The sequence below is a fragment of the Schistocerca gregaria genome, chromosome 7 (genome assembly GCF_023897955.1).
Source record: "Schistocerca gregaria isolate iqSchGreg1 chromosome 7, iqSchGreg1.2, whole genome shotgun sequence".
In the NCBI taxonomy this organism is placed as follows: domain Eukaryota; kingdom Metazoa; phylum Arthropoda; class Insecta; order Orthoptera; family Acrididae; genus Schistocerca; species Schistocerca gregaria.
This window is the reverse complement of record NC_064926.1, coordinates 317,515,131-317,803,488: the sequence shown is the minus strand read 5'-3', so window position 1 is coordinate 317,803,488 and position 288,358 is coordinate 317,515,131. Positions and strand designations below refer to the sequence as shown.

Here is a 288,358-nt window from a genome sequence, read left to right as displayed (position 1 = left end):
TTTGTGAGAAGCTTGTTGAACCATATAAGGCGCAAAGCAGTCTCAGTCAACGACTCTTTGCGTGCAAATGAACATAATTCCTGTAGCAGTTCTGAAGGCTACAAATGCACTTATGTTTGGGATGACCGTAATTTTTTCAAACGTTCTTGGAGCGGTAGAGAATAGTGTTCAATTAGAGGCTGCTTTACAGCAGCGTACGATTGTTCATGTAGCACATGCTCCACATTTTTGACTGGGTCCAATTGCGGTAACACTGACCCGTATCTGTTAAAGTCACAGTGCACTCAGCGTTTTTAAGATATTGCTTCCACTTGATAAAACCGCAAGTCACTGTTTATCGTCCAAAATAGCGACAGTTTCGCATTACCAATGGCTGGTGGAGACAAGTATGACGCGGTCGTAGATTGGCGTGATGACTTATGTACTCAGTTGTGGTCGAAGTAGAAGCTGTTGGCATAGAAACTGGTGTATGTTCCTGATTGATTGATGTCGGAAATAGTTCGGAGGTTGGATGCAACAGTGATGGATCTGACTCTGTTGTCAATGGTTTATCCGTATTCTACTCCGTAGTCACCAATGTAGGGGTTAGAGTTGTACAATCTTGGGATAAATCCGGGGCTACCTAACCGAGGAGTAGGCCAACCACTGGTTAACTTGCAGTGCACGTTGTACGTCGCCATTTTATCCCTTGTTTAGTTATTCCCAGAATAGTGTTCATGTCGAGTTAAGTTTGCAATAACTGAAGAGCACTCTGGGCCTTTTTGCATGTCATTTCTTATTTATATAGTCCTCTTCTGCAGAAATACCACGTCAGACATGAGTGATAAATCTTCTAGATCGCAAAACTTCTCGCTTGAGGATACCTTGAGGGTAGTAGACACTGTGAATGAGTTGAAAAGTATAGTAGAAAACAAGAAAACTGTTGCAGTTTCATTCAGTGAAAATATTAGTGCAGAAAATTTAACTAAACTGGTAGGGTACATATACTAGTAACTTCCTATCTTGAATTTAGTTAAATGATCAGGTATTTGTTATTTGATCAGTAAGAGATCTTTCTTGATTTCCAAATAAAGTATATGAAACATATGCGATGGTTTTCATTCACAAAGAAGTTCATATAGATCGACAGAGCAGCTACAATAGACATACGATTAAGGCTGCAGATTGGTGGCTCCCATATGTGTAATGCAAGTTCCAAAAATACACGATTTGATAAAGTTGTCACAGCAGGACGCCATCAAATGTAGCTGTAGAGTAGATGGTGAACTGAAGAATCGACTTTTAAGGAGGCACACGAATAGATGCAACTGTGAAATGCAGTCGGCTTCGTGAAATAGTTGGCCTTTGTAGTCTCCCCAGCAACCTGTGATAACATAGACATCATGAAGATTGATTTGACTGAAAATTCTGAAAGATGTTACTGGCTATCCTGTTGTTGTATTTACGTCTTAGAATGATACATTTATTACAGCAGCAATGGGTGTTATACAGATAATACCCTTGCTAAATTATTGAACACTATTTGTGCATCCAATTTTGCAATTCTTTGGTGTATATAAATCATTTTTCTGTGATGTCATGATTATTAATTACATCGAGGGTATACATAAAGAATAAGATGCCAACATTTACAATGAACATCCATTATCTTTTCTATAATCTTGGGGTGGAAATGAACCTGTGACACATACCAAACTGGAGGCTGGTGTTATTGTATCTCAATGTAAATGAATGAGAAACTATTTCACACATACTTCTGCATTGGAAAATCATCTCTGGAAGGGGAAGGGGAAGTAAACAGAGGCCTGGCACCATCACTCTGTTCTACCTTCTCGTTTTGTCACCTCAGATTAATACAGTTTTGTTTTCAGAATAAAAATACCTGTTCTCAAATGTGAAAGAATTAGCAGAGTTGCAGGTGGTGCTGCTTCAAAAGTACCTTGACACGAAACAGAGAAGGGCGACACAACTGTATTGGTTAAAAAAAGCATCATAAAGCTCAAAATTAGGTCCAGAAAATAAAAACCAATACAAATGATTTCAGAGTAAAAGTTAATTAACCCATATACATTTGATTCTTTTCTTTAATTACATCAGATAACTGAAATAGTTTTAAAAACTGTCTCTTGTGCATGTTGTCCAGTGTCATACACATCCTTTTAATAATAATGCTGGTTGTTCCCTTGCCAATACCAGTAAAGTCTATAATGGACAGAAAGAAATCGTCAGAGGCAAAATATTTGGGTGTCAGTAGTAACTAGTTCATTGGTAGAACAGAGTCATTTCTGAATGAAAGAAAAGAAGGACATGAGACAATTCAAGAGAAATTTAAAAACATTATTTAAAGCCTCTCCTTCCATTGTTATGATTATGTAGACCCAATAACTAAAGATTCCTGTTAACTGAATGGAAAGTGAGTATATTCTTGTCACACGAAGATAACAATTACTTTATGATAAATATGTATGTGGTTATGTGGATAATACTAATAACTGAGAAATACATCTGTCTGCTATAGCTTTCTCTTTCTTAAAAAAATATTTTCCTGTTAATTTTACTGTGTTAAATTTAGGTTGAGTAAACACAAATAATTTATATGTTTATGGGAATAATGCTAGGTGGTGGACTACTTCGTTGCTCTGAACCATTCACTGAAAGATGGAAAGTTTTCGTCCCAATGGGATATATGAGTGAACAGTGTTTTCTGTTATAGATCTGGCTGAGTGAACTAGAGACATTAGTGTGCTATAAAACTTTTTGCTACATTAATCAATCACAATAAACCATTATTTCAGAAAAATGGTCCTTCACGCAAGTACAATATAAGACATTTCAATTTAAATTACCTCCAACTAGCTACAGCTTGAAATAAAGGAGAACACCAAAAATAACTTGATATTCAAGGAAATAAAAAAGCTAGCATTCTAGGCGCTTCTTCTGCATCCTACAACTATGCAGATAACTGGATTCCTGTTGTGTTCTTATAACATACAAAGACAGCTATCATTTCATGATAAATATGGGTAGTCTTGGGTGGATAATACTAATGACAAAAAAACAACAGCTATGTCCTACAACTGGGAAAGCATCACTTTTTTAAGAACAAAACCTTACTTTCCTCTTTATGTTACTGTGTTAAACTTTGTCAGAGTAAGAACAAATAGTTCACTGGCTTCAGAGAATGATGGAAGGCGGGAGACAATGTTATTGCTCTGAAGCACTAATGGGCCTGTAATCCTAATATTTTCATTAAAAGGTGGAAAGTTGTTTTGTTCTAGTTTCCGATTCCACTCGTCGACTTTCAGAAATGATGTGATACTTGTAACATATATTGTGTTCGAACATTATGAATTACCTCAAATAATGATAATGAGCGTATGGCATTGGTGGCCGGAAGACCTCTCGCGAGGCAGTTCGGCGACCGCTCCACAAGTTCTTTAACGCCACTACGGCGACTTGCGAGTGAATGAGGATGAAATGATGATGAAAGACACATAACACCCAGTCGTCTCGAGGCAGTGAAAATCCCTGACCCCGCCGGGAATCGAACCCAGGACCCCGTTTGAGGGAAGCGAGAACACTACCGTAAGACCACGAGCCACGGTCTCTCTTCAACATGGGTTTAGAAAACATCATTCTTGTGAAACACAACTAGCTTTTTCATCGTATGAAGTATTGAGTGTTATTGACAATTGAGTTCAGATCGATTCCGTATTTCTGGATTTCCAGAAGGCTTTTGACCCTGTACCAAACACACAGCTTAATAGTGAAATTGCGTGCTTATGGAATATCGTCTCAGTTACGGGACTGGATTTGTGAATTCCTGTCAGAGAGGTCATAGTTGGTGGTAATTGACAGAACGTCATCGGGTAAAACAGAAGTTATTTCTGGTGTTCCCCGCGGTAGTGTTACAGGCTCTTTGATGTTCCTTATCTATATAAAAGATTTGAGAGACAATCTGTGAAGCTCTCTTGTTTGCAGATGATGCTGTCGTTTATCCACTAAAAACAAAACAAACTCCAAAACGATTTAGAAAAGATATGTGAAAGGTGTGACAATTGGCAATTGACGCTAAATAATGAAAAGTGTAAAGTCAACCACATGAGTGCTAAAAGGAAACTGTTAAATCAGTCAAATATAAAGACCATATATTCGACTAAAGACCTAGGAATTACAATTACAAGCAACTTAAATTGGAAGGAACACACAGAAAATGTTGTAGGGAAGGCTAACCAAAGACTGCGTTTTATTGGCAGGACACTTAGGAAACGTAACAGATCTACTAAGGAGACTGCCTACACTACGCTCGTCCATTCTCTTTCAGAATGCTGCTGTGCAGTGTGGGATCCTTACTAGATTGGACTGACGGACTACATCGAAAAAATTCAAAGAAGGGCAGCACTTTTTCTACTATCGCGAAATATGGGAGAACGTGTCACTAAAATGATACAGGATTTGGGCTGGATATCATTAAAAGAAAGGCGTTTTTCGTTGCGACGGAATCTTCTCACGAAATTCCAATCACCAACTTTCTCCTCCGAATGCGAAAATATTTTGTTGACACCGACCTACATAGGGAGAAACGATCTCTACTATAAAACAAGGGAAATCAGAGGTCGCACGGAATGATATAGGTGTTCATTCTTTCTGCGCGCCATACGACATGGCAATAATAGAGAATTGTGAAGGTGGTTCAATGAACCATCTGCCAGTCACTAAAATGTGATTTGCAGAGTCTCCACATAGATGTAGATGTAAGCCAAAGACGCTACATATAGGCAATCCATGAAAGCAACGGATCATGAAAGTAAAGAGATGAATGTAGCATACAATAAAATTACAATCACATTCACACAGTTATTTACTTAGGCATGAATTGTATCGAAACGAAATGAAGATAACGTAAATAATTAAGATCAAGAGTTTAGAATAAATTTTCATGTCTGGTAAGAAGTATTCTCGTAATTTATGCAACTAGAAAAACACAGAGAACCTTTAAATTGCTGTACAGTTAAGCAAATGGTGAAGTCATACTGTTATAAAATAGCTTACTTTGATATTAAGTATTATATCTAACGGGAGAAGCGCAGGAAAGTGGAAGTTTTGGGCAGTGAGAAACTAAAATGTATCAGAAAAACTGGAAGATTAAATGAATGACAACAAATAAGAAACAGTAGCATAAAATGTGGAGAAACCGACAGACTAAATTCTAAAAGAAGAGCCAGTACATGATAAACAAATATCTACGAAAAATAAAGAATACTGGAAACGATAAATAGAATTAACATATGTAGCTAAATTCCAGTTATAGATGAAAACCTGCTCCATGATTCATATGTAAATTTTTTTGGAGTTGTACATACTGAACCCCCCCCTCCCCCCAAGAACCATGGACCTTGCATTGGTGGGGAGGCTTGCGTGCCTCAGCGATACAGATAGCCGTACCGTAGGTGCAACCACAACAGAGGAGTATCTATTGAGAGGCCAGACAAACGTGTGGTTCCTGAAGAGGGGCAGCAGCCTTTTCATTAGTTGCAGGGGTAATAGCCTGGATGATTGACTGATCTGGCCTTGTAACACTAACCAAAACGGCCTTGCTGTGCTGGTACTGCAAACGGCTGAAAGCAAAGGGAAACTACAGTCGTAATTTTCCCTGAGGACATGCAGCCTTATTTGTATGGCTTAATGATGATGGCGTCCTCTTGGGCAAAATATTCTGGAGGTAAAATAGTCACCCATTCGGATCTCCGGGCGGGGACTACTCAGGACGACATCGTTATCAGGAGAAAGAAAACTGGCGTTCTACGGATCGGAGTGTGGAATGTCAGACCCCTTAATCGAGCAGGTAGGTTAGAAAATTTAAAAAGGGAAATGGGTAGGTTAAAGTTAGATATAGTAGGAATCAGTGAAGTTCGCTGGCAGGAGGAACAAGACCTTTGGTCAGGCGAAAACAGGGTAATAAATACAAAATCAAATGGGGTAATGCAGGAGTCGGTTTGATAATGAATAGGAAAATAGGAATGCAGGTAAGCTACTACAAACAGCATAGTGAACGCATTATTGTGGCCAAGACAGACACGAAGCCCACGTCTACTACAGTAGTACAAGTTTATATGCCAACTAGCTCTGCAGGTGATGAAGAAATTCAAGAAATGTATGATGAAATAAAAGAAATTATTCAGATAGTGAAGGGAGACGAAAATTTAATAGTAATGGGTGACTGGAATTCGAGTGTAGGAAAAGGGAGAGAAGGAAACATAGTAGGTGAATATGGATTGGGGCTAAGAAATGAAAGAGGAAGCCGCCTGGTAGTAATTTGCACACAGCACAACTTAATCATAGGTAACACTTGGTTCAAGAGACATAAAAGAAGATTGTATACATGGAAGAAGCCTGCAGATACTGACAGGTTTCAGATAGATTACATAATGGTAAGAGAGAGATTTAGGAACTAGGTTTTAAATTGTAAGACATTTCCAGGGGTAGATGTGGACTCTGATCACAATCTATTGGTTATGAACTGTAGCTTAAAACTGAAGAAACTGCAAAAAGGTGGGAATTTAAGGAGATGGGACCTGGAAAAAATGACTAAACCAGAGGTTGTACAGAGTTTCAGGGAGAACGTAAGGGAACAATTGACAGGAAGAGGAGGAATAAATACAGTAGAAGACGAATGGGTAGCTTCGAGAGATGACGTAGTGAACGCAGCAGAGGACCTAGTAGGTAAAAGAACGAGGGCTAGTAGAAATCCTTGGGTAACAGAAGAAATATTGAATGTAACTGATGAAAGGAGAAAACATAAAAATGTAGTAAATGAAGCAGGCAAAAAGGAATACAAACGTCTCAAAATGAGATTGACAGGAAGTGCAAAATGGCTAAGCAGGGATGGCTAGAGGACCGATCTGTGGCTAATCTCACAAGGGGTAAGATAGACACTACCTACAGGAAAATTAAAGAGACCTTTGGAGAAAAGAGAAACACTTGCACAAATATCAAGAGCTCAGATGGAAACCTAGTTCTAAGCAAAGAGGGGATAGCAGAAAGGTGGAAGGAGTATATAGAGGGTCTATACAAGGGCGATGTACTTGAGGACAATATTATGGAAATGAAGAGGATGTAGGTGAAGATGAAATGGGAGATGCGATACTGCGTGAAGAGTTTGACAGAGCACTGAAAGACCTAAGTCGAAACGAGGCCCCAGGAGTAGACAACATTCCATTAGAACTACTGACGGCCTTGGGAGTGCCAGTCCTGACAAAACTCTACCATCTGGTGAGCAAGAAATACCCTCATACTTCAAGAAGAATATAATAATTCCAATCCCAAAAAAAGCAGGCGTTCACAGATGTGAAAATTACCGAACTATCAGTTTAATAAGTCACAGCTGCAAAATACTAACGCGAATTTTCTACAGACGAAAGGAAAATCTAGTAGAAGCCGACCTCAGGGAAGATCAGTTTGGATTCTGTAGAAATTTTGGAACACGTGAGGCAATACTGACCCTACGACTTATCTTAGAAGCTAGATTAAGGAACGGCAACCTACGTTTCTAGCATTTGTAGACTTAGAGAAAGCTTTTGACAATGTTGACTGGAATACTCTCTTTCAAATTCTGAAGGTGGTGGGGGTAAACTACGGGGAGCGAAAGGCTATTTACAATTTGTACAGAAACCAGATGGCAGTTGTAAGAGTCGAGGGGCATGAAAGAGAAGCCGTGGTTGGGAAGGGAGTGAGACAGGGTTGTGGTCTGTCCCTGATGTTATTCAATCTGTATATTGAGCAAGCAGTAAAGGAAACAAAAGAAAAATTCGGAGTAGGTATTAAAATCCGTGGAGAAGAAATAAAAACGTTGAGGTTGGCTGATGACATTGTAATTCTGTCAGAGACAGCAAATGACTTGGAAGAGCAGTTGAATGGAAAGGACAGTGTCATGAAAGGAAGGTATAAGATGAACATCAACAGAAGAAAAACGAGGATAATGGAATGTAGTCGGATTAAGTCGGATAATGCTGAGGGAATTAAGTTAGAAAATGAGACACTTAAAGTAGTAAAGGAGTTTTGCTATTTAGTGAGCAGAATAACTGATGATGGTCGAAGTAGAGAGGATATAAAACGTCGACTGGCAGTGGTAAGGAAAGTATTTCTGAAGAAGAGAAAATTGTTAACACCAAATATAGATTTAAGTGTCAGGAAGTCGTTTCTAAAAGTATTTGTATGGAGTGTAGCCATGTATAGAAGTGAAACATGGACAATAAATAGTTTGGACAAGAAGAGAATAGAAGCTTTTGAAATGTGGTGCTACAGAAGAATGCTGAAGATTAGATGGGCAGATCACATAACTAATGAGGAGGTACTGAATAGGATTGGGGAGAAGAGGAGTTTGTGGCACAACTTGACTAGAAGAAGGGATCGGTTGGTAGGGCATGTTCTGAGGCATCAAGGGGTCACCAATTTAGTATTGGCGGGCAGTGTGGAGGATAAAAATCGTAGAGGGAGACCAAGAGATGAATACACTAAACAGATTCAGAAGGATGTAGGTTGCAGTAGGTACTGGGAGATGAAGAAGCTTGCACAGGATAGAGCTGCATCAAACCAGTCTCAGGACTGAAGACCACAACAACATGTACTGAAACGTAATACTATTTCTACGTTTGTAATTGCTCTCTAAAACTTCTGTGGTGTATAACAAAAATTGGAATTTGTAACTAGAACTGACCTTCCATACAGATCAATCCCAGTTGCCGATTCCAATATTAGTAACTTCTTTGTAGTAGGTCAGAGAGCAATTAAAAATGAAGAAATCATGTTAATCTGCATTTAGTGATCACATGCACTGAAAAATGATTTAATAAATGAAGCATCGAGTGGCTTGAATCGGTACTGGGATTATCCTATTGTGGCGATACCTGTAAGACACCGATAGCCCACGCCTCTCGCGGTGTGCGTTTAACCCCATTTAAATGACGCGCCAAGCGCGCGCCCAGCGGCTGTACGATTAATTAAATAATCGGCGTGCTAATCAGTTGAAATCTCTGGTCCAGAGGGACGTGAAGAGGCTGTGGTCCAGAGAGAGAGTAGAGTCAGTCGAGTCTAGTTCAGTCTTAAGAGTCAGTCGAGTCTTGTGCAGTCTTAAGAGTCAGTCGAGCTAGAAAGTGTCTTGTGAAACGATCATTCTGTAGATAATTTTAGTGTGATGATTTCTTTTATATGTGTTGTGTTGTCTTCTTCGATGAGTAAAAAAAAAAATATATAGGTAAAATAAATTTTTGTGATGTCCATCAATAAGTTCATTCTAGTAAAAATAGAACCACTTCCATTCACCTTTATTCACCCCTTTTTTTTTAATTCCGGACATCACACTGGCGACCGTTTACAGGACGCCAATCTTCGGATTTTACTGGAATGAACTTAACAAGGGCAAATTAAAGTAAAATCATACGTGTAGTAATATTTATTGTCTTGTACATTGGCTAAAAAACTGTAATTTTCTCTTTCATGCCCAATATGAAAACGAGAGCTAACGTTGTTTCAAGATTAACAAGATTTCTGCAAGCTTCAACGCTGCGCGGTGAGTAGTGCAAAGGCATTTGTTCTGCTATGCCATTGTCCAGCGTGCGCCTCCCGCCTATGCTAACTTTTATTCCCATTTCCCATGCCTTTCCCTAAACAAGAATCATACCCTTTGGCAATGGAATTTCTATTATTGTAACATTGAAATTCAACAGTAAGATATGCAGAAGTCATTGTTACGAGTCAATCCTGTTTGTTACGTCATGTCACCACTTTTAGATTTGCTACGCGAATACGGTTACAACCACAATAATAATTAAGACATTTTTGGAAATTCTATCAAGTAATAGTTATTACCGTCTAACTATTTAAATTTTATTTATCTTTTGTACTTTGCAAGCACTCGCCATTCTGGGTGTACTATTTGTATATTTCACGTTTGTTAATTATTGGCAAAAATGGAACAACAGCAACAGCAAACTGATAACGATGATGCTACTGTATCATCAGCATCCCCTTTCCTAGGCTTTTCCAGCCCAGAATCTATGGAATTTACTGCAGGTGTATCACATCAAATAATACTAAGTAACGAAAGTAATTCATCAGGTGACACACCCAATAATCCTGACCCTATGGAAAACGATAGTAGACGTGTCCAACTAGGGATTTCCCACTCCGATCCTAATTTGCACAACTCTAGTGAAAGGAACAATGATCCAAACATTGATCCGAATCAGTACGGAATTTTAATACAACTTCTTACGCGAAGTATGGATAGCATCCTTAATGAAAGGTTTGATAAACTAGACACTAGATTTGATAAACAGGAGCAGAGTACAAAAGAATTAAACAGCAAAATCGATCAATTGTCTTCTGAGGTGACATCTACTCTGGAAAAACGGGCTAACCAAATCTCAGAACTTAATTCAAAAACGACACAATTGACCGAAAGTTTCAACGAATTGTCATGTCGTGTAAACACTCACGAAAATTCCTTTGTTAAATATCAAACAGTGACAAATTCCGAAATGCAGTCATGTAAAACCAAGTTGGATCAGGTCACGAACGCTCAGGCTCAAGTCAATGATCTAGTTCAGAATTTAGTGCAAAATCAAACCACCTCACAAAATAAAATTTCGATGGATATCGAAGGTATTACTCAACAAGTTAGCGTAGTATGCTTACAACAATTAGAAATGAAAGAAAAAATTTCCCATTTGGAGGAAAAAACAGAATCGCTTTCTTTAGAGTGTAACGCAAACATTGCAGAAAAATTAGTGCACGAATGTGGTATTTGCAACAAGCTCATTGAGCAAAGGGTAGAAACCGCTACAAAAGAGATTTTACACCAGGCCATGTCGCAGGTGCAAACCGAGACCAACACTTTAAAAAACCAAATTTCTCAGTTATTAACTCCCGATTCTAAGGTAGTTACTGTTCCGCCTACAACCCCACTCACAACGAGTTCACCGCCTAATTTCACTGTGCAGTTTGTTCCACAGTCTAACAGCGAATCACTTGCGAGCGAAAAACATCAAACAGAGCCGCTCTCAGTGATCGCACAAAACAGTAATTCTCAACCACCGTTGTGCCATGAAGTTTCACCAGGGAACAATAGTTCAGGCCCTATAGTGCCTGCCGGTATTGTTGACGGTAACATGATTAAACATGCCTATTTTCCAACGTTCAGTTCCGATGATACCCAAGCGGTGCACCCGATTGTTTTTATTAGGTCTTTTGACGGAATGTTTCCGCACAACTGGTCAGATGCGGAAAAGATTTTTTTTGTAAGTAATCTGTTGAGGGGGCGAGCATCCAGATGGGGAGCTGAAATAAAAAGGCAAAATTTAACTTTCAAGCAATTTGAAGAGGCTTTTCTGCAGGAATTCTGGTCAGAACATGAGCAAAAACAACTTCAACGTGAAGTTCACAATCCCGAACCATACAACCCTCGTAAAGAAACTTTGCGTCAATATTTTGAAAGATACCTGGACAAAACACTTTATTGGTCAAAACCGGCCGATCTTGCCGATGTGATTAACACCTTAAAAAGTCATTTACCCCTGCATTACCGGACACAATTAATTGGTGTTCTGGAAACTAACATCAAGAAATTTCTAGATTATTTGAATGAAGTAGACCTTGTGTTTAGAGGAGATTCAGGGAACACTCCACATATTTATAATGCTAATTCCAACTCTCGCCAAAACAATTGCCATAATTTCAATCAAAATAACAACAGCGGTAACATGTGGAATGCAAACCCGCTTCCTCAAAATCAGGGGCAAAAATCACAACAGCCCAACTTCACACAGTATTCGCAGCAATCTTGCGATCCCCGATTCCAAAATTCCAACTATTACAACAGTTTTGGTAATGGTCAATTTTACCGAAAAAGTAATAGTAATGGCAACAGACGCAATGGTAGTTTCAACAACAATCAGTACTCCAGAGGCAACAACAACCGTAACCGAAACAACAACAATCAAAACAGACGTCAGGATGGAAGATACAACCCTGGTTATTTTGAGAGAAATTCGCCATATCAGCAGAATAATTCAAATTGTCAAAATTCTAGAGTCAGTTATCCACCCCCGCAGTGGGGAAACCCGAACTATACACCACACAACTACAATTATATGTTTCCGAATGCACGACACTTTGTACCAACAAACAATGCTAATAATCAGGACTGCGGTAATCAAACTCCACCGAATACCAAACATGTCCATGAACAAAGGATAAATATTATTGAGGTAAGTGATGACCAAAATGCGTCGCCTAATAACTCGGCGGAAAACATGAGCAGACCGGCGTAAGCGCCCAACCCCCGGTCGAGAACGTGAGCACGGGCGCAAATAATCTTGCAAATTGTTTTTTGAGATTCCAAGACGGACACACTATGGAACATGACCTTCTTGCCGAGAATAATAAGTCTAGTAATAACGACAAAGTAAAGGTAACGGTTCAGGCAACTGCTGTTTCATCGTTAGAGAAATCGTGTGTTCGAAATTAATGATTTGGTATTGCTCACAACCCATCCCAAATCTACGAGGCTCAAACGTTTGCTTAAGAAATGGCAATTAGTTTACTCAGGTACATACCGGATCGTCGATATTCCTCACCCTGGATGTTGTTTATTAGCATACCCTACAACACAGAAAGTTAAAGGACTTTACGCCCACCACCACTTAAAGCAGTATGTAAAGTAAGAGAAAGAGAAAGGATGTGCTAGTTACAGCTAAAATGTTAGTGTTAATTGTTAGTCAATGAAAAGAATCATAACGCATTAAACTATAGCAAATCTACGTTAAACATTACATGCAATCCAAGAACTATTTAATCTACGTTATATTTACTATGCTACGAATAATTTGACTACTAGCCAAGGACAACGAAGTTAGCGACCAAACTTACTCTTTAAACAGGCATTTTCTAGAACAGGAAACTATGTACAAGAAAAACGATTTTATTATGTTAATAACTGTGATGAATTTGAGAGCCACCAGAATGCTATACTATACGCCAGCATGAGTGAATGATTGTGCTGAAATGAGCGTGAAAGAATGAATGTGAATTTTAGTTTATAAGGTAGTTTTTATGATGATGATGAGGATTTCGTTGTGTGTGAGCCAATGATGCCACCACGTAGTATTATATGATGATTTGCGATTTATATTGAAGCTGTTCTATGAGAAGAAAGGTGAATATTAATTATATGAAGCTGTATGAATGAAAACGATACGTGTGTATGAATACTGATAGATGTTAATGAGAAATGATTCGCCGTGTAGGCAATAAAAAAGGAGAAAGAAAAACTTATTTGGTATGTGCCCTATTTAAAAAACCATTATCTCACGCTTGGCATAAAGAGTTTGTTTGCTCTCCATCGTAACAAACGTAAATTTTGTACATAGGTCATTGTGGAGGAAAAATGTTTATCAGCCACAGCGAAATAAATAATCTGCTTACGTAGCGAATAAAAATTGCTGTCGTTATAGGATCTCATTCTTTACACAGGCTAATTGTGTAGTACCATGCATGCAGGCTGCCTTCGTAAGATTCGTATTCTACATTTACGAAGGTCGTGTTTAATGGTTACGAACTTATGAACTCACTAACATTAACACTATTTTAAAAAAATGTTTTTATCCTGTGAAGTAATTTAGGTGAAATCTAGCACTCATTACTTGATACTGTGAGGACATGGACATATGTATTTGTGTAAGTGGGATAGTATATCAGTTATGCAATTTTATGTCGTTCTGTCTGGACCAGAGTTAAGAAAATGCGACTCTCATAAAACAATTGCTAGGATACGAAGTCTCCCGCTCTCTGCTCATGTTCTCGAGCAGGAAACAAAAACTACACGACTACCGGTACGACGTACAATTCACGATTACAAGAAAACATACTTTAGTGTATGAGATTTTTCTTTCTCTTTCAGCAAAGTGGGTAAGTTTTTGAAGATTTGTGTGTGAAGCAGTACGACGCAGCTGTCTTCGTGGACACAGCGATTTTCTTGTCTTTATGGAAACTAAAGCGCATTCATTTTCCTTTACCTATAGGAAATTCATATATTTATTTTACTACGTGATACTCACTAAAGTACACCTCTTATGGAAGGATCCTATAGTCATTTATTAGTACGTTTACTGACCGAATTTTTTTCAGGAATATAAACTACCGTGTCATTAAGCGCGTATTTACCTAAACATGACTGATTCAACGAGTGAATTAAACCATATACGGTACTCACAATGATTCTTGCAAAAATCTTTGACTGATTTACAGGAAGTGATTGACAATGATCATTGAATTTCTTTTTGCTTAAACAGCAATTCGGATCAACTTTAAAGGATGAAACTGAATACAACATGAGTTGGCTTAAAGTCAGTGACACTTGCGCAATGGCGAAGTTTATGATGCATACGTTACGCAAACAGATGCACTATTCGTCGCACACATGTGTGAAAACACTACTGTATTGATGAAGATTTTGTAAATATGAATATAACCCAATCCTTCTATCTTGATCCTACTCCCACCTCCTTGCCCACTGCTGGACGATGGATAGTGGGGTAGTGAGGTTTTTGCACTATTCTTTTGTATATTTTGTCCATTCATAATTTGCAGCACTTAGGGTCTCTCGTCGAGTTTTGCAGAATTCTTGATGGCAGATGCCATATATTTCAATATTCTGTAAAGAAGGAGATAGTACTCCGTTAGTGCACATGCACAGCAAGAAATAGATGGCACAACCTGAATTTCGTGTACATAAATATGTCATGTCATGTCTAATTGTAAAATTTTGTAAATGTAAACAACTAGCAATCTCAATATAAATCTGAATTTTGTAAAGTTTCACAGGACACGACTAGCAAAACATGTCTAATTGTAAGTTTTTGAAGATGTAAACAACTAGTATTCTCTATATAAATATGAATTTTGGGAGAGTTTCACAGGTCACGACTAGCAAAGTATTTCAATGGCTATGTAGCAACTTAGCTACGAAGAAGTTCATTTGTATTATGTATATTGAATTTCATGTCTATAGTAGGTAATCATTTTATGTATATGTACATGTCCATTTTTTCTATGTAATTTTGAACTTGCCTATTCAAAACTTAAATGTCCTCTTGTGAAGGCTACACACAAAACAGTCTTACTATGTGCACCTAATATAAAAGGAGAAAAGATGCAAAGTGTAATTTTGCTCAAAAGTGAAGTGTCTGTGAAAATGTGTTCTCAGAAAGAACAGGACGTTGAACCTCCCTTCTGAACAGTGTAAAAAAAAATCAAATAGTGTTGATAAAGAGAAATCAACCAGTCAAGAGTAAAAATATGATAGAAAAGTGTTTTCCGTACAAAGTGATAAGTTTAATCTCAAATTCTACGATAAAGTGCAATGATGTGTATCACAGTGATCCCTACCTTGGAAAGTGCTTGGAAGTCTGCGTTGTACGGTCTTCGGATGCGGCTACCAGTACTGTCGCGTCCGTCGTAAGGGGTGGCGCCGTCAGACGTGTCACCGCCTATTATACCTCAACAGCGGACCCGAGCGCGAGGCTGTACGCAGTGCCGCGGTGCGTGGTGGATGGACCACTTTATCAAAATTACTGCACTCGTGCACGCACAGACACTCTTAAACACCAACAATACTGACATGAACTTTGTTGTCATCGACAACTTAAAACCAAATTGTATGACCTTTTGTGTTCTTTTGTCGTAAGCAGATTCATTACCTATTGTCCTGATGTGCAAACTGTAAAGTAAACAAAGTTGTGGTGCTGTGACTTTTACTGTGCTTCACACGACGCACCACACTGAACTGAGGCAAAGCATAGTGCTCACTGGTCGACACAATAAGAACTGTGAATACAGGGTAGTAGCTATTGTTTTAATAACAGGACTGCCAACGGTGCACGCATCTCTCTAAAAAAAATGAATCATCCATTGATCAATTTCAAAGTGGCTATTTTGTAATGTGCAACAATTTATGTATATTTACTTAAACTTTGTACTTTAGGCTATAATTCTTTATATATGTATGTACTTGTCGTATGTTTGAAAATGTTGTATAATGCTGGTGCAAACACTGCACAACCTTGTTCGTCAACTCAAATCTGGTACTGCCGCGAAGTTTGAAAAACTTACGCACCAGTGGAGGGGGCCGTGTGGCGATACCTGTAAGACACCACTAGCCCACGCCTCTCGTGGTGTGCGTTTAACCCCATTTAAATGACGCGCCAAGCGCGTGCCCAGCGGCTGTACGATTAATTAAATAATCGGCGTGCTAATCAGTTGAAATCTCTGGTCCAGAGGGACGTGAAGAGGCTGTGGTCCAGAGAGAGAGTAGAGTCAGTCGAGTCTAGTTCAGTCTTAAGAGTCAGTCGAGTCTTGTGCAGTCTTAAGAGTCAGTCGAGCTAGAAAGTGTCTTGTGAAACGATCATTCTGCAGATAATTTTAGTGTGATGATTTCTTTTATATGTGTTGTGTTGTCTTCTTCGATGAGTAAAAAAAAAAATATAGGTAAAATAAATTTTTGTGATGTCCATCAATAAGTTCATTCCAGTAAAAATAGAACCACTTCCCTTCACCTTTATTCACCCTTTTTTCTTTCTTTCCTTACAACAAAACAAAAAAAAATTATTAACACCCACCCTTTTTTTTTTAATTCCGGACATCACACTATTTAGGAGGTCAATTGTAGTTACCAGTTCCAACTTTTGGGTAGTTCACAATTTTGGACATTTTTGCAGTAAATCTGTGGACTATGTTTTTGTAGGATTTCTAGATGTCTTATTGACCTCAGAACCACTACAAAAAACTAATAAATATTGTAGTTACAGCTTTAAAATTTTTCCCTTTTTCATAGTAATGAAGACAGTAATACCATATCCTATAATACTTTAGTGCACACTCGTGTTGTTAGAACGACATAAGTAACGAAATATGGAATGGTTGGACTTGGTAAATGGAGTTAACCTATATAGGTCAGTTCCAGTTACTGTTTCCAGTATTTGTTAGACCCTACTTTTTGTCAATTTGCGTACTTGTATACTCGTCACTTTAAATTTAACAGTTCGTATTAAAAGTTAACATGACTTCACCATGTGCTATACTGTACTGGATGTAAAGGTCGTCTGTGCTTTTCTTACTCTCTTAAATTACGCTAATAATTTATTTCAGACATGTATATTTCTCTTCTTCCGTTCATATTTCTTTTCTTTGCCTTTAATTCTTGTCCATATTAATTGTGGCCAACTAATTAATGACATGGACTGTATTCGTAATTTTATCGTATGCTACATGCGTTTATTAACGAATATGATCAGTTGCTTTCAAAGATTGTCTCTATGTAGCGTCTCTGATGTCATTGATCAGAGCTGATGAGTGGAACTGGACACTATAATTGACCCGCATTCCCAATAGAAAACAAAGTGGAACAATATTTTCTGCCATTGATGAGATTGTGACACCACTGTTTCGTCAAAACGTTTTGCTACACGAAAAATCAATGTTTCGTCAAAAACAGAAAAATCTGTTAATGCAAATTGCGCACATAATCGGTGTGGTTTTTCTATTTGGTTAAGTGTATTATGGCACTATCTGCTAAGTAAGACGAAATAGTCCGTTTCGCTACTGCAGCAATTGTAACATATACACTAGATAAACAAGACTATTTTTCTACAAATCGTCATTTTAATGCCCCTGATTTACATAAAAAACATGACGGAATTTACGAAGTACTGAAATCAAATGCATATTACTATAAATAAACAGTATTCAAGAAAATAAAGAAACAGTCTCACCTGTCCGTCATATGCTCCAGTTTCTCATATACAAGATTGAAAACATGAAGCACAGCTTCCTTTAATAAGCGAAATTTGGAATAGGCGTCGTCTCATTTTCTTCTCCTTTCTTAATCTCACGAACACTTTTCAGACAAAATATCGCCATCGCTCTCTGCATCTGTCACTACTCCTGCCATCTTGAAAACGTATTCCCCGGTTAAGCTCGTTAACCTGTCAGAAATTGCCGATTAAGTTATCCCGAGTTTATTCTCCGGTTAGGCGTTATGCCGGTTTTGTACGATGCGTTTCTCGCGCTATTCCGAGAATAGCGCTTAACCGGTTGCTACCCGGAGAGTGTACAACCGGCACTCAGTGAATAGAATTTCTTAGTTATCTCAACTATGAACGAACAAATGTATTGTTGAACACAACAAATAATTTATTAAACATCAAAATACTTGTAGGCATTATGTAGCTCCATTCTATTAATGAAAGACTCGTTCGTATTCTGAATGCTCGACTTTATTGTGAAGCAATGAGCCAGACATTAACATAGAACATCTAAGACAAAAACAAACAAAACGCAAAGAGTAAATGATTATGTGCACACTAGAGTCTTTGCCGCTGCCCCTGAACTGTGCACACGCAACTATTCGTCTGCATGCTCCCACATACTTGCAAGGAGGACAGATTAATACACACTTAACACACGTTGAAGAAGTTCATAAATAGTCATTTCACTGGAATTGATTGATTAATCGATATTATGGTCACCACAGTAGCACAGTCTAGCATAACAGTTGCGACACTCACTGCTGTAAAACGTGTTACCGTTTGACAACTGGAGTGACACTAGGGCTCCAAGCGGCGAGAAAGAAGAACGTCAGATGCGGCGTAAGCATAATGTTTGGTTTGCATCCCTTTCCTACTTGATTTACGAAATATGTAAATGATTTTTTGCCTCCAAGATTTGTGTAATTTCAGAAAACATAGATGTTTCTAAGAGCGATCCTACAATAAGCGCAAGTAGGGGTAAAATCATGAATCCAATGGCAAGCTACAACACATTCGTGAAGAAACACTTGTGATGTTGGATAGACTGCAGCTTACCATGTTGACATAAAAGGAATACAAACACACAGATCCACACTTAAGATGCACAGACATGTACCTATATGCGCAAAAGGGATGGGAGCCTCATTTGTCGTTCCTTGGTCTACTATGTTTTAGTCATTGTTTCCTGTTGCCACAAGTACGATCTTCATTTTTATATTATTGTAAGAGGGACAAGCAACTGCCAGAGAGTGGGAGAAATATGCTGTGCCTGTAAGCCACAAGTCCTCAAAGCTAATAACAATGTCAGAAGTGCTGTCATATGTTAAATGTGCCATTAGAGACTTTTTTATCCAATGACATATTCCCTAGTTTGTCAGTATCGGAGAAATGTTGTATCTTCTGCTTTAAATGTCGGAATACGTTGTTACTCATCCAACATTTAATTCGTATGACTTCCACATACCTCTGTAATGTACGCACTGATAGAAACATAAAACATCTCGACAAAACCAGTATGCCTGAGTGCTGTAACATAATAAATTAGAAGCAAACACCTTATTTTCGTCCTTACAACTTGCAGCACATCTCTGCTTCAATGGCATGCTAATCTGCTTAAAAACAAGTCAAGGCAACAAAATCGAGTCGAAGTGTCCCGACTGTTACGTTAGACTGTGACAGTAGTATCTGATCAATGTGTAGCCCAAGAGTAGAAATATTTCTGTTTATATACTTTTTATGCAGTCGTCATTAAGAAATAGAAAGCTGAAGTTAATTTCGTCCAGTTAGTATTCGAGTTCATTAGGATTGCTTCAGAAAGAAAGATACATAGCTTATTTTTTCTACACAGAGATACAATACAGGCCAATCCACATTGGCTTTCACGGCACCTTCACATAATGGTACCATCATGTCAAGTTGTATTCACATTGTCCGTCACATCACGGCACTTCAAAGCAATTCAAGATGCATGATGTCAACTCGCTTAACTGTCCTCAACTATCTTCCTGCGGGAATTGCGATCTTCTCAAGATGACTTTCAGTTATCTTCACATGCGGTAGCATATATACATGAATGCTGGAGTCCACATTTGTACAAAAAAGGTGTTTATTGGACTTTAAATTGTTTGCAGCTAGCAGGGATAGCCTGTCATTAGACAAGGAAGACAGAAGTGCAAAACAACGCAGAAAAGGTGTTGGATACGAAAATATTCATTATGTGGTACAGAAGTGGAATTTCACACACTATACAAGGAGCTCAAGGAAGAGGAATCTGCATTTTATATTGTACAAAGTTGAAGCGCGAGTCTTTTCATTTCTTACACTAGATTGTACCCAGAATTACTAAAAGGAACACTGGGTTACAATCTGCCACCACATCCCTTGAAAAATTGGTTCGATTAAGTTAAGTTAATAGTGAAATGCAAATTTTTGTCCAATAGTCATGTCTCCCTCAATACCTATCCCTTCGAGATTTGTGGGTTTTGATTGTATCCTGTATTTGGCATTGAACAGTTAGAGTGCCTTATTTTTACTGAGGTTAGCTAGTGGAACCACATAAATATTGGCCACTTATATTTACAAAATTGTTTAGCACATAATCCAAAGAGCTACTGAACAACAAATAAGCCTTCCACAAATACATAATTTAAACTAACAACACCAAATTACTAGATGTAGATTCACAAAAAAAGCATTTTGCAACTGTTGCAGCATCTGAAAGTTTTAGTCCATTTCTTTATAAAACACTACAATTGCCTGACAACATACAAATAAATTCCACATACTGACGAATCTGATTCTACCTACAAGACTTATTTCACTTCAAGTTTGCAGCTGTATTGCCATACATTTCACTGTAAAATATTAAACATGGTAATGGTATACATAAAAGCCACTTTATTAATGTAGTAGGGGGCAAGTAATTTATTATGCTCATGTACTGTACAGATGACTGTCTCACTACTTCAGTGCTACAGCCCTAGGTGAGCTTTCGCTTCTTCAGTGATCTTCCTCCACACTTCTCAGTTATTTGCTGCTCTTTTCCACCCCCAGTCTCCCATAAGGGTGAGATCCACTATCAAGTCGTCGATCCATCTTCTTCTAGGTCTCCCTTTTCACCTAGTGAATGGATAACATCTTTCATCATTTTCTTTGAAGTTCTATCCTCAAGCCTTTCTCTCCAAGTGTCCTAGCCATCGTATTCGCTATGATTTCACAAATTTTACTGTGTCCTGTCCTTGTATTAACTCTTGTAATTCGGCACTGTAGCATGTTCTTCAGCCAACTTCCTCCCTTATTGGTCCATAGACTTTGCGTAGTATTTTCTGCTCAATGGTTCTTAGTGCATTTTTTCATGTTCTGTCAACGTCCATACCTCTGACCCATATGTGATAACTGGGCGGACTAAGTAATTATATATTAGCAGTTTTGTTTTTCTTGTAACAAGGCTATTTCTAAAAAGTTACATATTTGCAAAGTAAGTTCTGTTTCCTGCTTGTATTCTTTCCCTTATAGCCTTTCCAATACTGTTATCATTTGTTATTAGGGCTCCCAAGTAGTTAAAAGAGGACACTCCTTTGAAGCATTTCCCATTGATGTTTAGGTTTTTAGGGATTCTTCTGGCCTTAGATTGTGATAGTACCATATATTTTGTTTTATTTTCATTTACTATGAGGCCAATTTTTAAGGATTCTTCCTCCATTGCCCAGTATATTTCTTGGAATGCACATATCTGGCTAGTTTTCATAAATATGCTGCCTCTTTTGTTGATTTTATTTACTACACTATGCAGGGCTATACTGAATAGGACAGTGGAGAGACTATCACCTTGCTTCACATCTTTATTTAAGTCAAAACTTTCACTTGTTCGCTAAGGACCTTCACTTTTGCTCTTCTCTCTGTCATTGTCATACTGATTAGTCTGTTTAGTTTAGCACATACACAACTTCTTCCGGTACTCTGTGTAGTTCTTGCCGATTTATGCTGTCAAGGGCTTGTTTGAAGTCGATGAATGGGAAATGCAGATCTATGCCATATTCATAGAACTTGTCCATCATTGGTCTTATCACAATTGTTCCTCTGTCTGATCGAAAGCCACACTGATATTCCTCTAGTATGCCTTCTGCACACTTCTGTATCCTTTCATTTAATATACTTATGAATATCTTATAAGCTGTGCTTAGAAATGTTATACCTCTATAGTTTTTACATGCTGTTCTGTCCCCTTTCTTATAAATGGGAATTATTATTCCAGTTTTCCAATTATCTGGCATGGTTTCTGTTTTCCAGATATCTGATATTAATATCTGCAGTCCATTTATTACACACTCACCACCAGTTTTTATTAATTCAGCGATTATGCTATCTTCCCCAGGGACTTGATTGTTTTTTGACTTGGCACAGCCTGGGAGACCTCTTGTAGTGTTGGCTTCCTTGCCTCATTGATATCATTGTCTACTTCTAGCTCCACTTTTTCTTCCTGTGTGTCTGTTTCTTCATCTTCTAGGCTGATGCACAGTGTACCTATGAAATAATCTTCCCACTATCTGTTCATCTTCGCTTATCGTTTCCCCATCTTTACTGTAACAGGAGATTGTTTTTGATTGGAATCTATTCTTCATATTGCCTACAGCATGACAGAACGTTCGTATTTCACTCTGTTCCTTTAACTCTTCTAGTTCATGAAATTTCTTTAGTCCATTCTCTTTCCTTTCTGTTGCACAGTCTGTTGGCTCTTCTCCTTAATTCTCTATATTGTTCCACATTATTTCTGGTTTGTCTCTATAGCACTTTTTTTTTTGCCCTGTTCGTTTCCTCTATTGCTGACCTGCAACCTTCATCAAATCATTCCTGGGTTCTTCTATTCCTTCTTATGCCTATTATTTCCTGTGCGGCATCTTTAATGGCTTTTTCAGTCTGTTCCATCTTTCGTCTACTCCTGCTGTAGTCTCTTCATCGCTCAACTTTCTGCTTAGTGTTACTTGGTATTTTTTTTACTTCATCAGGGTTTTACAGTTTGTCTGTATTCCATTTAATCATCTTTCCTATTCTGTTACCATTTGTTAGCGACAGTTTCTCTCTCAAGACTGATTTTATCACAAAGTGGTCTGAGTCACAATTTGGTCCTTTGCAGCTCAGAACATCCATAACTGACGTGGAGTGGCGTGCAATCACTAAAATATGGTCAAATTGATTGACTACTCCATTAAAAAAAATGCAGATTTCCAAGTACCCAGATGGATCCACTTGTATGGGAAGCAGGTAATTTCAATAATCATGCTATTTGTTTCTGAAAATTGGTGTAGTAAGTCTCCATTCTCGTTGTTTTCTTCATGTAGTGAATATTTTCCAGAAACTCTATTTGGATGCTCATTCCTTCCTATTTTTGCATTAAAATATCGTATTACTAGCATCAGGTCATATTTAGCTACTGCGCAGTATACTTTTTCCAAGTCTTCGTAGAACTGTTATTTAATTATATCCTGTTTTTTTTATCTGTTGGTGTGTGTGCATTCACAATTGACATATTCCTATATTTCCCTCACAGTCTGAGTCTACATATGCTTTCATTTATGGGTTCAAATTCTAGGAGGCTTTTCCTAACTTCCCTAGTTATTATAAAGTCTGTTCCATGTTGGCCTGTTCTTTCTTCTGGTTCACTATATATCAGTGATTACTGAGGTTTACATAGGAGCCCATTCCCTTGCCTTCTTATTTCCTGAAGCTCTACGACATCATATTTAAATTTTAAAATTTCTTCAGCTATGTCTTTCATTTTTCCAACCTGAAACATTGTCCTCACATTCCATATGCTACAGTCACATACTTTATCCGTTGCCTTTGCCAGGGTCATGACATATGTTTTCCATCCATATTTGTTGAATATATATATATATATATATATATATATATATATATATATATATATATATATATATATATATATATATATATATTTCAACAAAAGCCTCGGAAACAGTATGGGGTTATTAGCCCCATGCCCAACCCCCAACCTGCAGGACCAGGATTACTTCAATTAAGCCTCCGTAATTTCCTATAAATTTTAAAAAAATGAATAGCGAAACGAAACATTTTATAACAAGGAACAAACAACAGACAACTGATATCAACCACAAAACCTATGATGAAACGAAATACGGAGAGCTGCGCATGGCCATATACTGGGAAGAAATGAGCTTGGGGGTCACATGATCAATAATGGATGGATGACATCAGCTGTCCATACTTTTATTACTGAGAAATCTTGACGTTGCTGTAACGTCACGTAACAGGATGGGCAGTCAGTGCGAAAGCTACTATTTGAAACGATTTTTTTTTTATGTACCATGACATGGCGTGACGACAAGTGTGAATTGGCCTTAGTTAGATTGAGGCTAATGTATTTTCTTAAAGTACTTTAAATGTGCTTTTCATACTGTGTTCTTAGGCTTTCTGATTTGATCAGGTCCAACATGTGTCATGTATTGTCAGCACTGTGTGTTTTCCTGATCTAATTTATAAACATGAGCCACACCTCTAACTTGTCAGAGTAGAACAATGTATAATTGGCCAGAGACGTACTTTGCTGGTGAGTTAAGTTTTTGCCTGCCAAGCTCCTGTGCATATCCAAGCATTTACAAGAAGTATACAGTTGTAGAAGAAGGTAATGTCCACAATGTAAACTAGCTATTTAAGTGAATTTAGAAACGAACACAGCACACTACCGCACCAAATTATTATGAAGGGACTATTCTACTACGATATTATTGCACTTAACCTCCCGTGGCCGGTATCGGAAGCACGCTGTGCCTCTACGGGAAACAAATACAGTGGTGACTAAGGAAAATGCAAGACATTGTTATCAAGATAGTTTTCCATATTCTATCAAGTGTTTCAGCGTGCCATCGTTAAATATCATGACAAAAACTCGCAATAGGCAAAGCGAAGGATCCTCACGCCAAGCTTGACGTTGACTAAGAATACCGCATGAGTTTACCTATCGATCTCTTGTGTCTATCAGCATTTTGCCGTCGAGAAGTTGGTAACAACTGAATTATTTGCTATCTGCGGCGAGAATAAGCTCTTTGCTTCCGCCGTGAAAAGTGTTGGATATAGATTGTTTTAGGTACACGAGGTTGTAGAGAAGGTATCGTTATAAATCGAGATATTATATGTTTAATTGTGTTAAACAATTTCTTTAACAGTGCCAACGATTGTTATTAGCAATGATGGAATGAAATTGAAATGTATAGTTGTTGTTTACTCTGCTTAAGTAGCCTGATGTTTGCAGATGGCGAGAAGGTACGAGCTATGTGTCGGACTACGCAAGGGACACCGGACGACAAGAATACGCATGGGAAAAACTAAGCAAGATAAGAGACCAATACGACCTTCAAGGCTGAAAGGTGTAAGTACAAACTTATATGGTATTTGATCTCCATGTTTCTGCGTTAATAACTCGATTTAATTATTCTGCTCCCACCCAAATTGTGACCAAAAGCTTGGGAAAGTCTACGCTCTTTACCTTGCAGATGTTTAAGTTTTTCCGCACGGTGCGATCCATATTGTCAGAATTGTCCGCAATTCGTTGGAGAGGGCTCTTGGGGGTTGTATATGCCACATTTTTGCTGGAAACTCTCGTCAAACTACTTAATGCTACAATTTCCTTTAAAGCTGTCTTGGTCTGCCGTGTTTGTTTCCAGGACTGTCCACAAATGGTAGTACAGAGTGCTATGTGTGTTTGTGTTGTGATGGTAGGCCACTTGTATTGGGTTTCCTGTGAACTCATTTTAATGTTTTAAAGCGTTTCTGGTGTTTCATGTAGGAATACATCAGTATTTATTTATGGGGAGTTAAATACTTTCTTTTGTAAATATTCTTGTATGTATGGTTGTAGGTTGCGTTCAATTAAAAGTCTGAAGGAAACTTATTTTTTCTGCTGCTTCAGAAACTAGTCATTACACTTAATTCTCAGTGAGAATTTTTATGGGTTTTGACTTATTTCGCGTGCATCTGCAAAATTTAAGTCCCATATTGTTGTTAAGCAATCACGTTTCGGTTTGTAGTTGCCTGTGACTATGGGTCTTACAACTTTCAGTGTAGGCTGAATCAAGCCTAAAATGTCACACTATTATGATAATCTTATACATGAAGGTGAATTAACTTCTGTACTAAATTAGTTGGGCGAAGAAGAATATTAAATATTATTTATTGGATTTGAGTGATATTAATTGCTGCTTTGATATCTTTTGGTGTGTCTTCAGTTTGTTAGTCTGTGAATCTAACGGATTTTAAAGCAAAAAAATGCTGGTATTGGTGACATTGATCTGTAGCATGGCCCATTCAAAAAAATCCTCACTGATATCCCATTAGTCTCCACATGAATGTTGTTTAGGTTAGTTGCTTTCTTTAGCTAGACGGCAGTTAACCTATACAACTTGTTTATGTGCAACTGCAGAAGAAAGATGCCTGAAAGCAAAGAAAACATGTATAACCTAGTCACCACATTGTTTACGTTTGTGAGACATTTCCTATGTCACTGGTCAGAGTTCATGACTAGTGTTGGATATTCCTGTTTCTCTGAGTAATAACATTCAAACTCAGTTGAGCTGCAGTATATTTTTATAGAGGTGAAATCAAATTTGTAACATGAAGTCTTACATAGTTTTGTGGGCAGTGTAATTAAACAGTTTGTAACCGATTGTGGTGGAAGTTACAATGGCCTATGCTTACATCTGCAGTAATTTCCCTGTAGTGAAATTTTCTTGCTCATTTGTATTGCTGTATCGCACTTTTTATTGATCTTCTCTATTAGGCCTTTATACAATGTGATGCGCAGTTTATCCATCCCTGCAATCATTTGGGGTAGTGTCATTAAAATGAGTTATGGTCTTTAGTCAGACGTTATGTAAAGTGTATAACATGAACATGTCATAAATAGTAGTGGTTACAAATTTGCATTTTCAATATTAATTGCCTTCTTGAGCTGTGTATGGAGTCAGAGGATTTGAAAATTCTTTTGGTTTACGTGGTAACTTTAAGAGTTGTCATACCACAGGTTCATTCTGAGGGGGAAACTAAGACATAAATTTAGTAAAAAAAAATTGGTTTTCTATTTTGTCATTTTATTGCTTAAACTCAAGAATTATTCTCTTCTTCTGCTCATATCAGTTCTATCTTCACCTTGTTGATTTATTTTGTATGACACAATTGTCACTAGCCATTACAGTAATCACATCGCCAATGTTTCTGCACCTTTTCTTCTGCACATTACACCCCTGTAGTTAACTGATCAAGGAGGCTTTTCTGAGTTCGTTTGTGCGTGTTACTTCTTCCTGTTTCCTTTTCTCCTGATCAAAAGCAGATTTATTTTCATAAGATTAGTATTCAGTTTTCTACCTTACTCCTCCATTCCCCATTGTCAATACATTTATCAGCATCCCTGTTCTTTTGTTGTAACTTTAAAAGTGAGCTAATATAATGTTCACTGTCTTGCAATGTTCTGGTGTGATAATGGGTGGCAATGGGTCGTATCAGTAAGAAAAACATTCTCCAGAGAGGATTCTCGGAGCAAAAGAACTTTCCCTGAGAAAGTTCTCAGTTTTGTTTTAACAAAAAATTTGAAATATATTCTCTGAAGTTCCTTTTCACTGCCTCCTCTCCGCCTTGGGAAGGTGCTCTGTGTGGCGTCTGCCCTGTTTGGCACAGAATGAACTCATATTGTTAAATTTCATTCAATGCACTCAAACAGGCAAACTATTCAGTGTACACATATGGAACTAGAAGAGTTGCACTATGTTTCACTTATACTTTTATTTGTGGCAACAAATTACAACTATTACGGACAGTTGACAAATGCATTTTCTTGCAGTGTTACTGGGTTTTTGATGTGAGGGAAACTTTGCTATTGAAGTAAGGTGAACATTTTGTGTGAGCAAATTCTTAAAAGATTGACATTTTCATCTACTCCAAGCTGGAACTATCAGCTTTCTAATGCAAGATAAGTTTGTTTGAATATGATGGATAATGGTCTGCTTGGACGTAAAGTACGCAAGTGGTTGCCTGCACAGTTCGTTAAGAGAAGCAGATAGCTAGGTTTGTAATAAGCCAGTTATTAATCTTATGATCCATGTACTTATTTCTAACGTAATGTAATTTATACTCTGAAGTAGTGATGATGAACATCTGGAAATGTCAGTGACAGTTTTTAGGTGTATACCCAAGTCTTCTTGTATTTATGTCTGAAAATTTGGGTGTGCTAAATAGCAATAGAAATGTTTTAATTTTCACTTTGTGACATAGGTTGCTCCTTCCCCTTCCAAAGATTTTTTGGAAGTATCTTATGATCTATTCTCTCTCCAGTATTTCTTCGTTATGTATATCTGTTTTTGCATTTCAGATTACATGAATTCTGCCATTATTACTAAAATGTAGGAAAAACTTAACCTCAGCAGAACTTATTCAGCTTGAAGTGTGCTATAGAGCTCACTGCAGAAAACTGAGAATGTTCTCTGCTTGTGAGAAGCTCCTCTAGTTTTATTCATACAAAATCGGACTATGTTCTTTGTTATGAGCAACTTCGCCTGCCCTTCTACTCGTGCTGAGAACATTCTCATTTGAAGTATAGCCTATTCTCCAACTTGTTTCATTCATACGAATCTGAGAACGCTCTCTGGAATTTTGAGTATAAAGTACATTTTCCATTTTATTCACATAACGAAGTGTAAAGTTTGCTCAGGAGCTAAGATATACTGTTCATTTGCTTGCCTTAATTCTTCACACTTGCCAAATTCTGGTTATACTTGTTTCTCGAGGTGTTATTGCTGTTGAGAGTAGATTCCAATATCTTGAAGTAATTATGATGCTTCTCTGGAACAACATGTAATATATTGTACTCTCATTTAGTGTGATTGTGCATAACACTTTGCTTTTTACTCTGGACATCAGAAATATATTAATGAGGTCAACAGATCCCAGTTTTATGTTTTTCTCTTGTCCTGTGGCATTGAGATTGTCACAGTCATTGGATTGTCACGACCATTTTTCCATGGTTCAAATATCTCCAAGGTGGGACCCAATGACACAGAATAAACTGGCCAGCCAGCAGGTACTGCAAACATTGTAAGATAGTTATCATTGTTCCAGCTTGCAGGTGCGCTCTGTCCATCCACTCTAGAATATGTGCACATAAATAAAATGCTCGAGAGGTTATACCAGTTCATTGCTTAACACTTTGGAGGCTTGCCACTTAGTAGAATATTGGGCCTGGGAAACAGGCTGTTTATGCCGGTATTTAGTGTTACTGGCACATATAATTTATGTATCTTGTAGAGTAGGCTAATACATATTAAGAAAGACCAGGCTTAAAGATTAATTTTTTGCATTTACTTTTGTTCTTTGATAGTTTCAGATTTTAAAATAGACATAAAATATAATCATCCTTCTAAGAAAAAGTATGGATTGAGTTACTCAGCAACATGGCTCATGTTTCATTCAAAATACTTCCAAAAATTTATAATAGAAGACACCACTAGTCAAGGCAAGAATTTCGTACTTTTCTCATACAAAATGACTCCAGTTTTCGAGCAATAGGTGGCTTACATATGGAGACAATTGTGGCTCTACCTGCATTTGGAGTGGTCTTTTTAAGTTGGGGCCCAGCTATGCTTGTACTGGTGCCTGGAAGTGTTAAATAAACTATTTATGGTGACAGTCATCATTTGTCAGATTGTAGGTGCATGTGCAACACACAAGTTCATCACAGTGCTTCATGCATTACAGTACCTTTATTCCTTATCTCATAATTAACTTTTTTTTTTTTAGAAGAAACATGAGAAGTTCTGGTGACATTCTAAGATAATTAAAAGAACTTCTTGAATCTTCCATCGGAAATTTTCATCAAGGATGCTGAGCAATCTAGCTGACGTCTTTTCTTCATCCAGTCACGAATCGAAACACGTTTCTTATTTTTTTCTTATGCAGCGATTCCACACAAGCTTTAACTCAATCACAACTGGTGTGACATGGAGCTGCCAAAACTTTCATTTCATACCTGACTCAGGGACCCACAAAACAACACTGAAGTGTATACTGGTTTCGCTGTGTCCTCAGTCATATATGAAACGACTTGCATGCAAGTAATTCTGCTCAACGAGTGGCACAACCCAGTGTTCTTTAAACTAGGCTTAAAGTAATGAATATACAACATTGAAGCCAAATGTGGCCAACATTGTCACACACGTGTAACTTTATTGCATAGTGTTGAGAATGTCAAATCAAATTTCAGCCATTTCATTTATTTTATTGGACTACCAGTTTAGGCAATTTATTAAGTCATCTTCAGGCCCCTTGACCAATATGCTGGAAGAGTCCGATATTGGTCCTGGTCAAAATAGGGGCCACCATTCAAGGACTGATACCTCTAGATTTCTTCTTGATGCAGTGATCACTTCAATCATCATCAACAGAAATCTGCAGGTACCAGTCTATGAATGTTGGCCCCTATTTTGACTGGAATAGAGGTTGGAATCTTCCTACATGTTCGTTAGGGGGCCTGAAGATGGTGTAATAAATCACTGAAACCAGTAGCCCTATAAAACAAGTGTTTGGAAATTAGATGGCTGGAAGGTATTTGATTTTATATTCTGTACTGAACAGCAGTCCTGCAACCATCTCTGAAAAGATGGAAGTGTGGAGACTTACTGTGTAGTTTCCTGTCTCGTAGTACTGAAGTATGGTACGTCAACACTCATTTTGTAAATTATTATTATAGTGGAAAGCCTTCTGAAATAAGTTACATATCTGACTTGCAAGAAGTGAAACATGTAAAGAATCAAAGGCTTAGAAACAAAGCAAATTTTTAAGAATGTTTTGAAAGTGTTAAAGAATGCCGTGAAGCCACTCTACATCATTAAGGCTAAATCTACGGAAATACAGTTGGTGGTTTATCAGGAGCTATTCTAACCTTTTCAGTAAACAACTGTTTTGTGTTCTGGCCTCTATGGGTTTTGTGATTTACTTCCAGTTGTAAAGCTTCTCTGTAATGTCAGTATCGTGGCATTGTTCTGTTGTATGAACAAGTCACATTCACAGTGTACATTTGATTTTCTCTTGTATGTTTCAGATTCAGACAAAACACACAAAATTTGTTAGAGATTTGATTAGAGAAGTGTGCGGGCATGCCCCATATGAAAAGAGAGCGATGGAATTGCTGAAGGTATCAAAGGATAAGCGGGCCTTGAAATACCTTAAGAGAAGGGTAAGTGTGTGTGACATTTAAAAATGCTGTGATGAGCAAATCACTTGTGACATTTAAACAATGCATGTATTAGTACTCTTGAAATATTTGATTTGAATGTGTGTTTGAAGTAATTCTACTTTCCTAAACTGATTAAAGTAATTGGCAAAAGATCCAGTAATTGATAAATCTATTTGAAACTTTTCAGCTTGGCACACACATTCGTGCAAAAAGGAAGCGAGAAGAATTGAGCAACATCCTTACACAGATGAGGAAAGCCCAAGCACAGGCAAAATAACTGTTTTGACTGAGTTAATGTATTGATACCTACATAATAAAATTTCTTAAAATATTGGTCTACATATTTCATTCAGTTTCATTTCAGACTAACTCTTCAAGAATTCCATAACCATTAGCAAATAACAAAGTGATAGTGGCTACGATGGCTGTCACACAGTCGTCCTTTCACTGTTGGCATATAGTTCTGCTTATCTTGGTGCCAGTTACCATGGAGTAGCTGCAAAGGATGGGCAGTTGTGGCCAGTAACAGAATTACTGTGATCTATCTTTTGGGGTTTTCTGGGTCATTTAATTTATGCAATAATGTTTCAAAATGTGCTGCTGTTGACCAAAGAATGAGAAGGCCTTTTATAATCTTGCACAAGGAACTCACTGTATGATAAGAGTATTGTTAGAGATAATTCAGTAATAAACTCTAGAACTGTTGCAGCAGCCTTATTACACATGTAATGTCAAACTTATGTGCAACTTAACCAACTGCATTTGTGGTAGTCACCTTGTTATTTTGATCCAGGCAAACTGCTTAACAATCCTTCAGATTGCACATGCATTAAGTAAACTGGCACAGGAAAGCTACTTTGCAGTGCAAGATACTTTGGTAATAAGTATGAAAATGAAAATGTTTCCTAAACTACTTGAATTCAACAATAAACCTTCAGGGAGATTAATTGAAACACACTTGTGCCTTGACATGTAACAGAAAATGTTGGAAAAATTACTACAAATTTAAAGAGTGGGTTTGCATACTTCCAAAGCAAAACATCCACTGCTCAATACAGTATGGAAAGTGAGACAGAGGTATGAGTAGCCACTGTTAGATCCCTAATACACACAAAGGGAGAATTAACTCGGTGAGTATGACCTAGACAAATTCTTATTCTGTCTTAAAGTTAACTATTTACAAAGGACTGACCCAAAATCAGTGTGAAATTACTGACAACACGTTTGGCCTCTGTCAACTGTTTTTGAGAAATGTTCTTAGTTCAGAAAATAATGCACAGCTAATTTGATTTCAATTATGTTTGCGATAGCATAAAAAGTTATAAATTTCAAGGTTGGTTTGACAACCAGTGCTTTAATAGACAGTCTCCTTGAGGCTGCACTCACAGTGAAACAGACACCGGTGGATTCTGCTGACAAAATGTTTAGCATAGTGTTTCGTGTTGCAGATAAAATTCAGAAGGGAGGTCCTATTGAATAATTAATTTGCAAAGTAGATCTTTTGAATTTCTGGAAGTTGGCGCTTATCATTAACTTTTGATAAGTTCCCGAAAAGTTTTCAGTATTTGCACATATTTATCGTTAACATGGTTTCTTATAAACTAATGTATGTTCTGAAACTTCCTGGCAGATTAAAAGTGTGTGCCCAACCAAGACTCGAACTCGGGACCTTTGCCTTTCGCGGACAAGTGCTCTACCATCTGAGCTGCCGAAGCACGACGCACGCCCTGTCTCACAGCTTTACTTCTGCCAGTATTTCGTCTCCTACCTTCCAAACTTTACAGAAGATCTCCTGCGAACAGTTTTAATCTACCAGGAAGTTCCATATCGGTGCATACTCCGCTGCGGAGTGAAAATCTCATTCTGGAATGTATGTTCTGTTCGATTCAGAATTAGTAAAGAAGAAATTACATAATTTTATTAAATAAATTTCACTTTCATTAGTCCCATGTTTTTGTATCACAGAACCTCTAGTTTTCATTCACTGGGCTGGTTGTTTGATTTGCTTTCACCCAGTTTAAAAAGATCGCTTCTTTTTAATTTGTGAGAATATTTGGTATTTATTAAAATTTCTGTATTAGATTTTTAGAATTTTTTAAATCTATTTTTATGAAGCAGTGTCAAAATAACATACTCATTTCACTGCAATCACAATTTACAACATGAAAGAAATGGGTAAACCATGCTACAAGTAAGGATGATTTTTTTATCCTAAGCAAGGCACAGAGCTACAGCCCTGCCAAACCTAGCCTTCACTTCTGAATGATGTGAGGGGTCTCCCAAAATAACACTTTTCCCAGTTGGATAACTGGACTAGGTTGGACACATGCAAGTCACCAAAAAGGTGTCCAGTTGAAAGACATGCCCCAGGTCAGTGAGCCACATGAAATTATTGCTGCTACTACTACTACTACTACTACTACTACTACTACTACACTTCCTCCTGAGATCACAATCGCTTGAGCAAGACTTTGTGGCCCCCTGGGGGCCATTTCCCACAGGTTGAAAAAAAGGGCCTCGCTGCAATGGAGCACTTCCTTTCATGCCGATCACCTGCCACCCTACCTAAAACCTCTTTCCTCATTACCTTAGCCAGCTTCATCCTGACCCACAACTTCTTCACTTTTGAAGGCCAGACATACCAACAATTAAAGGGAACAGCCACTGGTACCAGGATGGCCCCCTCGTACACCAACCTATTCATGGGTCTCTTAGAGGAAGCCTTCTTGGTTACCCAGGCCTACCAGCCCAAAGTTTGGTACAGATTTATTGATGACATCTTCATGATCTGGACTCACAGTGAAGAAGAACTCCAGAATTTCCTCTCCAACCTCAAATCCTTTGGTTCCATCAGATTCACCTGGTCCTACTCCAAATCCCATGCCACTTTCCTTGACGTTGACCTCCGTCTGTCCAATGGCCAGCTTTACACGTCCGTTCACATCAAACCCACCAACCAGCAAGAGTACCTCCATTATGACAGCTGCCACCCATTCCACATCAAACGGTCCCTTCCCTACAGCCTAGGTCTTCGTGGCAAACGAATCTGCTCCAGTCTGGAATCCTTGAACCATTACACCAACAACCTGAAAACAGCTTTCGCATCCCGCAACTACCCTCCCGACCTGGTACAGAAGCAAATAACCAGAGCCACTTCCTCATCCCCTCAAACCCAGAACTTCCCACAGAAGAACCACAAAAGTGCCCCACTTGTGACAGGATACTTTCCGGGACTGGATCAGACTCTGAATGTGGCTCTCCAGCAGGGATACGACTTCCTAAAATCCTGCCCCGAAATGAGATCCATCCTTCATGAAATCCTCCCCACTCCACCAAGAGTGTCTTTCTGCCGTCCACCTAACCTTCGTAACCTCTTGGTTCATCCCTATGAAATCCCCAAACCACCTTCCCTACCCTCTGGCTCCTACCCTTGTAACCGCCCCCGGTGTAAAACCTGTCCAATGCACCCTCCCACCACCACCTACTCCAGTCCTGTAACCCGGAAGGTGTACACGATCAAAGGCAGAGCCACGTGTGAAAGCACCCACGTGATTTACCAACTGACCTGCCCACACTGTGAAGCTTTGTGGGAATGACCAGCAACATACTGTCCATTCACATGAATGGACACAGGCAGACTGTTTGTTGGTAATGAGGATCACCCTGTAGCTAAATATGCCCTGGTGCACGGCCAGCACATCTTGGCACAGTGTTACACCGTCAGTTATCTGGATACTTCCCACTAACACCAACCTGTCAGAACTCCAGAGATGGGAACTTGCCCTTCAGTATATCCTCTCGTCTCGATATCCGCCAGGCCTCAACCTCGGCTAATTTCAAGTTGCCGCCGCTCATACCTCACCTGTCTTTTCAACAACTTCTTTGCCTCTGTACTTCCGCCTCGACTGACATCTTTGCCCGAACTCTTTGCCTTTACAAATGTCTGCTTCTCTGTGTGTGTGTGTGTGTGTGTGCGCGCGCGCGCGTGCGTATACCTATCCTTTTTTTCCCCCTAAGGTAAGTCTTTCCGCTCACGGGATTGGAATGACTCCTTACCCTCTCCCTTAATACCCTCATCCTTTCATCTTTCCCTCTCCTTCCCTCTTTCCTGACGAAGCAACCGCCGGTTGCGAAAGCTCGAATTTTGTGTGTATGTTTCTGTTTGTGTGTCTATCGACCTGCCAGCACTTTTGTTTTGGAATCTTTGTTTTTAATACATTTTTCCCATGTGGAAGTTTCTTTTTATATATACAAACTTTCCTTTGTATAATTGTAATTTATTCTGAAAATTACTCTAATATTTTTACACAAGAAGTGAAGGGGCGAAAACCAATTTTTATTGTTCCAACTGTGACCATATTTCTCACTTCCATACAGCTTAATTGGTAGAATCCTTGGTCCACTCTGTTCCACCGGGTTAGTGTTAAATTTACATACTCATTCAGTGCTGCGTAAATTAGCCACTGACTAGAGTAGAATTGATGCCTGCAGAAATTGGCAACAACATTGAAAGAATATTGTGTGATTGGAATACAAATTTATAGGTACTGGTAAGTTTATTTTTGTGCTTTATTTATAACTGACTCAGTGAATGTGTTTAAACAATTAAATTGGCAATTACCGAAACAGTTTGTGGCTACTGTACAGGAGAGAAAAGAGCTTTTCCCCAATTGAGAACAACTCTCACAATTTTTTTTAAATGCACGTGTTCTAATAACACTTTTGCGAGATCAACTTCTCAGTATGGTTTCAAATTAGGAAACACTTGTCAGAAATGAGATGTCATACAGTGCAACATACTGAAAATTTATGGCAGTGAAAGAATTAATTATTAAGGGAAAGATAACCACTTTCATTTAGTGGACTGATGTGAGGTCAGTCAAAATTGTACCCAGTGTCACCACAATAAGAGAGTTCATAAAATCTGTGGAATTGTATAGCATATTTTCTTCACATATTCATTTTTATTCACTGGGCATGCTCTGGCTGGACAGAAACAGGTGGAAAGCCTTACATTCTGAGTGTGCCATCAATAAAAGTGATAAAAGTTCCATGTGTTGTGAACCACACTAAAATTTCATGTATTTTCTTGATGAAAGTCTTTTTGTCTGTTGGACAGCAGCAATCAATACATGGCTAAAATACTTTCTTTGCAAGAGTCTTTCCATCAATTATTAGTGTCCAAAATGTGAAGGTTTGAATGTTGTCACTTTAAACTTGGCGCTTAAATGTTATGTTTATACATTTCTGGAACACCCACGAAGTAATATTTTTTTGTTTATTGTATCAACATTTTGTGTTAGGAAAGAAAGGAGTAGTCTAATGGGAAATTATTGTATGGTTACAGTAAAGTCCACAATAACCACAGAAAAAGGTAATATATTTTTACTGTAGCTTCCAAGTAAAAGTTTGGTTGCATATTTCTACATTATACTACAGATTTCAGTGGCTCCATTCTCCGCTTATCCTCCAGGTTTCAGAAGCATACCAAACTTGTTACCTTTGATACCAAGGCAGTTGACCAGTTGTTGACTTACATAGGTGATGTCTTCAATGAGAATTTTTGGTTATGGAATATTCTGCAAGAAGTGCAATGTGAGACTGTGCTATACTATTCTAAGAATAGTTTCTTTCAGTTTCCCACAAAGATTCTTTGCTGTGTTTTGTGATCTTGTCATAACTTAGCTACTTTCTTTGCATTAGTAAGGTCTCCACATTTGAGATGAAGATGCTAACATTTTATGCAGAGATCAATGTAAACATGACCAAACTGCCAATTAAAGTTTTGTTTAAAGTAGTGGAGGAAAGCAAATATTTCACTTTAGAGCCCACTTTTAAGTGAGGGAACATTAAATGCATCTTTTTTTCATTTAGTGTAGCACTGAAGTACTGTCATGTGAAGAATAATTGCTAAGCTTAGTTGGAAATGATTCAGTATGATAACAAATCAGATTTTTTCACTTATTGTGTGGGGCAACTGCTTTCACCAACGGCTGTCAACCGTAGCAGCACATTTTGTTATACAATTAGATGTAAATTCTATTTTGTGTACATACATTTTTTGCTATTATTAAATGTATGTCTGAATCACTAGATGGACCTTCACTCAACTGCTCTGCAAAAATAGTTTAGAATAAATTAATTGTGGTGAACAAGCACAATGTGATCAGCACCTAATGTGGAGAATCACTGCATGTGACAGGATCTCTTGCTCTTCTCCAATCTTTGTATTCTCATTTTTTACGCATGTTCGAAGGAACATTGCATCTTACTTCTGAACAATGGGACTGCAGTATTGTGTTGTATCTCTTGTTGTCTCAGTTTTTTGTGGCCCTTTATCTTTCAGGCAAGACACCAAACCTAACAGTTTCAACACATTGTTCATTGGCCCCAGAGAAATCTATCAACATCATAAAACTTGTTACAAACAATTCTGAACTTGCGTCTGTGTGGGCACACGCACACAGAGAGTGGGTGCACAATGGCTGTGGCAGCAGCTACTATGCGTTTACAATCTGGATACATTCAAACAGCATCTGTTGATGTGCGATATTGAATTATCATTAAAGGGTGTTAATAGTTCTATTACTTTTTTAGACACTTTCAGAACTAGTTTAGGGCATTGTCTTATTTTAAACATGCTGCTCATAGGAACAGTGCACACAACAAAAATCAATTGTGATGGTCAAGCTACTGGCTGCAAGTGTCTGCAACCAGCACCTGAGGTAGCAAAGTGATCGCAACATTGACTAGAACTGAAGGTATCTACATCTACATTCATACTCGGCAAGCCACCCAACGGTGTGTGGCAGAGGGCACTTTACGTGCCACTGTCATTACCTCCCTTTTCTGTTCCAGTCGCGTGTGGTTCGCGGGAAGAACTACTGTCTGAAAGCCTCAGTGCGTTCTCGAATCTCTCTAATTTTACATTCGTGATCTCCTCGGGAGGTATAAGTAGGGGGAAGCAGTATATTAGATACCTCATCCAGAAACGCACCCTCTCTAAACCTAGAGAGCAAGCTACACCGCGATACAGAGCGCCTCTCTTGCAGAGTCTGCCACTTGAGTTTGCTAAACATCTCCGTAACGCTATCACGGTTACCAAATAACCCTGTGACGAAACGCGCCGCTCTTCTTTGGATCTTCTCTACCTCCTCCGTCAATCCGATCTGGTACGGATCCCACACTGATGAGCAATACTCAAGTATAGGTCGAACGAGTGTTTTGTAAGCTACCTCCTTTGCTGATGGACTACATTTTCTAAGGACTCTCCCAATGAATCTCAACCTGGTACCTGCCTTACCAACAATTAATTTTATATGATCATTCCATTTCAAATTGTTCCGCATGCATACCCCCAGATATTTAACAGAAGTAACTGCTACCAGTGTTTGTTCCGCTATCATATAATCATACAATAAAGAATCCTTCTTTCTATGTATTCGCAATACATTACATTTGTCTATGTTAAGGGTCAGTTGCCACTCCCTACACCAAGTGCCTATCCGCTGCAGATCTTTCTGCATTTCGCTACAATTTTCTAATGCTGCAACTTCTCTGTATACTACAGCATCATCCGCGAAAAGCCGCATGGAACTTCCGACACTATCTACTAGGTCATTTATATATATTGTGAAAAGCAATGGTCCCATAACACTCCCCTGTGGCACGCCAGAGGTTACTTTAACGTCTGTAGATGCCTCTCCATTGATAACAACATGCTGTGTTCTGTTTGCTAAAAACTCTTCAATCCAGCCACACAGCTGGTCTGATATTCCGTAGGCTCTTACTTTATCAGGCGACAGTGCGGAACTGTATCGAACGCCTTCCGGAAGTCAAGGAAAATAGCATCTACCTGGGAGCCTGTATCTAATAATTTCTGGGTCTCGTGAACAAATAAAGCGAGTTGGGTCTCACACGATCGCTGTTTCTGGAATCCATGTTGATTTCTACAGAGTATATTCTAGGTTTCCAAAAACGACATGATACTCGAGCAAAAAACATGTTCTAAAATTCTACAACAGATCGACGTCAGAGATATAGGTCTATAGTTTTGCGCATCTGCTCGACGTTTTTGAAGACTGCGACTACCTGTGCTCTTTTCCAATCATTTGGAACCTTCCGCTCCTCTAGAGACTTGCGGTACACGGCTGTTAGAAGGGGGGCAAGTTCTTTCGCGTACTCTGTGTAGAATCGAATTGGTATTCTGTCAGGTCCTGTGGACTTTCCTCTGTTGAGCGATTTCTGTTGCTTTTCTATTCCTTGGACACTTATTTCAATGTCAGCCATTTTTTCGTTTGTGTGAGGATTTAGAGAAGGAACTGCAGTGCAGTCTTCCTCTGTGAAACAGCTTTGGAAAAAGGTGTTTAGTATTTCAGCTTTACACGTGTCATCTTCTGTTTCAAAGTCATCATCATCATCATCATCCCGGAGTGTCTGGATATGCTGTTTCGAGCCACTTACTGATTTAACGTAAGACCAGAACTTCCTAGGATTTTCTGTCAAGTCGGTACATAGAATTTTACTTTCGAATTCACCAAGCTCTTTCTATGATTGGTTATTCTTATGGTAGCTGCCTTGTTTACAAGTAGCAATCACTTTATTCCGTGTATTGGAAGAATGTTGTCTGTGGTTTCATGAAGGAAGGAATACTGATAACTTAGCCTAAAGCTATCATCAACCCAAATGTTTGAATACCACTGTGCTTTACTAAATGTGTTATTATGGGCAGTGGTTTGACATTGCCTTCTTCTGACCTTCAAACTGACAGACCCAGTCATTTGTAGGAGGACCTGTATTTAAAACATGCATTATGGCCCATGGTACAGCGTGGTATTTTTCACATTAACAAACCAATGCCACAGCTGAAGAATGGTAATTGACAGAAAAAGTTCTAGTACTGAATGGTGGTCAAACCATAGCCCTTTGGATTTGTAGCCCTTCACTCAACAACTGAGCCATTATCATTCAGTTATGGCTGGTCATCTCGAGCAAGACTGTCAAAGCACTTTAGTCATAGTGCTAAGTAAAATATTGACAAGGAGAATTTACAAAGCAATTTCAAGTTATAATAAATTAAGATGTTCTCAAAGTTGAAGAGAGTGTGTTACTATTATATTTCTAAAACAGCCAAGAAAGTCAGCTATCACCAAAAATGGCATCTCATTTAACCAGCTGTAGATAGCAGCATAATATTTTTTGATCAGGTTGTATTCCAGGTAGCGAGTATGCATAACAAAACAGCTCAAAGCATCTGAAGAAGGCATTGGATCAGTTGAAATATCTTGTAGAAAAATGAAGTTAACAATTCGGCTGCACACTTGAAAGCACACCAATATTCTTGGAAGAAATTTCCAATGGAGACACTGCAAATGAAGAAATTGAACTGTCTTAAACATATTTCCCTATAAAACATTTGTGAACATAATAAATAACAGTAGCTAGCATCTTGGATTAAATCGTCTTGTGACAGAAAGAAAGTTTTCTATCTGATTCGAAGGATGGGCTATAACTGAGAGATGTAACTCCATTATCCTCTGTTTGTATAAATTTTCAGTCTGTTGTAAAAGGAGGAAAACACTGCACAAAAAACTCCAAAAATAAAGCAAAAAAATTGGAGCAATGATAGTTGAGTTCCAACATAATAGATATGGCAGAAATGGCATTGATATTTTCACCAACTTAAATGATTGTTTCCTCCAATACTGCAAAGCTGGGTGACACAGATATGACTATCAGTCACACCGAGGAACAGCTACAGTCATAATTAAATAAGACTCTGGGCCCGATGAAAACCCTGTCAGATTCTATACAGGAGTGCCAGATATCTAGTATGGAATTACCTTCTCCGTGCAAACTATAATTGATTATGAGATCATCTACCATGTGAAATAGCCCAACTTCTGATTGTCTCACAAGACGCTCTAAATACCATGGATCATGGCAGTCAGGTTTATGCAGTATTCCTTGACTGTCGAAAATCATTTGACTCGGTAGCACACCAGTTTAATGTAAACAAAAGCAGGATTGACTTCAAGGCCTAGGCAAGTGTTGTTCATATTGTATATGCTGTAACTGCGACCGGGACGGTCGCGGGGTTGAAATGAAGGAAGGCGTAGCGGGACCCACGGAGAGGCCTGCGAACATCAACACAACGGGAGAGGGCGGACACGACCAACGGAGGACAGAACGAACAACAACAAGATCGAACAACGGAGTCACAAGGATACCTAACAAACACGTCCACTCGTACACAAAACAAGAAAGTAAGTAAGCTGTCTAACGTGAGGCGATGTGTCCACAGACATACGCGAGATTAGACTGGCTGGCTGAGCGAGAGGCAAGCGCTTAAGTACTCAATCGGGGACGCCACTAGAACCACATGTTCCAATTGGTGAGGAGGAAGGCGCCCTCACACTAAAAGCTGGCCAGCAGGAGGCACGCTCCGCCACAGCTTTCGGCGCGATGGTGCAGAGACCTCTAGGGGTCTCCGACGCGGCTCGCGGTACCAGATCCCTCCCCCATGAAGCTTGCGGGCCGGAAACGCCCTGGACAGTGCCGAGGCGGGTGGCAGTGGGAAGAGGAACTGGGCTCATCAACTGCAATTGGTGGGGAGGAAGGAACGAACCAGAGTCCAGGGTGGGGGAGGGAGCCCCCAATCCACCCAGAGGCGGAGAGGGCCAGCGGCAGGCCCACAAAGAGATGGCAACTGGGGTCAGGGACGGTGACTTGAGAACCACGTCCGTACCGGGAGGTAAGGTAAAAGGCGGCGACGCAAATCCTGTGGCAGCACGAGGGCAGAGCTGATAATGATGGCGGTGCTCCAAGCCTTTCAATGTCTGCACCAACATCACACGCCGCCCATGGACCACAACGACCGTGGCGGCTGTCCAACCCGCCTTGCGACCTTACTCACGGGCGCCCAGGGCCGTGCCTGGGGCTTATCGCTGCGAAGGGCGAGAGGAGGATGGCATCAGCGGACCGTGGCTATGGCCCATGAAGGAGCTCTGCTGGACTGTGTCCATCAATTGGTGTAGTGCGATAGGTGCTCAAAAACCGGGTGAGGGCTGACGTGGTTGGAGATGTGTCGATTGCCTTAGTCAACTGGTGTTTAAAAGTGGAGACAAGCCTCTCCGCCGCGCCATTGGACGAAGGGTGGGAAGAGGGGCTATGGATATGTTTGATACCGTTGGCCTGACAGAAGTCGTGGAAGGAGGACGCATGAATTGGGGACCATTATCAGAGACCCTAGTGTGTGTGGCAGGCCCTCAGTGGCAAGAACCTGGGCCAGGAGCGTGAGTGTAGCCTCCATGCTGGTGGATGTCCTGCAGACAACATATGGGTATTTGGAGCAGACATCAATGATGAGTAACCGCATGGCCCCAAAAACGGGCCCGCAAAATTGATATGGATGTGGTCCTAGGGCCGGCAAGGCAGGGGCCAGGTTGCGAACGACTGAGGGGGGCCTTGCCTGGTGACCCGCACAGACAGTGCACCCACGGACCAGGCGCTCAATATCGCCATCAATGCCGGCGAGCCAAAGCTTCCATACGGGGCATACCCCAGTGCCCACGGTGTAACAAACTGAACACCCGAAGCCACAAGTCCGGAGGGATGACCACCTGGTGGCCATCCGACTTTGTGGCCAACAGAAGGACATCATTGACCACGGATAGCCTGTGGGACAGGGGCTGAAATCGGACTGCATCTGTCGAATAACATAGGATGGCTACCTGTGGACCATGCAATTGAGAACCTGCCACAAGAAAGGGTTGGGGCAGGAAGCTGCAGCAATGTGAGCAGCCATAAGAGGCAGAGCGTCCAGTGCATCTCGGTGGACGGAATCTATGTGAAAGCAGAGGACCTCCTGTTTGTCAAAGGCAGGATCCGGGCCTGCTGGGAGACGTGACAAAGTGTCTGCATTATCATAGTGGGCTTATACCGGATGGTGTAATCATAATTATATAAAAACAATGCCCAGCACTGGAGACGTTGGGCCGTCCGCTCTGGAAGGTGAGAGTGGGGTCCGGAAAGTGTAACCAAGGGTTTATGGTCCGTCAGGAGGGTAAAATTCGCTCCAAAGAGATAGCTATGAAATTTTTGGATGGCGAACACAATCGCTGGGGCCTCCTTTTCAATCTGGGAGTAGTTCCATTGTACTGGGGTCAACATCTTAGAGGCGTAAGCTATTGGCTGTTCGGAGCCATCGGCATCCCGGTGCACGAGGACAGCACCAATGCCGTATGCCGATGCATCAGCCGCCACAACCAAGGAGCAGTCTGGAAAGAAGGGGGTAAGGCAAGGGGTGGGCTTCAGCATCGCCTTTAAACGGAGAAAAGCCTGATCACAGGCAGGAGTCGATGCAAGTGAATGAGGGGTTGAGCAACGGAGGCAGCCTGGGGCAATGAGTCTCTTGTGGGACTGCACCAGATTTCTTTTTAATTTTTATTTTTTTATTTATTTATTTTTTTTATTGTGGAAATGAGCAAATAGAGGTTCTACACTTTTCTCCAAATTGTACAATTTGATGACAAGTTTATGAGGGTGTAGAGGAAGATAACAGATAATTTGGCACCAATTAGGGAAATATTTGATGAGTTTGTGAAGGTTTGCTTGAAGAGTTACAATGTAGGATCATTGACAACAATAGATGAGGTACTGGAAGCATTCTGTGGACGTTGCAAATGCAGACAGTATATTCCAAATAAGCCAGCAAAATGCGGTAAAAATAGAATCTGCACTCTGTGATGCTGGAACTTTTTAGATGCTAAGTATGGAAGTATATGGAGGCAAACAAACTGCCGGTCCATATCAAGTACTCAATGATGCAGGTAATGTAGTGTTACGACTAGTTCGACTGATTGACAACACAGGTAGAAATGTGACACTGGATGACTACTTTACACCTCTATCAGTTGTTAATGAATTGTACACTAATCACTGACATACAGTAGTAAGTGATCAGCGGTGGAATAAGAAAGAAATTCCACCAGAACTGCTATCAATCAAGGGACGACCAGGGAACAGCATCCTTTTTGCATCTGGGGAGAAACCAGATAATTGTCTCCTTTCCTCATACGTTCCAACCAAGAAACAGGAAAAGAATGTACTTCTGCTGTCTACCATGCATATCATATAAACACCGATGATGGTAAAGATAGGTGTCTGGGGCTAGCAGATGTGAGGACATTCAACTACCGAGCAAACTGTTAGATGTCTCTACAGTCTCACTACCATGATCCTTTGTGTGTACAGGGTGCCCTTTCTGCTGCCCAAACTTCAGGCTTCAGTCTTGGTGATTTTTCATGGCAGTAATAGTGCGGAACACTGCTTGTGTTTTTTAACCACAGTTTATTACATTATTTTGGTTTCACTGATTGCCACGTAAACAGTGTCTTTAGTTATGCTTACTTAAATAATGTTTCATTACATTTATTCTGTTTTTATGTTTAATGTATTTAAATATAATGTAATAAAGATTTTCCTGTGCCTGTGATTTACAGAATTTTGTAAAAATGGATCGTGGTAGCATGACTGTTAAAATGTCTATCAGTTTGCTTGGTAGTTGACTGACCTCATGTCTGCTAGCCCTCGACACCTATGTGGTGAAGAGAATAAACCTGAAGTGATTACATTCGACATTGTTACAAAAGGAGGTGCAGATGTTGCTGATCATCTGAAATGAGGATTTTATCTTTCAAGAATAAACAGCCACTGGCCTCTTACACTGCTTTTCAGCGTGTTGTACATGCTCAAATAATATACAAAACAAATACAAATGACTTAATGCCAACCGAAGATAATAGATCAGTGTGACTTGAGCAGATGTGCACGATGCCTCACAGACATAAGCATGAACCGTACTGACACAGCTCAGTGAGTTTGAAAGAGGGCACGTTATTGGCATGAGAATATGTGATGCATCCATGTGTGAAATTGCTGCTTGTGTGGGACAAAGTGTTTCGGCAATGCAACGGCTGTGTGCAGAGTGGTTCACTGAAGGCAGCAGAATATGATGAGATGGGTCATGTTGCACCGCCCAGACCATCTACCAAGAAGATCGACACCTTATTTGAATGGCATTGCAGGGCAGATCTGCGTCCTCCTTGGCTGTAGCACAACAGTGGAACACATCATAAACTGTCAGGAGTGACAGTCTGTTGCTGTTTATTACAGCATGCTCAAAGTGATTTCAGGATTGCAGCCAGTTGTGAACTTCACTCTACAATTTTTCAATTGGACACCTGCCAGTCATCTTCAAGTGAGCCATCGAAGACTGCCAAAGACATTCTCCACTCCACCTTACATAGCGCACTGATAGTATCGCCATGCATGCATCAGAGTCATGGTGACGGCAGGACCACACCACCCAGCAGCAGTGACCTTGCTCTTCGAACTTCAGGTATCAGCTGTCTTCGGTGTTGCCACTCATCACATTCATCATAGTATTCTGATGTCTTCGTCTGGAGCAAATCACAGAGATGACTGGATTCCACACATTATCCAGTTGGTGGCCACTGTCCTGGTTCGTTAGATTTTCTGCCACACATATTTCAATGGATTCTTTTTTAATGAAGTCCCAAAAAGATGTCACTGTAGCCAAAATTAAAGTTTTGTCATACTTCTTGAATGTACATTGGAGATACAATGTTCTGCAACTGCAGACTTGCAGAAGGCGACTCCAATGTTTATGTTCTGTGCAATGTTCTCCCACTGCACATATTGTTTGTGCTATATAGGCCATACCACACTGGAAAGGTGTATTGTAAATTTCTGTCTTCTGCAATAACAAATTATCCTTCACTGATCCCAGCGGGTTGAAAATCTTTGATGGTGGGCAGAAAATCACTTGCACTTGAAAATTACTAAGGATTCTTGCTGTTCTGAAGGAAATATTTCCAATGAAAGGAAGAAAAGCTAAGGACTGTGCTGGGACATTCTCCTCTTTATCTACTTCCCAGGTCTTGGTTTTAGCTGAAAATGCCCTGTTATTTGCCGGATTGAGTATTCATTGTCGCTGATCACTGTCCTTAAATGCGCAAGCTCTTTAGGTAAGTTCTCTGCATCCAACACTGTATGGGCCCTGTGTACAAGGGTTTTAAGCACACAGGGGTGTTGGCAACTTGAAGAGTGCAAGTACAAGTCTGTGTGAGTAGACTTACACTAAACAGAGTGTCCCAGAAAGCCATCACTCTTCCGTCTAACCAAAACATCCAGGAATGGGAGACAACTGTCTTTCTCCAACTCATTAGTAAATCAAATGTTCTCATGAATGGAGTTAAGATGTAAAAACTCCATTAACTTATCTTCTTCATGGAGCCACACCATGAAAGTATCATCCACATACCTCCAAAAAGCAATTGGTTTAAGAACCATTGATTCAAGTGCCCTTTCTTCAAACTCCTCCCTAATAAATGTTAGCCATTTTATGGCTTGGGTTACGTGTGCGTCATACACTTATTCGCCTACCTTCAATGAATATGCAGGAACGTGTTAGATGGCAATGGTGTATGGAATGATGTCACTGGGGACAGGAATGGCATCAGATAGTGTTTTCAGACAAATCCAGTTCCTGTTTGTTTGAAAATGATGGCCACATTTTGGTTAGTCGCTGACAGGGAGTGACATCATAGTGACTGCATTTGCACAAGACATACTGCACCAACTCAAGGCCTTATGGTGTGGGGTGCTATTGGGTACAACCACATCTCGCAGTCGGTGTGCGTCCAAAGCACTGTGACCAGTGTGAATGACATCCTGTGACCCGTAGCCATACCTTTTCTGCACAACTCCCCAGGTGCCATCTTTCAGCAAGACAATGCATGGCCAGATGTTGCTGCACAATCATGTGCCTTCTTGGTGTCCCTGGCCTGCCAGTCACCAGACTTGCCACCAAGTGAAAATGTGTGGGATATGCTGAAGCAATGGGTGTAGTACTGTGACCCATTGCCACCCACCACAGATGAACTTTGAAACCAGGTGAATGCAGCATGAATGGTTATACCACAGGATGCCATTTGCACCTTATATGCATCAATGCTATCACACATTGAACAAGTTACAGGGACTATGGCAGGCTCTGTGCCTACTAGGCAGCAAAAGACATCCTGAACAGAGGATGACTGAAATGCTAATCATTTCTGCAGAGCATACAAGTGTACATGTCCTGTGAATATGTACTTCCTATCTCTAGTCATTCAAAGTATTCTGTTGTTCTGAACATACGAGTATGTTCAAACATATCAATTCCCAGCACATCACACCACTTGAAGGAAAAAATAAAGGTGTGTAAATATACACGACCTACCTACAGCAGAAGAAGCAAGCGATTCAAGAGAAAAACCAAGATGTCCCTACAGGCCTGGAGGGGGGAAGAAAAAAAAAAAATAAAAAAAAAATACCGATACATATGGCACTGCTGCCATTTTTCTTCCAGTCCTATTTGTAAATAACACACAGCAACAAGTGTTCTTACTTGTCATGTGTATGTCACAAGAAAGTGGATCTGATGAAACAACAAGTTCACTGTTACCAGTCACCATTAACAGTGAACTTGTTGTTTCATTTAATGTCAGTAACAGCCACGGTAAAGCCTAACCTAAAAATGTTCACACTTAAAGGATCTGACTCAGATTAGTAAAAGGGAGTGAAATTAACACTTACTGTCATTTCGAAGTGATATCAGGAGAGGTGTTGGGAATGTTATGATAAACTGTGTGTAACCATTGATATGTTTTATTTTATGTTTATAAGTATCTGTAATGTGCTGCTAATAATAAAAAAGTACTTTACTTCATAAAAGCATCTATGTATGGAATTTCAACTAAAATAATCTTTGTTAGTAAAAATGTAACATGGAGTTACTGCATTACCATAAAAGGTGCGAGCAATTGCAGGTTAATCTGCAAATTATCAAAATAAATAGCATATGTTTATTAGAATAGTGTGTAAAAGTTTGAAATAAATCGGTCAACAACTTTTCAAGGTTATTGGTAGCAAATTCTAAACTAAGACTTGTCTTAATATAGAAGTCTAGATTCTGTCAAAACAAGGCCCCAGGAGTAGACAACATTCCTTGGGAGAGCCAGTCCTGACAAAACTCTACCATCCGGTGAGCAAGATGTACGAGACAGGCGAAATACCCTCAGACTTGAAGAAGAATATAATAATTCCAATCCCAAAGAAATCAGGTGCTGACAGATGTGAAAATTACCGAAAAATCAGTTTAATAAGTCACGGCTGCAAAATACTAACACGAATTTTTCTACAGACGAATGGAAAAACTAGTAGAAGCCGACCTCGGGGAAGATCAGTTTGGATTCTGTAGAAATGTTGGAACACGTGAGGCAATACTGACCTTACGACTTATCTTAGAAGAAAGATTAAGGAAAGGCAAACCTATGTTTCTAGCATTTGTAGACTTAGAGAAAGCTTTTGACAATGTTGACTGGAATACTCTCTTTCAAATTCTGAAGGTGGCAAGGGTAAAATACAGGGAACGAAAGGCTATTTACAATTTGTACAGAAACCAAATGGCAGTTATAAGAGTCGAGGGGCATGAAAGGGAAGCAGTGGTTGGGAAGGGAGTGAGACAGGGTTGTAGCCTCTCCCCAATGTTATTCAATCTGTATATTGAGCAAGCACTAAAGGAAACAAAAGAAAAAATTGGAGTAGGTATGAAAATCCAGGGAGAAGAAATAAAAACTTCGACGTTCGCCAATGACATTGTAATTCTGTCAGAGACAGCAAAGGACTTGGAAGAGCAGTTGAACGGAATGGACAGTGTTTTGAATGGAGGATATAAGATGAACATCAACAAAAGTAAAACGAGGATAATGGAATGTAGTTGAATTAAGTCGGGTGATGCCGAGGGAATTAGATTAGGAAGTGAGACACTTAAAGTAGTAAAGGAGTTTTGCTATTTAGTGAGCAAAATAACTGACGATGGTCGAAGTAGAGAGGATATAAAATGTAGACTGGCAATGGCAAGGAAAAAGTTTCTGAAGAAGAGAAATTTGTTAACATCAAGTATAGATGCAAGTGTCAGGAAGTCTTTTCTGAAAGTATTTGTATGGAGTGTAGCCATGTATGGAAGTGAAACATGTGCAATAAATAGTTTGGACAAGAAGAGAATAGAAGCTTTTGAAATGTGGTGCTACAGAAAAATGTTGAAGATTATATGGGTAGATCACGTAACTAATGAGGAGGTATTGAATAGGATTGGTGAGAAGAGACGTTTGTGGCACAAGCTGACTAGAAGAAGGGATCAGTTGGTAGGACAGGTCGTGAGGCATCAAGGGATCACAAATTTAGCATTGGAGGGCAGCGTGGAGGGTAAAAATCGTAGAGGGAGACCAAGAGATGAATACACTAAGCAGATTCAGAAGGATGTAGGTTGCAGTAAGTACTGGGAGATAAAGAAGCTTGCACAGGGTAGATTAGCATGGAGAGCTGCATCAAACTAGTCTCAGGACTGAAGACCACAACAGTAACAACAGATTCTGTGTATATATTTATATAGTGTATATATTAATAATATGTAGCCTATGTCAGTCTGAACATTTATTATAGTATTGCATAAAAAGCTGAAGAAAATCTAGTCAAGAACTTCCTGAAATTTTTTTCTAAAAGCTTTTGCCTTTATCTCAGATATACACTGTCAGAAAAACACCCTTTTAGAGGTTTCCAGTTCACTCAAGACTTTATTATTTGCAACAGTGCATATAGAGTACATGAAATGACGACATTTATGGATCAATAGCCCAAGCAGTTCTGAGGTACCAGGTATTGACCAATGCTAAAATACCCACAGTATTACATGATGTAGCCCCCATTGACAACAATGCAGGCGCTGACTCTGCACCCAGTCAATCTTACAGATAGCAGATACTGTCCTGAGACATGTTATGCAATGCCTGCTTGACCTGTTGACATAATTCTGCAAGACTTGTTGATTGACGAGTTACATTAATCATTTTTCATCAAGAACAGCAAGAGAACATGTCTAATAACATTCTGCACATACAGAACACTGGTTAGTGTCTCCTCCAGAAATTCCAAAGGTGAAAGAGTGTTGTAGCTTATCTCAGCCCACACCATAAGACCTGGGGTGCGTCCATTGTGTCTTGGACGACTGCACTCTACGAGACAGTGCTCACCAGGTCTGTGTCATATGTGCAAATAACTGTCATTTGCTTTCAGGCAGAATCTCTGTTTCCATCGCTTAAGCACACAGTTCATCATTCCATCTTCCCAGTGATCCTCTGACAACACAAGCCGAGCTGTGCATGTTGGTGCTGTTGAGTGAGAGGAAGACGGGCTAGAGGTGTGCAGGCCTGTATTCCCACAGCTAACAATCAATTCACAACTATTGGTGCTGACATGTCTGGCCTCACAAGCCCTTTTATCTGTGCTGCGGTACCTGTACAATCTGCCACTGCACCCGAATACGACTAACTTGGCAATTGTCTCTGCTGCATGGTCATCTAGAACGTTGTCTGTGGGTGGGGGGTGTCCCCATGACCACTGACATCAGCATCATTGCACAACTGACGCAGCATGTCCAACACGTGAGGCAGCTGTCTGAAAGGACCATCTGAGTTGTGCCACTTGAAATGCTACAATTTTATCCATTCAAACACACTCAGTAGGCTGTAGGAAGCATAAGTGTATTCTCAAGGTATAGTTACCAGCTTGCTTCACACATCTGCAATGGACTGAACCCTCTGGCTGTGAGCATTCCCTATTAAAGAGTAGACACAGGTTGCAATCTGGTAGCTATACCACTACAGTATATGTTGGCAGATGAAATTGAAAGAATTATCAGTACTTCTACAATCTCCCAGGTGGCATATGCCGTCATCAGACCAAAATCAATGGCTTTCCATTAGAGTATCATGCAAAAATCTAAAGTAAATTGGTCAAGAACTTCTTGAAATTTTTGGTAACACTATTAAATTATAATTTGTCTTTAAATAGTAGTATAGAATAATGGCGTGGCAGACAATATAAAGACTTGGCAAACCCGGCAATGCTTCTCAATTGCCAGATATCTATGGTAAATGGATATACGTCACCTTCTCCCTCCTCTCTTTGCCCATCTCCTCCTCATCCTCTCTTGGCTCACCTCTTCTACCTCATCCTCTCTCTGTCCATCGCCTCCTCCTCCTCCCTCTCTCTGTACATCACCTCCAGTGCCATCACTCTGTCCATTTCATCCTGTCCCCATCTCTCTCCATCTCCTCCTCCCACCTCTCTTTGCCCAACTTTTACTTTTCCCTCTCTACATCCACCCCCCCCCCCCCTCTCTGTCCATCTCCTCTTACCTCCTCTCCTTGACCTTGAGCCTCATTTCATATTAAAGTAAATTCGTATTCTGTAGTCAATAAGCTGTGTACACAACTTTTACATTTTTTGTAAAAAAGTATTGCGTAAAATTCAAGACTCTTGCTAAAAACATCTGCTCCACTGGTGTAGGCAATGTAAATTGAATTACAGAGATATGCAAACAGGCAGAACACGGCACTGCAGTCGGCAACACCTATATAAGATGAATAAGTGTCTGGTGCAGTTGTTTGATTGGTTACTACTGTTACATTGGCAGTTTATCAAGATTTAAGTGATTTTGAATGTGGTGTTACAGTTGGCACACAAGCGGTGGGACACAGCATCTCCGAGCTAGCGATGAAGTGTGGATTTTCCCGTACAACCATTGCACAAGTGTACCTTGAATATCTGGAATCCAGTAAAGTATCAAATCTCCGACATGGCTGCGGCCGGAAGATGATCATGTAAGGATTGGACCAATAATGACCGAAGACAATCGTTCAACGTGACAGAAGTGCAACCCTTCCACAAATTGCTACAGATTTCAATGGTGGGCCATCAAAAACTGTCTGCGTGCAAACCATTCAACGAAACTCGTCAATATAGATTATTGGAGCTGAAGGCCCACTCGTGTATCCTTGATGACTGTAAAACACAAAGCTTTATGCCTCACTTGGGCCCGTGAGCGGCGACATTGGACTGTTGATGACAGGAAACATGTTGCCTGGTCGGGTGAATCTCATTTCAAATTGTATCGAGTGGATGGACGTGTACGGATATGGAGACAACTTCAGGAATTCAAGGAACCTGCATGTCAGCTGGGGACTATTCAAGCTGTTGGAGGCTCTGTAATGGTGTGGGGCGTCTGTAGTTGGAGTGATATGAGACCCCTGATATGTCTAGATACGACTCCGCTAGGTGACACATACGTAAGCTTCCTGTCTGATCACCTGCATCCATTCATGTCCATTGTGCATTCCGATGGAATTGGGAATCCCAGTGGGACAATGCGACACCCCACACGTCCTGAATTTATACAGAGTGGCTCCAGAAACACTCTTCTGAGTTTAAACACTTCTGCTGGCCACAACATTGCCCAGACACGAACATTATTGAGCATATCTGGTATACCTTGCAACGTGCTGTTCGGAAGAGATAGCCACCTTCTCGTACCCTTACGGATTATTGACAGCCCTGCAGGATTCATGGCGTCAATTTTCTCCAGCACTACCTCAGATGTTACTCGAGCCTATGGCACATCACGTTGTGGCACTTCTGCATGATCATGGAGACCCTATACGATATCAGGCAGGTGTGCCAGTTTCTTTGGCTCTTCAGTGTGTTGGAGTGTTATGCAAAAGTCTGAAGTAAACTAGTAAAGAACTTTTCAAGAATTTTGGTAACATTGAACAACCACTTGTCTTGATATAGTAGTATAGATATATATACTTATATACCACATATACTTATTAATGTAGACTTGTCTGTCCCAACATTTATTAGAGTATCACACATAAATTTGAAGATAATTAGTCAAGGACTTTTCTCGTTGATATACTTTTATATGTATTTACATGCCATATATATTAAAACATTTGTAGCCCCATGCCCATCTGAACGTTTATTAGAGCATCATGTAAAATTTGTAGTAAATTGTTCAACATTTCGATTTTACCAAAGCTAAGAACGTTTCTCTCTTATGTAAAATATTTATAGTTCAGCGCAAATATCTCTGAAACAACAAAAGTGACTAGAAAACGACTTTCACGGGTAAGAACGTAAGGCAAGGGCTCATGAAAGTAAATACTATGAGACTATGGATGCGGTGATATATTATTTTCAATGCAACCTTATGTTTCTTTCTGTTTAATGGACACTCCGTATTATTTCTTACGAAATCACTACTATGGAAAAGTACAAAAGGGATTACGTTGTTGCATACCAATACGTCAGTTACATCCCGAAAAATTGCAAACTGAAGTTGAAAGTTGAAATAACGAAACGCGTCGATACTGCTCATCCTAAGACGCAGCAATTCGCCGACGTCTTCTTCATAGCCCTCTCTGTTTCCTCATTTCCGACTGGCGTGCCGGGGCTTGACGTAGCGCCGTATTTTGCGTGTTTACATAGCTCTGTATCTGAACATGCATGCCTATACCAGTTTCTTTGGCGCTACAGTGTATTTCGTCCGTAAGGCAATTACGTCACACGAGTTGCTCATGCGCAGTAGCTCCTGAAATAATGCACAACTGGAGGTGCGTTTGCGACCCTGTTGCCAAGTTTCACGGAGACAAATGGAGCAGCTGTGCGGAAGATTTAAGTGCCGTATCTTTCAGATTGCAACATCTATCTTACGTTTAACAAAATTAATAGAAAAATAACCAGGAAATCTGCAAGGTGTCAAAAGATAGGGTGTTCATTTGCTCTTGCGTTCTTACACAGCAGCCACCACTGGCATTAAGTACAGCGTTTGTTGCACGAGCAACATCATGTTCACACTTGCATCTTGGGATGTCTAATAGCGGTGGGTTTCATTTATTTCAAATGTCAGCTTCAGTCTGCAATTTCTTGGGATGGAAATGACGTATTCCGATGTAACTAACGCCATTCTTTTTGTGATTTTTCATGTTATTGACCGCGTGAGAAATAATACTGGTAGTCCATTAAAGAAAAAGATAAGTTTGCACTTAAAACAATATTTGTTTACGTTGTAGAATGTCTCATAGTATTTACTTTCATAAGCCCTTGCCCTTTTATTTCGTAAACGGTTACACATATCTCAACACGGTTTTCGGCAAATGTTAGAGCGTCGAGGGGCACATATGTTTTTGTTTGGTCAATGTTGTTAGCGCCGGTATCAACGGAGATATTGAAGCAAGCACGATTTTTTAAATGGAACTGTATCCTGTTTATAACTGCATTCCATAGCTCTTGAGAAGACAATTACATTGATATAGCGTTTGTTATGTTGACCTTGAAATCTGTTGTAAAAAAATCGAGAAGTGTCTTATAATGTAAGTGCACAGTCGCTGGAAACGCTATATCAAGCAGGCATCTCGAACCTGGCTGCACACTTGTCTACCTTTTTGCAACATCAGCACTCTGAAGAAAATATATTTTGCTCTATTTGAATCCCATCTAAGCTATGGGTTAGGGGTATGGGGATCCAGCAGTAAAGATAATATGAAAAGTGTACTTACCTTACAAATGAAATGAAATGATCTTATGGCATTGTTGGCCGGGAGGCCCCACTTGGGGAAGTCCTTTTTAGCTGACACCACTTCGACGACTTGCAAGTCAATGATGATGAAAGACACACAACACCCAGTCATCACGAGGCAGAGAAAAATCCCTTACCCCGCCGGGAATCGAACCCGGGAACCCGGGTGCGGGAAGCGAGAACGCTACCGCAAGACCACGAATTATGAGAAAGAAATGTGCCAGGGAGTCCTGCAGAAATTTGTTTAACGAATTTAAAATACTAACTGTTCATAACGTATATGTACTAAAGATAATCATTATGGCAGTAAACAGTAACAAAACAATTAATAAAGAAATAAACGATCACAACACTAGAGGTAGAGAGAGAGACCACACCATCTCTTATAGAACAACATTTTATGAGAAAAGCCCTCACTATGCAGGCATAAAACTACTGAATTGCTTTCATCCTAATATCTCCAAATTGCCAATTACAAAACTAAAAACGAAGTTAAAATTATGGCTCCTAAACAATCCTGCATATTCAATAGATGAGTTTCTAGATTTAGTACACTTGTATGATGGAGCACCATCTATCTAAAAATATATGTAATCTCAGATCTTAGACTGTGTTACAAACTGTAAATATTTGAATCTCAGATCTGAATACTGTGTCACAAACTGTAGATTCCTTAATCTAAGTATTGCAATAAGAAATTGTTTTATGTACATTCCATATATGTAACATTGTTCTCGCAACTAAATTGAGAAAAAGGTTGTGTACATAAAAGTGCCAGGCAATAGTATGTAGCTCTAGTAAGTAAGGCTCTGACTTATTCAGAAGACTGGAAAAAAAAGTAAATTGTAATCGGTTGATGTTGGATCAAATATAAAATAAATAAATAAAAATAAACCTGAACGTTGGCCTGCGCTGCGAGAATAAAGCTTTATTTCCCCATGAACCACCTTAAAACCTAGATTCAGTTTCACCTATGAATGTCGGGTATGGAAATACAGCGTAAGCTAGAATCTAATGTATTACTAAGGGCTTAGGAAATCTATTTCATATTTGTGTATCCTCACAGATTTACATGAGCTGAAACAGTGAAATCAGCTGTTCATTCTTCAAAAATGAAGAGGAGTATGCTGCAAGAAGCAACTGGATAAAATATCTAAACGTTAGAAGGAAGGTTTGACCAATCTTTTCCTGTACGTGGCTGTGTGCTTCTTAGTGATAAAATACATGCTGTCAGACAAACGTTTCTACCTATTCTGCTCTAAATTATGTAATATGCGATACATTCATTGAACTAAGCATTTTATTAAAAATACTTTAGTGGCCACCTGTACATCACAAAATAAATATTCTTATTAGAGAAACATCGTTTCATACTGAATGTAAGTGCGTAATGACAGTGTTACCAGCTACATGCAATATACACTGCCGACTTATTTGCCATTGCAGCGCAATTTTGTACACACGTAAATGAAATAAACAATTCACTAACAATGATTTGGTAACCATCCAAATCACAAAACATAAATTTCGCCTTCCAAACAAATAACTTTATTCTTTATTTAAGCAAGTGTTCAAACTCTTGACAGTGGGTTGAAAGGTAAATTTGTAGTCGCTGTTCGAAATAACGATGAACAGGTGTAATTACAGCGGATGATATGGTAGAGCATGCACTGGCGATTCTACGACACATTGTCTGATGTAGTTGGGGCTTCGCCATAGATTGCATCTTTGAGTGGTCCCCAGAAAAAGAAATCAAGAGAGGTCAAACAGAGGAACGTCACAGGCTATTTGAGAACAGAATTTCGTCCTATTCAACTTTTAGGAAAGTTCTCATTCAGTATTTGCGTTAGAACACAGGACGAATGAACTGGACAACCGTCGTATTGCAGCCACATCCACTGGTACCTCTTCTAGAAGAACTGACAGAATGTTCGTCTGAAAGAGCGCATACAAATGTCCATTTAGAAATACGTAAGATGAAGTTATGTTCCACGTTGTAATTTCCTATGATGCCTCACCATACGTTTATACTCGACGGCCATTGTGTTGCACCCATTGTGTTGCACCTCACGAAGCCAGTGTGCATTTTCCGCTGCCCCTGTAGTGCATCTTATGCAAATTCACATTAGCACGTTTAGTGAGCATTGCTTCATCAGTAAAGCACACACCGGGGGAAAAAAACATAGCTTCGTCTCTCAGTTGCTGAAAAGCATACAGACAAAATTTTGTATGACGTTCGAAATCACGGTCGTCGAGTGCCGGATGTAAGATGACAAGGGATGGAAATTCTGTCGATGCAGGAATGCGAGAGACACTGTTTCGGCTGATTCCACATTCTCTGGCAATATGTCTAGTACCATTGTGCGGATTCATAAGCGTCGTAGGCAGAACAGCTTCTTCGAGTTCTCTCTTAGCTGCAATATTCTTTCTTGTACTCTTTTTGACGCTCAAGCAGTCTGTCCGCACTAGAGTCTTAATAATTTGTGCAGTTGCTTTGCGTGACGGACATTGGCGACCTTTATAGATAGCCCTCGACATGTTGCGTTGAGCGAGCTGAAGAGTCTATTTCACCCACTAAATGCGTTGGGAACTCATGTGGTTTTGACATTTTGGAGCTGTCTGCCTGAAGGTAGCATGAAAGAAGCAGAATAACGGTCTTGAAGAGGTGATATTGACAGGTGTGTAATTGTACTGTGGCAGGGGCGGGGTGTTCTTGCTGCAACGTGTTGGAGCCAGATGGTGAGGTCCAACATCACCCTAAAATTGTGTCAAAGTGGCTTGGCTGGTAGTGGTTAGTGTTGGAACAATACCGATTCTATTCCAAAGTACTGTTATCCAAGATGGTGGCGTTGACGCCATCCAAGATGGCCACGATGACGTCATTCAAGATGGCCGATTTTGGAGGGAAGTTTGAATTTTGACGGGAAAGTGCCCCGCCAATCCCCAAGGAAAATGGCGCGAATTTCACATTCCAATATGATAATGCGTAACACTTAGGAAAATAGCGGGAAAAAAGGACTTGCCTTTATTGTTTAACCAGTTTCCAGCATGTGTGTTCGCTACTGGGTCTGGACTTCAACTTGCTTAGTTCATATCGTCGCCACCAGAGAGCGCCACCGTTACTTCAATCAAGATGGCAGATTTTGAAGGGAAGTTTGAATTTTGGCGGGAAGAAGGTCAATTGGGCTATCTCCACTAACTTAACCCCCCCTCCCCCCCAGAAAATGGCGGGAAGATCAAATTCCAACATGATAATGCGTCACAACTAGGAAAATGGTGGGAAAAATGGACGTGTCTTTATTATTTAACCAATTTCAAGCGGATGTGTTGGCCACTCAGTCTGGTCCGCAACTGGCTTAGTTCATATCCATACTGTCAGAGGACGCCACCATGACGCGGCGCGAGATAGAAAGCTGACGATCCTCAGCCATCTCCTGACGTCACATACCCTCGAACAGCCAAGTGCACCCTCCATACACGCTCTGGACATAGTATTTCGTAAATATTCTAACACCCACATTACTCATCTAACAAATGAATTACCTAAGTACTTAATTCCATCTCAATTTTGATGTACCACTTCGATATTCAATGAACAAATGAGAACTTTCACATTTTCCCACTAGGGGCGCAGTATTCCTTCATATAGGTAAGAAAAGGGCTTCGCTATGCTTTCAACTACCTAGTTTCAACTACTTTTGATATAAATAAAAATGGGGGTCACTATACTTTCAATTACCTAGTTTCAACTAGGAAGAGGTGGCTGTCTGGTCCTTGAAAAGTTCACTATACTTTCAACTACCTAGTTTCAACTACTTCAAACTTTCCATCAAAATCCGTCGTCTTCAATGACGTCATCGTCGCCATCTTGGATGACATCATTGCCGCCATCTTGGATAACGGTACTTTGGAATAGAATCGGTGATGTTCCAATACTGTGGGTGACATTGTAGATGATAATGCCCATGTGCTCCCTCGTGTTTCATCATCCTGGTTGTTCATTAATTGACAGTGACTGACGATGGAGAACATATTGTTGGTTAGCATGAGTCATTTGTCAAAAGATTCAGACTCAAGTGTAATCATTGCTAGTTGTATTTCAGTCGGTAGTTTAACTATCTGTAGTGTCCGTAGTATTGTGTCTGGCAAGAGGGCACGATTGACAGTTGCTTGGAGATGTAACAAGAGGTGTGACAGAGGGTTGTCGTATGCATGTTGATCGTACATAGCCTCCTATACTTGTTGTTCAGGAGCACGCGAGGCACAGTAGGAGTGCGAATTTTGCTGTGTCATATTTGTTTATTTGAGGCAGCGACATTATAACATCACTGGTGACTTGACCTGCTATATGGCAGAGTAAGCTGACGTAGCTAGCATGGTCATTGAGGACTCCTATTACTACACTCCTGGAAATTGAAATAAGAACACCGTGAATTCATTGTCCCAGGAAGGGGAAACTTTATTGACACATTCCTGGGGTCAGATACATCACATGATCACACTGACAGAACCACAGGCACATAGACACAGGCAACAGAGCATGCACAATGTCGGCACTAGTACAGTGTATATCCACCTTTCGCAGCAATGCAGGCTGCTATTCTCCCATGGAGACGATCGTAGAGATGCTGAATGTAGTCCTGTGGAACGGCTTGCCATGCCATTTCCACCTAGCGCCTCAGTTGGACCAGCGTTCGTGCTGGACATGCAGACCGCGTGAGACGACGCTTCATCCAGTCCCAAACATGCTCAATGGGGGACAGATCCGGAGATCTTGCTGGCCAGGGTAGTTGACTTACACCTTCTAGAGCACGTTGGGTGGCACAGGATACATGCGGACGTGCATTGTCCTGTTGGAACAGCAAGTTCCCTTGCCGGTCTAGGAATGGTAGAACGAGGGGTTCGATGACGGTTTGGATGTACCGTGCACTATTCAGTGTCCCCTCGACGATCACCAGAGGTGTACGGCCAGTGTAGGAGATCGCTCCCCACACCATGATGCCGAGTGTTGGCCCTGTGTGCCTCGGTCGTATGCAGTCCTGATTGTGGCGCTCACCTGCACGCCGCCAAACACGCATACGACCATCATTGGCACCAAGGCAGAAGCGACTCTCATCGCTGAAGACGACACGTCTCCATTCGTCCCTCCATTCACGCCTGTCGCGACACCACTGGAGGTGGGCTGCACGATGTTGGGGCGTGAGCGCAAGACGGCCTAACGGTGTGCGGGACCGTAGCCCAGCTTCATGGAGACGGTTGCGAATGGTCCTCGCCGATACCCCAGGAGCAACAGTGACCCTAATTTGCTGGGAAGTGGCGGTGCGGTCCCCTACGGCACTGTGTAGGATCTTACGGTCTTGGCGTGCATCCGTGCGTCGCTGCGGTCCGGTCCCAGGTCGATGGGCACGTGCACCTTCCGCCGACCACTGGCGACAACATCGATGTACTGTGGAGACCTCACGCCCCACGTGTTGAGCAATTCGGCGGTACGTCCACCCGGCTACCCGCATGCCCACTATACGCCTTCGCTCAAAGTCCGTCAACTGCACATACGGTTCACGTCCACGCTGTCGCGGCGTGCTATCAGTGTTAAAGACTGCGATGGAGCTCCGTATGCCACGGCAAACTGGCTGACACTGACGGCGGCGGTGCACAAATGCTGCGCAGCTAGCGCCATTCGACGGCCAACACCGCCGTTCCTGGTGTGTCCGCTGTGCTGTGCGTGTGATCATTGCTTGTACAGCCCTCTCGCAGTGTCCGGAGCAAGTATGGTGGGTCTGACACACCGGTGTCAATGTGTTCTTTTTTCCATTTCCAGGAGTGTATAAAAATATTGTTGTCATCGCCAATCTCAAGAAGGAGTTGGTGGCATCTAAAAGTGGTAATCTGAGGGGAGTACTAAACCACAGAGATACAGAGAAGGCCGAATTTGGAATCTTATCTCTTGTAGCAGGTAAATTGGTTGCTGATTGTGCATGGAGCCTGGTTTATTGCAGTGAAACGATTGTGAGTTCTACACTGTGTTCCTGTATAAAATTTAGCCAAAATTTACATCCCAATCTATATACAGTATACGTATTGAAAAAAACGATGTCCCACAAACTGTCATCAATATAAACTCGGATGCTAACCTTTGACTAAACAGAGCCTTATTTAAATTGAAATGTAACTGGCCTGAATACAACTTTTCTTTATATTGAATGCTCAACCTGAAGTAAAATAATAATCTGGCACTAATCAAAATATTCACCTACTATGCGTCTTGAAAAAAATATTGCAGATTTCTCAAAAGTACAAGGGCAAACAGCAATCAGGGAGTGGCTAAGATATTTCTATTTTTAAGTAACATTTCTCAACAATATTTAAACTGTTGCATACTATATCTGCAATGTGGCAATGTGTAATGATAATCGTTCTTTAAACAATGGGATGGGGAGAGCAAACATTCCTGTGATATGATATTCCAAGACAACGATTTTAGAATGAAGTATGTCTTCAAAAAGACAGAGTATAACTTTGTGTTGGTCTGAACAGTACCATGCTTAACAAAGTGAACAACGATTTAAAAAGGGTACAATGTTAACAAAGAATTTCTATGAAAACCAAACAGCTTAGCCAGTTGATATGTCAATGAATGACGCAGGGAAGTGAGGTGGTCTTTCTCTCAGCTCTGAGCAAGTGACCAAAGTTAAGTAGTTGACAATAATCCTTACAAATTAGCTGTGCAGTGTTGGAGTCTTAAAAAATAAAAGTTTAGATTTCTTTAGCCTTTCAATAAATACACTATGTGATCAAAAGTATCCGAACACCACTAAAAACATACGTTTTTCATATTAGGTTCATTGCGCTTCCACCTACTGCCAGGTACTCCATATCAGCGACCTCAGTAGTCATTAGGCATCGTGAGACAGCAGAATGGGGCGCTCCGCAGAACTCATGGCCTTTGAACATGGTTAGTTGATTGGATGTCGCTTGTGTCATACGTCTGTACACGAGATTTCCACGCTCCTAAACATCCCTAGGTCCACTGTTTCTGATGTGATAGTGAAGTGGAAACATGAAGGGACATGTACAGTTCAAAAGCATACAGGCCGACCTCGTCTGTTGACTGACAGAACTGCCGAAAGTTGAAGAGGGTCGTAATGTGTAATAGGCAGACATCTATCCAGACCATCGCACAGGAATTACAGACTGCATCAGGATCCATTGCAAGGAGTATGAAAGTTAGGTGGGAGGTGAGAAAACTTGGATTTCATGGTTGAGCGATTGCTCATAAGCTACACATCACGCCAGTGAATGCCAAACGACGCTTCGTTTGGTGTAAGGAGCTTAAACATTGGACGATTGAACAGTGGAAAAAAGTTGGGTGGAGCGACGAATCACGGAACACAATGTGGCGATCCGGTTGCAGATTGTGTGTACGGTGAATGCCCAGTAAACGTCACCTGAGCGTGTGTAGTGCCAACAGTAAAATCTGGAGGCAGTGGTGTTATGGTATGGTTGTGTTTTCATGGAAGGGTCTTGTATCTCTTGTTTTGCTTGGCACTGTCACAGCACGGTCCTACACCGATGTTTTAAGCATCTTCTTGCTTTCCACTGTTGAAGAGCAATTCAGGGATGGCGACTGCATCTTTCAACACGATCGAGCATCTGTTCATAATGCATGGCCTATGGCAGAGTGGTTACACAACAATATGATCCCTGTAATGGACTGGGCTGCACAGAGTCCTGACTTGAATCCTATAGAACACCTTTGGGATGTTTTGGAACACTAAGTTTGTGCCAGGCCTCAGCGACCGACATCGATACATCTTCTCAGTGCAGCTCTCTGTGAAGAATGGGCTGCCATTCACCAAGAAACCTTCCAGCACCTGATTGAACGTCTGCCTGTGAGGGTGGAAGCTGTCATCAAGGCTAAGGATGGGCCAGCGACATATTTAATTCCAGCATTACCGATGGAGGGCGCCACGAGCTTGTAAGTCATTTTCAGCCAGGTGACCTCTTGCTGGGAGTCGTCATAAAGGAAGAAAAGTCGCAACTGAGAAAATACGAAGTAACCTTTCTCTGACATACTATAAATGCCAACGGCATTAAACCCACTCTAGAACAGACTGAATTAAACCAACAACTGTAATCTCTTCAAATGTATCACTATTTGTGATGATTCTTAAGTATTTTCAATTTTTAGCCTCATCATTTCTCACAAGCGTCAGAAATTCAAGCCCCATTCACCAGCGTTCTTGCTGGACAAAACACGCATGGTAAGAAGAAACTGGTATGGACATCACAAATGAAAACTGCATTCGACTGAGCAAAGGCCAACCTTGCAAAAGCAGCAGCACTTGCCCACTCCCTCCCAGATGCGGTGCCCACGGTCACGACGGACCCAAGCAGTACAGCTATCAGAGCAGTCATTCATCAAGTAGTAGGCAGTGATACGAAACCCCTTCGTTTTTTCTTGAAACAACTTACAACCTCACAGTTGAAGTAGTTCATGTTCAAATGTCAACTCTCTGCCATCTATGAAGCAGTACGATACTTCCAGGAGGTCATCGAAGGCAGACAGGTAATGATATACACAGACCATAAACCACTGGCAGATGCAATATGAAACCCATCTAAGGATGTCAACCCCTGATGCTTCCACAAACTGAATTTAATCTCTCAATATACAACTGGTGTTCGACATTTGCGTGGCGCTGATAATATTGTTGCAGACTGCCTGTCAGGCATTAACATCATCTCCTTCCACATCGCCTATACAGCCCTCGCTCATGACCAAGAACTCAACTCATCAATTGCAGACTTAGTCAGCAACAATATAACAAACTTACATATCAAACAGTGTGCTATGCCAAACACTTACGTCCGTTTTTTTCTTTTTTTTTTTTTTTTTTTTTTGACTCATCAGTCTTCTGACTGGTTTCATGCAGCCCACCACGAATTCCTTTCGTGCACCAACCTCTTCATCTCAGAGTAACACTTGCAACGATCTCCTAAACTATTTGCTGAGTGTATTCCAGTCTCTGTCTTCCTCTACAGTTTGCCTTCTACAGCGCTTTCTAGTACCATTCATGTCATTCCCTGTTATCTTACCAGGTGTTCTGTCATCCTGTCCCTCCTTCTTGTCAGTGTTTTCCACTGTACGTGGGCAGGGAAAGGGGAAGAAGGTTGTTGGATTTTGATTACGACGGTAAAGTACAGGATGTCGAGCTGTCAGGACTTGAGAGTGGGCATCCAGGGCTGCCGTTAAATGACAGAACAGGAAATTAGGTAAAACGAAGAGAATATATTTCGGTGTACAGTACACAAATGGGGTACCTAGTGTCGGACGTTACCAGGTTTTGGCCAGTGTTGGAGGACAAACGACTAAGTAAGTGGGCAACGGATGGGGAGGTGGTTCATGTTAACTCGTGTCAATGGCCAGTCATGGAACACAGACTCAGAGGCTCTGCCTCCCAAGAAAGATGTCCGTTTTGCTTTAGGTCTGGATCACAAGATAGAGAGGCAACTGTGTTCTGCACTCTGGAATGATCCAGCGTCCATACATGCGACCTGTATCCCACACACGCTATTGGCTGAAACCAACAATGTGAACTCACTAGCAGTTTCAGTGTAGGGCTCAAGGCGCCTCTTGTCAGCAGCTTAACTGGACAGAACTGCCTCGGTTCTGAAAATTGGCAACTTGTGTCACGTAGGCGTTGCGTAAGTTGCTCTGGGAGAAAACTTGTAAAGATTTCGCTGGGCCTTTGAAATAAAATTTTTTAAAACCAATTCCCTAAAATATTCCTTGACTTGCTGCCACCGTACATTCTGTCCCTCTTCCAGAGGAGTGGAGGCACATTGTTTACGAAAGGATGTCAGTCACTCTGTGGTAAGACGGCTTGCCCTAGTAGGGGTCTTAATGCTGTGGGAGGGATCTGTTACAGTATTTCATTTAGTGTCTGTAGGAAGGGACTTACATACAGTCAAGTTTATCAAATTTCATGCGTTAAGAAAATAGTAAAGTATTAATTATTCAAATTTTGTGCAGAAATACAATATTTTCTGTAATTATTAACAAACCATACTGTAAAACTAAATTTACAACTATAAAAACTGAAGGACAGGGCCAAAAATAGCACTTGTTGGATTATCAGTTGACTGTGAGGATCGGCTACACCCTTGTTTTTCCTCTAAAACGACGAAGTAGAAAAGATACCTGTCTTGTCTACTGATTTTAGAGTTAACAATTTCCAGATCATCAGGGGACCTTTATTGATATAACATAAGCTTGTAAAACAAAGTTATAGGCATGGGAAAACACACAGAAAAACTCTACAAAAGATAATCAAAATATGTGTCCACAGTGACAAAACAACTAACAATATCCTCATTCTATTCATAAAACTTCACATAAAAGAAGGTAAAGAATGCAGTGAGCTTATACTCAGTTCATAAAATATGACAAGATTCATGGCTAAATGTTGTTCTGCGTGACAGAAGCGCATGCACTGTTTGTAAACAAACCTCGACTAACGGGAGTAGAGCACAGGTCTTGACTGGGGGGGGGGGGGGGGGGAGGAGAGATCTGCATGGTGATGCTGACAAACCATAATGATAATGGCGCTTCTGTCTGGTAAGGGAGTATTATCTACGGCATAACGCACGTCTTGCAGCAGTGGAAAGAGTGGAGAGGTGGGTGTAAAGAAGAATGAAGGGCGAGAGGGGTGAGGGGGAGGTGGCACTTTCAGCACAACACGCGTTTGCTTGCTAATGCGATTTTGAAAAAAACGTTTTTTGAAGCACAGCTGGTGGAGTGCACTGGTTATATAACACTAAATAACACTAAGTACGCGCAAGAACAGAGAAATACAATGCTGTCAGAAATGGGAATGAACGTATGGCATTGTGGGCCAGGAGTCCCCCATTCAGGGAAGTTCGGCCGCCGAGGGCAAGTACTTCTTGCATCGACGCCAAATTAGGCGATTTCAGTGTTGGAGTTGGGGATGAAATGATGATGAGGACAACACAACACCCAGTCCCTGAACGGAGAAAATCTGCTGCCCCAGGGAATCTAACCTGGTCCCCTTGGTGTGGCACTCCGCCCCGCTGACCACTAAGCTAACGGGGGCAGACACAATGCTGTGTGACAGCGGGTTAAACACAAAATAGAGAGCGACACCAAATTTGTACATGAAAGGATCTCTACTTTTGTAGAACAAAAACAAGGGCTGACAAAGGTTAGTTCAGACCGTTAGTACAGTACTTGTTTTAAATTTAAAACAGAAACAGGGTGACAGAATGCATCTCTGTGTTGAATTTCAGCAAACAAAAAATTCAGAAAACGCTGGCCATCCGGTTTAGGAATTCGTTGTCTGCATAAAAACTACAACACAGTCGCCTCATGACGACGAAAATTCCGATACGTAAGGGTCAGAATGTGTGATAGAGTACTGTAGGACTTAACGCACGTCAGAAAAAAGTAAACGTTAATTTCACTAGACAAAGGTTAGGAAAGGAAGGGAAATGCTCAGTTCAAATGACATAAAAATTAAAATCGCACAATCAATTCTAATGCTTAGTGACAGCTTGAAAGAAAACAGGGAAATAAATGCTTGTAAACCGACAGTAGAATTAGCTCGTGTGCAGGGCAGTGGAATATCAGTTATGAAAATCAGATGAAGATTCGAAGTAAAATCGTCCTTTGAACAATAAAAAACAAGTAGAATAAACATAGCTAAGAGGGGCTGCACTTTCTCGGTTTGACAAGAAAATGAATAATTCAAAGAAACAGACTTGTAATAAGTAGCATTGTAGAAAAATTTTGGTAAGGCAAACTTATTGCATTCTTTCGAAACAGAAAACAAAAACTTTGTCAATATATGAGATCTACAAATGCAATACAGTAAACACCAAAATTTTACAACAAAGCTGAGTATTGAAAATAGCTGAATTCACCACATCACAAAGACCTATACAGTAGTTGGGAGAGGATACATTTAAGCACCTCAAAATATTCAAAACGCTTAAACTTGCCACATAATACAAATAGGCATGCACCTGGTCATAATTCTCACAAAAATATTAACTGTTACAACCATTTAATGTTTATACTCTATATAACAGTCAACTGAGCAAATACTTTGCACAAATAAATTCTTAGTTACAGAAAAATTAGAATTTAAAACAAAGGCAGTGGACAAAAGAACTTATTACAAAATATGATGGAATAGTTTCCCACAAGGCTCATTACAGTTTGTGTTCACACAAAACCTATACAATAAATGACTTATAACTCAAATGAAAAGTAGACTTAATTACGACAGACGAGACAAAAAGAGGGAGAGAAGTGGTATTGTGTGGGAGTGTGGCCTGCTTATCGCAAGGCGACACCTGTGCCAGACCACATGTTTTCACCATGCAATGTCTGTTTGCAATAAGCTCTCACTGATAACATAGCCTCAGTTTAAACGACTTCAAAACCCCATAGTCTCGCTGCATGGTAAAATGAATCATGGTTAATGGTTTTTCTGACTTCTGGGGTAACAACATAAAATGAACAATGTAACACCACTGAATCATCTTGTATCCTACAATTACCAATATAATTAGCATTCATTGTACCCTCCTCAACTACCACAACAATACACTATCTCTACAACAGAAATAACATCACTTAAAACAAATCACACAGGAAATGCCTGCACTTAATTACCTTCAACCACGTGAACCACAGAACCTCTTGCCTCCTAACAAATAACCTCAATAAAGCGACCTCATACATTTCTTCATATCACCAAAACTTTGCTGCCCTCTTGGGCATAACAGCCGAAGCCATATCGTCACATAATAACTTATGGGAGTACAACAGATAAATTCTATTCCATCATTAATTATAACTCTTTTAATGGCACATATCTTAACACAATTAGCTTCATGCAATTAGCTTATCATAGAAGATTAGTTGAGAGATAACTCAAATCACTATGAAATACACATTTATTGGTCACTCTTACATATAACAAATATGGCTGTTACACATAATATGCGCCGAAATTCGCACAAGACATACTAGTCCAAAGAAGAAAAGTGCCAAAGATAGGGCACTCTGCGGTAGAGACGCCACAGATACCACCTCCCACCTCCCCCCCCCCCCCCCCTGGTATTGCGGAGCACAGCAGGGGAAAGGCTCACGAGATGAAGTCATAATCTTGGTGCCAACTCAGCGGTTGTAGGAGGCGACCGGCGCTGGAATTGGGGGCGACAGTGTCGGCATTGCTGCAGCCCAGTGGTTACAATGGCTGCACATGAGAGGTGATGCAGGGTGGAGACGAATCGGCGGAATGCAGGACGGCTACGTCGGGAGCAAGGTCGTCGTTGAGGGACCACGCCAGTTTAAGTCTATTAACTGAGACGGTCTGGGGCTCTCCATGGAGGTGGATGACGAACGTGTTGGTACCATGATGTAGCACATGGTGAGGGCCCAAACAGAGCAACTGAAGGTGAATCCTCGATGAACTCGGCGAGGAGAAGGAGAGGCTCGCCGTACAGAGCCTCATTGAGCAAGGAATTCAAATCTTCTTTATGATCCGAGCGAATACCCAGTAGAACCCACGAGAGGGCCTTCGATCATAGGTCTCTGTAGCACATTTGGCTGGCCTTGAGTGTGCGGTGTCACCACTCAACAAGGCCGTTTGACTGCAGGTGGTACCTGTGGTATGAAACTTGGTGACACCACAGAGTTCGCAGAGAGTGTGGACTCAAATCGGCATCCCTGGTTAGTGGTGAGAGATAGGGGACAGCTGAAGTGAGCAACCCACGCCAAAACCCAGTGGATCACACGGTCAATGACCAATAAGATATATCGGTAGCCCTCAACAGGAGGAAGGGGACCAACAACATCGATATGGACTCCCTGGGAACGTCACATAGGACAGGGATTGCCGAACCAGTTAGTATATAGGACTGGACAGAGAATGATGAGCCATTGTCTGATCTTAGTTACTGTATATTGTCGTCGTCTGCTTGTAGTTGGGCAAGCTCCTCCAGATTCAGTGGTGCGGTGAGGATGCAGATGCAGGAAAGGTACTCCGCCACAATGTTCTCTGCGATGCAGATATAGTAGTGTGCATCGGAAGATGGCCTTCAGCCGGATTACAGATACAGTCAACGAGTGGCTTGTAATCGGTATAGATCATGTAGGGTCGCCCCTCGAGGTCACTACAAAAATGTTTAATAGCCTCGTACACTGCAAGCAGCTCACAGTCAAATGCTGACCACTTGCACTGGCTCTTCGCCAGTTTCTTGCAAAAGAAGTGGAGGGGCTGGGTGGAGTCTGCAGTGTGCTGCTGTAAAACAGCGCTCACAGCTGAGTCACTGGCATCAGTTGTGATGGAGACACGGGCCTCAGGGTCAGGATGGACGAGTGTGATGTCTTTGCCTAGGGCAACTTTAAGGTTACCAAAAGCATCGAGCATAGATTGGGTACACTCCAATTTCCGTTTTCCAGTGGTGTTCTGCCAGAGAGAGGGTCAGTGAGGGCCATTTGGACTGAGGCAGCTTGAGGAATATGATGGTGGCAGAAAACGATGGAACTGAGCATGATCGTCAGAGTGAGGAAGTTTAAGTATGATTTCGACATGAGAGGTTGTCTGCAGAGATGGAATGGCTGAGGAAGGTAATGGATGTGGAACATAGTTGAGATTTACCATGGCTGATCACCACACTGTTGGCAACAATGGCCGAACGGACTGAAGTGAGGAGAACTTGATACTCCTCAGTGGAGGAAGAAAAGATAAGCAAGTGCAAGCAAAAGGCAGAGGGAGCAAAATGGAATCAATGAACTGCTGCCATCTCTGTGCAGCAATTTTCAATCTATAAGGCACGTAACAATATTCAAATAGGATGAGGGGTGTGATGATGACCATTTTTGGAATATCCAGTGGATGCATAGGAATCTGGAGATACACTTTGGAACAATCTAATATTGAGAAAAAGGTAGACCCATGAAGCAACTGCATGAAATCTTCGATATGTGGTATGGGATATTTATCGATAATGGTGTGGGCATTAAGGGACCTGTAGTTCCTGCACATGTGTAAGATGCCTCCTTTTCGGGAACAAGGTTAATACGGGAAGACCAGTTGCTATCAGAGGGGCGGAGGATGTCCAAAACCAACAGATCCTGAACGATCTCCTTGGCACACAGAAGTTTGGAAGTGTTGAGGCACCTAGCCTTATAACGAACAGGTGGGCCATAGGTGTTACGAATCTTATGGCAAGTACCATTACTGGTGGCTGACAATCACATAGGGAACTTGGCATGAAGGGTCAAGAAGGTATTCACAGGTAACATTGGTTCACTGACCTTGATAAACCAGGGCGACGTAGGCGGGACGTCAGCTGCAGTTGGCGACAGAAGGTGCAATGCAGGAGTGAAGCAGCGCAAGGAACCTGTAGAGGCGCATGCAGGCGCTCTTGCAGATTGGTCTGCGGCGATGCATAACAAACAGCAGCTGGTGGAACGCTCGACACTGGAGCGGGCTGGCGAGAAGACTCTGTAGAGGCATGTGCTAGGCCGCATCGCTGTGGGGCTGTAGATAGGTGACGAATGATGCGCCGTGCATGTGGCAATTCGTCAGAGGTGGAGGCCATGTGGGCACGTAAGTCATTGTTCTGGGTGTGGAGATCATTGATCTGGGAGTGCACATATGACAGATCAGAGAGCGTTGTGGTTATGTGCCCGGCCAGGGAAGTACACTTGGAAAGCATAGCCGAGGATGTGGAGAGCAAAGTGGTGGTGAACTTGGGTGTGGATGGAACTGTTGAGCCGAATGTGTGGTGGAGCGCGGCGACCTGCAGGTCTGGTGAAATTTTGTACTGGTGTAGAAAATTCAACACGATCACAGGTTCATCCACATTGTCAGTGTGGAAGGTCCAAGGGAAAGTGTGAACTGGTGACATCTTGATGGAGCCATGGACCACAATGTGAGATTGGTTGGCGGCGATCAATGCGAGGGTAGTGAGGGGAACCGTGCCAACAGCATGCTTGGCTAGGATGACACTAACATTGGAGCCAGTGTCGACGAGAAAGCAGATGCCGGTTGAGATATCTGTGGCTTACAGATGTCGCATCACTGAAGCAGGTGGTGCAACGTGAGAAGATACATGATGTGAAGTACATGGCGTGATGTGGCACCTAAATGTGTGCACCAGTCTCTTTTGGGGAGGTGCAGGGCACGTAGCAATTGCAGGTGTCATCCCCGTAAGTAGTGTGGAACCAGCACAATGGGTAGGCCAATTGGCAGGCTGGCACAGTGTAGGCAGAGGTTGCGGCTGACTGCAGTGGGGCCAGTAGCCGATCGGCCTGCTGCTCGAGCAAAGTCGGTGCCAGTTGGGAGCCCACTGGCAGTACATCCAGTATACTGCTAGGTGGCAGCTCCTGACAGGCAGCTGACGCACTGAAGTGAGTGCGCCATTGTCTCCAAGTGAGCAGGGAACCAGAGGCGTGTTGTGCTTTGTGATACGACGAGACACCTCACTGAGCAAATACTGGAACGTATGCTCATCCATTCTTTAAGTAATTTATGAACGACTTGATGTCCTCCACTAGAAGCTCACGTAAAAAATTTTGTTGAATGCTTTTATCGTCTCTTCGTAAAACCTATGGCTTCACCCAGGTACTTTTTATTTCTTTTCTTTTTTTTATTGTTGTCAGTCATCTTGAACTTTGACTAAAGGTATGACGACAGTGTAATGCCCCTTTTTAGCACCACATCAAATATCTTTGTCAAACAAATTTGAAGAATATTTGATCAAACCATTGTCAAAAAAAAAGATAGTGTAACTCCGGCCTTAGGGGGCAGTGACTGAGAAGCTGGGCCGACTGCGATTGTCAAATGAGGCCGGAGCACACACAGCACGCAAGTGCACTGTGAGCCTCAACTCAGTGTACCCAGCACGCACGTGTTGGTGCGGCAGTAGATTTCCACAGGCTCAGGTATGTGTGGATGCAGCACCTGGAGCGGCATCGTAGCCGACGCTCTGCAGCACCCAGGGTGCCTATTCTGTATCTTTCCGCCATTGTCCGATCGTTTCGGTACTCAAGAGCACCGAACGGTCTGGTACTCGAATTAGAGTCCCTGCATTATTCAATATGCATTTCGGTAGCGCTGTTGTCGGTTCGCGTCGCGCAAACCAATCAAAAGCAAGCGGCCACAGATCCGCGCATGCGCACTGCAGCGCGCACACCGCCATGAACACAAAGCGGCTAGCAGACGACACAGGCGCGCTATTCTTCCAAGTATCGAAAATTGCGTTTACGTTGCCGTAACGCATGACGCCGCATTCCACTGGGCTAATGTGCCCGCCTTCATCGCTCTTGCGTCCTCCTTAACACTATCACGCGCAGTATATCCATTTCCATAATTATCAGCTGAAATGCATAGAAATTTTTACAATTTCCCTGATCGCATGTTTCCATGCATGCATAACAACGATAGCGTATTTGACTGTTTTCTACAGATTGTCGTAAGTGCCGCATTATGTCATCTTATTCTCATTCACACAGACATCGTGTTTTGGATTTTACGTTTCGGAATATGAGTTAGGAATAGTATGTAGTATCGCATTTTACTAATAAATCTACAAAAACACCCGAAAAATTGATTCTGAGAGTTTCAAAGAATAAGAAGATAAACAGAATGTGGTTATAACTCGCTCCTAGAGATACAAATGATTAAGTAGCCCACTTCCCTATATGATACGTGAACGATTTGGGTCTTAAATACAAAATTGAAAAAACGCATTTTCGAGAGCTCCTGCAGTTCGGCGAAGTTAATAACATGCATCTCATCAATGAAAATGTTTCGTACATGGTGCTACATTCTAAAAATATTACTGCGGAGATCTTTCAACTCTGTCTACTGTTGTTGAGGATTGGATCGCAGATAAACAGTTGTGATGAGCAAGATTATGAAGATGTCTGGTGCTAGTTACGTTCCCATTAATTTAAGTCGTGCTCTTAGATTCCTGTCTAACCGCAACTAGGAAATCGCTGCATATTCGGAAAAAATGGTGAATTATTTCTGACAAGAAAAAATATAAAGTTCACTGACGGTTGTTTCACTGACAGCAATTTCATCTCCAGCAATGTCATACTCCGTTTTTTAAACACACAGAAATCATGAAATCATTACTGAGGAAGTGCGCTCTTACATGTAAGTAATAATGAATATTGCAGCTCAGAACGTGTTGCATATATCAAGAAAAAAAAATCACTCATCTGTGCGCGAATCAGTATCCTTTCGGATGGCATTCCTGAGCGTTATCCATATTCTTTTTATCATCTCATTTTGTTGCATCTGCTGGGGGCGGACGTCGTAAGACACCCGTTTGAGTTCGTCTTTGGTCGATTAACTCAGTTCTTTTATTACAGAGGGCAGCTAACCCTCTGACCGAACACGTTGAGCTACCGTGCCGGCAATTGGCCAGAACAAACAACAGAAACATAGTGCCCAATTCTCGTCCTATTCTGCAGAGGAACGTAGGCTGACTTCGTTGCCAAACGGTGCTGCGTAAGTCATAAATGCTTGATAGTTTGGAAGGTTTCCAATATCAGGCTTCACATAATTGCTTGCCATTGTTACTTGAAAGTTGAAAACACGTTTCGATAATTACTAACGAAACCATTTGTGGGAAAAGTACACAAAGTCATTAGTAACGTCAGTTGACACTCATGTAATATACGTAAGGAGAGACGATGTCTTGATATTTAATGATCTTTTAAACTCTTATTTGCATAAAAATAACACACATTGTGAAAGAATATTGACCGAAAACTTTTTTTTTTTATGTAATCATTCACAGTAACAACCTAACCTAACCTCATTTCTAACAAAGAAAAATAGTCTATTATGAACTCACTTTCCAACCGGATGTGTACTCTGGTGATTCTTTAGTAACACAATCACTAAATCCAAAGCTAAAATCGTTAAATATGCTTAAAATAACAATTTGTAGGTGTACATAAACCACAGCTCACCGATCGACAGAGTCACACCGAAATCCAAAACCTCTCGGTACAATTGTCATAAAATCGGTGGGAGGACCATTTGGTAACAGGTCTCAGAAGCTTACTGAATAGGATATTTCCATAAAGAACCGTAAATGACGTCACTACCGAGACTAACCTACTACATCGATCGGTATGAACGACCAGAATAGGGCCCCAGGCTTTGCTCATAGCAAAATAACAGTGGCGAATACTGACCGACCACACAACGTCAAACGAAGATAATATACAGGAGATCGTGTGGTCAGGACTTGTAAGTGGGCACCCAGGGCTGCCGTTAAATGACAGAACAGGAAATTAGGTAAAATTAAGGGATTTCCGTGTAAGGTATACAGAGGGCGCGTCTCGGGTCGGAAGTTAGCCGGTTTGACCAGTCTAGGAGGAGGAAAAACCAAATAAGTGGGCAATGGATGGGGAGGCCGTTCATGTTAACCTATGTCAGTAGCCGGTCATGGAACGCGGAGCCAGAGCCTCTGCCTCCAAAGAAAGACGTGTGTTCTGCTCGAAGTCTGGATTGCAAGAGAGAGTATCCCACGCACACTATTGGCTAAAACCGATGGCGTGAATTCACTAGCAATTTCAGCGCAGGCTTAAGGCCTCCTTCGTCAGCAGCTTTAACTGGACAGAACTGCCTCGGTTCTGAAAGGCAGGCAACTTGTGTCACGTAGGCACAGCGTAAGTTGCTCCGGGAGAAAACTTGTAAAGATTTCACTGGGCCTTTGAAGTAAAATTTTTTAAACCAAATTCCTAAAATACTCCGTGACTGGCTGCCACCATGTACACCAAATGACCGTTTCCTCTCCGATTCAGCGCAGAACCTCATTCCTTGCCTTATCTGTCCACCTAGTTTTCATCATTCGTCTGTAGCACCATATCTCAAATGCATAGATTCTCTTCTGTTTCAGTTTTCCCACAGTCCATGTTTCACTACCTCACAATGCTGTGTTCCAGACGTACATCCTCAGAAAGTTCTTCCTCAAATGGCTAGCACACTTCACTTGGCCAGGAATGCCATTTTTGCCAGTGCTTGTCTGCTTTTGATGTCCTCCTTGCTCCGTCCGTCACTGGTTATTCTGCTGCCTAGGTAGCAGAATTCCATAACTTCATCTACTTCGTGACCATCAATCCTGATATTAACGTTTCTTGCTATTCTCATTTTTGCTACTTCTTGTTACTTTCGTCTTTCTTTGATTTACTCTCAATCCATATTCTGTACCCATAAGACGGTTCATTCAGTTCAGCAGCTCACGATAGCAATGTCATCGGTGATCGTTGATATCCTTTCACCTTGAATTTTAAACCTATTCCTGAACATTTCTTTTATTTTCATCATTGCTTCTTCGATGAACAGATTGAACAGTAGGGGCAAAAGACTACATCCCTTTCTTACACCCTTTTTAATCCGAGCACTTATTTCTTGGTCGTACACTCTTGTTATCCCATCTCGACTCTTGTACATATTGTATATTATTCACCTCTCTCTATAGCTTATCCCTATTTTCCTCAGAATTTCGAACATCTTGCATCATTTTACATTGTCGAATGCTTTTTCCAGGTCGACAAATCCTACGAATGTGTCTTGATTTTCCTTTAGTGTTGCTTCCATTATCAACCGCAACGTCAGAATTGCCTCTCTGGTGCCTTTACCATTCCTAAAGCCAAACTGATCATCATCTAACACATCCTCAATTTTCTTTTCCATTCATCTGTATATTATTCTTATATGTATCTTGGATGCATGAACTGTTCAGCAGATTGCGAGATAATTCTCGCACTTGTCACCTCTTGCAGTCTTCGGAGTTGTGTGGATGATATTTTTCCGAAAGTCAGATGGTATGTCGCCAGACTCATACATCCTACAAACCAGCGTAATAGTCGTTTTGTTGCCACTTCCTCCAATTATTTTAGAAATTCTCCTGGAATGTTATCTACCCCTTCTACCTTATTTGATCTTAAATCCTCTAAAGCTCTCTTGAATTCTAATTCTAATACTGGATCCCCCATCTCTTCTAAGTCGACCCCTGTTTCTTGTTCTATCATGAGATATATCTTCCTCCGTCATAGAGGCCTTCATTGTACTCTTTACACCTACCCGCTCCCTCCTCTGCATTTAGTAGCGAAATTCCCGTTGCACTCTTGATGTTACCACCTTTCCTTTTAGTTTCGCTGAGCCTTCTTTTGACTTTCCTATATGCTAAGTCAGTCCTTCCGGCCATCATTTCTTTTTCCATTTCTTCACGTTTTTCATGCAGCCATGTCATCTTAGCTTCCCTGCACTTCCTATGTATTTCATTCCTCAGTGACTTGCATTTCTGTATTCCTGAATTTCCCTAAACATTTTTGTTCTTCCTTCTTTCATCAGTCAACTGAAGTATTTCTTCTGTTATACTTGGTTTCTTCGCAGTTACCTTATTTGTACCAAAGTTTTTCTTTTCAACTTCTGTAATTGCTCCTTTCATAGATGTCCACACCTCTTCAACTGTACTGCCTACTAAGCTATTCCTTATTACAGTATCTACAGCCTTAGAGAACTTCAAGCGTATCTCGCCTTTCCTTAGTACAACCGTATCCCACATCTATGGTAGAAGTACTGTAAGGGAAACCTCATCCTTCCGCCAGACTTTGTCCTACTAGCAACTACACCTGTTCTCACTGATACACCAGACATGTACAGCAAGTGAAACAGCACATTCACAGTTCACAAATTCCGTCCCAAGTGACACACACTACACCAAAAACATTTGTTCACAAGTGCTCTCGGAGTGTGAATAGAGATGCTTTGTCATGATGCCGTTCATCCATCATTGCAGCCTCCTTACATGGGACCATTTCAGGTCATTCAGTCGAGACCTGTAAAATGTGGATATTGTCCTCAAAGGCAAAGTGACTACGGTATCTCTCCAGGATCCTGCTGATGCAGACGTGGAGAATGTAGACACACCCCCACTTGGCAGTGACGACCAACAATACAGTGACACTTGATGCACTAGCAGTCATCACTATTGACACTTACGACTTACAGACAGATGACCACAGCATTAGAATTATCGACGATCACTTCATTATTGATGCACAAAGTGACATTCCGAGCACATCCATCGATCTGGTGACATAAACCTATGGGCTACTCTCTCACATCAGCTGGATGGCCCTGTCATCGTACCTGTCTACGAATGGCATCCTCACCATTACTGCACTGACACAAAACCCCTGAGAGCATCAACACCTGCTATGCCACCTACTATGCTCCCTTCACCTGCAGCAACATCAACACCAAAGAAACGCACAACAACATCAACTGCCCAACCTCGGTCATGGTTCAACTGCCCGCTATGACCATTGGCCGCCTGGCTCCATATCAAGAGCATACCGTCTCCATCACATCACAGACACTGAGAAGTGGTCCAGCCGTGTCCCGCTCAGCAGCCAGCCACAGCACAGCTGATCATGAACACCTGTGCCTGCACTACACCCGAGATGACACGAGGCAATCACCTCTCCCTTTAGTGGTAAATATTGTTAACTCATAACCATGTTTTCCAAGTTATTAGTACACATCCCGATATCTGTAGTGGAGATCTACCTATTAGCTCAGATTCTCAAATTTAGTGCCCTAAACATAACAGGTGACCTCCACAAGAAAAAGTAAAAACAGAACTTACGAAAGTGGATACCAAAGAAGTTTTCATTAACCACAAAAGCAACAAAATAGAAACGACAGAAATTGTAAGACCATCACCAAATAATTACAGTTTTCAGTACATAAATTTTACCAAACGGTACATTTGAGCAGAAAACTCAAATTTCGAACAGAAGAAACGCACTGGCGCACAGAGAAGCGACTTTGGCAAATCTTATTTGCATGGGAGAAGCAGATCGCATTGTGGCAGTTTTTACACTCATACTTTGACATCTTTCTGCGAACCGTTTCCGCAGTGCAAGTGATGAATCTACATGCTTTGGATATGGGAGAGGTGATGATTCTCTGTATCTTACGTCCGAAGAGTGTGGTGGATGGTACAGTACTTCCCAGTCCCATCGAACGAACAAAGCATCCACAGCTTGCGCCGTATGCACCCGCACATTGTCGTGCAAAATAATGGGTCGGTTGCGCAGAAAGTGTCGCCGCTTCTTTCACAAAGCTGGTCGCACGTGATGCTCCAAAAACGAACTGTAATACGACCTAAGTTCTCGTGACTTTGATTTGATTCCGAAGATGAAGAAACCACTTCGTGGCATTCGTTCCAGAGCTGTTCCAGAGTTCCGACAAACAATAAACCGCTCCATTCGCACCATCAACAGAACAGGCTCTGCTAACGGTATACTACGCCTCCCACATCGCTGGCAACGGGTTCTACACAACGCAGGTGACTCCTTTGAAGGACAGTAACAGGTGCAAAAATGTAACTCTTTGGTATCGGTTGTGAATAACTAGTTGCCATTTCTAAAAAGTACGATGTCCATCGAGGGGTCCCTGGGTTCAGAACTAAATACCTAGAAAACTAAGATCGATTGTTAAAGCTGTAAGAATTTTATACAGAGGTTTCGAAATAGTTCGAAAAACTGCTAGCAGATGCTGCTGTACGCTTCGCATCTCATTCAGTATGTGTACATAATTAAACTCATCCTCTGCAAGTAGTCTTTGTAATCACATCACAATCGTTTCGAAATGTCCACTGCTACCAGTGCGGACGTGGTGCAAATAAACACTGTAATTTGTCATCACATCCTGCAGTGTCTGTATGAAAATGGAGTCAGACGCCACACAAACCGCCGGATCAAACTCGTCCAGTGTGGTAGCATGGTTCCGGTAGACAGTCTTTCAATGAGCGCAACGAAAGGTATTCACAAGGAGTCATGTGGAGGCCAATCCGTCCCTGCGCAAGTGAATTTGCAATAAACCAACGCAATCACTGTATTCCCGAAGTGTTCGTCATAAGAGTGAACTATTATTCTGTACTACGTGTTCTGGCCCCATATTGCTTGAACCAGTCAGTGCTTGTCGATCTTCCAACACTAGCTGTGTAATAGTGTTCCAAAACTGCGACGTAACCTTCACTGCTGATTTTCCTCGCATGAAGAAGGGCCAATAATACCTTTTCTGTATTTTGAAGCCCAAAAAGTAACTTTGGAAGAATTCAGTGGTTTCGCTTAGCACAAATAGGGCTTTTTGGAACGCCAATATCGCCAGATTTGTTTGTTCACAACTCCATTGAGGTGGAAGCGTGATTCATCAGTGAATCAGATGCAGTCAACACCAAATTCTTCCTTATCAGTGACTGTGAGAATATGGTTTGCCAAGTCAACCCTACGTCGCACAGCTTGTATGGCTAAGGCCTGGTGGCTTTGGATATTGAATAAGAACATATGTAGGCTCTGTCTTAGTATTTTATGTGTGCTGGGACGCTTCAAACCAGTCTCTGCTGCTATTCTTTGGGAGGATTTCCTTGCATTTTACTGAATAATTCCAGAAATTGTGGTGACATTTTTGGGAGTAACTATAGTTTTGTCAACGTTTCCCACTAGATCATCAGCCACACTCTCTATCCGTAGGAATTTGGCGAAGAGCTTACGAATGGTTTCTGAATTGAGTCGTTTTGAAACATTAGATCGTATTTCAAAACTGCATCTTGATCCCAAAGGACTGTGTTCTACCCTGTGATGTTCCAGTATCAGAAAAAACATATTTTTCAATGGAATACATGTTTCCAACCTCACCCTTTGGTACACTAAAGACCACTTCCACGGTAGAGCTATTCAGTCTAAGATGTGGCGCACCATTTATCGGCACTATGTATTCCGATCAAAGTACCATCTGTTAGCAACTTTTCGAACTATTTCGAAACTTCAGTACAAAATTCTTACAGCTTTCACAATAAACATACTGTAAATCAGGGTTACTTGGACCCTATAAGGTTACTTGAACCTAAAACGTTTAAGTGATTTAAGCCATTCCTGGTACTGGTTTACTGAAATATTCGATATAGTTCTCAGATCACCCATGAGATAGCATCTCTCAGTAGGCTGCGGCACATTCCACGTATTTCCAAGAGCAGCTACTAGGACTTCTCGTCTTACATCTTCTTTGTACAACATGCAAAGGTGAGTACTCAGTTTTATTCCTCAAACCGTACTTTCTGTAATTTCAATGTACATGTTTAACTATAAATCACCAACAAAACGTTATTCGTCAAAGTGTTTGCTGGTGTACTGATAACCAAATACAAGGACCATTTGGACCTACAACTGGCTTGGGTCCAAATAAGCTGGAGGCATGTGTTGTTGTTGTTGTGGTCTTAAGTCCTGAGACTGGTTTGATGCAGCTCCCCATGCTACTCTATTCTCTGCAAGCTTCTTCATCTCCCAGTACCTACTGCAACCTACATCCTTCTGAATCTGCTTAGTGTACTCATCTCTCGGTCTCCCTCTATAATTTTTACCCTCCACGCTGCCCTCCAATGCTAAATTTGTGATCCCTTGGTGCCTCAAAACATGTCCTACCAACCGATCCCTTCTTCTAGTCAAGTTGTGCCACAAACTCCTCTTCTCCCCAATTCTATTCAATACCTCCTCATTAGTTATGTGATCTACCCATCTAATCTTCAGCATTCTTCTGTAGCACCACATTTCGAAAACTTCTATTCTCTTCTTGTCTAAACTATTTATCGTCCATGTTTCACTTCCATACATGGCAACACTCCATACAAATACTTTCAGAAACGACTTCCTGATGCATAAATCTATTCTCGATGTTAAATTTCTCTTCTTCAGAAACGCTTTCCTTGCCATTGCCAGTCTGCATTTTATATCCTCTCTACTTCGACCATCATCAGTTATTTTACTCCCTAAATAGGAAAACTCCTTTTCTACTTTAAGTGTCTCATTTCCTAATGTAATTCCCTCAGCATCACCCGATTTAATTCGACTACATTCCATTATCCTCGTTTTAATTTTGTTGATGTTCATCTTATATCCTCCTTGCAAGACACTGTCCATTCCGTTCTACTGCTCTTCCAAGTCCTTTGCTGTCTCTGACAGAATTACTATGTCATCGGCGAACCTTAAAGTTTTTACTTCTTCTCCATGAATTTTAATACCTATTCCAAATTTTTCTTTTGTTTCCTTTACGGCTTGCTCAATATACAGATTGAATAACATCGGGGAGAGGTTACAACCCTGTCTCACTCTCTTCCCAGCCACTGCTTCCCTTTCATGCCCCTCGACCCTTATAACTGTTATCTGGTTTCTGTACAAATGATAAATAGCCTTTCGCTCCCAGTATTTTACCCCTGCCACCTTGAGAATTTGAAAGAGAGTATTCCAGTTAACATTGTCAAAAGCTTTCTTCAAGTCTACAAATGCTAGAAACGTAGGTTTGCCTTTTCTTAATCTTTCTTAGTCGAAAGGTCAGTATTGCCTCGCGTGTTCCAACATTTCTACGGAATCCAAACTGATCTTCCCTGAGGTCCGCTTCTACCAGTTTTTCCATTCGTCTGTAAATAATTCGAGTTAGTATTTTGCAGCTGTGACTTATTAAACTGACAGTTCGGTAATTTTCACATCTGTCAACAGATGCTTTATTTGGGATAGGCATGTATATTTTTCATTTATATCAAACTAAAACACCTGTCACGAACTGTGACAAGTTTTCTTCAATTTGTACATAATGCAAAACATTTTTGAAACTATTTAGGTCTTTTTTCTTTACACGTTTAAGGCTTACTATGTTGCCTAAATACAGAAGATTGCTTAGGAGTCGCAAGTACAATGAATTTGCAGGTGAACAGCTGGCAAATTGCTTAAATGCATTCAGATCAGGTGCACTGTTCCAAAGGCAAGCAGAAGATTTTTTAAAAAAAGACAGGTCCACCATAAAACGTATTCTAAAAATTCTTATTATTGACAATCTCGATCATTCAAAAGTTTTCAAGATAGAAGTAGAGTAACCGTTTGCAAGCCACCTAGACAAGATTTGCGCGCATGGATTTCAGTTCATGAGCTGGATTTTAGAGTCACCTTTAGAGCTACATGAGGGACTGTAAATGTTTCTAAGAAAAACATTACATGAAGAGACTGGGTTAGAACATTTCTAAGGAGACACACCCAGTTATCAGTAAGGTTTTCCAGCAATATGAAGAGTTGTAGTGATAAATCCCATCCCTTGAATGAGAGGTATCATGTCCTTAAATACATGTGTCAGGCAAACAATACTCATGACAGAGTAGTCGATAAGTGGTAGGATGTTTTAAATAGTAGGTGCTGATATCAGAACTAACAAGCGAGCGACTCCATGAAATCTAAGAACGCGAAATGTCAACGATAGTAAATGTATTGTAGTTGTTAATTATCAAGTTCAATATCAGATCTGTTATGTACATAGTACAAAGAGGCAATGTACGAGTTGATAGCTGTCCTCATTTATCATTTACTGTGTTGTAATTTTGTAGATAATATAAAGAAGTGAATTGCCTCTCACTCCTTATTTATGTGGTAGAGTGAATGAGAATGAGAAATTAATTATCAGCAGCTTTATCAGCAGCCTGTAAGGAGGCGATGTCTGAGTCAAGTTGGAGGAAGAAGGTACATGGATTCAGAGCACAAACTACCTGGACGCTGATTAATAATCCTTAACAGCGACCAAATGTTCATTAAGCAACAATCATTGTATGTAAAAGTAGTATTCAGGTGACAGCTTCTTTAAGTGTTTGGTACATGAGATGAAGTATAAAAACACCACGCACACCAAACCCACCTGAGTCACTTCAGAGTTAGAGCTTCTCTTGATGACAAAATACTTAATGAACATATGGATCATTTAAATCTCTCAAATGAAGGTATCTTCGTAACTGCCGTCTGCTTCACGTCTGCTGTGCAGCGAGCTACCTTAATTTAAGTATTAACTGTATTTTTCTTACTTGTCACTTCTTCTTCCGTGTGTTTTGCTTTTAGGAAGCTTTAATTGTCGAGTGCTAGTAATAGTGTTCCATAGATTTCGTGTTTGTTTTGAATACAGTCAGAGAGAGTCCCTTTAGTCAGCCATAGTGCCAGTAGTGCTAGTGCGTTTTCAATACAGTCCAGACACAGGTAGTGCTATTTTCATTGTTTTCTACTAGAATTGTCTAGCAACCACAGTTTAGTCAACTAACAGCTGCCTTTAGTGAATTAGCAGTCTAGTTAAAAGTTGATTAACTCTCTACAGTAACTTGATTTCTTAGGATGGATAGGATGTGTGACGGCTGTGTACGGACGCACGAGGAGTTGGCCACTGTTTGCGTACAGCTGAGCGTGTTGATGGCCGCCGTCAGCCGTCTTCAGGCTGACGCCTCCGAGTGTAGCGGCAGTGGGGAGTCTGGTGCGTCGCATGGCACACCCCAGGTGTTACATGCTTCGCCTACTGTCCCTGCTGTCGAGACATCTTCGCGGGTACCGGGAGCGGTTGGGCCAACCTCTCCCCAAGGGGAGTGGCGGGGCGCTCCTTCAGCAAGGTCCTAGCACGGAGGGAGGGGTTTATTAGTGATTGGGAGCTCCAATGTTAGGAGGGTGACGGAGCCCCTTAGGGAAATAGCGGAAAGGTCGAGGAAGAAGGCCAGTGTTCACTCTGTCTGCTTGCCGGGGGGGTCTCATCTGAGACGTGGAGGAGGCCATGCTGGTGGCGATAGAGAGCACTGGGTGCACCCAACTGCAAATTGTTGCTCATGTTGGCACCAATGACACCTGCCGTCTGGGTTCAGAGGTCATCCTCAGTTCGTACAGGCGGTTGGCGGAATTGGTGAAGGCGGGAAGCCTCGCTCGCGGGGTGGAATCTGAGCTAACTATTTGTAGTATTTTTCCCAGAACCGATCGCGGTCCTCTGGTTTGGAGAAGAGTAGAAGGCTTAAACCAGAGGCTCAGACGATTCTGCGGAGATCTGGGGTGCAAATTTCTCGACCTCTGCTATCGGGTGGAGAAATGTAGGGTCCCCCTGAATAAGACAGGCGTGCACTACACGCAGGAAGCGGCTACAAGGGTAGTGGAGTACATGTGGAGTGCACATGTGGGTTTTTTATGTTAGAGAATTCCCTCCCAAGGCCCGACAAGACGCCTCCTGAGATGCGGCAAGGTAGTTTTAGGCAAAATGCAATAGGGAATAACAATATTAATGTGGTAATCGTAAACTGCAGGAGCGTCTATAGAAAGGTCCCAGAACTGCTCTCATTAATAAACGGTCACAATGCCCATATAGTACTAGGGACAGAAAGTTGGCTGAAACCAGACGTAAACAATAATGAAATCCTAAACTCAGATTGGAATGTATACCGCAGAGACAGGCTCGACAGTTAAGGGGGAGGCGTGTTGATAGCGAAAAGAAGTGCAATAGTATCGAAGGAAATTGACGTAGGCCTCCTGGCTCACCAGCTATTGTGACTGAGCACCTGAAGGATAATTTGGAAAATATTTCGAGTAGATTTCACCACCATGTTATAGTTCTGGGTGTAGATTTTAATTTGCTGGATATAGACTGGGAAACTCAAACGTTCATAACGGGTGGCAGGGACAAAGAATCCAGTGAAATTTTTTAAAGTGCTTTATCTGAAAACTACCTTGAGCAGTTAAACAGAGAACCGACTCGTGGCGATAACATATTAGACCTTCTGGTGACAAACAGACCCGAACTATTTGAAACAGTTAACGCAGAACAGGGAATCAGCGATCATAAAGCGGTTACTGCATCGATGATTTCAGCCGTAAATAGAAATATTACAAAAGCTAGGAAGATTTTTCTGTTTAGCAAAAGTGACAAAAATCAGATTACAGAGTACCTGACGGCTCAACACAAAAGTTTTGTCTCAAGTGCAGATAGTGTTGAGGATCAGTGGACAAAGTTCAAAACCATCGTACAATATGCGTTAGATGAGTATGTGCCAAGCAAGATCGTAAGAGATGGAAAAGAGCCACCGTGGTACAACAACCGAGTTAGAAAACTGCTGCGGAAGCATAGGGAACTTCACAGCAAACATAAACGTAGCCAAAGCCTTGCAGACAAACAAAAATTACTCGAAGCGAAATGTAGTGTGAGGAGGGCTCTGCGAGAGGCGTTCAATGAATTCGAAAGAAAAGTTCTGTGTACTGACTTGGAAGAAAATCCTAAGAAATTTTGGTCTTATGTCAAAGTGGTAGGTGGATCAAAACAAAATGTCCAGACACTGTGACCAAAATGGTACTGAAACAGAGGATGACAGACTAAAGGCCGAAACACTAAATGTCTTTTTCCAAAGCTGTTTCACAGAGAAAGACTGCACTGTAGTTGCTTCTCTAGATTGTCGCACAGATGACAAAATGGTAGATATCGAAATACATGACAGAGGGATAGAGAAACAAAATCGCTCAAAAGAGGAAAGGCCACTGGACCTGATGGGATACCAGTTCGATTTTACACAGAGTACGCGAAGGAACTTGCCACCCTTCTTGCAGCGGTGTACCGTAGGTCTCTAGAAGAGCGTAGCGTTCCAAAGGATTGGAAAAGGGCACAGGTCATCCCCGTTTTCAAGAAGGGACGTCGAACAGATGTGCAGAACTGTAGACCTATATCTCTAACGTCTATCAGTTGTAGAATTTTGGAACACGTATTATGTTCCAGTATAATGAGTTTTCTGGAGACTAGAAATCTACTCTGTTGGAATCTCCATGGGTTTCGAAAAAGATGGTCGTGTGAAACCCAGCTCGCGCTATTCGTCCACGAGACTCAGAGGGCCATAGACACAGGTTCCCAGGTAGATGCCGTGATTCTTGACTTCCGCAAGGCGTTCGATACAGTTCCCCACAGTCGTTTAATGAACAAAGTAAGAGCATATGGACTATCAGACCAGTTGCGTGATTGGATTGAAGAGTTCCTAGATAACAGAACGCAGCATGTCATTCTCAATGGACAGAAGTGTTCCGAAGTAACAGTGATTTCAGGTGCGCCGCAGGGGAGTGTCATAGGACCGTTGCTATTCACAATATACATAAATGACCTTGTGGATGACATCGGAAGTTCACTGAGGCTTTTTGCGGATGATGCTGTGGTATATCGAGAGGTTGTAACAATGGTAAATTGTACTGAAATGCACGAGGATCTGCAGCGAATTGACGCATGGTGCAGGGAATAGCAACTGAATCTCAATGTAGACAAGTGTAATGTGCTGTGAATACATAGAAAGATAGATCCCTTATCAATTAGTTACAAAATAGCAGGTCAACAACTGGAAGCAGTTAATTCCATAAATTATCTGGGAGTAGGCATTAGGAGTGATTTAAAATGGAATGATCATATAAAGTTGATCGTCGGTAAAGCAGATGCCAGACAGATTCATTGGAAGAATCCTAAGGAAATGCAATCCGAAAACAAAGGAAGTAGGTTACAGTACACTTGTTCGCCCACTGCTTGAATACTGCTCACCAGTGTGGGATCCGCACCAGATAGGGTTGATAGAATAGATAGAGAAGATCCAATGGAGAGCAGCGCGCTTCGTTACAGGATCATTTAATAATCACGAAAGCGTTACGGAGATGATAGATAATTTCCAGTGGAAGACTCTGAAGGATAGACGCTCAGTAGCTCAGTATGGGCTTTTGTTAAAGTTTCGAGAACTTACCTTCACCGAAGTGTCAAGCAGTATATTGCTTCCTCCTACGTATATCTCGCGAAGAGACCATGAGGATAAAATCAGAGAGATCAGTGCCCACACAGAAGCATACCGACAATCCTTCATTCCACGAACAATACGAGACTGGAATAGAAGGGAGAACCGATAGAGGTACTCAAGGTACCCTCTGCCACACACCGTCAGGTGGCTTGCGGAGTATAGATGTAGATGTAGGTGTAGGTGTAGGTGTAGAAAAAATCTACAGTTATGATGAAATTTCTATGCTGCATGATCGTGGAAGAAAAAATATTTGTTGTAGAGATTATAAATATCCAGAGGGGGAAATAAAACATAAGTCGTGTTTTGTGGGAAAGTTGCTAATAATTCAACTACTCTGTACATAATTTAGAAGGCAGAACAACTATAGACCATGTGGACAGGAAATTGGCTAGTAGTTGCCAGGAGTAACAGAAGTGAAAATGGATGGATTGACCAGGGAATATTTGAATACTGGTTTAAATCGCATGTACTCTGATAATTAAGAAACTAGAAGAACAAAAGTCATTATTGGGAACAACGTAAACTCTCATCTGAGTATGAGTGTTTTGAAATTGTGTGAAGTTAACAACATCAAACTTGTTTGTATGCCTCGATATTCCAGCACCTAACGTAGCCTCTAGATATCGCCTATTTTAAACCCACTAAGTCCACGTAGAAGGCTGTTCCTACCAGATGATAAGAATCTTGATGCTGGTAAAAATGTACCAGCACTTCCAAACCATCAGATTCCATTTTAGCTGAAAACAGTGCTGCTAGAATTGGAATCTTCAGTCTCAAGTAATTTACAGGCAGGTTTCAAAATAGCCGAGATACATCACCTCAATAGGCAGCAATTACTCAATTACTTAAGCACCTTCCGCAAGAGGAATGCCTGTGAATATTAACTGAGTAGCAGATTCATTCATAGCACGTCTTGAAGGCAAGTGACATCCGTCTGTCAAGACTTGGAAAACTAAAGTGAGAAAACTGGAAGTTTCAGAAGGAAAAAGCGGTTGCGATGATGATACTGACGAACAGGGTAAAATGTTAAAAATGTCAAACAGAAGAACCGCAGTAAAAGTGAAGACAAATACCAAGAAAACGAAGAAACCATCAAAACAATTCGACATTGAATCAATGTCAGAAGATGCTGATGATTTCAACCTGCAGTCATCAGGAGAAAGTGATTTCAGTTTGTTTCACAGTGAGAATGAAGCATGTAAGTTGAGGGAACTTGATTTTCCATCTACCAGTAGGCTTATGATGAACAAACTCAGATGAGCAGTACAAAAACCGGGAAGAAAAATGAAGACAGTGGCTCAAAAGATATTAATCTTAAACAGACATTGGAAGACGTCAATTTTGTTATCTTTTTATGGGAGAAATGGTTGGTTCAAATGGCTCTGAGCGCTATGAGACTTAACATCTGAGGTCATCAGTCCCTTAGAACTTAGTACTTAAACCTAACTAACCTAGGGGCATCACACACACCCATGCCCGAGGCAGGATTCGAACCTGCGACCGTAGTGGTCACGCGGTTTATGGGAGAATATTGAATTTCCTAGTATTGTAAGAAAACAAAAAAGACATTCTGCATTACAAATGGTGCGAGAAGGAGATGATTAAACTCAAAAACTTGTCAAAAAGGATTTATTTTCTATTTTCAGTCTAAGTCAATGTTTAGAGTCGGTTAAAGTTCTGTTATTTGTTTCATAACTCTACATTTTTATTATTTTATTGTGTTGTTAAAGGAATTTTCTGAATAAAATTATTTTACAAAATTCACATTTAGGTATAAATAATACCTTTTAATAACAGATACTTCGTCTTACTTCAACCCAACACACATTTATAATGCTTTTGCACAGGAAATTAGAATATGGGTCCCAGTAAACCAACCTAATGGCTACTAGAACCCAATTTTTCTACATCTACACCTACATGGATGCTCTGCAAATCACACTGAAGTTCCTGGCAGAGGGTTCATCGAAAGATCTTCACCGTAATTCTCTGTTATTCCGATCTCGAAAAGTGTGCGTAAAAAACGAACACGTACATAATTCCCCCCTATTTCGCAATAATACAAAACGTGCTGCTCTTCTCTGAGCTTTCTCGATGTACTCTGTTAATCCTATCTGAGAAGGATCCCGGATCGCGCAGCAGTACTCCAAACGAGAACTGCCAAGCATAGTAGGCATTCTCTTTTGTAGATCTGTTACATTTTCTAAGTGTTCTGTCAATAAAACGCAGGCCTTCTGTTTTTTTCCCCAATTTAAGTTGTTCATAATTGTAATTCCAAGGCGTTCAGTTGAATTTACGGAGGTTAGATCTGAGCGCTTTTTTTGTGTAACCAGTGGCGGATATATACGGAGGGCGCACGGGGTGCCCCCCCCCCCCCGGGTGCCCCCCCCCCCCGGGTGCCCCCCCCCCCCCCCGGGTGCGCCCCCCCCCCCCCCCCCCCCCACCTTCCGGGGCCGCTCGCATTCCCACCTACGCCGCCCCCGCCAGTCAGCCCGCACGCTATTCGTTCGTTTCTCTCGTCAGTCGAGTCGACTAAATCGAGTTATCGAGTAGTTGTACTTTCCTATGTAGCACGCGCGCCGTCATATTTTATACGTTTCTGTCTGGCACATAGATACCTAACACATGCTGTAAGGTAACAGGGGATAATATGGTACTCTTTCAAGTAATTTAAAATTTAAAACACAGCAGCAGAGATAATATTCTGGGCAAAATGGACCGGAAAATACTTGTTTTGTGTTTTGAGGGGCGTTGTAGTTCCGTTGCATAGTGTTTTGGTTTTCTTTTAATTGCAACGAATTATATAAGTGTGGTGATAATTTGTAAAATTATATAATGTATTTAGATTTAAGTATTTAAATGTTATAAAATATTGTAAACGAATTGTGTCAATGTTTAGTGATTATTTTGACTACTGTGGTGTCATGTGGCCCGACTCAGGACTGTGGATATGAGCGGGAAAATCGGGGTCTTTTGTCTTTGGCCGTTGTGGTGGCGAGTTGGGAGCGCCAAAGTGCTGCGAGTGCAAGCATGGACGCCATTGTATGCGAAGGAACAGAGTGAAAGTGTGTGAGTGTGAGACAAACAGTGTACGAATTGCACCGATTATTATTCGTGAACTTAAAAATGCATGGCCACAACGTTAAAGTGTTTCTTTTGCATAAATAAGTTTCAATCTGAGCGTGTATAGTTCAATTCACTGCTGTTCAAAAGCCAGCCAATATCTGACTCAATAATAGGGGCGCAAATGCAACCGTTTACTACCAACCCCCTTTGCAGATGAGCCACGTGAAAAATAGGTAGTAAACGAGCCCGAGTTCAGTTGCAATACATACGAGAAAAGTCGCGGCCTTCTAGGCGCTCAGTCCGGAACCGCACGACTGCTACAGTCGCAGGTTCGAATCCTGCCTCGGGCATGGATGTGTGTGATGTCCTTAGATTAGCTAGGTTTAAGTAGTTCTAAGTTCTAGGGGACTGATGACCACAGATTTTAAGACCCATAGTGCTCAGAGCCATTTGAACCATTTGAATAGCAACTTATCAGAATACCAGAATACCAGAATAGAAGAGATGTACACTCTCATGGAACCAGAAATAGTAGCAATCTTGACATACCTTACTACAGATTATCCAAGTCATTGAACAGCTACGAAGTGGTGGGTATGAGGATGTTTAATAATTTGCCACTAGAATGGGTAGAAGCTCCATTTGATTTATTTAAAGACAAATTGTTCAGTTGGTTAGCTGCAAATCCATACTACTCACTTCAAGAATTTTACAACTGTAAAATATCATAGTGGTACCGATTTGGAGAGTGCAGCATAATTTCTTTAACTGAATCAGTTATGATGCAATGTTTTCATATTATTTCATTTTAAATATTGTATTTTATGTAAAACCTATGTCACATATTGATCTTTAACCCATGTATATATGCTGTATAACTTGTATATATGTAACTTGACTTTGTCAATTGCTGTAATAGCTAAACGACAATAAAATTTCATTCATTCATTCTCTCATTCAAAGTCGCGGCCATTCTAGTGAGCTCGCTACGCTATTCCGTCTGGAATTCATTCTACTGTTTTCTTGTACAGAGAACCTTCGATATGTAGCGTTATAAATATGTGCTATTCGCCAAATAGGAAGCTAGTTTATACTGGCATGGCAAAAGCAAATTTAGATTCGACGCTCAAGGTGTACGACGGCATGAGATCTAATGCTGATGGTCACTTTGACCGTATTTTTGAAGAGGCGAAGGCTGTTATGGAAGAGTTAGACATGCAGATGAGTGTTCCTCGTCTCACAGTCAGACAAAGAACAGGGAAAACTGCGATCATAATGATGATGCTATGGCATAAAAGAAAAGAACCGTTTTTATTCCAACACTGGACCATGTTACGACTGACATGAGAGAACGTTTTGCTGAAGAAAATATTTATCGTTTAAAATTCAACATATTTTTGCCCTCACAACTACTGAAACATGACGGTAATGCTCTGGTACATGTACTGAATCAGTGCTGAACTGTACTACCATTCTTTGAACAAAAATCACTCTTTGTGATTAAAAAGAGACTAATGGGAGAGATTCTTCAATACAAGCAAACGAGCATAAACGCCGTCAATGATCGTGATTCTGTTATTCAAGTGTTGTCTGTTTGTCGTAGATCTGACTGTCCGACTTTGCACACGCTTTACAAAATATTTGCTTGTCTACCTGCATCTACTGCTACAGTAGAAAGAAGTTTTTCAACATTGTGGCGTACAATGAAGGAGGATCGGCTTAATGGCTTAGCTCTGTTGAACACTCACTCAGATACTGATTGTCCTATTGAAGACGTAATTAACCAATTTACCAGGAAGAATAGGCAAATAGAATTCATCATTTAAGGAAGAGAACCACAACTGCGAGGCGCTCGCTATCTGAAAGAGGCCGAGAAGAACGACTACCCGATGCTGTGCACGCGCCGGTGAAGCAGAACTGTCGTGTTGTTTTAACAACGAGAGCACATTGTCATGCCGGCATAAAGCGAAGCGCAGCATTATGGGCAAGCGAAGTACTAAAAGGAAGATCGAGAGAAGAGAACGGTCAGCGCCGAGGGCGCCAGATGAAGAACCAGGTAGCCCCGTCAGCCAACGCGTGGTGATGGACACCTCGTGCAGTAGCAACGAGGACGACTCGCCCCAGAGCGGAATAGATGTTGCCACCGGTCCCGCCTACAAGAATGACGTGAACTGTTGCAACTCCAAAGCTCTGACTCCCCCAGTACACATCCGATACGAAGACTGGGCTGAGCGAGTTGCGGCAGTCGAGAAGTCGGGCGTAGACGACGACTCGCTGCTTGTGGTGCAAGCAAACTGCGAGTGTGATGAGAAGAAGGTAGCGCTCGAGAAAGACAGGCCGCGCGTATGTCACGAAGGTAGTCCTGTGCTGGCTCGCTCGCTCAAATCAGCAGACAAACTACGTTTCTACACCTTGTTAATTCGTAACTAGGCGTGTCTGTGCAAACTAAAACTGAATCTTCTACCGGAATCCGCTATTATAGAATATTGTCCTATAATGGTGGGAAGTCCATGGGCCTACTTATAATTTGTTACAGCTGTACTGGCGTACAATAAAAAAAAATCACGCTAAAATGATTATTAGTTGCATAAGGCACCACTTCCAGCACGTAATGAGAACTGTTAAGCAGAGGAGACTAAATGCTATAAACACGCCGTTGTACCTTTTATATCGAGTATTGATCTTAAATTAAATTTTGTTGTAGTACTGTCAATCAGTAAGACTTCATAATAGCAGATTCCAGTGGAAGATGCAATTCTCGTTAGTGCTTACACGCCCAGCTGCGAGTTAACAGATTTACAAACGCATTTTGTCTGCTGAGCTGAGCGAGCGAGCGAGTTCAGGACTACCTTCGTGACATACGCGCCGCGGCCTGTCTTTCTCGTGAGCCTCGGGTCGCGCCCTATCTTGCACCGCACGTCGTCGCAGCGCCGATGGCAACTGAAGCGGCGCCGTGGAGGGAAAAAAGGAAGAAGAAATGGATAAACACAGCCAGGGTACTCGTGAGAGGACTGCCCTGGATGTGCAATGAAGACACTGTGAAGAAGGGACTTCACATGAGAGCGCTCGAAAGGGTGGCTGTAAGGCAACACAACAGATGAACAGGAATAGGCCGCCGCTCGTCGTCCTGGCTGTGGAAACGGCCTTGGGCGAGCAGAAGCTGACCGCAGAAGAAATCTACGTGCTGGAGAAGCTCGTGGGCTTCGTAGTAATAGCGACGCCTCTACCAGCAGAGCTCGACACGAAACAACAGTGCTTCAAATGTCAGCAAGAAGGATATGTGGCACGACATTGCCGCAAACCCGCGGTCCGTGTAAAGTGTGCTGCCAGACGTGACAGCCACGCGTGCACAAGGACGCGAAAAGACACAGCAACGTGCTTCTGCTGCGGCGGACCACACGTGGCCAGCTGGAGGGGATGCAGGGCCCTCATGGGCCACAACGCCAAGAGGGACAAGAGACAGAAGAGGAAGACGGACCAGGCAACTCCTGCAACTGCAGAAGGCGCTGAAAAGAAGAAACGGCGGAGAAAAAAACGCAGGAAACAACCTGCGACCATAACTCGGCAACAGTCAACGACAGCGATGAAGGAAGACCCCGCCGCCGTGCGGTCGGCTACCCCCAATCATCAGTGAGAGAAATGGAGGGGTGAGGCCCCTAAGTGGATGGCTGCCGCCACCGCCATTAAGAGTGGTAAAGGGGCGGGCAGGCCAACCACAAACGGGCGACGGCAATCAATGCCAGACCGCCAAGATGACGAAGACGCCGCAGTGGCAGAACACGGCGCACCTTCAAGCAGCCACGACGCACAGCGATCGGAGATGGACGTCGCCCTGGAAGAAGCGGTATCCCGCTTCCGGACGGTGGTCCACACGGAGATGGAAGCAGCCTGCCTCACAGTGAGGGAGTGCTTCCGTCCCCGACAGCAAATGAAATCGCGTGCGTCACCGATGACGGCGCAAACGGACGCCGATGCGACATCCCAAACGAGAGAGCCTGCTCGCCGCATGCACAGACCACAGCAATGAAGAAAATGGTGACAAATCGCGCCGTGCAAACGACCCATGTCCCAGCAAAGAAAGAAGACCAAGAAGTACAAACTTAACTGGCATGACATCTTAGTAAACACTGAGGTGCTAGACATGACAGATCCGAGGCCAGAGGATCGAGACGACGCGTACCAACGCAACTGGCTCGAGGTGTGGCTAAAGAAAGAGGCGGAACGACTCTAATTCCAGAGAGGGGAAAACTGGAACAAGAAGAGCAACGCCACCGTCAGCCCTCTCGCTACAATAAAAGATAGGCCCGCCCCAAAGTGCAGGGCGGCAGAAACAACGCCGTAGTGCTGAGAAGCCACAGCAAAACGTAGCGATTCCCCAGTGAAGCGCTATGAGAAGAAACAGGTGACAACACCAACAGCTCTGGCCGGGTTTTACAGGTTTTCCTCTGGCTGTAAGGTGAATACCGGAGCTGTTCCCCAAAATTTCCTGCAAATAATTTACCATTTGGGAGATATAAGTTCCCCCCTTCCCCCTAGAAAGAAAAATAAACAGAGCAAAAACAGAATTACGTAAAACCCCATGCCTGAATAGTGCTCAATCCGTAAGGCACTAGAACAGCCTGCCTTCCTCCTAAAAAGGAAGAAAAAAAAAACACATTCGGCAGCTCAGTCGGCATCCATCCGCGACAGCGGCAACGTCTTTGAACGTCCGGTTTTTTCGATATTCGAATTTGAAATGTGCACTGAAATCGAAAATCTCGCCAGTTGTGAGGCGCGATCTGTGATACGGTTTTTGTTGGCAAAAAACCTAAAACCTATAGAAACTTATCGTGAACTGTGCGAAGTGTACGGAAACAAAGTAATCGGTGAATGTTCTGTCCGGAAATGGTGCATTCGGTTTAAAAGTGGCCGAACGAACATTTGCGATGAGGAGAAGAGTGGACGCCCGAACATTGTGACCGACGATCTTGTCACTAAAGTTGATGAAACAATTTGTAAAAACCGTCAGTACTGGAGCAACCTGCATTCTACCCCACTTTCCATTGTTGCCAGATGCATCCAAGAACGCGGCGATGACGTCACCAAAGATGGCGGGATGTAGACTTGGCAACAGCGCTTGATGTCGTCCAAGATGGCGACCATGAAGTCGGATGATGACGCAAGTACCGTTATCAAAGATGGCGGCTTTTGGCGGGAAAGTGCCAATCACCCCTTCCTCAGAAAAATGGCGAGAAGTTCAAATTCCAACACGATAATGCATTACACCACAGTTATCCATACTAAACTAAGAAAATCGCAGGAAGATTGGTCACTTGGGCTACCTCCACTAACCTAAGTAATCCAACCGCTACTTCTTCCTTTGAACCGGCGCCATGTTTGAATTTTGGCGGCAAGATAAGACACTTGGGGTTTCTGTACTAAACTAAGAAAATGGCGCGAAAGAATGGACACTTGGATAAACCTTAGTCACCTGACCGCCACCTCCTCCTAAGGATTTGTGGGAAAAGACTTGGACATAAGTCTTTATTTAAACAATTTCATGCAATACAACCATCCGCTGTGCTCACCATGAAGTTCAGACTCCAACTGACTTAGTACACAATGCCACCAGCAGAGGGCGCTGTCGTTCAAGATGGCAGCCATGACATCAGTTGATGATGCAAGTAACATAATCCAAGATGGCAGCAAACAGTGCGTTCACCACCAGGTCCCAACTCCAACTGACTTAGTATACAGCGCCACCGCCAGAGGGTACTACCATGACTTCAGTTGATGACAAGGACCATAATCTAAGATAGTGGCAAACAGTGTGTTTTCCATGAGGTCTGGACCTAGCATTCAGTACCAGCAGCAGAGGGTGCTGTCGTGACATCAGCTGATGACACGAGTACCTTTACCCAACATGGCGCCAATTTTTTTTTTCTCCACTCAGATGACCAGAATTGGTGGTGCACATTCAGTCTTTGCTGAGCTGTTGTTGTGAAACCATTGTCATGTGTTCCATCACCTAGATGAGTGTGAAGGACAGAGTACCTTTCAACAGCAATGTACACATTCAAAGGAGGATTGGAGCCACACTTCTCTACATGAGGTATGGAAGAATATGATAATGCATGAGTGTAGGAGCAATAAGCACAAGAATTCAGTTCGTCAGATTGCGATAATGCAGAGGGATGGAGCCAGGATGAATCGCATAACCAGCACATACTCATGTGCATGTGAAAATGGCCAAGATATTCACCATGAAGAACTCACTCTCCGAAAACGCAAGAGACATGCAGTTGATGTCAATTCGCTTTGCTGTAAGCATATTTGTATATCCGATATATACCATTTAAGAGCAGCTGCTCACCCCCATCCACGTGGTCATGTGTTCTACCTATGAGTTATTGGTGTTTGAAAGGGACGAGTTTAACAGCTATGTTGTTTGTAAGCTTGATGTCATGATGATGTAGGTGGGTGGTATATAAGGAAGACTCAGCAACCGCTCAATCTCTGCCCCGGTCAGTCAACCAAGATGAAAGTTCCGCGTAGTCAGCGTGTACACAACTTTCCCACTAGGGCGCGCCCCGCTAAGCACAACAGCGCAGGCGCAGCGCTCGTCCGTCTCACTAAGAGATGGCGCTATCTTAGAGACGGACCAAATTCTGCTTCCGCTGATCCACCTATTAACATGTTACGCAGCCAATGAGATTGCTGTTAACGTAGAACCTTTTCTTTTCGTGGATCACACTCGCACAGTGATACCTGAATGCTTGAGGTATTACAACGAGTGTACAGACCTCCGATTAGTCAGTATGCATTTGTCTGTAGTCAAGATTCAGCCTGCGCCTAATAAGATTATCATATTCCTGTACATAGCCTTGAAGAGAAATGAATAGACACTTCGTCAAGTATTAGAGATATGTGAGAATAAGATTAACGTACCAAGACCAAAGGAACTTCAGATTGTCAATTGTAAATAGCATCCAGAACCAAGTTAAGTTATTTTTATGCTTGTTATTATTTTATTAAATGTGTGTGAAAATTAATCAAGTTCTGTTTAAAGTTGGTCACCGTCAATCTGCTACTCTAACCGTGCAAGTGGCATTTCTATCGTCTGACATAGTGGCAGAAGATAAACACACCACGATAAGGCCATGAGACATATAACTGACACTCACCTCCTTCGTTAGAGCGACAAGTCAAATAATCCGATGGTGTGTGTACTGAGGGTCTTCCAGTACGCACACCACAAAGTGTCAGTCATCACAGCAGCAGCAGCAGAATAGGAGAAGGAAGCTGCAGAAAAGTAATAATCTATTTCACAATATTATTATTATTTCTGTAGCAGCAGCATGTGATACTTATGTATATTCTTCTTTGTCAGGTAGCTGCACCCATGATGTCAGGATCAGCAGGCTCCAGCCTATAGGGGTCTGCACACGTGGTGGCCTCAGACTCTTCCATGCAGGATCCTATAGTGCAGCTTCTCAGAACACTGGAACAGGATAGCAAGGTGCTAATTTCAGTGCCAGAGGCTGCACTTGATGGGGCTTCACAGTACTGGACTCCTTTGTATGCACTGTCCATTGATCATCGCACAAGAGATGTACAACCATCAGTGCAAGTACAGCTGGCTAACTGTGCCAGTGTGGATGTTGTGGATGAGAAGATACCAACCCCCAGTGCACTGCAACCATTACTATTCGCCTCAAGCTCTGTGTTAACAGTTAGTGGTTCAAAACGTCTTCATGTAGGGCTTGGAATTTCACAAGACGGTAGCCTGTCAACTGTGTTAGTACTCGAAAATGTGTCGGAAAATATTAAAGTGCGGTTTTCGGAGTACGAGTGGGATGAACTCTGTCACGTAAAAAGATACATCAAGAAGCACATGACTACTGAATATGCTCCATCCCAGTCATATCAGGATATGTACTGCGGCAGTCTAACTGTGAGTATTCTATGACAGTATGACGATGCTACACTAAGAATTAAAAGTGGTGAGGGTCAGAGTATTTTCATGCAGCACTCGTGTGTTGGTAACTTGTTCAATACTGGACATGGTGGTAACTAGTACAATAGAGAGACTAAATAGATACCGCCCATATGTTCAAGGTGTGTACAGTGACATCATTAACTGGTTTCGCACATGCAGCATTAAGATAGAATATATAGATCATTGTTTTAGTACCTGTATAACTGCAGTGCCGAAGTGTTGTGCTATTCCTCGAACAGGTGCTGAAAAAGTTGAACTCAAATTTACTGATGCAACACCAGACTAGCGCAATGCGCCGATAACATTACGAGATATACGTGCTGGATTTGAGGGACACAAGGAGCAGCTATTTTCCAAATACTGTTTTGTTGCTGCGCCAATTAAAAAAGAATCAAGTGATTTTTTTCATGCTAATGATAATTGTAGATGGTGAATAAATAAAAATATTTACAATCTTAAATTTGTGTTTGTGTTTTTATTTCTCTAGACAAAATGTCACATACGTTAATGAGCGTTAGTACACATTAGTAAACGTTAGTGTGCGTTACTACACGTTAGTGCACCCTTATGTACGTCAATGTATGTGACACTCTTCCCTTGAAATACACTCCTGGAAATGGAAAAAAGAACACATTGACACCGGTGTGTCAGACCCACCATACTTGCTCCGCACACTGCGAGAGGGCTGTACAAGCAATGATCACACGCATGGCACAGCGGACACACCAGGAACCGCGGTGTTGGCCGTCGAATGGCGCTAGCTGCGCAGCATTTGTGCACCGCCGCCGTCAGTGTCAGCCAGTTTGCCGTGGCATACGGAGCTCCATCGCAGTCTTTAACACTGGTAGCATGCCGCGACAGCGTGGACGTGAACCGTATGTGCAGCTGACGGACTTTGAGCGAGGGCGTATAGTTGGCATGCGGGAGGCCGGGTGCACGTACCGCCGAATTGCTCAACACGTGGGGCGTGAGGTCTCCACAGAACATCGATGTTGTCGCCAGTGGTCGGCGGAAGGTGCACGTGCCCGTCGACCTGGGACCGGACCGCAGTGACGCACGGATGCACGCCAAGACCGTAGGATCCTACGCAGTGCCGTAGGGGACCGCAGCGCCACTTCCCAGCAAATTAGGGACACTGTTGCTCCTGGGGTATCGGCGAGGACCATTCGCAACCGTCTCCATGAATCTGGGCTACGGTCCCGCACACCGTTAGGCCGTCTTCCGCTCACGCCCCAACATTGTGCAGCCCGCCTCCAGTGGTGTCGCGACAGGCGTGAATGGAGGGACGAATGGAGACGTGTCGTCTTCAGCGATGAGAGTCGCTTCTGCCTTGGTGCCAATGATGGTTGTATGCGTGTTTGGAGCCGTGCAGGTGAGCGCCACAATCAGGACTGCATACGACCGAGGCACACAGAGCCAACACCCGGCATCATGGTGTGGGGAGCGATCTCCTACACTGGCCGTACACCTCTGGTGATCGTCGAGGGGACACTGAATAGTGCACGGTACAACCAAACCGTCATCGAACCCATCGTTCTACCATTCCTAGACCGGCAAGGGAACTTGCTGTTCCAACAGGACAATGCACGTCCGCATGTATCCCGTGCCACCCAACGTGCTCTAGAAGGTGTAAGTCAACTACCCTGGCCAGCAAGATCTCCGGATCTGTCCCCCATTGAGCATGTTTGGGACTGGATGAAGCGTCGTCTCACGCGGTCTGCACGTCCAGCACGAACGCTGGTCCAAATGAGGCGCCAGATGGAAATGGCATGGCAAGCCGTTCCACAGGACTACATCCAGCATCTCTACGATCGTCTCCATGGGAGAATAGCAGCCTGCATTGCTGCAAAAGGTGGATATACACTGTATTAGTGCCGACATTGTGCATGCTCTGTTGCCTGTGTCTATGTGCCTGTGGTTCTGTCAGTGTGATCATGTGATGTATCTGACCCCAGGAATGTGTCAATAAAGTTTCCCCTTCCTGGCACAATAAATTCACGGTGTTCTTATTTCAATTTCAAGGAGTGTATAATACTTGGAGCTCATTCTAGCGTGTAGCCGTTGTAACTCAGTTGGTAAGGTGACTGCGCTATAGTACCTACATACACACACAAACGCACATATTGTTTATCATATAAAAGCCTATTGCATGCCGGTACCTAACACAGTAGGTATCATGGCAGGCTGGGTGAAGCACCCTCGGTGCAAGGACTTTCTTGTAGGTGACTGGTCCTGTGATGATGACGAAGACAAGAAGACGAATAAGAAGAAGAAGAAGAAGAATGGACCACTCCTTCCTGACAGCATACGACCGATAATTGTAGGTAAGACAATTGGCCTCATGCTTCTGTTAACGCTTTTCGTTTTCTCTAAAACACTCTTTCAACACAAGTACTAATTACTGCAGAAAATATTAGATGGAGTAGATGGTGTGCTCCCTGCCGCCGTTGGATAAGCAGCTGCAGCAGCAAGTCGTATAATCCTAGCTTACTTGTTTGTTAGATAGTTTAATTAATTTCTTTGCGTGTTTTTGGGTACTTGCATTGTTTAATTCATATATTTCGGGCGTATTATAGTATTTGACAGTTGTAGCATCGCGCTTTAGTGTTTACTTCGTAGATTCTTATTTAAATTGCGTGTGAGTTTCGTATAGGAGGTGCAATTTCGAGTTTTAGTTACGGTAATCGTAAATTCAGCAGATTGTAGCGCAGTCGTTAGGCATTTGTACAGGTTAGTTGATACATTCTTTGCGTGTTTCGCTTGCGTTATCTAGGCACGGACTCGTGTTTCAGTAACTGTTGTTCAACATCGATTAGAATGGACAGGGACTGCGATTGCTGCGTTCGGATGAGGGCTGACTTGGCATCCCTTCGCTCACAGCTGCAATCGGCGCTGACTTCGGTCGCGCAGCTTGAGGCTGTTGCCAATGGGCACCACTGTGGGGAGCCGGACTTGGGTATCACGGGGATATCAACCTCGCGCCGTCTGTCCCCAGATCGGTCTGCCGCTGTGGTTGCCCCGGTTGCTGCCCGCAGTGGGGCTGAGCCCTCGCCTGTGGTTGATTGGGAGGTCGTTCCAAGGCGTGGCAGGCAGCGAAAGGCGTCCCCGGAGGCTGATCAGAAAGCCTCCCCGGTGCGTCTGACAAACCGGTTTCAGGCACTGTCTCTGGCTGAGCCAGATGCAGCTGCCTGCCCTGTTTCAGAGGATCATTCTCAGCCTTCAAGGTCCGGGCAATCGCAGAGGGTGGGCTTGCTGGTAGTTGGGAGCTCCAATGTTAGGCGCGTAATGGGGCCCCTTAGGGATACGGCGGCTAAGGAGGGGAAGAAATCCAGTGTGCACTCCGTGTGCATTCCGGGAGGAGTCATTCCTGATGTGGAAAGGGTCCTTCCGGATGCCATGAAGAGCACAGGGTGCAGCCAGCTGCAGGTGGTGGCACATGTCGGCACTAATGACGTGTGTCGCTTTGGATCTGAGGAAATTCTCTCTGGATTCCAGCGGCTATCTGATTTGGTGAAGGCTGCCGGTCTTGCTTACGAGATGACGGCAGAGCTCACCATCTGCAGCATCGTTGACAGAACCGGCTGCGGACCTTTGGTGCAGAGCCGGGTGGAGGGTCTGAATCAGAGGCTCAGACGGTTTTGCGACCGTATTGGCTGCAGATTCCTTGACTTGCGCCATAGGGTGGTGGGGTTTCGGGTTCCGCTGAATAGGTCAGGAGTTCACTACACTCAGCTCGCGGCTACACGGGTAGCGGAGGCTGTGTGGCGTGGACTGGGCGGTTTTTTAGGTTGGAAGGCCTCGGGAAAGTGCGGGATGGGCTGCAATGTCAAAGGGTGCTTGGCAATTACAGGACGTGCTTGGATCAAGGAACAGTCGGAATTATAGTTGTAAATTGTTGTAGTTGCGCTGGAAAAGTCCCTGAGCTTCAAGCGCTAATAGAAAGCACAGAAGCTGATATCGTTATAGGTACAGAAAGCTGGCTAAAGCCTGAAATAAGTTCTGCAGAAATTTTTACGAAGTCTCAGACGGTGTTCAGGAAAGATAGATTAGGCAGAATTGGTGGTGGAGTGTTTGTGTCTGTCAGTAGTGGTTTATCTTGTAGTGAAGTCGAAGTAGATACTCCGTGCGAATTGGTATGGGTGGAGGTTATACTTAACAGCCGAATTAAGTTAATAATTGGCTCCTTCTACCGACCCCCAGACTCCGATGATACAGTTGCGGAACAGTTCAGAGAAAGTTTGAGTCTCGTAACAAATAAATACCCCACTCATACGGTTATAGTTGGTGGGGACTTCAACCTACCCTCGGTATGTTGGCAAAAATACTTGTTCAAAACCGGTGGTAGGCAGAAAATGTCTTCCGAGATTGTCCTAAATGCTTTCTCCGAAAATTATTTCGAGCAGTTAGTCCACGAACCCACGCGAATTGTAAATGGTTGCGAAAACGCACTTGACCTCTTAGCCACAAACAATCCAGAGTTGATAGAGAGCATCATGACTGATACAGGGATTAGTGATCACAAGGTCATTGTAGCTAGGCTCAATACCATTTCTTCCAAATCCATCAGAAACAAACGCAAAATAATTTTATTTAAAAAAGCGGATAAAGTGCCACTAGAAGCCTTCCTAAAAGACAATTTCCATTCCTTCCGAACTGACTATGCGAATGTAGACGAGATGTGGCTCAAATTCAAAGATATAGTAACAACAGCAATTGAAATATTCATACCTCATAAATTGGTGAGAGATGGAACGGATCCCCCGTGGTACACAAAAAAGGTCCGAACGCTGTTGCAGAGGCAACGGAAAAAGCATGCGAAGTTCAGAAGAACGCGAAATCCCGAAGATGGGCTAAAATTTACAGACGCGCGAAATTTGGCACGTACTTCGATGCGAGATGCCTTTAATAGGTTCCACAACGAAACATTGTCTCGAAATTTGGTAGAAAATCCGAAGAAATTCTGGTCGTATGTAAAGTACACAAGCGGCAAGACGCAGTCAATACCTTCGCTGCGCAGTGCCGATGGTACTGTTATCGACGACTGTGCCGCTAAAGCGGAGTTATTGAACGCAGTTTTCCGAAATTCCTTCACCAGGGAAGACGAATGGAATATTCCAGAATTTGAAACACGAACATCTGCTAGCATGAGTTTCTTAGAAGTAGATACCTTAGGGGTTGCGAAGCAACTCAAATCGCTTGATACGGGCAAGTCTTCAGGTCCAGATTGTATACCGATTAGGTTCCTTTCAGACTACGCTGATACTATAGCTCCCTACTTAGCACTCATATACAACCGCTCGCTCACCGATAGATCTGTACCTACAGATTGGAAAATTGCGCAGGTCGCACCAGTGTTCAAGAAGGGTAGTAGGAGTAATCCATTTAACTACAGACCTATATCATTGACGACGGTTTACAGTAGGGTTTTGGAGCATATACTGTATTCAAACATTATGAATCACCTCGAAGGGAACGATCTATTGACACATAATCAGCATGGCTTCAGAAAACATCGCTCTTGTGCAACGCAGCTAGCTCTTTATTCGCACGAAGTAATGGCCGCTATCGACAGGGGATCTCAAGTTGATTCGGTATTTCTAGATTTCCGGAAAGCTTTTGACACCGTTCCTCACAAGCGACTTCTAATCAAGCTGCGGAGCTATGGGGTATCGTCTCAGTTGTGCGACTGGATTCGTGATTTCCTGTCAGGAAGGTCGCAGTTCGTAGTAATAGACAGCAAATCATCGAGTAAAACTGAAGTGTGTTCCCCAGGGAAGCGTCCTGGGATCTCTACTGTTCCTGATCTATATAAATGACCTGCGTGACAATCTGAGCAGTTCCCTTAGACTGTTCGCAGATGATGCTTTCTCTTCCGAATGCGAAAATATTTTGTTGAGCCCAACCTACATAGGTAGGAATGATCATCAAAATAAAATAAGAGAAATCAGAGCTCGAACAGAAAGGTTTAGGTGTTCGTTTTTCCCGCTTGCTGTTCGGGAGAGGAATAGTAGAGAGATAGTATGATTGTGGTTCGATGAACCCTCTGCCAAGCACTTAAATGTGAATTGCAGAGTAGTCATGTAGATGTAGATGTAGACGTGTAACGTACAGAGCATTCCGTGAACGCGACGACACCCCCCCCCCCCCCTCACCTGATGAGGTAAAGCCTAACACAGTCATCATATTTGACGATGTGACTGTTGAAAAGCAGGATCAAATTCGTGGATACACTATTGGCCATTAAAATTGCTACAACACGAAGATGACGTGCTACAGGCGCGAAATTTAATCGACAGGAAGAAGATGTTGTGATATGCAAATGATTAGCTTTTCAGAGCATTCACACAAGGTTGGCGCCAGTGGCGACACCTACAACGTGCTCACAAGAGGAAAGTTTGCAACCGATTTCTCATACACAAACAGCAGTTGACCAGCGTTGCCTGGTGAAACGTTGTTGTGATGCCTCGTGTAAGGAGGAGAAATGCGTACCATCACGTTTCCGACTTTGATAAAGGTCGGATTGTAGCCTATCGAGATTCCGATTTATCGTATCGTGACATTGCTGCTCGTGTTGGTCGACATCCAATGACTGTTAGCAGACTATGGAATCGGTGAGGCCAGGAGGGTAATACGGAATGCCGTGCTGGATCCCAACGGCCTCGTACCACTAGCATTCGAGATGACAGGCATCTTATTCGCATAGCTGTAACGGATCGTGCAGCCACGTCTCGATCCCTGAGTCAACAGATGGGGACGTTTCCAAGGCAACAACCATCTGCACAACAGTTCGACGACGTTTGCAGCAGCGTGGACTATCAGCTTGGAGACCATGGCTGCAGTTAGCCTTGACGCTGAATCGCAGACAGGAGCACCTGCGATGGTGTACTCAACGACGAACCTGGGTGCACGAATGGCAAAACGTCATTTTTTCGGATGAATTAGGTTCTGTTTACAGCATCATGATGGTCGCATCCGTGTTTGGCGACATCGCGGTTAACACACATTGGAAGCGTGTATTCGTCATTGCCATACCCGGCGTGATGGTACGGGGTACCATTGGTTACAAGTCTCGGCCACGTCTTGTTTGCACTGATGGCACTTTGAACAGTGGACGTTACATTTCAGATGTGTTACGACCTATGGCTCTATCATTCATTCGATAGCTGCGAAACCCTACATTTCAGCAAGATAATGTACGACTGCATGTTGCAGGTCCTGTACGGGCCTTTCTGGATACAGAAAATGTTCGACTGCTGCCCTGACCAGCACATTCTCGAGATCGCTCACCAACTGAAAACGTCTGGTCAATGGTGGCCGAGCAACTGTCTCGTCACAACACACCAGTCACCACTCTTGATGAGGTGTGGTATCTTGTTGAAGCTGCATGGGCAGCTGTACCTGTACACGCCATCCAAGCTCTGTTTGACTCAACGCCCAGGCGTATCAAGGTCGCCATTACGGCCAGAAGTGGTTTTTCTGGGTACTGATTTCTCAGGATCTATGAACCCAAATTGCGTGAAAATGTAATCACATGTCAGTTCTAGTATGATATATTTGTCCAATGAATACCCGTTTATCATCTGCATTTCTTCTTGGAGCAGCAATTTTAATGGCCAGTAGTGTATGTCTGCTTTGGTCGTCATATGGGTGTTGACGTATTTTATCTGAGTCAGACGTATTCCAGGATCCAAAAGCAGTTGTTGAGGGATAATTCCAACCTCATTGTAGCCTTCAAACATGACACTCTCAATTTAAAACACATTTACCAGGCTCACATGGTCGTGCGGTTCTAGGCGCTGCAGTCCGGAACCGCGGGACTGCTACAGTCGCAGGTTCGAATCCTGCCTCGGGCATGGTTGTGTGTGATGTCCTTAGGTTAGTTAGGTTTAAGTAGTTCTAAGTTCTAGGGGACTGATGACCTAAGATGTTAAGTCCCATAGTGCTCAGAGCCATTTGAACCATTTTGAACCAGGCTCACACAGGGACCGATATGTCATACAATGAATTTGTAAAAATATGTGCAGATTGCTGGTCGGTACCGTTGGGCCTTCCAAGGCCTGTTCGGATGGAGTATGTGTGGATTGCTGGAATCACTCACAATACGGGTTTCTCATTATTGATAAAACTCGAAAACTGAATGACGGTAGGTACAGCTGGAACTCTCCATATATAAATGTGCAAGATAGGTGAGTGCATCAGTAGACACTACACCATGGAGAATTTGCACGCATGGCGGACGCTCATTCTGAAAGGTTAGGTGTGCATAGACAGAATGCTCGCATATACACCGACATGAAATTTAAAAATCTTGTTGTAAGGGAATTAAAGGACACTCAAAAACTTCTTGCGCTTAACCAAAACCGGCTAGAGAACAGAATTAGCGCAACTGAGGAGTAGATAGAAGCCGAGGTTGTTGTTATTGAAGAAAGGGGTGCAGGAAAGAAGAAAAAGAATAACAAAGCATACATAAAACCACATGATATACAGAGCTCAGAATAGGATGCACCGAGATGTCGACAAAGCATAAAGCCATTCAGGTGCGCAAAGAAGTTCGAGAGAAATTATGCTTGTTGAGGTTGGGACATATGGATTGGGAGCAAACACTAAGAGAAACTTTTAAACCTGTTACCGAGTCTGTCAGGAAGATGGCTTCGCGTGATAATGATCCAATCGCTGAATTCACCAACCAGTATGCGGTGGGTAGGGTAGATAGAACATTTGGTGTCAGCAGGGAGAGACCATATATGCTAGGCTCTCAAACTATAAGTTTAACCGGTAGCACAATATGCATTGGGGATAAAAACTTTAAAAGAACGCCTGGCTTAATTAACCTAATCTTCCTAAGGCCCTCAAAAAACTTAAAATACTCTACCAATGAACGCAAAGTGTATGGTGAAAAATACTGCCGTTGACTGAGCTGTATAAAAATCCTGACAGAACACTGACAAACCCGCAAAACTCTAAATACACAACCATTATACAACCTTTACTGAAATAACAACCTAAAAGCATTGGTGAGGGTGTAGACTTTCAGCATAAAGGAGTGAGCAATCAACTCCCATAGTCATGGGCGTGCCCAGTGAGGGGCAGGGGGGGGGGAGTTAGTTGCCCCCCCCCCCCCTCCCTAGAAGATATTCGAACTCGTTCGCGCAGATCCGGGAGTAATTTTTTCGTCTTCGGCGCGTTACTGTCGGCAAATCCTAGAAGATTGTTACTGAATTAAAAAGTTCTATTTTCAAACAAGTTCATTCTTATATTAAAAATGTTTATTGAAAGCAGTTTTTCACTAGTTTACTGTTTTATTTAATAAGAAGTGCTGTATGTTGTCTCGAGTCCTTGTTTCTTGAGATTAGTATCACCTGCCCCCCCCCCCCCCCCCAGTTCAGATCCTGGGTACGAACTTGCCCATAGTATATATATATTATGATGAGCCGGATGAACTAACAGTCAGACTTTGACTGTTGTTGGCTTCGGCTGCTGCTGGCAATACAGCACACTCGAATGAGGTTACCTCAATAATTTCAGAACTTAGAGAGAGAGGAATCATCGAATGATAATAGTGAGTGTGGAAACAGTGGTTCAGGAGCTGCCCAAATCGACACGCAGAACATTCCCGCGCAGACATGTAATGATTAAAGGACTAGATGACTCATGGCAGGCAGATCTTGTGGATATGGATATCTACTCCCGTGAGAATAAAGGTTTCAAGTATATTTTAATGGTAACTGATACATACTCTAAATTCACTTGGGCATTACCTGTTGAAACTAAAACGGATAAGAGATGTTGCTGTGGTGTTTGACCGTTTGCTGTAGATCGGAACAAATCGATGGCCGGACAATCTTCAAACCGATCATGCTGGCGAGTTTTACAATGAACATTTCAAGACTGTGATCAAGAGGTACGAGATACACCACTACTCCATGTTTACCCACACATCGTGGAGCGTTTGAACAGAACAGTCAAAGCTCAAATGTGGATGCGGTTCAATCTTCGCGGTTCGTGCAAGTGGATAGATATCCACCCACAGATAATTGCACGGTATAATCGAACCAAGCATAATACAATAAAAATGAGACCGATCGATGTTCGCGGTAATTCACTCATGGACACAGTATATTTCCGCATTAAAATGCTGGACCCACTCAAACAGAGGTTCAATGTAGGCGACTTAGTACGTACTTCAAAACACAGGACTGCGTTTGAGAAATCGTACTTACCAAACTGGTCAGCAGAGATATTCACACTATCCAAAGTGCAGAGAACGAACCCTTGGACATATATCTTAAAGGACGGCAAGGATGAAGAAATTGCAGGATATTTTTACACGAAGGAATTGCAGAAGAGTTCTGAACCAGATGTATTTGTCATTGAACATGTGATAAGACATCACGGGAATAGAGCGCTATTTAAATGATTGGGATTTCCATAATCGGAAAACAGTTGGATTGACGCTCACGAGTTAGTGTATATCTCCTCAGTAGCGTACCATGCATGATAGGAAGAACACCATAACAAGAGGTGGCGGTGGTATTCTCGACAAAATGCCGGTTGAATTGCACATTCTGGGATATAACTTCTATGGACCTGTAACAATGCTTCAGAAACGCCTGTCACGAAGTGATAAAAGTATTAACCTACTAGACGAAGCCTGCCTAGAGCACGACCTCGCATACTCTGCAAATAAGGATCTCCCGGCACGCCACGTCACAGACCGAATATTAGCCGATAAAGCCAGGAAATAAGACAAAGAAAAGATCTCGGAATAGGTCAGTGTGTTGGTTCATTCGTAGTTGATAAAACTATGCGTGGAAAAATTAAGTTAGGCTTGGGGGTGATGAATTTCAAGCGAATTATGAATGCAGCGCGAACAGCTTTGGGGGCTAAGAAGAAGAAATCCAGTGGTTTGAAAGACTGTATTCTCACTTCGATGTGTGCAGCTAAATGTGTGTTGAAGGGCGAGAACAAGAAGAAGAAGAAGCAGACTGCAATGAAACCACGTAGATTCATATGGCTACCAAAGACATCTGGTGGAATTATTCCCTTCCTAGTTCCAGCCCTTGCAGCTCTTTCAGCGGTAGCTTCACTTACAGGCAGGATGCAGCTAGCTGTTGCCAAAACGATCGAAAACGCACAGAATGCGCAAACGCAACTAGAGGAAGCCAGAAGACATAATCGGTCTATGGAAGCAGCTGCCATCGGAAAGGTCTCTACTTGAAACCATACAGGAAAGGACTAGGTCTCTTCATAAAGAAAAAAAAAAAAAGTCCGTTACTTATCCTACCAGACCGAGCGCTCACCAATAAAGATCTGCTTAAGATTGTTAAAGAAAAACTTCACATGCCTGGATTCTGTGGCGTCTTTATGTGGGATACATTACCGAAGACCATGTGGCGGAATTGTAAATTTAGATGTTTCTGGGGGTCAGGGAACCATTGGGTGGCATATGTTAAGAAAAGTGCAAATACAGTTCAGTATTTCGATTCATTTGAAGATTTACAGCCACCTGAAGGATTATAACACTGCCTCACCAGCAAAAGACGTGTCTTCTACAATTTCCACAGATATCAGGACTTTAACACATACATGTGTTGGCATCTCTGCGTTATGTTCATCATCACCTGCATGACAAATTAGCATGCGCCCGCAGCATGGAATGCGAGCTATATTTAGACCAGGCGGATGGGTGTCTGGAATGTGCGCTTTTTCCTCGTCAGAGCAAGTGTGCAAACATCCATATATGTAAAAGAGCCGTCATTGAATGCACACCCATCATTTGAGGTTTAGATGCAATATCGTACACTCTCACTTTAAAAGAACGAGCATCACTATTACGTGTCGTCGTAACTGCCGTCTGCGTCACGTCTGCTGTGGAGCGAGCTGCATTAATTTAAGTATTAACTGTATTTTTCTTACTTGTCGCTTCTTCTTCCGTGTGTTTTTGCTTTTAGGAAGCACTAATTTTCGAGTGCTAGTAATAGTCTTCCATAGATTTCGAGTTTGTTTTGAATACAGTCAAATAGAGTCCTTTTAGTCAGTCCAGAGACTGCTATTTTCATTGTTTTCAACAAGTGCTTTATCTGAAAACTACCTTTAGCAGTTAAACAGAGTACCGACTCGTGGCGATAACATATTAGACCATCTGGTGACAAACAGACCCGAACTATTTGAAACAGTTAACGCAGAACAGCGAATCAGCGATCATAAAGCGGTTACTGCATCGATGATTTCAACAGTAAATAGAAATATTGACGATCAGTGCACAAAGTTCAAAACCATCGTACAATATGCATTAGATGAGTATGTGCCAAGCAAGATCGTAAGAGATGGAAAAGAGCCACCGTGGTACAACAACCGAGTTAGAAAACTGCTGCGGAAGCAAAGGGAACTTCACAGCAAACATAAACATAGCCAAAGCCTTGCAGACAAACAGTAAATTACGCGAAGCGAAATGTAGTGTGAGGAGGGCTATGCGATAGGCGTTCAATGAATTCGAAAGCAAAGTTCTATGTACTGGCTTGACAGAAAATCCTAAGAAATTTTGGTCTTATGTCAAAGCGGTAGGTGGATCAAAACAAAATGTCCAGACACTCTGTGACCAAAATGGTACTGAAACAGAGGATGACAGACTAAAGGCCGAAATACGAAATGTCTTTTTCCAAAGCTGATTCACATAGGAAGACTGCACTGTAGTTCCATCTCTAGATTGTCGCACAGATGACAAAATGGTAGATATCGAAATAGACGACAGAGGGATAGAGATACAATTAAGATCGCTCAAAAGAGGAAAGGCCGCTGGTCCTGATGGGATACCAGTGCGATTTTACACAGAGTACGCGAAGGAACTTGCCACCCTTCTTGCAGCGGTGTACCGTAGGTCTCTAGAAGAGCGTAGCGTTCCAAGGGATTGGAAAAGGGCACAGGTCATCCCCGTTTTCAAGAAGGGACGTCGAACAGATGTGCAGAACTATAGACCTATATCTCAAACGTCGATCAGTTGTAGAGTTTTGGAACACGTATTATGTTCGAGTATAATGACTTCTCAGGAGACTAGAAATCTACTCTGTAGGAATCAGCATGGGTTTCGAAAAAGACGATCGTGTGAAACCCAGCTCGCGTTATTCGTCCACGAGACTCAGAGGGCCATAGACTTCCCAGGTAGATGCCGTGTTTCTTGACTTTCGCAAGGCGTTCAACACAGTTCCCCACAGTGGTTTAATGAACAAAGTAAGAGCATATGGACTATCAGACCAGTTGCGTGATTGGATTGAAGAGTTCCTAGATAACAGAACGCAGCATGTCATTCTCAATGGAGAGCAGTCTTCCGAAGTAACAGTGATTTCAGGTGTGCCTCAGGGGAGTGTCGTAGGACCGTTGCTATTCACAATATACATAAATGACCTTGTGGATGACATCGGAAGTTCACTGAGGCTTTTTGAGGATGATGCTGTGGTATATCGAGAGGTTGTAACAATGGTAAATTGTACTGAAATGCAGGAGGGTGTGGAGCGAATTGACGCATGGTGCAGGGAATGGCAATTGAATCTCAATGTAGACAAGTGTAATGTGCTGCGAATACATAGAAAGATAGATCCCTTATCATTTAGCTACAAGATAGCAGGTCAGCAACTGGAAGCAGTTAATTCCATAAATTACCTGAGAGTATGCATTACGAGTGATTTAAAATGGAATGATCATATAAAGTTGATCGTCGGTAAAGCAGATGCCAGACTGAGATTCATTGGAAGAATCCTAAGGAAATGCAATCCGAAAACAAAGGAAGTAGGTTACAGTACACTTGTACGCCCACTGCTTAAATACTGCTCACCAGTGTGGGATCCGTACCAGATAGGGTTGATAGAATAGATAGAGAAGATCCAACGGAGAGCAGCGCGCTTCGTTACAGGATCATTTAGTAATCGCGAGAGCTTTACGGAGATGATAGATAAACTCTAGTAGAGGACTTTGCAGGAGAGACGCTCAGTAGCTCGGTACGGGCTTTTGTTAAAGTTTCGAGAACATAACTTCACCGAAGAGTCAAGCAGTATATTGCTCCCTCCTACGTACACTCCTGGAAATTGAAATAAGAACACCGTGAATTCATTGTCCCAGGAAGGGGAAAATTTATTGACACATTCCTGGAGTCAGATACATCACATGATTACACTGACAGAACCATAGGCACATAGACACAGGCAACAGAGCATGCACAATGTCGGCACTAGTACAGTGTATATCCACCTTTCGCAGCAATGCACGCTGCTATTCTCCCATGGAGACGATCGTAGAGATGCTGGATGTAGTCCTGTGGAATGGCTTGCCATGCCATTTCCACCTGGCGCCTCAGTTGGACCAGCGTTCGTGCTGGACGTGCAGACCGCGTGAGACGACGCTTCATCCAGTCCCAAACATGCTCAATGGGGGACAGATCCGGAGATCTTGCTAGCCAGGGCAGTTGACTTACATCTTCTAGAGCACGTTGGGTGGCACGGGATACATGCGGACGTGCATTGTCCTGTTGGAACAGCAAGTTCCCTTGCCGCTCTAGGAATGGTAGAACGATGGGTTCGATGACGGTTTGGATGTACCGTACACTATTCAGTGTCCCCTCGACTATCACCAGAGGTGTACGGCCAGTGTAGGAAATCGCTCCCCACACCATGATGCCGGGTGTTGGCCCTGTGTGCCTCGGTCGTATGCAGTCCTGATTGTGGCGCTCACCTGCACGGCGCCAAACACGCATACGACCATCATTGGCACCAAGGCAGAAGCGACTCTCATCGCTGAAGACGACATGTCTCCATTCGACCCTCCATTCACGCCTGTCGCGACACCACTGGAGGCGGGCTGCACGATGTTGGGGCGTGAGCGGAAGACGGTCTAACGGTGTGCGGGACCGTAGCCCAGCTTCATGGAGACGGTTGCGAATGGTCCTCGCCGATACCCCAGGAGCAACAGTGTCCCTAATTTGCTGGGAAGCGGCGGTGCGGTCCCCTACGGCACTGCGTAGGATCCTACGGTCTTGGCGTGCATCCGTGCGTCGCTGCGGTCCGGTCCCAGGTCGACGGGCACGTGCACCTTCCGCCGACCACTGGCGACAACATCGATGTACTGTGGAGAGCTCACGCCCCACGTGTTGAGCAATTCGGCGGTACGTCCACCCGGCCTCCCGCATGCCCACTATACGCCCTCGCTCAAAGTCCGTCAACTGCACATACGGTTCACGTCCACGCTGTCGCGGCATGCTACCAGTGTTAAAGACTGCGATGGAGCTCCGTATGCCACGGCAAACTGGCTGACACTGACGGCGGCGGTGCACAAATGCTGCGCAGCTAGCGCCATTCGACGGCCAACACCGCGGTTCCTGGTGTGTCCGCTGTGCCGTGCGTGTGATCATTGCCTGTACAGCCCTCTCGCAGTGTCCGGAGCAAGTATGGTGGGTCTGACACACCGGTGTCAATGTGTTCTTTTTTCCATTTCCAGGAGTGTATATCTCGCGAAGAGACCATGAGGATAAAATCAGAGAGATTAGAGCCCACACAGAAGCATACCGACAATCCTTCTTTCCACGAACAATAGAAGACTGGAATAGAAGGGAGAACCGATATAGGTACTCTAGGTAGCCTCTGCCACACGCCGTCAGGTGGCTTGCGGAGTATGGATGTAGATGTAGATGTAGATACGTGCAAATTACTTTCCACCGATTGATTTAAGTGCAGGGAGCTGGAGTATTACACTGACTGGTCTGGAGATGTATAACAGCATTCCAAACATCACAAAGAGCAACAATAGACTGCAACTGAAAACTGACGGTCGCAAGGAGATTCTAGAAATACAACCTGGTGCCTACGATATTGATGATTTAAATGAAGTCTTAAAACAGTCTGGAAAAGGTATTGAACTACAGGAAAACATTAATACACTTAAATCTGAAATACTGCCAGGGAGTGCTACGATCGACTTTAGGCAGAGAGATTCAGTAGGTCCACTGCTAGGTTTTGCAAAGGATCGTGTAATGGTGAAGTACCCCAGTAAATTTTACACATCGGATCAGGCTGTGGACATACTTCCAGTCAGCATAATCCACAATGAGAGCAATATTGCCACAAAGTCATACCTCAATGATAAGTTGATTCACTCAATTTACGGATTCTTCCCTACAGTCGGTACTGGGTATAAAAAAGTTCAAGGCCACACAAATGCTTTGTATTTCCCGGTGACAGTTCAGACATTGGACTACCTAGAATTGCATATTGTGGACGAGAATAATCAACTTGTTAACTTTCAAGGAGAAGAGCTCAATGTACGCTTGCATCTAAGGCGAGATGGGAGTAAGGTATAAAGCTAGCACACGAGCTCACAACCCGTCAGTACATCGCAAAAGTGCTTGGTGATAACACACCTTAATTACGAATTCCTTATTTCAGCAGGTTTCAAACCGCAAAATGACGTCGCTCAACGAAACTTAGTCAGTAGAGTATGATGATCGAATTACATGTCATGAATACCACTCACACAAACCCTACACTTCAACCACATTTAACAAAAAATATGAAATTAGGATTGTTACCCAGCGTCAGGACGCCGTAACGCCGCCTTGCAACAGCTTCCTGTATCTGGACTGCACATTTAAGAATGGTGATGGCACTGAGGTAACGCTCTCGAAGCTGACACGTAATGCTCTAGAATTCCTGTTTCAGGAGATACTTTATGAACTTAACGGTATCGAAATCGACTGCACACAACATGTTGGCATCACACCAACCCTTAAGAAATATGTTTCAGCCTCAGCCTCTGATTCAAACAGCTTGGAAAATGCGGTATGGTTCATGGATGTGCCAGATGGTGAGAGGGGATACAACCGACTTACCGCAGGTGTGCCATTAAAAATGCTTATGGCGTACTTTGAGGACATGCGGCGAATTATTTTGAATGATAAACGGGAACTTATTTTCGTTCGGAGTGCAAGTGAAACGAATTCATTCATTCAAACAGCTGCAGAGAATGTTCAAATCAAGTTTAATAGTATAGTACGGAAAATGCCTCACATCAGTGTTGCTGACGAGGAACGCTTGAAGCTCTTAAAAGATCTAAATGCTGGCACCCATCTACCACTAACCTTCCAATCATGGGAGGTTTTTGAATACCCGGCCCTACTTACAGCATCCACACATACGTGGGCTATTAAAACATCAGTGCAGTTGGAAGCACCTCGATATTCATCATACTCGCATTTCAAACTCAAAAGCGTTGGAATGTATCAAATGACTCAACTGAATTTGACCACTGCAAGTTAACTAAAGGGAGTTTACTTGCATTCCAAATACTATCCATACGATAATTTACATCTACAGTGGGACAGCAATGTATACAGTCTGACATTTGACATGTATGAGAAATTCTAAGCATCTTACTACGAAGGCATTGAAATGAAGGATGCCTATTCAGTCCACAGAATTTCAAGAAGCTAGCGCGACTAATCGTGATTGACTGTTCAAAACAGAAAGAGATTATTAAATCAGGTCCTGTAGATGTGCAGATTGAATTTGAATCTTCAACAAACTTCTCAGATCACACTGCAGCATATGCTTTAGTTCTGCACGATCGTGTTGCTAACTACTGCTCGCTCACTGGTGTAGTGCAATGAGTTGTATAAATTAATAGGTGCTCAGCTAGCTCTAAGGCAGATCATGATGCTACCCCAAGTTGTGAGGATCATAGCGGACATTCAAGGATTTTACTACAATGAACGCAGGCGATTCATAAATTGCATTCACACAAAATAATGGAATAATAGGAACATTTGGATCAAGCGTTGCATAACCGAAACCATTCAAGGACGTGAAGTGCATTAAAACATGTAGAAGTACAATGTGCTTAACACACTTCTATCATGGAAATCACTGGGATGACCCTGGCATCTCTTATAAAGATTTGGTGCGAGTGCTCCAAGTATTTGATCACAAGGAGACAATCATCTACGTTAAAGGTGATGAGAAGATTACATGGCTGCGTGGAATCTACAAGTATCGTGCTATTTAAAACCTGGAATACTACGGATGTTCACCCCTCCATCAACTTAGACGGTGAACGTGTGAAGAAGAAGAATATAGCATTGTGTCTACATGTGAAAATGTAAAATTACTTTTAAGTTGGATGATGATGTACAAATAAATGAAATTTAATGCAAATATTGTGTCTTACTCTTTAACCTTCCATTAAATTCACAACTCTCTCTCTCTCTCTTTCCTTGAAATAGTGTTTAAAGCAACAGACCTTATAGACCTGTGCAATGCAAAGCGGACGTAACCGCCCATTGTACAGAAATACATTTATGATAAATTCAAAACTCTCTTTGAAATAGTGTTTAAAGCAACCGAACTTATAGACCTGTGAAGTGCAATGCGGATGTAACCGCCCATTGTACGGAAATACATTTATGATTTTAATCAAAAGAATGAGGTTTGAAATAACAAGATTCTGCATTTTTAGAAAGAAAATAAGTGAATTTATTATTAAACTCAGATTTACTTGTGAATACGTGTTACAGATTTAACAATGATGAGTGAAATATAACTTTACAGATAGGTGATTCAGATTTATAGAACAGGAAGAAGATGCGGTGATATGCAAATGATTAGCTTTTCAGAGCAGTCACACAAGGTTGGCGCCAGTGGCGACAACTACAATGTGCTAACATGAGGAAAGTTTCCAACCGATTTCTCATACACAAACAGTAGTTGACCAGCGTTGCCTGCTGAAACGTTGTTGTGATGCCTCGTCTAAGGACGAGAAATACGTACCATCACGTTTCCGACTTTGATAGAGGTCGGATCGTAGCATACCGCTATTGTGGTTTATCGTACCGCGATATTGCTGCTCGTGTTGGCCGAGATCCAATGACTGTTAGCAGAACATGGAATCGGTGGGTTCAGGAGGGTAATACGGAATGCCGTGCTGGATCCCAACCGCATCGTATCACTAGCAGTCGAGATGATAGGCATCTTATTCGCATGGCTGTAACGGTTAGTGCAGCCACGTCTCGATCCCTGAGTCAACAGATGGGGACGTTTGCAAGACAACAACCATGTGCACAAACAGTTCGACGACGTTTGCAGCATCATGGACTGTCAGCTCGAAGACCATGGCTGCGGTTACCCTTGACACTGCATCACAGACAGGAGCACCTGCAATGGTGTACTCAACAACGAACCTGGGTGCATGAATTGCAAAACGTCATTTTTTTCGGATGAATTATGTTCTGTTTACAGCATGATGTTGGTCGCATCCGTGTTTGGCGACATCGCGGTGAACGCACATTGGAAGCGTGTATTTGTCATTGCCATACTGGCGTATCACCCGGCGTGATGGTATGGGGTGCCAATGGATATACGTCTCGGTCACCTCTTTTTTGCATTGACGGCACTTTGAACAGTGGGCGTTACGTTTCAGGTGTGTTATGACCCTTGTATCTACCCTTCATGCGATCCCTGCGAAACCCTACATTTCAGCAGGATAATGCATGACTGCATGTTGCAGGTCCTATATGGGCCTTTCTGGGTACAGAAAATGTTCGACTGCTGCCCTGGCCAGCACGTTCCCCACATCTCTCACCAATTGAAAACGTCTGGTCAATGGTGGCCGAGCAACTGTCTCGTCACAATACACCAGTGACCACTCTTGATGAGCTGTGGTATCGTGTTGAAGCTGCATGGGCGGCTATACCTGTACACTCCATCCGAGCTCTGTTTGACTCAACGCCCAGGCGTATGAAGGCCGTTATTACGAGCAGAGGTGGTTTTTCTGGGTACTGATTTCTCAGGATCTATGCACCCAAATTGCGTGAAAATGTAATCACATGTCAGTTCTAGTATAATATATTTGTCCAATGAATACCCGTTTATCATCTGCATTTCTTCTTGGAGCAGCAATTTTAATGGTCAGATGTGTTTATGGATGTCGAGATGTGGTATACAGCTGAGTGCTTTAGCGGATTCACGTACTTCCATCTTGCAAAATCGGGCCATAATAGCTCTCAAGGTGGATTCACGATACCACTCAGCAATGGATGTGCTCCGAAAAATAAGGCCATTATCATCCCATATATATTGCAGAGTTATAGTCTCTGCATCACCTGAATTTTTAGGCGGTTGATTCAACTCACAGCATAGTACTGCACTGGATTTAATGGCGTTAAATCTCGGATCGTCTAGGACTTTTGAGGAGCTCAGTCTCCAAGACAGGGAGGCACGCATCTAAAAACCCAATCGGGTCGCGGTACCTCCCTCCCGGATTCTCAATCCCTGTGAAAGAGATGCGCCCCTCAAAAGCCCTAGCAACTGCTGAGTATTCTAGAGGGCTCATTATACCATTATTCTGATGTACTTCACTATCAATAGGATGGGGAGAGCACTACCGCTAGCCACAGGATGATCAATATTACTATTACTACTAGAGCTAGGAGTCCAGCTCGTACTTGATGGGGCTGGTGAGGATGAGTCAGCTGTAAGGAGGGTTATACGCTTTGGTACATGCACCTTTAGTTGACGGTGGGGGCGAGCTGTCTGAGGAGGCAGCGGTGGCGGTGATAGTTGGTGGGAACAACCAGGCTGCAGCGATGGCCCCCGGGGCCTGATGTCCCCATTACCGACCTGTGGGGTGGGAGACAGTTGCACCTGCTCGTCTTCTGCCAGCTGAGTTGCCCATGGGCACCAGAGGGCTTGTGGTGGCCTGGGGGCAGCTGCTGCTGCCACCTCTTGCGCAGGTGTGATCGGCACTGTACATGGCACAGCGTGTCTCTGTGGGGGTGTGCGGCCGATTCTCTCCCCCACAACCACCATTCTAGGTACGCGATGTACTGCATATGTTATACCTGTAACATAAATAAGAAAAATAAGTTTTAATGATCTATATTTAAAAGAATAAATAATAAGACTAAATCATGGTAATTATTTGCTGTAATGATAAAGTTCAAAAATATTCACCTTCTCTATGGCTTGAGCAACTCTTCGGCACATTCAATGAGGTCTCCCACTCACTTAGGAATATCTGTCGCCTCATCTAAAAGGGCCATAAGCTTACGCCTTTCGGATTCTTCTTCATCTTGATCCGCAACGGCTGCCATCTCATAGACCCAATTGGGGATTTCACCCCCACCTTGCACGGCAACCTAGGCATCCCCTCACTACGCATAGAATCATCTAGATAGAAAAGAAAAGAATATGTCTCAGACAACTCAATCTAGCACTTGGAAACCAATATATATTACAAGAAATTATTTTATCTAAGAACTGAGTTTTACAAATGTAGTTACATTCGCACTGTGCTCCAGCCCTCTCGACCACTAGCTGATGGGTTAGCTCAGCCAACATGCAAGGGATGAATTCTAGAAAGATGGAAAAGACTGAGTATAATATATGGTCTGGAAAAAAAATCTCTGTACCATACTCATACATACACGTGAACTGTTAGAGGGTACAGCAGTCTGCGGTCCAAAACATATATAGCACAAGTACAGTTCATTAAAAGACGCAGCAGTCTGTGTAGAGTGCGGCCAAGACAGATATAACATACATGATGATGATGATGATGAGTCCCATACTCCGTTTACCGAGCGTAGGGGAGCGACGCGGGAGACCCGCGCCGCCATACTAGGCAAGGTCCTAGTGGAGGTGGTTTGCCATTGCCTTCCTCCGACCGTAATGGGGATGATTGATGATGATGATGAAGACGACACAAACACCCAGTCATCACGAGGCAGGTGAAAAATCCCTGACCCCGCCGGGAATCGAACCCGGGACCCCGTGCTCGGGAAGCGAGAACGCTACCGCGAGACCACGAGCTGCGGACATAACATACATACAATCCGTTAAAGGACGCAGCAGTCTGTGTAGAGTGCGTTCCAAAACAGTTATAGCATACACACAATCCGTTAAAGGACGCTGCAGTCTGTGTAGAGTGTGGTCTAAAACAGATGTAGCACACACACAATCCATTAAAGGATGCAGCAGTCTGTGTAAAATGTGGTCCAAAACAGATATATCACACATACAGTCCGTTAAAGCAAGCAGCAGTCTGTAGACTGTGGCTCAAACGGATATCTGAAACTGAAAAAGTACTTACCAGGTCATTGATCATCTCCTCGGCGACGATTGCCGCTGCTGCCACTGTCGCTGCTACTGGTGCTGTTGGTACGCTTCATGATGCAGACGAAAGTACAGCAATTGAACTCTGGGCAAAGTACAGAAGCAGACTGAGGGCGAATTCGGTTGTGGTATGGCTTATATAGCTTCTATGACGTCGAAAGACGTCACTAATGCAGTAGCCAATAGGAGTGCAGCATTCTAGGGGTGGGGGTGCTAGGTCATGAATGAATGGTGACTGTGTTCCTAGTGGGAAAACCTAGAACTTCTCATTTGGTCATTGGATATCCAAGTGATACAGTCAGTTATCGAATATGATTAAAATTGCATTGGAATTATGTACTTAGGTAATTCATACATTAGATGCCAGATGTGTTCAGTTAGCAATGATTAGCATATTTCTAGAAGACGACCTGTGGCGGCAGTATGAGCGTGTGGGCTAAAGGACATGACGTCAGCATTCACGAGCTCACGGGCTACTATACACGCACCATATGCCCGATGATAAACGTGTGAGAGAAAAAAGCATTGCAGCATCTCTCTCTCTCTCTCTCAGTGATTGACTACAGGGGTGATATGTGTTTCACATACTGTGAACAACGATCTTGGGTTACTTAATGGGATCGTGCTCTGGCTGTGTCCTAGACCATGTGGCGAACACAATGTTTGCAGCCATCTTGGGTAAAGGTACCTACGTCATCAGCTGACGTCACGACAGTGCCCTCTGGTGCCAGTACTGGGTACTAGGTCCAGACCTCGTAGCAAACACACTGTTTTCCACCATCTTGGATTATGGTACTTGCATCATCAATTGACATCATGTTAGCGTCGTCTGGTGGTGATGCTGTGTACTAAGTCAGTTGGAGTCCGGACCTCATGGAAAACACACTGTTTGCTGCCATCTTGGATTGCGGTACTTGTATCATCAACTGATGTCATGAACGCCATCTTGCACGACAGCGCCCTCTGCTGGTGGTGCTGCGTACCAAGTCAGCTGGAGTCTGGACATCGTGGTGAACAGATCGGATGGCCGTACTGCATGAAATTGTTTAAATAAAGATATGTTCAAGTCCTTTCCCACTAATCCTTAGGAGGAGGTGACTGAGGTTAGTCCAAGTGTCCTTTCTTTCGCACCACTTTCTTAGCTTAGTTGAGAAACCCAAAGTGACTTATCTTCCTGCCAAAATTCAAACTTGGCACCAGTTCATGGGAAGAAGTTGCGGTCGGATGACTTAGGTAAGTGGAGGTAGCCCAAGTGACCTATCTTCCCTCGATCTTCTTAGGTTAGTACAGATAATTGTGATGTGATGCATTATCCTGTTGGAATTTGAACTTCCCACCATTTTTCTGAGGGAGGGAGATGTAGCACTTTCCCGCCAAAAGCCGCCATTTTGGATAACAGTACTTGCGTCATCAGCTGCCGTCATGGCCGCCATCTTGGATCAAGTCTACACGCCGCCATCTTGGATGACGCCATCGCTGCCATCTTGGATACATCTGGCAACAATGGAAAGTGCGTTAGTATGCAGGTTGTTCCATTACTACCATCGCTTCACAATAACAGAGCTTTCGCTTTGTTCTCCACAAACACCGAGGAAAGCTGACATCCAAAATTTGGTTTTTGCACAACAATGCCCGACCTCACATGGCATACCGCACTAAAGAACTCCTTAATTCATTAAAATATGAAATTTTCCCTCACCCGCCCTACAACCCCGATCTTGCACCAAGCGACTACCACTTGTTTCCCAAGATGAAGAACTGGCTTCCAACGCAGCCCTTTGATGACGACGTGGAACTCCAGGTGGGCGTGGCTCACTCGCTGAAGCCTCAGGCAGCAGAGTTTTACGACCAAGGTTTTTCAAGACTTGTCCACCACTATGATAAGTGCCTCATTATGTTTGGTGACTACGTGGAGAAGTAGTATGTCAGTCGCTCTTTCAGGTGTACAATAAAATGTGTTTCTTGTACTTATTTTTTTTATGCCAAAATGTTCCCTACTTTCTGAATAGCCCTCGTAAATCATAGTTTTAGAGATATTTACTTTTGGGATCAGGGGCTCTTTCACTAGACGACTGTATCAAATTACTCTAAGCACTATGGGACTTAACATCTGAGGTCGTCAGTCCCATAGACTGAGAACTATTTAAACCTAACTAACTTAAAGACATCACACACATCCATGCTCGAGGCAGGATTCGAACCTGTGACTGTAGCAGCAAGGCGGTTCCACACTGAAGCACCCAGAACCGCTCGGCCACAGTGGCCGGCGACGTCCTTTATGTTAGCTTCTTTTTCAAATATCAATGACTTTAAAATCAGGAAGACAATTATCGGCAGTGATACTTTCCGAAAACATCACGAACTTTAGCAACATGGTCAAATTCTTTCCATTGTGTTCCAGTAGTTTAGTAGTCAAAACAAAGGCAACGTTTCAGGCTTTCAAACTATTCGAGATTCACGGCAGAATCGATTTCAGTTCCCCGAAATTCTTCCAGACTTTGACGATTTTCTTTGTATGCTCCTGTTAGGTACAATAAGCCAGTAAAAGCCCTTAGTTCAATTACATCTGTCGAGCTAATGTCCCTATCCCTGCAGAAACGATCCTTGATAGTGCCCATATATTGGTTTGTGTATCTGATGGACACATCGAGGATGACATCAGTGAATAAATTATTCTAACAGCCTATTGCAGTTTTAGTATTCTTAGCAAATCCTGTGAGTCCAGAAAGATGAGTGATGATGTTTTGAGATCCCGAGCAGTATCTTTTCCCAGATGGCTTTTTGTCACACATGGTCTTATCACCTCGCCAAATAAAATTTTCTTCATTTGTTATGCCTTCCATCTTCATCAGTCTCCTCACAATTTTGCTCCACCTGCTGCCTTCTTTCTGTTCAACTTTGTGTATGCACATATACACTGAAGCGCCAAAGAAACTGGTATAGGCACGCGTATTCAAACAGAGTGATACGTAAACATGCAGAATACGGCGCTGTGGTCGGCAACGCCTATATAAGACAAGTGTCAGGTGCAGTTGTTAGTTTGTTATTGCTGATACAATGACAGTTTATCAAGATTTAATTGAGTTTGAATGCGGTGTTACAGTCGGCATACGAGCAGAGGGACACAGGATCTCCGAGGTAGCGATGAAGTGGGGAAAATTTCACCATTGTACCAAGAATATCACGAACCCGGTAAAACATCAAATCTCCCACATCGCTGCAGCCGGAAAAAGATACTGCAAGAACGGCACCAACGACGACTGAAGAGAATCGTTCAACGTGACAGAAATTCAACTCTGCCGCAAATTGCTGCAGATTTTAATGATGGGCCATCAACAAGTGTCAATGTGCGAGCCATTCAACGAAACATTATCAATATCAGCTTTCGGAGCCGAAGATCCACTCGTGTACCCTTGATGACTGCAGGACACAAAGCTTTACGCCTCGCCTGGACCCATCAACACCGACTCTTGATTACTGGAAACACGTTGCCTGGTCGAACGAGCCTCGTTTCAAATTGTATCGAGCGTATGGACATGCAAGGGTACGGAGACAAACTCATGAATCCAGCTGGCAGAGGCTCTGCAATGGTTTGGGTGTGTGCAGCTGGAGTGTTATGGGACCGTCGAGTCCAAGCCAAGTCGTGTTGCGGTACTTCAGCGTGCCCGCGGGGGTCCTACACGATATTAGGCAGGTGTATCAGTTTCTTTGGCTCTTCAGCGTATTTTGAGTAACACAAGTACGCATGCACATTGCACTTTACTTCATGGGTTAAAAGTGCTGCTTAGCAGCCGACAGGCTACTGGGGCTCTTGTGTGTTGTGTAGTACGTTGAGGTTAAGATTTAAAGTTATTTATGTGTAATTGTGGTGTCACCGCCAGACACCACACTTGCTAGGTGGTAGCCTTTAAATCGGCTGCGGTCCGTTAGTATACGTCGGACCCGCATGTCGCCACTGTCAGTGATTGCAGACCGAGCGCCGCCACATGGCAAGTCTAGTCTAGAGAGACTCCCTAGCACTCGCCCCAGGTGTACAGCCGACTTTGCTAGCGATGGTTCACTGTCTACAGACGCTCTCAATTGCAGAGACGACAGTTTAGCATGGCCTTCAGCTACGACCTAGCAAGGCGCCATATTCAGTTGCTATAAGTACTATCTTATAGAATGTCTTCTGAACAGATAATATTGTGACTCATGTACCGTCAAGAGCGACGTTCATCATTAATGGATTAAAGTTAAGTATCAAACTAATTATGTCCGCTTTCTGAATTCTCATTACTTGTCATGTTCCAGGCCTAACGTCAGTATAGTTCTTCCCTCCTCACGCCAGCCTGCGTGAGCTAAAACGCGCGCACTTCGGCTTCCACTCGTAACACGGTGTTGGCTCTTCTACTAACACAAAAGTGATAATGTCTGTTGACTCCAAAAACAGCAAGCTGAAATTTATACGGATATGGAACTCCATTTCTGAAGGAAATTTGAATAAAAATTTGAGATGTGATGTCCTGAGCGTCAAGTACTTGATACAAAGTCTCCGATCATATTACTGTGAAGAATAAAATAGAACTACCAGTTTGACAACAGAGAAGTAGAAATGTATGTATCTATGAAAGTGTATATGCAAACTGTTAGCGAATATTTATTCTATGCGACTTAGCAGCAGAACAGTTGAGGAGTCTGGCAGCTGAACAAAAGAAAATAGGGGTATTCTAGATCCTTAGAAAAACTACTAGCAACTGAAACAAAGCACATCGAAGATGCAAAAAATACAAAATTAGAAACCGTAGCTCCGTCTAGTGGATTCTAGGGTCAGTGAAATTTCCGAATTTCTCGAGTCTGAGGATGTTAATCTGTATAAGGGATGAAGAAAAAATGCCGCTCTTGGAGGTAGGCATGTGATTATTCATCCAGATTCAAGACAAAAGTTTATCTAGCAAAATCAGATCAGGTGCTTCATTATGTAAACATATGTACGAAAACGAGGAGCTGGCAACACTGTCACACTGTGCATTGCATGAGAATGAACAGAGGAAAATGTATCACCTCGGACGACTGTACCAGCCATCATAGCTCACTAAGTAGTCTGCTGGCACGTCAGACCCACAGGTACCATGGAATCATGGTTTGAGTCTTCCCCATTTCCTTCTTTATTTTTTAGAAACCATTTCCTAATTCTCATCGTTTATATGCAGGACATCATTATGTCAGATGACAATAGCCTGTCACCTGACAGTGGGATATATGAAACTACATACATGTGTCTACAAACTGTACAGTATACAACCATAACTGTCCTGTCAAGTTTATGTAGGATGAATTCCCAATAAAGTATACAAACAATGAATATGTCGATATGCGTCCAATAATCAAGCTGCTGCAGGTGCTGCTCATATGTATGCTACACGGTACTCTCAAAAGGCGTCCTCCTGATAACAATGTTTTTTGTTTCGTGGAGCAAAGACTTCTGGAAACCAGTAATCTTCAGCCACAAGTAAGGGAAAAGGGGTCGAAAAAGGACTAGAGAGCACTCCAGAAACAGAGGACATGATTCTTGAAAGTATTCACCAATCATCACAGTGAAGTACGTGTGTGATGTTGCAAGGCAATTCCAGATATCTCAAAGACTGGCTGAACAGTTTTGTGAATGGCTTTTGCATCAAGTGGAAGATAACACACATGTTGTAAATACTGTGATGTGGACCAATGAATCTAGCTTCACCCATGAAACTATCTTCAAACTCCACAGCAGCCATTATTGGTCTGAACACAACCCACATGTCACCTTTGAATGTGGCTTTCAGGCAGACTTTGACGTAAACCTATGGGCTGGAACCATTAGAGGAGTGCATTTGGGCTCTTACCTATTGCTGGACAAGTTGAATGCGCCCCTGTATCGTACGTTTCTTTGCGGTACTTTTGCTGATGCATTAGAAAACTTCTATTTGATATTTGGCGACAGCTGTGGTTTCAGCTTGACAGTACTCTGGCTCACTTCAGAATAAAAGTGTGTAATTATTTAAATGAAGTGTTCCCAGGGAAATGGATTGGTCATGGAGGTCCAATGTTCTGGCCTCCATGTTGCCAGGCCTTACTCCACTAGATTTTTATTTATGGGGACACTTAAAGGAACAAGTTTATAGTACTTCACCCATGGATGTATACAACCTAATAGCTTGTGTGTATGCCACTTCAGCAGTGGTGGATGCAGATATGCTGTATAGGGTCCAGCAAAGTATGATCCAGCGAGTGGCCAAGCGTTTTCAAATGCAAGGTGGTCACTTCAAACATTTTGTCTAAAGTGAATGTTACTCATATACATACATACCGGCTCTATGAAGATAAGCCTACACATCAAACATATGGAATGAAATTATTGTGTATTGCATAACGTGCAATTGGTGTAGCCTACATATTTCGCTGATTGTACCTCACTGGATACAGACGATGTTACTGTATCCATTATTATTTTCTGTTGGCTTCATTTGTGCCTGTATGAAGAAAAGGGGTCATTTACATCTGTAAGAACTTCAGTGGTCATATCTTAATGTTTAAATAATAATAACAAAGAAATACACAAGATACCGCATTGCAGAGGTATAAATTGGATACAATTACATGCTTGAATAAAAAATAAATAAAAATAAAAACGTTTTTGGAGCAAATATGCCTCGAACGTCAGGGAGACTGCATATCCATTCCCCAGACATTGCTTCGTCTCAGTTTTTTTTTTTTTTTGCGTTTTTGTTCGTTGGGTTTGGACATTGTGGACGTCACACGACATCCGTTAAAGTTCGTTTGTTGATCCTTCCACTCAGTTTTTTATTACAAAGGCCAACCAGCTTTCTGACCGAACACGCTGAGCTACCATGCCGGCATTGAGCTAATGGGACAGCTGCAGCACAGGGCAGAATTCATATTACCTGTTCTGGAACACGCTGTACGCAGTTGAAGCGTTGCCAGAGCTTCGTTTTTTTTTTTTTTTTTTAATCGCTGTTCTTGTAAGTCTGTTGGCGGGTCTATATTTTGCTCTACTCTTTTGTCTGGAATTGGGATTAGGAATCGCAAGCCAACAGCCAAGCGAGGCATTTTTTCTTCGCCCCATATAGTCTTTTATGATTAAAGTTGTGTAAACAACTTTTCTTTAAGGATAAAATACAAATGACGTATTGAAAGCCAGTTAACCCTCACATAATGACTAAGTACCTCTATTAAGTATTTATCAGTTACAGGAATAATCATCGAAATCCTTTGTCTTGAAAGGGAAAATAAACAGTTTTAACTGGTATATGAGTCAGTGGTTTCAAGGTTACGAAATGTTACCAAAACAGAACATCACCATTACATTGTAGTTCTCGCATCTCTATCAATTAGATATTTCTTACCTGCATTCTAATTGTGTTTTTTTTTTCCTACCGCATTTTCATTACACAGCATGAACTCCCCGGCAAAGAAACGGATGCATAGCTGATTGCTTGCATAATGAAGCAATTGGGGACAGAAGAATACGTGTGCATATGCACATTCTTTCCATTAATTTTTGCATATGTGCTTGTATTCGCACACATTTGTGATACTGCAAGAGGAAAGCGGAATCATGAGAACATGCTTTTACTAATTTGCCTTTGCAGTCTTCCACCTCGTCTTGACAATCAATGTCACATGGGTTTAGAAACTTTTTGATGGAAAATTACTTAGCCTAATGACAGTAATAACAGTATTGTCTCCAAGCTGAGTAACTCAGAGGATATCTTTGATTTGTCTTACTTTATCCTTAAAAAGTAGTAAATACGAGCAGCGAGCCCTTGATTTTCCTTATAAGCCCGATGTCTATTTGCAGACAAGTTGAAGTTAACCATTCTCTTGCATCTGTATAAAAAGAAAGGAGATAGAAGATCACCTGAAAACTATAGGCCTGTTGGGACAGTGGCAATAGTATCAACAACTATTGAAGCAATAGGAAAAAGAAAAGATCTTAAATAAAGATAAATATCTTAAACAAAGCCAAATATGTTTATCAAAAGGAACTGCTTACAATTAAGGCAATTCAGGACATTGTGTTACCTTTCTTACAAGTGTTTGAAAATAAACAACACTGTATTACCACAGCCTTGATCTTATGAAGATCTTCAGCACTGGTTAACATATCTTAATCTACAAAATAGAACATTAGTAGTTCTAAGGTCATATTTAGCTAACAGAAAACAAATGGTAATCCTAAATAGGAGCAAAAAAGCTGATTTCTGAATGTGAGATATAGATTCCCACAATGTTTTGCACTGTGACTTTTCATGTTCACCATATGAGGATGTTTTGATAAGTCTGCTGAATTTCCATGAAGGAATCGACCATTTTTGACGTGCACTCATGGTTGATAAGCTTCATTATATCACAGATCGTATAAAAAATTTCAACAAAGTACAGTGTACAGTTCATTGTTGACAGCTGTATGAGTAAGTCAATGTGTCGACTCCAATTGAAAATGGAGGAAACTGAGTTTTGTGCTTTTATTAAACATTTTCATTTGAAGGGCTGGACTGTCATGCAAATCAAAAGAAAATTGCATGAAGTTCACATGGACTCTACACCATCATTAAAAACCATTTACTTTTGGATTAATGAATTTAAACATGGTCAGACAGGCACCGAAGATGAAGCGCGCTTGGCCATCCAGTCAAGATCACCACAAAGAAAACCGCTGACAAAATGCATGATACAGCAATGCAAGACCATGTTTGTGACCCTCGAAGGGCCAATGTGAAGAAGTAGGGTCAGTTGATTGTAAAACAAATATTTTTCTCTCTTTTTTTTATCAGACTCATCATATCAGTCTCATTTAAGTAAATGACTTGGCAAGTCTTATGTCATGTAAAGCAATGATGCATGAAAATGAAACGACTTTTATTACCTATCACACAGTTGAAATCGCCACAGTACAAATGAATGACATCTTGTTGAAACAGGCAGTTGAGTGGTAGAAGGATAATAAAACAGAACATGTATTTTTCCCTCTCAGCAATCTTAATATAGACCTGCCAATCTCAAGGAAAAGTCAGTGAAATTATTAGGCATCCCTCGATAAGTTATGTAGGAATACATATACAGAAGAAGTTTTCAATAAATGGTGCAAAGTAGTGCACCTGACAGAAAATTAAAGGGCTGTCAATCAAGATCTCCTCCTAATTACCTGTTATGCATTTTCATACATCTTTGACCATGGGCTGATAATGTTTGACTGAAAGTTCCATTATTTGACATGATGTGTGTGTGTGTGTGTGTGTGTGTGTGTGTGTGTGTGTGTGTGTGTGTGTGTGCAGAATATATGAAAAATACAATGTACTAGAAAGTAGGTAACAAACATTATGCCCATAGGCCCATATCTTTTCAGTGTGGCAGCTGAAAAATGCCAAAGCCCTAAATTATGATTTTACAGTAGAATAAATGGTGGAACTTTCATTTAAACATTATTGTATGATTGTAGCCCCAAGCTGCAGAAAGATTATGGGATAATACATTGGGAAAACTCTGCTGGAGCTAAAAAGTCGTCCTTTGCCAGAAGAAAATAATCAGACGCATTTTGTCTACAAAACATAAGTTCCTGCAAAAAATACATCACCGAATACAAAACACTTATTGTTCCTGGCTTCTTCATACTCCCAAGTTCTTATTTATGCCGAAGAGGATGAATGTACATATAAAATTGGGGCTAATGTCCATACTTATGAAACCATGAGCAAGAAACTTCGTAACTGACGCTGGACTAGACTATTCAAGACCAAAAAAATGTACCGCGAAGTGTTAAGGAACTACCACAGAATAAATTTAAAATGGTGGTGGAATTCTGAGCAAAATTCATATGTAATACTGGTAGTGTAACCGGCTATGTAATTTAATTGTAATGTGAACTAAATGCTGTACAACATAAGCCGTGTAATAAACTGGAAATTGACATTTACATAAATTAAATATTTAACATTATATTCTCTTAAAACATTATATTCTCTAAAGATATAACTCGTACTACACGATGTCTCACGCAACAGCAATGTTGTCCTCTGACAAATAATACGATTTGATTTGGTTGCCTCCCACACAGAAAACCATCAGACAGTGTAGAGTCTTCCTCGTCACTGCAATTCATTAATCCTGTATTTCTCGAGATGACATGAGTTAGACAAATTATAGTAATTCCAAGGCACATCCATGCATAATCTGATGTGTAAAAAAGAAAACGGGATAATTACGTGTTCTGGCACAATGAGCCCGAGAACTCAAAATACTATACATTTTCACAAAACTGACATTACTTATCCCTCAAATGGGCAAAATAACAGCTTTGATGAATAAGAACAAAAATACTTGGCTCAGTAAGTGGGATGTAATCGGGTGTAACAAATTTGAGTGGCTATGAATGTCACACAGGCTCTCCACAAAGATAGCATCAAAACTGGTGATACATGCTGTAAACAGCACCTGAAGATAGGAAGGTACTATAGCAGCGGAGAAAGCCCACGCCACCCGGGAAAGGAGAGCGTAAACACGTCAGCTGTGCCTGTCGGGTCGATTGTGGCAGACGGAGTGTTAAATGACCTAATGAAAATGTAGCCGGGTACTACCATCTACAACCTCAAATGTTTCGACTGTGAGCGCTCTGTCATTTTCAACGTACATCGGGAGAAGCTCAAGATTCGCATAGATAGCAGTGCTCGGATTCAATGTTTCTTCTGTTGACCGGGCGTTCATACACGTATCCGAACAATGAAACATTTTTTGTCTTAATTGTCGTCTGAATACATACCGGTATGAATCAGATTCCAGTTTAACAATAAAACTTATGTACCACTTTGTAGGGTAAATATTATAATGTAGAGCTTACTAAACGTAATTCACAATGTCGGAAAATACGAAGTCCCTCGTATTGTAATTCAGTCATGCTAGGAAATTTTGAAGTTCTTCATCCCTTCCTGTTCAGCACTTTATGAACAAAATAAAGCACAGATAACGCTGAATGTCAGAGCACACGGCATAAATGAGTTGTTATTTTGTGTACAGCTACGGTATGGACTGAATTTTCAGACACAGTTCAAAATATTAGATATGGATACATGGTAACATGTCTTGTTGGCAAATGCGCTGATTGTTTTCACTCCACATGCGAACTAATAGGTAACACAAAGGGCCTAATAGCTGTTACAGGAAGACTTAAAAATTGCCGAAGACTGTGATAAATGTGCTGTTAGTGTATGAAGCACTCAGCAGTACCTGCAGGAGCAATTATCTCATTTTGGCCGTTGTAAATACGTCAGATATTTAATATTTTGCCTGATGAGTTTATGCATCCAAGATACCAAATTGAGGACCTGGGAAGGATGAGCGCTATATAGGTTTGCATGTGTAACGTTATAAAGACTACAGCATATTTGAAGCACCATAAAAAGAACACAATTCTGAATAACCTATTTGCGGTAACATCTCGTATCTCCCAATCAGCATTTACATTGTTTGTTAGAACAAAAAAATCAACACTTGCTTAAAACAAAGTTGTATACCGACGCTTTCAATGAGTCAGGCATTTATTGCAAAAAAACTTACAATCTCAAGTTCTGGCTTCAGCCAACAGCATTATTTCACTACAAATATTTGTAAAAAACAACACAATGTCCTAGTACGGGAATTAAATCCACACTACAGTCTACAGTGACAACACTTATTTTCTTTAGGCTTTCAAGAATATGGTTCTATTTACTTTCAATATCGAGCGCAAGTAATTCACTTGGTCATTTCCAGGTATATGTCTTTAAATTGTCAAATGAGCCCTTTACATGTTCACAGTGCAACGAAATGTGACAGCAAAATTTTACATTAATTTATACCTTATTAATTACACCTTCTTTCCTTTGGTCTTCTATTTGTGTTCTGGACGTTGTATTCAAATGAATGTCGCCTTTTCTTGGAACTAGTTGAACTTTCTTTTCCTGAATTACACGACTTCGAGGAAATGGCGGTCTTTTCCTTTTCTGGTTTTACAGCTGTATGATATTCCTTAAAAGAATTACGCCGAGTTGTTCCATTGCCCCGAAATTCGTTTAGTGACCTTGTCGTCAGTACCGGTAATTTCCTATCGATCGTCTGTTGTATTGGTTGCGGAATTCGTGGAAAGAATGTGGAAAACCATTGCAGTTTTGTCAGAAATCTTTTTAACATTTCTCCTATTGTCATGACGTGACCCCCTCCTGCCTTTACATCAATTTCTTCTTTGTCGTTTAAAAACGGCTCGAACCATTCCCATAAGTCTTGTGGAGGCTGTGTGTATCTAATGTACATAAAACCTAAACCTCTAATGTAAGGGGAATCAGGGTGAGTAATCAAACCATTGACCTGTTTTCGAGTCATTTTTAACGTAAACATTTTATATAGTAAGCAGTAAGCTGATGATACAATCCCTCCCGCACCAACCCCTCGAACACCTCCACACAGTGCCGTTAACCCAGTTGTGTTTCGGCTTCCTTTTTCCCACGGTTCTAGGTGACCAACTCTGTAATAAATTTCATCGACGACTTCGTGGTACGTTTTCAACTTGCGAAGATTCACTTTAAAGTAATACGAAGTTCGTATGTTTTCCAAGATGAGTGGGTTTAAATTCATTGTACGTTCGTTTCCCCACAGTTGCAATACGTTGTTTTTCTTCTCTTCTTTCGATGCGGATTTTTTGTACAGCTTCGAATCATTACACACTTGTTGACCATCCATATTCAATAATCTTCAGTGAAAAGAAGTAGAGCTGTTACTGCACCTAAAAAAAAAAAGATATTTTGCAGTGGGAAGTGGTACTTTTCTAACTGGCAAACAGTACTACCTGTGACCAATAAAATAATTACAGATATCATAATTACATTCAAGTAACACTATCCGAATAATGCACGTCGGTATTAAAAACATTACTTATAGGGCGCCTTTGTAAACACGCAGCACGGAAGTATTGTGTTAGAAACAATAAAACAAATTATTTTCTTACCTCACATGAATATAAATACAGCAACACTTGAATGTCTAGTCTACCACATTTTCTTGCATGTGGCTCGATATTAACTTTATATTTTCCTTCGGAAAACGGAAACTTATGGAGGCGTATTTTTATATCAATATATGCCCAGCCAAAGCACTTCTACCGCCTCAAAGGTCTTCAGCGATATCAACAATAATGACAGATCGTGAGTGGGAGCGGATGTTATGAGCTGTGATGATGTTGAGTTCGTAGTTTCTTGTGTACAAGTATATAATTCTAATAATTTAATAAAAATGAACGTCGTTGCAGCTGTTAGGCTATACATTACGCGAATGACAGAAGAAAGTGGCCCAGGAATGAAAATACTTCTGATGGACAAACACACGGTATATTTACAGGCGTTTGGTAAACATTGAATAATCGGATACTTGCTTTTGGAGCTTACCTCTGTTGTCGTATATGTGTTCCCAGACTGGAATCGTGAGCATGGTATTCGGGCAGTCGGAGATACTAAGGAAAGAGGTGTACCTATTCGAAAGGATTGATTCTGGAAGCGCCTATGAACCAATGAGACACTTGAAGTGTATAGTATTTATCCGACCAACGAAAGAAAACCTTTCATTTCTTGAAAGAGAGCTTAGAAATCCGCAGTACGGCGCTTATTACATTTGTAAGTACATTGTTTTGATGACACGATCTTCGTTGTTTATTTATCAATATTGAGAACGATTTGCTTTCAACAGTAAAACTATGTCTGCAGAGGATGACTGCCCTTTTGTAAAGTAAACAACGTTTTCTCATTTTATTGTGATACAGAAATTTAGATCAGTTTAATTTGTTGCATTATGTAAGACATGGAAATATGAAAAAATTAAGACTATACTTTTCCGCAGGAAGATGACTGTACCATCAGTTTCTGGATTTTGCATTGGAAAGCAAATTGCTCTGCATCCAAATATTATATAGGCCCCTACTTCGTGTCAGCAGCCAAAGCTACATAATTGCTTCTAAATGTGTTATTTCTGAAACTGTTATATTGTTCATTGACCTGCTTATTATGGAAGTGTGGAATATCATATAATTTTCAAATCAGATTTTATCTGGACTACTGTAATCTAGCAGGCACTGAAAAGCAGTTTAGAACTGTTCTTCCCATCTTTCTTTTATAGGCTATGTATTGTGCATTCTTTAGTTGTATTCCATCCCCACCAGCAGTAGACCTTGCTGAGGTGGGATGGCCATATTGTAGGTGCAACTCTATTGGAGGGATACCCCTGGAGATGCCAGGTAAACATATGTTTCCTGAAATGAAGTGGCAGCCTTTTCAGTAGCTGCAGGCAGGGGAGTCTGGCTGATTTATTTATTTGGTCCTGTAATGGTAGCCGACATGGCCGTGCTAAGTTGGTAGGGTGAATAGCTGAAAGCAAGGGGAAACTACAGCTGTCACATTTGCCAAGAGCCTGTGTATCTACTGTATGTTTAAATGATGATATCCTCTGTGGTAAAATCGGGAGGCAAAATAGTCTTCCATTCAGGTCACCTGGTACGGACTCTTTAAGAGATGTCATTAGGAAAATAAACTGTCATTCTATGGATCAGAATGTGGAATGCTAGATCCCTTAATGGGGTAGGTAGGTTAGAAAATTCAAAAAGAGAAATGAATAGATCGAAGTTAGATGCAGTGGGAGTTGGTGAAGTTTGATCCCATGATGAATACAGTTTGCAGTCAGGTGAGTACGGGATTATGAATACAAAATCAAATAGAAGTAATTCAGGAATAACCTAATAATGAATAAGAAAATAGGAATGCAGGTAAGCTACTATGAATAGTGTAGTGAACAAAACTACCATTGTAAAAGTTTATATGCCAACTTGCTCCGTAGATGATAAAGATCATGAAAAAATGTACGATGAGATGAAAGAAGTTATTCAGAGAGAATTTGATAGTAGGAAAAGGGAGAGAAGGAAAAACAGGAGAACATGGACTGCCTGTTTGAAACATTTGAATAATGCTTGAGAAATTGAATGTAATTGACAAAAGAAGAAAATATAAAAATACAGGAAATGAGATGGGCAACAGGGAATACAGATTAATAAAGGAGATTGACAAGAAGTGCAAAAGGCTGAACAGGAATGGCCAAGAGGACAATTACAAGACTGTAGAAGCAAGCCTAATCAAGGGAAAGATAAATGCTACCTGCAGAAAAATTTAGAGTTGAGGGAGAAAAAGAAGAAGAAGAGCAGCTCAGTTGGCTAGCCAGTACCAAGCAAAAAAGGGAAAGTTGAAAGTTGAAGGAAAAATATATAAAAAAGATTATGTGACTTACCAAACGAAAGTGCTGGCAGGTCTATAGACACACAAAATTCAAGCTTTCGCAACCAACGGTTGCTTCGTCAGGAGAGAGGGAAGGAGAGGGGAAGATGAAAGGATGTGGGTTTTAAGGGAGAGGGTAAGGAGTCATTCCAATCCCTGGAGCAGAAAGACTTCCCTTAGGGGGAAAAAAGGACAGGTATACACTTTCACACACACACATATCCATCAGCACATACACAGACACAAGCAGACATTTGAAAATGTGTGGCTATACCACGAATTATGGATAAGGAAACAGCATTGTGAAGTTGTTGCGGCTCACTTCCTACTTGTGCAACAATGTTGACGATTGCAGAAGGGTGGACATTGTTGCTTCATACTGTGTGTCAAATAGGCATGTAGGAAAAGCTTGTCGATGGTATGTGAACCTGTTCCCAGAGAGGAATTTCTTTCAGCAACAACATTTTGCAATATTAGCCAATTTTTACTGCTACTGTAAGTGTTCAACCCACACGAAGAATCCGATCACAGCCCGTGGTAAACAAAAATGCTGAGTGGATGTTTTGGCTCTAACTGCTGTACATCTTCAAATAGTTCAAGGGAAATTGCACGAGTTGCAGGAATTTCGCAGCAACGTGCATGAACACATATACCACCCATTGCATCAAGCCTTAGTAGAAGGGGACAACTTTCAAAGCCGCTTGAACTTTTGCATTTCAATACAAAAACTGGCAGCCAGTGATGATTTTCATTCACAGGTGTTATCTCTGATGAAGCAACGTTTACGAATCATATTCATGTGAATCGGCACAATATGCATTATGGGGAAGTGGGGACTCCCCACCGGTTAAGTGAATTTGAGCTTCAACACCCCTGGAGCACTGTAATAGGTCTCGAATAATTGGCCCATGCTTTATAGACAGTAATGTGAATGGCAACATTTTAGATAATATTTTGCCAATACTTCTGGAAGATTTCCCATTTTAAACAAGAATGGATATTTTGTTTGAAGATGATGGCTATCAAGCACATTGTTTGTGGACGTCTCGTAAAGTTCTGAATTGAAACTATCCTGGCCATTGGCATGGATGTGGAGACCCTCATGAGTGGCCTGCACCATGACACCTCCAGATTTTTTTTTTTTTTTTTTTTTTTTTTTTTTTTTTTTTTTTTTTTTTTTTTTTTTTTTACTGTGTGGAATGGTAAGTGCAAATATGTGGCCGGGAATTATCACTGAATTTGTAAATATTAGTGAAGAAAAACTTTGAGATGTAGGATTTACTTTCAGAAATAAGGTTGTGAAGTATACTTCTGTGAGCAGGCACCATTTCAAACATATTTGCTTGAGTAAAACATGAAGATTTGTGAGAGGCAAGGGGATGCACCTAAGACCAGCACCCCGATGGTGAGAGTCAATGGGACTCAGCCAATACAAGCACCCGGAGGGTGAGAGGCAAGGGGACTCATTAAAAAAAGACACTGAAGGAAACAAAAGTGTACTACATCATCATCATTGTTCCTGCATTGATAAACAAGCTGATAACCTATTCTAACCATTTTCTGCTTTGACACCATCAGTGAGTTATTGTACCAATAATGTGAACAATGTAATGTGTTATGTTCTCAAGAATCATATTTTGCATTACAAAATATAAGAATACTGCCCTTCTACTCTACTGGGATCCTAATCTATTGGGTAATTTCCTGAGATACTATCGTGTTTCAATCAATTGTAACCTATTCTGATTTGTGTTGAATACAGCACCATCTATCGCATAACAATAAAATTGCCCCATACAGAAGTTATGATTCATTTGTAAAGGAAAGGCCTTTACAAATGTCTGCTTGTGTGTGTGGGGGGGGGGGGGGGGGGCAGGGGCGCGTGCGAGTGAGTGTATACCTGTCCCTTTTTCCCCCTAAGGTAAGTCTTTCCGCTCCCGGGATTAGAATGACTCCTTCCCTCTCCCTTAAAACCCACATCCTTTCGTCTTTCCCTCTCCTTCCCTCTTTCCGGATGAAGCAACTGTGGGTTGCGAAAGCTTGAAGTTTGTGTTTGTTAGTGTCTCTATCAACATACCAACACTTTCGTTTGGTAAGTTACATCATCTTTGTTTTTAGATAAACTTTTCCCGTGTGGAATGTTTCCCTCTGAATTACACACAGATGTAAGAAACGATGCTTTTGAGGAGTGTTGTTACAAAAATCTCCAGACGATAAGTTACATCCAGTCTCTAACAAGCAAAGCCTCAGTCCAGTTTTGGATTAATGTTGGTTCTTTGATACTGGCTTCCTTAGTTTCCTGCAATATTGGTTTGGTATCAGCCTCATGAAACTGACTGCCTTATTCACATGGAAAGCATCACAGCAATAGTGTTCCTAATTGTATGCCTAAGTGACGTTTGCCCTATTGAACTCCTATTTTCAGTACTCTACATAATTTATTCAATAACTCTTAAAAAGCAGTGAGAAAGGTGTCTTGAAATCAGAACAGTTTGTTCTAAACTCCGTATTTATTAAACTTTAAATGCTTAGAAAACATCCCAATGATATCTCAAGTTTATCTACTTTACATTAACATTTACACAATTTATAATTCCACTTGAGTTAGCTATTCTTTTGCTGATTCTGTCTGATTGCTGTAAAACATTATGTATTTTCTCAATTCCTACAAAATTAATGTAGATCAACAATTATTGATGTTCACCGCTACTTTTCGCATTCGGATGCGTCGTTATGCACACTGTGACTCGTTCTGCAGACTCTCTCCAACCATCTGCTGCACATCGAATCAGTAGGTGCCAAAACATTCCTGTATCAAATAATGGACAGTCCAGTTTGGAATAACAGTAATATTATGAAAAAGAAACTTTGCTACTCACCATATAGAATAGACACTGAGTTGCAGACAGGCACAGTGAGAAGACTGCTATATGTGTAAGCTTCAGGTGAAAAAGGCCTATTTCTGAAATAGAAAAAACACAACTCACACACTTATGTTCACTTTCTCCGGCTGTTGTATGCAGATTGTGGACATCAAATGTGCCTGACTGTAGCAGCAATCTGGCATAGTTGATGGGGGTAAGGAGGCAGCATGGGGTGGGGAGGGCAGGGATCGTAGGGGAGTGGTAGGGGAACGTGAATTGCTGCTTGTGGGAGTATGCAGGGATATGGGGGAGACATTCTAGGACTGTTAGATGCAATTGGGAGGTTTGGGGTTGGGGAGGGAGGAAAAGGCAGTGAGAAAGAAAACAAGTAGAGAAGGGGGAGAAAACTAGTGAGCCCATTGGCAGAATGGGAGGCTGCGTAATGCTGGGTTGGGAGCATAGAAGGGAATAGATAGGTAGCAGGAGGGGAGTAGCGAAGTCTGAGGTGAAGGGGGGTTACAGGAACAAAGGATGTATTGCAGCGAGAGATTCTCTATGCAGATGATGGGACATTCCTGTACCACCTGTTGGGTTCGGACTGCCAGCGATGGTTAAGGGCAAGCATCGATTTGTAGTAACTTTATTGATATATGTAGCCCTACATCCTTTTTCTAAACATTTTTCAAATTACAGGAAATGAAAATTTTGGAATATAAAAAAAAATCTATCTGGTAACCAATGAAAAAACTGAAAATTTACCCGAAAACTCTAAATGCTAATACTTCCAAAAGAACAAAAATACAAAGTAGCAATGGCACGGTCTTAACAACAGTACAGAAAATTTTTATGTTAAAATATAAAAAAAAAAAACATTCACACTTAAATTCATCCATCTCTGTCATGTCAAGACTTAATTTTTCTTTTCTTTTTGTGTCAATTCATGTATCGCAAGAATTATCAAAAAAAGATGGAGAATCAAAACTTTACAATTTCATATTTATTTGAAATTGTTGTATCAGTATAATTCTCTAGTATGGATACAGTAAGGTATTAATGGTTTGCAGCATTAATTTCTATTCACTTAAGTTGATTGCTCATTTACATACATAGAGAAATGCACAGGAAATATCATAATGTTAAGTCTAAAGCTACGAGAAATTTTATGAAAAATCTCAAAATATATTAAATAGTTTTCTCAGAGAAATATGTATTCATGGAAATAGCTAAGTCACAAGTCAGTTAATTCAAGAAAAAGTCCTTATTTAGTGTAATGTTTTGCAAATATAATAAAAATGTATAAGAAAGAAAAAATGCAAAAAATCATTCCTCTGTAATAAAAACATTGCTCATTACTACGTTTAAGCAAGTGGCCTGTGACCCACCCCTATCTGCTGTGCACAGCTGATAAGTGGCGAAGGGAGGCTGCTGCTTTCCTGCAGTTTCCGAAGCTTCATCCTCCACCTTTCCTACTTCTGCTTGATTCTAATGCCCGTAACCCTTTGTGGCGGTTAACCATGGTAAAGATGTCGAGGATCTGATAAGTCAACTTGATCTTTGCCTCCAAAGTACAGGTGCCATCACTGATTTCAGTGTGGCATATGGCTCACACATAGCCATTGATCTCTCAGTTTGCAGTCCTGGCCTTCTACCATGTATCCACTGGAGAGCTCACAATGACTTGCCGCAGTGACCACTTTCCACTCTCTCTGTTCTTCCCCCAGCATCACTCACCTGGATGCTCCAGATGGGCTCTTACAAATGCTGACTGGGATGGTTTCACTTCCGCTGTTACCATTGAATCTCCATTGCATGACAGCATCAAAGAGGTGACCAGATCATCACTACTACCATTGTTGCCACAGCTGAATGGATAATCGCTTGTTATTTACTATGGGAGTGTGACGTATTGTTCAACATTGCCCTCAGCATTGTAGGTGCTGGACCCTGAACACAACTGCAGAGTTTGACGCTTTAACGGGCACTTTCGGAATGAGCCCAGTGAACAGCTTCCTTGTGGAAGCTGGGGTTCCTCCATTGTGGATCAGGTGACAACTACTTGTGAATTATACTGCCCACATTCATAGTTTGCCTCACCTTCCAAATTATCATCGCCTTTCCCTTAACACAGTGATTCATCTCCCAGAGTGGTGGACCAGATTGAGAATTCTGATTGCAGTCCTTGCCCGGTCCCTTTTCACTGAAATTGCGTCTTTCCCTCAGCCACCTTTCCTCTGTGTCCACTCACGTACACCACCTCAGTTGGTGTCGCGGCCACAGCTTCGTCTGGATGTGTGTGTGCCCCCAAAGATTCGGTTCACCCTGATGCCCTCTGCCGCAAATTTTTCTCCATTCTTAGCAAGTTCCAGGGCTCGGAAATAGTCTACACTGATGGCTATTGGTCGCATTGGCTTAGCTTATGCTCATGCTAGATGCACTGAACAGCACTCCTTGCCGGATAGCTCTAGTGTTCTTACTGAATAGTTGGTAGCCATCCGTCCTGCTGTTGAGCGTATACCCTCCTGCACAGGTGAATCCTTCCTCATCTGTAGTGACTCCTTAAGCAGCCTACCAGCTCTCGACCAGTGCTTATTGGTAATGACTATCCAGGAGTCTGTTTCTGCCTTTAAAAAATGTGGACGTTCAGTGGCCTTCATTTGGACCCCAGGACATACCAGAATCCCGAAAAATAAAGCTGCTGGACAAACAGGCTACTGGTAAACCAACTCTGGAGATTGGCATGCTGGAGACTGATCTCTGATCAGTCTTACACCATAAAGTTTTTGGATCTGGGATAATGAATGGCATACCCTCAGTTGTTGTAGTCGTTGTTGTTGTTGTTGTTGTGGTCTTCAGTCCTGAGACTGGTTTGATGCAGCTCTCCATGCTACCCTATCTTGTGCAAGCTGCTTCATCTCCCAGTACTTACTGCATCCTACATCCTTCTGAATCTGCTTAGTGTATTCATCTCACGCACTAAGTACACCAAATAAACTACATATTATCAGAAAGACATTGAGTTTGGAGGTCTTCCATGCGAACAACTAGCAGGAACTCTGTTGTCCTTTGCTGGCTCCGCATTGCCCGTACTTGGCTGATTCATGGTCACCACCTCTCTTGTGAGGACCCACCTTAGTGTCACTGTAGTTCCCACTTGACAGTTGCCCACATCTTGTTTGACTGCCCAGTTTTACCCTCCTTGAGGTGGACTTTTAACATTCCCGCCACACTGCCTACGGTGTTAGGAGACTATGCCTCAATGGCCGCTCTAGTTTTAAGTTTTATTTGTGAAGGAGTTTTTTTCATCACACAAGCTAAGGGTGGGCATCTGGCCTTCTCTCCCAGGCCTTCACCCTCCCTTCCTTTTAACGCTTTCTCACTGTTTCTTTGCTGTTTGTTTACCTTGGTGTTAGTTTTTCCTCTGTCAGTGTTTCTCTAGCCTTGTCTTTTAGGCTGGAGATTTTAGTGTGTTGCTGAGTGGCGAGCTCATCTTTTTTTACTCTTGCAATCAGCTAGCCCATTCCATCTGCTGTATTATTTTAATACTTTCTACCACTTTCTTTCATTTTGTGCTTGTTCTCCCCTTTTGTCTTTGTTTTTTTGTTCTCTCTTTTAGTGTGGTTCCCAGTTAGTTTTCCTCTTTTTTACTGTCCCAGACTCTTTTGGGAAATGGTTTACCCCACGACCTGTTTGAATATGGAAAAAAGGACTGATGACCCTGTAGTTTGGTCCCTTTACTCTCCAAACAAACCAACCAGCGAACCTACTGACCATTGCTGTCTTTGGGCACATCTCCTTCGTATAATACCTTTTTATTATGTTCTCTGTATTTTCACAATCAATTTCGAGTCAGTTTTGGTATTCTACCAGCTTCATCATTCTATTATTTAGTTTCAGTTTTCTTGTAGGATTGCTTATATGTGCTGAGAAATAATGAACCAGGGTTCTGCCTGCATCCTTTCATTATTTCTCTGCAGCTAATATGTGTTTCAGTTTTTCTCAGTTGCTTCTGTACTCATCTGTAGTTTATGATAATGTTGTACATAAATACAGTGTATATCATAATTTTTTTTCTTTTTTAATAACAGTCACTTTTATGTCACCTATGTGCTTTGACAGAAATCATTTTTATTTTTTTCAATGTTTTGCTCATTCTCTCCTTCAGCATATCTTTTCCTTCCCATCTGCATATTTAGCTACTTGGTGGATACAAGTAAATATGTTTACGTTTTTCAATGTTTTGTTCTCATAAAAAAGACATGATTATTCTTTCTTTCTCTTTCTTCTCAAGGTGATCTCACTTAATTTTTTCCGAAGCCTGTTCTTTCTGAATACTTATTTTTTGCCTCGTTATTTCACTATGTTTTCCCCAAATTTCTCCCTTAATCATCAACCACTGTGAATCAACAATAACTTCTTCTTCTAAATATGGCAGGATGACTGTGTCCATGCATTACAACTTTTTTTTTTTAATTTCAAGTTCTAACAACTCGTGACATTTTATGGCTTTCCCATAACTCTCCAACAGCACCTTCTATTTTAAAAACAAGTAACAGTTAAACTTGTAACTTACATTCTTGCCTTAAACACTTCATTACTTATACTGTTTGCTACTAAACAAAGCTGAAATTCCAAATATCACAGGTTTTTGTTAACTTTAATAATTTGAATAACTTCCACATTATCCTTTGTTATAGTTTATTCTTATAATAAGTTACTCTATTCAGCATTTCATTTCTCCTATTCTGATGGTGTAAAGTGATGACATGCTAGCAGCTGCTTATGGCTCTACAGATTTTGTTCCAGAAACTAGTGTAAGTTTCCTGTATTTTCTTTTGGTGGTTTATTCATGCCCACTCTCATCTTCCAGTCTTCATTCTCTTCTTTGCTCTTACCACACCCTTTTTCTCCTCTGTCCATGTTCTGCACTTCACTGTATTTAGAAGGAAATCTGTCACACTTGTGATTCCTTGGCCCCTTATTATTGCCTGTTTTTCTGTGGTAGTGCAGGCTACTGTCACGATTCCTTTCTGCTTTGCAGTGGAATCTTTCTTTCTGTCCTCTGCCGAAGACTTTGTTTAATGTGGCCGCCTGTCTCTTCATGCATCTTTCCTGCATCACTGTTATAATTTCTTTTTCCACCATTTCTATGTCCTTGCCTGTTAGCTGCATATTTTGTGTTCAGTTGGTGTGCATACTATACATTCTTATTCCACTGATACCCTTATCATGCCTGTTTGATGGTTGTGTATGTTATAGGGGAGTTCTTGCACTACCCAGCACATTTTATTTCATTAACCATCTTGCACATCTAGGAAATAATTCTTTCAAGTTCTTTCCAACAATCCTCTCACTTTCAGGTGGAACTTGGTAAATGTGCTGCTGTGTATGAATTCTGCTTAAAGGTCATTCTTAGTATTTGTTGCTCGATGTCCACCAACTGAATTTTCTTCCTGGTAATATTATGTACTGCTTATTCTACAATTTATTCCTTTGTGTGTTTTATCTTGTCTACTACTTGACTAATGATGTCGACTTTCTGTTGTACCTGTGCTACATCTAATGTGACCATTTTTGCTTCTACATTTTCTGGCCATTTAGATATTGTTTTCTATTATTTCGTGTGTCCTGTTCCTTGTTTCCGTAACTGTGACTTTCTTTCGTGATTAGTTTTCTAGTCTTATTTTCCACATTTTGAACATGTCCTCAAAGCTCAGTTTTTTTTCCCTCTCGCCTTTTGTTTGACTTTCATTTCTTTCATGCTACATTCTAGACTGCTATTTCACAATTTTTTTTATATTATTTGCTTGCTTTTTGTTTGACAGTTTCATTTCTTCTGTTGATAAATTAATTGATCATATAATTTTTACTAAATCGAAGTTATTTCCTAACTCCATCTTTGGCAGTTCTGCATACTTGCCTTCACTGCTGTCATGACTCCCCCTACACCTTCTTGCATTGCCATTTGGGTTGTGTCCATATTTCCCATGCCTATGCCCAAATTACTGTCTGATAATGGAAATTTCTTATTACTTATGCTGCCCTTTTGAAACTCCTCCCAGTCCAACATGTTATCACGTTCACTTTCATTTATCGGTATTAATTGCTTGATTTTACTATCCTAGCCTCACAAATACTTGTCCAAAATATTACTTCGTACACACAGCTATAAGCTGTACTAGACGAAGTATTATTATTGCTATTATCACCTGCTACTGATGTTCTAATTACTTGCTTACAGCACTTGAGATACATGTCATGTTTTGCTACTAGTGGCTGCTACTTGCTGTGGTGTTGCATGTGCTTATTCAATGTGTTATTTGTGAGAGTCAGCTTCTTCTTATCTCTTATATTCTTTGTTCCGCTCTTTCTACATCTAGACCTTTTTAGTTCCATTTTTCATGTGTGGTAATTCATCTATTATCTTTGTTTTTCTTGTAGCAGTTGCAACCAAAAACTGAAATATTTGTGACTTGTCCAAGGGAGTTCACAGTATCTTGCTTGATAATAAAGTTCCAAACTGTGTGTAGGAGATAGATGCCGTATCAAACTCCTACTCTCAGTACTCCAAACAAAGAGTTCAGTAACCCATAAAAATAATGAGAAAGATCTCCTGAAATCAGAACAGTTTGTACTGGACACTGTATTTCACTAAATAAAAATATGTACCAGATAAGTATGATTATTCTTACAGCGTTACCAAAAGAGGTGCTACATGACGCAGGACTTTCATTGAAGAGGATGGTAGTTGGAGTCTGCATCCGACTATCCAGATATAAATTTTTTCCACAAGTCTCCTAAGTCACTTACAGCAAATGGTGGGATGGTTTCTTTGAAAAGGCCTTGGCCAGTTTCTTTCTCACCTTTCTCCTGCCCAGCATTGTGCTGTGTCTAGTGACCTCACAATCCTTTCTTACATCATTCTAATTAACATTCCTTCAATATTTCAGAATTTTCTTTTTATATTTAATCCCATAGTGAGTAAGAGTGTATTTTATCACAATTACATTTTTCTAAATATTTTACACTCTCAAATATTCTCTTTGGATGCTAGGTAAATTGCTTCCAGTTTGTTACCCCACACAGATAGCACCAATTTTCACTGTATGACATTTTGAGGTCTGTTTGTAGCACTTAAACTGCAACAAGTTGTAATATTTTTGAGTCTTAGTCAAACTGAAAAATAAAAAATCTTATTTTGCTTTCAGATTTCAGCAATATTATAGCAAAAGCTGACATAAAGACATTGGCTGAAGCAGATGATCAAGAAGTTGTGAGGGAAGTCCAGGAATTTTATGCTGACTATCTGGCTGTTAGTCCGCATCTATTTTCTCTTGGCATAACGGCATGTTCTCAAGGTTTGTGCACTTCATTACAAATTGTGAGCAAAAAAAAAGCGTGGACCATTGTAAGATTACACATGTAGAGTATGCTCCAGAGATGTAAATTGTCAGTGAATGTTAATTACACTTTTAAATTTGTGTATTATTGTACAAAATACAAGTAATGCAGATTTTGCAACCACTTAAACTTTTCATTTATTTAATTAATTGCATTTTTGATTATCCGCATTGTGATAACTGATTATGTTGTGGAACATAATAATTGAATTTATACTGTAATTTCTAGTGCAAGAGTAGTTACCAAATAACATTGACTTAAATTTTTAAAAAATTTCATATTTTATGGCACATTTAATTCATTTGCGAAATGAGCAAACATCTTCAAATATGTTTACAGCTGTATGATTTGCTCTTTTCGTTGTTGAAATTATCAAAAATGAAAATATATTTTATTTTTAGTACTTTATTTATGAATGCTAATGTTTTAAAATCAGATGATTGTTAATTCCAAACTTATTGTTGGAGTTAATGTATTATGAGGTGTTTGGTAATTGGGTAATTCCATGTTACAAATATCATTCACTCAGTTTCCATCAAGATACTGGAAAATGACCTGTGGGTGAAATTGTACAATAGTACAACAAATAAAGCAAAATGACAGTGGCATGCAGAATCCAATGATGTAAACTTCTTTGTTTTATTTCAAAATCCATCACAGTTGGCATAAGTTATTTCCTTATCGTCTGGTATTATGAACTTTAACATTCGTTTTTCCATTCTTAAAGTAGTGCCACCATTGATGCACTCCGATATCACTCATCACATTAGGTTCATATGCAACAGAAAATTGATGATAAATGTCAGTAGTTTTGACTTTTTTCCACTGGAAATCTTGTTACAGAACAAATGACACATTTCTGGGATTTTCAGTTGCTTTGCTCAATTTGCTAAGCACACGGAGCTAGTACCTTAGTCAGTGTAATCATTGTTTTGTTCCCTCAACTACTTCCCATGCTACATGATAATGTCGGTCACTGTCCAGATAACCATTGTAGTTCAAGGTTATGATTTTACATGCCTTTTTTATGAACAGAAAGGATTTTTGTAAAAGTCAAACTGGGCTCAGCTGCTTCAATTTAGATTAGGGAAGAAAACCATGAATGGGATCTACAGCAACACTTGAGACCTTGAATTACTTCCAGCTACATACTGAGGCTACACAAACTAAAACAAATACACTCTTCAATAATCTTTCGCTCTGCCGTACCTGGAAACGTTTTTAAAATCCTTCAAATTTCACAATACTTTATTTTGTAGTAGCTAAAATAGACTGGGTCAGTACTTTTAATGTAAAGTGGTGCATCTCTCCCCCTCCCCCTCCCCCTCCGCCTCCCCCTCCCCTTCTGCCCCCCCCCCCTCTGTTCAGTTATATATGTAAGAAAATCCTATTAGGCAAGTACCTCATCACAGAATGTAAAAGAAGAAAGAGAGCTAAGATCAGATTTCGCAGTTCATTATACAGAGATTCTTACTGACAGCTTTACTTTTGTGTTCATTCCATGTAATCAACTTTTTTTTATCTGGTCCTTGCCAGTTTTTCTTACTGAAAATGCTGGCAATTTGGTTCACTGCAAATTTCCTAATTGATGAAATAGTTAAAGAAATACTAGAAATGAAAAGACCAACAATTGGATTAATTACTTGCATCTGTATGATGTGTCATATCTCTTATTCACAATGCCAACCCATGTAGAGAACAATTGATGAAATAGTTAAAGAAATACTAGAAATGAAAAGACCAACAATTGGATTAATTACTTGCATCTGTATGATGTGTCATATCTCTTATTCACAATGCCAACCCATGTAGAGAAACAGAAAAGACAAATCTTACCTGAAAACATGAGAAATACAGGAAAATGAGACAGTTCTTGATCTCCGTGTGGAATATATACAGATAAAACAATAAATAAAATATGTAAACATATATGAGTGTAAATAAAACTGAGGTGTGTTCAGATAGAGTACATACCCACATTTAGAGTATACTTTATAGGTGTGACATAATTGCCTTTACGTTAATGTCAAATAATTAGTATGAAAGAAAAAATCAGTTTTTGTAAAATAATACTTCATTTACTCTTGGCAGGAAACACATTTGCTTATGAATAGGTGATACACGTCACTCAGTAGCACATTGTGTATCAATGACAATTGCTGCATGAATGTGTGAGAATCTCCGTAAACGTCGGTTGGGCCCTCTGTGCCTGGCACGATCCCAAGATCAGGTAGTGTATTTTGTTTGCTAACTGCTAATGTAGGAGGGTGGGTGGGTGGGGAGGGAGGGAGGGCAGATTGAAATATCTACTGCAGTACTATGGCTACCTTGTTTTAGCAGTGTGGCCACAGACAGCTGCTGACTGTGACTCTACTATGAAAAGCGTGTGGCTGCACTTCTTGAAACCTGTCCCGTTTGTGTGGACAGAGACATCAATGGTGCTCCGTGTCGTGGAATAGAAACACGGAAAAAATCATGGCGTGATGTCTTAGTGACACACACACACACACACACACACACACACACACACACACACACACACACACACACACACACACACACACCCTAATCTTTCTTCACAAAAATCCCATTTTTCTTGATACCACTGGTGCTCATAATGATATTTTAACATTTTGAATCTGTGGCTATACTGAATCTCCATCACTGCTTATTATACATCATTCCAAATTGCTTCCATTCATTATAACAGTTTAAATTTACTTAGAATATTAAATAATAAAAATTGCAAATCTAAACAAGCACATAAGATTTCTTAAAGACACTTTAAGATTCCACTGATGTTTCATCATTGTCATTGTCCAAGAAGTCTCTCCTATTGTGTAGTGTTGTTGGAAATTTTTAATGTTTTCTCACATGTAGGACATCAGCTTTTTTATACTCTGCAATTCTGAGGTATTGGATTGGCTCATAGCAAATTTTCTCATATGGATGTGTGCATGAAGTGTGCTAGAATTTTCTCTGTTTGTTTTCTTACTTTCTATGTGTATCTGTACTTCTAAAAGTGCATACTTTATATTCTAAGAGCTCTACCTCACAACTCTCCCTCCGGCTTATATTCAACCCTCAGTGTGCTTTTCGCCTTTGTTCTATCATTCACTGCTACTATTAGTGAAGCACAAAATTATTGCACCTGGGATTGAGGGTGCTTCAATCAGCTTGTCCTGAGTTTGTATAATTATATTTCATGAATACAGGCTGAATGATTTGATAGTATATGCACAAGTGCCCTGAAAGCATTCACACTCTGGGACGTTTTCCTTAATCACCACATTTTTATCAGCTCTAGTGCTGTCAGTGGGTGAGGCAGGGGAGTGGTGGGACAAGAGAAAAGTGGCGTGTGCGATGCTCACTCAAGACTCTCCTGCCATTTCTAGTCATTTTTGTAGCTCACAATGCGCCTCATCACGTGTACACAATTTAAATGTTTTTCAAAATTGATTGTTCAGTGATTACAGTTCAAAGAGCTTTTTGCATGACGTTTGTTATTCCTTTTAACGAAAATGTTTGAGAGTGTGTTACACTTACAGTGGGTTGAGAATTCCTGAAGAATAGGTTGGGGGGGGGGTCAGAGGTGGGGGGGGGGGGGGGGGGGGGGAAATATACGTCTGACCGACCTAAAAGTGCTCGTACACCGGAGATTGAGGTTATTGTGGTTGTAAGGCAGCCTGTTTTGCAGTCGCCAAAACTTTCTGCAAGGAAGCTTGTTGCAGCTGTTGGGCTTCCTCAGGCGAGTGTAAGAATAATTTTATGCAGATACTTGCACTTTCATTCATATAAAATCATGTTTGGCTAAGAACTTAAACCTGCAGATTTTGTACCCCATCAACAGTCTTGTGAAAACATCCTGCAATGTGTCCCAGAAGATGCTGTATTTTTCTGTAGTGGTGGGTCCCATTTCCACTTAAGTGATGATGTAAATGGACAACATTTCTGCTGTTGTTCTGTTCATAACCTCTTAAACCCTGCAAGAAATACCGTTGCACTCTGATAAAATGAGTGATCGATTTTCAGGTAACAGAGGTTGTGTTAATGATCCATATTGTTTTGAAGAGGATGGTGTAATAGTTATGGTCACTTCTCACACTTACTTTGCCATGCTTGATTACTACTTATGGATTCAATTTCAGAACGTAGGACTGGACAAGCATAAAGTGTTGCTCCAACAAGATGATCCTACAGCACACATTGCTGGGACATCAACGAGAATGTTCAGAGACTTGTTTCCTAGAATATTGATCTTGATACATGGGGATGTTGCTTGGCTGCCCAAATCACCAGTCCATGAGCTATTCCACAAGACATGACGTGCTGGACGGTTAGACATTTCAGACATCACCCTGAATTGTGTGTTGCTTGGCTCCCAAAACAGTCATTACAAACTGTTATCATGGCATTGTAAGTTTTTGAACAACCACATTTCTCTCTGCAAATGTGGTAGGTTTTCAGTTATTGTCTGTTTTTGTGTCTTAAGCTTATTGCAAATTATTTAAAGAGAATTTTACACCAGACACATTTTGCTTTTATTTTAAAGCATCTTCCGTGGATATTATGCAAATTGGATACATGTGTTTGTACATCTCTGGTTGTTTTAGATTAAAAAGAGCATTTTGTTTATAAAGTTGGAGAGCAAATCACTCACAGTGTTTCCATCTCTTGTTCACATATTCTTCAGACCACTGTTTCCTCCCTCCCATGTTAGCAGCAGTTGATATCGAAAGACTTTTTTTCACATATACACTTGGCAGTTTTTGCCCTGCTGCAGTATTTCTTGCATTGCATTTGCATTATTTACACCACCTCACTTTTATAAATCTAACTGAAGTTGTATATGTTGTCACTTTATGAAATGATATTTTTTTAAATTTTATTTTTATTTATTTTTTATTTTTTCATCCCCCTGTACTATCAGTCCGTCAGCAGCAATGGAGGCTGAATCTTTAAGAATGCCAGTCACTCATGCTGGCTTAACATCAGAAAAATCATTAAACAAATGTCAGCTGAAGAACCAGAGACAGAAGCCAACAGGCAGTTTGTCAGCAAGTGACCACAAAGCCTTAACAGTTTTGTACTTTGAGAATAACTGGATAACTGCTAATGGATGTATGATGGTTTCTTTTCTGTATCTCATCTAATATGACAGTTGACCCTGAAAGCAGAAGGGATAAAGATGGTCTCAATTATGTCCGCATTGTGATGTGAGAGATTTTCAGTATTTTAGAAAACGGCTTCAGGAGGAAAGTGTTTTAGAATTGAAAACCTCACAGACTAAGCACAAAGGTGGAATTATTGGGGAATAATTACTTCATAAATCAAGACTTATGTTGCAGTTTTTAATTTAAATACAATCTAGGTGCTTAGTAAGAACATTTGCTGTGCCATCTTTCTGTTTAATTTATTCACCATATTCAGTATGTCACGGTACACATTGGGAGAAGTAACTATCAGAATATAATTATGTGGTGTGGATTAATAATTGACTATTAGTCTGTTTGTGTGTATATAGGGTATAAATAAGACTCATAGCTTTGGAGAAAGCTGTTGGTCCCTCATTTAGTTGTTGCTGCTAATATTTACATGACTGCACCAATATTTTGATGCAGTAAGACTAGAAATGTAAGACATACTAACAGTTAACATTATTACATAATGTTCTGCTAACAGGAGCTTTCAAACTTTACCTACCAGCAGCTTGTTAGTGGCCTGTGCACCAGAATACAAAACCTCACTGTAACCCTAGACAGTGAGGCAAAGCACACAAATTATTTTTCTGTTTTATATTATGGTTATATGTATCAAAGTCCATGTGGATCTAATTTTTATCACTAACTACCAATACCATTAAGAAGTAAATAAGTTTAACAATTCAGAGATGTAGATGATTGTGCAAGGTGTGGTTATCTACTTTGCACAATAAACTTATTGCTCTGAATGAGGTTGCTCTTTAAATTACTGAGATGATGCATTCAACAGCAGTAAGTCCACTATTTGCTCTAAACTTTTAAAATATAATTTTGATTTCTTTGAGTCATTCTGGCATGAAATAACAATTCTTTGTATCATTAACACAGTGGTTAAACTTTATTTTCAGTAGTGTACATGTTAAATATTGTTACAGCCAAGAATTTCATAAAGGGGAATTGTGAATAAGTTTGAGGTGTGCTGTTTTGTGTGACCTCAGTTTGCTTGATATTAATTAATGAGCAAAGTGATAAAGAAATGAAATATAGTGATGAACATTACAAATGTTAAATTTTATCTTCAAATGAAAATTTATAAGGGGTATTCAAAAAGAAACGAGCCAGAGTCTGGAATGCGCAAACCGGTGACAGGACAGTAATATTGTGGCATGTGGTTCAAGGTGTGGTTCCGACCGGATTGTGGAAGTTCACAACCCGTCGTTAGAGGGGACGCGTGTACGTCACATGACTATTCAGAGCTAGGAACAGCATGCATCAATCGTCCAACGCTGCCAGTCTGATGTTCTTCTTTGACCAAGGTGGCCCCTTCTGATCCGCTTTCTGCAGCATGGGACAACAGTGAATGCCCAGCGTTACTTGCAAACCGTGACTACCCTTTGCCAAGTGATCAAATCAAAATGACTAGGCAATCTCACCCATGGGGTCCTTCTGCCCCACGACAATGCGAAGCTTCACACAGCCAACACAGTCATGGCACTCCTGCAGAAATTCAAATGGGACATTCTTGGCCACCCTCCGCATAGTCTGGACCACTCTCCCTGCGATTACGCTATTTTTGATCCCCTTAAAAATGCTCTGAGGGGCAAACGATTCACCTCGGGCAACAATGTCCGACTGTATGTGCAGAACTGGTTAACATTGCAGCCCCGGGATTTTATGAGACAGCCATTAACCATATTGTGTCACAGTGGGACAAGTGTCTTAACAACCAAGGTCAATACTTCTAACATACAGGTACTGGTTTCTGTAATTATGCCTCTGGCTCATTTCTTTTTGAACGCACCGTATATATCAAAGTAATTCAATTTCCCCTCCTTTTCTTAAAAATTTTCTCTTCAAATGTGCAGGTGTGTCGTGGAATAGTGCCAGTCTACAGAGGACAGTGGAAGGTGTGACAGCTGTTTTGTTGTCTCTTAAGAAGTGTCCATTTATACGATACCAGAGTTCTTCCAGAATGGCCAAAAGACTAGCTGAAAAAATTAGGGTAAGTCATTAATTTTGTATGCAGGTTATCCATAGTGTGCGTGTCTGTAGCTCCTTCCTATGTTTCCTAAGTGATGGTGGAAGCAAAAAAGAAAACCTAGCATGAAAGGATATAAAACAGTAAGCATATGCTGCTGCAGCATAAATGTTTTTGACAGACCTAAATGTGAACTTGTGAATTAGATATGAGCTGTGAAATCATTCTAATCTGAGGGTCAAGTTCTTGACTGTAAGAAGAATGGACCTGTATTGCCACAGTTATTCCTTACCAGAAATCCCTTTCAATAATTGTCAAACATGATGACCAGTCCTGAAGAATTGAGGTGAAAGCAACTCACAAATAAAAATGGGTGACACTTATATTTGGCTATTTAAGCACTTCAATGTAATACGCTGGATTGATCGTCTCTCTGTCTACTATCTATTCGTTAAGGGGAGTTGGAACGCCCTATCCCGAGAATGTTAAATTAGTGACTTGGCTTCCCTCTATTTCAGGAACCACTGTAGCCATTGACATGAAACTTTTACAGGACATTAAACTGTTTGTTTTGAGTCTACTGAACTACAATAATTGAATTTCAGGCACTGCTTTCGGAAATAAAATTTTTTAATTACATGGTTAAAATTTTGTGTACTTTTTTGTATGTTATCCAAAATAATTTTAATTATACATAACATTATGTTCTTCTTTTAGTTCAGTATACTCAGAATATGTATGTTATTACTCCCTGAAAATTTGAATACTCTACTCGAAGTGGTTTCTGAGATTTAGGGAAAAATGCAACAGAAAATGTTAATTTTCAGCAATAGCTTCTAAAGTTTCAAAATACTGTAACACACTTAATATAAGCTTAATTTTTTTTATTTTTAGTCACTCAGAAGCACCCATCACCATACTGTATATCATCCTCTTGATCTTTTTCCAAGTTTTTCCTTCTTTCTGGACTCCTTAGTGGCCAACTGTGCTTCATACTCGAATTTATCGATGCGAACCTTGTCCATCCGTTCACTGATGCAGTTTGCTCCAGGATTAATTCCCATATGCTGTAGCACTTTCATCCTACCAATGTTGCCATCATTAAAAGCAATAACAGCAATACTGACCTCCCACCTTAGTGTCTAAATTCCAACAAAAACATTGCTTGGTAAGTGAGTTCATATAAGATTATTGAGTAACTCATTGGGATTTTGAGTCTGACCATGCAGACACTTCTTCAGTAATTCAGGATTTGCCAGGTCTCTGTAAATAGGTTTTGTGATATCCATGACTGCTGCTGGGATGGAATGTTTATGGCTGCATGAACTGTTTGAGTACTGAGCATTGTGGTCATTGCACCATGAATCAGGTCCAGGAGGGCAAAGGTGCTTTACTGGTTTTTCATCGGTTGCCTGCTTCATTTTCAATAAATTCTAAGTATTATTTCTAATGGCTATCACATAATACTGCTGTAGTTCATCAGTCACTTTATCTGTCAGCCTGTCTCTTATGGTTTTGCCATCAGAAAGTTTCTTGTCTCTCAAGCTTTGTTTCAACTTCCTCAAGATGGTATCAATCCTCTTCTGGACATGACCTTTTATAACTCGGCAACCCACTGCCTTCTATATAGAAAATTACAGAAGGATGTAGGTTGCAGTGGGTACTGGGAGATGAAGAGGCTTGCACAGGATAGAGTACCATGGAGAGCTGCATCAAACCAGTCTCAGGACTGAAGACCACAACAACAAACAGATTTTATTAGATATTGAAGTAATGCACATAAAAATTTTAACATTTTCAACCAGTGTAGATTATACTAAAAAAGATACTTCCAAAGTGAGTTTATAAGTGACGTATATATATATATATATATATATATATATATATATATATATATATATATATATATAAAACAGAAAGAAACTTCCACATGGGAAAAATATATCAAAAATAAAGATTCCAAGACTTACCAAGCGGGAAAGCGCCGGCAGACAGGCACATCAACAAAACACACAAACACACACACAAAATTACGAGCTTTCGCAACTGGCAGTTGCTTCGTCAGGAAGGAAGGAAGGAGAGGGAAAAATGAAAGGGTGTGGGTTTTAAGGGAGAGGGTAAGGAGTCATTCCAATCCCGGGAGCGGAAAGACTTCCCTTAGGGGAAAAAAAAAGGACAGGTGTACACTCGCACACACACACACACATATCCATCCGCACAAACACAGACACAAGCAGACATATTTCCTGCTTGTGTCTGTGTATGTGCGGATGGAGATATGTGTGTGTGTGTGTGTGCGAGTGTACACCTGTCCTTTTTTTCCCCTAAGGGAAGTCTTTCCGCTCCCGGGATTGGAATGACTCCTTACCCTCTCCCTTAAAACCCACATCCTTTCATTTTTCCCTCTCCTTCCCTCTTTCCTGACGAAGCAACTGCCAGTTGCGAAAGCTCGTAATTCTGTGTGTGTGTTTGTGTGTTTTGTTCATGTGCCTGTCTGCCGGCGCTTTCCCGCTTGGTAAGTCTTGGAATCTTTGTTTTTAATATATTTTTCCCATGTGGAAGTTTCTTTCTGTTTTATATATATATATATATATATATATATATATATATATATATATATATATATATATATATATATATATATATATTCCAAGACTTACCAAGCGGGAAAGCGCCGGCAGACAGGCACATGAACAAAACACACAAACACACACACAGAATTACAAGCTTTCGCAACTGGCAGTTGCTTCGTCAGTCCCTTCCCTACAGCCTAGGCCTTCGTGGCAAACGAATCTGCTCCAGTCCTGAATCCCTCGACCATTACACCAACAACCTGAAAACAGCTTTCGCATCCCGCAACTACCCTCCCAACCTGGTACAGAAGCAGATAACCAGAGCCACTTCCTCATCCCCTCAAACCCAGAACCTCTCACAGAAGAACCCCAAAAGTGCCCCACTTGTAACAGAATACTTCCCAGGACTGGATCAGACCTTGAATGTAGCTCTCCAGCAGGGATACGACTTCCTAAAATCCTGCCCCGAAATGAGATCCATCCTTCATGAAATCCTCCCCACTCCACCAAGAGTGTCTTTCCGCCGTCCACCTAACCTTCGTAACCTCTTGGTTCATCCCTATGAAATCCCCAAACCACCTCCCCTACCCTCTGGCTCCTACCCTTGCAACCGCCCCCGGTGTAAAACCTGTCCTATGCACCCTCCCACCACCACCTACTCCAGTCCTGTAACCCGGAAGGTGTACACAATCAAAGGGAGAGCCACATGTGAAAGCACCCACGTGATTTACCAACTGACCTGCCTGCACTGTGATGCTTTCTATGTGGGAATGACCAGCAACAAACTGTCCATTCGCATGAATGGACACAGGCAGACAGTGTTTGTTGGTAATGAGGATCACCCTGTGGCTAAACATGCCTTGATGCACGGCCAGCACATCTTGGCACAGTGTTACACCGTCCGAGTTATCTGGATACTTCCCACCAACACCAACCTATCCGAACTCCGGAGATGGGAACTCGCCCTTCAGTATATCCTCTCTTCTCGATATCCGCCAGGCCTCAACCTCCGCTAATTTCAAGTTGCCGCCGCTCATACCTCACCTGTCTTTCAACAACTTCTTTGCCTCTGTACTTCCGCCTCGACTGACATCTCTGCCCTTAACTCTTTGCCTTTAAATATGTCTGCTTGTGTCTGTGTATGTGCGGATGGATATGTGTGTGTGTGTGTGTGTGTGCGAGTGTACACCTGTCCTTTTTTTCCCCTAAGGGAAGTCTTTCTGCTCCCGGGATTGGAATGACTCCTTACCCTCTCCCTTAAAACCCACACCCTTTCATTTTTCCCTCTCCTTCCCTCTTTCCTGACGAAGCAACTGCCAGTTGCGAAAGCTTGTAATTCTGTGTGTGTGTTTGTGTGTTTTGTTCATGTGCCTGTCTGCCGGCGCTTTCCCGCTTGGTAAGTCTTGGAATCTTTATTTTTAATATATTTTTCCCATGTGGAAGTTTCTTTCTGTTTTATATATATATATATATATATATATATATATATATATATATATATATATATATATATATATATATATATATATATATAATTCTGTTATAACTCCCCTTAAGCTGATAGTAAACTAGGACAGTGAATATTATTGTCATCTTAAATGTGTTGATTAGATACTGATTGTGGTAAGAGTGACTGATACTTCAGTTTGAAAGTCCAGGTTGGAATATCAACAATATTATGAAAATGATGTGTTGCTACTCACCATAAAGATGACACGTTGAGTTGCAGAGAGCCGCACTGAAAAGACTGTTAACCAATGAGCTTTTGGCCAAAGCTTTCTTCAGAAAGAAAAAGGAAAACACCTACACACTCACACAAACACTTACACAAGTGCACAAACAAGCACACCTCACACACACATGACCATATATCTGGCTCCAGCCACAAAACAACAGTATTGAAAAAAAGGGGAAGGAATAGCAGGATGCGAATGGAGGGAGAGAAGTCAGGAAGTTGCCACTGCCTGCCGAGCATGGAGGGATTGGTGGTGTCCGGGTAAGGCTGCCAGGTTCAACCTTGGAGGCTTTGGGGTACAGGGGAGGGGAGGGGGAGGAGGGGGGACCGGGAGACTAGGAGTGGAGAAGGAGAGAAACAGAGAAAAGAAAAAGACTGGTTGGTGCGTTAGTAGGGAGTTCACATCCTATCACCCTCAGTGTGTGCCGCTCTCTGCCAACCCGCCTACCTGTCTTTTCCTCTCTGTGATTTTGAACTCTCAAGACACCAAAATCCAGTTATTGCTCTCAGAGATTGTTTAACAGAATTTAACAAATTCTGGTACCACATAAACCAGAATTAATGACTTTCATATCTTGGCCCTTACATGATAGCAAGGACAGCACAGAAACGTCAACTCCCAGGATACAATGATAGAAAACATTTTTGGCAAACACATAAATGAACAGTTCACAGATCTGATGTAAGATTAGAAATAATAGTCACTGTGGGTAGAGTGCTAAAGTTTTTCAACTGGAGTCCAGCTTGGTGTCCTAGACAGAATCCATTTTTTATTGTACACCCAAAAACTTTGACACTCGCACTATTTGCAGAGCTGTTTGTAATGAGGATGTCAAAGTAATTGAATTATTTAGTTGTACAATACCAGAACAACTTACTTGCGACAGAGAAATACAAAATGCATTTCATTTTTCAATGAACAGTTACTGATTAATGATTCTTCAGAGGCTCTCCACCACTTGATGTGAAGCAGTTGACAGTTTTGTGTTTAGCTATCTTTTAGTGTAAGCAAGTCATGCCATTGCTGCAGCCTGCAAAGTGCTGCATTGTATTAGAAGAACATTAAATGTTGTTAAAAATGACATATTAGAACATAAAAACGTGAAGTTCAGTCTTCTGCCTGTCAGCACATATTTACTCTTCATAACCACATAAGAGAATAATGAGTTTCACTCATTTCATGTGTTGTGTGGGTTTCATCCAAACTTTTTATCAAGTGAGAATTCTATTCCCACCAGCAGCTTCATTGCTGTGCACTTATCCAAGTGAACTTTACAATATGCAGTGCTATATTGTATTCTACACCAGCATGGAAAGTGCATAACTATTTAGTTACAGTATTCAGTTGTTGCTATTTTGTGGTTTGATGCAGCTCTCAATTCTAGTATATCGTGTGCAAGCCCCTTCGTCTGAATAACTGTTGCAAACTATGTCCATTTGAAAGTGGATTCCCCCTTTAGCATCCCTCTATGATTTCTACCTTCCCACACTTCCTTCCATTTCCAATTTGAAGATTCCTTGATGCCTCAGGACGTGTCCCATCAACCAATCTCTTCTTTCATTCAAGTTGTGCCACAACTTTATTTTTTCATCAGTTTGTTTCAGTACTTCTTCATTTATTGTTCGGTCTACCCATCTATTTTTTTAAGTCTCCTGTAGCACCACATTTCAAAATCTTCTATTCTCCTCTTATCTGAACTGCCGATTGTCCATGTTTCACTTGCATACAGAGCTTCACCATCATGTTAACAAATTCCTCTTTCAAAAATGTTTGTCTTGTTATGGCCAGACTGCATTTTATATCCTTTCTACTTAACCATCACCAATTGTTTTGCTGCCTAAATCGCAAAACTCAGCCACAAGTTTTAGTGTCTCATTCCCAGGTCTAATTCCCTCAGCACAGATTAATTTTGTTGAACTCCACTCCATTACTATCCTTTTACATTCACAGATTTTCATCTATGTCTTTTGAAGACATTTTCCATTCTGAAGATGACTCTCCAGAACTGGCTGAAATAAGGTAATATATTTTCAATATTTGACAGAACAAGCATGTTATGGCTTACTGCCATTATCAAGTGATTTCTAGTTGGAAGTTAGCGACCTTTTTGCATCTGTAGCAATTTTTTTCTGCCGAGTTAGTGATAAGTATAATATTTTTCATACTTACAAAACATAAAAAATACAGTATCATAGTGAAGAAATGACAGAATATGGAACTGTCAAAATATCTTTCAAAAATGTATTTTTTATGTTTGTATTTTGACAGTTCTTTACTACTACAGCATCATAGTGAAGGAATGACATAATATGGAACTGTCAAAATAACTGTCAAAATGTATTTTTTATGTTTTGTAACTAAAAAAAAATATTACATTTACCACGGCATGACAGAAAAAGGTTACTACAAATGCAATATGGCCATCACTTCCAACTAGTCACTTGATAATGACAATAATCTGAAACATATGTTATGCGTAAAATATTAAAAATGTATTACCTAATTGCACCTAATTTTGGAGCTTTCATTTTCATTATGGCTTATAATGATGTACAGGATGCTGTGAGCCTAACAGAACGTAAATCTATCTATTCTGTTTAACTGCTCTACCAAGTCCTTTGTTTTATGTGACTGAATGACATTGCCAGATTGAATAAAATTGTGGATAGCCTACAAACCTGTCTCATTCCCTTCTCCACTACTGATTTACTTGCACGTCCTTTCACTTTGTAACTGCACTCTGCTTTCTGTACAAGTTGTAAATAACCTTTCAGTTCCTATATTTTATATGTGCTGCCTTTAGAATTTCAAATAGTGTATTCCAGACAATGTTGTCAAAACCTGTCTATGTTGCCTCTCTTCAACATATTTGCTAAGATAAGTCAAAGGGTCAGTATTGGCTTGCATGTTTCTACGTTTCTTCAGAACCCAAACTGATCTTAACCAAAGGTGGCTTTTACAAGATTTCCATTCATCTGTAAATAATTTCAGTATTTTGAAACCATGACTTTTTAAAACTGATGGTTTGGTAGTATTAACACCTGGCAGCCCCAGCTCTCTGTGGATTTGGAATCATTACAGACTTCCTGATGAGTATTTCCTGTCTTGTATATCTTGCATACCAGGTGGAATAATTTTGTAATGGCTGGCTACCCTAAGGATTTCAATAATTATGAGAGAATATTGTTTACTCCAGAGGCCTTCTTTCCAAAAAAGTCGTTCAATGCTTTCAGTCTTTTTTCAATATCGTGCCTCCTATCTCATCTTTACACACTTCCTCTCCTCTCTCTATAATGTAACTGTCAAATTTGTTTCCATTACATAGACACACTATATATTCATTTCACCTTTCAGCTTTTCATTCCGTACTTAGTACTAGTGTGCCTTGTAACCTCTTGATATTGATTCAGCTGCTCTTATTTTCTCCAAAGGTCTCCTTAATTTCCCTATTGGCAGCCTCTATTTTTCTCTTAATTATTCACCCTTCTACAGCCTTACATTTGTTCTCTAGCCATTCCCGATTAGCAGTACATTGTGATAAGTAAAGTGGAAGAGGCAACATTACATGGTGGTAGAAGTGACATTATTTTATTTGTGAAGACTTGTCTAAACATTGTATTTTTTTGGTAGGGGAAAAAAATCAGTCTTTCTCAGAGGCTGTCTTATCACGTGTTTAAGTGCACATGCCTCCAGTACATGTTGTTGTTGTTGTTGTGGTCTTCAGTCCTGAGACTGGTTTGATGCAGCTCTCCATGCTACTCTATCCTGTGCAAGCTTCTTCATCTCCCAGTACATACTGCAGCCTACATCCCTCTGAATCTGCTTAGTGTATTCATCTCTTGGTCTCCCTCTACGATTTTTACCCTCCATGCTGCCCTCCAATACTAAATTTGTGATCCCTTGATGCCTCAGAACATGTCCTACCAATCGGTCCCTTCTTCTTGTCAAGTTGTGCCACAAACTCCTCTTCTCCCCAATTCTATTCAATATCTCCTCGTTAGTTATGTGATCTACCCATATAATCTTCAGCATTCTTCTGTAGCACCACATTTCGAAAGCTTCTGTTCTCTTCTTGTCCAAACTATTTATCGTCCATGTTTCACTTCCATACATGGCTACACTCCATACAAATACTTTCAGAAACGACTTCCTGACACTTAAATCTATACTCGATGTTAACAAATTTCTCTTCTTCAGAAACGCTTTCCTTGCCATTGCCAGTCTACATTTTATACCCTCTCTACTTCGACTATCATCAGTTATTTTGCTCCCCAAATAGCAAAACTCCCTTACTACTTTAAGTGTCTCATTTCCTAATCTAATTCCCTCAGCATCGCCCGACTTAATTCGACTACATTCCATTATCCTCGTTTTACTTTTGTTGATGTTCATCTTATATCCTCCTTTCAAGACACTGTCCATTCCGTTCAGCAGCTCTTCCAAGTCCTTTGCTGTCTCTGCCAGAATTACAATGTCATCGGCGAACCTCAAAGTTTTTATTTCTTATCCATGGACTTTAATACCTACTCTGAATTTTTCTTTTGTTTCCTTTAGTGCTTGCTTAATATACAGATTGAATAACATTGGGGAGAGGCTACAACCCTGTCTCACTGCCTTCCCAACCACTGCTTCCCTTTCATGCCCCTCGACTCTTATAACTGCCATTTGGTTTCTGTACAAATTGTAAATAGCCTTTCGCTCCCTGTATTTTACCCCTGCCACCTTCAGAATTTGAAAGAGAGTATTCCAGTCAACATTGTCAAAAGCTTTCTCCAAGTCTACAAATGCTAGAAACGTAGGTTTGCCTTTTCTTAATCTAGCTTCTAAAATAAGTCGTAGGGTCAGTATTGCCTCACGTGTTCCCATATTTCTACAGAATCCAAACTGATCTTCCCCAAGGTCAGCCTCTACCAGTCTCTCCATTCGTCTGTAAAGAATTCGTGTTAGTCTTTTGCAGCCATGACTTATTAAACTGATAGTCCGGTAATTTTCACATCTGTCAACGCCTGCTTTCTTTGGGATTGGAATTATTATATTCTTCTTGAAGTCTGAGGGTATTTCGCCTGTCTCATACATTTTGCTCACCAGATGGCAGAGTTTTGTCAGGACTGGCTCTCTCGAGGCTGTCAGTAGTTCTGATGGAATGTTGTCTACTCCCGGGGCCTTGTTTCAACTTAGGTCTTTCAGTGCTCTATCAAACTCTTCACGCAGTATCGTATCTCCCATTTCATCTTCATCTACATCCTCTTCCATTTCTATAACATTGCCCTCAAGTACATCGCCCTTATATAGACCCTCTATATACTCCTTCCACCTTTCTGCTTTCCCCTTCTTTGCTTAGAACTGGGTTTCCATCTGAGCTCTTGATATTCATACAAGTCGTTCTCTTTTCTCCAAAGGTCCAATCCATATTCACCTACTACATTTCCTTCTCTCCCTTTTCCTACTACCGAATTCCAGTCACCATAACTATTAAATTTTCGTCTCCCTTCACTATCTGAATAATTTCTTTTATTTCATCATACATTTCTTCAATTTCTTCATCATCAGCAGAGCTAGTTGGCATATAGACTTGTACTACTGTCATAGGCGTGGATTTCGTGTCTATCTTGGCCACAACAGTGCGTTCACTGTGCTGTTTGTAGTAGCTTACCCTATTGTTTTATTCATTATTAAACCTACTCCTGCGTTACCCCTATTTGATTTTGTATTTATAACCCTGTATTCACCTGACCGAAAGTCTTGTTCCTCGTGCCACCGAACTTCATTAATTCCTACTGCATTCAACTTTAACCTATCCATTTCCCTTTTTAAATTTTCTAACCTACCTGCCCGATTAAGGGATCTGACATTCTACGCTCCGATCCGTTGAACGCCAGTTTTCTTTCTCCTGATAACGATGTCCTCTTGAGTAGTCCCCGTCCGGAGATCCGAATGGGGAACTATTTTACCTCCGGAATATTTTAACCAAGAGGACACCATCATCATTTAATCATACAGTAAAGCAACATGCCCTCGCGAAAAATTACGGCCGTAGTTTCCCCTTGCTTTCAGCCGTTCGCAGTACCAGCACAGCAAGGCCGTTTTGGTTAGTGTTACAAGGCCAGATCAGTCCATCATCCAGACTGTTGCCCCTGTAACTACTGAAAAGGCTGCTGCCCCTCTTCAGGAACCATACGTTTGTCTGGCCTCTCAACAGATACCCCTCCGTTGTGGTTGCACCTACGGTACGGCTATCTGTATCGCTGAGGCATGCAAGCCTCCCCACCATTGGCAAGGTTTATGGTTCATGGGGGGAGGGCCTCCAGTACATAAAATGCCAATACTATGGGCATACCACAATGTCTTACAAGGACCAAACCATTTGCATTGGGTTTCACACTTTACACTATATCAGAAGACTGAGTGTGTACTGTCACAGTCGACTTCCTTTTTTTATGCAAATTTCATCTTTTGTTATGACTGGCTCTGTAATGACCACGTTATTTTTAAAAAAATGTGCTTAATGATGATTGACATATTGAAGTCTTTATTTTATATGTATCTTTTGTATCTCATGCTAGGTGTATTCCACTAATTGATGGAGGATATTGGGGAAACTTGTATTTTGTAGTAGTATAAAGTGTGGTGTTGGTTGTTCATGCACATTGAGAGCTCAAGAGCTGCCTGTCTGTAAGATGAAGCTGAACTCTTTCCATAGATTGTCTGTAATGAATAGTAAACATTAAAATACTCTTTCAGTAAACACAGGCAAAGGAGGAGAACACAGAAGACGGAATTTAAAAGATCTTAATTGGGAGAAAAGAGGATATCTGAGAAGTGATTGGCTTTTGCAGACGGTCTCGCCATTTTAGCCGAATCTGTAGAAGTTCCAAGAGACTGGTTCGAAACGTGGCTTATGTATGTCTTTTGAAGAAAAACAGTCATGACAGACCTGAAGGAGGCACCAAAACACTTGGAACCTGATTGTGTAAGGTTAAAATTGGCTTCAAAATTAAAATATCTAGGTGAAATAATACAACCAAATGTTTTGGGCAAAGAAGCTAACTTAGCAAGGGCAAGCAAAATGGAAGTGGCTTTTCAATTGACAAAAAAAGCTGTATAACAAGAAATCTCTTTCCATAAATACAAAATTGTGGTACTACAATACTGTAGGGTGAAATGTACACTCTAGATAGTTGTATGTCTGTGTGCAGGAAAATATTGAGATCAAAATATGACAACATGAAATGGAAGTTGAGAAGTAATAAAGAAGTTTATGAAAGAATATAATGAATATTAGACACAATGATGAAGAGAAAAGTTGTATCATCTGGGTATCTAAAAAGGCTGTATGAAAAAAGAACAACAAAAAGAATTTTTAACTTTTGACAGATAGCAAAAAACGTGACATGGATCAAAGAAGTTTAAGCAGACCCGAGAGAAATGGAAGTAATGGAGAAAGAAATAGGATAAAGAGAAAAGTTCAGAGTAATAGTAAAGGGACTGGTGCAATAATGACAGAAGAAAGAAGAGATAAATGTTGGGAAAGAATGGAAAATTATTGGAAAGAAAGAAGAAAAGAAAGAAGGGGATTTACAGGTAAGATGTTTCATGTGGTCCTCAGTAGTCGCAACCAGTTAAAACATAGGGTAATGTAATCACTCTTTTTTTATTCTCTTGTTGGAATGTTTTCCTCTATGAAACTTTTTAAGGATAATTTCCACATAAATTTTAGCTAATATTCAATAAATAAATTTACCATTCCACACAAAGTTTTCACTATTCAATATATATTTTTCAGTTTCATCGGTGTAATACATTCAACACACGGACTGATACTTTTAAATTATCAGAGTGTGAATATGACTAACTCCAGTTACAATCTTCCTTTATGACAAGATGAAACACAGCAGATTGACAGAAAGAATGAAGCCTTGACGTCCTGCAAAACCCAGTCCAACAAGCCGTAGCCAGTGAGAGGTGCTGTAGTGATATGGCCTGTTTTGTTTGCTTAATGGTGGATAGATTTCTGAAAGCAATTTGGATGTGTTAATGCAGTGTACACAGCAATGACTTATAGTGGATGAAAAGAAACATGGAAAAAAGAACGAACACAAATGCATTATGTTCTTATTATTACATTGCCACATATTAACATACATACATATTGCAGTTTTTTAATTTTGACTGATGTACTTTCTTAGGTCACTCAGGAACTAAGAGTGTATAGATTCCTTATACGGGTCATGACCATTCCCTTGCCACTCAGTCATGTTGTTTAGTATAAACTATTGAGCATTGATAAAGAAAAAGAAATGCCAGAAAAATCACTGAGGTCGGTCAATGATGATTTCACCATTCCTTTTTATATCATAAAGTGTTTCAATTACAGTACTACTCTGAACAAGCTTTTACCAATTCGAGCTGGTACACACACACACACACACACACACACACACACACACACACACACACACACACACCTACCTACCTACCTACCTACCTACCTACCTATCTTCATTCACCTTCTCCTATCCTTCTTTCACTTTGGTGTTTGAAGCTTCCCTTTTTCTTCTTCCTTCCTGTGAACTGAAGGCTGGCCCACACATCTGAAGTGTAACAGGTGACTAGGTAATGCATAATTCCCAGCCCCGGATCAAAAGTAGAGTTCGCACATACCCCCTGGTACAGGCCAGGCCCAGGGAGGGGTGATTGCCTGAGCTGCTGTCATCCCAAATTGCCATTGGTCCCTCTGTCAGGATTTCAGGAGGTGTGACCTGAGGTGTGGACAACAACCTAAAGTGGGTGAGCCCCCCTTTGAGGGGTGGGGGGGGGGGGGGGGCAGTTCGAAGGAGCACGCCATTGGAGACGCTGGCAATAATGGGAGATTTTCTCACAATGAGCCAATCACCAATCACTCCATGTCTACCAAACGTAAACTGAATGATGCTAACGATTCAAAGACCCTCCCAGTTGCACCACGGTTTCCCATGGTTTCACGTACAGAGGATGGTCTGTTCTTTACAGTGGTAAATTCATTTCTTATTCAGAAAGGTGTTGATGCAGTTGCCGGCCCTGTAAAATCCTGCTCTTGTTTATGCAATGGCACTTTGCTTTTGGAGACTATTTCTGATTCTCAAGCACAACAACTGCTTGCCGCTTCGCTTCTCTATGGCTATCCCGTTCGTGTTGAGGCCCATAGAACTCTGAATTCCTCTCATGGTATTATTTACACTAGGGTGCTTGATGGTCTAACTGAGGCAGAAATCCAAATGTACCTCTCTGATCAGGGTGTCCTTGCTGTCCATCAGGTGATGAAAAAGGTAGATGCACTCTTAGTGCCCACACGCACTCTTTTTCTCATCTTTGATAGAGTGGTGCTCCTGTCCAAGATCAAAGCAGGCTATAAAGTTATCACAATCCAACTGTACATTCTGAACCAGATGCGCTGGTACCAGTGTCATTGTTTCAAATACTCTCTAATGTTTAGTCAACACCTGGCCAAACATATAACCTGTGGTAGGGATGCACAAGAGGTTGATTGTCCATCCCTTTCTCCCCGCTGTATCAGCTGCAATTGTGACCGCGGTGATCATGCCACCACCTCTCGAGATTGTCCTGTGTATCTCAATGAATAGGCTGTCCAGGAGATTCGGTAAAGAAAAAAAGTACCTTACCCTGTCGCCCGCAGGTGATTGGCTACTCACAAACACTGTGTTCTACCATCTGGCATTTACAGTACTGTTCTTGCTACATCTTGCCCTATGAAGGACATGGCCACACTGGTATATGACCTCAGATTCAGCACTGCGGTTGTGAAATTGCCCAGTTTCATGGTAGCATCGCTGTCTCCTCATCCAGCTGTGCACCAAGCCACCAAACATTTGCTTCCTGGGACGAAGTCACCTGCTAGATTACTGGCAGAACCACCCCTGTGACAGCTTCCTATGTCTCTCCAGCCAATGAACATTTGAATCTTCCTCTGCCAACCAGAAAGACTCCACAAAGTCAAACAAAGGCAAAAAGTTTTCTCCTTTGCCAACTCAAAGATCCTCTTCAACAGTGTCACCACGGGATACCCTCTCCTGGCTGACCACCGTATCGCCAGCGCGCACCGCCAAACATTTTTCTGCCCTGGACTCTGCAGATCGACAGAGGGAGAATGCTGATGCCTCGTAGATCTCGTGCAGCAGGATCTTCCAGCCTCTGCACCCTGTAGCAGGGAGTCTTTGAAGGCTGGCACTCGGTAGCCACTGAGGTGAGACCCCTTCATTTTTCCCCATCTTCCCTTTCCTCGTTATGACTCTCCTTCAATAGAACCTTTGTGGCCTTTAATCAGACTGCTCTTACAATTGCAATGGCATCTTGTTCTCTGCATGCAGGAAACAAAATTGCATCCTCATGACTGTTCTGAGCTCCTGCATTTCTTCCTGGTCTGTTTTGACCTACCCTCCAAGGACGACATTCCCTGTCATGGGGGAGTCATGCTGCTCATGTGGAATGACGTTCAGAGTCAACCCATCTATCTGAATAACCGCGTTCAAGCTGTTGCAGTTCACCTTTTCCTCCCTCATTTGACCTTTTCCCTTTGCGCTGTTTACATCCCTCTGTAATTCGATGTCGCAAGGGCAGACTTCCTCCAGGTTATTGGGCAGCCGCCTCTCACTGCCTGCTCGGTGACATTAAAGCACACCATCGCCTTTGGGTTCTCCCAGAACCTGCCCGAGAGGTGTCTTCTTTGCTGATCTTTCAATCAACTTAACCTCATCTACCTTAACACAAGGGCACCCACATTCCTTGCAGACTCCTTGCACACCTATTCCCATTTGGAACTATCCTTCTCCACTGCCAAGCTTGCCCATCATCTCAGTCCGTTCTCTGTGACACATACTCGAGCAATCATATCCCACTTGCTATCTGTTTGCAGACTCCTACCCCACTGAAGTGCACACCCAAAAGGCAGCTTACTAAGGCCGACTGGAGGCTTTACTCCTCCCTGGCAACCTTCGACGAACAACATTTCCCCAGTTGTGATGACTAGGTAGAATATCCTAAAAACATCATCTTTACTGCCACAGAACATTCCATTCCTCGCACTTCCTCTTTACCATGCCGTGTTCTGGTCCCGTGGCGGGCTGAGGTGTGCTGCCATGCAATTCGCGCGTGGCGATGTGCCCTCCGCGTTTTTAACTGTCATCCTATAGTGACAAACTGCATTAATTATAAATAGTTGCGCGCACAGAGTCGTTGCATTCTTCGGGATAGTAAAAAAGTTAGCTGGATTTCATTCGCTAGTTATTTTAACAGTTCCGCTCCCTCTTCCATTGTGTGGGCCAACCTCCGATGGGTCTCTGGGACCAAGATCCATTCCACAATTTCTGGCTTGACAGTAGCAGATGATGTGATAGTGGACCCTATTACTATCTCCATCACCTTGGGTTGCATTTTGCAGAGATTTCGAGCTCCTTCCACTGTCACCCTGCCTTCTTCCATCAGAAACAAGTGGTGGAGGCTTGGGCGATACCCTTCTCTTCTCAGCCTCAGAACAAGACAATGTTCACATTCAGATGTTGCAGCCCCTTTTTCTTGTGGGCAAGCACTTTCTGCTTCATATGTACAATCACATCTGGACAGAAGGCATGTTTCCCAGACGCTGGTGTGAAGCCACTGTCATACCTACACCTACACCTAGGCCTGGTAAGGACAAACGCCTTCCTTCTAGCAGCTATTATCCAATGTCTCTCACCAGCTGTGTTTTCAAGGTGATGGAAAGTATGATTCTTGCCTGGCTGATATGGTAGCTTGAGTCTTGCAATTTACTAACCACTGCACAGTGTGGATATCGAATGCGCAGTTCTGCAGTTGACCATCTCGTCACATTGTCCACCTATGTCATGAATGGTTCTCTGCAGAAATCCCAAATTGTGGTCATATTTTTCAATTTGGAGAAGCGTGGACACCTGCTGGAGGACTGGTATACTCCATACTACTCCCTACACATGGTGCTTCCATGGCCGCATGCTCTGTTTCCTTCAGGAATTTTTAAAACATCAAGTTTTCAAGGTACATGTGAGTTCTGCCTTGTCGGACACCTTTATCCAGTGTGCCTCAGAGTTACGTCCTAAGTGTCATCCTCTAGCTACTGCCATTAACCCTATAATGGCCTGTCTCCCACCAGGCATCTCTGGCTCCCTTTCCGTTGATGATTTTGCCATCTGTTGCAGTTCCCCATTGTCTTGTCTCACTGAGTGGTGCCTTCAGCTACGTCTCGATGATCTTCACTCTTGGAGCTCAACAGTGGTTTTCATTCTTCCTCTGACAAAACCATTTGTATGAATTTCTGGTGGGACAAATGGTTTCTCCCACGTTACTTACATCTTGGGCCTGTTGATCTTCCATTCATTGAAACTACGGAATTCCTTGGGCTCATTCTCAATAGGAAACTTTCTTGGTCCTCCCATGTGTCTTATCTGGCAGCCCGCTGTACATGGTCCCTCATTGTCCTATGTGTCCTCAGTGTCCTCAATGGTACTTCATGGGGAGCAGATCGAACAACCACCTGCATTTGTACTGGACCGTTGTCCATTTGCAACTAGACTAAGGGTGTTTCATTTATGCATCTGCATGTCCATTCCTCTTATGCCATCTCAATACTATCCACCATTGTGACATCTGTTTGTTCACTGGCACCTTTTACACTAGTCCAGTTGGGAGTCTGAACGTAGAAGCTCCTGAACTGCTGCTGTCCTACAGCCGTGACTTTCTTCTCAGCAGATACGCATGCCATTTGCCTGCCATGCGTGGCCACCTATCTTATGCCTCCTTCTTTGATGACTCCTGTGATCGCCAGTATGGGGCCTGTTGCTCTTCTCTGTTACCTCCTGGAGTTCGCTTTTGGCTCATCCTCTGGCAGCTTAACTTCACGCTACCTGCATCTTCCCAGTGGGTGTGAACCCTTCACCACCTTGGCTTTGTGTGATGGCCTGTGTTCACCTTCGCCTTCATTCACTTCCTAAGGACGTTACTCCAGCCTTGCTCCATCACTCCAGTTTCATGACCTTCACCTAGTACCTTTGTGTCCACTGATGGTTCTCAGATTGACCGTGTTGTTGGGTGTGCCTTCATCATTGGACCAACTTTTTTCGGTATTGGCTTCCAGAGTGCTGCTCAGTATTTACAGCAGAGCTCTTCACCCTGTATCAAGCCACACAGTACATCTGGTGACACAGGTGTCATCTGCTCAGAATCTCTGTGCCTTCAAAGCTTCTGTGTGCCGTACACTGTCCATCCCTTAGTGCAACGGGTCTAGGAAAACTGTCACTTGCTCACTCTAGATGAAACCGCTGTGGTGTTTATGTGGGTTCCTGGTTGCATTGGTGTGACAGGAAATGAGGACCCTGACACTGCTGCCAAGGCTACAGTCCTCATATCTCAGCCCACTAGTTCTTACATTCCCTTGAATGATCTCTGTGTTGCAGTAGGTGGTGTCACTTTGGCACCACCACTGATCCTCCCTTCATGGGGACAAGCTCTGGGTTATTAAGCCTGGAGGATCTGCTCTCGGCCCTCCTGCCATGAGATCATTTTAGCTAGTTTGCGTATCATGCATTGTCTTCTTAGCCATCAACATTTGTTAAGGCCCCCCCCCCCCCCCCCCCACACACACACACACTTTTTTCTCATTGTACTCAACCTTTGATGGTCTGCCATTTCTTGATGGAATGCCCTTTTTTTAAACACTTTTGTGATTGTCATCTGAGTTATTGGCTGTTTTAGTGAATGATGCACAGGCTCTCAAACACCTTATTCTTTTCATCAGTCATAGCAGTATGGCAAAGGCCATTTAATTTCTAATTCAGGGCCTCCATTTCTCTTTGGCATATTTTATAGACACGCACACACTACAGTGTTTCTCAAACGATTTTACAGATACTATTCGGTAAAAAAAAATCATTTTTTGCTGCTCTTATTGCGTTATTTGCCAGGTTCAGTATGATGTGCCCACCATTTTGTTAATGGTCACAGTTATTGCGATATTTGTATGAAAGTAAGACACTCTGCGAAATTTGAAAAAGTTTTCAACGAAAAATGGAGGTTGCACTATAGCTCACTGTTTGAATCCTTTAGGGGAAAGAACAATTAGGAAGTGTCTTCCCAATTCTGAAATACTTCCATCTGAAGAGGAAATCACATGCAGTCAGGAATTTGCTTTCAGGGTACTTGGCAGATTATGATCAAGTTTACTGAATGATCCAATTGCACCTCCCGGCAGTAATTCGTAAATTCAGTAAATAGGTCTAATAAGCTCTTGATATGTTACAATGTTTGCAGTTCATGATCTAATGGGTAGTATCGCTGCCTCTATATCGCAGGGTTCCTGGTTCGATTCCTGGTTGGGTTGGAAATTTTCTTCTCTCAGCAGTTGAGTGTTTGTGTTATCCTATTTATTTTGTGTTATCCTATTTATTTCATCTCATCTTCATTGATGTGCAAGTCACCGAAGTAGAACCAAATAGTAAAACTTGCAGCAGGCTGGTGAACAACTTCAAATGATGTCTCCCACCCATATGACCTTTTCATTTTTTTTCTCTTGGATAGGTGGAAGGTGCCTGATGCTGCAATAAGGAGACTTTTCCTAAATCATTGTGCAATATTTTGCTTAAGTTACAGTCATCAGAAGTGAGACTAGAGCTTTCCTCCATCACAGAACATGTACTGAGATGAGATGTACTGTGTGTCTGCAACATATCACAGGGCATGGAAAATCCATTACTGTATGCACAGCACCTCATAGGCAAATGACAAAGAAATCTTCACTCTGTTTGACTGAATATGGGAGACAGGGCAGTCATCTGACTTCTGGAACAAAGTTGTTCAAATTCCACTTTTCCAATCTATCAGTGGTCATACTAGGTCATATATTGTCTTACTGGCCTCACAGAGCACAGGTAAGATCTCCATTTATCAAGTTAGAATCCAGAAAGTTTCTTAGCTGTTTTCAGCTGGCCCCCTTTGTGCACGATATACAACAGACTATAGATACTGGCTCCCAGGTTGATGCCATATTTCTCGACTTTCGAAAGGAATTTGACTCAGTTCCGAACTGTTGCTTGCTCCAAAAAGTGCGTGCTTAATGTCTATGTGATGACATATGCGGTTGGATAGAAAGCTTTCTAACAAACAGAGAGCAGTATGTCATCGTGAATGGGGTGACTTCAACAGAAGCAAGCGTAACTTCAGGTGTGCCCCAGGGCAGCGTAATAGGTCCTCTGCTTTTTACGATTTACATAAACGATCTGGTTGATGGTATTGACAGTGGCATTTGATTGTTTGCTGATGATGCTGTAGTCTACAGGAAAGTAGTATCACATGAAAGTTGTGAACAAATCAATGATTTGCAGAAAATAAATGTGTGCTGTAATGACTGGCAGTTATCTCTCAATATTAGTAAGTGTAATCTACTGCGTATAACAAGGCGAAAATCCCCATTAATGTACAAGTACAAAATAAATGTCTAGTCTTTGGAAGCAGTAACATCTGTCAAGTATCTGGGTGTGACTATTGAAAATGATCTCTGATGGAATTATCAGATTACACAAGTAACGAGCAGTACGAACTCTAAATTGCGGTTTATTGGTAGAGTCCTGAAGCGATGCAATCCTTCAACAAAGGAAATTGCTTACAAAACGTTAGTTCGTCCTGTCTTAGAGTATTGTTCATCTGGGATCCTTACCAGTTGGTTCTCATTCAAGAGATTGAAAAGGTCAAAAGAAGAGTGGCAAGATTCATTACTGGTACATTTAGCCATCGCAGGAGCATTACAAATCTCATAGATTGAAGTGGGATACACTTGCAGAGAGATGATGTGCTAAACGGAAGGGGCTGCTCACTAAATTCCGAAATCCGATCTTCCCCGAGGATGTAGAGCACATACTATTACCACCAATTTTCAAATTGTGGAATGATCACCATTCAAACATAAGGGAAAGTAGAGCTCATACTGAGGCATTCAAACAGTTGTTTTTTCCGTCGTGCGATCAGCAAGTGGAACAGAGGGGGGTTGGAATATGACTTTGGCGTGAATTGTGCCCTCCGCCACACACTGCATATGTAGCTGTAGATGTAGACAGGATATACTGGCCAGATAAATTTAGGACCAATACTATAACCAGCCTCAGTGCTGTTGCCAGTGCACTATTACTGTATGATAGTTAACTACTCATGCCGAAAGCACAATAAAATCTGTTGTGTCCATGGAACTTTCAAGCCCACTTCCATAAAAATATTTTAATACCTGAGTGCATGCAAGGAATACCTTTGGCAACTGTGCAAGGAATTGTTATTTAAAAATGCAGTTGAGGATTGTAGTGTCACTGTTGTTGTGAGTCTGAAGCCAGGCTCCATATCGGTATATATATCGCAACTTATATCAATTCGAACTTGCTTACTGTAGTTGAGCCTTGGTTTCCATCTACGATTTGTAGTTCCTGCATTTATCCCTGTTACCAAATTAACTATTCCTTGATGCCTCATGATTCCTAGTACTTATTTTAGTCAGGTTGTATCATAAGCCTTTTCTTCATGACACAATTCAGTATCTCTTAATTAATTATTTGATATATCTGTCTAAACTTCAGCATTCTTCTGTAGCACCATATTTCAAAAACTTCTTTGCTGTTCCTGTCTGTATTGTTTATGGTTTACATTTATTTTCTATATAAGGCTACACTTCAAACAGAAAAGAGTTGCTAACACTCCAATATATTAATGTGAAGTCAAGCAGCCACAGGTTGAATAGTATTTGCCTTTTTTAAATCATTAGTATCACTATAATGAGAGCATTTTCAGGTATTCACCAACTGATGGAACATGTCAAAAGTAGAGATCTACACTCAACACCATTATTAATACTTAGTGTGACAGTTTGTTGATACATTAATTCCGAAAAGTCACTGTGCTCATTGTGGCAGTGTCTTGGTTCACCAACTTAAATTTTTATTTGGTGGTAATATACTTCTCTTTTTCAGAAAATAGTTTCTTGTTATTGCCAGTTTGATTTTTATACCCTCTTTGCTTTGGCCATTGTCAGCTATGTTGATGTCCAAATAGAAAATTTGTGTTATATGTCCATTGTCTCATTTTCTAATCTGATACCCGAAACACCCCCTCAGTTTGACAACACTCAATTATCTTTGCTTTCCTGTTGTTGAGATTCATTTCATAACCTGTTTTCAAGACAGTGTCCACCCAATTGAACTGATTTTCCAAGTCCTTTTGCTGTCTCTGATGGAATTATTGTTATCAACAAAGCTTAATTTTTGATTATTTCTCCCAGCACTCAAATTTCCTTTCCAACTTTCTCTTTGATTTGCTTTACTGCTTACTCAAAATGCTGATTGAATAACATCAGGGATAGACTACAACCATGTCTCTTCTCTACTCAGTTACTACCTCCCGCTTATTTCCTTAGACTCACACAATGCAGTCTGCATTCTGTACAAATTGTAAATAACCTTCTACTCTTAGTATTTTGTTCCATTTTACTCTATAGTTCCAAAGAGGGTATGCCATTCAACATTGTCAAAAGTCTCTCTAGATCTACCAATGCCATAATGTAGTTTTAGTGTTAGTTTAGCCTCTAAACTAAGTCATTGGGTCAGTATTGCTCAGTGTCCCTATATTTATCAGGACTGCAGATTGATACTCCCCAAGTTGACTGTTACGAAGGGACTTCAAAAAGTAAATATGCGTTATCATGGAAGGACAAGCAACTTTCATTGAATACTGCATTACACTTCAAAGTGACAAAGACACATGAAACTGTTTTTCAGCACAGTCACCAAGTCTCTGAAAACAATGCTTGAAACAGTTTACTGATCTTTGATAGTGATTGAAGCTGAAGAAATGAATTAAAATTTGTGAAACGGCTGGGACTTGAACCTGAGTCTCCAGCTTACGGATGCCAGACTGAGATTCATTGGAAGAATCCTAAGGAAATGCAATCCGACAACAAAGGAAGTAGGCTACAGTACGCTTGTTCGCCCACTGCTTGAATATTACTCAGCAGTGTGGGATCCGCACCAGATAGGGTTGATAGAAGAGATAGAGAAGATCCAACGGAGAGCAGTGTGCTTCGTTACAGGAACATTTAGTAATCGCGAAAGCTTTACGGAGATGATAGATAAACTCCAGTGGAAGACACAGCAGGAGAGACGCTCAGTAGCTCGGTACGAGCTTTTGTTAAAGCTCCGAGAACATACCTTCACCGAAGAGTCAAGCAGTATATTGCTCCCTCCTACGTATATCTCATGAAGAGACCATGAGGATAAAATCAGAGAGATTAGAGCCCACACAGAAGCATACCGACAATCCTTCTTTCCACGTACAATACGAGACTGGAATAGAAGGGAGAACCGATAGAGGTACTCAGGGTACCCTCCGCCACACACCGTCAGGTGGCTTGCGGAGTATGGATGTAGATGTAGATGTAGTTACAAGGCAAATGTGCTCGCCGTTACACAATCGTTGCAGTATGGTTAACACAGCTGCGTGGACTAACATAGTCCAATGCCCTCCCTAACACAAACTGTAATTCGTGCCTTCAGCCCATTTTCCCCTTCTTAAATTGTCAGTCATGCTGAGGCTCTCCAGTGTTGGAATAGCATCCCAGTTTTGTACATAGTGAGAAAATCATGCCTTAAGAAGGGGAGAATGGGTGGAATGCATGAATTGAAGTTTTTGTTAGAGAGGGCACTGGACTAGGGCAATCCGTGCAGCAGTGTTAGCCGTGCTGCTATGGTGGTGTAATGGTTAGCACATCTGCCTAATAAGCAGGAGATCTGGGTTCAAGTCCTGGGAATGGCACAAATTTTAATTCATTTCTTCAGCTTGCATCATTATTGAAGATAAAGTTGAGACTCGTACGTCTCAATGAAATTTTAATTCTATCAGATCAATAGTTGTACCAATCGTTCAGCTCCTTGCCTGTTATCTGTGCCACACCAGAACTGTCTCTGCAGGACTCCTAAAACATGTGTTTTCTTCTTACATTGTGTCTCTCTCATCATCTTAGTGTCGGGTGATATTAATGACTTGCTTTCTGAAATATGTGCTCAAAAGTATCTGGACACCTGGCTGAAAATGACTTAAAAGTTCATGATGCCCTCCATTGGCAATGCTGGAATTCAGTGTGGTGTTGGCCCACCCTTAGCCTTGATAACAGCTTCCATTCTCGCAGGCATATGTTCAGTCATGTGCTGGAAGGTTTCTTGGGGAATGGCTGCACTGAGTGCTGCACTGAGGGGAAAGATCAATGTTGTTTGGTAAGGTCTGGCACAAAGTCGGTGTCCCAAAACATCCTACAGGGATGTTATTGTCGTGTAACGACTCCGCCACAGGCAGTGAATTATGAACAGGTGCTCGATAGTTTTGAAAGATGCAGTTGCCATCTAAGAATTACTCTTAAACAGTGGGATGTAAGAAGGCGCTTAAAACATCAGTGTAAGCCTGTGCTGTGGTAATGCCATGCAGTACAACAAGAGGTGCAAGACCCTTCCATGAAAAACACGACCACACCATAACGCCACCGCCTCCGAATTTTACTGTTGGGACTAAACACGCTCAGGTGACGTTCACCGGGCATTTGCCATATCCACATCCTGCCATCAGATTGCCACAATGTGTACTGCGATTCATCACTCCACACAATGTTTTTCCACTTTCCAGTCATCCAATGTTTACGCTCCTTACACCAAGCGAGGTGTCGTTTGGCATTTAGTGGCGTGATGTGTGACTTATGAGGAGCACTCGACTATTGAAATCCAAGTTTTCTCACCTCCTTGCCTAACTGTCATAGTACTTGCAATGGATCCTGATGGAGTTTGGAATTCCTGTGTGATGGTCTGGATAGTTGTCTGCCTATTACACATTATGACCCTCTTCAACTGTCGGCTGTCTCTGTCAGTCAACAGACGAAGTCAGACTGTACGCTTTTGTGCTGTACATGTCCCTTCATGTTTCCACTTCATTATCACATCAGAAACAGCGGACCTAGGAATGTTTAGGAGTGTGGAAATCTCGCGTACAGACATATGATGCAAGTTATTCCCAATCAACTGACCACATTTGAAGTCCGTGAGTTCCGCAGAGCACCGTATTCTGCTCTCTCGCGATGTCTAATGACTACTGAGATTGCTGATATGGAGTACCTGGCAGTAGGTGGCAGCACAATGCACCTTATATGAAAAGCGTATGTTTTTGGGGGTGTCCGTATACTTTTGATCACAATGTAGCACTTGTTCTGTTCTTGTATAATGTGTAGTATTTTGTAACAATGATTTATTAAAATGATGGTCTAGTAATACTCATACCTGTCTGCATCTAACTACTTTTGTTTTAGGATTATTCCATTCTTTCTGAAGCCTGAGAGTATTTCACCTGTATCATATATCATGCATACTAGGTGGAACAGTTTTGTCATGATTCGTACTCCCAGTAATCTACATAATTTTGAGGTGCCTTGATCTGATGTAGAACCTTCAGTACTCTGTCAAATTGATCTTGCAGCATCTCACCCCCCATTTCATCTCCATCCATTTCCTCTTCCCTTTCCATAATGTTGTCTTAAAGTTTCTTTCTGTTATGTAATTCATCTATATATTCAATTTTTCAGCCTTCATTTCTTTGGTTAGTAATGGCTTGCCATCTGAGCTCTTTATACAGCTGCTTCTCCTTCCTTGAAAAATTGTTTAATTTTGTACAGTAACGATTGCTTCAGTTTTGCATTTCTCTCCTAGCCCTTCTTGTTTATCCATTTTGCTTCTTCTATCAGTCTCATTTTTTTTAGGTGTCTGGACTTCCTTTTCCTGACTTCTTTCACTGTATTATTATATTTTGTACTCTTGTGTTATCCAAGCATTTCCACTAAGGGTTTTCTTTTTGTCAGTACCATAGCAAAGTAGCACCTTGATTCCTTTACAGATCTACTTTGAATTTGCTATACAAAAAGAATGCATTCCCAATATAGTTTATTTTGTAGCATCTGAAGGAACGAAAATAGTTATAACATTGTGAGTAGTGATAATTCTTAATAGACTAATTTTTTTATGGTACTCTCAGTTTTTCTCTCTATTTGTGGCATTCACCTCCCAGACAACATCACTGTATGTAGTGCTTGGATGTATTTGACCCCAAAGACACTGGCGAGGACTCTTGAGGACAAAATTTTGTCATTCCAACCCTCCCCTCCCAATTGTACTTTCAGCAATCTAGTAGGTGTACTCAACAGAGAAAATGATTTGAGCCCAAAGAACACTCTCATCTATAATGAAAAAAATCTGTCTTGATCGCAAAATAGAAGACAGTTTATTGGTGGTGACTGATTTCGATCTATACAGATAATCTTCAGACCATAAAGCACCTCCTTCAGTGATCTGCAGAGGCACTGAGCAGAGCTGAACTGTAAACCGGAAGGCACAGTCATCAGCTCAGGTAAACTTTCTTCTGTTTCGCAATCAAGACTAATTCTTTTATTGTAACTGAATTTAAATCATTTTATTCCAACTATGTTCTAAAAAATTGTAGACTCTAATCACTAGCTACATAATTGGAGGTGGTCTGTTGAATTCTGGAATTAAAGAAACATAAAAGCTGGTGGAACAGTCAAGAAGGCTTTGTAAGTACAGTACCAGTGCGCGCTGCATTCCCTTCATAAACTGTCAGCTCCCTATTCTGTGATGGAATTGATTAAAAAGAGCTATGCCATGACGTAACTCATTGTTGATCTGATGTAACAAGCTAATGTTGCACCCTATTTTACACAGGTCACTATCCTCTAATGCATAAATTTCTTTTTTGGTTAGTGGCTCCATCAGTTTCTGGTTTTTGTTGAATATTTGTTTTAGGATACCCTATTTGGAGAATGTTATTTTACATTAAACGAGCAGCTCTTAAGTTTAATTGGAAGTATGTGCTCTATTTTAGCTGTTAAGACAATTCCTCATAGTGCCAGAAAATAGGTATCTAAATTATCATTCTTACCTTTCTAAACTGCTTTCTATATAAAATTATACCTTAGAGTACAGTGATACATTTTGAACGTAATTGCTGCTGTGAACTTAATTTTATTCAGTACTGCAGAGTGAGCATCTAAATGTTTTTTTTTCTTTCACTTCTGATAATGGTAGCCAGTTGTTCTGTGGAAGGTTGCTAAGAAACTTAAGCATAACAGCCGCACTTTTCTCACAATATACATCATGTGGTATCTGTAATATGGGCACATTGGATGAGTGTCAGGGCTTTAGAGAGGAAGCTACCAATCTGCTGAACCTTCTGAGATTATATAGTTAAACTATTTTTTGAGAGTCAGTTGCCACATTTTATAATACCCAACCTTTTTTTTGACAGACAAAAATATTCAGTGACAGAGACACCTACATAAAACACTTCCTGTTTTGTGATTTGGTTTGAACAATTTCTTTTTTAGTGTAAAAGGCATTTAATCCTCTGTAAAAACATGTGTTGTTGTTGTGGTCTTCAGTCCTGAGACTAGTTTGATGCAGCTCTCCATGCTACTCTATCCTGTGCAAGCTTCTTTATCTCCCAGTACTTACTGCAACCTACATCCTTCTGGATCTTCTTAGTGTACTCATCTCTTGGCCTCCCTCTACGATTTTTCCCCTCCACACTGCCCACCAATTCTAAATCGGTGATCCCTTGACGCCTCAGAACATGTCCTACCAATCGATCCCTTCTTCTAGTCAAGTTGTGCCACAAACTCCTCTTCTCCCCAATTCTATTCAATACCTCCTCATTAGTTATGTGATCTACCCATCTAATCTTCAGCATTCTTCTGTAGCACCACATTTTGAAAGCTTCTATTCTCTTCTTGTCCAAACTATTTATCGTCCATGTTTCACTTCCATACATGGCTACACTCCATACAAATACTTTTAGAAACGACTTCCGGCACTTAAATCTGTATTCAGTGTTAACAAATTTTTCTTCTTCAGAAACGCTTTCCTTGCCATTGCCAGGCTACATTTTATATCTCCTCTACTTTGACCATCATCAGTTTTTTTGCTCCCCAAATAGCAAAACACCTTTACTACTTTATGTGTCTCATTTCCTAATCTAATTCCCTCAGCATCACCCGACTTAATTCGACTACATTCCATTATCCTTGTTTTGCTTCTGTTGATGTTCATCTTATACCCTCCTTTCAAGACTCTGTCCATTCCATTCAGCTGCTCTTCTAGGTCCTTTGCTGTCTCTGACAGAATTACAATGTCATCAGCGAACCTCAATGTTTTTATTTCTTCTCCATGGACTTTAATACCTACTCCAAATTTTTCTTTTGTTTCCCTTACTGCTTGCTCAATATACAGATTGAATAACATCGGGTATAGGCTGCAACCCTGTCTCACTCCGTTCCCAACCACTGCTTCCATTTCATGCCCCTCAACTCTTTTTTTTAATATTTATTTGCGCCCTAGAGCACAACATTTATGTTTATACTACACAAGTCAGCTTATGACCTGTAGTGAAGGATACCTTGTAATGTGTACTGCTGCCATCTCCCACCCCCTGCCCCTCCCCTTCATTTCCCTGTTGTTACAGTTGCAATTGGTGTAATAACCCTCCATGTGAACTGTAATATCGCTAAGTTTACCTTCATTGACTTTTTGCAAGATATACATAGGAGACAGCAATGTATTGGTTGAGTTTTCTAGGAAATTATTGTATCCTTTGAAACTGAGGTTGGATGAGCATCTCCATGATACTAACACAATTACAAAATGAACCTATAACAACTTGCTGCTTACTTTTGGATATTCTCTATTTCCTGTACCAATCCTTTCTGGTACATGTCCCAGACTGAAGAGCAGTTTTCAAATAGTAGTCTAATAAGTCCTTTGTAAGCTACCTACTTTGTGATTGGATTATGCTACTGAGGATTCATCCACTGAATATGTCAGTCTTGTACCTTCCCTACAATTAGTTTTATATGGTGTTTCCACTTTAAATCACTCTATATTATGAGAAGCAAAGTTGCTACTCATTATAGAGCGGAGATGCTTGAGACGCAGATATGTGCAACAAAAAAAAACCTCACAATTATAGCTTTCGACCATTAAGGCCTTCGTCGACAATAGACAATAAACATTCCACGCAAATGCAACTCACACACATGACTGCAGTATCAGACAACTGAAGCCGCCGCGCAGTGTGGTCTCAGTTGCCAGAGACTGCATTTGTTTTGTGTGTGTGTGTGTGTGTGTGTGTGTGTGTGTGTGTGTGTGTGTGTGTGTGTGTGTGTACAAGCACAGAAGACGGTCAAATGGCTGGTGAGCCTTATATATAGTTAAGGCTCATTTGCCGTTTGACCATCATCTTCTGTGCAGATGCACAAACAGTGCCTGAACTCTATGGGAATCGGCAAAAGCTGTGAGTAATGAGTATAATGGGCATGGACACTATAAATATAGTGGAGGACAAGTTGGGAATGTGGGCCTCACAGGAGACATGCCAGAGATAAATCTCTGCATTCGCACTATCCTCTGTGTCTCTGTCCCAGATGGATAGAGCATCTGCCGTGTAAGCAGGAGATCCCGGGTTCGAGTCCCGGTCGGGGCACACATTTTCAACTGCCCCGTTGACTTATATCAACACCCATATGCAGTTAAGGGTATTAGATTAGATTAGATTAGATTAGATTAATACTTGTTCCATAGATCATGAATACGACAGTTCGTAATGATGTGGAACGTGTCAGGTTAATGAAAGATGTCTGTATAAGATATTACATTACACAAAATATTGCATGACACTAATGCTTAAGTTAGTTTTTTCCCCTCCCTTAATTTATATCTAAAAATTCAGACAATAAGTAGAAGGAGTTGTCGTCTAGAAATTCTTTTAATTTATTTTTAAATGTTGGTTGACTATCTGTCAGGCTTTTGATGCTGTTTGGTAGGTGACCAAAGACTTTTGTGGCAGCATAATTTACCCCCTTCTGTGCCAAAGTCAGATTTAACCCTGCATAGTGAAGATCATCCTTTCTCCTGGTGTTATAGCTATGCACACTGCTATTACTTTTGAACTGGGCTGGATTATTAACAACAAATTTCATAAGTGAATATATATACTGTGAGGTTACTGTGAGGATTCCTAGATCCTTAGATGTCTGCAGGATGACCGTGGGTGGGCTCCAGCAATTATTCTGATTACACGTTTTTGAGCAATGAATACTTTTCTACTCAATGATGAATTACCCCAGAATATGATGCCATACGAAAGCAGTGAATGAAAGTAGGCATAGTAAGCTAATTTACTGAGATTCTTATCACCAAAATTTGCAATAACCCTAATAGCATACGTAGCCAAACTCAGACATTTCAGCAGACCATCAATGTGTTGCTTCCAGTTTAACCTCTCATCAATGGACACACCTAAAAATTTTGAAAATTCTACCTTAGCTACAGACTTCTGTTCAAAGTCTATATTTATTACTGGAATTGTGCCATTTACTGTACGGAACTGTATATACTGCGTTTTATCAAAATTTAAAGAGAGTCCGTTTGCTGAGAACCACTTAATAATTTTGTGAAAAACATCATTTACAATTACATCACTTAGTTCTTGGTTTTTGGATGTTATTACTATACTTGTATCATCAGCAAAAAGAACTAACTTTGCATCCTCATCAATATGGAATGGTAAGTCATTAATGTATATCAAGAACAGTAAAGGACCTAAGACCGAACCCTGTGGGACCTCGTGCTTGATAGCCCCCCAGTTTGAGGAATCAGCTGTTGTATTAACATTACATGAACCACTTATTTCAACTTTCTGCATTCTTCCGGTTAAGTATGAATTAAACCATTTGTGCACTGCCCCCCTCAAACCATAACGATTTAGCTTATCTAAAAGAATTCCATGATTTACACAGTCAAAGGTCTTTGAGAGATCACAAAAAATACCAATGGGTGATGTCCGGTTATTCAGAGCATTTAATATTTGATCAGTGAAAGCGTATATAGCATTTTCTGTTGAAAAGCCTTTCTGAAAACCAAACTGACATTTTGTTAGTACTTTATTTTTACATATATGGGAGGTTACTCTTGAATACATTACTTTCTCAAAACTTTTTGATAGAGCTTCAGAAGAGAGATTGGGCGATAGTTGTTGACATCCAACGTATCCCCCTTTTTATGCAATGGTTTTACAATGGCTTATTTCAGTCTATCGGGAAAAACACCCTGCTCCAAAGAGATATTACATACGTGGCTGAGAATCCTACTTATCTGTGGGGAACAAGCTTTAAGTATCTTGCTGGAAATGCCATCAATTCCGTAAGAGCTTTTACTTTTCAGTGAGTTTATTATTTTACTGATTTCAGAGGGAGAGGTTCGTGGAAATACAGTTGTTTCAAACTGCACAGGTATGGCCTCTTCTATTAGAAGCCTTGCCTCTTCTAGTGAAGATCTAGATCCTACTTTCTCCACAACATTTAAAAAATGATTATTGAAAATATTTCCAATTTCAGATTGTTTGTTAGTACACTTGTCATTCAGTTTTATGGCACTGAAGTCTTCCTGTGCTCCTTTTTGCCCTGTTTCCCTTTCAGTAATATTCCAAATTGCTTTAATTTTATTATCAGAGTTACTGATCTCAGACATGATACACATGCTTCTGGACTTTTTAATAACTTTTCTTAGTACCGCACAATAGTTTTTATAATGTTGAACAATTTCGGGGTCAGTACTCCCTCTTGCTGTTAGATACAGTTCTCTTTTACGGTTGCAAGATATTCTTATTCCTTTAGTTAGCCAAGGTTTTTTATATGTTTTCTTGGAATTATGTTTCACTGTTTTCTTGGGAAAACAATTTTCAAATACCCTTAAAAATGTATCGTGAAATAAGTTATATTTCAAGTTTGCATCGGGTTCTATATACACTTCATCCCAGTCTAGCTCCTTTAGTCTTTCCCTACAATTTGCAGTATTTATATTGTTAATTGAACGCACTACTTTGAAATTCTGATTTGATATACTGCATGGAGCTATGCCATGTACTGTAACTAGCTGTGCACCATGATCTGAAAGACCATTCTCAACAGGATAAGCATTTATGTTCTTAAACTTATCTTGGTGTATAAAAAAGTTATCTATCAATGTCCTGCTGTTCTTTGTTATCCGAGTAGGAAAATCAATGATGGAGCTCAAATTGAAAGAACTGAGTAATACTACAAGGTCATTCTTCCTATCACACTCTTTCAGGGAATCAACATTGAAATCCCCACAAATGATAATTTGCTTCCCTCTGTCTGACAGATAGCACAACAAAGCATCCAAGTTTTCTAGAAATAGCTGGAAATTCCCTGAGGGGGACCTATACACTGTTACAATTATGAAAGTGCCATCTTTTAGTTTTAGTTCAGTGGCACATGCTTCCGTATGTTGCTCTACACAAATTTTTTTAGTTTCTAAATGTTTTGTGCTGTGGAAGCTTTTGACATACATGGCAACTCCTCCTCTCATCATATTATCTCTACTTACATGTGCAGCTAATTTGTACCCATTGATGCTAACCTTTTGCATATCAATGACAATGTGATGCTCAGACAGGCATAGTACATCTATTACATTCTCAGTTTCTATATCTTCTAAACAAAGCAGAAGCTCATCAATTTTATTCTTCAATCCCCCAATATTTTGATGAAATATACTAACATTTTTCATTTTACTTTTGTGAGTATCTTGAACTTTTTTAACATCTTTAGTACTTGCCTGGCTGATTTTCCCACTGGACACTGATCTTACACTAAAAAAGAGTTACCACCATGAGATGTAGTTCCTCCCCCCTTTAAATTTCCTGCTATCAGCCCAGCCAGTTTACCCTTCCCCTTCTTGTTGAGGTGTAGGCCATGTCTAGTATAGTCCCACCTACAGAGTGAATCAACAGGAACCACACCAATGTGTGAACCCGCATCAGATCCAAGTAGCCGTTCCAACTCGAAATTAACTTTCCTGACAGAAGAGCTCAAATGAGGCCGGTCGTGGTGCTCCAGAACCGACACAAACCCAACACTGGTATGACTCGATGCCAATGCAATATTTGCCAGGTCACACTCTATGCTGTACCCTGGATCTTTGTCAATACTGTTGCCCGGCCCACCCACAATAACCACGGTATCTTCCTTAGTAAAGCCTCTACATAGTGAACCTAAATCCTCTGTAACCTGCCCCAGTCCAGCACTAGGTGTGAAAAAACTTGTGACCTGGTATTCTGACCCTAATTCATCCTGCAGAAGTTGGCCCACACCCCTAGCATGCGAACTACCTAGCAACAAGACTTTCTTTCTCTTTGCACACTTCCCTACCTTCTTATTCAATTTGCTGCTGAAAGCTTGTTGAGCCCTGTCTACATCTACTTCTGTGAGAGGCTCATCAGTTTCCGACTGAGGCAACAGATCAAACCTATTTTGTACATTAATAACAAAGCTGTCACAAGAATTTCTTGGCCTGTTCCTTATGCCTGTTGCCACTTCCCACCCCTGTTTACCCTTCTCCCCCCTTAACCTGCACAGTTCTCATCTAGCCTCATCTAACTCAGCCTGAAGGGCAGCAATTTTCCCCTCCTGTTCCACAATATTTCTATCTCTACTGCATAGCCTACAGAACCACTGATGAGTCTCGCTCATTTTCCCAATTCCCACGCCACTACAATCTCTCCAATGAAAAAAGTTACTACATCCATCACACCAGACCCCGGAGCTAACGATTCTACGGCACGTCAGGCACTTTACACTCATGGTACAAATCGATTTTAGTGACAGAAAGACAATTAAGTTACCGGAAAACAATCAAAATACATGTACAAAAAATTAGGCCTACTCGCGACAATGTAAACAATCGTTCAGAAGTTTCTTACTGGAAATTACTTAAGAGATGACGATACTCTACAGATATAAAGGGGCAGCAAACGTATTTGGCACGCTAAACTATCAGTAAATGCACTTAAAATTGCGGTATGAAGTTTAATCTGAAAGCTCAAAAGTTTGGCCTGGCCGCGATATGTAAACAAAACGAACTTTGCTTGACTACTGTGAAAATACGTGAGTAAGACAAAAACTTTTAATGGTACGCTTGAAGAGCACTTAAATTAATGTAATAAATTAGTTTCAAGTGTTAGAAACAGTTTATTACTACTAAAATTACTTATCTTGTACGGGAGCTGTGACTCAAACGTCCGTGTAGCAAGTCCATTAACAATCATAAACAAAGAAGTTATAAATAACTAGTTAAATAAAAATACTAACAAAGAGATAGAGGGGCTAGCCAGTACTTACCTCAGCTCAGTACAGCCGATAGATACACAAAAGACAACCGAAAATTTACGTTCCTAGCTTTCGGAATAAATGTTTCTTCATCAGGGAGGAGAGAGGGAAAGAAAGGGAAGAAGGGAAAGTGGATTTAGTTACTTACAACCCAGGTTATGAAGCAACAGGGAAAGAAAAACAGGGAGGGTAGCAAGGATGGAGGCATGGTTGTCAGAGGGAAGCCAAAGATATTCCGGAAAACAGGGAGGGTAGCAAGGATGGAGGCATGGTTGTCAGAGGGAAGCCAAAGATATTCTATTGTAAGTACTGTGCCAGCTTCAAACCAAAGAGGATGCATACAGAAGTAAAGAGGTATATAGTATAAAGATGTAGGATGAAAAGATGCATGAATGGCTAAAGAGGAAAGGGAAAGAGGAGAAGACTGAAGAGTAAATGGGAGTGAGGTTGTTTAACGTAGGTTTAGTCCAGGGGGATGGCGGGATGAAAGGATGTGTTGGAGTGCAAGTTCCCATCTCCGCAGTTCAGACGGACTGGTTTTGGGTGGGAGAAGCCAAATGACACATACGGTGTAGCAGGTTCCTAGGTCCCTAGAATTATGCTGGAGGGCATGCTTGGCTACTGGGTATTGGACGTCTCCTAGGCGGACAGTTCGTCCGTGTCCGTTCATGCGCTCAGCCAGTTTTAGTTGTTGTCATACCAATGTAAAAGACTGTGCAGTGCAGGCATTTCAGCTGATAAATGACATGTGTAGTTTCACACGTGGCCCTGCCTTGAATTGTGTATGTTTTACCAGTAGCAGGGCTGGAGTAGGTGGTTGTGGGGGGATGCATGGTGCAGGTTTTGCAGCGGGGTCGGTTACAGGGGTAGGAACTGCTGGGTAGAGAAGGTAGTCTGGGAATATTGTAGGGTTTAACAAGGATGTTACGGAGGTTAGGGGGGCGATGAAAGGCAACTCTGGGTGGTGTGGGGAGAATTTTGTCAAGGGATGATCTCATTTCAGGGATTAACTTGAGAAAGTCATATCCCTGGCGGAGTAATTTATTGATGTATTCGAGGCCAGGATAATATTGGGTGACAAGGGGGATGCTTCTGTGTGGTCTGAGGGTAGGAACATTGTTGTTGGACGGGGGAGGAATGTATTGCTCGGGAGATCTGTTTGTGGACAAGGTCTGCAGGATAGTTGCGGGAGAGGAAAGCACTGGTCAGGTTATTGGTGTAATTGTTGAGGGATTTGTCACTGGAGCAGATACGTTTGCCACGAATACCTAGGCTGTAGGGAAGGGAGTGTTTGATGTGGAATGGATGGCAGCTATCAAAGTGAAGGTACTTTGTTTGTCTGTGGGTTTGATATGGACAGAGGTGTGGATGTGAGCTTCAACAAGATGAAGGTCAACATCCAGGAAGGTGGCTTGGGTTTTGGAGACGGACCAGGTGAAATTCAGATTCGTAAAGGAGTTGAGGTTATGGAGAAAATTAAGGCGTGTTTCTTCACCATGAGTCCAGACCACAAAGATGTCATCTATAAACCTATACCAGGCCAGGGGAAGCAGATGTTGGGTCTTCAGGAAAGCCTCCTCCATGCGGCCCATGAATATCTATGGCTTCCCTCTGACAACCATGCCTCCATCCTTGCTACCCTCCCTGTTTTCCTTTCCCTGTTGCTTCATAACCTGGGTTGTGAGTAACTAAATCCACTTTCCCTTCTTCCCTTTCTTTCCCCTCTCTCCTCCCTGATGAAAGAACATTTATTCCGAAAGCTAGGAACGTAAATTTTTGGTTGTTTTTTGTGTATCTATAGGCTGTACTGAGCTGAGGTAAGTACTGGCCAGCCCCTCTATCTCTTTGTTAGTATTTGTTTCACATCTTTATATGAGATTTTCCATTAATTATTTAGTTAAATAAAAAATAGATCAGTTTATTAAGTTTTCCAATGATGCAGTTGCTTTAGAGCAGCTTGGTGTAATTTGTCCAAGGATCTGGCAAAAGCATGTAAGGGGCAGCCCTGAACAAAATGTGGCACCATCTATACCATCTCACTGCATTCACAGCACAGTGTGTTTCGCTATTCACAGTTGTAGAGAGTAGCAGCCATTCCCTCTGTCCTACATGTGATTAGATTCACTTTTCACCAAGTGACCAGAGGAAGATTGTGTCAGGGAATTTGATAACTGGGTTTTTGCCTTACAAGCAGCCTTGCTGGGCGAAGATGACCGTTCCAATTTCCAGGCAGCCACAGGATTGGAACCACTAGCTAACAGACTAATCGAGGTTCTTCAGGCTGGTTGACAGGATTTCAGTTGGCTTGTAAAATCTTGCTGAAAATCATCTCACTGGTGATTCTTTTCTATTCTTGTATTTAACCAAATGAGAGCTTGCACTCTCTTACTTGAGATGGAGTGATGTTGCTTAGCACCAGGAACCACTGAATGGGAATAAACAGAGGCATACCAAATACAATATGCATAATCACTCAGTATTGGACATCCACTAGGTGATGTGAGATCCATTCAGTTGCTGCCTATGACACACCGTCAGATCTGCAAGTTACATATTTTGCTTTTTGTGTGTTATTTTTGTATTTTTATTCTTAAATTTCGTGCATGTTTCTGTATTTGAGGTGTAATCTTGCATTAAGGTAAATGTAAAGTGTAGATTCACACATTCACAGCATCGTTCGAGGCAGAGTGTCAATGTGGAGCATGGCCGTCTGGCCTCACTCATTCACCGTATGAGTGAGTGAACAGGTGGCCGCTCCTTCGGGTTTCCTTGTTATTGGAGTTCCAAAGTTAGGCGCATTATGGAGCCCTATAGGGACATAGTGTCCAGGGCCAGAAAGAAATCCAATGTGCACTCAATATGTCTGCTGGGGGCCTCATCTGATATGTGAAGGAAAGGAGGCTTTGCCTGCAATTATCAAGCATGCAGGGTGCAGCATGTGGATCTTATCTACACCAATGTCTGTCACTTGGGTTTTGAGACCATCTTCAGCGGAGGTAGTGGAGACTGTTGACCTTGGGTGTGGGATGCAAGCACAGATCGCAATTTGCGGCATCAATCTGAGAATTGATCAGGGTCTTTTTGTTTGGAGCCAGTGACTCCTTCAATTCCGTGATAGTCTTGGCTGCAGATTTCTGGACTTGCCTTTTGTTTTGGAGAATTTAGGACTCCTCTTGATAGGTCATGAGTGCACTACACAAAGCAGTTGCTCAGATAGGAGAGTACATGAGGAGTGCACATGGGTTTTTCTTTTAGGCCAGGTAGTAATTTGAGTGCCAGGCAGTAATTTGAGGTCCTCTGATGAACACTTGCCACTCAGTACACACAGAGTAAAATCAGACTGTGTTCAAAGTAAAGATACTTCGACTGCCAAAATTGTAACAGTAAAGTGTTGAAGTAATATTGACAAAATCCCTGAATGTACTGCCCTTCAGGAAAGTTGTCATGCTCATATTATTCTTGGAATTGAGAGCTAGCTGAAATCTGAAATAGAAATTTCTGAAATATGTAGTGAGGCATGAAACATATACCAAAAAGACAAATTAGAGTTCTGGAAGAGGTGGAGCGTCCTTTGCAGTTGACAAAAATAATGTCGCTCGAGGTTGAAATTGAGTCTGACTGAAATTGTCTGGATGTGTGTAACAGGTCAGTGTGAACTCAAGTTAATTATTGGCTGTTTTTACCAGCCACGTGATGGTGCCATGACAGTTTTAAGAGTCGTCCAAAGAAAATCTATGCGCATTAGTGTGGAAGTAACCCAGTTATGTCATATTAGTTGGAGATGGCTTTAACTTACCTATTATGGACTTGAGTGCCTGTGGATCATTGCAGGTGGCCTAAATAGGCAGTCTTGTGAAATACTTTTGAATATATTTTCTGATAACTTGCTTGAGCAGCTAGTTCTACAGCCCAAATGCACCGGAAATATTTTAGACATTGTAGCTTCAGACAGCACTGACTTATTGACAATGGCAATATAGAGACACGGTTATCATGGTGGCTACACAAGTTAATAAATCTATCAACAGGACTAGGAGAGTATTTTTCAGAGAAAGAGCAAATAAGCAGTTTTTCGCTTCCCACTTAGAAAATGAATGGGCATCCTTTACTTACAATATGATGGTCATGGAGGAATTATGGACAAAGTTTAAATGGATTATAAATCCTGCCGTGGTGAAATATGGGCTCAGTAAGTGGATTAAGGGTGGAAAAGACCCACTGTGGTTCAATAAGAAAATATGGAAATTGCTGAGGAAGCAGAGACAGTTGCACTCGTGGTTCAAAAAAGAATGCACAGATGGTGATCGGCAGAAGTTGGTAGAAATTCATGCATCTGTTGAAAGATCAGTGTGTGAAGCATACAGCTATACCACCGTTATACATTAAAAAAACATCTTGCTGTGAACCAGAGAAAATTTTGGTCATACATGAAATTGTTAAGTGGGTTGAAGCCTTCTATCTAGTCACTTGTTGACAAATGCGGTGTGGAAATATGAGACAGCAAAAGGAAATATTACTTTTAAGCTATCATTCACACTGGAGGATTGTGCATTCATTTCATTGTTTGATCATTGTACAGACTCGTGTTTGGAGGATGTAGTAATATGCTTTCTTGGTGTAGAGAAGTAACTGAAAGTTGAAAACAAATATGTTGTCAGGTCTGGATGGAACCCTACTTCAGTTGTACAGAGAGTACTCTAATGCATTTTCCCTGTACTTAGCTTGTATTTATTGCAAGTATCTCGCCCAGCATGAAGTCCCAAGTGGCAGGAAAAGCTCAGGTGACTTCTGTATATAAGAAGGGTAAAAGAAAAGACCCATAAAATTACAGATGAAAACTCTTAACTCTGGTTTGCTGCAGAATTCTTGAACACATTCTCATTCCAAATGTAATAAATTTCCGTGAGATGTAGAGCTTCTGTTCACAGACAAGTACAGATTTAGAAAACATTGCTAGTCCAAAACTCAGCTTGTGTTTTTCTCATATGACATCATGGGAACCGTGGATGTGAACGGCAACAGGAAGATTCCATATACCTAGATTTCCAGAAAGCTTTTGACGCAGTGCCCCAATGAAGTCTGTTTATGAAGGTACGAGCAAGTGAAACAAGTTCCCAGGTATGAGTGGGGCTCAAAGACTTTGTATGTAATAAAACCCTGTAAACTGTAATTGACTGTGGGTATTCATAAGTGATGAATGGTTGCTTGTGAAGTACGGATGCGGATGTAGATGATGTGTAAACTAAAGCCAGTGCTGGTGTCCTGAAATTGTATCAGTTCCCCAGAATTTCCCATTAGCTTTTGCAATAAATTATTGTGGCTTCTTTACTTTGCAGCTGCTTTCTGAAGAGGGTGCCAGTATGTAAGTGACCTATCCAGGTGATGCCCATGTACTTTGAGTAGTTGTTGCAGTTTTATTCATTGTCTGTGATTATAGCGGTGGATGGCAGTTTGCATATTTGTTGTTTGAATGGAATGCTGCAGTGTTTGTCATCGTTGAGTTTGGTTTTTGCTTCCAACTCGTGAAATCCTCGTTAATACACACTAGTTCTCTGTTACAAAATTGCTCAATATTTGTAGCTTCAACTTTAAAGTAAAGTAAGCTACAAATTTCCTCTTAGTGGTGCTAAGAGCAAATGAGAAAAGGTGCAGCTATACTGCTTTCCTGGTCCTCATAGCTGCAATAAACACACTTTTTTTAAATAGTACTTGCCAGTACTCTCAATTCCAAAACATACATGCGACTCTGTCAAGTGTATGGCAACTGATACACTCAATTCTCAACAAAAATGTAATTGTTAAACTGCTTGTCATTCCAATATGGAAAGTGGCACAGTGTGCAGCCTTGCACAGTAATATAGGTTGGCAGATTGTGGCTGGAGCTTTGTGGTTCCATAAGGGAATGTTCAGCTTTCAGTTTTTGTGATCTATGTTACAGGCATATAAACTAAGAACACTTATAATGAAATTGTCGCATTATGATGAAAAATAATGAAAATACTGGATTTCATAACACATCTCGTCCCTGTTCGTTCTCTCTCTCTCTCTCTCTTTCTTTCTCTCTCTCTCTCTCTCTCTCTCTCTCTGCCTCTATCACGCATTTGTGTGTGTTTTCTCTACTGCTGTCACTTTCATTATGGGTTTTCAAATAACATATATTTTTGTCTGCTGCCTTTCCACATCCTTTTGTGTGTATTTTTGCCCACTTTTCAATTCTTTCTTAGCTTATAAATTATTTATTTTTGTTAATATGATCACTGTTCATATTTGATATATGTATGGTCTGTAAGTAAGTGATAATAAATACTGTTTCAGGAAGTTTTGTCTAAAGAAGCATCCCTTTTTGAGTTTAGACAGTCAGAAGTTCCACCAGTGTTACTGATTTTGGACAGACGTGATGATCCTGTTACTCCTCTCCTTAATCAGGTATTTTGCAGATTGACACTAATTAGTGAACTTACATTTGTCTGTGCATTTACTGAAGATAAATTTATTTTTCAGTGGACCTATCAGGCAATGGTTCATGAACTATTGACTATTAACAACAATAGAGTTGATCTCTCAGGTGTTCCTGGCATTTCAAAGGAACTGAAAGAAGTTGTACTCTCTGCTGAGCAAGATGAATTTTATTCTGCTGTAAGTAAAAGAACTCAGATGCTCAGCATTTGTCACCTTTAATTTTCATCCATTTTTGTTTGAAGCATTCAAGCATGAACATTTGACAATTTTTTTTTTTTTTCATTCACGTGCTTTTCATTGTTTGTGAATTTGAACTCATGATATAGGAAGTTTCAAACTTCATACTTTTTCTTTTAAAACAGTGAAAAATCCAGAATTGTATGTAAATTTCTGTGTAAAAAAAGGAAATTAAGTGTTTAACATCCCCAGGACAAGGTCATTACATTTGCAAAGGAACCATGGATAACATAAATCTGGTTCGTCAGATGTTTTTTGAATGTTACTGCTCTCAAATGCAAGCTCAGTAAATCAGTTGCTCAGTTAATATCTGTGTGAGGTTAGATAGTTCTTTACTGAATAGAAAAGGCATTGAGCAGTGTGATGTTACGCTATAATCCTCCTCCTCCTCTGTCTCTCATCTTGCATAATTCTTTTTCATGGCATATATGTCGGCAGTGCCTTGATATTTGCATATTGTATGGATCATAACTGCAACGTATGATGTGAAATCAGACAACTTCTAAATTATGAAGCATTTTCTCAGAGACAAAGATAGCAACATGCTGACCATTTGCACGATTGTGTTAAGCTGTTGGTTTTGTAGATAAAGTGATTATATTCAACAATATCCAGCATCCCTCTTTATTCCCTCTGCCTCCCTCCTTCTGTAACCACCCCCTTTTCCTCCTATATCCTTCCCCCTCCATTCTTATATCCCTCCTACCCTCACCCATCTGAAACTCCTCCCTTTCACTCCTAAACACGCACACTCATGCACAAAACATTTTAATACACACATCAAAAAACGTTTGCATCATCCCAGTTCCCACAACTACTGAAGATAGACGTTGACTATGGATATTGTATCACAGACACAGTCCCTTTGACTGTTCAGAGACGTCACTAAACCTACCCAAAGACGTAAACAACCATGCATGAGCAGCACCCTTAGACGAGAGGTGGAGGGGGGGGGGGGGGGGGGGGGACGGGTCCGACAGCCGAACAGTTCATCATTCCACCAGGAAGGAGGTACACGGCTCGTGTTGTCTATAGTCCAACCATGCCTAGATGGTCAATACCACGGTTCAATCGCATCCACATTGCTACTTTGTGCCAGGAAGGGCTCTCAACAAGGGAACTCTCCAGGCGTCCTGGAGTGAACCAAAATGATGTTGTTCGGACATGGAGGAGATACAGAAAGACAGCAACTGTCAATGACATGCCTCACTCTGGCCGCCCAAGGACTACTACTACAGTGGATGACGACTACCTAAGGATTGTGGCCCCCGAGAAACCCTGACAGTAACACCACCATGTTGAATAATGCTTTTCGAACTGCCACAGGATGTTATGTTATGAATCAAACTGTGCACTACAGGCTATGTGTCGTGCAACACACTCCCTACATCCATGGTGAGGTTCATCTTTGCAACCACGACACCATCCAGTGTGGTACAGATTGGCCCAACAGCATGCCGAATGGATCGCTCAGCATTGGCATCATGTTCTCTTCACCAATGAGTGTCGCATATGCCTTCACCCAGACAATCATCGGAGATGTTTTTATAGGCAACCTGGTCAGGCTGAATGCCTTAGACAAAGTATCCAGTGAGTGCAGCAAGGTGGAAGTTCCCTGCTGTTTTGGAATGGCATTATGAGGGCCAAAGTACACTGCTGGTGGTCATGGAAGGTGCTGTAACAGGTGTACAATACATGAATGCCATCCTCCAACCGATAGTGCAACCATATCAGCAGCATTTTGGCCAGGCATTTGTCTTCATGGCTGACAATTCGTGCCTCCATCATGCACATCTTGTAACTTTCTTCAGGATAACGACATCGCTTGACTAGAGTGGCCAGCATGTTCTCCAGACATCAACCCTATCAAACATTCCTGGGATAGATTGAAAAGGGCTGTTCACGGACACTGTGACCCGCCAACCACTCTGAGGGATCTACACCAAATCGCCATTGAGGAGCGGGACAACCTGGACTACCAGTGTCTTGATGAACTTGTGGATAGTATGCCACGACGAATACGGGCATGCAACAATGCAAGACGATGTGCTACTGGGTATTAGAGGTACCAGTGTATACACCGATCTGGACCATCATCTCTTGAAGGTCTTGCTGTTTGGTGGTGCAACATTCAATGTGCGGTTTTTATGAGCAATAAAAAGGGCAGAAGTGGTGTTTATGTTGATCTTTATTGCAATTTTCCATACAGTTTCCGGAACTCTCGGAACGAAGGTGATGCAGATCTTTTTTTGATGTGTACGTATGCTGTGCAGTGGAAGGAGCAAACTGATATAATTTCAGTTCGTGTTTGAAGTTACTTTTAATGTGTGTTAAATTCCTTAAATCACTGGGTAAGTGGTAAAAGATTTTTATGGCTTGTTGCATCACTCCATACTGTGCCACACAAAGCCTGGGTATACTTTGTCCTCAATGGTGATTTACCCAAAAATATGATGCCATCAGACATTAGTGAATGAAAACAGGGAAAGTTAATTTCTTTACATTTTCATCTCCAAAATCTATTATCCTTAAAATAATAGTTGCATAGCATATACCTTGAAGAAGATGTGTAACATGTCACTTTCTGTTAAGGTTCTTATTAATATAAGCACTTGAGAATTTAGAATGTTCTCTTCTATTTATTTAGCACCCTCATGCATTATTTCTAATGATGTAGCCTGGCCTTGTTTAGTAAAAACTGCATTTATAGTGTTTTATCTAAATTCCATGTGCAGAGAATGAGTTATTATTTTTCAATAAATTTTTATTGATATTTGCTGTTGTTAAAGTTTCTTTATTAAGCTCAATTATAATACTTACATTATCAGCAAAGATAACTATTTATGCTTATTGAATATATGATAGCAGATTATTTATGTATAATAAGAGCAGACCCAATATCCATCTGTGTGGATCACCCGTTGTAATTATTCTCCATTTTGAAGATGCTGTTTTTGTGTGCACCCTCTGGGTTTCTTAGTGTGATACTTCACATTGTTTGTGTTGGGTAGGTTAAATACTGTTGCCAAAAAGCTCTCTGCTGCCATAATATTTGAGCTTCTCTTGGAGAATATTGTGAACTGCACTGTAAAATGTTTGACATCCCAGAAAATAACAGTTGACAATATTTTGTTAATTAGATTTTGTATAATTTGATCCATGAATTGAAAAAGAAGCATGTTCTGTAGCTAGAATTTTTTTAATTCTACATTTACACTGACTAAATATTTATACTTTGAGAGAGGTGAGTTTATGGGTCTTCCATGGATAATTTATTCTAGTACTTACAGAAGGAGTTATGTAGTAACAATATGACAACACCATCTGAAGTCTGTATCTGATGTTGTTCCTTTTAATTTTACCACTTCAGTTCTCATTAAACTACCTCAGTGTCACTGGTAAAAGTCTTACAAGAAAAGGAACTGGGGCCATTTGAAAATTTTGGAAAACAAGAAGAAACTTGTAAATAGTCTTCACGGGTTTGCTGCTGGATCATGTTGTGCAAATTCCACAGTATTTCTTGGAGCAGCTGTCAGACGTCTCCAGGTGGTTCAACCTTGCTGGTGGCTAGGTTCAACTGATGGTATCTGCACATCGATACCCCATTTCTAGAATATGCATGCGAAGAATTCGCAGGCATGGAAATCACGCATGCGTAATGATTTGCAAATAGATGTTGCCATACTCAAACCGAAAATCGCAGAGCGTCTCTCCTGCATGTGCGCTGTATGCTACGTTTACTAACAGTACGGCAAGATGTTACTCACAAAAGACTGTAATAGACCAATGTTATGATGGGTCTGTTATTGAAAAATTTTGATTTTTGCATCGTGATTTAACAGGAGCCAATGGAGGGTTCCGGGCTGTGCTTAGTTGAAATCTCACATCCCTGTTGATGAGATTATCAGGTGAACGGGTATGTATTGCTTCCTTAGTGACTCAATTCGAGAAGGTGATGCTCGGGCTAAAACTTTCATCTTATCATAAATCATGCGATGTCCTGTATTCAGACAATGGTCCTCAATTGCAGACTTTTCTGGTTGATGAAGGCGTGTATGACGCTGATGTTCATTGCAGCGTTCTTCTGTGCAACATGTCTGGCCTATATATGCTGTCCCACATTGACAAGGAATCTTGTATACACCACATTTCCTCAGGCCTAGATCATCCTTAACCGAACCCAACAGGTTTTGCAGTTTTGAAGATGGTTGAAAAACACACTTAATGCCAAATCTTCCAAGGACTCTTCCAGTTCTTGATGACATGGCACCAAAATACAGCAAAAAGGCCAAATGGTGGGTGTCTCTGTATCTTCATTCTGCTCCATAGGTTGAACTTGCCTGGACCTGAATGCTTTACCAAGGGTTGGAATGTAAATAGTGGCAACTATTTATTCACAACCGACACAAAAGAGTTAAATGTTTGCACATGTTACTGTCCTTCAGAGTAGTCACCAGCATTGTGTAGAACCCGTTGCCAGCGATGTGGAAGGCGTAGTATACCATTGTTGTAATTTCCATCTTACTCTCTATCTTGAGGTTATCAGATTTGTGTAAAAAACTCCAATGAATTTTAGTATTACTGGTTTGCATATTTGAATGTTGTATGTGTCTACTTTGGTAACAATATTCCGAACATTTGTATCAGTCATTTTGGTTTCACTAGGAATTTCAATGTTTATGATTTTCCTTACTTGATGGATGTACATGAGTAAATGATAGTGAAATTGTGCTTTTCATCTTTCATGAGTTATCATTGATTTTTTGTTTTCAGGTTTCATCTTTTCTTTCTCTGCTCATATGTATTGTCACCTCTTTTCTTTTGCTTTTCTTTTCTTCAGTCAGCAGTTTCAAGTATTAATTTCTATCTTATGTGCCATTCCTTTCTATACATGAAATTTCTCTAATGGTCAATGGTTATGAAACAAATTCAAGAAATAAGACCTTAATAATTGTAGTTTGTGTACTGTAAGACCTTCAGTACACACACCATCTGATTATTTGACTTGTCGCTCTAACGAAGTAGGCGAGTGTCAGCAATGTGTCTCGGGGTCTTATCATGACGTGTTTATCTTCTGCCGTTAGGTCAGACAATAGAAATGCCACTTGCATGGTTAGAGTAGCAGATTGACGGTGACCAACTTTAAACAGTACTTTATTAATTTTCACACACATTTATTAAAATAATAACAAGCATAAAAATTACTTAACTTGATTCTGGATGCTATTTACAATTGACAATCTGAAGTTCCTTTGGTATTGGTACGTTAATCTTATTCTCCCATATATCTCTGATACTTGACAAAAATGTCTATACATTTATCTTCATGGCTATATACAGGAATATGGTAATCTTTTTAAGTGCAGATTGAAACTTGATTATAGGCTGGTACAGACAAATGTAGACTGGTGCAGACAAATGCAGACTGGATAATTGGAGGTCTGTACACTCGTTACAATACCTCGCGCATTCATGTATCACTGCGCGAGTGTGATCCACGAGGAGAAAAGGTTCTGCGTTAGCAGCAATCTCATTGGTTGCGTTACATATTAATACGAGGATTGGCGAAAGCAGAATTTGGTCCGTCTCTATGGCAGCAACATCTCGTAGTGCTGAGACGGATGAGCGCTGCGCCTGCGCTGTTGTGCTTAGCGGGTGCGCTCTAGTGGGAAAGTTGTGTACGTGCTGACTATGAAGAACTATGTACACAATTACAATATTTACCTTTTAAAATTTTTAAATTAAACAATTTTAAATGAATCAGCCAATTAAAATAATTTAAACAGTTCTAGATAAATTTCTTTAAGACATTAGGCAAACCTCTAAAATGTTTACACCAAAAAACTTTACAATAAAGCTTAGAACAAGGGTAGAATATGTATTAAATATTAAAGGGAAACTTTCTTGTGTGAAGCCAATTAATCAAAGGCCTCTTAACCGACAACAAAATTTCATTGCAAGCCACATAACGCCAGATACTCTGCTTCAGCACACACACCCAGGATGCAAGACTACCAAACTATAGCAAGCCGTGCTAGGAAATGCTAGAGAGCCATGCACATGGCCACAAATAAGCCAGGTCGATGTGGAAAAAATCATCAGCATGGAACTCTCTCCCAGCAACTTAGTAAGTGCTGTTAACAAGTAAGAAATATAAGTGTATGACTGGATTATACTACAAGAAAAGTTACGGTTTAATCATGTGTGCACTTACAGGACCTTTTTAGTAAGTTGATATGCCCTAGGAAATAAGCTTCACTTACAGAGTACTGCAGAAAGGGAGCTGTTATTGCTTCCAGGAAGGAATATAATAAACAACTCGCTAGAGTCTTACCATTAGCTGGAGCTCACATGTTTTAAAGGACTGGATAGGTACCAGAGCACCCACCATCTTCTGAAACATTGTGAAAGCAAACATTAAAATTTAGGAACAGCTGGTTCTCTTGCATAAGATTAATTTTTTTTTCATTAAAAAAACTGCATAATGCTTAGGGTACTGATATATCTGTGCATGACAACTGGACACATTACATAACTGCAACAACATTAACAGTAGCAAATTTTTTTGAGAAGAAATGCTGGTCAGCAGATGAAGACAAGTTACATCAGAATCACCCAGAGCAATACACTAATTCTAGAATCACAGAGCCAAATAATAAGGTGTGCACGATGACTCAATGAACATAAACATGAACATCTAATCAAACAGCTTGCAGAATGGGAAATCGGTGCACAGAAGTGAACAATTACTTGCGCACAATGTAAGCGAACCAGATCTTTCCCTTCTGCCCAGTTCTAGCAAAAAAGAGTGAATGATGACCCGTAAAACTGATCAGCACTGCATGTCCGTTGCTCCAAGTACTTCTACTGCCACCGGCTCCATGCTGTGCGAAAACTACCCATCAGCTTCTTGCACCACACTTTTCAGAGGCCTCTCCCGAGACGTGCCTCTAGGGGCTGCTTCTGAAGACTGGGCGAGGCAGCAGTAACCACATGAGGGAGTAACCTGCGCTCCGTGGTGAGATCCCAGCTAAAAGTTATCAATGGTTGGAAGGAGAAATGAGCCACCACAGCTCACTCAGTAGATTGTATGAGCTTGGTATATTATTCATAAATCAGTTTGCTGTATGTTTCAACTAAATGTCAATACAGCCTTATAAATAGTACAATTTAGAAAAGAACATAATTTAAAAAATTGTATCTAGTACTTTTATTGTTAGGTTTCGATTTGTTTAATGAATGCTGATGACAAATATGTAGAGAATGCATAGATGAGAGACAGGTTGGTGTGTTGAAAACTGAAAACTACAAAGGTTTTTAAAAAAATTATGCGCTAAATTGTATTTTAGAGCAGAAGTGTGTATACGTAAAAAAAGGGAAAGGCAACAACTCACCTGAAGCAGATTGATGTGTGGAGCTCAGAAACACGTAACAGAAACAGCATTCACACTAGTTTTGGAGCACTAACTCTTTCTTTAGCAGAAGTACACACATTCACTCACACAACCACACAGAAACCCATACTGAGTCTTGCTGTGACCATGAGAGTGTATGCTGTGGTGTGTGAATGTGTGAACTTTCACAATTTAGGGAAAGACAAGTTGCTACTTGCCGTAAAAAAGATATGTTAAGTTGCTGACAGGCAAAACTAAGACATTTACACAAAGGTTGCAACCATTGCCTTTATTGGCAAAAGAGAAAAACACACCATCCATACACACAAGCAAGCATACCTTACGACACATGACCGCCAACTCTGGCAGCTCGGGCCAGAACGTCATCTGTTGTTAAAAGAGATAGTGTTTGAGAGCTAGTGTGAATGCTATTTTCTATTACATGTTTCTATGCTCCACACATCAACCTGTTATAAATAAGTGATTGCCTTTCCCTTATTTTACATGTTGCTCATACAGGAATTTCCATTATTGTTGAAGGTGTCTATATTTTTGACTATTGACAATCCTGGTAGACTGATATAGTTTAAAGTTGTGGATGAATTTCTGAACATGACAGCATTGTATCCTCATTGCAAAGGAACTTCCTTTATAACACAAAACAATTGTATTTTATATGGGCTTAGAAGTTGTAGCTTTGAATGGTAATCGTTTTTGCTGCGTGGGGTAGCCGATCGGTCTGAGGCAACTTGTCACACGTGGCTCTCTCTCTCCCCCCCCCCCCCCCCCTCCCCCTATTGGAGGTGCAAGTACTCCCTCAGGCATGGGTGTGTGTGTTGTCCCTAGCGTAAGTTAGTTTAAGTAGTGTGTAAGTCTAGGGACTGATACCTCAGCAGTTTGGTCCCATAGAAACTTACCACAAATTTCCAAATTTTTTAGATTTCTTTTGTTACAAGCTATTATTTGTTCCCTGATTTTTGAAAATATGCTTATTTTATTTCAATTTTTACATTTTTTTCATACAGCTGATAATTTTTTTATCTCTCTTTCAGAATCTGTATCTGAATTTTGGAGAAATTGGGCAGACAATAAAGGCTTTGATGGAAGACTCCCAGAAAAAGGCAAAAAGTCATAAAAAAGTTGAAAGTATTGCAGATATGAAGAATTTTGTGGAAGCCTACCCCCAATTTAAGGCAAGTTTGCAAAGTGAGTGAATTAGTACTGTACTGTAAATTGTAGTTCTGTTACAATGGTTGTATCTTCTCATGCTATATTTCTGTTCAATCTAGTACAGAGTATTTTGGTGTTCGTATTAAATGATGATACTACAAAGCGAATTATAGGCTATCCGACCTGTAACTGTCACAAAAGATACGTAAAATTGAAGATGTAGCAATATTATGAGAAGGAAAGTTGCTACTCACCACATAGCCAAGTCGCAGATAGGCACAACAAAAAGATTTTCACTCTTAAAGCTTTTGGCCGAAGGCCTTTGTCAACAATACACACACATGCACACAAGCGTGTGCTCTCTCTCTCTCTCTCTCTCTCTCTCTCTCTCTCTCTCTCTCTCTCTCTCTCACACACACACACACACACACACACACACACACACAGATTGCAGTCTCAGGCAACTGGAACCACACTGCTGTTGCCTCAGATGAAAGTCGTGTGTGTGTGTGTGTGTGTGTGTGTGTGTGTGTGTGTAGTCGAAAAAGGCCATTGGCTGAAAGCTTTAAGTGTGAAACACTTTTTGTTGTGCCTATCTGTGACTGAGCATCTCTGCTATATGGTGAGTAGCAACTTTCCTTGTCATAATTTGTTACTTTCTGTCCTGGATTTTCCATTGTTTCAAATTAAAGATGGAATCAGCAGTATTCAAGGTCAGGATTCATGTTCATAATGAAGCTTCAACAACTGATAATACATCTTGGAAACAACAGTATCTATTGTCAGTTCACCCATTTCAGACTGCCTCTGTGCTCTGCCATTTCACAACAAATTATACTTGGGACAGTTGATTGTACTTGATGTCTCCTGTTCTCCTCACCCCTCTCCGCGATGAAGTAAAGAGCAACTGAGAAACAACAACATTGCAGCTAAATGCATTGTGTGTAGAGAAATCAGTAAATGATGGGTTAGCAATGTGATGGTTGATTGGGAGTGTGACGTCTTGTGATTTCAAATGGAAATTCCAAGATTTCTTCTCCTTTGAAAAGCAGTGAAATATAAGGAGAAAGGGAAAGTAAAAAGAAGAGGATAAGGGTCAGGATGTATGCTCTTTCCCGCATTGTGCTAAGAAATGTAATCATACTCTACTTTTGGATAATATGTATCATGAGTACTGCACAATATTCATTCATTGTAATCTTGTTCTTTGTAGTGGTAGTATATTGTTGTATGTGACTGAAAGATAACATAGTAGCATTTACTTTTTCATTGTTTGTGTTAAATGCTTGTATATTGATTTGTTTCAGAAAATGTCTGGAACTGTTACCAAACATGTCACAGTAGTGGGTGAGCTGTCATCTTTGGTTAGCCGTCATAACCTGTTGGAGGTATCAGAACTTGAGCAAGAGTTGGCTTGCCAGAATGAACATTCCCAGCAGCTGCAAGTATGAAAAGGATTGAATATTTAGCAGTTACATTTTCAGATAGTTTATATTAAATTTATTTCATGTTCTGTTTATTTTAAGAGAATACGAAGACTGATTGACAGTGGTGGAGTAAGAGATTTTGATGCAGCTCGTCTAGTGATGTTATATGCTTTACGCTATGAGAAACATGCCAACAATGATATAAATGGGCTGGTGGTTGAACTGAGAAAACGTCGTGTTCCAGATGAGTTAATAGAGGTGAGATGATATGTTATGTGGTATAAATGTTGTAGGGAAGTTCTTGTAGAATGTAAGAACTCAATAGGCAGACACAAAAGATGGAAAACTTCCTAGCTTTTGGAGCTATTCTATGACAAGCGCGCCCACACACACACACACACACACACACACACACACACACACACACCTACCTGTGCTGCTACATAGTGCTGGCTAGACTGACATTGCCAATGTATTTTGCAGCAGAGGGGCTAGTGTTTTGGGGTTAGTGTCAAGTGGGGTGGTAGAGGGAGGTGGGAAGCAGGGAAAGGGTTTGGGGGTAGGTGGCTTGTGGTTCAGAGGGAGACTGGTTTGCCTGCTGCCATTGTGTGAGGGAGAGGTGGCAGGTATAGTTGTAGCAGAGGATGGGAAGCAGCACATGCTGAAGGTGATCTGGAGATATGAATTAGAAGGGGATGATGGGATGGAAGAAGGGGGAATGTTGGGTGGATGGTGCGGGGACAGTGGGTTGCCTGAGATTGAGGTCAAGATGATTACAGGAGAGGAAGATGTGTTGTTAGGATAACTCCCACCAGTGTAGTTCACAGAAGCTGGTGGTGGAATGCAAGATCCGTACAGTTTGGGTTGTGAAGTAGCCAGTGAGATTGAACAGTTCTGTAACCTTGTGGTCAGCTATGTTCTTGACAACAGTTCAGTAGTGTATATGTGATTGATGCTTTTACATATGGCACAGCCTCTGATGGGGTAGGATAAGGTTGTGGTAGGACTTGAATAGGAGGTGCTGGGTGGGTGGATTGGGCAGGTCTTGCACCTTGGTTTCCCCCCAGGGCTATGATCCCTGTGCAAGGTATTGGGAGTGGGAACAGTGTAGGAATGGACTAAGATGTTGTATGGGGGGGGGGGGGGGGGGGTGTATTGCCTGTCTGTGAAGGTCTTTGTGTGGCCTTCAGCATACTGGACAGAGGAGTTCTCATCACTGAAGACATGTCATACATGGGTGGTGAGGCTGTTTGGGAGGGATATTTTGGTGTGGAAGATATGGCAGTTGTGGAAATGCAGGTGCTGTTGGTGGTTAGTGGGTTTAATGTGGTCAGAGGTCAGGATGGAGCCATAACAGAGGTGGAGGTCAATGTACAGGAAGGTGACAATTAGTATACCTGAACCATACTATGGGTTGGGAGTTATGGGAGGCTGGGAAGGTTTCCTTTAAATGGTCCTCCTCTGGTATAGGAGGGTGTCATGTGAGTGCTGATGACTGTGCTGTGAATTTGTTTGTCAAAGGAAAAGTAGTTGTGGGTCAGGATATAGTTGCTAAAATGTATAAGGAATAAGGTGATGAGTTTGGAATCTGGAGGAAGTTGGGAGAGATAGCATTGGATAGCGGCAAGGCTGTGTGAGGAGGGATGTTGGTGTATTGGGAGGTGGTATTAACAGTGATGAGTATGGATCTGGGAAGTAAAGGTGTGCTGATATTGGAGGTCTTTGATGTGGAAGGCGAGATTTTGGGCAATTGGTTGGAAGTGTTTGACTACAAGGGTGGAAATTCTTTTAGTGGGAGCACAATTGCCAGCTACAATAGGGTGTCCAGGATTATTGGGTTTGTGTATTTTGGGGAGCATGTAGAAGGCGAGTGCATGGGGTGCTGTTGGGGTAAGGAGCTAGGTGGACTTGGGCGAGAGGCTTTTGGAAGGGCTTATGTAGTTCTGTAGGAATTAGAGCTTATGTTGGACTTCGGGAATTGAATCACTCTGGTGGAAGAGTCAGACAGTAGGCGGAGGCCTTCGTCAAGTAGTCACTGCGACCCATCACAACAGTGGTGTAGCCTATGTCCCCAGGGAGAATGATTAGTTCTGGATCTGTTTTCAAATTGTGTATGGCTGTCCTTCCTTCTGCCAAAAGGAATGGCCCTGAGGAAGGATGGTGAGGCCCAGTTGTAGGTAAGGAATATCTGGAAGCTGAGTAGGGAGTGGTTAAGTGGGAGGCGTGGTGGTGGAAGGTCACAGTTGGATGGTGGTATCAACTGTGAGAGAGAGGGAGCATTCAGTGTTGGGATTAGGTTGGTTTTGGTTGGAGGGATTAGGTTGGTTTTGGTTGGAGGGATTGATGGCAAGCAAGTATTTTCATCGTGGGGATCGGTAGAAGGGGATTAGGAGGAGGAGAGTAGGTCTCTGACAAGTCCAACATGGTTAAATTTGGGAGTAGAGCCGAAGGTTAGGCTTTCGGATAGGACTGAAACATCTGTGGGACTGAGGTTTTTGGTGGAGAGGTTAATAACAGTGTTTTGGGTTTGCTTGGATTCTGGATGTTGTGGGATGTTGAAAGGGAGTTCTGGAGGATGTATAAATTGAAGAGGTCAGCTGGGCAGAATCTTAGTGCTATGAGAGGTTGACAATGGGGTTCACCGTGAGAAGAATGGATGTTGATGGATAGTGATGTCCCAAGGCAGGAGTAGGATGTCAACAGGTTGGACAGTTTATGGAGGTGGTGTCTGGAATGCTTCTCCAGGTGTTGGAATGCAAAGGTTTCTAATTTGGATGTGATGTGTATGTAATGAGGACTGTACAGTAACAGTATCTTGAGGGGGAAATAGAGATGGTTCAGGGATATCTGTGCCAAGGAGAGCTGTTTTTGCAGTGCTAGATTCATGAGGGATGGGGACTGGCGAAATCTGAAAAGGTGACCAACTCTGCTGTCAACACTGCACAACCTTTTATGTTGGTATTACTACCAATCACCTGTTCACCAGTATGAATGACCATGACCAAACTGTCCTCAAGGACAGAGTTGGCCAATTGGTGGCATGGCACCACATGCAGCTGACCACAGTATCTCAATTTCAATGGCTGCATCACAACCCGAGTCATCTGTGTCATTCTTTTAGGCACCAGCTTTTCTGAACCACGTAGATCGAAGTTATCATTACAACTCATCTTGCACTTCCATAGACATCCTGACCTCAATTACAAGTAATCCAAAGTCCTCATACCCTCCTCCCAACAGTTCCTCCTTCCTCCGTCCTGTCACCCCCTCCCACACAATTCGTGTCCCCATATCGCCTTCAGCATATGCCATTTCCCACAGGCTGCTACAACTATACCTGACACCCCTGTCTCATTCATTGTTAGCCAGCAAACCGGCCTCCCTCCAAGCTGCTAGCCACCTGCCACCAGTTGCTCTCCCTGCCTCCCCCCAGTCCCCTCCCCCTCTTCACACTCCACCCTAAACTACTCTCACCACAACCACCACACCTGTAGCAAAATATCATTCAATCTGCCGGCACCATACCCGGGGTATAGGTGCATGCACACACATTTTGGTGTGTGTGTGTGTGTGTGTGTGTGTGTGTGTGTGTGTGTGTGTGTTTTACTGTAGGTTGTCAAAAAGATTACTTTGAAAGCTAGCAAGTTTTCCTTCATTTGTGTGTGCCTACTGACAATTTAACATTTCTGCTTTTCATTGAGTGGTCTACTTTAATCATAAAGTACTGAGACATTACTGTCTGTAGTCTCAAAATTGGAACACTCTATGAATTTTTGATTATTGTTGTTTGATCTTCGAGCCAACTGCAGACGCATTCACATGTTTATACTGGTGATTCAGGTCTCAGAGATTATAATCCTCCCATGGTCTTCCAATTTGTGAGACTTATCAAATTGCCTCTTCCACTTTTGTCTGCCCATAGCCAGTCTTTTCGTTTCTGAATAGTTGTCCAAGGAGACAAATGTTCAGAAATGAAAAGACAGTCTATGGACAGACAAAAGTGGAAGAGGCTTAACCCACGACAAGACCTGATGTAAGGCAGAATACCTACAACAACAACAACAACAACAACTACTACTACTACTACTACTACTACTACTACTACCACCACCACCACCACCACCACCACCACCACGACCACCACCAAATTGTGGCGTCAGCCTTATATGTCTGAGAGACTTTTGTTTGTGCTATAGTTTTGTGTCATTACACTTGGCAAAACATAATCTTCAAATGACCAAGCAGAAGACAGGCGTATTAACCCAAAATAAGGGGTATAGTTTTTCATGTACAAAATCCTGGGTCATGCATCCTCTGCGGATTCAGTCCATCTATACCCTGAAAAAATAAATGGATAACTAATGGTTGGAAGTGATTCACAAATTTCACATTTTGGGACTGGTGTTTGACCATAATATGATGTCACTGTGCACAAAGCAGCTCAAGATGACCTGTAAGCTGAAATTAAACTCTCTACACTTCCGTGGAAACAGTTATTGGGGAGCAGCTCAACAAGTTCTAATAGTATTTTATATAATTGGTTTTAACCCTATTAGACTGTGTATGCACTTTCAATTTTTGCTAACTATACCCTATGCACTATGGTGGCATCTGCTCTTATGACTGGAACTTTTCACATGAGGTCTGTGTTGAAACAGGTAATCCAACTTTAAAGATACACCACCAACAAATTTTTATTATGTGGTTAAGATTTACTGTAGGTTTTTGTATGGTGCTTTTCCAAACCACAACATCCTTATTCATATGAATTGATTGAAAACAGGGAGAACAGCAACTATAAGACTAAAATATGTGCATTTGTGGCTCTTTCTCCCTGAGATAAATCTTCTGTCTTAATTCATAGACCCCCCCCCCCCCCCCCCCTTCTGCATCTAACACTTGATGTATTCCTCAACCTGCAGTATGAATAAACCTTTGATATGGAATAAAGGATCTCACAGACCTTAATATTCATCACTGGCAGATTTTATTCACTGCTCCACAACTATACACCTGTTAGTCTTCTATATACTATAACATCCTCATTTTGCTATTTAATTTATATTTACTTTTTGCCTTTAGTACCATATCAATGTTCTTAACAATTGACCATCTAATCTATTTCAAAATTGAGATAATGTTATATAACTTTTACATTAGCACTCTGTGGACAGTACTCTGGGTACATAAAAATCTCTTTCAATAAACACAGAGGAGACAAAAGTAGAATTATGGTCGAGCTCATTATAAAAGGGTTTGCTTCCTTTTCCTGATGAACGTGAACTAACTTTTTTTCATTTTATCTCTGACTTTGTAATGTCATGTGTCCATTATCAACTAACGTATGCAAGCACATTTGAACAAAAACTTGTGCAAGTTTACTCCTGCAAGTCTCACAGGCAAGCTGATTTCAGGAACTTGGTGCAAGTGCCTGTAGAAGTGTTCACTGTAGAGTCGCATTGTGAGGTAGTCCAGGGGGATGGCGGGATGAAAGTATGTGTTGGAGTGCAAGTTCCCATCCCACCATCCCCCTGGACTGAACCTACGTTAACCAACCTCACTCCCATTTACTCTTCAGTCTTCTCCTCTTTCTCTTTCCTCTTTAGCCATTCACGCATCTTTTCATCCTACATAGTTGTTTATAGTACATAGTTATGTTTATCTTTATACTATGTACCTCTTTACTTCTTTATGCATCCTCTTTGGTTTGAAGCTGGCACAGTACTTACAATAGAATATCTTTGGCTTCCCTCTGACAACCATGCCTCCATCCTTGCTACCCTCCCTGTTTACCTTTCCCTGTTGCTTCATAACCTAGGTTGTGAGTAACTGAATCCACTTTCCCTTCTTCCATTTTTCCCCTCTCTTCTCCCTGACGAAGGAACGAAGTTCCGAAAGCTAGGAACGTAAATTTTCTGTTCTGTTTTGTGTATCTATCGGCTGTACTGAGCTGAGGTAAGTACTGGCCAGCCCCTCTTATCTCTCTGTTAGTATTTGTTTCACATCTTTATATGAGATTTTCCATTAATCATTAATTCTGAGATTGTTGAATGAAAATTTTGTTTCAAAATTTTATAAATGATATGAACAAAAATTCCATTGTAATAAATTCACTCATTAGAGAATCTTGTTATTGTGTTAATAGGAAAGAAAAACACTATGGCTATCATGAAATTGGAATTGTTTTTCTCAGTTGACTAAAACTGTTGCAGTATTACAGATTATTTCACAGGATCTTGGACTCCCCAAAAATTGGTATTTCAAATATAAAACAACAATCAGCTACAAATTCAATTTATTTTTCGCCAGAGCTGGAGATTACTTACTATGGGGAAAAAAGAGAATTCAAGACATATGACAGTTTAAGAATTTAAGTCGCCCAAAATTTAGGGTTAAAAAATATGCATCAGAACAGGGGAGGAGGGAAAATCAACAGTGACATGATAAAAAAACAGGTGTAAATAAAAAACCTCTTAAGTTGGAAGAGAGCAGTAACATGAAAGATGAGGAAATGACATATTAAAAAATGAGACTCAAATGAGTACAATGTGATATGGACATGGGGAGGGGGAATCAAGAAGCAAGAAAAGAAAGATGAGAGAAACTACACAGATATTTCTCTCTCCTCAACCACACAAAGGGTGGGCCCTCTCAGTCTGTGGTAAGGGCGGCTTGTCCCTCCTAAATATATGTATCTGCACTCCTGAATGTAAATATTGATTAGCCACTCTGTCTTGTAATTTTACGGAGTATGAAAAGAAAAGAAAAAAAATTAGAATGAAGGAAGAAATGAGCAGCACGTCAGGTTAATGGCTAAACGAAAAGAAAATAAATGAGAAGTGTGAAACTCCCTGGCAGATTAAGACTGTATGCCAGACTGAGACTCAAACTTGGGACCTCTGCCTTTCAGGGGCAAGTGCTCTACCAACTGAGCTACGGAAGCATGACACATGACCTGTCCTCACAACTTCAATTCCACCAGTACCTCAACTCGTACCTTCCAAACTTCACAGAAGCTCTTCTGCGAAATTTACAGAACTAGCACTCCTGGAAGGAAGGATATTGCGGAGACATGGCTTAGTCACAGCACGGGGGATGTTCCCAGAATGAAATTTTCGCTCTGCAGTGTAGTGTGTGCTGATATGAAAATCCCTGGCAGATTAAAACTGTGTGCTGGACTGAGACTCAAACTCTGGACCTTTGCCTTTTGCAGGGCATATGCTCTACCGTAGGTGAGAGGATGAGTCATGCTTGGGTAGCTCAGTCGGTAGAGCATTTACCTGCGAAAGGCAAAGGCCCACAGTTCGAGTCTTGGCCTGGCAGACAGTTTTAATCTGCCAGGAAGTTTCATATCAGTGCACACTCCGCTGCAGAGTGAAAATTTCATTATGAAAATGAGAAGGGTAATTAGCACCTTATAGGCCCAGCTAAATGGTGGGAACTAGGTACATGCCATAGGCCAAGTTCCCACCAGCAAAGTTCTGCAGTTCTGTTGTTGACCACAAGGTGAAACACACGCTATGTTTAACACTACTGTCTTGCAGTATGTGGTGTGACTGCATATTGTGTTTCCAGAACTGGCTGAAGGTACACTCTGCTGCTGGGGGCACCAAGTTAGGAGGGGTGCCAAAAGCATCACGGCTGTAACCTATCCATACAGGACATTTGACAATTAATAGTGACCACTTGGTGTGCCCAGCTGCACTTGTTGTTGCCTGCTGGTCAGTCCAAAATGTACTGAAATATGAAGGTAGTATCAAGGAGATGGATGTGATTATAAATTTCAAGGAAAGAGGCTGATACTCAGGAAAGAAACAGTTAATTTTATCTGTGTTACTGAAATAGTCATGCAGAAGGGCAGTAGTTGATCTTCCTGATAGCTTTAATTGTAAAATATATCATTTGTGTGTTTAGACTTGACAACAGACTGACAGTTACTAAACCCCAATGAAGCCCTTTTTGAGTAAGCAGTGGAAAAGTGTACATTAAAGAAACTATGCTGGTTTCCAAAGCTATGCAACTGTCTTGTACTCATGGGTTTAAATAATTTGTGGTGAATATGAAACAAATTAATGTGAGGAGTAAGTTAAAAGCAGCAGCTTTGTCACAGAAATGTTCTGTAGCAGGCTGGCCATCCACATGGGAGGAGACAGTGATGAGTAGCAAGATGTGGAATGAGAGTTTGTCACATCTTTTAAATAGAGATAAGCTAGTGACACTATTGGGGAGTTATGCCAGATGATGTTCCAAATAAGAAAAAGATATGCTCAGTTTATGTCTGTGTGATTTGAGTCTAACAACTGTAGGACAGCTAGTAATTTTAAGCTAGCCTATTTTTGAAAGATGAGAGACTGCCTTTCTTCACTCTTTCTTGTGCTGCCCATTTTTGTGTCATTCATAGTTACGACTTGTGTTTATCTTTTTTTCTTCATCTGACTTAATGACCACCCCTTCCCAGGTTTTACATTTTACTGTTAGCATTTTGCAATTGATTTCCCTTTTTCTCACTAGAATTCTGGATGACTTTCATACTTGATTCTTGGAATACTCTTGTTTACTCCCCTTTCAGCTGATATGCTAATCGACTAACACCCCTAAGAAGTTCTCCTCTTACTTAAAATCAGCAAGTGGTTCAAAATCATCTGTTCAGTCACTCAGTGTCCATAGTCCATACAGACACTGAAATGCAAGATAACATAGAAAAGGCCAAAATACTGAATTCAGTCTTTCGAAATTGCTTCACTGTGGAAGATTGTAACTGTCCCTCTTTCAGTAATTGCACAAACACTGAAATGGCAGATATTGAGATAACCAATTGTGGAACTGAAAAGCAGCTAAAATCACATTGTAGTGGAAAGACATCAGGATCAGATGTAAATGTTGTTTGACTAGGACCTCCTGTCGGGCAGACCGTTCACCGGGTGCAAGTCTTTCGATTTGACACCACTTCGGCAACTTGCATGTCAATGGGGATGAAATGATGATGATTAGGACAACACAACACCCAGTCCCTGAGCGGAGAAAATCTCCGACCCGGCCAGGATCAGGACCAGATGAGATGCCTGTAATATTCTACAAAGATTATGTGAAAAAACTTGCTCAGCTTCTAGCCTTTTTTAAACAGTATTTATTACAAAGGTTTCAGAAGTGTCAAATATCTTGAGAAAAAACTGCATACACATTTGAATCTTATCAGATCCCTTTATTAGATAGAATTTCTTGGTCCTCTTCCTTCGTGAGTTATCCGATTTTGTCCTCACGCTTCATTTCTCTTCTTCGTCCATTAACTTATTTAGGTACTGCCTTTGTAGCTCAACTGACCCAAGATCCCAGTAGGCTCTACGTATATTCTGTCTTGCTCAGTGAACTTACTTACACTATTGCGGACATTTAGAGCAATATTTTGGCTTCACATTTCTTGAAAGAACTTTGGAATTCTGGGTAGAAATATATGCTTCACCGTGCTGTTGATTGATTTTTCTTTGATTTCTTTTCCATTCCTCTTCAACCGCTACCGTTTTTGGTTTTCTTGTTTTGTTACTACTCTCAGTACCAGCATTGTCACCTGCAATTTCCCCTTCCTGATGGTGGTGATTTACTTGTGCACTAGTGCATACTCAGTAGTTATTGTTACATTCTTTACATGGGACGTTCCTATTGTAGTACTTCCTACCGAAATATATACACTAAGAACCAGGTTCTAATACTTAAAATATTCCATTAAATTTGGTTCCTTATCCAGTCACATTTGAACCATCCTTCTTCTCTGGACTCCATAGCACTCCTGTCCTCCTCCGGTAGCTGCGTAGTCAGGACAACAGAATGTCAATCCTAAGGGCCCGGGTTCGATTCCCGGCTGGGTTGGAGATTTTCTCCGCTCAGGGACTGGGTGTTGTGTTGTCTTAATCATCATCATCATCATCATTTCATCCCCATCGATGCGCAGGTCACCCAAGTGGCATCAACTCGAAGGACCTGCACCCGGCGAACGGTCTACCTGATGGGAGGCCCTAGCCACACTACATTTACATAGTGCTACTACTTGGTAGTAAACCCATTCACAACTGAAACAATATTTATCCTCCTTGCCAGGAAGTAGTATTTCATTGTTGTCACAGAGCGACGGTGACAATGCTTCTAAAGAACAGTAGTGGGAAAAGCAACTTCTAACAGTTCTGTTAGAATCAGAGAAACGTAAGAACTGTTCGTTTCACAAATTAACACTGCATCCAGTGGTCTAAAAACGTATCAGCTTTTCTGTCTGTCTGATTTTTACTATTTTTTGTAAAATGTAGATACATTGATGACTAAAATGGAAACCAAATAAGATAGTTACACTTGTTTCATCGTAATGTAGGTCTTGATTTCGTGTACCTTGAGGTACTAACAACTCAAAAGTGGCCAAAATATAGTTACGTCTGTCTGATCCTAAATGGGAGAACTGTTCTTCCCATGTGGAACGGGGAAGGGGGGTGGGGGAGGGGGGTCAGTCAGTGGAACTAGAAGTACCCTCTGTCACACACCTACCTGTCACTTGCAGAGTATTGATGTAGACATAGGTGTAGTATAGGTGTAGATGCTGAAGAAGGAACCTCTGGTTTGGAAAGCCAGTGTTTGTGTCACATGTTTCTCTCTCTCACCTCCCCCCCCCCCCCCCCCCCCCTTACAAATATAAAAAGAAAGTAGCAAATGAAATAAAGTTCTAAATTTATGTTTGAAAACTTAATTTTATTTCATTTGTCAGTTTACACAGAGATAATTAAGCAGTTCTGTGTTTTATTGCTAGGCAGTGTTGAATATGAAGCATTATGGTGGAGCAAATGCAAGACAGAGTGATATATTCGGTGCTCAAGATGCTGTCGTGAAGATAACGAAGAGAATCTTCAAAGTAAGTTAAAGTTGATATTTTAGTAAGCAAAAACATGACCAAAGTGAGACAAATGCTTGGATATTTTTTGCAGTGTTACTCTATTGGTGTGGAAAAAATGCCAGAAGAGAGGAAATACTGCAGTATGGGCAAGGTTGATTGTGTGTTTTACAGCCCAGCGTGTGTGTGTGTGTGTGTGTGTGTGTGTGTGTGTGTGTGTGTGTGTGTGTGTGTAAAAAGGAAATTTAAGGAGGAAAAGCAAATATTTTAGGTGACAGTGTAGTCTAATTTGAATAAAATGTTTACCCTTTTTTATTGTTTACAAAGATACAGCTGTTAAAATGTAACCCCAACAAGTGCTGATACAAAATGTTAAGCAAAGGCTAATGATGAAATTCAACGTTAATTTTCATGAATTCCACCTCAGACTTCAGTGTAATTTCAAATTCTGTTGACAACACCACATGAAGCTCTTCATTGCATTCTTTTGAGGCCAGCAATCTTCATAATCTGGTTGATCAGTATGTCTTTTGTGTTAATTTTTTTGTAGACTTGGCTATTTGACCATTACCACTAACAAAGTGTGAAAGGGGGTCAGGTCGTCAGATCTTGGTGTCCAAGAAACATCATTTCTGCTGATCCCTTTAATACCATTCACTGGTGAAGCCACTTCACTTGTAACTGACATCAGTGATCTGAGGAAAACTCGCATGCCTTTGTGGAGACACATTTTCGGGAATGCTTCTTTGTAAGCATGTTCTGTGATGTGATAAGACAATCAGTTGATTCGGACTATTGTGTTAATGCATCGTCTTATTAGATCCCCATTACCCAGATTTTCCTGAAAACAAGCTTCCAGCACTGCTGGAAGTAGTTCCTTCAGCTACAATGATCTGTATGTTCTTGCAGCATGATGGGGCCCCTGCTCATTCTAGTCACCAGACGCCATATAATTTAATGTAAAATTCCTTCTTGGATAGATTTCCAGAGGAAATGGTCATACTTCTTTGGCACTAAAGTCTCCAGACCTTACCCCTGCAGATTTTTACCTGTGGTATGGCTGAAAGGTGACATTTAAAAAGAAAAAAAGTAAACACAAGAGATGAACTGATAGTTTGGATTATGAATAGCTCTGCCTCATGAAAGAATGCCAAGTCAACCTCACAAGGGCCATATGTGGTACTATAGGAAGTATCTCTGACTCACAACTGCAGTCTTCTGGTTGTTCTTCACCGTGATACTGGGTGGTGAAGTAAAATCTGATAGGGAGCTAAGACTTCCTATTATTCAATCTTGCTCACCTTCTTATTTCAGCACACTTGCCAACCCCTTGTGATTGAACTTTATATCTTGAAGTACCACAATTACTGCTGAAAGTTAAGAGTACAAATCCAGCGTCCATTTCTCAGAATAAATACGATGCTTCTGTCAATCAATGTGTTGATACTGTACTCTTGTTTACGTTAATTACGTGATACAAGAGTGATTTATCATTTGGAACATCACAGTTATATTGACAAGGACAAAGACCAAAAACAGTCTGTCTTCTTTAAGATTCCAATGGAGTCCATGTATATCCAGTTTTATTTTGTCCCTGTGACATCATAGGCATCATCATGGCCACTCTCCCTGTATGGTGTGCACTGTATCTTCAAGGCAAGAATCAACAACATAGAATAAACCACTTGACCAGCAGGCACTGGATGTGGTACAATGTTTATCATTGTCCTGGCTTGCAGTTACATTGTATCCATCCATTTCATGATACACTATGTGATCAAAAGTATCTGGACACCTGGCTGAAAATGACTTATACGTTTGTGGTGCCCTCCATTGGTAATGCTGGAATTCAATATGGTGTTGGCCCACCCTTAGTCTTGATGACAGCTTCCACTCTTGCAGGCATACATTCAGTGAGGTGCTGGAAGGTTTCTTGGGGAATGGCTACCCATTCTTCACGGATTGCTGAGGAGAGGTATTATTGTCAGTCGGTGAGTCCTGGCACAAAGTCAGCGTTCCAAAACACCCCAAAAGTGTTCTGTAGGGTTCATGTCAGGCCTCTGTGCAGACCAGTCCATTACAGGGATGTTTTTGTTGTTCAACCACTCTGCCACAGGCTGTGCGTTATGAACAGGTGCTCAGTCGTGTTGAAAGATGCAAGAATTGCTCTTCAACAGTGGGAAGCAAGAAGGTGCTTAAATCATCAATATAGGTCTGTGCTGTGATAGTGCCACACAAAACAACAAAGGGTGCAAGTGCCCCCCCCCCCCCATGAAAAACAACCACACCATAACAACCCCCACCTCCAAATTTTACTGTTGGCGCTACACACGCTCAGGTGACATTCGCCATACCCACAGCCTGCCATCAGATTGCCACATTGTGTACTGTGATTCATCACTCCACACGTTTTTCAACTGTTCAGTCATCCAATGTTTACACTCCTTACACCAAGCGAGGCATTGTTTGGCATTTACCGGTGTGATGTGTGGCTTATGAGCAGCCGCTTGAACATGAAATCAAAGTTTTGTCACCTCCTGCCTAACTGTCATAGTACTTGCAGTGGATCCTGATGCAGTTTGGAATTCCCGTGTGATGGTCTGGATGGATGTCTGCCTATTACACATTATGACCCTCTTCAACTGTTGACTGTCTCTGTCAGTCAACAGAGAAGGCCGGTCTGTGTGCTTTTGTGCTGTACGTGTCCCTCCAAGTTTTCACGTCACTATCATATCGGAAACAGTGGACCTAGGGATGTTTAGGAGTGTGGAAATCTCGCATACAGACGTATGACACAAGTGACACCCAAACATCTGATCACATTTGAAGTCTGTGAGTTCTGCAGGGTGTCCCACTCTGCTCTGTCATGATGCCTAATGACTACTGAGGTTGCTGATACGGAGTACCTGGCAGTATGTGGCAGCACAATGCACCTAATATGAAAAACATATGTTTTTGGGGGTGTCCAGATACTTTTGAACAAAGTGTAGATGCACATAAGTAAAACATACCCAAACAGTATATTACCTAACTCATTACAAAAATTAACATTTTACAATGGCAATCATCATTCATTGGCTCGAAAAAAGCTTATGTATCACATCACTTCATCAAGGTGATACATTACACTCACAATCAACAGTGGGGTGCAGAGTGTAGAAATAGATGTAGAACCAATGCTGAATGGTCTGATCCACAGTGCGATGAACAATTTTATGACCTGAGCTTCTATAAAGGGAATCATACCCTTTATTGATATCTTCTATGCTACCCGAGAGTGACACCTCATGAGATAATTGCGAAGTGCGCCCTCCCCCCCCCCCCCCCCCCCCCTTCCCCTCCTCCGTGACCTATAGCCTATCTCGCATCTGTACCATTGTCACTAGTCACCATGTTGCCAGAGCACCTTTCAGTTACCCTTATACCTTACGTTATAGCAGTGCTATTGAAGAACTGTAATCATATGAAGGCTAGTATACTCTGCTAAATGAGGTGATATTTTAAATGAGGTAATAGTAAACAAGTTATTTTTATGTAGGATAAGGAAGACCATTGATAAGTGACCTTTCCCAAACAGTGATGAAATCTTCTCGAGTGATCAGCCAAGTGGTGGTGTCGTCTTGTGGCAGTGTTTTGATAAGTTTTGTACCCATCATCTTCAAGCTAAACAGTTTCCCTCCCTGCATCAGTATTTCATGTTATTGTCACATCCAGTATGACCAGTGTAATTTAAGCCAATTAGCTTTATGAATTCAAGAATTTAGATTAAACAATGTGGTATGGTTGGTAAGGGTTTGCTCTCACTCACTTCCAAAGAAATTAATAACTAGTCAGATGGTTGGTATTATAGGCCAAGAAACATATCTGATTCTGTAACAGCAATTTATCAACAAAGTTGCTGTAGTCCTGGATGCATGGTAAATACCATCAATTTGTTTGAAAGAAAGGCACAGTATTTAGATAGATCATCATCTTTTGGTATAGAAGGCTTTTGTTAGCATGTTAACGTATTCTAGTTAGTCGACTGTTAACAGTATCACCATTATCATCATCCATCAATGTCAGTGTCATTTCTGAGACAGTCTTGACAAATTAGAAGAATGTTCTAGCACATTATTTTTCTTTGAGAACTCTTATATTAACAGCTTTTATAAGCTAGTATAAGGGTATATTGATTGTCTTGGTTTAAGAATCATGAAAGAATGCTGTATACATGGAAGTGATCTGGAGACACAGGAAGTTTACAAATAGATTATATAACAGTGAGACAGAGGTTTCAGAACCAGATTTAAATGAAAGACATTTCCAGGGACAGACTGGGACTCTCACCATTATGTACTATAGATTAAAACTGAAGAATTTGCAAAAAGGTAGTAAATGAAGGAGATGGGATCTGCACAAGTTGAAAGAGTCAGATTGTGGAGAGTGTAAAGGGAAACATTAGGCAATGATTGCAGCAGGGGAAAGAAATACGGACAAGGCAAATGAGTAGCTTTGAGAGATGAAAGCAGCAGAGGATCAAATAGATAGAAATACAATGTTTAGTAAAAATTCTTGGATGTCACAGGAGGCATTGAATTTAATTGATGAAAAGAGAAAAAAATGCAGCAAACAAAGCAGGCAAAAGAGACTACAAATGTCGTAAAAATGATATTGACAGGAAGTGCAAAATGGCTAAACAGGAATGACTGTAGGACAAAAGTAAGGATATAGAAGCATATATGATTAGCGAAAGATAGATACTGCCTACGTGAAAATTAAAAAGTCCTTTGGAGAAAAGAGAAACAACTATATGAATATTGAGAGTCCATATGGAAAACCATAACTAAGTAAAGAAGGGAAAGGTGAAAGATGGAAGAAGTGTAGAAAGGGGCTACACAAAGGAAATAGCTTGATGGCAGTATTATAGAAAGGGAAAAGGTTGTAGGTGAAGATGAGATAGAAGATACGAAACTTTGAGAAGAATTTGACAGAGTACTGAAAAACTTAAAGGGAAACAAGGCCCCCTGGAGTAAACAGCATCCCTTCAGAAGTTCTGATATCCTTGGAAGAGCCAGCATGACAAAACTGTTCAACCTTGTGTGCAAGATACCCTCAGACTTAAAGAATGTAATAATTCCATTTCTGAAGAAACCAAATGCTGATATGGGTGAATGTTACCAACATATCAGTTTAATATTGTCATGGTTGCAAAATACTGATGCAGATTATTTACAGAATAATGGGAGAACTGGTAGAAGTCGACCTTGGGGAAGATCAGTTTGGGTTCCAGAGAAGTGTTGAAACATGGAAGGCAATCCTGATCCTATAACTTTACTTAGAACATAGGTTGAAGAAACGAATACTTACATTTATAGCTTTTGTAGACTTAGAGAAACTTCTTGACAATGTTGACTACATGATGCACTGAAATTATGAAGGCGGCAGAGGTAAAGTACAGGAAGCGAGAGGTGATGTACAACTTATACAGAAACCAGATTGCAGTACATGTGTGGAAGACATTAAAGGGAAGCAATGTTGGAGACGAGAATGAAACAAGGCTGTAGACTATCCATGATATTATTCAGTCTCTACATTGAACAAGCAGTAAAGGAAGCCAAAGAAAGAAATTGGGAGAAGGAATTAAAAGTTCAGGGACAGAAATTAAATCTTTCAGGTTTCTTGATGGCATTGTAATTCTTTCAGAGACAGCGAAGGACTTGGAAGTGCAATTGAAGGGAATGGACATTCTTGAAAGGAGAGTATAAGATGAACATCAACACAAGCGAAACAAGGGAAATGGAAAGTAGTCAAATTAAATCAGGTGGGTAGTGCTGAGGGAATTATATTAGAAAATTAGACATTACAAGGAGTAGATGAGTTTTGCTATTTGGGCAGTAAAGTAAAATGATGGCTGAAGTAGAGCAATTGTTAACATGGAATATAAATTTAAGTGTTAGGCAGTCCTTTCTGATGAATTTGTCTGGAGTGTAGCCTTTTACAGAAGTGAAATGTTCACAGTAAGCTGTTCAGCCATGAATAGAAGAGAAGCTTTTGAAATGTGGTGCTCTGGAGGAATGCTGAAGATTAGACTGGTAGATCAAATAAGTAGTGAGGAGGCACTGTATAGACTTCTGGAGAGAAGGAATTTGTGGCATAACTTAACTAAAAGAAGGGATTTGTTGATAGAACACATTCTGAGAAATCAAGGAATTGTCACTTTAGTGTTGGAGGGAAGTGTGGTGATGAGGGAGACCAAAAGACAAGTATGGTAATCAGGATCAAATGGATGTGGGGGTACAGTAGTTATTTGGAGATGGAGAGGCTTGCACAGGATAGAGTAGCACAGAGTGTTGCATCAACCCGTCTTCAGATAAAAAATAAAATGTCGTGTGAAGAGTGCATCATTGTCATCATCATCATCATTTTGGTATAAAGTCAAATCGTTACATTTTATTAAATTAAAATTGGAAATGCAAAGTAACAGCCTGTGAATATAAACAGTTAATGACAGTGTTTTCCAGTATGTGCCTGTGCTTCATTGTCAGTGCTTCTCATGACTGTAGTATGTGCTTCTTATATTCAATGTGTTGTACATACAAGTAATAGGCAACAGTAATTCACGATTCACAAAGTATTGAAATGTTTCTGAAATGCACGTTTGTTTTCAAGTAACTACTACTGCTTGTATGGTATAGACTTCCAGTTTTCAGTACAGTGTAGATAATTGTGAAAGTGAGTTCTAAAGAAATGAAGGGGAGGGGGGGAGGAGGAGGAAATAAATTTAACTGGCCGTTTTATTTCGAAGGAAGAATTTTTGGTTAGCTTAACAGAAGTGACATACTAGAAGATTCTACATTGCAGTTATTTGAAATGATAAATGGAAATACAGAAATTACATTCTAAACCTGGGTTTTGTTTGTTAAGCAAAAAGTTGTGGAGCTGTTATTGTATTGCCTTCCAAATTAAATGGCTTATTTTCCCAACGTTTCCAAAGGGAACTATTATATTATATGAGTGCAGTATTTGGGAATTTTTGTGTATATTTATAAAATACTTTGTTGTAAATCACATGAAATTTTAGTGCCCTTCTGTTTTCATATGAATTTCCCACCTGTTCACAAATCTATAGAAAGCCTTAACGAATAACCACATTCAGTGTTCAGTTACTTAATTTTATTTAAGGTGTCATCTGCAGTATGTGTTGCCAAATCAAACAAAAGAAGAGTCAGGGAGAATGAATGTGTAACATAAATGTGTCCAGATGTGTACTGGTGATAGGATACAGCAAGTGTTCCATTGGAGATCTTTATCACACGTGAAGCTCCTCTGCTTCTTTACGGTGAAATTGAGTGGCCATGTAGAGTCTGATTGGGAGCTATGGCTACCTATTATTCAGTCCAGCTCACCTTGTTACTGCTGCACACTTGCCAATATCTTCTGATCAAACTTTGTTTCTCGAAGAGCTGCAATTACTGCAGGAAGTTAGAATACAATATCCAGTTCTTGAAATAAATACAATACTTCTCACAAACAACATATTGTATATTGTACTCTCCTTTACAGTGACCACACATTTCGAAATTACTCCATTATTTGGAACATCACAAATACATTGATAAGGATTGCAGCAAAAAATGGAGTGTCTTATTTAACTGATTATGGTTGAGTAACTAGATAACAAGTTTTCTCTTGTCCCTTGTACGTCATAGGCATTGCTACAGATGCCCTGCCTCCATGGCTCGCAGCATATCTCCAAAACAGGGCCCTACGACATCGAATAAACCACTCAACCAGCAGGTGCCACGAATGTGGTAAGGGATCTATTGTCGTTACGGCTTGCAGATATGTTGCGTCCATTCCATGATGCATGTACTTAAATGAAACATACCAAAACGTAGGTTATACTAATTCATTACCAAAATAAACTTTTTATAGTGGTGATCATCATTTGTAGTTTCGGTAAATGCTTCTGGAATATGTCAATTCACCAAGCTGATATGTTAGACTACACATTCCTCCTCTAATGCGAATGATGATGTCACTACTGCGAAACACCAACAAACAATAAACATTCAAAGATGAAACCAAATTAAACCTTCTTAACTAAAAGTATTAATCCACATTTATTACATGTGGAATGCATCTCAGTGAATTATGAACTGTTAATCATAGGCACGTATTTGTCTTAACTGCACTTTAAGTTTCTTAACACTTTGATTAAGCAGTTGTTCTTTTGCTATGGATATGGAACCTCAGGTAAGCAATATGGATCATTGAACCATTTTAAAATATTTCTTCGTTTTGTCACATGAAGTATTCATTTCTAGGACCTACAATCCAGTAGCCATTTAGTCTAATCATCCAAATTTCATCTAATCAGATACATTTCTTCCAGAATTCAGGCTTGTATAGCCCAGCTCATACCCTTTTGTAAAACACTGGATGTGTGCTACACTTTCGGCAAGAGTGTGAATACAGGTTATAACAACAGATATAAGAAGGGTTGATAAAGAGGGAGGATAGCCAAGGTACTTCAGGAGGAGAAGAAAGAAAGGAAAAGAGAGGCTAAGGTTGTTAGAAAGTAAGCAAGAAAGAAGATAGATACCAAAGACTGATAACCATTCCCCCTCCCCATCCAAGGGATCCCACCCTAGGAGGTTCTTCACCTAAGGGTTGGAAACTGAAGATGTTAGCCAGTTTGGCAGAACAAGCTCCAATGGCTTCTCCTCCCCAGGTTTCGGAAAGTGGTTCTAACACGTTTCCATTGACGACAAGTTGAGGGAGTAGCAACAGGACACAGTATTCACCTTTTCCTTAGTAAACTCCTCATTTAAATTAAACCGGTTCCATGGACTTAATCACACAAACCTTCCACAGAAAATAAGTATAAACCTAACCTTACCACTTACAGAGATTCCTCTGAGAGGAATATATCAAACTCTACAAAACTTGGAAAGATAAACTGGGATATTGCCCAGTGTAATTGTTACAGAGAATGCATCATCTCTTGTTATGAAACCAGTTTCCTAGTCACTCATTTTCGGATTTTCTATAACTGCAACCAAACCAAAAGAAGAATCACTGTTTTGAACAATTTACAACCCTTTGTTGTCAGGCATTCTGTTATCAATTACCCATCTTTCCAACCCTCAAGAATAGCATACAAAGCTCTGACAATTGCCTCTTTCTCGTGTCATCTTTAAATTAGCATATGGAACAGATTAACAGACTCTAGTAAATTCATCTACTTTGCTGCTTTGGAGATACCTCAAAATGGTACCAACCTATGTACCAACCATCAAGCTACGCATCTTTCTGCAGAAAGATTATCTTTATGTTGTTGTTGTGGTCTTCAGTCCTGAGATTGGTTTGATGCAGCTCTCCATGCTACTCTATCCTGTGCAAGCTTCTTCATCTCCCAGTACGTACTGCTACCTACATCCTTTTGAATCTGCTTAGTCTATTCATCTCTTGGTCTCCCTCTACAATTTTTACCCTCCACACTGCTCTCCAATGCTAAATTTGTGATCTCCTGATCCCTTCTTCTAGTCAAGTTGTGCCACAATCTCCTCTTCTCCCAATTCTATTCAATACCTCCTCATTAGTTATGTGATCTACTCATCTAATCTTCAGCATTCTTCTGTAGCACCACATTTCGAAAGCTTCTATTCTCTTCTTGTCTAAACTATTTATCATCCATGTTTCACTTCCATACATGGCTACACTCCATACAAATACTTTCAGAAACGACTTCCTGACACTTAAATCTATGCTCGGTGTTAACAAATTTCTCTTCTTCACAAACGCTTTCCCTGCCATTGCCAGTCTACATTTTATATCTCCTCTACTTTGACCATCATCAGTTATTTTGCTCCCCAAATAGCAGAACTTCTTTACTACTTTGTGTGTATCATTTCCTAATCTAATTCCCTCAGCATCACCCCACTTAATTCGACTGTATTCCATTATCCTCATTTGCTTTTGTTGATGTTCATCTTATATGCTCCTTTCAGGACTCTGTCCATTCCGTTCAATTGCTCTTCCAAGTCCTTTGCTGTCTCTGACAGAATTACAATGTCATCGGCGAATCTCAAAGTATTTATTTCTTCTCCATGGATTTTAATGCCTACTCCGAACATTTTTTTTGTTTCCTTTACTGCTTGCTCAATATACAGATTGAGTAACGTCGGGGAGAGGCTACAACCCTGTCTCACTCCCTTCCCAACCACTGCTTCCCTTTCTTGCCCCTCAACTCTTATAACTGCCATCTGGTTTCTGTACAAATTGTAAATAGCCTTTCGCTCCCTGTATTTTACCCCTGCCACCTTCAGAATTTGAAAGAGAGTAGTCCAGTCAACATTGTCAAAAGCTTTCTCTAAGTCTACAAATGCTAGAAACGTAGGTTTGCCCTTCCTTAAGCTAGCTTCTAAGGTAAGTCGTAGTGACAGTATTGCCTCACTTGTTCCAACATTTCTACGGAATCCAAACTGATCTTCACCAAGGTCGGCTTCTACCAGTTTTTCCATTCGTCTGTAGAGAATTCACGTTAGTATTTTGCAGCTGTGACTCATTAAACTGATAGTTCAGTAATTTTCACATCTGTCAACACCTGCTTTCTTTGGGATTGGAATTATTATATTCTTCTTGAAGTCTGAGGGTATTTCGCCTGTCTCATACATCTTGCTCACCAGATGGAAGAGTTCTGTCAGGACTGGCTCTCCCAAGGCCGTCAGTAGTTCCAATGGAATGTTGTCTACTCCGGGGGCCTTGTTTCGACTCAGGTCTTTCAGTGCTCTGTCAATCTCTTCACACAGTATTGTATCTCCCATTTCATCTTCATCTACATCCTCTTCCATTTCCATAATATTGTCCTCAAGCACATCGCCCTTGTATAGACCCTCTATATACTCCTTCCACCTTTCTGCTTTCCCTTCTTTGCTTAGAACTGGGTTTCCATCTGAGCTCTTGATGTTCAAAGGTCTCTTTAATTTTCCTGTAGGCAGTATCTACCTTACCCCTAGTGAGATAAGCCTCTACAGCCTTACATTTGTCCTCTAGCCATCCCTGCTTAGCCATTTTGCACTTCCTGTTGATCTCATTTTTGAGACGTCTGTATTCCTTTTTGCCTGCTTCATTTACTGCATTTTTATATTTCCTCCTATCATCAATTAAATTCAATATTTCTTCTGTTACCCAAGGGTTTCTACCAGTCCTAGACTTTTTACCTACTTGATCCTCTGCTGCCTTCACTACTTCATCCCTCAAAGCTACCCATTCTTCTTCTACTGTATTTCTTTCCCCCATTCCTGTCAATTGTTCCCTTATGCTCTCCCTGAAACTCTGTACAACCTCTGGTTTAGTCAGTTTATCCAGGTCCCATCTCTTTAAATATCCACCTTTTTGCAGTTTCTTCAGTTTTAATCTACAGTTCATAACCAATAGATTGTGGTCAGAGTCCACATCTACCCCTGGAAATGTCTTACAATTTAAAACCTGGTTCCTAAATCTCTGTCTTACCATTATATAATCTATCTGATACCTACTAGTATCTCCAGCATTCTTCCATGTATACAACCTTTTTTTATGACTCTTGAACCAAGTGTTAGTTATGATTAAGTTATGCTCTGTGCAAAATTCTACCAGACGGCTTCCTCTTTCATTTCTTAACCCCAATGCATATTCACCTACTATGTTTCGTTCTCTCCCTTTCCCTACTCCCAAATTCCAGTCACCCATGACTATTAAATTTTCGTCTTCCTTCACTACCTGAATTATCTTTATGCCGTCTTTTAATTTTCCACAGTGAAAGTCTCCCTACTTGTGTATCCTCCTTTTTGTATCAGATATAGATTATACTGTTCCTCTAGTTCCACCTATCCTGTTAATATTATTTAGAATTGTACTTTCCCATCATATATATATATATATATATATATATATATATATATATATAATAGAAAGAAACTTCCACATGGGAAAAATATATTAAAAACAAAGATTCCAATACTCACCAAGCAGGGCCGGTAGATAGGCACAATAAATAAAACACACAAACACACACACAGAATTTCGAGCTTTCGCAACCGGCGGCTGCTTCGTCAGGAAAGAGGGAAGGGAAAGGAAAGATGAAAGGATGTGGGTTTTAAGGGAGAGGGTAAGGAGTCATTCCAATCCCGGGAGTGGAAGGACTTACCTTAGGGGGAAAAAATGATAGGTATATACTCGCACACGCGCACACACACACACACACACACACACACACACACACACACACACATCCATCCATCCATCCATCCATACATATACAGACACAAGCAGACATATTTAAAGGCAAAGAGTTTGGGCAGAGATGTCAGTCGAGGTGGAAGTGCAGAGGTAAAGATGATGTTGAATGACAGGTGAGGTATGAGTGGCGGCAACTTGAAATTAGCGGAGATTGAGGCCTGGTGGATAACGAGAAGAGAGGATATATTGAAGGGCAAGTTCCCATCTCCGGAGTTCGGATAGGTTGGTGTTGGTGGGAAGTATCCAGATAACCCGGACGGTGTAACACTGTGCCAAGATGTGCTGGCCGTGCACCAAGGCATGTTTAGCCACAGGGTGATCCTTATTACCAACAAACACCTGTCTGCCTGTGTCCATTCATGCGAATGGACAGTTTGTTGCTGGTCAATTCCCACATAGAAAGTGTCACAGTGTAGGCAGGTCAGTTGGTAAATCATGTGGGTGCTTTCACACGTGGCTCTGCCTTTGATCGTGTACACCTTCTGGGTTACAGGACTGGAGTAGGTGGTGGTGGGAGGGTGCATAGGACAGGTTTTACACCGGGGGCGTTTACAAGGGTAGGAGCCAGAGGGTAGGGAAGGTGGTTTGGGGATTTCATAGGGATGAACCAAGAGGTTACGAAGGTTAGGTGGACGGCGGAAAGACACTCTTGGTGGAGTGGGGAGGATTTCATGAAGGATGGATCTCATTTCGGGGCAGGATTTTAGGAAGTCGTATCCCTGCTGGAGAGCCACATTCAGAGTCTGATCCAGTCCTGGGAAGTATTCTGTCACAAGTGGGGCACTTTAAGGGTTCTTCTGTGAGGGGTTCTGGGTTTGAGGGGATGAGGAAGTGGCTCTGGTTATTTGCTTCTGTACCAGGTCGGGAGGGTAGTTGCGGGATGCGAAAGCTGTTTTCAGGTTGTTGGTGTAATGGTTCAGGGATTCAGGACTGAAGCAGATTCGTTTGCCACGAAGGCCTAGGCTGTAGGGAAGGGACCGTTTGATATGGAATGGGTGACAGCTGTCATCATGGAGGTACTGTTGCTTGTTGGTGGGTTTGATGTGGACGGATGTGTGAACCCTCTCCTTGAGGTTTTTCTGTATCTGCCACTAGGGCTATTCCTGTCTTTAACACTTTCACTGTAACAGGCTGTGGGTGCAACAGCTGTGGGCCAGAGAGCCTCTGTCACATGGAGAGCTCCAAGGGGACACTAGCATGAACCCACCGACATACTGACCTGATTATATTTTTTACCTTGTTTTGTTATTTTTGTCATAACTGATATCTATTACATTTTTGTGCCTTCTTTTTTTTATTATTATGAATCTCCTGGTTAGGAGCCATTATTTGCTCTGTAACTGTCTTGGGTTGTGGAAGGTACGCGCGCGTAACAACATCCACATAAATCTGCTATTGCAGACCATTAACTTGGTACCGGTCATCCTGTGGAATGATGTGCACTTCCAGTTATTGGGATATTGTTATTAAGAAAGTAGTTGAGATTAAATTAGCAAGTGATTGTATACACAGAGGTGGAAGCTTTTACTTAAATTCTGTTTGGAGTCACATTCTGTTCCTGTGTATGTAGGTGGGTGCATGTTGTCTTTCGGATGTGCCATATTGTGGTTCGTGGCTGCATTTGTGCCTTGGAAATGAGGGGTGTACGCATGTTGAAATATCTTTGGTTGTCAAAGACGTCACCTGGCTGCATTCCTCTAAGTTGTTCGAATGTTTTACATGCTAGGAGAAACTCAGGGTTTTTAGCTGTCAGCTAGTACAGATATATTCAGACTTTGTCTCCTGTTGTCATGTTGTGTACAAATTTTTCATTTCTGTGGCCATAATTTCTTGAGCATTTTTTTCCACCAATTGACACTAGCCTGTTCTTAAGTCTCAGTTTAAATGTGCAGAATCCATCAGGGACAGATCTCTTTCCTGTTCATGCTGTTCTTAAGCATGCTTCTGTCTTACAGTAAGTCATTTGCTGATCCTGTATAATCATGTTGTGCCGAGAATAGTTTTTTTTTTTTTTTTTTTTTTTGGGAACAACCAATTTTGACATACCTTCATAAATTCTTATGGGTTCAAAAGCACAACTGCACTGTAATATTCCAATTACTGAAGGTGACAGATGACTGAAAGTTGAACTGTGAAATCGTTTCCAAAAATTTTAAAAAGCTCCCAGTTAAAACCTTCATTATTGTTGCATTTTTTCACAATACTTATTTCTTCATAAACTCACTGTAAACAAACTGCTCACTCGGTTTTGAGGTGTCACTGTTTTAATGACAGATGTCAAATGTTAAAACAATAGTGTCATATCTTAATAATGCACTGTAGTGGTAGTTTATAAAAACTTAAAAGGCAGTCCTTTTAGCTAGCTTTTGCTTAGTAATTTGTGCCAACCATTATATTCCACCTCTCTGGCAATGACAGCACTACAGTTAACAGCAAAAATAGAGCAACTAATGGTAGAAGTGGTAAGGCTGGATTTGAAAAAACTAAAACCTTTCATGTAATAGACTTTTTGATAGAGTAAATGGAACCATAACAGAAGAATTCAATAGCTTTATCAGTTGTTTCCTTGTTTGCAAAGATCATTGATTAATATTTGTAAGTTATTTATCCTGATTGCTCAATAAAATGTGCCATTGTACCTTTTCTTTGCACATACTATATTTTTAAAAGCTTTTGTGAACCTGCTAATTCTTTTTTGTTTGGCAGGATCTGAAAGGAGTTGAAAATGTATATACGCAGCATGTACCGTTACTTAAAGAAACTTTGGAAGACTTAGTGAAAGGCAAGTTGAAAGAAAGTTCTTTCCCATATCTGGGAAAAGGGCAGATAAACAAAAGGTATGGAAAAGCTATTGCTGCTCTTTAATTTCTTTATTAAAATAACCATTTCATGTGTGAAGTATTCTTAGGAGGACAGCAAAACATTGATTCCTATAAATGAAGAAAAAATTGGGGAACTCCAAAAGATGTCATATGTGATGAACTTTGGAAGGAGAAGTTCTCAAGAGTGAAGTCGACTCAGAAAGCATATACAGTAATGTCCTGACTTACGCTTTCCCTTTTACAGAAATCTGGAGCTATGCTATTTGTTGTTTGAGCATCACACACTTGTAAATATCCACTCCGCACATACAGTGTTTGGATTATGATAGGTTTGGCTAATCAGGGATCTGGCTTGATTGATAGATTCTGTGTCATCCAAACAAAGCACGAGTGCTTCAGTTGCATCAGACAAGAAAAGAAAATTATCACTGGAATGTGAAATTAATATTTGTCAAAGGCTTCAATTCAAAAATCAAAATTTCTGATTTGGCAAATAGTTTGATCTATAGTCAGAACAATGATAACAGGTAAACAAAAAATTCTCACAGCTGTGAAAAATGCCCAATCTTTAAAATCAAGTATCCTTCACAAATGTCATAGTATTATTGCTGAGGTGGAAAAAATGTTAAAGTTATGACGTGATAATAAAAAAAGAGTAAACAATGGTCCTGTTGGTCAGAACACAGTGAGCTCTCAAGCTAAGCTGATTTTTGAGAGACTGAAAGAAGCAGGTGCAGAGGCAGCCAAAGATGAAATGTTTAAAACTAGAAACAGTTGGTTTAGCCAATTTAAAAGTCATCTTAATTGGCATAGCATCGCAGAAAGTGGGGCAGTGGTGGCAAGCACTTACAGAGACTGCTTTGCACTATTCAGAGAAACTCAAGGCAGTGATACAAGAGCCAAACCACATTCATTGCAGATGAAACTGGTCTGTTCTGGAAAAAGATGCCCAACAGAACTTTTATGATGAAACTATACGACAAAAAGCAAAGACAATATAATTGGCCAAGTCCAAACCAACATGTTCCTATCAATACGTTTCTGGTGTGACCACATGGAATGCAAAAAGTGGAAGAACTCTTACACATCCTAATACAAACTGCACCATGGGAAGTTAAAAAGGAGGCCAGCTACCATTTCTCAGTTTGTGGGTCCAGAAAATGCAGACAATCTTCTGTGATTAACAGTTTTGGAACAAAATGATAATTTAGCTGCTATTTTGCAAGGTAGCGTAGTCCATTGTTTTCTCAACCGATCTTGGCACACATTTTCCAGCAGATGACAGTGCATAAATGAATGAATGAAAAAAAATTGTTGTTTGAACAATGCAAGGCTTTGTTGAAGTGATACTAGAGGTACAACACCAATGGCATAATGTATATGAAACTCAGCTACCAAAATGTACAACAATTTATTGTATTCGGGAAAAATGTGAAGCTGACTGTATTATTCAGGACATACATAAGGAAATGTCAGGGTGACCAAAACCATCAACAAGCCCAGCTTCCAGTGCTGTTGTGTTGCAATGCTTTACTGGGCCACCTCAAAAATCTGTGAAGCAGGGTGCACATGAAAGCAGGGTAAGCTGCTAAAGCGTATGGCAAATTCTGAAAAGTGCAAAGTGGAAAGTGTACATTCCAAGATTCCTGTATGCAATGAACAAGGGTCGACCCGAATCGAAGGACAGAGTACTGCGAGTGGTTTTAAGGCATACTTCATGAGGATGAATGGTTTGTAGGGATAGTTATCTGGTCTGACGAGTCGCAATTCAGACTGAAGTACTGACACCATCAAAACTGCATGTACTGTGCTCCTGAAAATCTTCATGTTCACATGAACAAACTTGTTAATCTATTGGGTGTTAATGTGGTGTGGTCTGTGATCTCGCAGTGTGATTCTTTGAACGTATGTACTGTCAGACAACAAAGGACTTGGAAGAGCTGTTGAACGGAATGGACAGTGTCCTGAAAGGAGCATATAAGTTGAACATCAACAAAAGCAAAACGAGGATAATGGAATGTAGTCAAATTAAGTTGAGTGATGCTGAGGGAATTAGATTAGGAAATGAGACATTTAAAGTAGTAAAGGAGTTTTGCTATTTGGGGAGCAAAATAACTGACGATGGTTGAAGTAGAGAGGATACAAAATGTAGCTTGGCAATGGCAAGGAAAGCGTTTCTGAAGAAGAGAAATTTGTTAACATCGAGTATAGATTTAAGTGTCAGGAAGTCGTTTCTGAAAGTATTTGTATGGAGTGTAGCCATGTATGGAAGTGAAACATGGACGATAAATAGTTTGGACAAGAAGAGAATAGAAGCTTTCGAAATGTGGTGCCACAGAAGAATGCTGAAGATTAGATGGGTAGATCACATAACTAATGACAAGGTATTGAATAGAATTGGGGGAAGAGGAGATTGTGGCACAACTTGACTAGAAGAAGGGATCAGGGGATCACAAATTTAGCATTGGAGGGCAGTGTGGAGGGTAAAAATCATAGAGGGAGACCAAGAGATGAATAGACTAAGCAGATTCAGAAGGATGTAGGTTGCAGTAAGTACGGGGAGATGAAGAAGCTTGCACAGGATAGAGTAGCATGGAGAGCTGCATCAAACCAGTCTCAGGACTGAAGAAGACGACGACGACATGTACTGTAACTGGTGAGATGTATCTTCATACAATGCAAACATCTATTTTGCCTGCTATATGAAAGGTGTTTGGAAATAAGACTTTACCTGCAAGATGGCGCACCACCTCCCTACACAGAACAAGCTGTGAGAAACCGTGGAGGTGTCCTTTGTAGCTATCACACTGGCAGCTGTAGTTTGGTCAACAGTTCAGTGGCATAAACATTGTTGGGCTGCTAATGGGGATCACTTTGAACACACACACCCACACCCCTCAGTCTCACACTTTCATACAAGAAGAGACTCACCAAGAATGACATGTATAGTTAAGGAATGGAAACTTGAATTATAAAATTGAATGAGTGTTGCACTGAAAATTGGGAATGTCTGAGCAAGAGAAGCCAAGAATCACCTATCTACACAATATCCAGAAAGACAGACTTCTACAGAAAAAAAGTCTTCTTCATAATGTTTAAGTCGGTGTAGGTCTCTGGAAGCAGGTGTATATTGCATTCCATCAGTGACACAAGTCACATCAGATGTCATGACCAACTGCCCCAAATACAATCATGACATGAAATATGAATGAGACCAGTATTGTGGAGCAAGTGCCAAGTTCCTGGGACTTTCTAATAAGGATTGCATTGAAATGAAAATGTTGGAAAACCTAATGTACAAGGAGGGTTTAAATTTATGCAAATATTGGGGGTCTCTGGCATCCATGATTTATTAAGATTTCACTGCCTTTCACATCCACCAGAGCTGGGAAGTGTTGATAGAATGTGAGTTTCATGGAATATCAGCAGCGGGGTGAACTCACAATAGCAGGAAATAGCTGTGCCGGACCAGTAATAGTTCAGTGTGGTTTGAGTCTATGGAGTGAGTACACACAACAGCAGGACTCACAGTACCTGAATTATTTCGAGCAGTTAGTCCACGAACCCACGCGAATTGTAAATGGTTGCGAAAACACACTTGACCTCTTAGCAACGAACAATCCAGAGCTGATAGAGAGCATCATGACTGTGATAGAGAGCATCATGACTGACACAGGGATAGTGATCACAAGGTCGTTGTAGCTAGGCTCAATACCATTTCTTCCAAATCCATCAGAAACAAACGCAAAATAATTTTATTTAAAAAAGCAGATAAAGTGTCACTAGATGCCTTCCTAAAAGACAATTTCCATTCCTTCCGAACTGACTATGCGAATGTAGACGAGATGTGGCTCAAATTCAAAGATATAGTAGCAACAGCAATTGAGATATTCATCCCTCATAAATTGGTAAGAGATGGAACGGATCCCCCGTTGTACACAAAAAAGGTCCGAACGCTGTTGCAGAGGCCACGGAAAAAGCATGAGAAGTTCAGAAGAACGCGAAATCCCGAAGATGGGCTAAAATTTACAGATGCGCGAAATTTGGCACGTACTTCGATGCGAGATGCCTTTAATAGGTTCCACAACGAAACATTGTCTCGAAATTTGGTAGAAAATCCGAAGAAATTCTGGTCGTATGTAAAGTACACAAGTGGCAAGACGCAGTCAATACCTTCGCTGCGCAGTGCCGATGGTACTGTTACCGACGACTGTGCCGCTAAAGCGGAGTTATTGAACACACGTTTTCCGAAATTCCTTCACCAGGGAAGACGAATGGAATATTCCAGAATTTGAAACACGAACATCTGCTAGCATGAGTTTCTTAGAAGTAGATACCTTAGGGGTCGAAGCAACTCAAATCGCTTGATACGGGCAAGTCTTCAGGTCCAGATTGTATACCGATTAGGTTCCTTTCAGATGCTGATACTATAGCTCCCTACTTAGCACTCATATACAACCGCTCGCTCACCGATAGATTTGTACCTACAGATTGGAAAATTGCGAAGGTCGCACCAGTGTTCAAGAAGGGTAGTAGGAGTAATCCATTTAACTACAGACCTATATCATTGACGTCGGTTTGCAGTAGGGTTTTGGAGCATATACTGTATTCAAACATTATGAATCACCTCGAAGGGAACGATCTATTGACACGTAATCAGCATGGCTTCAGAAAACATCACTCTTGTGCAACGCAGCTAGCTCTTTATTCGCACGAAGTAATGGCCGCTATTGACAGGGGATCTCAAGTTGAGTCCGTATTTCTAGATTTCCGGAAAGCTTTTGACACCGTTCCTCATAAGCGACTTCTAATCAAGCTGCGGAGCTATGGGGTATCGTCTCAGTTGTGCGACTGGATTCGTGATTTCCTGTCAGGAAGGTTGCAGTTCGTAGTAATAGACGGTAAATCATCGAGTAAAACTGAAGTGATATCAGGTGTTCCCCAGGGAAGCGTCCTGGGACCTCTGCTGTTCCTGATCTATATAAATGACATGGGTGACAATCTGAGCAGTTCTCTTAGATTGTTCGCAGATGATGCTGTAATTTACCGTCTAGTAAGGTCATCCGAAGACCAGTATCAGTTGCAAAGCGATTTAGAAAAGATTGCTGTATGGTGTGTCAGGTGGCAGTTGACGCTAAATAACGAAAAGTGTGAGATGATCCACATGAGTTCCAAAAGAAATCCATTGGAATTTGATTACTCGATAAATAGTACAATTCTCAAGGCTGTCAATTCAACTAAGTACCTGGGTGTTAAAATTACCAACAACTTCAGTTGGAAGGACCACATAGATAATATTGTCGGGAAGGCGAGCCAAAGGTTGCGTTTCATTGGCAGGACACTTAGAAGATGCAACAAGTCCACTAAAGAGACAGCTTACACTACACTCGTTCGTCCTCTGTTAGAATATTGCTGCGCGGTGTGGGGTTGACGGAGGACATCGAAAGGGTGCAAAAAAGGGCAGCTCGTTTTGTATTATCACGTTATAGGGGAGAGTGTGTGGCAGATATGATACACGAGTTGGGATGGAAGTCATTAAAGCAAAGACGTTTTTCGTCGCGGCGAGACCTTTTTACGAAATTTCAGTCACCAACTTTCTCTTCTGAATGTGAAAATATTTTGTTGAGTCCAACCTACATAGGTAGGAATGATCATCAAAATAAAATAAGAGAAATCAGAGCTCGAACAGAAAGGTTTAGGTGTTCGTTTTTCCCGCTCGCTGTTCGGGAGTGGAATAGTAGAGAGATAGTATGATTGTGGTTTGATGAACCCTCTGCCAAGCACTTAAATGTGAATTGCAGAGTAGTCATGTAGATGAATAAGGTGACTGGTTTGGCTGTCGAAGTACAGTGTGTGGAATGTAAAAAACAACCCGCCTGAACACATGCAAGCACACCATTGATGTGATCTGACGACACAAGTATATTTTACTGATATAACGATCAGACCCATCCTCCAGACAAAGCCAAACTCATAATCTTACCCCTGTGAGCACAGAATAGTGCCACAACACAATGCGACATGGACTTGACTATGAAGAAGTGCTGCTGGAGGGTATCATGAATCCTGCAGGGCTGTCCGTCAATCTGCAAGAGCAAGAAGGGGTGGAGATCTCTTCTGAACAGGACATCGCAAGGCAGCCCAGATATGCTCAATAAAGTTCATGTCTGGGGAGTTTGGTGGCCAACTCAGAAGAATGTTCCTGGAGCCACTCGGTAGCAATTCTGGACATGTGGGTGTCACATTGTCCTGCTGGAATTGCCAAAGTCGATCAGAATGCACAGTGGATATGAATGGATGCAGGTGATCAGACAGGATTCTTACGTACATGTCACCTGTCAGTCATATCTAGACATTTCAGGTGCCCCATATCACTTTAACTGCACACACCCCACACCATGCAGGGTCCACGGATTCATGTGGTTGTGTTCACACCCGTACACATTCATCCGCTCGATACAATTTGAAACGAGGCTCACCTGACTAGGCAACATGTTTCCTGTCATGGAAAGTCCAGTGTTGGTGTTGATGGGCCCAGGCAAGGTGTAAAGCTGTGTGACACACACACACACACACACACACACACACACACACACACACACACACACACCAAGGGTACTAGTAGGCCTTTGGTTCCAATAGCCATAACAGTGATTGATTGAGTGGTTTGCATGTGCTGATACTTACTGATGGCCCAGCACTGAAATCTGCAGTCGTAGTTCCCATTCTTTCAAGATGTTTTTACAGCCACAGCTACGTCAGAGATTTGCTATTTTACTGGATTCTTGCTGTTCACGGTACTCTTTTCAAATTGTCGTATGGGAAAATCCCCACTAACTCGGAGATGCTGTGTCCCATCACTTATATGCAGACTATAGCACTGTGTTGAAACTCACTTAAATCTTGATAACCTGCCATTGTAGCAGCAGTAACCGATCAAACAACATTCTAATTTCTTCGGCACTTCAGTGCAGTTCCAAACAAATAAAACTACCTAGAAATACTGTTAGTAAACATTGTGGCCAGTACCCTATGTGTGAAGTTCTCGTGCATCCAAATGGATAGTAAACAGATGTAACACAAACATGTATGGAAGTTCTGGCTGGTTTGTTATTGAGACATTAAAATTAGCCACCCCTATAATTCATCAAAATATTGGGACTTGGATGTAAACTCCAGTGTTCTGTGTAAAGTTGTACAAATAATTCTTATAGTTACCATGTTCGTAAATCAGCACAAGCAATAATTCGATGTTAGTGCTCCAGAGATGTAGCCTGCTTATACCAAAGTGTGACACGACTAGTTCCATATCTCTGGAGGCTGTCCTTCAGTGGGATTTACAGAAAGCAGTGTTGGAAGGAATGCACCAAGCTACAAATCCTACTCTAGATAAGAAAAGAATGCAATTAGTAATTGTTTACAAACTAAAACGCACTCTCAGAACTATTATTTCAACACCGGTGACCAAAGGAAGGTGGTGTCTTCACATATATCAAAACATGTCATTTGAAATAATTTATGTTTATTTACAAATAGTTGAAGCACTGCACTTCAAGGAAATGGGTTATATTAAGCAACACTGCTGAGGAAATGTGATTTAAAGACCTCTTGCTCATAACTGTTCAGTTTTTGACTTTCTGCAGTGCTGATGCATTTCTTAGTGTTAAGATATTAATAAACCCTTGCTAAAACAATGTTGACATTTTTGCAGGCCACAGGACATTATAGTCTTCATAGTTGGTGGCGCCACGTATGAAGAGTCTTTGACTGTATATCAGCTGAACAAAAATTTGGGAGTGAGGATAGTTCTAGGAGGAACTACAATACATAACTCCCGTAGTTTCCTCGAAGAAGTGAAAGCCGCAACACGTTAAAATGCTGCTGAGGTACAAGTATATTATATACTAAAATAAATAACATTTGCCATACAAACATTGTATAAGGCTTGTTTAACAGCACCACATTATGTTCACAAAAATTCCTTTGCATTACTAACTGTCAGTACTTTCAGAATTCTCAAATAAGTCTTGATACTCTGCAAGCTCTTCTGAATCATCATCGTCATCATCTTTCAACTTCACCTAGGGAAAGAAACATTCATAAATATAAAAACAAACACTAGTATTTGTCAAGATCATAACACACAATCGGTGAATTATGAATTTCAAAACTGTTATCCTTTTAAGAATATGGATGAGGGGAAAGGTAGTGTGTTAATGTTTTCTACTTCCAAAGCAATAAGTAATCAGTTTAAACCTGTCTTCAACACAGTAACAAAATGCATCATTCTTCAGAGATCCCATCTGTGAGATGGAAATTCCGAAATTTAAGGCTAGAAAAGTGTTACTTGTGAAATTCAATGCAGGTACTCTGCTATTCATTAAAAAAGTTGTCAGGTGTTAATATAAAGCTGAGAATGTAACAGATACAATTCAATTTACCAATGATGTTCATAAGCAGATGGAAAAAAAAATGAGGAACATACCCCAACTAATCCTGTAGATAGTGCATAGCCAGTCATTGCCACAGTTGCAAAGAGTCCAGCTAGTATCTGATTCCTCCTTTTATTAGGAAAGTCACTTTCCTTACTGGCAGCTCTCTCATTATTCTCAGAAAGCTTCTTCATTTCATAATCTAAAATAAATAACATTATGTGGTTTATGTACAACGTAGAGAGACACATGCAGTCTGCTGAAGACAGTTTCTTACCTTGTACTGCTTTAGGGAAATACCTATGTGACACTCTGACAACAAATTTGAGCAAATTGTCACATGCTTTCAAATGATTCTGAAGAGCAGCATTAGGAAATGGTGCTTTTAAGAGAGGTGCTAAATATGCATATACTTTTGCATCTAATGATGTTGGATGAGACCCAAAGAAGAAATCATTTTCACCAAGTCGTGTAGATAGGTCATTCAAACACTTTTCTCCTTCACTATAGACCTGAGGCAGATCGAAACCAATGTATTAATTTGTTGTACCATATACATAAAGAGAAACTGAGTTACTACAGTTAAACTTCAATAGTCATTTGTAATCTTAGTCAAATCACGCAATGTATAGGAATGATTCTTTTACTTTTTAGACTTTAAGCTCTACGACTCATGTCAAATTTAAAGAAAGTCTTACGTACTTATCTAGTAAACTTGTTTCTTGTTTTAGATAGGAACATTAAGAGTAACTATTTCATTAGCCAGTTGCTACACACTGCAATATAAATATCTTCAAAAAATTACATATTTTTACCCCTAACCCTACTTAAGAACCAGCTTATTCATGTTCCAATGTGTGTCTCTCATACATCTCATTAAATGAATGATTAGCAGTGTTTTGCCATCGCTTTATTTTACATACTGTCACTTTTAAGAATGCAATACACATCTTTATAACAGTATCTCCAACCATTTATTTATTTTTATTACAAGCATGTCTCAAGTGACAACTTAGAAATTTGTATATCTAAAACCATGTACAGTATGCACAAAATAAAAAAAAATTATATCTGACTGCATTTGAATTATGCTTCGAGTAATGGTATATTATTCACAACTTATCTCTCCATTTCAGGTGAAACTCAATCTAAAAGCTAACAAGCCTCTGGCTAACTTGCAGGGAAAACCGATGAATGTACAAAAGAATTCAGCAAGTGAAGGTGGTATATTTTATGGAAAATTGATCAATATGAAAGGATTATATTGTGGGAGGGGAGAAGAATGCCAAATGTGAGGAGCAGGACAGGCAACCATGGAAAGTGCTGAAATTAGTGTGAAAACCCTAGCTGCTATTTGATTGAATATATACCTAACATGCAAGCTGGGGACTGGGTATGCCTTGATTTTTCTGAACAGAAAGTTAATTTGCATTTTGTTTTAAGTCAAGATATTTCTGTTACAATCTCTTGTAAAATATACTTAAGGACTAAATGTAAATTACCGAAATAAAAGTTGTTGAAAATTTAAGATTTTTGGAAGATTGAACACTTAAATCTTTCCTTACGAGCTAATTTGTCTTTTTGTTCCACATACTGTTAGAGAAATAGTCTGAAGATTGTTCAATGAACACCCCCCCCCCCCCCCCCTTTCCACCAGACACCTTGAGTGTGAATTGCAAAGTACTCATAATGAATATTCTAAGAACCATTAAGCTGCATTTACATAAGCGATTTTGTCTTACTAGACTACCGATAGAGTGGACCTCCTTACATGGCCCCCAGGTATTTTACTTTTGTTCTCAGTTAAGCCAGTCACCAGAGATCATTCAGTGCCAAAATCGAGTGTGTTCAGAGAGCGCCTACCTTTTTTTACAAAAAAGGTCTAAAAATAACAAAATGTAAGACCAAAGCCACAGTCATATTAGATTTTCCCTATAATCCAAGTGCCGAATAATACTTATTTTTCTGTATTGAAAAATTCCATAAACACATTTCCTTATGTTATTTATGCATAGTGTAGGCTTCTTCCTCTGTCCAGGTCTTGTAAGATATTAATACCTGTATGCCTTCATGTAACTTGGAAAACCCCACAAGGGCCGGCCGATGTGGCCGAGTGGTTCATTCTGGAGCCGTGCGAACCATTATGGTTGCAGGTTCGAATCCTGCCTCGGGCATGTATGTGTGTGCTGTACTTAGGTTGGTTAGGTTTAGGTGACTTATGACCTCCGATGTTAAGTCCTATAGTGCTCAAGAGCCATTTGAACCCCCCAAGGAAACTTGTTACACCGCTGTGCAACCTGACACAAAATACATTACTATAATGGAAGTGAGCTCTGTGATAATAGATTAACTGCTGATCTTACCAAACGCCACAACAGACCCCTGTTTCTGCACATGCAGTCTGCTTGGCTGATTTACACGCAACTACAACTCAGGCTTTAGATTTAGGGGGGGAAAAAAATGGACAGGAGTTTGAACCCCACTCCTCCAAAATGCTGCCCACAAGCAAATATTGTAGCACACAGAGGTTGTTCACTACAACACTGCTCTGTTATTAGAGAGCTATGCAGCAGCAAAGACTAACATGGTTCACTAGCAGAGTAGAAATATTTAAACATGAATTCTCGATTTCCAATTACCCCCCTAGGGGAGATAAAGTGCAAAGTGTAGTAGAGACATGTTATAAGTATTGAGTACATAACTCCAGCTCAGAGAATACAATAAACAACTGAACTGTCATCACCTAAAACTGAAATATCTACACATCCCCCCCCCCCCAAAGAGAGAGAGAGAGAGAGAGAGAGAGAGAGAGAGAGAGAGAGAATGTGGTTGAGAAAGGTTGCCATTCAAGACCATTTTCAGATTTTGCAGACTGAGTGCATTTCACTATTCTGAGAGTTGAACTGCATCTTTTACTACAGCTAAACATTAACTCTGAACCACAGTTACTTGGCATTTTTCATACCAACAATTTCCAAAAAATTATACAGAGCTCTGGATTTGGAATCTGGCAGTTACCCCTCTTAGCCCTAGAAGGAATGGGATCACATAAATATTTGATGGTAAGCAAATGGAAGTTTAAAGAATAGTTCAAAAGATGGAGCACAGTATAACCTCTTATCAAACAATAAAGATATTCCAACTACCTCACAATCCTACACAAGTGTGGTTTCATAGAGTAGTCAAAAATTTAAACTTATTAACCCTTCCGCTGCTACAGATGTAATATGGCTGTGCTGATTGACAAAAGCTGGTGCCTGTGCTGTGAGACTGAGTTCCAGCTGATATGAAAAGATAAATTTAAAAATTTGATTTTTGCACATCTTACAGCCTGCTATCTTCACTACATAAAGAACTGAATTTCTTTTTGTTATCTGATAGATGTACTGCACTGCATCAAATTAAGTAAAATATTGCAAAAATTTTGAAGGTTTGCAGGCTTAAAAAGCATTGCATAAACATTGTGCATGGTTTATTTTAGCTCATAAATCGCAGGAAATGAAAAATACATAAAATACAAAAATTGAGAACATAAAGATCGCATTTTGTTCTCAAGTTATGAGGTTTTATACCTGATGGACGTTTGCACACAATCGCCCTTTTGTGTCCTTGCGCATCACGAAACGTGATCGTAACACTCGCCATATCTTGTGAACAATTCAACATATCGAACCAAGGTTCTTTGCGAATGGTAGCAGGTAATGAGGCACATATGTTGTATGATAAATAATTGAAACTTTTATATTTACTGGGTTATGGAGGTTGACTGTCTGCAGCAGAAAGAGGTCATCAGCTTAGGACACATACAGACATCCATAGCACAGTAGGAAAACAAAGCAGCTTGTGTATTCAGATCCACAGCAACAAAAGGGTTAATAAATATGACCAAGACCTTTGAGGACTCCAGAAATGCAGCAAAGAAATAACACCCCCTATACAGATCTCCACAATTTTGACTTTTTTTTTTCTTTTTTTTAATACTGTAATGTGCTTACTGCTTTTTGCAGAACCAGATATATCTTTTCTTGGATGTATGCTTGTCATTTGGCAACAATTTTGCAACCAGGTGTGCAGGGTTGAAACAGTGAAAATTATGAACCTGAATAACTTTTTTTAGGCACACTTACATTTGCTTCCAGAGCAGAGAATTCTTCATCCTCTCCAAATAAAGCTGACATCATGTTTTTTGCCTCTTTCTCATACTTTCCTGGGTAGTAATAGTTGTAAGGAAATGGAAGTGCTTTTGAATACCATGGTCTTGTTAATTCTATGTAATTTTTTTCATCTACCCACCTGAAATATTATTGGATTTAAAAAATATAACTAAAGCTGTAACTTCATTGTTAAATGTCATCAGTTACAGCAAGGAATGGCAATACAAATAACTATTATTAAGAATCAAAATCAAAATCAGAAATTTTGAAAGATTGTGCCTGAATGTCAGTACACATTGATAGCTACTGTAAGAAAATACATGAATTGTTATTAACTAGGTGTCAAAAAGTAATGATAGTACTGCTGTAATACAAGAGGCAATGAAAAAGTTTCTGTTCGAAGGCTGTACAGTTCGGAATTGGAACGCCAATCAAGCAAAATCGCCATGAGTATGGAGGCAAATGATGCACTAGGTTGAAGTTACCTGTTTCGTAGAACACCGGGTTCTGCTGCATGAAGAAGTCCATAACTGCTTGCAGAACATTCAACACGAATTGTCAAACCTTAAAGGCTTTTTATAACATGGTGTACACAAGAACAAAATTCCCCAATTTTTCCAGGATTTACTGGCTAAAAATGCACTTTTCCCCAGATGAAAATACACTATAGACCCCTTGTGAAAGCACATTTTTCTTACTTGATAAATGACAATATGCTGTCTCTCAGAGCTGAAAAACACACCTGCCAATGAGCAAATATTGTGGGCATAATACATAAAGTCTACTGTAAAACAATATTTCAAAGGCTTCCAAGCATTTCATTTCTGTTTTCCCCACTGTACATGTTGCACAATCATCTAACTAGAAATTTTCAGGTAACAATATTATGAAAATGGTAGTTGCTAATCATCATATAGCAGACATGCTGAGTCACAGATAGGTACAACAAAAAGACTGTCACAAAATGAGGTTTTGGCCAACAAGGCCTTTGTCAGGCTTTGACAAAGGCCTTGTTGACCGAAAGCTCACTTTGTGACAGTGGTGAGTAGCAGCTATCCTTTTTGTAATATTGTTACATTTGATCCTGGATTTTCCATTGTTAGAAATTTTCATGAACATTTTCAGTATTTTTGGATGCTCCATCTATATCAGAAGGGACCTGTTCGAGGAGTTTGAAATCTTTTCCCATCAGGTATCATTTCATAGGGCACTGCTTAATGAGCAAGTGACCCTGAGAAGCTCCCAGTTTCGGTAATTTAAAAGTCACTGGTATTTAGCTACTCTGGGCTGATCCCTACAGGCACACTGCTCTGACAAAAGACCTAGTTGTGATTACACTCCTTGTAGATCACATTGAGTACAAAGTCTCTGGAGACAAATATATTGTGTGTTACACAATGTAGCTGAAAGTTTCTTTTAAAACCAAACTGTGTCAATTATAATGTATTTTTACGTGAAACCTACGAGCGAGGACATTACAAAGCAGTACGATTTCTGGTTCTTTTGACATACCGCTGCTGGTATGATAATATTAATGCCACTCTAGACTGTTCCAGTCCCTACAAATGTGCTTGGTATGTAAATGCTTTAATTAAAAAAATACTAATTTAGGTATTTTGATCAAGATGTTTTGTATTTTTTAAACAACTGGAAAGTGTGCACCAATAACCGATGCCACTGGCTAGTTCACATAATTACCACTCTGTAAAACATTATCCACATTTGGTTACCTTATTTGTTTAATGTACATATATTTTTAAAAAAATATAAATGGTAAATCAAATAAATTTTACACTAAAGTTAATACATTTACATGCAAAGAGGGCACTGTAGACTGTTATGGCGTACACTGAAGCTAGCTGTATTTTAACTATGAACAAAGGCCTCAATGTGAACTCAACCTTTGAAACGAATGGTCCAGTGGTATGCATGTACCTTGTTCTAACTGGTTCTGTATGTCTCTTAGCACTATCCCCACACAGTGAGCAAAATCTGGATATGCAATAAACATTATTTGCGTCTTATTGCTGTAGCCTTTACTACTTGAGACATTATGAAGTCAATTGATGAGAACTGACAATAATTTTTTATGATGTGTGAAGCACTTCCACCAAAGCATGCCACTAAAAGCTACACCAATTGAAACTTGAAATAGCTGCAAGCAGCCTAAGACTGGTGTCAGAACACAGTTTTCTGAACTTAGCAGACCATCTGGAGGTGTCACCCACTTTTAATTACAAACATGATTTCAATGACAAACTTTAATAGTATCTGGAAACAGCACTTCATGTATTAGAGAAAGTGATGGGCGCAGATTTGAAGATAAGAGTGAAATGACAATTTCACAACTCTATATTGTAGTACAGAATTGTTTCCCTTTATTTTCCAAGTAAGGTGGGCCAGAAAGCCCCAGGGGTATGCACTGGATATGCACCACAATGGGTTTCCTATGGGGCTGTAGTGTGGTGGAAGAAGGTAGAACAGCAGTTTGCTGTAAAGAGCTGGCTAAGGTGCAGAGATTGGCCTGTTTAGCCATAACGGGCGGAATTAGCAGCACACCAACTGCTGGAATGGAAGCCATGCTCGATATGCCTCCACTTCACCTTTGGGTTAAGATGGAGGCAGCAGCTGAGGCATACAGACTTAAAACTGGCCAAAACTGGGTCTCATTCAGATATCTAGAATCACACACTAACATAGTGAGTGAAGTAAATATAGGTGTGGCTGGGGAAATGCCTGCCGACTATATAACTCCCAACTGCTTCAACAAGCCTTACAACATAATAACTGGAAGTAGGGAGCAGTGGGAGAAAACAGTTTGACACCGGACGGGGGACATCGTTTGGTTCACTGATGGGTCAAAAACAGATCAAGGCATTAGGGCAGGGGTGTAGGGGCTTCAGCCAACACTGGATAGCATCATCTCTCTAGTGAAATTGGCCTCTGTATTCCAAGCTGAAATTACTGCAATCAGGGCATGTGTGGAGGAGAATATGCATAGGTGCTACAATGACCATAGCATTTACATCTATTCAGACAGCAGGCAACCCTGAAATTATTGGCAGCTCCTGCAGCAAGATCTAAGATTGTTGCAGATTGCCACAAGGCTCTGGTGGAGCTAGGGGGAAGCAATAGGGGGAACCTCGTGTGGGTCCCTGGCCACTCAGGATCTGTGGCAATGAACAAGCCGATAGATTGGCTAGGATGGGGCAACAACTCCATTTATTGGACCGGAACCTGTCTTGACAATCACCAAGGCTATGATCAAATTAGAACTACGGAACTGACTTAGGAAACAGTACGTAGGTTATTGGACCAAGGTCCATAAACAAAAACATGGTAAGGTAATGATGCCCAAGTCATGTTTTAAAAGAAGCTCTGTAATCCTGGGATTGAACAAGAAACAGATCAAACTCATGACTGGACTGATAACCGGCCACGGGAACTTCAAAAAACACCTACACACAATGGGTATAACAGAAGAGGACCCTAAATGTAGGATCTGTGAGGAGGGTGAAGAAACTGCATCACACCTAATCTTCGAATGCATGGCATTGGAGAGTAAAAGATACAAATCTTCGGGACAACTACACCTGAAGAAATTGTGTCTAACAAAAAACTGGTAGAGGGACTCCCTTGCACTATGTAAGGGCATTGGTTGGCATTACTAGATATACAGGGACCGATACCGCACAATAAACCTAGTTTCAGTGTGGGCTCTGGCGGGTCAGACCTAAGCTGTTTTAGCTTTCCTGTTAAAATCAATCAATCACGATGGGCCAGTGGCTAAGACACTCGATGTGCACTCAATAGGAATGGGGTTCAAATCCTTGTCTAGCTATCTTTATTGATATTCGCCGTGATTTTCTACTATCAACAACGGTAAGAGATGAGATAGTTCCCCTGAAAGTTAAAACTGTAGTTTCTTTTACCATCTCTGACCGATTTTATTTGTTGAACATCTCCAATGACTCTTTTTTCCACAGGAAGTGTGTGCTACACCCAAGAAGATACTGTGTTTGGTTCAATGTAAGGTAAGAGATAAGTACATAATAATGTGCAAAACATTCTTCTGGCATCTTGAAGTTTAACAACTCAACAGGCACAGTCTCTGAAAGTGATGGGTCAATGAGAAATACTAAGCAAAGTCAGTTGAGTTGATAATTAAGTGCATGTTTCATGTAGTTTCTCACATTTTTGTGTACTTGTGTGTATTTTGAAGTATCTTTGCGTGCCTTTACATATTTTTCCTCTTCTCCAGCCCTCCTCACAACCTTCTAACACCTTATTTTGTCCATTTCCGCATAATTCCTGTTTCCCCTATGCCATCCTTGCCACACTGTACCCCTGCTCCACCTTTCTGCAACAGTTCAGAAAAGTATCCATTTCTCTAGCTAAAACCCAGTCTCATATCCTGTTTCTTAAATGCTGTGTAAACCATGACCCCCCCCCCCCCCCCAGGCCTAACCATAAATATTCCTTTCTCTCGATCCTACTCCTTGTTTCATGATGATAGCCACCTTTTCAGTTTCCACTATTCCCTGGCCCTCACAAACCTGGTGCTGCAAAAACACCTCCATGACACACGCATCCCAAAACCACATCTTCTCCCTCCATAAGAAACTGCTTGTGCAATCTCTGCTAAATACATCAAATCTCTGAAACTGAATCACTTGCTCTCCAGCATCAAGAGGAAATTTCCAGACATCACCTCAATACATTATCCAAACTAGTGACATGCTACTGCCACCTTCGGGCATCAAATCACTATCCAACCCAACCTACTATGTTTCTCCTTGAACTTGCCACATCCCCTGCAAGTCTCTACCAACACTACACCAAATCCAGGGCTAAAACATTCCTGTTGTTAACCTCAGCCCCCCAGAAGTTTCCTACCAAAGGCTTCACCTTAAGGTGTACATCCATATTAATCAAGCTGGACATGTCAAAGACTTACTCTCTTTCTCCCGACCCTGCAATGGAAACAATTCTTTGCCACCACTTCCTCCAACCAAAGCCAACCTAATCCCAACATTGAATCCTGCCTATCCCAGTTCATACCACCAGTTCATGACGGCTGGTCACTTTCCAGGAATTCCTTCCCTCCAACTCGGCCTCATCATCCTTCCCCAGGTTCCTTCCTCAGGACACCAACCTTTCAGCAGAAGAAAGGACAGCCATAAACAACCTTGAAACAAATCCTGACCTTCATCCTACTTGCAGACAAAGGTTCGACCACTGTTATGAATCGCAGTGACTACCTGGGCAGGCCTCAACCAATTATCTGACCTCCTCCATCTATAAACTTTGCCGGAGTGATTCCATTGCAGAAGTCCAATACAACCTCCAGCCCCTGCTTAAAGCCTTGGGCCCTTCCCGGAACCTCTTCCTTGAATCAGTTTCTCTTCTCACCTCTCTGACACTCCACACACCAATCTTCTGTATGCTCCCCAAAATCCAAAAACTCAACAATCCTGGAAGCCCCATTGTGGCTTGTTATTGTGCCCCCAATGAAGTAATTTTGGCACTTATTGATCAATACTTCCAAACAGCTGCACACAGTCTAGCCTCCCACATCAAAGACAGCGACCAATTCCTTCACAGACTCTCCACCAACCTGAGTCCTTTACCTTCTGGATCCCTACTCGTTACTGTTGATTCCACCTCCAAATACACCAACATCCATCATGCCCATGGTCTTATCGCTAATGAACACTACTTTCCTCAACTTCCTTCAGACTCCAAACCCACTACCTAATTCCTCACACGCCCTACTAACTTTATATGGACTCACAACTACATCTCCTTTGAAGGGAAGGTATACAAACAAATCTGTAGCACAGCTACGGGCAACACATGACACCCTCCTTTTCCAACCTACATTTGGGCCATGTAGACGAGTCCTTCCTCGCCTTCCAATCCTCATTCCTTCACAATGTCAACTCTTTTATCACTTATGCTTCACCTGGTCCTCCTCAACTCAGCATGCCACCTTCCTGGAAGCTGACCACCTCTTCTTTGATGGCTTTGTCCACATTAAACCCAACGCCCACAAACAGTAAGATAGCTAGCATCCTTTCCACACCAAAAAATCCCTCCCATACAGCCTGGCCACCCCGGGGACAGCATGTAAGCAGTGACAAAAACTCCCTTGCCAAGTACACTGAGGGTCTCACCAAGGCCTTCACAGACAGGCACTACACCTCAGATCTAGTCCACAAAAAGATCTCCTGTACCATTTCTGGTCACACACCCAAGAACCAGCTACAAAGGAGTGCCCCCTTCATCATCCAGTATCACCCTGGACTGGAACAACTGAATCCCATCATTTGCCAGGGCTTTTATGACCTACTATATCATGCCCTGAAATGAGGGGCATGCCACCCAAGATCCTTCCCACCCCTCCTAAACTTGTATTCTGTTGCCCACCCAACCTCCACAATGTTATAGTTCATCCCTATGCCACTCCCAATCCCAGCCTCTTGGCACAAGGATCATTCAGAGAATTGGTTCTCCTATATGATTTATAAAAATATCTGAAAGAGCGCTAGTAATACAGCAGCCCATTACAACACCATCTTGTCATGGGTATATCTCATTTTGGAATTTAAAATAATTGAAAGATAAGATCTGTTGTAGCAACTCAATAATTTCTTCAGTTTCATCTATTCAATTTTGAGTAGGTTCTTTTTTGTAGAGTCAATGTTGTGGAGGTTGGGTGGATGATGGAACACCAACTAAGGAGGGGTGGAAAGGATTTTGGGTAAGGTGTCCCTGTGGAAGATCCAAGTGCAAGATCTGGCCAATCCACCCGCCCAGCACTTCCTATTCCAGTCCTGTAACAGGCTTAGCCTACCCCATCAGATGCCAGGTCACTGTGAAAACAGCCATGTCACGTATCACCTCTGTTGCAACTATTGCACAGCTTTCTGTATTGGTATGACTACCAACCAACGGTCTACCAGGATGGATGGCCACTGCCAAACTATGGCCAACAGCAAAGTAGACTACCCTGTGGCATAATATGCACTGAACATAACATGCTTGATTTTAATGGCTGCTTCACTACCACAGCCATCTGGATACTCCCCTCCACCATAAGCTTTTCTGAACTGCACAGAGGGAGTTATCCTTACAACACATTCTCCACTTTGAAAATTATCCCGACCCGAACCTACAGTAACATACTGTCCCCACACCCTCCACCCAACAGTTTCCACCTGATCTGCCTGACTGCCTCCACCCACCCTCTGCCAATGCACCCGTTCTTCAAATGGTTCAAATGGCTCTGAGCACTATGGGACTTAATATCTATGGTCATCAGCCCCCTAGAACTTAGAACTACTTAAACCTAACTAACCTAAGGACATCACACAACACCCAGTCATCACGAGGCAGAGAAAAACCCCGATCCCGCCGGGAATCGAACCAGGGCGCGGGAAGCGAGAACGCTACCGCACAACGAGGAGCTGCGGACGCATCCGTTTTTCTCCCTTTTCCTTTTATGATGAAGGCTGTGGCAGAAAGTTCATGTGTAAGTGTGCTCTAGTTGTGCCTGTCTGCAACTTAATGTCTAACCTATACATAGTTGATATTCCAACCTGGAATTTCCATTTTTGATTTTCCATAAAGACAATTCTTCCATGCCACAACCCTGCTATGTTTTCCTTTGTTACTATTCTCTATAACATTACTCTTCTCAGTGTCAGTCCTTTCTCTTATTTCCTATGACTTCCAACCTGCATAAACTTCCAGGCCACACTGTATCAACGATTGTCTTTTCATAACACATGGCTATGTGACCATACAGATTATTGATGCAGCATCTGATGCCCCTAAATTCTTCTTCCAAATATTTATTTTCTTGTAGTATAAGTCCACAGCTTCTGTAATTTTTTTAAAGGTTTTCTGATTGCCCCAAATTCTTCCCAACAGTAACTGTATTTTCTTGTAGTAAGGGGCCAGAGCCTATATAATTTTTTTTTTACAGGATTTCATCTTGCTTTCAGCTGTTAAAATCTTATTTTGGGATTGCAAATTAGGCCTTAAGCCACTTTCAAGCACATACAAAACAAAATACAATGTAATGAGAACAATTTTTGGTGGAATTAACAGTAGGTTCAACCAATTTTGTGGTAAGAAACTTAACACACTTTTAAAAAGATACTACAGTTTTGAAATAGACTATATGGTTAAAAATGCTATTGATGTAGCTACCCAGATTAAAGACATAGCCATACCTATGCAAGGAAAATTTGTCTCATTTGATACAGTAAATCCACTCACTAACATGCCAATAGTAGAAACTACTGACAAATGACAGCCGAAACTGAAGAGTTTATGGAGTTGTTACAACAGCTTTTACCTTTCAATTATTTTAAATTCCAAGATGAGATGTACTAACAACGAGATGGTGTTGCAATGGGCAGTTGTATTACTAACATACTGGCACACATTTTTATAAATCATATAAGATAACTAATTCTCTGAAAAATTTGCTGGTAAGATATTACAAGAGGTATGTAGACAATACTTTTGTTTTCTTCAATGGCACAATTGCTGAAATCAGAAGGATGCTGTCACAATATAACAGTGTACATTCAAAAATTCTTTTTGCTATGCAACTAGAAAAACAAATCTCTCAATTGTTTAGTTTTGGTGATGAATAACAAAGCCACCCACAAATTTTGAATATTTCGAAAACATAATCCATAACAGTTCACGCCACCCAGAAAAGAATAAGAAAACCCTTTTTCATTGCATGACCAACAGAATCATTAACTTCCCACTAGAACAGAACAAAATTATCAAACAACTGTGTGTACTAAAACACATGGCACCAAATAACGACTACAATGCTGATAAGGTAGACAAAATGTATACTGTCAAAATACATAACAAAAGCAACAATATAAATAAAGAAATAACATTAACATTAGAAGCAGAACCAGAAATAATGAAATACACTGCTGTACCTTATTATGATGCCAAATCAGACAGAATAGACGATAATTTTTGTAAAAACTAATGTACGAATCAGGTTCCACACAAACAACAAAGTAGGAGCAATAATCACACATAACAAAACCATTTACACAATCAGAGATTTATCAAATCCAATATGGTGAATGCGAAAATTTCTATGTGGGGCAAACAGATGTCGTCCCCCCCCCCCCCCCCCCCATCAGATTCACATATCACAAAAATAAAAGCAAGAACTGTAAATCTTCAGTTAGCGCACATGTACGAAACTATAATCTTAACACCAACAGCATCAAGGAATCTTTAAAGGTGCAACAGAGGGTAGAGAAATTGACAAAAATAATCAATTTTTCGAAAACATAATGTAATTGGCTAGATAAAAAGAATCTACTCACCAACCGGCACAGGAGAACATACATATAAAATGTATTAAAGTTTGCAAGCTTTCGGAGCTAGTTGCTCCTTCTTCTGGCAGAAGGGTTGAAGGAGAAGGAAGAAGGGTGTTGGAAAAGGGGTTGGGTTCAGAAAAGTCAGTGAAAACCAGAGAGCTTAAAGGTGGATGTCAGCATAATATGCGAGACAGAGATTTCTGCCGAAAAATCATGCACGAATTAATAAGAGCAAAGAGAGGAAACTAACAGGGAGTGAAGAAAGAACTAGTAACTGTGAAGAAATGCTGAGACTGAAGAAATTAACACAAATTAAGGCCAGGTGGTGGCAAGAACCAAGCTTGCCAAGGACATGTTGTAGCGCAAGTTTCTATCTGCACAGTTCTGAGAAACTCATGTCTGGGGGAAGAATCCAGGTGGCAGATATGGTGAAACAGGCACCGAAGTCACGACTGTCATTTTGTAGAGCATGCTCTGCAACAGGATATTGTGTGTTGCTAATATCCATCCTTTGCCTATGTCCATCCATCTTAACTGATAACTTGGTGATGGTTATGACAATCTGACTAAAAGAAGGTTAACTTGGTGATGGTTATGACAATCTGACTAAAAGAAGGGATACGTTGATAGGAGCCTGAGGCATCAAGGAATTTTCATTTTGGTAATGGAAAAATTTGACAGATAAAAATTGTAAAGGGAGACCAAGGCTGGAATGCAGTATGGAGGTTCAAATGGACAAAGGTCACAACAATTATGCAGAGATGAAGAGACTTGCTCAGGACAAACTGGTGTTGAGAGCTGCATTAAAACTTTCTTCAAACAGAAGACCACAACAACAGTAGAACAATAGGGTGAAGGAGTTACAAAGATAGTAAGGTGAGAATGCTACTTTCATAAAATTTTGTGATCTTGTACTCTAACCCAATTTCCCACCTCAAATTAAGAATATAATAAACCTCTCCTGAAAGAGTTCACTTGGAGTTGATTAGGGTTATTAAAAGTCGTTGTTACATGGTAAATATTATTATCTCTAAAATACATGAAGTCAGTGCATTGTCCCAGAAGATTAAAATACACCACTATTAAAACGTCATAAAAAGAGTGGCGATAGGAATTATGTCAATAATTACGGACTTATTTTAATGCCTAAATGATTTTCATATTGTTTGAAAATAGTATACCATATTGTTAATGACAATATCCTTAAGCACATCACAATTTGGATTTCAGAATGGTTGTTCCACTGATAAATATACAGTGGTGTGCAAATATAAGGATGAAAATTTTCGAATGATGTGTCACTGGCAAGAAATATAGCTCAATGAAACTTGGAGCACAGAAAGAACAGCTACATTATCATAAAGAAGGCAACTGAAAGAAATGACACTTTTAAACAAAGGCAATAATTACACTGAAGCCACCATGATTCATATGATCCCCAAGACATTACAAAAAGCACGATATGGTCCTTAATTTGGTGTGCGATCACCACAGATGGCAATGCATGCTCTGCAACGTGCTCTCATGCTAACCACAAGGTTGGTATGGAGTCCTTGTGACAGTGCATCCCAGACTTCCACCAGAGCAGCTGACAACTGCTGGCATGTGGATGTGCCACAATACATCTCCCCAATCCATTCCACACATTCACAATGGGATTTAAATAGAGAGAACAGATAGGCCAATCCATTTGCTGAATATCCTCTCATTCAAGAACTATTCCACGTGCACAGTCTGATGCGGTAACACACTGTCATTCATAGAAAGGAAGTGTGTGTGAAATGCACCCATGAAAAGATGCACATAGGGAAGGAACATAGTATTCTAACAATATTGGCCAGTGAGTGTAAAATGTTTAAAGATTTGGAGATCAGTAAGCCTATGCAACATTATGCTTCCCCACTCCTCAACACCTGGACCACCAAGACAATGATGTACATCAGTGTTCCTGGGTGCATTACCCAGTCCTATCTCTCAGTTTATGAGGGAATGGCTAGCATTCTCAGACATTATGGTGTGGGAGGCATAAAGCTCTATGGGTGTAATGACCTCTAAATCTCTGAACACAATACGCCCATTGGTCAACATTATTGTGACACTGTGCTAGTTCCCATGTGCATCTTTCCAGGGGCATATTTTGCTGCGACTTAATTTTTATGGATGGCCAGTATGTGTGCATGTTGCAGATTACACACTGCCATCTGTGGCCATCACAAATCCCGATAAGAAACATGACCAACCTTCAGATAAGTCCAGGAGACTATCATAAATTATGGCAACACCAGTGTAATTTATTACTGTCTTTGAATAAATGTCTCGTTTCTATTCATCTCATTATGTATTTCTTTCTGGACTATGCTGTAGCAGTTCTTTCTATGTATGGTCGAAGTTTCACTGAGCTGTGTTACTTGACAGACATATAATGGGAAAGTTACTTTCACCCTTAAGTTTCACACCAGTGTACATTCTCAGTAAACAGATTTTACAAAGATTAAAATCCACTAGTTAGTATTCTCTGTTACTTATGCAGGGCAATTGATCGCAAATCACATTTTATTGCACAAACTATAGTTTTACAGAATAAATGGTGTAGCTTAACACATGGGTGACACCATACTTAGCAAAAAGAATGGAGGAAGTTACACTGCATAGCTCACCATATGAAGCAAGGGTGCATTTTCATGTTTGAAGGGAAACCATTAATGAAGTTCGAAGTTCAATAACAGGTAATATTTTTTGTCATATTTAATAAGCATTTGATGCACATCAAATAGAATTAGTTCTGTTTGCAGATGACAAGTATTATAATCAGCTCCAATTGTGGAGATTACTTATAATGTGTGTATTTTAGGAGGAGCTCCTACTACTTTTCTGCAAATGATCTATCTGTCTCTTTCACAATGTAAAGAAAGTCCAGAGGATTCAATTATGTGCACTGAAAGTTATACCACCAGTGATAAATTAGCAGTATGAGGAGGAGTTGGTAAGCAAAGGAGACTATTCTTAATGTTTCAGTGTACATATTAATGAGAATTTCAATTGAGGATGAACACAATATTTTATAATTTCTTAAACAACTTGGCTCAGCCATAATTATTCCAAGTTTTGGGGGGAGATAAATCAGTAAATTAACATTTTCATTCAGCAATGTCACATGGAATTTTATTCAAGAGTAATTCAAGTTTAAGAAAGAAGCTCATCATTGCACAAAAATGTCTCCTAAGAATAATATGTGGTCTCACACTACCCTCTTTTAGACAAAGCAGTTCAGTATTTCATTCTCTGAGTAACTTTTTTAGTTTGTTTTAAAATTTTACTTTGTTACCTGTCAGACATTTTATGTCAATGGATAAGTTATGAAAAATGTTTGTTGTCACATTGTGCAGTCCTTTTGAGCTAAAACCAACTTTAATGTAGAGTAATGAATGCCATTCTCCTCTTAATTATGTACATAATGGTTCCTTTTTTACTGCACTGCATTATTTACAACACACACACAAAAAAAAACTGAAACAGTAGTTATAGTATGCAACTCCTTAATCAGACGTCTACAAGATGGTTGTTGGTGGGTTCAAAATATTGCTCTTACAGCATGTTTTTAAGCACTGAAGACTTTTGTTGAAGTCACTCCGGAACATTATTGACTGTATCAACTTACTGCTTTGTCTCTTTTTTTTGCCATGGTCCTACGTGCAAATGTAGCTGAACTAAGATGTTTTAGAGTTCCAAAATGTACTTTTTCAGATTTAAGTTCTAGTCAATATGGACACCAAAGAATTTTGAAGTTTCAACCCTATTTACTATTTCCTAGCCATGTGGTAAGGCACTGGTGTAGTACCCCTAGATGTGCAGAACTGGATGTCGAGTCTATTTAAAACTGTGGGCAAGACCTAACACAAAAAATCAGTTAATGATACTTTTAAAAACACTGTTTACTATGTCTTCTGTTTCTGTGTGTAAGCTTCGATTGATTACAATGTAACATCTGCTACAAGAACTACTTCTGCTATTGTATATTAGACAGAAGATTGTTTAGATATACGACAAAACAATAGCTGACCTAAGACTGAATATGTGACTTCTACCCATTCAGAATAATATCCACTGACTACATTGGTTGAACTACTAAGTACAACTTCCTGCATTCTTTTGGTTACATATGATATTATTCACTGGTTGGCTACACCATCAATCTAATAAACTTCAATGTTTTAGGAGAATATTGTGATTCACACTGTAAAATTCCTTAGGTGTTACAGAAAATACCAACTGGGACTATTTTATTATTTAATGCTTAATAGTAAGTGAACATGAAATGGCATTTTCAGTAGAAAGACTCTTCTGAAATCCAAACTGTGGTTTGCTGAGGATAATATTGTTGCTCAGGTGAGATACTATCTTGAATACATCACTCTCTAAAAAAATCTGGAAAATTATGCCAACAGTGAAACAGGTTGGTAGTTATTGACATCTCTCCTATCATTTATCTTTCAAATGGTTCAAATGGCTCTGAGCACTATGGGACTTAACTTCTGAGGTCATCAGTCCCCTATAACTACTTAAACCTAACTAACCTAAGGACATCACACACATCCATGACCGAGGCAGGATTCGAACCTGCGACCGTAGCGGTCGCACGGCTCAAGACTGTAGCACCTACAACTGTACGGCCACAACGGCCGGCTATAATTTTTCTTATGGAGTGGTCTGACAATGGCGTATTTCAGTCTCTCTGGAAAAATGCCTCGAGTTAGTGAAATATGTAAATATTTCAGATAAGACAAGGGTAATTATACAGGAACAAATCTCTATTACTCTACTGAAACATGATCGAAACGAGATGAGCTTTCTAGATATGCATACTTCCAGATATTTTACGGACGTGCCGAATTCCAGCGAATGTTCGGCATTTGCGTAATCACAGCCTTCTTATGCACAATATGGCACATTTGTTTATACCGGGAATCAACTCCACAGGTCGCCTTGCATTTTACTACAAATCTCTAGCACTGCAACTGCTTTGTATGACAGCATCATCCATCAAAAGCCTCTTTGATCTTCCAACGTTATCCACTAGATCGTTTGGAACAGCAATAGCTGCAACACACTCTTGAAATACACCTCCAAATACTTTAATGTCTGAAAATATCACTTTGTTAAGAAAGTGCTGCTGTATTTTGACAGAAAAATCTTAAATTCAATTACAGAGCTGGTTTGATATTCCTACACATTTATTTTGTTAGTTAAGAGTCATTCCATGTCAAATCAACACGGGCCAATCTGCACATATCCAATTTTCATAAAATGTGATGTGTTCCATTGACATGATGAGAGAACAAAATTACAGAATTGTAGCACAAGTATGACAAAAGTAATGGCCGCCCGAAGCTCTAAAAATGTGCAAAAAACTCGGCAACCATGGCTGACAAAAACGGCTGTAACTTCTGTTCTTAAAGAGATATGACAGTCAAACAAATAATTTTGGAAAGGGCTGGGAACAAACTTTCAAATGATATGAAACATGGTCATATTTAAATCATGTACACAATGTCAGTGACCTTTGATATCTCAACATATGACCTTCAAAATTTTTGAACAAAAAATTCTTGCTTCTTCGTGCTACACTACACAACAGAGTAAAAAACTAACTGGAGTGACATTTGGATTAGGAGATAAAAATTAATTCATATAGCCATGTGATACAACAAAACAGTACAAATTATATGCAGACTGCAACAAAATGATCTAAAGTACTGAAAAATATGTTACCTATTAAAAAGGTGATGCGATAACAAACACACAGTAAGGTAGCAACGTGAACAAGCCTATACCAAGCATTTGTAAAATGCAAGATAACAAACTGACTCCCTCTCAACCTTTGTAAGAAAATCTTTCTTGTTCACAATAAAGCTGTCAGGTTTCTCAGAATATACAAAAGAAGGTGAAGGGTCATGAGGATGTAAGAAGCTAGTTATAACCCCTCTGCTATCTTCATTAACACTTAAGACACACCCAAACCACCAGTGACCTTTGTACCTGCACGCAACAAACCCTACGGTATCATCACGGCAAAAGTTTTTCTGATTTCCAGTGAACTGGAGAAAACTCTCGTTTGGATTTTGTTACGGTCAGTGGGAATAACACAGAGTGACTTGTCGGTACCTCCAATTGTGAAAATTTGTGCACACCGCTCTTGAAGGAGACAAAGTGACACAATGTAATTTTCTTGTAACACCATTAAAAGAACTTTCTGGGTGTCATTATCTGACAGCTGTAGATGCTCTGCAGACTGGGATGAGCATCAAGTCTCTTGAAAGTACCAGCGATGCCAACCCATGGTCCTTTGCCATGCATTGTGGAAAAGAAATGCCACTCTCACACACTTTGATGAAAAGATATGTTTGTGAAATTCTTGAAGTTTTTGTACTGCACTTCAGCACCATCTGGGTGAAGTAATACATGTACTTGGGTGTTCAATGGAAACAGGATATCACGAAGTTAACCAAATTACGCTGGAGAAGATGAGCACTCACAGTCATGTTTCAAGCATTTTAATATGGTAACAAATGACATGCAATCAACTGTACGAGATTCTGGACATATATAATAAACAACAAATCATGAATGATAGCTTGTGCATTGGTTCGGTGAAAAGCTTGAACCTCATCCTGCAGGACAAATGCACAATTCTCTGCTAAATCTTATTAATAATGTATTCATTGTCATAAAGTCTCTTTTTCAGATGCTGTAGAAATTCAGACTGTTGGGTGGTTACAGTGGAGTGCAACAGGAATTCTTTTAGTTTGTCAACAAGGTGTTCCAAAAAGTCTTCCACAGAAGATAGACATGCCTGGAGAGCTGTTCTGTCTGTCTATGTCCATAGTTTGTATACTACTTAATCAATTCCATTTTTGTCCAACAATTCTCCTATGTATGCCGTGAAAGAATGTGAGTGTGGGCAGTTCTCACATGCAGACATAACATTTTGGCTATGTGGGATTACAGAAGATTTGAGCCAGTGTTTTTACATGCTACACTGACAGTCAGCATCACATGTCAACTCTTTAAACCTGGAACCTTGCAACATGAGCTTCACATTTTGGTGAACTTGGTGTGCGTGCGCATGCACACACATGCTCATGCTCTCACTCTTTCTCTACACTCTTTCTATGTGATCAGAAGTATCCGGACACCTGGCTGAAAATGACTTACAAGTTCGTGGCGCCCTCAATCGGAAATGCTGGAATTAAAATATGGTGTTGGCCCACCCTTAGCCTTGATGACAGCTTCCTCTCCCACAGGCGTACTTTCACATTCAGGTGCTGGAAAGTTTCTTGGGGAATGGCAGCCCATTCTTCACAGAGTGCTGCACTGAGGAGAAGTATTGGTGAGACTCGCATGAAGTCAGTGTTCTAAAACATCTCAAAGGTGTTCTATAGGATTCAGGTTAGGACAATGTGCATGCCAGTCTATTACACAAATGTTATTGTCATGTAACAACTCCGTCACAGGCCGTGCATTATGAACAAGTGCTCGATCGTGTTGAAAGATGCAGTCACCATCCCCGAATTGCTCTTCAGCAGTATGAAGCAAGAAGGTGTTTAAAACATCAACATAGGCCTGTGCTGTGATAGCGCCACGCAAAACAACAAGAAGTACAAGCCCCTACCATGAAAACATGACCACACCATAACACCACTACCTCCGAATTTTACAGTTGGCGCTACACATGCTGGCAAATGATGTTCATCGGGCATTCGCCATACTCACACCTGGCCATCGGATTGCCACATTCTGTACTGTGATTCATCCCTCCACACAAAACGTTTTCCCACTGTTCAGTCGTCCAATGTTTACGCTCCTTACACCAAGTGAGGTGTTGTTTGTCATTTACCGGCTTGATGTGTGGCTGATGAGCGGCCCATTCGGTCATGAAGTCCAAGTTTTCTCATCTCCAGCCTAATTGTCATAGTACTTGCAGTGGAGACTGATGCAGTTTGGAATTCCTGTGTCATGGTCTGCGAGCTTATCTGTGTTTGGTGAAAATAAGTATGCTTGCTATTGGCCTGTTCAAAATGCTACCTTAGTGTGTGTTACTAATTTTTTAATGGTTACTGTGTTTTCTGTACTTTACATCATTTTGTTGCAGTCTGCATACAATTTGTACTGTTTTATTTCATTACTTGACTTGTACATATTAATTTGTATCTTCTAATCTAAATGTCATCCCAGCTTGATTTTTTTTACAACATTGTGTAGTGTTGGTTGAATAAGCAAACATCTTTTTCAAAAATTTTGAAGGTGACATGTTTGGAGCTACTCAAGGTTACTGACCTTTTAATTGTGTACATTGCTGAAGTAAGGCCATGTTGCTCTCATCTGAAAGCCTATTCCTAGCACTTTCCAAAATTACCAGGTTCACTGTTCTATCTCCATCAGAACAGAAATTACAAACGATTTTGTCAGCTGTGATTGTCAAATTTTCTGCACATTTTAGAACCTCGGGCAACCATTATTTTTATTGTATTTATGCTACAATTCTGTAATTTGGGATCTTATAGTCTCTCATCACTGGCAATGCGCACACCAAATTTGACGAAAATCTGAGATGGGCTGCTTGAAAATTGTACTTTCCTGTGTTGATCTGACATGGAATGACCCTTAAGTGACACTATGGAACTGTATCCAGTACCTCCCACAAGTAAAGAAATACAATACATCATTCTGCACATGGTATCTATTGCTTTACAGGTCTTGAGGATGAAGAGAGAGAACTGCTGACATCAGTGATATGGGCCTGTAGTCCAGTGTTTGACAACCCTCCTTGAAAATGGGAACAACCTACATATTTTCTCAATCACTGAGGATGGGTTGGTGCTCCAGAGAAGAGGAGCAAGTTCTTTCACATACTCTATGTAGACTCCTATACATATCCAAACTGATTCAGTCACTTTCCCTCTTGAGTAATTATAATTGATGTTCTATATCAGTCACATATTTTCATACTTGTCATTTTGTAATTAATGCAACAATTGAGAGGAGAAACAGCAGTACAATCTTTCTCAATGTAACAATTTTTGAGTAGGAATTTTGTATTCTGGCCTTTTCTGTGTGGTAAATAGTATAGTGTCTTCATTTCCCAATAAGATAGTATAAGTAAATGATTCTAGTGGTTTATGTAGAAGTGTTATATGCTGCAAAGCTTTCCAGGTTTTGCAGTATTCAACTTGAAAAGCCAAGGCCAAGGCTACCAAGCCTGACATTCTGGACATCAAATCTATAACCACATGTCTTCAACAGGTTTCCTTTCAACTTCTGAAGTGAACACAGATTCAGTCAATCCACAGTTAAAACATCTGAAGGTCAGTCTCTTGTTTGTTTTAACATTTCTTACTACACAAAGATCATTACCAGATTGTATGTTAAAAAGTCTGCGATCTAGCAAATGGCTGAGCTGGTAAGGCCATAGGCCTACAACTTCCAATATATACATTGTGTCTATATCATTGCTTTTAACTGATGACTGCCTTATTTTACCTTCTATATGACCCACACAATGAATCAAAACAGTAGGTATCTACAACATACAGAATCTGTGATGTACATCTGTATGTTCCCCCACAAATCAGGAATGGCTAGTGAATTTTCAACAAAACTTGGTGCACATATGAATGGATCAAGAGGAATGTTCAATGTGAGCCACTGGCTTTCGTCAATGACGTAATGTCAATGGCTGCTGTCATGTCACCTTTTGGTACATTTACACACAGTTTTGTTGTTAGCTACAACTATGAAAGCATAAAAAAATGGGTTGTGACAGATTGATCTGCAGCTTAGCCTGAGGTCCAGGTTAGGGTGAAAGGTGACAGGTCAGTTATGAGTTTGAGAAGCCAACTATTATGGTACTACAAAAACCTGGCTGTGATGTCAGACTGATCTGTGGCTGAGCCCATTTGAAAAAACTGCCAACAACATCACTTTACAGTCGTCAACTGTTTAAGGCATTTGTCACGTTTCCTACATCACTGATCAAAGCCAACACTTGTATCGAACATTCCTTTATATCCCATATGAATTATTAAAAAATACTGGCAGAGGGAGACGGGATGGAGGGTTCGTAAGACACCCTATAAACACTAAAGGAAGAGGAAGAGGAGGCGGTTATAGTAAGAAGTGACATGCAAAATCTAATAGAGGGAGGGTGAGCATTAGGGATGAATACTGAAGTTCTACAGAACAAAAAAAATTTATTGAAAATATAGAGTTCTTTTCCTTCTTTTCTCTTTGCACACACATTAACTTCTTCCATTTATGTATGAAAAATTATATCCTCCATTGACTGCAAAATGCCGTGCAACAATGAGTAATGCGTTCACTGAAGTTCTCGATGACATCTAGTGGGATGCTGTTAATAACCCTTTTAATTTCATCCTTCAATTGGTGTTTTTGTTTGTGGTTTGTTCATATACACTTTCGACTTCACAAATCCTCACAAAAAGAAGTCACAAGGTGTAAGATCACATGGTCTGATCAGCCATTCCTGGTTGCAATGCAAAGAGATATTTTTTGGAGGAAACTTTTCATTCAGCAGAACAATCATTTCATGGTACATCTGTCATGGTGAATCATCTTGTCGACACCAAAAAGCATAATTTTCACGAATGAGAGTGGAAAACTAATTAGAAAGCATGTTTTGGTATTGGTCATCATTCATAGTAACAGCAGCTCCCACATCATTTTCAAAAAATTACAGGCCAAGCACTCTTTGTGACCAGAATGCACACAACACAGACGTGCATTGTGGACACATCGCATCTTCTGCAATCACTCGTGGATTTTCGTTGCTCCATGATCTGCTTATCAACATTTCCACTTAGGTGGAAGCATGCCTCATCTTTGAAAATTATTCTGTTTGGGAATTTCTTGCTCTCCACTTCTCATGCCAAGACCCATTGAGCATATCAATGTCTCTTTCCATGCAGGTTCAGCTCTTCTGTAAGTTGAATCTTGTACGCACGCATTTTCAATTCTTTTCAAAGTGTTTCATGCAGTGAACTTGGTGATAAATTAATTTAATGGGAAGGACTATAGGTAACAAAGATGAAAAAAACAATGTCTGCCAACTGTCTTAGGGCAAAATGGTAAAAAATTCAAATTTGTCCTTACTTCCCAGACACCTGTTACAAAATACCCAATTCTGCTGTTGCAACCATAATTTTTGTTTTTACTTGGCTTATTGGTGGCACTTCTGACAACATCTCAGTCAAACAAAAATCAATAACCTTCACAGTGGTATCTTGGAAGTACTACAAAGCAAATGTTGCTTGTTTAGTGGTGAGTTCACCCACGAATTTATTTATTATCTAGGAGGAGAAGCAAAATGTTTAGTCAAATTTTCTAGTAAATTAATATTAATATGAATTTTACTGCATAATTTGTTCTTCACTAATACTTAAAAGTCAATAAAACTATAGACTACGAACAGAACCGATTTCTTTTTCTAACAGATGGTTCAGTTAAATAAGTAATTTAGCAATTACAAGGAGTCAGATGGTATTGCTCTCGCACCTTGGAGTTTTCCAAGTTTGTAACTTCACAGCAAGTGAATGACAAACTTGTAATCTATGGGAAAACAATAAACTTCATCTCACTTTTTGACTGAAACTGTATACAACAGAGCAACTACATAAACATGATTGAGTAACTTATTTGTACTTCTTCAAAAAGCCAAAGCACTTCACAGTGAAAATTCTTTAGCAATTACTCTTTGCTCAATCTCCACTTTCTCCTTTCTTTTATCCATGCTCTTCAGTTTCCTCATCTGTCTACTCAAAGCCCCTCACCTTTCTTCTTGTTCTACTTTTTTGTGCCTTAACTTCTGTACTGTGGAATATCCTACCTGTATTTCTTATGCAGTTTAATTTTCTTCAGTTCGCCCTTATTTACCATCAAGAAATCAGTGTTACAGCACCTTTATCGTATTGTTCCTCAATGAGGAAAAAGTGATTTTTTTATGATTAATTGGAACAAATTATTTGTAGCCTATACATCCACGAGACTACCAAAAACAGTTACTGTAAACCAAATTAAATTTCATTTTTGGAAACAAGACGCTACATATCTCTATAATCTTGAATCCCATCCATTCACTTGTCAATACCATTCCCAAATAAAGGAAATGAATTGTAACTGCACTAACTTCCAGAAATTAAGCTAATAAGATACAAAAGAGACCATATCACTGAAAAACATCACACTCTTAGTTTCAGTTTCACTCAACAACGGTGTCCCAAAAACGCTTTTAATAACATAGCAGTCTGGAAGGCTATTTTGACAAAGAGTAACTCACCAAGCAAACTGCAAACTTGGATATAACTTTTGTTTCAGCAGTTCCGAAAACGCTACAATTTCTGCTTGTTGCTTTGGAATCAGCAGATAATCGGCAATGAAATTCTGAAATGTAATACTCTGTGACAAATCACAAAAAAATTGGCTACTATACATGAAAAATTTATGAAAATAATTATTTTGGGAATTTGTTTATTTTTAATGTTTCTGCTGTAACGTCATTGCATATAATAGAGTTATTTTCTAATATGTCACAAAATTTTTACCTTCTTCCTTAGATAACTACATATTTCGTCGAAACCACATATAACATGACTTCCATGCCTGAATACAGGCAGTTTTCCTTTTGGCGTCCGAAACGGATTATTTGTTGCATTATACTGCAGAGGTACCCCGCAAAATGTTGCATACGCCTGTAATTAATGTAAAATGACTACACGTTCTATGACAATAATATGTGTTGGGGATATGTTCTAGTCACAAATAATTGAGGTTGATTTGCTGAAACAAATTCTTACCATTACTTCTAGACAATGTAAATCAATTGAAGCTAGCCCCCAATCGCCTCCCCACACATCGAGTTCCATAGGGTGATTCATTATTAATGGAATAAATGCACTTTTCAGCTTACTAAATGCAATAGTTGTTTACACCAACACAATAATATTTTGTGTTAGTTACACATTTCAATTCACACTTATCGATGCGCAGTTTCGAGAAAAACTTAAGCCTTCCACGGTACTTAATCGATTTAAAATACACAAAAACACAGTAACACAAACTAATGCCGGTTACCCCATGCGTCAATAGCGTGCATACTTCGGTTCAAAGATTATCTCACAAACCGAGAGAAATTCCACTTGAGATTTTTTCGCATGGGAAACTAGTAATTTTTCTTCGAGTGGAAGTAGAGCATGTATTACTTTTAATCATTAAACAAGTATTCAAGTAAATATTTAAAAGTCGATTTAAGGCCAATACACTGGACGACACGACACGTCAAAATGTTCCACAATGTACTTCGAATGGTGGCATTCACAAAGGCAGTCAACGAACCGACACTTAACGTCATGTCACGTCAAGATTTGCCCCCGGGAAAAAGTTTTCACATTGGCGTCATATGCTAAGATAGGAAGTTAACCTACTCTCTGCTAGTGGATTTCACGCGTTTGTGCCTTCTTAATCTGTATTTTATTATTGCTCTTTGTTTTTCTGGCAAATCGCAAATGTTCCATGTTGACCATATTTTTTCCATTGAGTGTTCTATTTATTTTTATTAATTCTTTCACAGGCGTGGTCGTTTACAAGCGAAAAATTATTTAGATTTTAGAATAACAGTACAGTGGTGACTCCCACACTACACATAAACAAGAACAAAAGTTCATGGCCAGTAATTTTTATAAAGTAAATCTTAAGTGAAAAGTCCGCCCAAAAGAAGGAGAAAAATACAGCAGTTTCATATGTTATTAGTTATGTAAGGAAAAAACATAATGGGTAGGCCGGCCGAAGTGGCCGATACCAATCAAATTTGCGTATTTCAGAACGAACTTCGTCAGTTGGCAGCTTGTGAAGTGAAGTCTCTGCTCCGATACAACACCGAAGAAGCGAATGTCCCCCAACCCCAAGAAACTTATGTTGACGGAAATGGTGGAAGATAAGCTGTCACCACTTTAAAACGAAAATAAAGTAAATTGAATTGTTTAAAATATGTGTAAATAACCGACTGAATTTTAATTATACTATTTTTTCACATCAATAATAATTTACAGGAAAAAAAGCGGTTCTAGGCGCTACAGTGTGGAATCGCACGACCGCTACGGTCGCAGGTTGGAATCCTGCCTCCGGCATGGATGTGTGTGATATCCTTAGGTTATTTAGGTTTAAGTAGTTCTAAGTTCTAGGGGACTGATGACCTCAGAAGTTAAGTCCCATAGTGCTCAGAGCCATTTGAACCATACTGTGTAAGGTAAACACTCTCTTTTTATTTCCTGATATATATTGTTTGATTTTTTTGTTTGTATATATTTTCGATAGCAAATAAATATCGATATTTGGAATGTTTTTTTTTATTTCTCAGTACTTCACCAAAACACATTAATCAAGAACATAAATTATAAAGTTTGCTTTGAACATTGAAACTTTTTAACGAGATAGCTCTAAGGAGTACTCACACTGGACAAGATAGCTTATGTCGACATGGACGCAGTTGCTAAAGCCGACTGTACGAGACGTAGCGTCCGCATCATATTCGATTTGTGTGATTAATGTGATTTACCCAAGTACCTTGGTTATATGCGACCACAGTTCTCTCCAGTGGCAATTGCTTTATCTGGCTCCCAAACCACATAGTTTATTCAAGAATTGGACCAGTTTAATATTCCCAAGTTAGCTCCATTAAAAATAACATTTCGTCCTTTTTCCATCTTCCAGTCATGTTGTTCTGTCTTTGGTAGACATAAATAAAAACTTCAATGCAAATACATTTCTCAGGTCTGCAATCTGATCGTATTGTGTAAATCCCACAATATTTCATCGATGCAACTGCTCGACATCTTCAGGTGGTGGTAGTTGCTGCTGTCACTGCTGCAAGATATGACTGATGAAAATCACACAGCGGCTTCGATATTTATCAGGCCAGCAGGAGGCAATATACAAGTGTGGGAAAACGGTAGCATTTGGAGGAAAGTGACGTTCCTAGCGCCCCCTACCAGGAAATGCAGAAAGGCCTCCTGCATGTGCACTGTGAGCAATGACTGTGCTGTTGGACGCTCTTGTGATTAAAAACTGAATTCATTCTCAGCTGTACACTGTTGATAAGACTGTCCGCTGTACAGATATGTATGGCCTCCTTATCGACACAGTCTCAGAAAGATGACGCCGGGGAGAAAATTTCCATCCTTTCATCAAATGCCCCAGGCGTGTATGGCAATGGTATTTGACACAAGATTCTTCCATGGTTTGGCATATCTGCCCAATATAAGAGTTCTGCATTGGCATGGGATGTCACCTTTCCTGAGACCAAGGTCAACTTTAACTGAGCACAATAAATTCCTAAATTTTGCCGGTGGCCAGAAAACTCACTTGATGTGTCTGTTGATCATTTTTTCTATTCATGAAGACATGTCACCAAAATTGGGCAAGAACACCATTGCAATGGGAATGCATTGGGTATCTATCTATCGGAATAGCCATTCTGTTGGAATACCATTCTTAGATGTTGTATCTCCATGTAGATTGTCAGCATCTGAGACCATATATGCTCTATACATCAAAGAGAGTAAGACACTACTGCATTGTGCAGGGTGACGATATCTTGTGACCTGCAAATATAGCTCTGTCTCAGTAGGTTTGCGATAGACACTATATACCAATATACCATTTGCTTTTCTTTTGACCATTACATCCAGGAATGGTAAAATGCCATCTTTTTCCACTTCCATAGTGAACTGTATATTCGGGTGGAGCGAGATCAGATGCCGGTGAACATTAGGCAATGTCTCTATTCAGTGGTGTACACCATAAATGTCTCATCTATGTGCCGCCAGAAGCATGAAGTTTGAGACTTACTGACTGCAGTGGATTTCCTCAAAGTCTTCTGTAAAACAGTTGGCCACTATGGGAGAAAGAGGACTTCCCATGGTGGCACCATCCATTTGTTCAAAAGATTGCTCTCTGAATAAGAAATAAGTTGAGGTAAGCACATGTTTAAACAATGCAACAATGTCTTTCTCAAACTGCCTGCTGATAAGTTACTAAAGTACCTCTGTAGGACTCATTAGAACTTATTAGTTATTCAGTAGCAAAACCCTTATAACATTTGAATTACAAGACTTTAAACAAGAAAGTACAAAATATCTTACTGCAAGTAGTGCAAGCTCACTTGTACATAAACTGCATCAAATAAACTTACCCCTGATAGAGAGATATAACATCGAATATTACAGAAAATTCTACTATTAAATTAATAAGAATGTCCCAGAACATTCTAGAAAATGTGAAGGCAAACAAAGAAAATTGGACTCAGTGTGAAACAAACAAATTACATCTACATCTACATGACTACTCTGCAATTCACATTTAAGTGCTTGGCAGAGGGTTCATCGAACCACAATCATACTATCTCTCTACCATTCCACTCCCGAACAGCGAGCGGGAAAAACGAACACCTAAACCTTTCTGTTCGAGCTCTGATTTCTCCTGTTTTATTTTGATGATCATTCCTACCTATGTAGGTTGGGCTCAACAAAATATTTTCGCATTCGGAAGAGAAAGTTGGTGACTGAAATTTCGTAAATAGATCTCGCCGTGACGAAAAACGTCTTTGCTTTAATGACTTCCATCCCAACTCGCGTATCATATCTGCCACACTCTCTCCCCTATTACGTGATAATACAAAACGAGCTGCCCTTTTTTGCACCCTTTCGATGTCCTCCGTCAATCCCACCTAGTAAGGATCCCACACCGCGCAGCAATATTCTAACAGAGGACGAACGAGTGTAGTGTAAGCTGTCTCTTTAGTGGACTTGTTGCATCTTCTAAGTGTCCTGCCAATGAAACGCAACCTTTGGCTCGCCTTCTTCAGAATATTATCTATGTGGTCTTTCCAACTGAAGTTGTCCGTAATTTTAACACCCAGGTACTTAGTTGAATTGACAGCCTTGAGAATTGTACTATTTATCGAGTAATCGAATTCCAACGGATTTCTTTTGGAACTCATGTGGATCATCTAACACTTTTCGTTATTTAGCGTCAACTGCCACCTGACACACCATACAGCAATCTTTTCTAAATCGCTTTGCAGCTGATACTGGTCTTCGGATGACCTTACTAGACGGTAAATTACAGCATCATCTGCGAACAGTCTAAGAGAACTGCTCAGATTGTCACCCAGGTCATTTATATAGATGAGGAACAGTAGAGGTCCCAGGACGCTTCCCTGGGAAACACCTGATATCACTTCAGTTTTACTCGATGATTTGCCTCCAGGTCATAATACCATATCTCTATTCATTATGCTACACTGAACTTCCACAACATGCAACAATATAGTGTATCCTACCATCTCCAGAAGGCTTTTATCACCAATATTTTATTATCAGACGTTTTATTATAACTAGTCATACAAAAAAATTAGTTTCTGATGGATCTTCAATGTGCGAGTGCCTTGAAATGACATACTTTCATAACACGAAAGTTATAATAAGAGTATTCTTTAATCACAAGTATGACGTTTCTCGTCATTTTACTACAACAAATCGTACCTATAGTGACGTGTTTTTGAGAGATTCTCAATGTCATAGTGCTTTGAATCAGCATAATATAGTCATAGGATGCAAGTTATAATATGAAACCCACCAAAAATGGGCTTCAACTGAAATTCAATATATCGCTTCTTAACTCCATAGTGACAAAAGTAGTGGCCTGCATGTGACATACATTGCGTTCTTCAGTCTCATTGCTCTATATTCAAATGCACCTCTTACATCTTGATATTGTTCTGGACGTTTGGGAAGACTCCATGGTGTGTTTTTTCAACATTATGATGTTAGAAACTCGACATGCCCAGCATTGAATCTGAATGCACGGCCTATATGATGATGGCTTACATGCACTATCATTTTTGAAATGCACTTGGCTTGTCAAGTTACATCTTTTATTTGAAAAAAACTTTGGCTAAACTGAATGGATTGACTTTGTGGGTGGTGAAGGAGAAGTAAGAATATTATTGTGCATGAAGCTATCTAGCTCTAATATTTAATTCAAGAGGAATGTCTACCATACTGTAAAATTTAAAACTTTCCTGCTATACAGATAAGGAGCTCAGTGTATTGCTTGACAGTATTCACCTGAAGATGGCCAGAAGACTTTGCACTGAAATATCGTACCAGCGTGTTACAGATGAGTAGTTCTTTCGATATTTTATAGAACAATCTATTGTACCAACTAAATCAGAAACCAGAACAGGCGGTTTCCAAACGCCATATTAGACTGTCTAACAAAACAGCTTCAGGTCTTAATGTGCCCTTATTTATATATACACTACAAGAGGTACTCGGGATCTGCTGCTTTTAAACATAAACTCTAGATGTTTGTGTTCTCAGGATATCATCATCACTGTAGTGACAATTGTAGCAGATGAATTAAAACAGCAGCTCAGTATATCTTCAGTTGGTACATTCAGTCAAATTTTTGGAAACTATTGCTGGTGTGTGAGAAAAATAAACTATTCCTTTGCACTTGAAAGTAACCAAAATAATCACAAAAAGCAGGAACAGCAGCATTCCTCTGGGATAACAAGATATGTTTCATTTGCATATGTACTTAGTTTGAAGATGTTCTCATTTGGAAAGTAAATTTTCAAAAATAACTACCCTGACAGAGAAAAAACTAGAATGACATAGAAAAAAATGGACCAAAAAATGTCCGGCACTTTGATCGCCACCACCCTATTGTTATGTAAAGTCGATTTATTTAATTTTCAAGTGTGTTAATAATTTGTTTGGTTGGTCACTTTTTCACAACTCTTGGCTTGCTGAGATAGTGATACACTGCAGAACGGTAGCAATGATAGAATTTGAATGAACAGTTTTCATAACACTTATCTTTTATTCTTCTTATTTGTTGTAAGTTGTAAACTCATAGCTCATTCTGAAATGCAACTTTTTTCATACTGCTTTAGAGGATGCTGAGCTTCATTTTGTTTAATAAAATGAACACTGGTGGACTTCCTGTTATTGAATAGGTATATTTTTATCATTTTACTTCACAATACAAATTAACGTCATCCAGCATGCTAAGACAATACACATAACTTGTATGCCTTCAAACTCGTACTACAAGTACAAAGTAGAAACAGTCCAAAGCCAAATATTTATCTCTAACAAAATGTAGCGAAGAAAATACTATCATATATCGATCTACTTGTGCAAAATCATCATTGAAACCTACATCTCAAAAATAAAGTACAAGTAATTATCACTGCTTATCTGTTTAAGATGTCCATAATCATAATCATAATTACATTAAGTGTTTATATATGTTGACATTTATATATTGTCATATAGCTATATGGCAGTGGATTTCAGGTTTTGAGTCTTCATCGTGGGTATCGGTCATTTAATGTGATCCAAGATCGGTTAGACATTTATCTCACCATAACCAGTTTTATTACGGCTCTCACAACAGTCGTTTGGGGACATCCATTCTGTATTACTAACCGCCTATCCCAGGGCATGGAAAGCTGCCTCAGCTGAAGGTTGTCTGTTGACAGCTTCATGGGAAACAAAAATTTGATTTTCGATTGCCGAATTTAAAATTTAAAATACTGACATAATCTTCCTCTTTGAGGAATATAATCCTGTGTGGAAAGTACCACACAGTTAAGACACTTATCACAGCTATAAAATGTGTAAACTGATCAGATAGAACATTATGACCACCTACCTACTATCGATATAAACCCATACAGGCGATATCAACATCACCTGATGAGTAATGACTACTAGTAAGGCACATGCATGATTCATGTAGTGTCAGTGAGCATTCTGTTCATGTGCAGAATGGGGAAGGTGAGCAATCTATCTGAGTTTGACTTAGGGCAGATTGTGACAGCCCAGAGGGTCAGCACGAGCATTTCGGTGGCTCCACGATTTGCCAGGTTTTCAAGGAGTGCTGTGTCGAATGTCGTCAACACGTGGGGAAACCAAGGTGAAACCATGTCCAGACGTTGTTGGGCTGGGCGGGTGCCTCTCATTACAGACGTTGGGTGTTCTAGGAAGAGGGGTATGTGGTGGAACTAGCATTAGACTTTAATGTTGGACAGAGAGCAAGTATGTCTGAACAAACAGTACACCATACACTTCTAGGGATAGACCTCCACAGCTGACAACCCATGCATGTGCCAATATTAACACCACGAGATCAGCATTTACGACTGAAATGGGCATGTAGCAATCGGCACCTAGGACGGTGGCTCAGTGGCAGTGAGGTACCTTCTCCATGATGCAGATGGGAGCCCGCAAATCCGTCGTCTTCCACGGTAACAGCTCCTTGACGTCCGTGATGTAAGACAGACACAAACTAGCGGCGACTTCATTACATTCTGGGAAACATTCACATGGGCATCCATGGGTTCAGTGGAGCCCGTGCAAGGCACCATGGCGGTCGAGCAGCATCGTACACTGGTTGCAGACCACGTCTACCCCTTCATGACGATCATGCTTCCCGATTGCAGTGACATTTTTGAGCAAGATAATGCGCCATGTCACCATGCCAGGAGTGTGGTGGTGTGGTTTGAAGAACATAATGCATAATGGTGAGTTACAATTGATGTGTTGGCTCTCCAACTCGGCAGATCTGAACCCAATCGAACGCATCTGGGATGTATTGAACGTTGTGTCAGAGCTCATCGTTCTCGTCCCGCAATTTACCAAAATTAGGTGAGTTGTGTGTGGATGTGGTGCGAAATCCATGCAGCGACGTACCAAGACTTCATTGCTTGCACGCCACGATGCGTTCATTCACAACATATTTTGCAGACAATGCCCACATATAGCTTTGAACGCTCCTGCAAAATCACATTATTGTACAACACATGGTTCAGGAGATATGACATCATGGGTGTAAAACTAGATATTGATTAAAACAGAGTGCAAATTACCCAGAATACTCTTACAGTGTTTGATAATGAGTGCACTAAGTAATATCTAGCAAACTTTAAACACAGTTTCAAACCTTTCCTAAACTTTTTGCAATCAGAAGTTTGAAGATGTTTGGTACAAGGAAGTTCGATTCTTTATCGAATTAGGGGTTTGTTGGTAGGGTAATAAAGGAGTTGTTTGTTGAGGACAAAGTTTCGTTCGAAAGTCATTTTCGAATAAGAAGAAAATCAATTTTGCATTTCTTTTGAACCACATTATCTGGCACTATAGGGAAATCTAATACACATAAATGAGATTCTGTGTCACTTTATGTAAAATTATGTGCAACACTGAGATATCTGGCAACTAAAGATACTTTATCATCACGACAGTACTTGTATCAAATTCCTAAAGAACACTATTTCTAAATTTTTATGTGTAGTACTGGATGCTCTCTACATATGCCGAGGGTACATCAGAAATAAAGTTTTTGTCTCAGCAATTCTGCTTTGCTTTTATTCTTTTGTTTAGTTGAAGTTCTGCTGTAAATATAACGTTTCCTTTACCAGACTGGTACTTAAATTTGCAACCAAACTTTGCAATACTGTGCAAAACAGCGATTATTCAGCTTATGTTCCAATAAGAACACTGTTGTATTTACATAGGATTTCAATTAGGGTCAAGAGTAGCTTTAAATCCGTAAAGGCACAAATAGATTTATATTTTGACTCTACTATAATACTTACGCTCAGAAGCTAAATAAAAATAATAATTAAACTGAAATAAGAAGTACTTTCACAAAATTGATCGTTCTGCAATAATATTAGACTCAGTAAGTCCATACTCTTAATTACACTTTTTAGAATTCATTTTGTCATTTTAACGATGCTTTATTACTTTGTTACAAATACATGATTATAGGGAATAGCTGCATGCAACAAAGAGACTCCTATTAGATGCGTTAAGAAAATTATGCCACTTTATAAAGCATTTTTTATCTACTTCAAAACTAGCACATTGTTTTCCCATGAAACTAACATTTAACATATACAAACAACTGAAGACCTGTGCTGTTGAACAAACCAAATCAGAATGAGAGTAGATCAACATAGTGGCTGTTGCTGCAGCTTATAGGCGTTGTTGGAGGAAGGGACTTCAACCCAGTAAGAAAGTGAAGATTTGTTTCCGACATTCGGTTTCCGTTTTCTGGAAGTTGTTTGACATGTAAATGTGGTGTACGTCGATTCACATACATGGAACAGAATGGGACAGAATGCCAAACATTCCGCAATACGATTGTCCTGAACTTCAAGGTTAGTAGTTTACGTGTTGCCTGTTGGTGTTTATCTTGGGATCTTCGGTTAACATTTTTGATGATTTTTCTGATGTTTTGCCATTACGAGCTGCTGACATTATCAAAGTTTCGCCCTCCATTACTGATGGAAGACTGGAGTGGAGCCTGCAGCTAGAGATTATATGTATGTACCTGTTTTGGCAACATCTATGGACCTTTCCTGTATCATTACAGCTGTAGTTCTCCCCTTGTTACTTGCTATGGTCGTTGGCTGTAGTGGAAGAATGCAGTATCCATTTACTTCAAGGCTTTCTTCTTTCTTGTCAAAATGGCTGTTATTCTCATGAATTTCTATGGCTTCCCTGAACAAATGGGGAAGCCACAGAAATTGACCAATTCTACCTGCTTCCACTATTCTACACTAAATTTGTATCGTGTTGTGGGTCTCAATAAAAAAGTAGGTGTTTCTGTATACACAAAATGGACGGAGGATGTCTGCTTAGCTACATGCTGTATTTGTAGAACAACAGTACTGAGGCATGCATTGAGGGACTTCAGAAGCCTTCCAATCTCTGATGTTACAAAAACCTTCGTACTCACCTCAGAACTGTAATATATAATGGAAGAATGAATGAGTATTGAATGGAACATCTTTTAATGTAAATAAATATTAGATATAATAATTGACTACCAATCTTAAGCAATTAAGTATGTATAATTATGGTGATTATTAGAATAACTAGCGAACTCCCTAGATCAGTGGTTGTCAAACTGCGGTCCAGGGGCCAAATCAAGTATTCATGTGGCCCATTGTTCTGAGTTGTATTTCATTGCAGTATTCATCTCGTAGATTACAGACAAATCCAAAATCGTCAGAAAACTTTAAGAGCTTCCTAAGAATATTGTTTTCTTGCTTAACAACAAATAAAAATACCTACAGAGACAGCAATATCTTAAGAAGTGCTTAATTTTAATTGAATTTCATAAATTTGGCATAGAGAGATGTACAGTTGCCACTGACCTCAGGGGACAGAGAGGAAGCAAGTGTGGCCACTGCAGGGTTAGAGGGTTTGAGAGGGAAAATGTTCTATTGATTGTTTCCAGTACTGACAACCTACAGGCTCATGTGTCTTGTACTAGTCAACTACTACAGTACATATTTCGAATGGAAGTAACATTGATTCACACTGTGCAGTATAGGAATAGTCATCTTCAAATGCGGTACTTTTTTGTAGCAAAGTATTTGAAATTAAATTAAGGCTGTTGTGATAAAAAGCAATAGGCAGAAGAAAAGTTATAGTAAAACATTTAATAAACATTTGTGATCATATATCTTAATGCATAACGCAATTAAATGTAAGTTAATACTCCACTCTAACAGACAACACAACAACACTTTGTTAGGCAATTCCAGTGTTACAACTATGGCATTGCTGAGGGTGGCAGCAATCTGGAACGTAGACCAGTCAACACAAAGTGTTCCAAATGATGCCAACTCTCAAGACCAGTACCTGGGAGCTTGTGGCCAGCTTATCGCACTATTACTATAGATGGTCTGCTGGGGGCTCATAAATTACTAATTTTTGTACATTAGCAATTAACAATCAGATCATATATATGTGGCCTGAGGTGGTGCCCAAAAGTATCAGCATTGGCTCTTGAGCAAATATGTTTGACATCCACTGCCCTATATTGTCCTCTACTTCTATTAGAATCCCATAAATTTTGAGACAGATTATGTTAGCAGTTGCTTTAATGTATCTTAACGATAAAATCAGTGAATACTAGCTTACAGATCTTTGTACAAGAAACAAAGGGTGCCATAACAAACCATTAGACTGAAGAACCTCGTATTTCCTGACAAACTGGTGCCACTGTTTGATCTGCAGTTTATAGCAGCACATTACCTTGTCTTGTCTACCGAGGGGGAAGCCTACCACTACTCTCCGCCAGATAATGCCAAGGGCAAACACACCTGTTTTTGTTGGTAGACAGTGTCAGGTGATGGGAGACTCATTCAAAGACTCTGGAGAACAAGCCTAAAAAGCCACTGGAAAAGTATTGTTCTCTCTCATTCAGCAGCTTATTTATTTGATCAGTCAGTTACTTGCTGTTGTCAACAATTATTGTACAGCAATGAGATGTGAACCACATCCTGTCAAGTTATGCCCAATCCACAATTTCATTCCATTTTGATACATGCTCCATCATCCCAGTTCAAGTGAGTTTAGTGAAGAGTTGATTGTTCTCAAGCATTATTGTTTGTGAACAGTTTATCATCTGTGTGTGTTTTCAAGTTGTTACTTCATATTTTATTTTAAGCCTTTCAGACCTGATTTTTTTTGGAGCTAGAAAAGCTCTTTCTAATGCTGTCATTATCTTAGATGATTTCTTAATGCTTTTAGAAGCGAAATTTATATAATCATATGTACCTGAAATGCCAGCTAAACCTGCTGGGCAGGACAGATGATTAGGATTGTGGAAAGGGCCAAGGTAGTTGCGGTGGGATTCATTTCACAATTGTAATTTATTATCATTTAGTTCACAAATACACTTTTGAAGGAATTAAATTTGCTTCACAGCTGAAGTCCTGCAAACAGATGCTTTAAGTTCAATTTTGAAAAGACATGACACGCAGTTAAATTTACGAATAAGATAAATCATATACATATATCAGATGAGCATGTGGAGCGGCTGAAGGCGGCCAAATTAAATCTTCAAAATTACAAATATACTATGATGATTACTGAAGGCAGAAGGCCACAATGTTTTAAGATGCTAACAGGCTTGATGGCTCACAAGGTGCACAGAAAGAGATAAACAAACGCAATAAGATGGCTGTAGGCCACAAGGATAAATTCTGCAAATTAAGGAAATATATATTGCAACAATCGGTAAAACAATACATTAAGTTTAAAATTTTCCTTTTTTGCAACACCAATGGCGGAAGGCGCACAATAACTTGTAAAATCCTTCTGAGAAAATTACGATAACCTTTCAAGAGTAGAAGGAAACTCTGAGAACATGTTTCCAGGGCTGAAGGCCCACAACTAACCTTGCCAGATTAAAAATATAAAATACAGTTAAATTACAACAACATTAACACTGCCAAAAGTATAATTAAGAGAACGGCACTCAGGAGTCTCCAGTGGATCAGACTGCCCTCGTTAATTTAGGTGAGACAGGTGGTGAGCCCAACTACACTTACTTCGTGCGAAACCCAACCAAGGGACAGTCAAGGACAGACCGACCAACCGCTTGCTTGGCACAACGGAGTACACGAGAACTCAAGGCCCCCCAAAAAGTTACAAGGATCACTATCCTCAAACAAATGCGTATGTGAATTGAGCTGCCAAAACTATGCACCATGTTGGACAGTAACAACAGGTGAGGAAAAGACACTGTCTAAAAACTACGTTAGCGGCCAGGGCAGGTAACCAGCACACTAACGGCCACAAGGCAGAAAATACCACTGGTTCACTTAAGTATGAAACAAGATAATACAGTTAACTTTATCCCAAAAGAACGCTGCCTGAATTTACGTCAGTGGCAATGGCAGGGAACCAGAACACTAACGGCCACAAGGCAGGAAATTCCGCTGGTGCACTCGAATTGTAGTCAACTAATATAGTTAATTTCACCGCATGGCGGCTAAATTTCAGCTATAGAAATACTCAATGTTGCTCACGGGAAAACCCCCCGAACAGCGAACCACCGAAACGAACCACCACAACAGGAATGGACGTGGCTCGGGTAGTTGACACAGCTACTCAACTTTTATGTCCTGGGTCGGTGAACCACGAAGCTCGTAGCGATTGGACAGCTCCACACACGCCCCGACACTGCACAAGCCCCGGCAGCAGACCCAGGCTTGTCGATAATTTGAGTCATGTTCAAGAGCTTTTGTGGTTATTAGCCATGTTGGAGGTTCAGGCTGATACTTTGCGTGTCCCGCACAAGGTAATTCTCTCGCTACTGTATCCCTTAACTTAAGCAGTGTTAAATGTATTAGTTTCGGAAGCAGTCTATTAAATATCTGAGGACTTTAATTATAGCTAGGAAATTGTCAGTACGAATGCGAATCGAAATAGAACGCAAATTTTTCTAGCAAGTGCAGGGCTCTGCCGAAACATTAGAACAATATGGGAGAGGGTCTGTAACGCAATGTTGGCTCTGGATATGTCTATGGCTGGGGTCTGCTGTCATATCTAGCATTCTTGAGTGCACGCTCCCTGATGATCGGTTATGGCTACTTTTTGCTAGCCAGCTGACTAGCTTTTTGGAGTTGGACCAAGTAGAGGAGTCAATTCAGGCTCTTGAGTTCGTTGATTCCCAGCGTAGTACTAACTATAGTGCATGGACAGTATCTTTAGTTCCAGGGAATAGAAAGTTATGCGTGGAGGCTGTTGTGCAGGCTAGGAAGCACTGTGGCGACACTTATCACTTACTACACAATAGCCGTATTCCTATGGGATTGCAGGCGAACATCTGACACCATAGGAAGAGAGGGGGTAGGAATCGTAAGTCACCCTTCCAATGTACACACATTGTGCTCCCAGTAGGCCCCCTCTCCGCTACGTTTGTACTCGTGTGTTAAAACAGAGTCCCTTTGTGGACTGCTTGATTCCGGAAGTTCGGGGTCCTTGATTGACGATAAGTGGTATTTGGAGTTTTGTCGATTGAATAGGTTATCTGTTGTGAGGCCTACCTGGCAGAATTGTCATGTAGGCCTCACAACAGATGGGGATGAATTGCCCTTGATGGGGGAAGTGTAGCCTATTAATCTGTGATTTTATGTGGACAGTTACCTTATTGGTAGTTAAGAGTTTAGCTGTACCCTTACTCCTGGGCTGCGATTTCATTAAGCACACCGGATTGGTATTAGACAATGCTAGTCACACATTAAGCTTTAAGTTCAGACTGGAGAAAAAGATAGCACTGTGTGCGTGTGATCGTTCTAACTTGGTCGGTATGGTCGGCAACAAAGCCAACGGATTTGAGATTAGTCATCTTCCTGATGATTGCGCACCTCAGTTAATAGAATTGTTAGATGAGTTTCCTGACTTGCTTTCTGAGAAACGTGATGTAACTTGCTTATTGAATATCATATTCATTTGTATGATGACCTACCGGTTAAGCAGTCGCCTTATAGACTTTCCCCTTCCAGGATGAGATTCCTAAAGCAAAAACTGGACACCATGCTGCAGAATGGCGTTATCACACCGTCAACCTCGTCTCACGCTTCACCAATATTTCTTGTTCCTAAAGCCGGCGGTAAGGATTATAGACCTGTAATTGATTACTGGTTATTGAATGAGAAGGTTAGGTTGGAATCTGTTCCCTTCATAATTGTTTTATGTGGTTTTCTGGGGCAAGATAGTTCACTGTTCTTGATCTTAATCAAGCTTATCATCAGATTCCCCTTAGTGAGGAATCAAAACATGTTACCACATTCTGCATTGGACTGAAATCTCTTTGAATTTAACAGAGTTCCGTTTGGTTTAGCTACTGGGGCCACAGTATTGTCGCGCTTGTTGGACCGCATTTTGGGAGGTTTAAAACTTAAGTCTGTGTACAATTATCTGGAAGATGTTGTGGTGTATAGCCGAAACTTCGATGAACATCTTTCCCATCTTGAGCAGGTGTTGCGTTGATTTCGTTGCGCTGGATTGACGGTTTAGCCGGCCAAGATTGCTCTTGCTAGACACCAAGTTTCCGTTTTAGGCCATCTTGTCTCAGGGGTCGGAGTTAAAATTGATCAAGAGCGGACCAGTGGGCTTAAGAAATATCCGTCCCCAAGGACAAAGAAGAAGGTGGGACGTTTTCTTGGCATGGCGAATTATTTTCGCAGGTTCGTCCCTAATTTCACACAGTTTGGTGAAAGAAAGGCCAAGAGTTTACCTGGGCAAACAGCCAACAAAGTATTTTTGAGGCGATTAAGACCGCCATTACGAATGCTCCCGTTTTGGCAATTCCTGATTTCCAGAAACGTTTTGTAGTCCAAACGGATGCTTCCAATGCTAGGATAGAAGCCGTGTTTTTTCAAGAAGATCAGGGCGTGAAGCGCCCCCTTGCCTTTGCTCCAAGGAAGCTCATTGCCACAGAGTTAAACTGCTGTGTTTATGCGTGTGAGGCTCTTGTGGTGCTCTTCGCCTTGGGGAAATTTCGATTTTATTTAGAAAATAGGGAGTTCGACCTCGAAACTGACAATAAAGCATTGATTTGGGTCCTAGTTTGACCTCAAAAGACCGGAAGGATTTCGAGGTGTTTGGTCCGTATTTCCGCCTTTTCTTTTAAGGTGCATCATATTAAATGCTCCGACAATCACATAGCTGAAACCCTTAGTAGGATGTTTAGTGAAGATCGTGAATCTCCGACAAGGGGAGAACATGACTCGTTTAATCAAGTGGTTAATAGTGTCCTCACAGAGATCATCCAATTATTCATTGACCTTAAAACCAAGCAGAATGAAGATCCGTATTTGGGTCCGATAAAGTGGAAGGTCACTGCTGGCAAAGGCCTGCCCGGTTATGCCTTAAGGAATGGGATACTCTATAAAAAGGTTGGTAAATCAGATGTTAGGATTTGCTTAACACTTGATTTAGTTTCACCTCTCTTTCAGTATTTCCATAATTCTGTAGTATGAGGGCACCTCGAGCTGTATAAAACTTTGGCCGAGGTGCGGGCCCATGTGACGTGGCCTTCTCTGTACCACGATGTGCAGCAGCTCGTCAGTCAGTGTGACGACTGTAAACGGAGTAAGGTCAGTTCTCACACCCCTTTGGGTCTACTTCAATCTCAAAGAGAGCAGCAACGGATGGATAAGATGTTTATTGACTTTGTAGGACCTATGCCTAGGACTAAGGGAGGGTACTGATATATCTTCGTCGCCGTGGTTGACTTTTTGCGTTTTGTATGGCTCCTGCCCAGTGCTGGGATCACTGCAAGTATAACCATACGTCATCTCACCTGTGTTTTTCCATAGTCTGGGCCCCCGAAACAACTCGCTAGCGATAATGCGCCTGCCTTTGTATTAAGAGAGTTTAAACAGTTTTGCTTCCGTAGTGGATTCAGGCATATTACGATTATCCCTTACTATCTACAAGCATCCTTGGAAGAAAGGGTTAACTGTAACCTAAAGGTAGCGCTTATAATTTACCACGACAAATCACCAGTAGGTGGGATACTACACTCCCATGGTTAAATTTCACATTCAACATCGCCGAACATAAAACATCTAGGGCTGTTTCGGCTGAATTAATGTTGGCATATCCGGTCAATTCGACTCTCTCCAATTTTTGACAGATCAATGACTTGTTGCCATTTTCCATTACTCCAGATACCCTTAGGTAAAATTGCCAGTGTGCTCTAAACAACATGGAGTTAGCTCATCGTCCGCAAGGTGAATGTTATAACAAAGGAAGAAGCGATTTTCTGGCTAAAACTGGGGATAAGGTGTTTATTAAGAACATTGCTGGTCGGAATGCTCGTGGTATGGGAACTCGTAAGTTTGTACAGCGTTACTTGGGACCATGTGTCGTCACCAGGTTCTTAGGTCCTGTTAATTTGTTAGTTAAGGAGCTTGCAATACAAGATGTTCAGAGTGTACCTAAGTCAAATAAAGCCTGTTAGATAAGTCTCTTTCCTTTTTTTCACTGGTGGTAAGGCGAAAGAGGGGGTTGGTCAGGTCTGAGCGGGCCTCTTCTGGCACACCAGCTCTTTGGAGCGACACTATCGATTACCCAACCATACTAGGATCTTTGCCCCTGTTGTGATCTCACGGGTGTTTTGGTGCTCAGGGCAGTTAGTGTTGGACTCGCTACGACGCGCAAGGACGTACTTGCATTGATGAAAGAGGAAGACACCTATGGTCGGCCAGCAGCGGCGTGGCGGGTCTACCTCGTCGCGCAAGTTTGTGGTGGACCTGCGTGATGTCAATTCCGGGTGCTGTTCGTTGCATTGCTTTGGTGCATGTTTTCTCAGAGAGACCCATCCCTCGAGACCATCTCGAACAACGCTCCCCATCGAAGTGATTTTGGTGCCGTCGTTTCAATGAACTATTTGTGTTGCAGCGAGTGCACATGTTGCTTGGTTGTCCTAATGTACATGTTGTTGAAGTAAGAGCAGCCAGTAGAGTGTGTAACCGCAAGTACAGCAGCAGTTACTATTTCTTTTTAAAAAACCCCTGGTTGGATTACTATTAGGAAGCTGATTAGCTGGAAGATGTGTGTTATATCTTGATTCTTTTGGGACAGTATCCAGAAGTTTATGTATTGTCAGATGGTTCAAATGGCTCTGAGTACTATGTGACTTACTTCTGAGGTCATCAGTAGCCTAGAACTTAGAACTAATTAAACCTAACTAACCTAAGGACATCACACACATCCATGCCCGAGGCAGGATTAGAACCTGTGACTGTAGCGGCCATGCGGTTCCAGACTGAAGCGCCTAGAAATGCACGACCACAGCAGCCAGCTATGTATTGTCTTTATGAGATTTTCAGTGTATTTTGATTGCAAAAAAATCGACGTCCCTCGTATATTGCTGTAAAATTTGGGTCACTTCTATTGAAAGCACTTAATCAGTTATTAGTAAAGACCTGTATTCTCTAAAGCTAGTCATTTGTACATAGTTCATTTATATACATGTATTTATTTGAAAGCACCCACACAGTTATTAGTAAAGTCTCGTATATCAGCGCACACTCCACTCCAGAGTGAAAATCTCATTCGGGAAAGTCTCGTATTCTGTAAAAGGCAATCTTTTGCATTTAGAATTTTATATGAGTGCATCTATTTGAATGCATTTACTCAATATTAGCAAAAGAGCAATTGGTTCTTCATTTACTTGTTATTTATTGTTCTCTTAACTTACATTAATTGATGTTTGATTGGTGTTTGCCGTATCTTCTATGGTCTATTGTGTTCCAGTTTTCTGGGAGTTGGGGTGTATGGGAGCAGCGCCACATTCCGCTTCGGTGCACAGAAGCTGTGATGTGCCGTCTAGTGGGAAGTGATTCCCGGTTGTGCCCTGGGGCTTAGGTATTGTTTTGGATGGCTGGTCTGCTGTTTCTGGAATTTTAAGTTGTCACCTTTTGCCTAGAGCAGCCTGGTGTCACTATCCATTTGGTAAACATTTTATGTGTTTTATGCATATTTTTTTAAAAAAATTATTTTTTTTTATTTGCTTGTGATTATGTTGTATTAAATTGTAACTTGTGTTGCTTGTGTTATTTGGGTTCTTAACAAACTGGTGTGCGTTTCATAAATCACTTTCATATTGCAAATTATTGCTCCTTTAAATAAATGATCTGTGCCACATTTCTTTAAATGACTTTCTGATTTAATTTATTGTTCCTTTAAGTGTTGAAATCTCTGTGGCTCATCTTTTTAAGTCAGTTTTCATAATTTTAATTTGCTGCCTTGCTTGAGAAGAAGGCAATCTGTGATATTTAGGTATTGTCTTAAAGATGGCCATGTGTTGATTGTCTCTTAGCTGTTTTATAAATATTGTCTTTGAATAAATTGTTAATTTATTGATTTGGTAGTTGTTATGCTTAAGGAGTGACGTTATAGGGGCCTTGACCTTCCATGCTAAGTGTACTCCTGATCCTGACTTCCTCAGTCACAAGGTACACTGAACAAGCATATGTACCCTTTGCTGCTGCGGATGACGTTCAACTTCCGCCGAATGGTTTTAACGGCGCCTAATCTTTCCACCATGTACACCAGTGCAAAAATTGCGGTTGCACTGCTCTCCGGTGTAGTGAGGTCATGTTCAGTGGAGTTACTAGCCCATGATGTCCTTAGAGAAGTGCTGAAGGATGTGGAAGATGTCAGCAGCATCAACGATTGTTAAGAACACCTTCACGTTGCTCATCGCGCTGCTAACATCAATTTTCGTTCGTGAAATGCAATCGACATCCCAAGGTAAGGGGTGGTTTTATTGCCGCCCTTTGTGTCACCACCTAATACCTTTTCGTCTCGGTTCACACCGACCATGTGTCTGAAATGTTTTCCTCGGCCTCCCATAACAAAATGATGTGACTCCAGTGCTGTGTGTCGCAGTTCTGACCGCCATCGCAGAGGCGTTAAAACAAGGAATGACATGAGCATAAGAGCAGCTGTGAGGACCTTCGCATCGTGTGAGACGTCCACGGAGGTGTTGGATACAATTGCGGTGAAGTTTGGTACCTACGCGCCATCATTAACCCACTTAACCCTTCTCACGAACTTCCGAGCTCCGACCTTTTTTGCATGTGTCGACATAATGCTGTTCGAAGCGTCTCCGAGCCCGAGGGTGACTTCGCAGAGTACCACGCTTCTGAACCATTACAGAGGAAGGCTGTAGTCACGTTTGAGCCAAATGTCAAACTTATGTGTCACAATGAAAGACAATTAAGGAGTGATCCTTTAATTATTTTGGGCAGTGTATATCGACAGGACGCTCCCGACAGGGCGCTCAGTGGCAACGGCAGCATGCAGTATGATTGACAGCCTTATGCGCGTGAGTCGAAGCTGGTGGTTCATCGTCCAACAAGTTGTGTAGCTGTCTCTCTCTCGCTATCGATCAGGATATCTTGACTATTTGTCACTGATTTTGCGCGTTCACGCCACCGCAGTTTCTTCTTGGACTGGCATAAATAGGAGGTTTCGCTCTCATTCTCAACAGCGTAGTCGCAGCACCTAAAGATATTGGTCAGTTGAGCCAATGATATATTGTGGAAATTTCACAGCGGCATCCGATCTCTCGCCCGAGAACCATATCTGCTACTAGTCCGCCGGTATAGGATCAAGAACAAAGGTTTGTACATCTTGCACGACATTTTGATCATGATAAACGTCGCCGGCCGCGAGATCCCGTCCCTGCTGACACCAGTTCAGAAAGCCCACCAAAACGAGGCAGTAGCGGACATATTGCATTTGTGTCAGGCTATTTCAGACAATTTCTTTAGCTGCCTAATCGGCAAGGACGAGTGCTGGTTTTATCACTATAACTCCGAGACAAAGGAGCGAAACAGGCAGTGGAAATGCAGGGGTTCACCACTGCCGAGAAGGTGAACGTACAACTATCATTGGGCAATGTGATGCTGAGTGTCATTTTGGAATGGGGATGTGTTGTGCTGACAGATTATACTTGTGTGAGGCCAACCATCACAGGAGCATACTACAAAAATTTCCAGACTAGGTTAGGGGAGACTATCAAGACGAGCTGTCGCCTCCACACCAGATTAGGGGCGACTGTCGAGCCGAGATGTCGCGGGAAGGGAGTGTTTACGCTCTGCGGCAATGCCTGAGCTCATTCTGCACAGGCATGTCCAAGCATGCTGCATCTTTGTGCTATCAAACATTGCCTCACATGCCGAATTCCCCTGATATGACTCCCAGCGACTTCCTCCTCTGTGCTCATGTGAAGAAACCACTGCGTGGCAGGCATTTCCAGACTGAAGACGCCGGCCGCTGTGGCCGAGCGGTTCTAGGCGCTTCAGTCTGGAACCGCGCGACTGCTACGGTCGCAGGTTCGAATCCTGCCTCGGGCATGGATGTGTGTAATGTCCTCCGGTTAGTTAGGTTTAAGTAGTTCTAAGTTCTAGGGGACTGATGACCATAGATGTTAAGTCCCATAGTGCTCAGAGCCATTTGAACCAGACTGACGACGGGGTGATTCTTGAGGTAGAGAGTTTCCTGAACACCAAACGCAGAGTCCTCTAATCAGCGTCTCCACTAAGTCATCCATCGTTGCAAAAAATATTTCGCTTAGATGGGTGGATATATGGTGAAGGATTAACACCATGTTTATTTGTCACAGCTTCATTTTTTCGAGACGATAAGTAAAACCTTGTAACTACCATTCGTGTGTGTTTAACAAAGGGAGCAGACAGGATTGTAGAAATTATAGAGACATAAGCGTACTATGTTCAGTGACTAGGTTCTATGGACAAGTGCTAGAAAGCAGAACTGAAAAACATTTTAAAGAACTAACGGAAAAATGATTCTATCGGAACGGAAAAAAAGGGTAATACGTTCCTTTTTAACAGACTCTGGTAGAAAAGTGGGAAACCAGCTGCCTCAATCCTCATTCAAACTCCTTCATCAAAAATTTTGGTAAGTGGACATATCCGCGCTCTTTTAACACACAACACTCTGAATCCTTTTATCCAGTCTATCTCTGTAGTTAAGGCTTCATACTCAGCATCTTCCTCTCACTGTCACTGTCTGCAAGTGTCTCTCTCCCACTGTCTCCTTTTCTGCGTTTAATTACCGTATATCCCACAGCCATTGTCCCCTCTATATGAAACAGAGACTGGGGAAAGAGAGGGGAGGGATGGGTGTGAATTCGTGACTTCCAGCTGTACAGGGAATTGTGGTTATGCAATGGTGAAAGTTGAATATTTTTGCCGGACCAGAACTCAAACCCGGATTTACCACTGTCAAGAGTGGTTGCCTTAACTGCCTCGGCTATCTGGACACAGCCCGCTCCTGACCGACTCAAATTACGAATTTATCACACTTTGGAGTGTAGCGTCCCTCTTCCAGTAACCCCCTACTCGCAAATTATTGATTCCCATAGGAGTTTGGACGGTATTAGTACAACCGCACCAAAATAAACGTCAAGGAGCCGTCCCGCTCTTACAGACGTGACCGTTCAGTCACACATGTCTGACGAAGCAGAAACCACTCAAATATATACATTATTGTCTTCTCTCTCACTTACACTGTCTCCTTTTGCCTTTCTTTCCAACTGCCACTGTCTCCACCATACCCTGCAGCCAAAAAATTATGGGGAGTCCAACCTCTTTTCTCCTATGCCCATTTGTTTAAAATTTAGGACCAAAATGCGCCCTCCCCCATATCTACCTGTTAACGTTCGCCGGTCTGGGAGGGTACTGACCCTATAAGCCTATATATGGTCTACATTCATCTGAATTTTTCATTTCCACCTGAGCCCTGCTGCAGCTCGCGTTGGTGCTGTTTGTCAGTTTCCGCCCTCTGTTGGAGGCCAGAGGGTTTCGTTTAGTTGGCGTTGTTGCAGTTGTTTGTCTTCTTCTCGTGTTGACAGGCGCCACTCGGTTTCGCAAGCGTTGACTGTCTGTTAGGGACAGCAGCGGCGGTTATCGATATGTAGCAACTGTCGCCCTATCTTAGGGGCGACGTCGTTGTTTTGCCGGGACGTGTGAGTGGCGAGTTCAGTTGGCGACTGAGGAGAGGTCAGGTCCGCACAGTGCGACAACACGCCAGGACCGCTGGTGGCATGCATGGCTGCCGAATGGAACAGCTGTGGTCACGAGGGTGCACGACTTTGTCGTAAACCGGATCCATCAAGCTTTAAGATGAGTGCATTTCAATCCAAGTAGAGAAACCTTCACGATTGTGGTATCCCACAATTCTCCACTGACTTGGGTTTGTGTTGCTGCTCTTAGTGTCGCCGAGGCGAAGAGCAGCGAGTGGAGTGCTTGGGGAAGGCGGATCTGATTAGCTTTCCTCGACTTCTTATTAATATTTACTATGTTCAACTTGTTACATTTTGTTAATTTCAACCAGCGGTAGTTTTTCTTGCCTCGTGGCCGCTAACGCCCCAGTTACCTGCCCTGGGGGTTAGTTTATGTAACGGCACTGTACATTTCCGCGCCTTACCGCTGCTGTCCAGTAAGGCGTGTAATTTTCACAGCTTTCTTGGTTGTAGGCCGGTTGGTGATTCCTCTACTTCGGTGGTGATAATTCCTTTCTCGTTCTGGGGGCTCTAAACACAGTATTCATGATGCAGTGCAGACTGCTGGTTACGGCTTTGGCATATTCTTACATCGTTGCATTTGGTTTATCGGATCTCAGGTAGCTTCAGCAAGATTATCATTAGTCATTCGTTAGACTGCCACTAGTCTGAGTTACCATCTTGTGAAGTGAATGCAACTCTTGGCTGCCTATCTCATCACTTACGGAAGTGTTTGTTGTCAGACCTTCTCAGAGGTCGATTCCTGGAGCACCGACTGAATCAGTTGGTTGTTTTTTTGATCAACTTTTGCTATTGTATTTGCTGTTTTACAGCAGGTTTCAAAACTTTTTATGTTATTGCGGTTCCTTGCATGTAAGATCTTCAGTCATGATTGTGGTCGCTTGCCTTAAATTTCTAATTTGGTACTTGTATTTAAGCAGTAAGCCTTTAGAACCTTATTTACTGCCATTCCTGGCGTCTGATGCCTTCTGCTGTGTTTGTGGCGACTTACCTTAATATTTCAATACCTGTAAGTTGTAAATTGCAGCGAGGTCTTAAACAATTCTTAATTTATTGCCATTCTTGGCATGTAAGGCCTTTAGCAGTGATTGTGGTCGCTTGCCTTAAAATTCTAATTTGGTATTTGTATTTAAGCAGTAAACCTTTAGAACCTTATTTACTGCAATTCCTGGCCTCTGATGCCGTCTGCTGTGCTTGTGGTGACTTGCATTTAATATTTCAATACCTGTAATTTGTAAGTTGCAGCGAGTTTCAAACAATTCTTAATGTATTGCCATTCCTGGCGTGTAAGGCCGTCAATCCAGATCACAGTGGCTTGCTTTTGAAACATTATCTGTTGTATCTGTATTTAATGGTGATTTGCTAAATTCTAACTCACTGAAAACACTATTATTTACACTGTTGTTTATTCCTTCATTAATAACGTGTAGTTTTTTTATTTATTGTTGAGTCTGGAATTATTGGTTTAAAATAGTGTGTAATTGTTAAAGACAACCAATAGTAACTGATTACGGCGTCGTCCACGATCGTAACCTTATCCTGCCTTCCCTTGACTACCACCAGGTTTCACCATTGTTTCCTTTCTCTTTTTTTCCCACTGCTTGTACCTCTCCCCATGTCTCTTCCTGTATTACTGCCACTGTCTCTCACTGACCATCACTATCTTCTCTTAGAAGTATTTTTCACTAGGGAAAGATAGATACTGCCTACAGCAAAATGAAAGAGGCCTTTGGGGAAAAGAGAAGCAGCCATCTGAATATCAAGAATCCAGATGGAAAACCACTCCTACTACAAATAAGTGAAAGCTGAGATGTGCAAGGAGTATATGGAGGGTCTATACAAGGGAGATGAACTTGAAGGCAATATAATAGAAACGCAAGTGGTCGTAGATGAAGATGAGATGGAAGATACGGTACTGTGAAAAAACCTAAGCCGAAAGAAGGCCCCAGGAGAAGACAATATTCCATCAGAACTACTGACAGCCTTGGGTGAATCAGTAATGACAAGATTCTTTCATCGGGTGTGTAAGATGTATGAGACGGGCGAAATACCCTCAGACTTCAAGAAGAATATAAAAATTCCAATTTCATAGAAAACAGTTGCTGACAGGTGTGAAAATTACTAAGCAAAATAACGACACGAATTCTTTACAGAAGAGTGGTACAAGCCGACCTCGGAGAAGATCAATTTGGATTCCGGAACAATGTAGCATACGAGAGGCAATACTGACCCTATGACTTATTTTAGAATACCGGAAAAGGAAAGACAAACGTACATTCATAGCGTTT

At 40.9% G+C, this 288,358-nt stretch overlaps 4 protein-coding genes across 5 annotated transcripts; 2 read left to right on the top strand and 2 right to left on the bottom strand.

The window, feature by feature from the left end:
• Positions 1 to 24,901: 24,901 nt before the first annotated feature.
• Positions 24,902 to 31,462, top strand: LOC126281882 (60S ribosomal protein L36). Its single transcript, XM_049981197.1, has 4 exons — positions 24,902 to 25,008; positions 25,153 to 25,269; positions 30,985 to 31,119; positions 31,307 to 31,462. Exons 2-4 carry the CDS (start codon positions 25,153 to 25,155, stop codon positions 31,394 to 31,396), a joined length of 342 nt encoding a protein of 113 aa, XP_049837154.1. The 5' UTR covers positions 24,902 to 25,008; the 3' UTR covers positions 31,397 to 31,462.
• A 99,681-nt stretch (positions 31,463 to 131,143) lies between these two features.
• On the bottom strand, positions 131,144 to 132,319 carry LOC126282522 (pre-mRNA-splicing factor 38B-like). Its single transcript, XM_049982189.1, has one exon. The coding sequence runs from the start codon at positions 132,317 to 132,319 to the stop codon at positions 131,447 to 131,449; it is 873 nt and encodes a 290-aa protein (XP_049838146.1). The 3' UTR covers positions 131,144 to 131,446.
• A 397-nt stretch (positions 132,320 to 132,716) lies between these two features.
• Positions 132,717 to 238,562, top strand: LOC126282520 (vacuolar protein sorting-associated protein 45). Its single transcript, XM_049982185.1, has 13 exons — positions 132,717 to 132,961; positions 133,047 to 133,245; positions 144,959 to 145,108; positions 152,218 to 152,354; positions 192,275 to 192,385; positions 192,461 to 192,595; positions 201,102 to 201,242; positions 202,527 to 202,664; positions 202,746 to 202,904; positions 213,433 to 213,534; positions 228,487 to 228,617; positions 236,314 to 236,488; positions 238,171 to 238,562. Exons 1-12 carry the CDS (start codon positions 132,800 to 132,802, stop codon positions 236,474 to 236,476), a joined length of 1,728 nt encoding a protein of 575 aa, XP_049838142.1. The 5' UTR covers positions 132,717 to 132,799; the 3' UTR covers positions 236,477 to 236,488; positions 238,171 to 238,562.
• Positions 236,479 to 264,088, bottom strand: LOC126282521 (metaxin-1). 2 transcript variants are annotated; one of them, XM_049982187.1, is made up of 7 exons: positions 263,426 to 264,088; positions 263,174 to 263,320; positions 262,909 to 263,012; positions 241,162 to 241,327; positions 237,312 to 237,546; positions 237,088 to 237,236; positions 236,479 to 236,683 (listed from the first exon to the last, which is right to left on the bottom strand). In XM_049982187.1, exons 1-7 carry the CDS (start codon positions 263,504 to 263,506, stop codon positions 236,594 to 236,596), a joined length of 972 nt encoding a protein of 323 aa, XP_049838144.1. In that variant the 5' UTR covers positions 263,507 to 264,088; the 3' UTR covers positions 236,479 to 236,593. The 2 variants fall into 2 exon arrangements, with proteins under 2 accessions (XP_049838144.1, XP_049838143.1); XM_049982186.1 differs by having other exon boundaries at positions 237,088 to 237,546; positions 263,426 to 264,029.
• Positions 264,089 to 288,358: the final 24,270 nt, after the last annotated feature.

What these genes read in the sequence shown, in the direction of transcription:
- LOC126281882 (XM_049981197.1), top strand. Translation starts at nt 25,153, where the DNA reads ATGGCGAGAAGGTACGAGCTATGTGTCGGACTACGCAAGGGACACCGG. An exon ending in GACCTTCAAGGCTGAAAGGT is followed by an intron (nt 25,270 to 30,984) that starts GTAAGTACAAAC and finishes TGTATGTTTCAG; the next exon opens with ATTCAGACAAAACACACAAA. An exon ending in TGAAATACCTTAAGAGAAGG is followed by an intron (nt 31,120 to 31,306) that starts GTAAGTGTGTGT and finishes GAAACTTTTCAG; the next exon opens with CTTGGCACACACATTCGTGC.
- LOC126282522 (XM_049982189.1), bottom strand. Translation starts at nt 132,319, where the DNA reads ATGGATGGTCAACAAGTGTGTAATGATTCGAAGCTGTACAAAAAATCC.
- LOC126282520 (XM_049982185.1), top strand. Translation starts at nt 132,800, where the DNA reads ATGAGCTGTGATGATGTTGAGTTCGTAGTTTCTTGTGTACAAGTATAT. An exon ending in CATAACGGCATGTTCTCAAG is followed by an intron (nt 145,109 to 152,217) that starts GTTTGTGCACTT and finishes TCAAATGTGCAG; the next exon opens with GTGTGTCGTGGAATAGTGCC. An exon ending in TAACGAAGAGAATCTTCAAA is followed by an intron (nt 213,535 to 228,486) that starts GTAAGTTAAAGT and finishes TTTGTTTGGCAG; the next exon opens with GATCTGAAAGGAGTTGAAAA.
- LOC126282521 (XM_049982186.1), bottom strand. Translation starts at nt 263,506, where the DNA reads ATGAATCACCCTATGGAACTCGATGTGTGGGGAGGCGATTGGGGGCTA. An exon ending in TACATTGTCTAGAAGTAATG is followed by an intron (nt 263,321 to 263,425) that starts GTAAGAATTTGT and finishes CATTAATTACAG; the next exon opens with GCGTATGCAACATTTTGCGG. An exon ending in CCAAGTTTGCAGTTTGCTTG is followed by an intron (nt 241,328 to 262,908) that starts GTGAGTTACTCT and finishes ATAATATTTCAG; the next exon opens with GTGGGTAGATGAAAAAAATT.